This window comes from Pelophylax lessonae, assembly GCF_965119305.1.
Source record: "Pelophylax lessonae genome assembly, chromosome: 11".
NCBI classification, from domain to species: Eukaryota; Metazoa; Chordata; class Amphibia; order Anura; family Ranidae; genus Pelophylax; species Pelophylax lessonae.
In genome coordinates this window covers 50,237,647-50,526,004 of record NC_138778.1, presented here as the reverse complement: position 1 = coordinate 50,526,004, position 288,358 = coordinate 50,237,647, and the positions used below count along the sequence as shown (strand labels likewise).

Below are 288,358 nucleotides of genomic sequence, written 5' to 3'. Positions count from 1 at the left end.
CAGCACAGTGATGTCCTCATGGAGGAGTGGAAGAGGACTCCAGTGGCAACCTGTGAAGCTCTGGTGAACTCCATGCCCATGAGGGTTAAGGCAGTGCTGTAAAATAATGGTTGCAACACAAAATATTGACACTTTGTACTCACTTTTGTGAGATACTGTACATGTTGCGTTGTGCATTAATGCGTTTCATTAAGGCAGCCCATTCATTTGCAAGAGGCTGCCAATGCACCACAGTGGACAAAATAAATTAGAAGTGAACAGCATCGCAACACCCTAATGTGTGCACAGTGCAGTATTGTGCATTGCAGTAACGTGCACGTTACCAGAAATAAAAGATGTGATAATAAAACTTTGAACTGAGCCTTCTAATAGGGGTTGAGACACTCTGAAGAGTCATATAGCTGTTTATACAAATTTAATCTAGAGCTATTGTGTTCTGTGAACAACAGGCTTTGCAACAAAGTGGGAGCCTGTAAGAAAAAGAACCACCTGCTGATTCAGAAAAAGGCAAAAATAAAAATAAAAAATGTGTAAAGCAGGAGTTCTATTCTAAAGCCTGGTACACCCTAATAGTTTTTTCCCGGGTTGAATGAAAAAACCTGACAGCCCCGGTCCAAGCCGCTGTCCTAACGATGAGACAGTATTACAGCGATCTCACTCGCTGAGCTGTTGTGTTCTGACAAGCGAACGCTGTTTGGGAGGCGGTCGGCTGCTGATTTCCCAGCCTGCTCATCCTAAAGAAGCCCAGCTTCTGTCCGACTGGCTGACATACACACGAGTCGAATGTCCGCTGGTTTTTATTAAACCACCCGATGTTTTCTGACATTTGGCCCCTGTGTACTAGGCCTTAAGATAAAAAAGCAATCTGTAGCAGCTGATTGTTATTTGCTGTTTTATGATGAAACAAAGTCTAAATTCTCTTTCACACTGGTGGTAATGCTTGCCGCCCTCTGAAGAGCGATCTGCGGTGCATGTAGTAGAGGCTTGCGCTACTGTAACCTCATGATGACAGTTTTATTTGCTGAACAACAATTTTACATTGCAGGACCTTGCCGCATCTTCATGCCAAGCATTTGGCTTGTGGTTTTGGTGCAGCCTCCCCCACCCCCCCACATTACCTCAATGGGTGAGTTTGACAGGGGGTGCCACCACCTTAGAGCCCTTAGGGGTGTTTCACACTGGTGACAGTGGGGTGATTAAAACAGGCAGCTGAGCCGTGGTTTAAACCCCCCCCCCCCCGAGTCATCCACTGAGATTTATTTATTGCAGGTACTTAGCGTCGTCGCCGTCAATTTATGCAACGCTTTTACATATATATATATATATATATATATATATATATTTATATATATACAGTGGGTACGGAAAGTATTCAGACCCCCTTAAATTTTTCACTCTTTGTTATATTGCAGCCATTTGCTAAAATCATTTAAGTTCATTCTTCTTCCTCATGAATGTACACATAGCACCCCATACTGACAGAAAAACACAGAATTGTTGACATTGTTGCAGATTTATTAAAAAAGAAAAACTGAAATATCACATGGTCCTAAGTATTCAGACCCTTTGCTCAGTATTTAGTAGAAGCCCCCTTTTGATCTAATACAGCCAGGAGTCTTTTTGGGAAAGATGCAACAAGTCTTTCACACCTGGATTTGGGGATCCTCTGCCATTCCTCCTTGCAGATCCTCTCCAGTTCTGTCAGGTTGGATGGTAAACGTTGGTGGACAGCCATTTTTAGGTCTCTCCAGAGATGCTCAATTGGGTTTAAGTCAGGGCTCTGGCTGGGCCATTCAAGAACAGTCACGGAGTTGTTGTGAAGCCACTCCTTCGTTATTTTAGCTGTGTGCTTAGGGTCATTGTCTTGTTGGAAGGTAAACCTTCGGCCCAGTCTGAGGTCCAGAGCACTCTGGAGAAGGTTTTTGTCCAGGATATCCCTGTACTTTGCCGCATTCATCTTTCCCTCTATTGCAACCAGTCGTCCTGTCCCTGCAGCTGAAAAACACCCCCACCATGCTGCCACCACCATGCTTCACTGTTGGAACTGTATTGGACAGGTGATGAGCAGTGCCTGGTTTTCTCCACACATACCGCTTAGAATTAAGGCCAAAAAGTTCTATTTTGGTCTCATCAGACCAGAGAATCTTATTTCTCACCATCTTGGAGTCCTTCAGGTGTTTTTTAGCAAACTCCATGCGGGCTTTCATGTGTCTTACACTGAGGAGAGGCTTCCGTCGGGCCACTCTGCCATAAAGCCCCGACTGGTGGAGGGCTGCAGTGATGGTTGACTTTCTACAACTTTCTCCCATCTCCTGACTGCATCTCTGGAGCTCAGCCACAGTGATCTTTGGGTTCTTCTTTACCTCTCTCACCAAGGCTCTTCTCCCCCGATAGCTCAGTTTGGCCGTACGGCCAGCTCTAGGAAGGGTTCTGGTCGTCCCAAACGTCTTCCATTTGAGGGTTATGGAGGCCACTGTGCTCTTAGGAACCTTAAGTGCAGCAGAAATCTTTTTGTAACCTTGGCCAGATCTGTGCCTTGCCACAATTCTGTCTCTGAGCTCTTCAGGCAGTTCCTTTGACCTCATGATGCTCATTTGCTCTGACATGCATTGTGATCTGGAAGGTCTTATATAGACAGGTGTGTGGCTTTCCTAATCAAGTCCAATCAGTATAATCAAACACAGCTGGACTCAAATGAAGGTGTAGAACCATCTCAAGGATGATCAGAAGAAATGGAAAGCACCTGAGTTAAATATATGAGTGTCACAGCAAAGGTTCTGAATACTTAGGACCATGTGATATTTCAGTTTTTCTTTTTTAATAAATCTGCAACAATGTCAACAATTCTGTGTTTTTCTGTCAGTATGGGGTGCTATGTGTACATTCATGAGGAAGAAGAATGAACTTAAATGATTTTAGAAAATGGCTGCAATATAACAAAGAGTGAAAAATTTAAGGGGGTCTGAATACTTTCCGTACCCACTGTATATATACACACAGTATATGAGATACACGCTACAGCCCTATAGGGCTGTAGACAAGCCGTGACCATGATGCTTTGCATTGCGACCGCTGCAATTTTATCTCTGGCTTTAGAGTTTGATAAGCGCCACTGAGATCCATGCAGCTGCTCCGCTGTCATGAGCCAAGCAGTTAAGTAACGGTCCTGCAATGTAAAATTGCCATTTGGCAATTATCAAAAAGAAAAAAAATAACAGGTGTCAGGAGGTGGCAGTAATGCCTCCTGAACGCTTGCCAGCTGCTGCTATACCGCTCTCTGAAAAACAAAACACCGTAAATTGCTTTTCAGATGGCTTAGTGCCTGTCTGGAAAAAGCTCTTTATTCTTTCTGAACAAGTCTAGTGCTCCTGTTTTTTTTCAGTACCTGCTGGGCAAAATACAGGTGCACTTAAAAACAATTCTTGCCAGGAGCTACAAAAACACTTACACTATTTTACCAAAAGTATTGGGGCGCCTGCCTTTACACGCACATAGACTTTAATGTCATCCCTGTCTAAGGGTTCTGCAGGGTTCATTAATGAGTTAGCCCACCCTTTGCAGCTATACCAGCTTCAACTCTTCTGGGAAGGCTGTCCACAAGGTTTAGGAGTGTGTCTATGGTAATGTTTGACCATTCTTCCAGAAATGCATTTGTGAGGTCAGGCACTGGTGTTGGACAAGAAGGCCTGGCTCACAGTCTCCGCTCTAATACATCCCAAAGGTGTTCTAGCGGGTTGAGGTCAGGACTGTCAGTTCCTCCACTCCAAACTCGCTCATCCATGTCTTTATGGACCTTGCTTTGTGCACTGGTCCAAATCATTTGTTGGAGTGGGGAGTATGGTGGGGGGTTGTTTTTATCAGGGGTTGGGCTTGGCCCCTTAGGTCCGGTCAAGGAAACTCTGAAGGCATCAGCATACCAAGACATTTTGGGCAATTTGATGCTCCCACCTTTGTGGGAATAGTTTGGGGATGGTCCCTTCCTGTTCCAACATGACTGCTCACCAGTGCACAAAGCAAGGTCCATAAAGACATGAATGAGTGAGTATGGGGTGGAGAAACTTGACTGGCCTGCACAGAGCCCTGACCCCAACCCGATAAAACACCTTTGGGATAAATTAGTGCAGAGACTGCAAGTCAGGTCTTCTCGTTCACATCAGTGCCTGACTTCACAAAGTGCTTCTGGAAGAATGGTCAAACATTCCCATAGACGCACTCCTAAACCTTGTGGACAGCCTTCCCAGAAGAGTTGAAGCTGTTATAGCTGCAAAGGGTCGGCCAACTCAATACTGAACCTTACGAACTAAGACTGGGATGCCATTAAAGTTCATGTGTGTATAAAGGCAGGCGTCCCCAATACTGTTTGTAATATAGTGTATGTATTTAACTGTGAATAACAAAGCTATTTATTATGTAGTTATTGCAGCAAAGCATGCAACAGAGAACTAATTAAGACTAAACACATTGTCACTGACAGACACTTAACAAATAGTGAAAAATTGGCTGTAAGTGAGAGCACAGCCGTGCTTGTTGTACTTTGGAGTACATTCCACTCAATTCCCTAAAACAAGCATATTAATGAATCTAATCCATCTAATAATATTTCGCTATTTGCATATTAAGTTTAATATAATTAGGGATTAACAGAAGCACAGACCAGTCTCACCATTCAATCTCTCATTGTAAAATTAATTATCTCTTAAGCCTCGCTATAGTTCATATTTTTTCCTGTAAATCTCCCGGCTTTGCAGTTTGCTGTGACCGTTTTTATTGTACAATGTAAAACGGACAAAGCTTAATCAGATAATCTCTCATTAGCTATTAATGACTGTAAGGGCCATGCATATTAAGTGCTTAGGATCAGAGAACGCAGCTAATTATTTCTGTACGTCGCGGATGACTCCGTTAACAAAGGAAGCTTTAAACTGAGCTCCAAAAAACAACAAAGTTTAAAGTATACCTAAAGCAAAACTTTTTTTAATTAGCTCTAGATAGAGTATGGAGTGCCGTCTGTGTCTGATCGAGGAGATTTTCCTTCACTTCCTTTCTCAAGTCACAGGAAGTGAGAGAAAATCTCTTTTAACCACTTGAATTCCAGAAGGTTTACCCCCCTTTATGACCAGGCCATTTTTTTGCGATACAGCACTGCTTTACTTTAACTGACAAATGTGCGGCCATGCAACGCTGTACCCAAACAGATTGATTTTGATTGTGGTGTTTGATCACCGCTGCAGGTTTTAATTTTTGTGCTATAAACAAAAGAAGACCGTCAATTTTGAAAAAAGAAAAAAAAAACAGTATTTTTTACTTTCTGCTATAAAACATATCCAATAAAAAAAATGAAAAAAATCAAATGTCTTCATCAATTTAGATCAATATGTATTCTGTCACAAATGTTTGGTAAAAAAGTCCCAAAAAGCATATAATGATTGGTTTGCCCAAACGTTATAGCGTCTACAAATTAGGGTATATTTTATTCATTCATTTTTTACTAGTTTACTAGTTGCGGCGATCAGTGACTTATAGCGGGACTTAAATATTGCAGCGGACAGTCAGGACACTAACTGACACTTTTGACACATTTTGGGGACCAGTGACACTAATATAGTGATCAGTGCTAAAAATTTGCACTGTCACTGTACTAATAACACTTTAAACAGCTTGGGCGATCAAAGGGTTAATTGTGTGCCTAGACAGTATTTGTGCACTATGTGGGAGGTGCTGTTACTAGGGGAAGGCATGGATCCATGTTACTGCTTTACAAGAACACAGGATCCATGCCTTCTGTATGGACAGAATGGCTCTCTGCCTAGTGATTGACGGGTGCTGGCGGACATTGAGTCCACGCTACCCACAGATCGGCTGTGGCTGTGTTTCATCACAGCAGGAGTGCGTTGCCAACGGAGAGCATGTGTACCCCAGACCTGGAAGTGACAGATCACGTACCTAGTATGTGATGCAGAGGAGCAGTGCCACCTTGCGTGCCATATACATGATTCTGCTCTTCTGGGTAGGGGACAGGCGCCCCTTGTGCTGTGATTAGTCACAGCACAAGCCAATCAGTGGGTGCCGGTCAATGTATGATCGGTAAGGAGGAAGACAGGACAGAGCCCTGTCCTCTCAACAGGGATGTGCTGGTTTTTGTTTCCCTACAAAGCAGGGAAAAAACCAACACATCCCTTAGTTAAAGCACCTTACAGTACACCTATAAACACTGGATATGCAGACATTTAACCCATTGATCGCCCCAGATGTTTAACTCCTAGCCAGCCAGTGTCATTAGTACAGTAAAAGTGCACATTTTTAGCACTGATCCCTGTATTAGTGCCGCTGGTTCCCACAAAGTGTCATGTAGTTTGTATAACAGTGTAAATTTGCTGTCCCCTCAAAATAACTCAACATACAGCCAATAATGTCTAAACCGCTGGCAACAAAAGTGAGTACACTCTTAAGTCATAATGTCCAAACTGGGCCCAATTAGCCATTTTCCCTCCCTGGTGTCATGTGACTCGTTAGTGTTACAAGGTCTCAGGTGTAAATGGTGAGCAGTTGTGTTAAATTTGGTGTTATCGCTCTCACTCTTTCATACTGGTCACCACCGGAAGTTCAACATGGCACCTCATGGCAAAGCTCTGAGGATCTGAAAAAAAGAATTGTTGCCCTACACAAAGATGGCCTAGGCTATAAGAAGATTGCCAAGACCCTGAAACTGAGCTGCAGCACGGTGGCCAAAGACCATACATACTGAAGCAAAGCACGATCCCCTACCTTCGGAGACTGGGCTGCAGAGCAGTATTCCAACATGATAACGACCCCAAACACACCTCAAAGATGACCACTGCCTTGCTAAAGAAGCTGAGGGTGATGGACTGGTCAAGCATGTCTTCAGACCAAACCCTATTGAACATCTGTGGGACATCCTCAAACGGAAGGTGGAGGGGGGTAAGGTCTCTAACATCCACCAGCTATGTGATGTCATCATGGAGGAGTGGAAGAGGACTTCAGTGGCAACCTGTGAAGCTCTGGTGAACTTCATGCCCATGAGGGTTAAGGCAGTGCTGGAAAACAATGGCAGCCACACAAAATATTAACATTTTGGGCCCAATTTGGACATATGACTTAGGGGTGTACTCACTTTTGTTGCCAGTGGTTTAGACATTAATGGCTGCATGTTGAATTTTTTTGAGGGGACAGCAAATTTACACTTTTATACAAGCTGTACACTCACTACTTTACATTGTAGCAAAGTGTAATTTCTTCAGTGTTGTCACATGAAAATATATAATAAAATATTTACAAAAATGAGAAGGGTGTACTCACTTTTGTGATATACTGTACCATAGTTTGTAGACACTATAGATTTTGCACAAACGGGGGGAGGGGCCTGCTAATGGCGCCGGGAGGAAGGGTTTGCTAGTTTCCAGGATGCACCCGTCCAGTTGTAACGATCCTGCGTTTTCTGAAACAAGATGGATTTGCAGCTGCAGAAAAACTCCACTCAGCAGTCATGTAGAGATACGTTGAAATACCAATTCCAACTCCCAAGACTCATCACTGTGGTCTGTCTGATTCAGCATACAAATATACACACTCAATAAGATGTTCCTGGAGTGATAGATGTATATAGCAGTATAGTGGTGATGAGTTGAAGAGACAGGTATGAACAGTGACAAATAGGTGAACAGCACTTGAGAGAAATGTTCATGAGAGTATAGATGGTAACAGGTAGGATGCAGATAGGTTAGCAATCATGTATGGTAGTAGGTGGTAGGACAGCAGATGACATACAGGAGAGACTAACCCAGTGCAAGGATAGATGTTAGTAGGCTCAAGAGCTAGCAATCTAAAACAACAGTGCAGTTGATAGTTACAGTCCTTAATATGCAGAGCTAGATAGTGTAAGCTTAGTAGGAAGGTTATGGAGGATTCCCCTGCGGGGTACTTATCACTAATAGCAAGCAGTAGTAGAGAGGTTCGGTATGAGCGAGTGATCCGGTAGCGGGATACAGGGATCAGCAGCGAGGTTCCGACAGCGAGGTACGCTTGTAAGCATATGAGCTTCAAGGCAGGTTTGAAGAGTGAAGGGTGAAAGCAGCATGCCGGGAGTGATCGGGTGGCGAGACACAGGATCAGATATGGAACAAGTTCAGGTAGCGAGATACAGGAACGAGTAACATCTGGTATGCCGACTTCAGACAGGGACGATCCAACCATGACGGTTGAACGAACCTGTGAGTGAGAACGCCGGCGGTTGAAATAGCCGCTCTGCGGCGCTCAGTGATTACAGCATCGGTCTTAAAGGTGTATGCGCACCTACCAGAAGAGAATGGTGGGACGCATACACTGAATAGGAAAGTGGAATAAGGGTACCAGAGGTACCAGAACATTACAGTACCCCCCCCTTAAGGCCGGCTCCGGAAGGCCTCTAGAACTGGTTTTTCCGGGTATTTCGCGTGAAAATTGCGAATCAGCCTAGGGGCATGTATATCAGAGGTATCCAGCCAGGTGTCGTCTTGGGGCCCATAGTTCTTCCATCGTACTAGATATTGGAGTCTTCTTCTGTGGATACGAGAATCCAGAATCTCCTTTATCTCATATTCTTCTCCGCCTTCAACTTGTACAGTAGGTGGAGGTGGGATGGTAGGCCTTATTCCTTGGTCAGGAACATGGGGCTTCAGTAGCGACACATGGAAGATGGGATGTATCTTGAGGTCTGTTGGTAATGTGAGCTGTACTGCAGCTTTTCCAATAAGTTTCCTGATTGGGAAGGGTCCCAAGAATAGAGGCACAAGCTTTTTGCTAGGGATCTTTAATCTTAAGTTTTTTGTTGATAGCCAAACGAGGTCCCCAATAGCATACTGAGGAGAAGGTCTTCTACGAAGGTCATAGTATTTTTTTTGTTGACTATGAGCGTGTGAGATGGTAGTATTAAGTAAACCCAGAGAGTCTTTTATTTGGGTAAGATAGTCTGAGGCTACTGGGTTACTTGATGGAAGGATGCGTGGTGGAAGAATAGTGGGATGAAACCCATAGTTCAAGTAGAACGGACTCTGTTTGGTCGTACTGTGGGTTGCGTTGTTGTAGGCAAATTCTGCCAGAGGGACGAGATCCACCCAATCATCCTGTAGGTATGATGTATAGCAACGTAAATATTGCTCGATGCACTGGTTGACTCTTTCAGTCTGTCCGTTGGTCTGAGGATGGTAGGGAAAAGTGAGCTTTCGCTCAATTCGTAGTATGTGGCATAGTTCTTGCCAAAACTTGGAGATGAATTGTGATCCACGGTCAGACAAAAGAGTTTTTGGAATACCATGTAACTTAAAGACATGTTTCATCAGTAGTTCCGCTGTTTGTTTGGACGAAGGTAGTCTGCGAATAGCAACGAAATGTGCCATCTTTGTCAGATGGTCCACTGACACTAAAATGGTATTAAATCCTTTGGAAGGTGGTAGTTCTACTATAAAGTCCAAGGACACAACTTCCCATGGAGTCTGGGGTATTGGTAGACTGCATAGTAGACCGGATGGTTTTGTAGTGTCAATTTTGGACCTGGCACAGACGTTGCATGAAGAGACAAATTTTTGTATAGATGTCTTCATATCAGGCCACCAAAACTGCCTGGTAAGCAAATTAAGGGTCTTTGTCATACTCATATGTCCTGCCATAGGCACATCATGTGACAATTCCAAGATCTTTTTTTTTTGTAAATTCAATGTTTATTGAGAAAGGAAAAAGGGCATACAATATAATACAGCACAACAGAGCATATTGATAAATGTCAATAACTGTAAGTGGAAATGTAGCGGGTCAGGGAACAAGCATAAAACAATGACACACGTGTAGTCTTGTGCTCCCAGACCGCTATAGTAGTAAATGGAGGTTCAAAAAGGAAAGTGGGCTATGGTGCGTAGTTCAACCAGGCAACGCCCCCCCTCCACCGGCATCTCTCAAATGGCCGGTCTGGTAGGAAGAGGAGGAACCAAGCTGACCTTCCAGGCACCCTGCAGCCATCACAACATAGGAAGAGTAGAAATGCCCAGGGGGGGGGGGGGGGGGGGTAGTTTTCCATATGGGGGAAGAGCAGAAAGACAATTCCAAGATCTTGGTGCGCATAGTAGGGGGTATGTAGAGTTTGTCGTTGTAGTAGAGGAAGCCTTCTGCATCAGCAGTTAGTTGTGGTGGAGGTGAATCCAAACCTATACTGTGCAGAATCTCTTCCTTCAAGGAACGGACAACCCCAATAATACGCTTGTAGGGTATTATAGGAACGGAAGGGATTTGGGAGCAATTATCTTCAGTTAATCGTGATAGCGCATCCGCTTTTTTATTCTTGTCTGCAGGTGTGTAGGTCACTAGGAAGTTAAATCTTAGGAAGAATAGTGACCATCGTACCTGCCGGTGGGAGAGGGTTTTGTTAGTCTGAAGATATTGAAGATTTTTATGATCTGTATATATGAGTATTGGTAATCGGGTGCCTTCAAGTAGATGTCGCCAATTCTCCAGGGCCAGTTTTATAGCAAGCAGTTCCTTTTCACCCACTGGGTAATTCACCTCTGGGCTGCTTAGAGATTTAGAGAAGAAGGCGACTGGATGGAGTGGTGAAGTATTCGTTGGTCGTTTGGAGAGTACTGCTTCTACTGCCATATTTGACGCATCTACTTCCAGAATGTATTGGAGGGATGGGTCTGGATGGCGTAGTATGGGAGCAGAGGTAAAGCTTGATTTTAACAAGCGAAAAGCTTCATTTGCTTCATCTGACCATTTAAATGGTTTCTTAATACTTGTGAGTTGTGTGAGAGGTCTCACAATGGCAGAGAAGTTCTTGATGAACTTCCTATAGAAGTTTGAAAATCCAAGGAATCGCTGTAGTGCTTTGCGGGTGGTTGGTATAGGCCAATACTGAATACAGGATATCTTACTCATATCCATCTTGATTCCTGTTTTGGATATGATGTATCCTAGGAATAATACTTCTTCTTTATGAAATAAGCATTTTTTTAGTTTCACGTATAGATTGTGTGTGAGTAATCTGGATAACACAAGTCTTACATGTTTTATATGTTCAGACAAGGATCGTGAATAAATAAGTATATCGTCCAGATATACCACAACACAGACATCAAGTAAGTCTCTAAGGATATCGTTTATGAATCGTTGAAAGGCTGCGGGAGCGTTACATAGCCCAAATGGCATTACAAGATATTCGAACAATCCGTATCTGGTTCTGAATGCCGTCTTCCACTCATCTCCATCACGGATTCGGATCAGATTGTATGCTCCTTTCAGGTCCAATTTTGAAAAGTAGGTAGCTCCACGCACTTGTTCAATGAGTTCAGGGATGAGCGGCAAAGGATAACGATCCTTTACCGTAATGGCGTTCAATTGCCTATATTCGATAATAGGCCTGAGACTTGAGTCTTTATTGCGGACAAAAAAAAGTCCTGCAGCTGTGGAAGAAGTGGAAGGTCTAATAAAACCTTTTGTCAAATTCTCATCCAAGTATTCCTTGAGATGGGAAAGTTCATCCTGCGAAAGAGGATAAACATGACCAAAAGGCAATTTAGAATTAGGGAGTAGATCAATAGTACAATCATAATCCCTATGGGGAGGCAGTATTTGAGCATTTTTCTCAAGAAAAACTTCGGACAGATCCTGATAGCATAGTGGTGCAATCTCATCTGACACCACAGACAGGATCTTTCCATAAGACGGGAGGTTACACGTACTCTCGCAATAGTAAGAGAGGAAGGTTAGGGTCCGTTTCTTCCAATCTATGGTTGGTTGATGTGTGTGTAACCAGGGAAGTCCCAAAACAATGGGAAAGTGGGGCGAAGACAATAGGTCGAAGGTAGTGGTCTCCGTATGAGACTCGTTAGTGGTGACTAAGAGTGCTTGTGTCTGATTAGTGATTGGGCCAGAAGATAACGGAATACCGTTAATAAGACTCACAGAGACAGGCTTAGGTTTTGAAATAATAGGTACTTTATTTAAAGTAGCAAAACGTATATCGATATAATTTCCGCAAGATCCTGTGTCGATCATGGCTTTAGTGGTAATCCTAGTCTGGTCCCACTGCAATGTCAAACGAACAAAAAGATAAGGGTTAGTAAATGAAGTTGTCAATCCCCCTAGGAGGACATGTGAACACTCACCCTCTTTTTTGCGGACAAGGGGACAGACGCTTATCATGTGATCCGGGGATGCGCAGTACAAGCAAAGATTACTGGATTGTCTCCTTGCTCTTTCAGTAGTTGATAGAGGTGGGCGTATGGTTCCTACCTCCATAGGAGTAGGGTCAACGGCCGAAATCCGAGAAGGACTGGACAATGGCATTCCCATTTTTTCAGCCTTTCTTTCTCGCAGCCTCCTGTCTATGTTGATACTGAGTTGTATCAAGGCATCCAGGGTGTCCGGTAAATCCGCTTGGGCAAGCTCGTCTTTAACGGCTTCTGATAGGCCGAGTCTAAATTGAGTTCTCAGAGATGTATCATTCCACCCTGAATCAAGGGTCCATCTTTTGAACTCTGCTACAAAGTCTTCTACAGGTCTCCTACCTTGTTTCAAGGACCTCAATTGAATATCTGCAGTACTCTGCCTATTGGGGTCATCATATAGACTAGCGAGTTCCGCTAGGAATAAAGCATAGGAGTTGAGAAGCTGATCATTTTTCTCAAAAAGAGAGTCTGCCCAGGCCCGTGGATCACCCGTTAGGTATGAAATAATAGTACAGACTTTGATATGATCAGTAAGGTAGGTACGAGGTTTTAGCAAGAAAAGTAACTGACAGGCATTTTTGAATTCACGAAATTTTTTGCGATCACCTGTAAACACTAGAGGAGGATTTATTTTGGGTTCAGGGGGCTGAGCAGCGGCAAGTTGTGATAGACGGGTTACCTGCTGCTTCAGAGCCTGATTGTCTTCTTTTAATTCAGTAAGAGCGTGTATTAACGCAGTCACTTGTTGTTTTAATTGTGTCACTTAAGTGGGTAAATCTGCTGAATCCATTTTAGGTTCATTCAATCTGTAATGCTCCTGCGTTTTCTGAAACAAGATGGATTTGCAGCTGCAGAAAAACTCCACTCAGTAGTCATGTAGAGATACGTTGAAATACCAATTCCAACTCCCAAGACTCATCACTGTGGTCTGTCTGATTCAGCATACAAATATACACACTCAATAAGATGTTCCTGGAGTGATAGATGTATATAGCAGTATAGTGGTGATGAGTTGAAGAGACAGGTATGAACAGTGACAAATAGGTGAACAGCACTTGAGAGAAATGTTCATGAGAGTATAAATGGTAACAGGTAGGATGCAGATAGGTTTGCAATCATGTATGGTAGTAGGTGGTAGGACAGCAGATGACATACAGGAGAGACTAACCCAGTGCAAGGATAGATGTTAGTAGGCTCAAGAGCTAGCAATCTAAAACAACAGTGCAGATGATAGTTACAGTCCTTAATATGCAGAGCTAGATAGTGTAAGCTTAGTAGGAAGGTTATGGAGGATTCCCCTGCGGGGTACTTATCACTAATAGCAAGCAGTAGTAGAGAGGTTCGGTATGAGCGAGTGATCCGGTAGCGGGATACAGGGATCAGCAGCGAGGTTCCGACAGCGAGGTACGCTTGTAAGCATATGAGCTTCAAGGCAGGTTTGAAGAGTGAACGGTGAAAGCAGCATGCCGGGAGTGATCGGGTGACGAGACACAGGATCAGATATGGAACAAGTTCAGGTAGCGAGATACAGGAACGAGTAACATCTGGTATGCCGACTTCAGACAGGGACGATCCAACCATGACGGTTGAACGAACCTGTGAGTGAGAACGCCGGCGGTTGAAATAGCCGCTCTGCGGCGCTCAGTGATGACAGCATCGGTCTTAAAGGTGTATGCGCACCTACCAGAAGAGAATGGTGGGACGCATACACTGAATAGGAAAGTGCAATAAGGGTACCAGAGGTACCAGAACATTACACCAGTATGCAGTACGGTGCCGACTCGCTCTCCCCCTGCCTGCCTGAGAACTCCCGCCGGTCTAACCCAGTTCGCATCCCCCCTGCCGGACATTCCCACCTGCTAGCTGTGCCCAAACAGCTGTGAAGCACTCCGATGCCGCCGGAGGACGGACCGAGGGCGACATGCCGAAAGCACCGGCAGGAGACCAGGAGGAAGAGCCGCAGAGACGCCGGAAGGTCACGTGTCCCCGGCGGTCAGCGAGAGAAGACACTGACGGTCTGCCTCTCCGGAGCAGAGCGGAGGAGTGCATCGGCTGAGTGTCTGCGAGGTCTGAAGCCTCAGCGCAAACTGACAAGGAAGCCAGGAAACCGGGAGAGGTGAGAGGGGATTTACCCCCCCTATTGTGAAAAAATGTTACGATAAGAATCAAAGTGAATATCAAACTGTTAGCAGAAAGTGTTTCAGGAAATTTCTTGCTTGCATGACACAAGTTAATTATGTGGAAGACACTGTCTGAGGATTTGTAAAGGTGCATATGGCTATTGGTAGAGAAGCTGCTTAGTACTTTGTCTCTGGACACTTGGACATTTGAAAGTTGCGCTGAGTTTATAAGTACTAAGCAGAGGCAAAACCGGGGGACTTACAAAAAAAAAAAAAAAAGCAACTGAAATAAACAACCAAAATATTTTCCTATATACGTGGGGGGTAGAAGAGTTAAGGAGGCAGACCGTTTAAAAATGAAAAATAAACCTGTAAAAGATGGAAGAGGAAAATTACCAAAATTAAGTACCAGTCCAGGGTCTATTAAAAAATACATGACTCCTGAAGCAACAGGGGAAAACAGCAAAAAGCAAACACCAACAAAACCAAAACAAAATAACGAAAGCAGCAAAAAGACCCGCAATCAGAAAACAACAGAGATTAGCGAAGGGAATACCTCGGGGCAGATGGAGAAGGTACAGATGGATCAAGACCCAGATATAGGAGGAGATGAAGTGTTAAATGTTAAAGATCAACTCCCCACAAAAGAAGAAATAAGGGAAATGTTCTCAAATTTAGAAAAGTCCATTAAAAAAGAAATGTCAATTCTACATGGAGATTTAGGACAAATGTTGAAGAGAGTGGAGGAAATAGAAGAAAAAACAGAAAGCCAAGGAAAAGCACTGAAATCATGCAAGGAAGAAATAAAGAAAACACAAATAGCCCGAAGAAACATACTCTACAAATTAGAAGATCAGGAAAACAGAGATAGAAGGCAAAAGTTAAGAATCAGAGGATTACCAGAAAATGGGAAAGGAAAAAACCTGGAAGAAATGTTGGAAGCAGTGTTCAACCCCTTATTAGAAAGAGAAATAACAACAAAATTAGGAATTGAAAGAATCCACAGAATCAGGAAACCACAAAACTCACCAAAAGAGTCTCCAAGAGATGTTATAGCAAGATTTCACAGTTATGAAATAAGAGCAAAGATTTGGGAAAAATTAAAAAGCCGACCTCCTCTGAAATATAAAGATGTAGATATACAAGTATATGCTGATCTATCACGGGAGATATTGGCAAGGAAACTGACGCTGAAGCCGGTGGTGGATCTACTGAAACAAAGGAATATCTTTTACTTCTGGGGATTCCCGGCTTGTTTGGGAGTCAGAAAAGAAGGGAATACAATAATATTGAGATTCCCAGAAGAATTGGAAGAGTTCTGTGAAAATCTGAAAATCCCTAAACCGGTAATCCCTGGTTGGCCAACTCTTTGGGAGACAAGAGGAGAGCAAGAAGAAGATCAGTGGTATCTGAAAACAAAGAAGAAATAATACAGATTTTGCACAAACCAATCAATATACGCTTATTGGGGTTTTTTTTTTTTTTATCAAGAACATGTAGCAGAATACATATTGGCCTAAATTTATGAAGAAATTAGATTTTTCTATTTTTTGTATTGGATAGCCTGGAAAGCATCAGGGTTGCCGTGACGACATGTTTTGCACTGCTGTGCTTTCCAGGCCGGGTCCCGACGCTTGCTGACGTCACTTCCGGGTGGCGGCCTCCGCTGTGGATACCTCTGGGTGGCGGCTCCGCGGCACGTCTACACTGCTTCGGTGCGAGCAGCCACACTGTGGGAGGAAGCTATGCCACCCTACCGGCTGGTCCGGTCTGTTTTTGGCACATAAGATCCTTCTCCCTCCTGCCTGGTTCCCTGTTGTGATCATCTATACTGTTCCGGCTTGCCCAGCGGCTCAGTCATCCTGCGACCCCCAGCAACTCCACAGATCTGGTTTGGAACACATTCTATTATGTTTTAATCATCACTATATATTTTTTATAAATAAACTTTTCAAGGTTTTCCATCAAGCCTGCCTGAGTTACATTGTAGACTATGTACCATGGGATAGCGCTGCTGCCCCTCCCCCATGCACTGGTCTCTATGTTAATCTAGTTAGTCCATCCCCCACACAGTTAGAAAGCATCCCCTAGGGACACACTTACCCCTTTGATTGTCCCTGGTGTTAACCCCTTCCCGGCCAGTGTCATTAGTACAGTAACAGTGCCTATTGTTAGCATTGATTACTGTAATAATGTGAATGGTCCCCTCAAAAGTGTCAGTTAGGTGTAGAATCTGTCCACCGCAGTCCTGCTAAAAATTGCTAATCTCCGCCATTACTAGTAAAAAAATAAATAAATAAAAATGCTATAAATCTATCCCCTAGTTTGCAGATGCAATATTTTTTGCGCAAACCAATAAATATATACACTTATTGGGATTTTTTGTACCAAAATATGTGGCAGAATACATATTGGCCTAAAATATAGGAAAAATTTGATTTTTTAATAGTTTTTTTATTGGCTATGTTTTATAGCAGAAAGTAAAAAATATATGGATTTTTTTACAGCTTACCTCTAAAATCCATTTCTTGGAGTACATAACGGGACACAGAGCCATATTCATTACATATGGGTTATAGGCCACCTTCAGGTGAATGGACACTGGCAACCAATCAGACAGGAAGTCCCCCTATATAACCCCTCCTATACAGGAAGTACCCCAGTTTTGTAGCAAGCAATAAATACCACATACTAGAGGGAAGGGACCTCTGTGTCCCATGATGTACTCCAAGAAATGGATTTTACAGGTAAGCTGTAGCAAAATATCTATATTTCTTTATCGTACATCACGGGACACAGAGCCATATTCATTACATAAGGGATGTCCTATAGCAATGCACCTGAGGGGAGGGGGACACCATCAATACCGCCATCAGACCACAAAAGGTCTACATAACTGCCTGCAGAACTGTGCGGCCAAATGCAGACTCCTCCTGGGTCCTAATTTCCACTTGATAGAACCTAGTGAACGTATGCACTGACGACTTTGGAAATCTGAGCCATAGGAGCTTGATGGCGAACTGCCCAAGAAGCACCTACTCTTCTGGTGGAGTGCGGATACTTCCCTTTTAAACCTTACGCCTGGATAATCACCTGGTGAATCCAGCGAGAAATCGTAGACTTAGATGCTGCCTACCCTTTCCTGGGCCCTTCTGGCAGTATGAACAAAAGATCAGTCTTGCGAATCTGAGCCGACATTTTCAAGTAAGTTTTAAGAGCACGTACTACATTAAGAGAATGTAGTCACCTTTCCTCCTCTGTTTGATGATCTGGAAAAAAGGAAGGCAGTACAATGTCTTGGTTCAAATGAAACGCAGACACCACCTTGGGCAAAAAACATGTGTGTGGACGTAGAGTCATCCTATCTTGATGTAGAATCAAGAATAGCTCTTTACAAGAAAGAGCTGCTAGTTCTGATACTCTTCTGGCTGAAGTTATCGCAATTAAAAAGACCAATTTTCTGGTTAAAAGAACAAGGGGGATATGCCCCATAGTATCAAAAGTGCCCCATGGTATGTTTCTGTAAAACTGCCAGCACCAAATTTAGGTCCGAAGGACACAATGGTGGCTTCACTGGTGGAAGCATACGTAATATCCCTAGAACAAAGATTTGAACCAAGGAATGCAAAGCAATCAGTCCCTCGGAAAAAAAAATGACAAGGCTGAAATGTAACCCTTAATAGTGCTTAAGGTTTATTTCATATCTACCCCTACTTGCAAGAAAGCTAGAATTCTCTCGCTAATATACTTGCTAGGATGCCATTTCCTGGCTTCACACCAGGTAATGTAAGATTTCCAGACTCTGTAATAAATGTCTCTAGACACTGGTTTTCTAGCATTTATAAGGGTAGAAACTGCAGTGCCAGATATACCCCGCTCTTTGAAAATCAGTGCTTCAATAGCCAAGCCGTCAAATTTAGAGACTGTAAAGCAGGGTGAAATATCGGACCTTGAGAAAGCAGGTCAGGACGCATTGGAAGAACCCAAGGCCTAGCCACTGCCAGTTTTTGAATTTGTGCATACCAAAACCTCTTCAGTCGTGCTGGAGCTACCAGGATTACTGGTTTCCCCTCTAGCTGGATTCTGCGTAACAGACACGGCAGCAGCTGAACCGCATAGATCAGGGAAAACTCCTCCCAAGGAGTCACCAAAGCATCCAAACAGGCTGCGAGTGGATCCCTGGTCTTTCTTCAACTTGTTGAACCTGAATGCCAACATCTGGGACCCCCCAGCATTTGCAGATCAATGCAAAGATCTCGGGGTGTAAGGGCCATTCCCCTGGAAACATCTGTTGACGACTCAGAAAGTCTGCTTGCCAGTTTTCTATTCCTGGTATAAAAACCGCCGATAGGCATGGAACACATTTTTCAGCCCAGGGGAGACCATGACTGAATGAATTGACTCCATACGGAAAGTACGAATGTTCAGAAACTGGTTTAGAGCTTTGAGATCCAGAATAGGTCTCACGTTTCAGTTTGGCTTGGGGACTTTGAAAAGGCTTGAAAAAAAAAACCTGAATCTTTTGTCCTCCGGCACTTCTGTAATCACTGTTTGTGACCTTAAATGGTCCAGAGCCAGAAGGGGAGAACTTCTTTTTAGAGGATCTGCAGGTATGTTTAATTTTACAAATCGAGGATGTGATAACACCCCAAATTCTAGTTTGTATCCCTGCGAGATGATGGAAATAACCCAGTTGTCCTGAATTATTTCTACTCAGGCCTACAAGAACCGTAGCAGCTTCCCCCCCACCCAATTGAGTAGTGGCGCTCCTTCACAAGGAAGGCTTAGGGGTAGACATGGTAGATCTCTGGGCCCAGGGTTTCTTCTGCCCTTGCCCTGAAGACTTGGTCCTAGATTCAGATGGCTGGGGCCATTGCAACTGCCTGGGATTAGAAGCACTAGGAGTCTGAGTGCTGGGAATATTAAAAGAAGGAGGTTTACTTTTCCTCTTAACGGGAAACAACACACTCCCCCCCCCCCCGAAATCTTTTAGATATATTTATCCAGGTCATCACCAAATAGGTGTTCTCCATGAAAGGGAAAGCCAGCAACCTTTCCACAGTAATTCCGCAGACCAGCTTTTTAGCCAAAGGATTCTGCGCCTATGCGCTGTCAAAAGAGCAAACCGTGCCATTTGCTGTATTGAGTCTTTAAGAGCATCCACTGCAAAACATAAAGGTGGGTGCGAGGTAGATCTGTCAAATCTTCTACAGACTCTCCTTGAGAAGGAACCATTCTTGACACTCGTCTTTTAAAGACTGACAAACTCTCATAGCTGCTACTGTTAGTTGTATCGCATACCCTGCAACAGCAAAGGAGGCTTTTAGCAAAGTGTAGCATTGCCCCTGTAGGAACTGCTGAATACTGTCCTTGCGGGCTCCCCTGGTTACCAACAGATATTTGCTAGAACAAATCTCTGAATTCCTCCTTGTACCCAATGGCTCGACACATGAACAGTCTAGGGGTGTTGTTTGTTTTGTTGTTTATTGATAATTTGGGATAGGAAAAAGGAATAGTGGGATACTCCAATTAAACTATTCACATTGTTTGAGGACTTCTATCTTCAGGGTTCTGCTTGAAAATATAGAACAGCCAGGCTGTTAATCCACACTGCCTCTAAAGTGGATGGGGTTAAGTCTCATGTTCTCTTTGCTCTCTAACAAGATGACTTGATGACTTGATGGATGATACTCTATCTTCAGGACACTCTCACTAGCATTCTCTTCCTGTCCACTGACTATCCAGGAAACAGGAGCAGGGTTGGCCCCCCTCAGGTCATGCCCCTTGACACAAGTTTTTGTACTCACTGTACTGGAGAGACAGATCCTCCAGTGTCTTCCCTCTCAGTCAGCTTTCCTGGACCTTCGGGTTCAGCTCCTCACTGCTACTCTTCTGGCCCACAGGACGACCCCCTGAGGCCACATGGCACCTCTACAGAGGAGGAGGCAGCCACCCCCTCCTTCCGGGACTCCGCACCCCCTCGAGCGCATGTCCCCCTGGCTTTTATACAGTATCCCAACATGCACCGAGGCAACTTTCCATCTGCCAATCGTCACGACTGTATCAAAAGCTTATGCATCCATTCTTTAGGTTTCCTCCCACTGTCCAACATGTCTCCCTATTGGAACAGTGTGAAACACTCTTTAGATAGAATGAGTTGCATTTTGAGCACAATGAGTAGACCTTACTAACAGATCCTGCTCTCTGGTAGGCAGAGAACAACATAGATTTACTTGCAGCTCTTCTGATAGGCAGATAGACCTTAAACTATACTTTCTCACTAGCACCTACCTAGGAGGGTGCTACACTCACCCCAAAAAAATGAGCCATGTCCTCACTGACTCTGGGCAGCCACCCCTACAAAAATTCTTGTACAAAAATTTAACAGAGTATCCCACAAACTTGGAAAAGGGGAAAAGGGAAATAACATATATACAGGGCCATGGGGCATACCCCATATTTGGCCAGTGAATCCAATAAATTATGTGGAAAAATATATGACTCTGCTGTACAAATATTCACACATGTATGTACTTATACCAGGTGCATTTAGACCAATGCACCCTCCACCAAACAAAAATCTGCTTGACAGGTTAAGACATTACCCTATCTAACTAACTAAATACAATATCAACACTGTGTATATATATATATATATATATATATATATACACACACAGAACAGTGGAGGGCCTATCCTTGTAGGTGTGAGGTGTTGATAAATCTGGGAACCTTGTGGCGTAGGCCTCACAGAACCCAAAGTTCCTGGCACACTGCATACGAACAACAGCTCCTTCGGTCTCATCGCCAAATGAGCTAGGACTTATAGAGTTACTTCTTTTCTCTGTCCCCCAGTCCCATTCAGTCTCTTCCGCTGACTTCCAAACATCAATGCCCTCTTTCAGGGACCCAAACTGACAATGGAAACGGGGCGACCCTATGTCAATGACTCCAGCCTCTTCCTCACTGGATACACTAGAGGCCTTCTTCTGGAGCCCACTGATTCCCCTCTGCCACTTTAAGAGCAGGATGTTCTGCTGTTGCAGTGGTTGCTAGCGCATCTTGCGGCCACGGCTCGGCCTTCACAATCCGCCTACATCTCACCTCTGAGATACGGGTCTCCCTGGCTGGACACACTGTAGTGCAGTTCAGCGTCGTTGGTCCCGGTGCCAGCAGGGCTCTCAGCACTCCTCTTCCTCTGCCCACAGGGATCCCCATTGTAGAGCCCAGCAACTCCTGAGTGACTCCTGTCTCCCAACTTACACTCAGTCATCTGGGCTGACAGTCACTCTGCACTGCATGCAACAGCATGTCACCACAGTGCCCACACTGACTCCATGCAGTCCGAGATGCTCCTTGCCTCCTCCGCTGCACGGGCCAGTCTTCCTGTAGCCAAAAATCGTACCCCTGTATCCCACAGGATCAAATTCAGTGACTCAGTCCACACAGCAGGTACTCCGCCAACACGTGGGATAGCCCCTGCGCTCCGGCTCACTCCGACATCCACCATCTTTCTCCTCCACACACGTGTCTGCTCCTCAGGTACACCTGATGGCGGAAGTGATGTCTCAGCTCTCTTCCTTCACTCGGATTGGCACCTCGTGGGTGGCGACTCCGCCCACGACTCCAGACTAGCTGACTCTCTGGCGGTGGCTCCTCCTGCAAGGATTTGCAAAAATCCCCGCTGTACCAATCTCAGGCTCTCTCCTTCCAGTCACAGGTGGTGAAAAGGTGTTAAATTGCCTCCTCACCAACTGATTTAACCCTATAATGCCACACTACTATGCCGCAATTGCCTGCATTGCACACGGTTTGCGGTGTGGCCATTGAACTCAATGGGCGAGTTGGAGAGGCGTTGCAGCTTGTCAAACTCTGCATCCAGAGTTAAAAATGCCATGGCCACTAAGCAAAACAATTACTGTATATCCACAGCATGTGAACAGCCACATCTGGCTGTTATATTACAGTGTGGGCTGGGTGTAAGCCACCTGTTTTTCCCACCCCTCCAACCGCCCGTCTGAAAGAGACCTATTTTGGGAGCAGCTGTACCTATTATTCCTAGCACCAAGTGTTTATTTTTATTTTTTTATGTTTACGTACCTATGGACCTTCCCAGGTCCAAAATTAATTTTGAGCAGAATTAGGTTTGGCCCTCCACAACAGTCCAGTGTGGCCCTAAGGGAAAATTAATTGCCCACCCCATTATTGAGTTTCTCAGAGACTGTGCTGTGTTACTCAGTGTCCTTACTGAGTCACAGAGAGTTTGCTTTTATGAGCTTTTCTTTGCATATCTACATAATCTGTTTAAGTTTCTACAATAGGGTTAACATTCAGTATTTGCAAAATAAAATCTGAGGACACCCTACTGACCATGCCTACTTTTAAATGGGTGGGAAGGGGCAGGGAAAATACCAGCATGCAAACCACTCTGCACCAAATCGTGGATTTGGCCAAATAGGAGGAGCCTTAAGGGATTTGATTTAATCAAACCTGAGCCTACTCTGCTCTGGGTCAAGAGTGTGTATCTGGGCACAGGGGCAAGAGTAACCACCTGGCGACTGCCCTATAGCAGTTTGCACAGGATCACATATATATATATATATATATATATATATATATACAGTATCTCACAAACGTGAGTACACCCCTCACATTTTTGTAAATATTTTATTGTATCTTTTCATGTGACAACACTGAAGGAATGACACTTTGCTACAATGTAAAGTAGTGAGTGTACAGCTTGTATAACAGTGTACATTTGCTGTCCCCTCAAAATAACTCAGCACACAGCCATTAATGTCTAAACCACTGGCAACAAAAGTGAGTACACCCCTAAGTGGAAATATCCAAATTGGGCCCAAAGTGTCAATATTTTGTGTGGCCACCATTGTCTTTCAGCACTGCCTTAACCCTCTTGGGCATGGAGTGTCCCAGAGCTTAACAGGTTGCCACTGGAGTCCTCTTCTACTCCTCCATGATGACATCAGGGAGTTGGTGGATGCTAGAGAACTTGCGTCACCTTCCATTTGAGGATGCCCCACAGATGATCAAAAGGGTTTAGGTCTGGAGACATGCTTGGTCATTCAATCACCTTTACCCTCAGCTTCTTTAGCAAGGCAGTGGTTGTCATGGAGGTGTGTTTGGGGTCGTTATCATGTTGGAATACTGCCCTGCGGCCCAGTCTCCAAAGGGAGGGGATAATGCTCTGCTTCAGTATGTCACAGTACATGTTGCCATTCATGGCTCCCTCAATGAACTTTAGCTCCCCAGTGCCAGCAGCACTCATGCAGCCCCAGATCATGACACTCCCACCACCATGCTTGACTGTAGGCAAGACACACTTGTCTTTATACTCCTCACCTGGTTGCCACCATCTGAACCAAAAAATTGTGTCTTGGTCTCATCAGACCATAGGACATGGTTCCAGTAATCCATGTCCTTATTCTGCCTGTCTTCAGCAAACTGTTTGCGGGCTTTCTTGTGCATCATCTTTAGAAGAGGCTTCCTTCTGGGATGACAGCTATACAGACCAATTTGATGCAGTGTGCGGCATATGGTCTGAGCACTGACAGGCTGACCCCCCACCCCTTCAACCTCTGCAGCAATGCTGGCAGCACTCATACATCTATTTTCCGAAAGACAACCTCCTGATGTGACGCTGAGCACATGCACTCAATTTCTTTGGTCGACCATGGCTAAGCCTGTTCTAACTGGAACCTGTCCTGTTAAACTGCTGTTTGGCCTTGGCCACCTTGCTGCAGCTCAGTTTTAGAGTCTTGGCAATCTTCTTATAGCCTAGGCCATCTTCATGTACAGCAACAATTATTTTTTTCAGATCCTCAGAGAGTTCTTTGCCATGAGGTGCTATGTTGAACGATAACACCAAATTTAACACACCTGCTCCCCATTCACACCTGAGACATTGTAAAACTAACGAGTCACATCACACCGGAGAGGGAAAATGGCTAACTGGGCCCAATTTGGACATTTTCACTTAGGGGTGTACTCACTTTTGTTGCCATTGGTTTAGACATTAATGGCTGTGTGCTGAGTTATTTTGAGGGGACAGCAAATTTACACTGTTATACAAGCTGTACACTTACTACTTTCCATTGTAGCAAAACGTAATTTCTTCAGTGTTGTCACATGAAAGATATAATAAAATATTAACAAAAATATGAGGGGTGTACTCACTTTTGTGAGATACTGTGTGTGTGTGTATATATATATATATATATATATATATATATATATATATTAGGTATAGACCGATTATCGGCAAGGTTGATATATCGGAGGCCGATATGCACTTTCCCCGATATATCGGTATTAGTACCTGCCCCGGAACTGGCCGATATTGCCGATATTTTTGTGACGTCAGTCTGCCTTCTTAGGCCGCCTCCCTCGCCTTGGACAGCCTCGTCTGGAGTCGGGACTAGTCTCGGGAAGTGTATCACGTGGCATGGATGTAGCACGGATGAGCACTGACATGGCATGGATGTGGCATGGATGAGCACTGACGTGATATGGATGAGCATTGATGTGGCACGGTTGTGGCATTGATGTGGCACGGATGAGCCCTGACGTGGCATGGATGAGCACTGACGTGGCATGGATGTGGCACGGATGAGCACTGTAATGGCATGGATGAGGAACAGATGAGCACTGACTTTGCATAAATGTGGCATGGATGAGCACTGACGTGGCATGGATGATGAACAGATGACCACTTATATGTCATGGATGTGGCACGGATGAGCACTGATGTGGCATGGATGTGGCACGGATGAGCACTGACGTGGCATGAATGGGGCATGGATGACCACGGACATGGCATGGATTAGCACTGATGTGGCATTGATGAGCACTGACATGGCATGGATGTGGCATGGATGAGCACTGGCGTGGCATGTATGAGCACTGATGTGGCATGGATAAGCCAAGGATGAGCACTGAGGTGTCATGGGTGGGCACAGATGTGGCACGGATGGGCATGGATGTGGCATGGATGAGGCATGGATGGGCATAATTGGGGTATGGAGGAGGCAGAGGATGGGTGCAGCTGCAGTTTCTCTCCTCTCCTCGCACACTGTACCGATTGTTGTGTACAGTGTGCGAAGAGAGGAGAGAAACTAACTGGACATGTCCCGGTTTGTTGACAAGTGATCTCTCCATCATTGAACGGAGTGATCATGAGGTAAAGGGCCGCTGTCATTGGCCCTTTACCATGATTGCGATTCTGGGAGGATGTCATTGTACGCCCTCCCAGAATAAGCCGACCGTGCTGTAGCCGTCATTTGGCTATGGCCCGGTTGGCAAGTGGTTAAAGTGTAACTAAACCTCCCAATAAACTCCGCTCCATTTTCTAGCGATGAAACAGTTAAATCCCTTTGCCGGCCGCTGTCATCTTCTCTCTGGGTTCCAGGTATTTGGCCCATTGATTGGCTGGCAGGTGATGACGTCATCCAGCACAGCCAGTGTTATGGGAATGGGCGCATGCGCACCTCAGTGTACATTTAATAGAAAACAGTAAGCAGGCAGCTGAGGCTGGGTTCACATACATGTGAATGTGTATGACAGGCAAGTGTGACAGGCTCTCAGTGGAGTTGGTTCACGCAGGTCTGGAGCGGCCGCGGTCCGGATTTTAGAAGGGTCCTGTGCTTCTTTGGGTCCAGTTCAGGTGCGAATTCAGGCAAACATTCGGACCTGAATTGCACCTGAGCCGGTGAACAGACACTCACCGGACCCCAGGCACGAACCCACGGCCTCACATATGTGAACTCGGCCTAATTGTATCGAGCCGCCTGCTTGCAGGTTTCAAAGTTAGGTTTAGTTCCGCTTTACGATGCTAGCTGAAAATGTAATCCTGTCAAAAGTAGAATGTCCGTTCCACTGTGATCACCTTTTGCGTTAACGACTTAATTGGCATGACTTAGAATTCAGATCTTATGTATCGTGGCTCTGATTTGATAACAGAGTGGGATAAACTCATTAGGACCGCTTGTTCCTCTTGTTTATTGAAGGCCAAGGTTTCCACAGGTAGCAACACTCCAGTACAGGCCAGACCATGTTGTATAGACATATACATGTGTATGAGGAAAGTATCAGTGTGGACGGACGTCGTCTAGTTGCTAGGTTACCCGACCCGTGTATTCGTTGCACGTGGTGCTGGTCGCTATGGAAACGCCTCCCCTGGTATCCTGATACTCAGCAGGTCTATGGCTTTTTGCCTCTGGCTTGTGTAGGAAAAAAAAAAAAAGACACACACACACAGGAAGGAGGGGAGGGGGAGAGAGGCAGACACTGTGACAGGATCAGAATTTTTACTGGGAGAGCGCAGTATTCTTCCCTCTAACTGTACACAGGCCCGTCTCGCCAGTGCTGCATTGTGTGCAATGTATGTAAAGTAGAACTTCACTGTCGGGCCTACTCAGCCTTATCAGTGTTTGAGTCCACCGGCTCTGTCAGACGAGCTCTACTCTAGTTATAAAGCAACATGCGTTTTAAAAATAACATTCTTGTTCATTTATACTTTTCTTTTTTTAGTTTTGGATAGAATGGAAGGGTTCAAAAAGCCTGTCAGGATTCTTTTGCTGTCTGTGTCCCTCTGGTAAGGCTTCCCTTCCCTTCCTGCCTTGACATACAACTGGATGTGAGGGGAAATCTCTTCAAAGTGAAGGGAAATACCCTCCTAGGGCCGGTTCACACTGGTACGACAATCGCTCCGACTTTGAGATCACATGTCGCAAGACAAGTAAAAATCAACGATTCCCTATGAGAGCCATCCTAACTCGTCTGACTTGTGTAGGTCCAACTTTAGAAGAGGTTCTTGTACTGCTTTGATCAGACTTCTGTCTGATTTCAGGATGTCGCATCCAAGTTTGATCAGCATCTTGATCATATTCCAACTTGTGACATGCGACTTGAGGCATTGTTAGCAATGCAAAATGTATTGAAACACATGCCGCCCCCCCCCCCCCCGAATCAATATTAGATAGATACAAGATACAAGAGAGATGTATGGGGGTTTTATTTATTTATTTTTTTAGATTCATACCTACCTAGATGGATGCAGCATTGGTCCCCCCCACCCTAAAGCACCTGGTCACCATGTTGATGGGGACAAGAGTCTCTTCCCCACAACCCTGGGTTGTGGTTTTGGGGGTCTGCGGGCAGGGGGCTTATCAGAATATGAAATCGGAATTTAAGAAAGGGGCCCCCAAATCCAAAGCCCCCCACATGTGAATGAGTATGGGATACATAGTACCCCTACTCATTCACCCAAAAAAAAAAACAGTGTAGTGTAACAAAAAAAAAACAGGAGACAAGTCCTTTATTAAAAATTAATATTGTCCCCTGATGTGGATCCAACGTCAATCACAAAGGCCGTTGGCATGGAAATCCATACCATACCCAAGTCGCACTCATCCTAAAGTCGGATCCTATTCATTAAAGTCGCATACATGTCGGAACGAAGTCGCAGGGCAAAGTTGGATTGGAAGTCGCGGGACTTTAGTGTCGGAGCAGTGTGAACCTAGACTTAGGGCTCTTTCACGCAGACGACCGTTGAATACAGGTGGCTAAGCCACGGATTTATTGCCATACACCCAAATGCTAACAATACAGCCTGACAGGGCTGTATAAATGTCGCAGCCACAGCATTTTTAAGGCCCTGTTCAAACTGGCATCTCCTCAATCTACAAGTAAAGCAGCCTGCAATTGATAATATAGACAGCACACTGTGCTGTTCACATTATCAAAATATAAAGAGTTTGCATTGCATTGCTGCGCTTTAAAAATGAAGCTTCATGTGGAGTTTGGGAGGAGTTGAAGCATCTCAACTCCTTCCATTCAAGTCCATGGTAACACACTATAAATGCAGCGTATTTGGCCTTGTTCACGTTTGCCAAAAATAATAGGCACCTGGGCTGCTTTTTTAATGCATCTTTAACACTCACCAAATGTGCATAGGGTGCCTTTAAAGTGTGTTGAACCCAATGAACAATGCTCATTAACACTAATGGCAGATTTGTTCCGCGTCAAGGCCTAACTCGGATTGCAGAGTTTAACATTCATTCATGTTGAAAAGCTCATCACAGGGCTCTGAAGAAGAGGTAAACCTTCGAAACGCGTCAGCCCACTGGACCTTCATTTCTGTCACATGAGTTGAGGAATATGGATTGAATTGCTAGAATTTGTGATGAGCTTTTTAACATGAATGAATTTTGTGAGTATAATACTTACCACTTTTTGCTCAAATAAACTATTTGTCTTAGGATAATGCACTAGTTCAGTGCACCCTGTGTTTCTTTAGTATGGTTTTAATGTTCCAGGCTCCCCCAGTCTTTGAGGGCAGCAAGAACACATTTATCCATATAGAACTGGAATGGAGTCATAGCTCACTCATCTGGAGTGGGCACTTTTCCAAGCGCAGGAGATATTGTGTCTATGACTATCTGCTTTGCAGAGTTTAACAGGCAGTCTATCAAACTCGCCTATTGAGTTCAATGGGGATGCATCGCAACTGCGAGCCAAACGCTCGAATCACGGTTGCGGTGTGATTTTTTTTTTTTTACAAAATCCCCCTTGGATTTGAAAAAATAAAAAAAGACATTGAGATGGCAAGATAGCCTCCTGAAAACCAGTCATCTGCGGCTGTACTGTCTTCTTCAAAAGCAATCCATCGTAGACCACTTTTCAAAGAGTGATAAGCACTACTGCCAATGTAAAAGAAGCCCAAAGGACTCGTTCACACATACCCCGGAATTCATAAAGGCTGGCACAGGCAGATGTGTGTCACGAGACTGGCTTCTGTAGGGTGAGAAGCTGTACACCTGCCCCGAAAGGCAGCCGGTTTTTTGCCATCTGTGTCCCTATCGGAAGATTTCCCCACTCCCCCTATTACTGTCCTAGGGACAACCTCAAATTTGGGATTTTCTTATACTTTCACTTTCAACAGTAAACAGGATAAATAGAGAGGGCGAATCTCCCTAATGGAGACACAGATAGCAATAAAAACGACAGGAGTTCTAATCCTTCTCCACCCTTAATGAAACTAAAAAATAGTTTTGCCTTTTACATAGCTCCCTACTGTCCCTGATTTAGAGGAACTGTCCCTGAACAAAGTCCCTCTGTCCCCCTTTTCTCCTCATTTGTCCCTCATTTTGGTCTGATCTATATAGTTGTATATAAAATGCACTTTCTTTTCATACATCACGGGACACAAAGCCATAAATCATAACATATGTGTTATATAGTCACCTATATAGTGAAGGACACTGGCAACCAATCAGAAAGGATGTCCCCCTATAAAACCCCTCCCACACAGGAAGTACCTGTTTTTTTGCCAGTGTCTAAAGGTGATGGTCATGGTGAAGAGTCTCTCCACATATTCCTCGAAGAGGATATGCTAAATACACGGATCAAAGATCACTGAATCTAAGGGGTTAGCTATCAGATCCATTTTAAAAAGTCGACTAAAAAGATGATACCTGAGCCTCGGGAAGCAGATACGAGGTTTTGCCTGTAACGCTCTCCTTTTTAGGCGCTGGACCTAGGATCCAGACCCTTGCAATAACAAACCCCAAAGGCGCTCCATGCAGGGTGCTCTACAGGTCCAAGGCCAAGGCCCCTCCTTGAAGGTCGGCAAGGCAAAGCTCGCCGTGATGGGTGAAGATTGGTTTCCTGTTTCAAACAGAATCCTGGCCGGACTGGTAAGTCCAATTTATAAAAGTGTTTCCCAGTGCTAAATTTTTATCCAATTTCTAAATTGCCGCATTTGTAAATTTCAAAAGCCAGTATAAATGAATAGTAGAGGTAAAAAAAAAAGCACTTGTGGGTTTAACTAATCTTTTTGTTTTTGTATAATTCTCCTTTAAGAATGTAAAGCGTTGCAGGGGGTTTGTCCTATGCCTACTTACTTTTGCTAATAGATATCCCTCTTTCCCATCCCATCTCATGGGAGGTATGCTTTAGTTATACTTGTGCATGTATGAATTTTGGAGAATAAGGATATTGTTTAATGTCACTTTAAAGAATATGTAAACCCAACACTTCATATTCCTGATCTGTGGCTGCTGTACCATACACTTGTATGAAAAAGTATCCTGTTCTCTTTGTATTGCTTCCTCTGTGTGAGATCCCTGGCGTTCCTGCCAGTCCCACTGCTTTCCTATTAAAGACTGACCACACTAAGCAGGAGAGCACAGTGTGGTCAGTTTTTAGGCTGTGCTGGGAACTCAGCCTGCTCTCCTACAATGATTAGACTTGTGCTGACATGCCCCCCCCTACACAGCCATTCACTGGGAAGACCATTGTACTCCTGCTTCTCCTCCCCCAGCTCTCTGAGCTCCTTATGCAGCTGAAAACAGAGAGTATATGATCATTAAATAAAAAAAAAAAAGGAAAAAAATGTACTTCTCCCTGCACCTGCTGTCGCAATTTGAAAACAGTGTGGTTCTGCAGGGCTCTGCTCACATGGCCACATCATTTATTCACAGCTTCCTGTAGACTACAAGTATCGTCAGCAGGGGTGTATTTTGGTTTTGTGCTGCCCTAGGCAAGACTAAAATTGGGCGCCACCCCCCTCCCCCTCCTATGTAAATTTGCCCCACCCCTTCCTCTTTAACAGATGTGACTCCCTCCAAAATTGAAGGACTACAAGTCCCAGCAAGAACCCCAGAGATCTCAAGAGAGGGGGAGGGGGGGTGAGAGAGGGTGGGTGAGAGAAGGGGGGTAGCTAAGGGAGGGAGAGGGGGGATGAGAGAAAGAGAGAAAGGGGGTGGGGGAAAGAGAGAGAGAGAGAGAGAGAGAAGGTGGTGAGAGAGAAAGAGAAGGTGGTGAGAGAGGGAGAAGGTGTTGAGAAAGAGAGAAAGAGGATGGTGGGAGAGAGAGAGAGAGAGAGAGAGAGAGAGAGAGAGAGAGAAAGAGGATGGTGGGAGAGAGAGAGAGAGAGAGAGAGAGAGAGAGAGAGAGAAAGAGGGTGGTGGGAGAGAGAGAGAGGGGGGAAGGAGAAAGAGAGAGGGTTGATGAGAGAGAGGGGGGTGAGAGAGGGGGGATGAGAGAGAGAGGGGGGACAAGAGAGAGAGAGAGGGGGGATGAGAGAGAGAGGGAGAGAGAGAAAGGGAGGGGGGATGAGAGGGTGGGGGGGGAGAGAGAGGGAGGGGGAGAGGGAGAGAGAGGGGGGTGAAAGAGATGGGTGGGGGTGAGAGAGAGGAAGGGAGGTGAGAGAGATGGGGGTGGGAGAGAGAGAGAGAGGGGGGAATGGAGAGAGAGAGAGAGAGAGAGAGGGGTTGGGTGGGAGAGAGGAGGGGGTGGTGGGAGAAAGAGAGGGGGTAGGAGAGAGAGAGGGGGGTTGGGAGAGAGAGGAAGAGGGGGGTGGGAGAGAATGGGAGAGGGGGTGGGAGAGACAGGAAGGGGGTTGTGAGACCCCCTATCCCTGCCTGCAGTCCCTCCTGTGCCCCCCTGTCTGTGGGTAGGTGTGTGTGTGATGCACCTACCTCCCGCCCGTCCTCGTCTTCTGGGCCCTTGGTCAGCCTGTCTTCCTGTTGATATCCCAGCTGGGAGCAGAGGTTTGAGAAGGAGTGCAGGTTCTGGGAGGTGCCAGGGATGCTGTGCCCACTGCTGCTCATGAAGGGTGGCGCTGTGGCAGTGGAGGTCTTCTCCCTCCCGGGATCTCTGTTCTAGCCAGCCTCCAGGGTTGGCCGGCTGCCCGCTTGCTGTGTGAAGACACCGCAGCTCAGCAGCAGCGGCTGCTGTTGGTCGTGTCGGATTGGCAGATTTTGCTCCATTGCCCTGTGTAGTGTATTAACACAGACAGGCTGTACAGGTTGCTTCTTTATTCACTGCACATCAGCATGCAACTAACTTCAGCCACACCCAGCTCCCAGACATATACATAATTGTAACATTTTGCAGACAGCAACTTAACCCGTTGCTTACCATACTACATTCCCTCCTCTCTTTGAATAAAACATAACATGCACAACGTATTAATAAGATTAACAAAATGCATGGATGAACAACTAGAAATTTAAACTATAAACTCCTGACTATACACATAGTCCTTAAGGTAGGCCGGTGGATTTGTTGCTCGTTTTTCTCTTGGCCATTCCGATGTGGATGGTTGTGGATTGAAGTCTGGATCACTGGCAGTATCATCACTACTCTTTGCCTGTTCGCCATCTTCCGATACTTGACCTTCTGACTCAATAAATTTCTTCACAAATGAGGAATTACGCACTTTTGTGTGTCCATCTAAATCCTCTAAAACCACTTGAGTACCTCTTTTCTCCTTTACAACATAAGGCTCAGGTTCAAAAGATGGAGCCAGTTTGTTAAACCGATCATTTTGAAGCAACACTTTATCACCCTGTTGAAGGCCACTAGGTTGACAATGGCGGCGGTGGTTTGCATACTGTTCAGCCCGGATCTTCCTTTCCTCATCAATATGCCGAAAAGGTTTCTGACTTGTAGGAGGACCCCCAATGTCTGGCAATTTTGTCCTGAATTTGCGACCACAAAGAAGTTCCGCAGGACTAACGCCAGTGACAGTATGCAGAGTTGTGCGATAAGCCAAAAGAAAATGCCACAGTTCCTTTTTCCAGTCTCTTCTCTCTAAATGAGCAATCCGCAAAGCTTTCAGCAAGGTTCGATTCTGGCGTTCCACTTCCCCGTTAGCCTGTGGCCAGTATGGAGTTGTACGATGATGTTCAATAGCATTTGATTTCAGATAATCCTGAAATTCCTGAGAAGTAAATTGGGCACCATTATCACTCACAATCCGTTTAGGCAACCCATGAGATGCAAAAATGCTCTCCAACCCCTCAATTACAGTTGATGATGTAGCTTTAGTGAGAACTACCACCTCTTGCCACCTTGAATAATAGTCCACAACAACTAAAAGATGGTGTCCAGATGGAATGTCGCACAGATCAATGGCTAAATCTTCCCATGGTCCCTCAGGTAGAACAGTGTGAGTTACTGGTTCTGGTTTAGGTTTGCTGCCCACCAACTGACATGCTCGACATGAAGAAACCAAACGTTCCATATCCTTGTCAATTCCTGGCCACCAGACTTTCTCACGTAATCTTTGTTTGGTGCGTACAATGCCTTGATGGCCCTCATGGGCTAAATGTAATGTACGTTTCCGTAAGTTTTTAGGCATCACAATACGATGGCCACGTAGAACTAGTTGTCCTGCAATACTCAGCTCTTGTTTGATTCTGTGATAGCTTGGGTCACAATCCACCCAAACCCCTTGTCTTACACATTTTCTCAACCGAGCAATTTCCGGATCCACAGATGACAATTCTTCAACCTCCCGCGGTGTCAATGCCTGAGGCATGGCGTTAGTAGCCACAAAACGAATGTACTCTTCTGCCAGGTTATGAACAGGTGCAGAAGACTGAGGCAATCTGGAAAGTGCATCTGCCGCATTAGTCGGTCCAGGTCTGTACCGCACTGTAAAGCGATATGGTAACAATCTGAGAACCCATCTCTCAATTCTGGCGGATGGTTTTGAGCGTGGCGAATATATCACTTCCAGAGGCTTGTGGTCTGTGATGATTTCAAAATCAAGGCCGTAGAGATAGGTGTGAAACCTTTCACATCCCCAAACAACAGCCAAAGCTTCTTTCTCGGTCTGAGAATAACGTCTCTCTACATCAGTGAGGGATCTGCTTGCATACTGAATAGGCCTGTAATCGCCTGTGCATTGTCTCTGAACCAAGATGGCGCCTAACCCCACAGGGCTAGCATCGACAATAACTTGGGTGTGTGCAGTAGAATTGAAATAAGCCAAAGTTGTGGCGCAAGTCAGCCGTCTCTTAAGTTCATCAAATGCACCTTGTTCCAAAAAGCCCCACTTCCACGGGACTGCTTTGCGAGTAAACACTCTCAAAGGTTCACTGACAGTCGCCATATCTGGAATAAACTTGGCACAGTAATTCACTAGCCCAAGAAAACTGCGTACTTCTGCAGGGTTTTCAGGATTTCTGGCATCAGACACAGCTTTAATTTTACAGTCCTCCGGACCAATGCCCCTGTCAGACAGCACATGGCCCATAAAAGTCATTTTATTCATTTGAAATGTGCACTTCTTCTCATTTAATGTTAACCCTTTCTCCTTCAAGCGATTTAGCACTGCACGGAGACGTTCATCGTGCTCCTGTGTGTTTGTTCCCCACACAATTATATCATCAGAAATGTTATGCGTGCCTTCACAACCATGTAGCACTTGCTGAATCACATGTTGATAGGCCTCCGGTGCGGACGATACGCCAAACATCAACCTCTTGTATCTAAAAAGACCTTTATGGCTTGCAAATGTAGTGATGACTCTAGATGCTGGGGTCAATTCAATCTGATGATAACCCCATTTCAAATCCAGTTTACTGAAGACACTTGCCCCATTCATTGCATGTAGAACATCTTCAATAGTGGGAATTGGATGTCTCTCTCTCTGCACAGCTTGGTTAGCACATCTCATGTCCACACAAATCCGAATATCTGTGCCCTTTGGTACAACAACTAACGGCGATACCCACGGAGTGGGCCCTTCCACAGGTTCAATAATGTCAAGGTCTAGCAGCTCTGCCAGTTTGTGCTCAACAGGTGATCTCAGGCTATAAGGAAGTCTGCGTACTGGCTGTGCAATAGGCTTTACATGTGGATCAATGTGAAGCTTCAACTGAAAATCCTTTAATTTTCCAAACCAAGAGAAGCAATCTTTAAATTCCTCTTTCAATGCAGAAATAGCAGGAGACACCATATTCACTCTTGCGCTGCCTACATCACGGCCAATCTGTAACACCCCTAGTGCCATTGCGGTTTGACGACCAAGCAGAGGCGACCCTGTGCCATCTACAACATAGAATTCGGTCTGCAATGGAGGACCAGTCTCATGTGTTTGAACAGAGGTATAAAATTTGCCTTTAAGTTGCAGTGGTGTACTGGAGCCATAAGTATAAATCTGTTTAGTGGTGTTACACAATTTAAGGTGATTTTCTCTGCCATTAAGACTGTGCCAAGAAGCCAAGTCCATAACATTGCATGTAGCTCCAGAGTCAATCAACACTGACACATCTGTATTTCCAATCTTAATGGTTAATGTCCCGGCTTGCAGAGAACACAGGGAGAATATAAATTCACAGTCAGACGCACTCTCTTTATCCTCAGCTATAACATTTACTTGTGCAGATTGTCCTTTGGTTTTGTTATCTCTGGTTGTACTTCTACACACAGCTGCAAAATGACCTGTCTTTCCACAAGCAAAGCACATTTTATTCTGTACCACAGTGCAGTCCTGACTTGTGTGTCCCGCCCTGCCACATTTATTGCAGGTGATGTGTAAAATCCTCTTTGGAAAACTCTCTTTCCTACTCCAGATATTCCTATTATTATAGGTAGGTTTGGAGACTGTATTGACAGATGCAGTGTTCTTGGTTTCAATATGCAGAGCCTGGAGCTCAGACAGTTCAATGGCTCTTGCAATCTCCTGCAGACTAGTAAGTGTGAGACTAGGTTCTCTCAATAATCTCCTCCTGAGGTGCACAGATGTGCATTTCTCTATGACCTGGTCTCTGATTATCTCCTCAGTTACAGTCCCAAAATCACAAGACTTTGCCAGATATTTCAGCCTAGTCACATAACTGTCTGTGGTTTCTCCCAGTTCTTGCACAGCCTGTCTAAACTTATATCTTTCATAGGGAATATTTTTTCTTTGGCTCAAAGTACTCACTCAGTTTATTCATGGCTGTCTCATAGTCTGAATCTTCCCCTGTTGCTCCCAGGGTTTCAAAAATGTCCTGAACTTGAGGTCCAGCTAGATGCAGCAGCATGGCTCTCTTCTGAGCAGGTGCAGTCACTCCTGTGGCTATAACATAGAGCTGAAATCCCTTCTTCCACTTGTCCCAGCGCTGTGAGAGACTAGTGTGGTCTCCAGACACATCAAACGGTCCGATAGCCGGTAAATCCAGAAAGCTAGCCATCCTCGTCGCCAAAATGTAGTGTATTAACACAGACAGGCTGTACAGGTTGCTTCTTTATTCACTGCACATCAGCATGCAACTAACTTCAGCCACACCCAGCTCCCAGACATATACATAATTGTAACATTTTGCAGACAGCAACTTAACCCGTTGCTTACCATACTACACCCTGCACCCCACAGTCTTCGGGCTGGTGGGACTCTTTGGGCCCCACTAGCACTAGGCACAGAGGAGAAGGTAAATCCTCCTCCACTTTGAATTATGGCCAGGGCCAGGGAGTCACGGCCATGACGTCACTGGTTGCTAGATGCCAGGCGGCTCTAGCAACCAGTGGCTAATAGAGTCTCAGGTGAAGGCTATTTTGCCACCCCCCTGCAAAGTGCCGCCCGAGGCGTGGGCCTTGTTGGCCTAGGCCAAAATACAGCACTGATCGTCAGCCACTGCAGTTCTCAATGAACTGGTGCACTGGAGCACTGGTGAATACTCTCCCAGTTCATTGATTCTTCCTGTAATTCAGCAACTGCCTTCCCATATGGTGCAGGCAGACAGTGTACTGAGAGTCTACAGGATCCTGGCATTGCACCCACGATCTGCTGGTCGCGGGTGCAATTCTTTACATGTAAAAAAAAAAAAATTATAAATGCACATTTTTTTACCTGCAAAATATATATTTTATATATATATATATATATATATATATATATATTTTTTTTTTTTTACACAAGGTTTACTTAGCCTTTAACCACTTTACCTCTGGAAGATTTACCCCTCTTTATGACCAGGCCATTTTTTGCGATATGGCACTGCGTTATTTAAGTGACAATTGTATGGTCATGCAGCTCTTTACCCAAATAAAATGTAATTTTTTTTTTACCACAAATAGAGCTTTCTTTTGGTGATATTTGATCACCTCTGCGATTTTTATTTTTTGTGCTATAAGCAAAAAAAAAGACTGACAGTTTTGAAAAAAAAAACCCCAATATACACTATATTATCAAAAGTACTGGTACGCTTTGCAGCTGTTATAGCTGCAAAGGGTGGGCCAACTCAAAATTGAACCCTACGGACTAAAACTGGGATGCCATTAAAGTTCATGTGCGTGTAAAGGCAGGCGTCCCAATAACTTTGACAATATAGTGTGTGTATATATAATATATATATATATATATATATTCCCGCCCCTACCCTGGAGTGTCGGATCACGTAAATATACGTGATCTGGCGTACAGCTGATGCCCTGTAGCAGTAAAACTGCTATAGGGCTAGCATAAAGCGGGTAAGTAACACATAGCAACCAACTGGCCGTGGTCACCCCCAGGGCCATCTTACCGAATGGGCACGACCCAGCCCCAGCCAAGCATTAGTCCTGATTCCCGTGTGCATCCTGCCGCCGAACTTAGCAGGTGAGAAGCGCCTGTCGGCCCTGCGCTGCTTTAAGGCCACTTGGGCCGAGGAGGGGGGAAACACACAGGACAGTCGAGTCTGACTCCTGTCCGTGTGTGTATTCACCAGACCCAGCCGCCGAACTTGGAAGCTGTCATTAGCCTGCCACTGCTGTACCAATAAATATAGCCTCATCGATAATTTGCATTTTTATTCTCGCAGGGGATTGTGTAGGAAGGGCCTCAGTGCACTGCATTGCCGGGGCCCTATAATGCTCTTAAGATGGCACTGGTCACCCCCACCAGATACAATACAGGGTTAACAGCCCTGCATTGTACATGTTGACACCAAGGCACTGTCTACAGATCAGAGCTTCAGGATAGAGTAAGCAATCCCACCTGTTCCTCTACCATCTAGACGTAATGCATTTAACCCTTGTAGTTTATCTCTTTTTTGTTTTCCTTTGGTCTTGGTAAATATACCAATGAAGGTGCTTTGTAGTTTTCCTGGCCTGTACTAGGGTAACAACGCTGCTCCTCCATAGATACAGTACAGCAAATGAGCGTTGTCACCCCAGGAGAGGAAGTGTGTTGCTGGCAAAGAAGGAAAAAACCTGAAAAACAATGCGACCAACAAATATACGGACTGGTAAGCTGAAGTTTGGGTTTAGATACATTTGAATATAAAACTCCTAAAGTAGTAGTCTGCTCTATTGTATGTAACTGAATCCTTTTATTTTTTTTTTTAGGCTGGAGCTATACAGGAAATGTGTTAGTAGCTAAACTGTGCTACTAAAATCGCTAGGCATGGGAACGGATTGGAGATCCATCATTGGAGCTGGTACACGCAACACACACAAACATAAGCATTCAGGGAATGGTTACTGTGCCCAAAGGTAAATCTGGCTCTGCAGCCAGGGATCCAGCATTTTCAGATGAATGTCAGAAATGGGATTGCTTATATTTGCCTCATGACAGGCTTACTTTAAGGATGCGTCTACTTGCAGCAGTTTGCTGTGGTTGCATATGGGGAGCAGAGTGTTTGTAAAACGTGAACTGGTATTTGCATGCAAGGGATGTAGCTGTGCCATCTGCTCTCCGCTGACTCACCTTGCACTGCTTATGATGGGCCACTAGAGGACACTGCTTGACTGGCAGTAACTCATTTATGATCGCAGGCGAGAGTACAGCTCAGGAAGCATGCCTTAGATCACACATGGCCTCAACCCTCAACCACGTTAGAAATTTAAACAAGGCCCAAGGCTGTTCTATAGTTCACAAAGGTATTCTTTCCTAAAAGAAAAATAAAGGCTGCCATTGCTGGCTTCTCATTCTGCAAATGCTAGTCTTATACCGACCCCTTTGTCTTTAATACTTTGAGTAACTGACCCAGAACAAGTATGTAGGTATGGACATCGGATTTGCATGCTTGTTCTTGGTCAATGACTAAGTCAGAGGGTCTATTTATTGTCTGTCTCCTTGGCTGAGCCTAAAATAACTAAGTCCTAGGACCCCCTTGCTATTGCCATTAAAAATGTTTGTCTGACTTTCACCTCCAAATGTGGATTGGCCTTTGCTTCACTGTCACTTCCACCTTTATACTGGGACCAAGCACAGGTTCTGTGAGAGGCAAGGCAATTGACTGGCTGCTCACGCTAACATTGCACCCCAAATCAGCCACACATTATCATAGCGATCTACAATGCTATGCCTTTAAAGGGAAATCCACCCAAAAGTGAAATTTCAATTATATGTAGTGCTACCCCCTAGAGGGCTGCTGGAATTTAAATCCCCCTTGACATATTCAGCCAGACAACACTCATTTTACACAGGTATGCAACAAGTCAATGATCCAGTCCATGAGCTTTGTTTTTGTTATTTTATTTAGGGATAGTAACTTAGGTGTGGATAGAAAGTTATGGGATGCCCAGAACTTGGTCAATGTCGAACTTTGAGGACAACTTGAATTATCACACACTTCTAGCAAAGATCTCAGACAATACTCCCTCTAGAATAACAGTACATCCTGGCTAGCCACAAGTCCCAACTTGATTTCAGGTACTTCAGTCTTCTCTGCAAAATTCCAGCGCACCTGGCTCCAACTAAGAATTCCCCAAGCAAGGGTGAGGGTAACTGTATACTGTCCCTCTGAAAGCTAGGTGAATATTGCACTCCACTGAAATCTCCCTTATAGGCTTTGGGGGGGGGGGGGGGGGTGAAAAGTATAGAGGTTACTTACTCCGTCCCTTTTATTCCTGCAGCATTGATGGTGACTTCTGCCCAGGCCTCCTGCTGTTCAGGTCCCATTTGCCTGCCAGGGTGTCTCAACCAGCCTGGATGAGACTGAAGGGGGGTCCCTCCTCTCTTGTATCTTCTCTACTACTCTCTGTCCACTGCCACTGCATACCTTATGCCTTGAGGCAGAGCCCTCTTCAGCACAGGAGTCCCCTCTGGGCCTCTGGATCCTCCCTACATGGCCAGGCTCCTGAACATTTATGGGCAAACTCTCAACCTTCTTGGCAGTCCTCATAAAGGGATTGGCAGAACTACCATAAATATTCAGACTTCTGTCTCCATTCTTCTGCCCACTAAGTTATGGAACTTTCTAGAAGCTTCCAGAAGCCAAGGGGAGATGACAGAGGCTCAGCCCTCAGAGCCTGCCAGCTGAACTGTACATAGCCCCAAATAACCCTGGCTTCACTGACTACAATGAAGCTTAACTAAATTTACCTAATCTATTCACACTATGTACACAAGGCGGTGCTACATACATGTAGAGCGATCAGTTGCCTACTTTGTATATTCGCAGGTGATGTAAAAGGAAGTTCCAAGCCCTCAGGGGCGTAACTACAGGGGTTGCAGGGGTTGCAATTGCTACCGGGCCCCATGCTCCAGGGGGCCCGGTAGCAAACCAGTGGGTGAACTTCCAGGATCTCAAAGGTCACACTTGCGACCGGGCCCTGCCATTGCACAACTGTGGGGAGGCCCCAAGATTGCAGGAAGGGGGCCCACTGCAGAACTTGTGAAAGGATCCTGCTGCGGGACTGTAATAAAAGGCCATGCAACGAGAGTAAAGAGCCCCAGGATTAGTGGGAAGAGCCCCGGGCTTGAAGGGAAGGGCCCCGGCCAGGGGTCTGGGGGGCCCTTCATGGTTTCTTGCATCGGGGCCCTGAAGGTTCTAGTTACGCCTCTGCAAGCCCTGTTCAACTTGCTGTGGAATCTTACCCCTTATGATGCAGAATGGACATTCCCATGGCTCCTGTGTCAGTCTCCGTTTTAAATGTAGCGCCCTCCTAGTTAGGTTGCTTGGATACTAGGCAAATTTCGTTCTTTTGGCTCCTCTGTAATCAGTGGAACAGTGGTTAATTGCTTTTCGCGGTCTCAATCTCACAGGCTTGATTACTATCCCCTGTCTTCCAGAGGTTTCTGGCACATAGTGGGTTGAGCAAGGCAAATGGGCAGCCTGAATATTTAGTCCCAGCTGTGGCTTAGCTAGGGCACTATGCCTAAGGACCCACATTTTTGAAGTGAGTCAAGGTAACTTTCAAGTAAGGACCTGATCTGGAGAGCTCACTAAAGAGTGCCCAGAGAAAAGTAGAAGGGTTTGGCTGTTCTGTGGCGTTGGGTGCAATAACCTCTCCGGAAGATTGTCCGATGGATAATGAAAGGAGGCATCTGGTGATCCTGTGACATTGTGAGTACTGACCAGAGCCCTGAGTTCTTGTGACTGTGTGCTGTGTCTCTGTAGTGCGGACATCAATAGTGCTACTGCCTAAGATAGCTTCTGTTTCTGCACCTGAACTTGTTCCTGCGTAGAGTTTGCTCAGAAAAACTTAGCAAAGCGAAGTGTCGTCCTGCCAATGTTCAGGGAATCCGGAGTACCCAAATCACCCCTCTCCCACCCCAAGTTCTTCAGCAATAAAAATCCAAAAAGACATCCCCTGAACCAGGGCTCTCAAACTGGCGGCCCTCCAGCTGTTGCGGAACTACAAGTCCCATCATGGCTCTGCCTATGGGAGTCATGCTTGTAACTGTCAGCATTGCAATGCGTCATGGGATTTGTAGTTCTGCAACAGATGGAGGGCCACCAGTTTGAGACCCCTGCCCTAGACTGATTATTGAGCCATAATGAGTCAAATGTTGCTGTGTGCCTGGCTGTCTCTGCGTTGACCTTGGGAAAGAACCGGTGTAACGTTAGAAAACCATACCCCGTGAGAAATCCATACCCACGTCACTTCCTGTCAGGAACAGCTGAGCAGCGTAGCAGTGCGCATGCTCACAGCCCCGGATACGTCATTGTACAGCTGAGGGGCTGACAAGTGCGCATGCTCGGTATGGTTTTATCACGGTAGTGTGTGTAACGTTACACTTGCGGCGGTTACATTAAAACAGCTGGGCTGCAACATGAGTCATCTCCGCTCCTATCCCTGATCTCGGCTAGTAAATATAAAAGCGGCGGCGGGTGTATGAAATGTCAATGACGGAGATCTCGGCTCCGTGATCCGCTTTTACATTTATTAGACGAGATCAGGGAAGTGACAGGGGAAGCGGAGATGACTCATGTTGCAGCCCAGCTGTTTTAATGTAACCGCCGCAAGTGTAACGTTACACACACTGCCGTGATAAAACCATCATGCGCACTTGTCAGGCCCTCAGCTGTTCAATGAGTTAGGTGCTGACGTAGGTGCACCGGAAGTGACGAGGGTATGCATTTCTCACGGGTATGGTTTTTTCATGGAACACCAGTTAAGTTACGGCAGCTCCTTTGGGGGGAGTGCTACATAAAAAAATTATAAAATGCAAGAGGAAGAGTGAGACCCCTTGGCATGACAACACCAAGTGTACAGACCCAGGAGCACAGATACACTATATCAGGGGTCTCCAAACTGCGGCCCTTTACTAGCCTTTACCCAGCCCTTGGGGCGCTATTCCTCCCACTGACAACAATGGGACACTATTTCTTCCACAAGTACCAATGATGGGGTTCTATTCCTCCCACTTATAACAATGATGGGGCACTGCTCCTACTACTACTGACCACCAAGCCTGAGGCAATGTTTATTCTCACTGATGCTGGGCCTGGGACTTTTTCTATCCCGACTGGCCACAATCCGGCCCCCCAAAGTCTGGAAGACAGTAAACTGGCCCTTTATTTGGAAAGTCTGGATATTCCTGCACTGGCCAAAATTTGAAGGCACCTGACCAAAGTATTTAACCCTTTACTATTTGACCAGATTTATGAGGACATCCTTACAAATGATCAGTGTTTTTCAGTGAAGAGTACTGTTAAAGTGAATAAAGCCTTTTTGTTTTCATATTACAAACAGGCAGGAGTTTATTGCAGAAGATATGCAATGTCTCTTCTGCAATGAAAAAGAAAAAATACCTGCCTGCTCACATGCGCAGCTCAGTATACATTCTGGCACTGTTACTGCGTGTGAGAATAACTCAACTCCTATGCATGCTTGTGTTATATCATCCCACACTGGTCTATCAAGATGGCTGAAAACGGATACCCGGAAGAAGCCAGGGAGATAATGCCAGCGCTGGTGAGGGACCTTGTGGGTGTTGGATCATTGGAGCGAAGGTATGTATCTCAGACTTTAGTTCTGCTTTAATACTTCTTCATTTAAAAGACATTTTAGACAACTCTGTGCTTCCAACCTCATGGCAACATTTTAGGAGGGCTCTTTTCTGTTCCAGCATGATGTGCCCCTGTGACAAAGCCCTGGTATGAGGAGTTCGGTATATAGGCACTCAAGGGGCCTTACCAGAGCCAGTCACAAACAAGGGGCCTTACCAGAGCCAGTCACAAACAAGGGGCCTTCCCAGAGTCAGGTCTTTATGTCAAACATCAGAACCTGACCTCACAAATGCTCTTTTGTCTAAATGGCACAAATTACTACAGAAACCATCCAAATCTTGTGAAAAGTAGAGACTGTTATAGCCACAAAGTGAGAATGGGCTTACTCCATAATAATGTGGTAGTAAACTCTGTTACACCACTTGTACCTACAGGTAAGCCTATAATAAAGCTTACCTGTAGGTACTGTGAATATCTCCTGAACTTGCACAGTTTAGGAGATATTCAGTGTGCATGCAGCCGATGACATCACTGGTGCATGTGCTCTGAAGGTCCCTTATGTAGCCCGAGGCCGCGAACCCGGAAGGAAGACTGGGGGAAGATGTCAGCTGTCTCAGCGGTGACATCACAGCACTGGAGGGCTGTTAAGTGATGTTAAGCTTTTCTTTTCATTATTTTGAAAGAGTAGGTATGCTGTAACGATTGGGCGAAACATGTCAACGTCACTGTGCTGCTTCTGCGCCTCACCCACACCTCCCTTCTGTCTTGACAGGCAATGGGCCTAATGGCAAGCTGTTAGCCAACTTGACCTAGCACATGAGCAGCAGTGGCAGTATCCCTTTGACAAACAGACCAGCTATATTAACTGGAGGAGCGAGTCATGGATAAAGCAGCAGCATTAAGCAACCCACAGATTACATAGTGTCTATCGCCCCAACCTTCTTCTGTAAACGTATACTACACCACCCCCCAATCACAAACTGCTTACCAACAGGTAAGACCCCAGATATGGAGGGCTGGCTGCACTTTTGGGAGAGATCCCTGCTGGGATAGATGGCACACTCCAGGACACAAAATAAGGGCTCCCAGAACACCCCGCAAAAGAAGCTCAGGGGAATATAGAGATAAATAAGGGAACTCATAGTGTAGTAATGTAAAACGTCACCAATGTATTAAAAGAAATACTACTCACACAAGGCAGATAAAATCAGGCATGTAGACAAGTTAAATACAGATTCCATCACCGCTGTAGCTCCACCCGACATGTTTTGTCCAATAGGACGTCATTCAGGGGTATTGGAGAGATTTATTTCAAGAATTGTTTTGTACCGATCACTTCTCATTAGGAACAAAATAACAATGGTCATGGGACTTTAAATGAGGCAGGTCACTAAAAAATGTATAAATACATAACCTTATCAGCACCATAATCATACATTATATACAATATATTTACATTCTTTCCATGTCGTATTAAATTTTACTATAGCATTGTGGAATGTCTGATTTTTTTCGTTACTTCTTATTTTGTCTCGTTTCCTTTTGGAGTGAGCCCAGACAGTGGGTGGGGGTTGTGGGACTCATTTTGTCCCTGGGGTTGCGATGAGTGGCATTACACCTACTCCTCCTTCCCCTGGTCACACAGGATGCAGGCGGGTGAGTATCTCGCTGCGCATTGGTGCCATGCATACACCCCTGGCTTGTGGCGGTCCTAGTTTATCTGATGCCGCAGGGTGAGTCGGTGTGGACAACACTTCCGGTGCATCGTGCCAGATGTCTGAGCTGTCCTCGCCACCTCCCCTTATCCGGAATGGCATTTGCATGATGCTGGTGGGGACCTGCCCTGGGCCTCGGGTACCTATAGCTGAGGTTGTAAGGGAAAGGAAAGAATTGGCGCTAGTTCTCAAATGAGTGATAATGATAATCCAGTAATGAATCCCACCTTAAGTGCGAATCTTCAAAATCAATAAAAAAGATCAGTGCATAATGTGAAACTAGTCTATATCATATATAGGAGAACTGCTGACAGATGTAAGCAAAAAAATATAAATGAAAAGCACTAATAATCAAATGATGAATCGCACCCTGCGTATGGATCTTCAAAATTAATAGGGTAAATCAGTGCATGATGTGAAACTAATCACAATAATAGATAAAAAACTACTGCTGTAAGATGTAAACAGATGCAAAAAATATGAATCGCATGCACAGTAGTGATGTTTTTCAAAGGTAAAAGCGTGCTAGAAAAATATTCTATCTCCAATGTGAGTGGGATAAAGTGCAAATCAGTGCAGGAATAGGATATAATATTTCAACAATGGATAGCACCATAAAACAATAGGGTGTGAATCTGCAAAAAATCTGCAAACCAGTGTAGAACAACTAATAATGCAGCAATAAATAACACCATAAAGCAATGGTGGGGTGCGAAACTTCAAATAATATATAGAGCCTGTGAGGTAGAAATATAATAATTGCAATAGTCCATATGTGACCCAATGCAGAAGGGAAATAGTGGTTCAAAAAACAGTGACTTGTGCGGTTTTCAAAATTAAACGTGACTCTTGTGGTTTCCTAAAGTGTTGCCTGTAGGGATGGCGTGTCATTCCAGTGAGCTAAAAACACTAGGTACAATGGCCGCTCACCTCCATGTACGCTCAAAAGAGTGTTTTGTGATAATAATCACCAGGGTATGACACGGGTCCCTCTCCACAGGAATGGATAATCGGATGGAGCCATCAGGAGTAAATCCCTCTCTCTTTAGTAGGATACAGCCCAACAATGTGGAAGTATGGTAGTGGCAGGTCACCAGTATGCCACAGAGGTGGTCGAGTATTCCTCCGCTGTCCCTCGTTCAGTGTGGGGGTAATAACAAAGAGGATCTCATGGTGCAGTATGCCAAAAGTATGTTTATTTAAAAATATTATCACTTACAGTGCAGTAAAAGCAGATGAGCAAACCGCCGATGCGGTGAATCACATACTTCCGGTCACGTCACCTGGCTCCTCCCGCGCGTTGCGTCACTCCTCCTGACTTTATCAAGGCGATGTTTTACCCATATAAAATTGATGTCCTTTTTTTCCCCACAAATTGAGCTTTCTTTTGGTGGTATTTGATTACAAGTTTTTTTTCATCATTTTAGGCCAATATGTATTCTGCTACATATTTTTGGAAAAAAAAAAACCCAATAGGTGTATATTAATTGGTTTGCGAAAAAGTTATTGCGTCTACAAAAAAGGGGAAAGATTTATGTCATTTTTATTTATTATTTTTACTAGTAACGGCGGCAATCAGCGATTGCTAGAGAGACTGCAACATTGCGGCGGACAGATCGGACACCTGACACTTTTGCGGGGGGGGGGACCAGTGACATTACTACAGTAATCAGGGCTAAAAATATGCAGTTACTGTACATGACACTGGCAGGGCAGGGGTTAATAACAGGGGCGATCAAAGGATTAAATGTGTGCCTAGGGGGTGCTTTCTGTGTGGGGGTTGTACTCACTGAATGAACACAGAGATCTGTGTTCCTAAATAGGAGGGACACAGAATCCCTGTGTTCATCACTGACAGAACAGCGGTTTGCTGTGTTTACATCGGCAGACCGTCATTCTGTCTCCATGGGGAGCGATCACGGGTGCCTGGCGGACATCGCGTCTGCCGGACCTTCTGATCCCCCCCCCCCACTAACTGCTACAGCAAATGACGTACATGTACGTCGTTTCGCATAACAGAGCGGACCTGCCACCTTATAACTACGGCGGCAGGTTGGCAGGTGGTTAAAGTCCCACGACCATTGTTAATTTGTTTGGATATACAATTATAGGGATGGAGGCATGCCACAGTGGGCACTTCTGGTCACAACCTTTTTTTTCTTTTCACTTCTCATTAGGACTGATTTTGCACCATGCACTTCATCAAAATATCATCTTTTGACACTTTTGCTGAAATTATTTTCACGCTCTATTTTTATGTCACTGAGTTGTATTATTAATGTAATAGCACTTTGATAGGCAAAATGACGGTGATAAGCTATCTGTTTTAACTGTATGTGGGAGTTTAGTGAGTGCTGCTGTCACTATCTAAATTGATTTTATATGGTTGATAGTTATTTTTTGACACTGAGTGCAAGCAATATTTCTTTTTTCATTACAGTGTCTGACATAGCAGGAGCTAGGTGTGAAGCAGGGGCGTTGCTAGGTGAGCAAAAGACCTGGGGCTTCAGCATGAAGGTAAATTTGAGAACCCCTACCACATTTTAAAGTAAGTCCCGCCCAAGCTCCACCCAATTCCCCTCCCCCCTCACCCATGCCCAATGCCCCACCATAAAATGTTATAAAATGCGACCACACGCATGTTAACCACTTGCCGACCGCCGCACGACTATCTACGTCGGCGGTCAGCCCCTCACAGGCAAACTGACGTAGGTCTACGTCACTTGCTTGTGAGGGTCTAGGGAGCGAGCGCGCGCCCCCGGAGGCGCGCTCCCGCTCCCGCGTGGTCACAGACCCCCCCCGCGCGTGTGACCGGCGGACTCGATGTCCGCCGGCCACTCTGCGATCGGCGGGGGAGAGGGAGAAAGTCAGGCAGCTTGTGTAATTCTCCTCGGTGTAAAGACACTGATCACACGGATCTACTATGTAGATCCGTTGATCAGTGTTCTTACAGCTCAAGCCACAGCCAATCACAGTAGAAAGCACGCCCCTAGGGACACACACAGCCCCTCCCTCCCAAATAAAGTTAACCCCTTCACTACCAGTGTATTTTTACAGTAACAGTGCATATGTATAGCACTGATTACTGTAGAAATGTCACTGGTAACCCCAAAAGTGTCAAAAATGTCAGTCAAGGGTCCGATCTGTCCGCCCCAATGTCGCAGTACCGCAAAAAAAAAATCGCAGATCGCCGCCATTACGCGTTAAAAAAAAAAAACAACAAAAATGACAAAAATCTTTCCCTTTGTTAGTAAACGCGATAACTTTTGTGCAAACCAATCAAAATACGCTTTTTGCGATTTTTTTTTACCAAACATAGGTAGCATAAAACAAATTGGCCGAAAATGTTAAAAAATTTTGATTTTTACATTTTTTTGGGGGGGAATTTCTTATAAAAAAATGTGAAAAATATTGCTATTTTTGCAAAATTCACGCTCTTTTTTTGTTTATAGCGCATGATCAAAAAATCGCACAGGTGATCAAATACCACCAAAAGAAAGCTCTGTTTGTGGGAAAAAAAGGACGCCAAATTCGTTTAGGTACAGCGTTGCACGACCGCGCAATTGTCCGTTAAAATCACGCAGTGCCGAATCGCAAAATACCCCCTGGTCAGGAAGGGGGTAAAATCTTCCGGGGCTTAAGTGGTTAATCTCTCAACTTTCTAATCTCCACTTTTACTTGTAGCTCTTCCCATAAAGCAATTGAGAGCACCAATAATGCAATCAGGGTGCCCCATGTAGAAGCCTTTCTGGAGGCTCCTATGGAACTGCTTCAGCCATTTTCGAAATAGCAGAGGTCCCAAAACATCCAAAATACACAACAGAAATTAATTTCGCAGTAGCCTAGATGAAGCACCAACACTAAATATTTCCAAATTAGCTGTAACCAGAAAATGGTTAGTCAGCTCCTCTATGACTTCCTGGGAAAGTTGATCATCAAGGGCTTCTTCAAGAAACCATGCACAAAGCAAAATGTTAAGGGCAAATTGCAGCAACCCAGAGTAACCAATCAGCATTTACTTATCCAACATCAAACTAGCAAAAGATGAATTCTAATTGGTTGCCACAGAGTTTAGGGTGCCTTTGCACAGTTTCAGTAAATTAGGTTGAAAGGCTAATAATATGGGCAAAGGTTTCAAAAACCAGTTCTCCGTCACTTACCCACAGCCATCTGTGCAGTGGCGTACCTAGAGCATTTGGCACCCGGGGCGGATTCTATATCTGGCACTCCCCGTCCCCAAACTTTAAAATGTAAAAACACCCAAAAAATTGCACACATTTCTCAGCCCCCCCCCCCCATCACAGTGTCCTTTGCAGTCTGCCCCCCCCCCGTCTCTCTAATCACAGTGCCCCCTTTTTTTACTCTCTGCCTCCCCTGCACAGTCCTACCTTTGGCAAAAACAGATAGCTAATAATATTAGTGTAGCACCCTTCAGGTAGGTGCTAGGTAAAGTATATTGGGCCTTGGCTGCTTAACAGCAGGGTCATGATTTCAGCTGGACTGTCATGTCTCCCAGGTGAGGTCACTGAGAGGAGAGTCTCCCCACTGGCTCTGTGAGAGGATTCTCATAGGGCAGTGGAGGAAACCCAATCAGTGGCTCAGTCAGGCTTGTATCTACCCCAGAAGTCAGATTCTGACGCAGAGGATTCTGTGAGTGGGTACAGGTTTGAAGGAAACGCATGACGCAGCGTCTTTGGCAGGAAGCAGAGTCCCAGGAGGGAGAGTACGGCTGTCTCTCCTCCTGTCAGAGGAAGCAGGTGTTCCAGGAGGCGGCCTGGGAATCCAGAGACTGTGAAGCTGAGCGGCAGAGGGGATCCGGTGTGCCGAGAACCAGCGGAGAGAAAGGGGGGTCCAGTTCCAGGAAAGCCTACAAAGGTTGTGAGTACTGTGGACTGCCCCTGGGGGTCTGCCTAGTGTCAGAAGGGACCACTGCAGAGATTGAGAAGGTTCTAGGGATCCTGGAGTCAGCTAATTGTGAAAGGGGGGTGCCTGGTTAGAGGACCCTGAAGTATTAGAGGGGGTACCTAGGTAGAGGACCCTGAATTGCGAAAGGGGGCGTCTGTAGTTTCGGCCCTGAAGAGTCAGTGTACAGTGGGAAGTGTATGAGGTTAAGAGTTGAAGCAGCACAAGTATCTACACAGAGCTACCTCAGCCAGTGCAGGGCTGGAGGGAGCTGTTCAGTGACTTTTGAGCTAAAACAGAGTGTCAGGAGTCAAGTGTTCTACAGTCCTGGATCTTCTGAGTTAAAGTCGAGGTTCCAGCAGTTTCATGACTACAGTATCTATAGGAGTCAGGAAGCGCTGGTCGGCATTCAGCTGGCATCAAGACAGCGCCAACAGCCATTTTTTTTTTTTCAAGTGTCCAAAAGTGTACCTAGTTGAGCCAGAGGAGTATCCCACTCATTCCCTTCTCCTATCCCCAAATACAATAAAACAAACGAAAGATGCCAGAATGGTCATTGTCTCAGTTCTCACACCTGGGGTCACAATGGCAGACCCACATCAGGCATTTTGTTTGTTTATAAGACCTGGAAATACTGCTACATTAGCAATGTGTTTAAATTTGAGTAAGAGATTGGAGACACACTACAGGAGATGGTCAGAGACTGCGGATATGATACAAGAGATGATCAGAGACTGCTGACATGATACAGTAGATGGTCAGACACTGCAGACTAGGCCTGCGGAGTATAATGGGCAAATTGATGCATCGCGATGTGACCCTTCGCAATTCAGCATCGATTCGGGGGAATGGCAACATCGATTAGGAAATGACGTCACCCAAGCAGCGCCACACCCTCCCGCACCTGGGAGAAAAAAAGTCAAAAGAACACAGCTGATTGGTGGATTAGTGCGAAGCTGAATAAAAAAGGCTCCTGCGGTGGCCTTGCAGCCAGCCAGCCAAGCCAGTCCACACAGGAGCCCCGAATGTTGCTGCCAGCCAGGACCTGGAGCCCCAAGCGTCCCCATCACAGCCTCACCGTGGTCATCCCAGGCCCAGCCGCCACGCCAGCCAGCCACTGGAGCCCAGAGAGCAGAGCACTGTCCTCCTCAGGGTGGTATGCAATGCAGTGCACAACAAGCCACACACAGCAGGTATGCAAGTCCGAACTAATAATGTATGTATCACAAATTAATAATTAGTGAGAGTCAGCAGCAGAGTAGTGTAGTAGTTGTTGAGATGGGGACGGGCGATACACTAGTAGTATCTCTGTTCTCCGGTGGAGTAAAGCACTCCACGTGCAGTGTCCATGTAGGAAAGCAGCTCAGGAGTCAGCACCGGGGTATAAGGAGGGGCTCCCACAGCTAAAATGGATGGCCAGAAGGCTCCAGGGGGGATAGCTACTCACCATACAAGGAACCAGACGGGCACTGCTCCAGACAAAACCACCTCACCATTAAAATGGGAGGCTGGTGGGCCAGGAGGAATGCTGCTACGCAGGCTGAGACCCGGTCGTATGTGACCTCACGAGGCGTTTACCTCGCAGGCCAGCCCCCGTCCGGTGGTTGCTATGTTGAGGCTGACCTAGAGCAGAGCTGAGGTCTGCGCACACTCACTGGCCAGACTGGAGTGACCACTGGATCTAGATTATCCAGCCAGTCCCCCCCCCCAGTCTGGCAGTTGATTGTAGATATCACAGGAGAAAAAAAGCTATCTAAAGAGAAAAAATTGCCAGCAAGGAACTAGGTCCTTATGCCTGACTAGGCAGAAAAAAAACTGAGTACCTATAGCAGAGAGGGGGGAAGTATACCTCCTGGGACTGCCCATAGGCGTAGTCAAGTTCTTTTTCTGCCTAGTGTCCTACTCCTGTAGGGGCAGTATAACCCAATGGTCAAGAATTTCAGGAGTTGTGTCTGTCATTGAACGAAAGAGGAAAAACCGCTGATCACCGCCATTACTAGTAGAAATAAAAACATAAAAAGTCCATAAATCTATCCCATAGTTTGTAGACACTATACCAAACAATATACACTTATTGTGATTTTACTTTACCAAAAATATGCAAAATACATATTGGCCTAAATAAATACATTTGATTTTTTTTTGGATATGTTTTATAGCAGAAAGTAAAAAAATATTGGGTCTTTTTATTAGTGCAAAAGAAATAAAAACTGCAGAGGTAATCAATTATCCCCAAAAGAAAACTATTTGTGGGGAAAAAAAAGGACATAAATTTTAGTTGGGTACAGTGTCGCACGACCGCGCAAATGTCAGTTAAAGCAACGCAGTGCCGTATCGCAAAAAATGGCCTGGTCAGAAAGGGGGTAAAACCTTCCGAAGCTGAAGTGGTTAAAATTAATTCCATTTTTTTTTTTTCAGGGTTACAACGGCTTTAATTTGGAGGGGTTTCCTCTGGCTATGGGACAGGAAGTGAAATCTCTGCAAATGGGACATAGATAGCAAAAAAAAACAATAAAACCCTTCCTTGCTCTATCCAAAATGAAAAAAAAAAAAAAAAAAGCTTTGCTTATAGTTCTACTTAAAGAGGGCCGATGACTCTGATACACCAGATAAGCCTTATGCTACATTGGACCAAGCACTGCCGAAACGAAACACCAGAAAAGTGTCTATCTTAATCAGCGCAACCCTTTAAAAGCCTGCAATCAAGTAATGAAGTACTACATAAATAATAATGTGAAAAAATAAACAAACAATAATGTGAAAAAGTGAAGAATTTAAAAAATCTAAACACATTAGTGAATCTGCAAAAATTGCTGCCAGGACAGACAAAAGTGCTTTTGCCTCACTTTTTAGCAAACGTAAACCTCCAAAATGGTACATACGCATTGCGTCCAGGGTGGACCACACCCAGGACGCAACGCGTATGGAGCTGAACATTTGAAATGATCCCATGGACACTTCAAAATACACGGCACTAAGCCGGTTTATCGGTTTTGAGTTATCAGCTGGCACAGCTTCTAGTGCCTTTTATGGGAGTGTGTGATCGCATAGGTTTTAAATAACAATAAATTAGCTTTTAGACAGAGGGCACTAGATGCTGTATTTTTTTTTTTACATTGCCATAATTCTGGGAAAGCCCCTGTGAAGGAGACAGCCAAGTTAAGAAAGCAGGATACCAAACCACACAGATTTAATCATACCCCTAAGGGGAAGAGTGAGTTGTGACTCACTGGTAAAACAGGAGTCATAACTGTAGGTGAGCGGCTAGAGAGCACAGGTGGAGGATTGCAAGGGCACTTTATATATTAGGTGGAAGATGTTGATTTATGGATAATTCTAAGAGTTTTTGCGAATAATCGGCACATTTTTTCCCTTTACATGTTATGGACATTTATATTGATTGAACGGATTATTAAGAAATATTTGGATATAATTTTGCACTTGCACTTTAGGAAATATATGCACTCAACACCAGAAAAAGCCCAGTGAAGTAGTATTAAACCCAAATGGAAGCATTTATTATATTTCAGTTTACCAATTCTTAGATATAGTTGCTTTATTATTTTTTTTGGACCTTTTTTTTAAATTTTCACCTGATGATCCTGCCAGAAGGCCTGCTGTTTTACCACAGAACATGCTGTCCTACAGATGAAGCGGTTATAGAGTTGAGACAACCCATTAATCACTAACAGGAGTGCATACAATGGGCATCTTTTATTTATGTAAAACCTTTATCCCAAAAGGAAACAAAACTGTTGCTATAACAGTTTAACTTCACTTTTGTTGAGAAAAAAATATCCCCTGGGTGATTTCTGTACATTGCAACAAACTATGTTGCAGATTCCTACCTTTTGTTGTTCTGAAGAAATCATTGTTTGTTCCTCTGTGCTGAGAGGGTCAAATGGGAGTGGTTTCATAATTATCTATCAGCTGTGGCTGCAGGACTCTGAGGAGGAAATCTGCTGGGCCTGCATCCCTTTAGACGTGTTCCTATTGGGATTATCTCACCAAAAGTGACATTTTTGTTGCAGGGGGATGCCAGAAATCAGACTAGTACCTTAGTGCAGACTTTTGGGAAAATTGCTGAGCCAATCACACAAGCAGGAAATTATATTTCCGTGGTGTGGTCAGTACACTCCAGGTAGCCATATTGCATTGCATTTTCAGAAAATTACAACAGCTGCAGATTGAAAAGGAAAGGTCATTTTTAATAACATTCAATTACAATATGATTTGTGTGGCAATTGTATATGATATATTGTTTTTCTTTATTTGCTATTGTTTTCCCACGAAAGTGGAATTACCCTTTAAAAAGTGTGAGTTGGAGTTTGGCTTCAATTTGTAAGTAACGCACAGAACACAGAATGGAAATTAGTTTTAATGATAAAAACTTTAATATGAGAGGAAAAACAATGTCCACTTACATAAGTTTTAGCAGGTCTGTGTAAAAGGCTTAACTCCAGGGGAAACCAAGGGGATCAACAAAGCACTGTGCTGTAGTTCTCCAGATCTTAGAACCAGCGTACAGTTACATAGTAGGTAAGGTTGAATAAAGACAATAGTCCATCCAGTTCAACCTGTGTAGGTGTGTGTGGCTGTAATCATCTCACATAGCCCTTAATGTCCTGATCCTTGAGATGTAAGTCTAAGAGTCTTTTGAAGGCCACCATACTTCCCGCAGAAACCACCTCTTGTGGTAGAGAATTCCACAATCTTGTAGCCCTAACAGTAAAGAACCCCCCACGTTGCCTGAGGTTAAAACGCTTCTCCTCTAATCGCATTGTATGCCCCGAGTCCTCATGCAATCCCTTCGAATGAACAGCTTTTTTTCTAAGCAGAGATCCCCATTGAGATAAATTATAAATTTATAAATTGCTATCATGTCCCCCCTCAGGCGTCTCCTCTCCAGGGAGAATAAATCGAGCGATTGCAGCCGCTGCTCATAGTTAAGGTCCTCCAATCCCCTAATCAGTTTAGTTGCCCTTCTCTGGACTCTCTCCAGCTCCAACACATCCCTCCTGAGGACTGGCGACCAGAACTGGACAGAATACTCCAGATGTGGTCGGACCAGTTTTATAAAGTGGAAGGATTATAGTCTTATCTCTGGAATACATCCCTTTCTTTATGCATGCTAATATTCTGCGGGCTTTGGCAGCTGCCGCTTGACATTGCATGCTGTTGCCTAATCTATCATCAACCAAGACTACCAGATCTTTCTCCATTTTTGATTCCCCCAAGGGTTCCCCTCCTAACGTGTATTGTGTTTTTATGTTTTTAGTCCCCAAGTGCAAAACCTTACACTTCTCCACATTAAACCTCATTTCCCATGTCGTTGCCCACTCTGTTATTTTGTCCAGGTCATTCTGTAGAATATCTGCTTCATGCTGTGCAGTTATTGCCCTGCCCAATTTTGTGTCATCTGCAAAAACTGATAACGAACTACTGATCCCGTCCTCAATGCTGTTTATGAATAAAGTGAACAAGGTTGGTCCCAGGACTGAGCCTTGGGGGACCCCGCTTACTACCTCAGACCAGTCTGAGTATGCGCTGTTTATTACCACCCTTTGGACACGCCCTTTTAGCCAGTTCCGTATCCAAGAGCAAACCCTGCTGTCGATACCTGCAGACCTTATTTTATAAATAAAGCGCTTGTGGGGAACTGTATCAAACGCCTTAGCAAAATCTAAGTACACCACATCTACTGGTCTGCCCCTATCTAGCTCACAGCTCACCTCCTCTTAGAATCTTAAGAGATTGGTTTGACAAGAACGCCCATTTGTAAACCCGTGCTGATTACTGCTGATGATGATGTCTTTAGCAAACTCTACGATATAGTCCCTTATCATCCCTTCCAGAAGTTTACATACTACTGATGTCAGACTGACAGGCCTATAATTTCCAGGGATATGCCTCTGGCCCTTTTTGAATATCAGAATCACGTTAGCCTTCCTCCAATCCCCTGGTACATCTCCTGTCCTAATACTGTCAGCAAAAAAGTGGATTAAAAAAGTCAAGCGAGGGAACGCTCAAAAGACCATAGTAATGGGCACCCAGGGACACATATAGACAGGATGCCACTTTGGCTAACCACTTAATCAGCCCCCCCCCGTTTACCAGCTGGTCTTTCTTTTCCAAAAAATTGTAGAAAAATGTATATCTCCTTGAGGTATATACTTTCCAAAAATAATTTCTAACATTAAGTCTGTGTATCTTAAGAGAAAACTGTATATCCTCATGGTCCTGAGTGAGCTGTATGCGAAATGCGTTGACCAGTGAACAGACGAGAACCATATATCTGCACATTTTGTGATATGTACCAATTAAATCTATATATGTAGAATATATATGACAGTGATTGTTTGGAGACATTGATCTCCTATGCTATCAGCGGAGCTCAAACTGCGGCCAGTCTCTTGTTTTTTATTGAGATTTTTAAGAAATATTTATCAAATTGACTTTTATGCAAAGACTATATAGTGTATGTATGTCTAACGATGTGCCCATAAAGTCCACACAAATGACAGTAGTGACCAGTGAACAGACAAGAACCATAAATCTGCACATTTTGTGATATGTACCAATTAAATCTATATATGTATAATATACATGACAGTGATTGTTTGGAGACACAGATCTCATATGTTATGAGCGGAGCTCAAACTGGGGCCAATCTGTTTTTTATTAAGATTTTTAAGGAATATTTAATAAATTGACTTTTAGGAAAAGAATATATAGTGTATGTATGTCTCATGATGTGCCCATAAAGTAAACACATATGACAGTAGTTCCATGTGAGCACCCGTCTATCCCAATTCTTCTGATGCCATGGTAAAAATTATACCGAATGAAATCTATTCAAGTGATTGACGGCCGTGCTGTAACGCAATTGCTAGGCTAGGGGTTGCAGAGTGGTATTCCTATTTGAATGCCTGTAAGATGCTCCTGTACTGCTCTCTGAAAAGTATTCTACTGCAGATTGCTTTTCAGAGGGGCAGAAAAGACCGCAACAGGTGGGAATGAGCTCTCTTGGTTTTAAAGAGGTTAACAGAGTCCTTCATACTCAAACATCTGAATAAAACACACAACACACCTTTTTTTTTTTTTAAATAATTTCCTTTAAAATTTATTTGACTAAATGTGTTACATTCAATATCTGATGCTTTTCCTTTCAGAGAAAGGCAACTGGCATGAATAGAAACCATGTTTCGTGGCTTAACAGGAAAAAGGTTACAGGAAACCTGCTAGAGTCAAATCTCTATTTACAGTGACTCCACAGCTCTTGTGGCAACGCCCTATATACATAAAAAAATACAGTAACAGGGAACAAGGGGGGGAAAAAATAAGTGCGTCTCAGAAACACGCTTCAAACTTCACACAAAGCATCCGTGACTGGCGACAGAAACGCGGTTAAAACTGTGCACACACAAATAATTTCTGGGGGTGCAGACTAGCCCACTACAGTGTTGTAACCCCAAATAAAGAGAAAAGATTAATTCTTTAAAAAATAGGATTGTTGTAGAATATTTGTATTTCGATACAAGTGAAAGAATGCATTGGAGTGCAAACAGGGGACTGCCTTCATGGTAACCTTTACGAGACATTGAATATTGTAGAACATTGCAGTGAAATGATCAGCTTCGAGAAGAGCATTAGGCCTCCCCTTCAGAGCTATGCATTGCAGTAAAACACGTTTTACAGTGCAATAAATGCTTATTTGGAATGGTATGCCCACACACAATTAGAGTGGAGGGCAACACTTACCCCACAGCACACGTCATGAGTTACGAGGTACCGAGCTCCAAAAAAAAATCATGTTCATATTTTTGCCCATTGAGCTGCCTATTTATGAACAAGCTGCATTAATGCAGAAGTAAACCCATCAATTTAAAGCGGAGTTTCACCCAAAAGTGGAACTTTCGCTCATTTGCTTCCTCCCCCCTTCTGGTGCCACATTTGGCACCTTTCAGAGGGGAGGGGGGAATGGGTACCTGTTTTTGACAGGTATCCTTCCCCACTTCAGGGAGACGGTGCCGTGGCGCCGTCCCTCATAAGTTTGGCCCCCTCCTCCTTCCCCCCGCCGCTGAGCCAATCCGAATGCGCAGCATGCTTCGCACATGCGCAGTAGGGACCCACCTGTTAAGCCGCAAGGCTTCACTGCCAGGTTCCCTTACCGGAAATGGCGGCGGCAGCACCCGACGGAAACATCGGCTGCGGTGCCGACATCGCTGGACTCCAGGATAGGTTAAAGAGGAAGTAAAGTCAAAAAAAAAAAAAACGAGAAAAAAAAAAGCCCTGTAAAGAGAAAGGCATAATGAGCTAGTATGCATCGCATACTAGCTCATTATGTAGTACTTACCTTAAAACGAAGCCCCCGCCGTGCCGCCACCTCAGCGACAGGACGGCGACATGTCCTGCCGTCCCGCTTCCGGGTTCGCGTCCTCCGGCCATCTGATTGGCCGGAGGCGTGATTACATCACTCCCGCGCATGCGCGTGGGAGCCGCCGTTCACGGCACTGAGCTCTGAAGGAACGGCACGGGTGGCCGTTCCCTCAGAGCGCCTGCGCCGATGACGTCATCGGCAGTTTGCGCTGTAAATATCTCCTAAACGGTGCAAGTTTGGGAGATATTTATAGCACCTATAGGTAAGCCTTAATATAGGCTTACCTATAGGTAAAAGTTATACAAGAGGGTTTACAACCTCTTTAAGTGTCCTAATATTAAAAGTCAGCAGCTACAGTATGTGTAACTGCTGACTTTTAATTTTTGGAGGGGGGGGGGGGTGCAGAAATACGCTTTAATAGTTTAAAAAAAACGTTACATGCCGGGAATGTAACTGTCAAATTGGTTGTGTTTTAAACTAAACTGCCAAACCATCCAATGGCTGGTGTCAAATGATCACATGTGCAGCATCATGACAGTTGCAGATTAAACAGAGGCTAAGATGGCAGCTTCCATGACTAGAAACTATAGGAGGGGTTTACTTCCACTGCAAAGCTTATTATTGTGCAAAATATTTAACATTAACGCACCAGACTGCAGAAGTCTGAAAGAAGGCGTTCAAATACAGCCTTACCCAGGACTTTTTACTTAGGTTTGGATAGAGTGCAGAGGGTTTAGTTGCTAGCTGTGTCCTTACTGGGGACATTTCCCTTTATTATCTGGTCTCTGGGCCAGGAAGTAAAAATCTCAAAGTGAAGGAAAAACGCACCTTCGACCGCTGTCACCAGAACAGGAGCCTCCAATGTAAGGCATGTTCCTCTACTTCTGTCCAGGTGACACCTGCAACATTTTTGGACTTCTAATTAGTTTTGATCCCAGTGACAACGGTCAACATGATAAATAGTGAGGGTTGAACTCTCCAGCTGGACACATACAGGAACACAAACACTACAAAGTTTCTAACCTTTTCCTGCTTTTCTCAGTGGTGTAACTATTGTCACAGTTGGGGTAGCTATGACAGAAAAGGGCTAATGGATGAGGGTGGCTGGGACTGGGAAGTCACTGATAGCTGGATAGGGACAGCATGGCAGTTAGGTGGCAAAGTTACTGGAGGGGGGCACTGTGAATAATAGTGGAGGGCACTTAAACTAAAACAGGGTACTATGGATGATTAGGAGGGTTTTGGGACCGATAAGAGGGTAGGGTGACTTATAGGGAGGAGGTACTGAAACTGATGTGAGAAGTCCTTTAAACCATGCCTTTTTTGCCCCATCCATTTAAAGTGGTTGTAAACCCCAGACATTAAATATGAACAAAGCATATCCCTCTATAGTGTGCACTTGTCTTTATTAAGAGCACTAAGTATCATTGCTGTCTGCTGCTTCCTTTCCCTACTATCAGCATGAATCACTTTTGGCAAGTTTTCCTGACACCAAGATAAAATTGGTGACAAGGGAGGGACCTCCAGGAGATTGACAGCCTCAGCTCTGTTCCTGTGTGGAGAGGGGGTGTGTCCCTTCCCTCCAATCAGCTCCCAGGGCTCTCCTTACTGAGCTCTGCAGTTTGAAGTTTCAGATCTCTGGCCCCTTTTTTTCCTGAACGTTCAGGCAAGGTTTATAAATTCTGGACTTTGAGCGTAGAGAAGACTGCAGATAAACAATTACAGCTTATGAAGGATGATTTATTTAATCTCTGTGTATCACCTGGGGTCAGTCACTTCACTGGCTATATGTAAGGCCTGGGTGCTCAACATGTGGCCCTCCAGCTGTTGCGTAACTACAAGTCCCATGAGGCATTGCAAGCCACTGACAGTTAAAAGAATTGCTACCAAAAGGCAGAGCAACAGCTGAAGGGCCACAGGTTGAGCATCCATTATGTAAGGGTTTACAAACACTTTAAATTAAACCAGTCTAAAGGGTTCATTGAGCTGTGCTTTTCTGCACAACACCGCACATGTATGATGTAAATAGGGCACATAGACAACTAATGACGCTTTTCCACTGCATGGAACCGAACAGTTCGGCTCGCTTTTGTGCTTTTCCACTGCTGGTACCGCATGGTATGGTGTAGGAACGGTTCGGTACGGTGGCGCTTTTCCACTGCATGGAACCGAACGGTACGGCTCTCAAAAACAGCACCACCTCGATTGTGGTTCCAAGAGGTACCATACCCGGTACCATATCCCACAATCCTTTGCATGCAGTCACTACTAGCCACTGATTGGTCAGAGAATCCCCCCCACCCCGTTGTTATCCCACCCACTTAACTTTAGTACTACTTTAGTGGAAAGGCAAACCATACCGTACCGAACCGTTCCAACGCCGTACCATGCGGTACCAGCAGTGGAAAAGCAAACCGGGCCAAGCAGGGCCGAGTAGAGCCAGTACTTGCAGTGGAAAAGTGCCATAATTGTTTTCTAGGACTCCAGTTCACACTATACATGTGCGGTGGTGTGCAGAAAACCGCAACTCTTTAGACATGGTATGAACAAGGGCCCGCCACTAATATGGATAACCAAAGTTCATTACTAAAATACTGGCGTATAAGGAGGGGTGCATGAGCTCTGTAGAACATACAGAAGTAAAATAAAGAAACCAGATATTAATATAAAGGGCTATGTGCATTAGAGGAATCGATCCAATAGGACAACAGGCCACCAAAGCATAGGATCCAGCAACCAAATGGCCGGCCGGCTACCATGCAACAGGAAAGCGGTCACAAAGAAAGGCCACTGGGCAGTAGATAGCAAGTGGGGACCCCATCAAAACTTTTCTATAGTCCTCCATGATATACAGTTACACCCCTGGCTCTATCCAAAACTAAATGTTTCATTATGTTGATTCAGGCTCTTAAATGATCCTTTATGTCTAATGTTTTAGTTTTCCCTGTCAAAATGTGGAAAACTATACTTTGTGGAATGCTATTTGAACATTCCCCTTTTAGGAAGGTAGGTAGACAGTAGGCACACCACCTTGGTAACAAGAAGCAGCTGGGTCACAGTGGACAGTTTACCAGGTTGTACAGGTGTACCTGAGCAAAACAAATAACGAATGCCAATTAGAAAAGTGCATATAGTGCTAAAGTGCACCCAATAAGATATAAAATATAAATTATATGTATAGTATATAAAGTGCTACGTGCTATTTATGGGCTGTGCTTAGTGTGCCACATTGTAAACATCATATGTTGTACATATAAAGTGCCGAGTGCTGATAATGCCAAGAACCACGTGTAGTGATTAAGGAGACAAATAAACAAGCAAAGTTATGGCGTTGGTGGATGACCCACCAGAGACACCGCTGCTTACCACACTCTCTCGGCCAATGCCTCGACACTTCCTGGTCACTAAAATAAAGGATAAGCCTCCATTGCGTAGCATATGTTATGTCAACCAAAATAACGTAGCATCCACTCACAGTTAGGGAGTTCACTTTCAGCTTGAGAGGTGTTCGCCGGACCGCTTCCGCGTTCCACCGGCTCAAACCACCGTTCCCGGAAGTGACGTATTGACGTACACAAACCACGCCCTACGCGTTTCGTCATACGACGTCATCTGGAGCGCTCCAGATGACGTTGTATGACGAAACGCGTAGGGCGTGGTTTGTGTACGTCAATACGTCACTTCCGGGAACGGTGGTTTGAGCCGGTGGAACGCGGAAGCGGTCCGGCGAACACCTCTCAAGCTGAAAGTGAACTCCCTAACTGTGAGTGGATGCTACGTTATTTTGGTTGACATAACATATGCTACGCAATGGAGGCTTATCCTTTATTTTAGTGACCAGGAAGTGTCGAGGCATTGGCCGAGAGAGTGTGGTAAGCAGCGGTGTCTCTGGTGGGTCATCCACCAACGCCATAACTTTGCTTGTTTATTTGTCTCCTTAATCACTACACGTGGTTCTTGGCATTATCAGCACTCGGCACTTTATATGTACAACATATGATGTTTACAATGTGGCACACTAAGCACAGCCCATAAATAGCACGTAGCACTTTATATACTATACATATAATTTATATTTTATATCTTATTGGGTGCACTTTAGCACTATATGCACTTTTCTAATTTGCACATGCACGATTTAAAGTGGTAGCGCCGGGTCCAACTTTTTTGCATTTTTTCTATTTTACTGCCTCAGAGGTAGGTTGGAGGCAGCTTACACCACCATTTGAGCCTGATTCAGTACAACTCCATAGCGCTGGTATACAATCCCTTTTAAATAACGAATGCCATTTACAAAAATGCTTTATTCCACTGCCCCGCTTTACAGGGTCAGATTTTTCCAAACGGTGGAGTTGTGCTTTAATCTGCTATTGGGACCAATCAAAAGGGAAGAAAACATGAAGTGCTGCCTCTGACACCCTACTACTAATCTGATTGGCTGCTTTGCTTTCCTTCCTCCACTGTTAAAGAATACCCGTGTATAATAGCAATACTAACAAATCAAAGGGGAAAAGTTACAACATTTAAATGAAAACTATACAAATCAGGGCAAGACAGTAACACCCCACAAAAGGCAATAATTCAAGTGAAAAGATGTTTTATATAAGTGAAAAAAAAAAAAAATATGTAAATATAATCCTGAACATAAAAAGACATAAAACTTGTATGTACATTTAAAAGATCTCTTAATCTAATCTTTGATTGTCAGAGAGGAACCCGCCCCGCTGACTGCACAAGAATGAATTATACTAGGACTTCGGTGAGTCTTTACATGTAGAATGTCACACTCTGCAGTTTTTTTATGGACTGAACAGCTGTCAAGATCTGACAATTGCCAAGAAATCCCAGCACAAAGTTGATATGAGGAAGGCCAACATAGAACAGATTTCAATGAACAGTGAGACAGGTGTTGTCTCACTGAGATTGTTGGGAAATATAGGACCATTTCATGCTAAAGTATGCTCTGGGTACATAGGAGGAGTAACTGAATAACAGGTGATGTGCACTTCCCATATGCACAGAAAGGGGGCATCTGCACACAGGGGAGGATTGGGCTTTGGGGCATTTGCCCCCTGGACCAGTACTTATAAGTAGGGTTGCACTGATACCATCTTTTTACCGGCAAGTACCGCAACGTTTGGTCAAGTACTCGCTGATACCGATGACTGCGGTGCGATTTGCGTCAAAACAAAATGGCGCAAATCGCACTGCAAAGAATGCATGCGATTTCCCCCAGTGGTGTCCCGGTCCGCCGATGATAGACATTTAGGGCTGCTGGAGGTGCTCACAGGGCTGGAGTCGAAGTTCCCGGGACCCCGTGGGTATAGGGGGGGGAAGTGATGTCGGCTTGGTGGTGGACCACCCCTACATCTCTTCCAGCGGCCCTGATTTGCTATCATTGGTGGACCAGGAAACCGGTGTAGATTATTTTGCATGTGGCCAGATATGTAATGCAAGTTTTAAAATTTTTTAAACTGCCCACTAAATGGCAGGTTTGCCTTCAAAGTATAGGTTTCGGGAGCATTTGAGAGAGTACCGATACTTGCACAAATGCTTGGTATCGGCGCATCCCTACTTATAAGATATGTGGGAAGCATGTTGACAGTGGAAATGCTTCAACATTTAGACATCACAGTGAGACCCTGCAGTTTGCCACATACTGGACATTTAAATGACCACCCGCGATCACAGCATCTAACAGAGGTAAGTCTTCCAGCATGACTTTCTTTTTTTTTTTTGTGGCTCTGAGATGCAACAAATACAGAGTCACAAAGAAAGCATATGTGTGAGGATAGGAAAAGGTGCATCTCAATAAATGTCCTTCAGGGCATGTGAAAGGGCTTTCACATGTTTTGGGTTCTCATAAAAGTCTATGGGGGTGTAAAACCAGCTTGAAGCAGGTCAAAAGGAAAACTGCAGGTTAAAGGCATCGGTCAGTGAATTGTGAATGATTTTAGAAGCATCTCAAACTGATGCCAATGACAAAGAAGCAAAAAGCACATTGATGCAGGCCCTTAGAAATACCCACCTTTTACTATACCCACCAATCAATATGACACTATGGCACATTGTGTAGCCTGTCTATGGCAGATGCACGATGAAAATCATGAGTGAAGTGTCTGAATGAAGATCATTTCCCTCTTGGCAACCAGCTTCTTGCATTTCAGGTCAGAAATTGAAAGGAAGACAGTTGGTTGCAGAGAGGAAAACACAGACTCAATCAGATATTTCATACATGAGGACTTCTGTGTAATAGGCCCTACACAGGCCAATAGGGTGTTTTTTTTTATAACTGCATAGCACCTTGAGACCCTAATGATTTGAATATCAGCGGTTCAGCAGCAACAGTGTTTACAGCAGGAACAGTGTGTACAGCAGTCGGCCCGACAGAAGCCAGTCCAACGACTGGCTTTTGTTGAAGGGAAAACCAGCATCCAACCAGCAGCTGATCAACGCTAACAGCCAATGGCTGTGAGCGTTGACCGGTGTGTTCTGGCGGGGGTGTCAGTGCCCCTGTCAGAACAAAAACTGAGTGATCTCCGTACTAACTATATAATATTAGTACGGCAATCTCTGTTTTTTTTTTTTTTTCCATTTAGCCAGCTGGGTTGAATGACAAAAACTGTCTACCAGGCTTGGTCTGCACTGAGCCTTTGAAAAAAAAAAAAAGTGCTAGCTTATGCCTTGTACACACGCAACAATTGTTGGCCGACCGATCGGCCGTCTTTTGTCCAGTGTTGTTGTGTTGGTTGAAATGTGCTCTAGACTTGCACTGGACTTTAGTTGGCCAACAAAAACCAACTTCAGAAGTGATGTCATGTGATGGTTTACTTTCCGTGTGTTTTTCCTTCTCTGAGCATACCCAGTCTTGCTCATCAGATTTTTGTCTGCCGAAATCTGTAGTGACTGATGAAAAATCGGCCGATGTGGTGACGGCCAACAAAAATTTTATAGCATGCACACCAGATTTTATTCGGCCGAAAAGTCGCAGTCGGTTGTCGGAAGCATTATACTAACAAGCCGACAATCGGCCGATGGCCGAAAATTCACGACCAACAATCGTTGCGTGTGTACGAGGCATTAGTTTCACGCTTCTCCGAATACTGCCTGCCACATCTGTCCTGTGCTCGATACTCTTGGACTCTTAACGGCTCTGTGTGAACCTATTCAGCACTGCTCTACTATTCCTGCCTGCCATACACTATGCACCTTACAGTGCCCAGGTGCACACGGCTTTGTGTGTACAAGCTTCAAATCAGTTTCTTCAGGTATTCTAGCAAAAAATAAGCACAATCATATCTGATTGAGAGTGTGGAAATTGTCAGTTTCCACCTGAAGTAGCACTGTGGGTCATAACAAAATTTAGGATCAGTCTAGGGTGATGCATAATGGGGTCTAACGTAGAGGTCCACTGTAATATATAAGTGGAGCACCCCGTTACTTCTTCTAAGATATGTGCAGAGATATAGTGCTAATCATATATTGTACATGGTACAAGAATAATGCATATCAGCATCTTAACATTGCACAATTCTAGGTGGGAGGAATTAGAACATAACCACTGTAATCCTGCGACTAAATAGGTCAGGTGTCCACCTTCATGGACCAACCATCTTCCCTTCGGAACTCATTTGTAAAAAGAAACCCACCTCTGCAATACAAAGATTCTTATTTCAAAAAGGTGAACTCATCACATAAATGTGTTTCTACAAACTGCACTTGTGTATTAAAAAAATTAAAAATAAAAAAGAAATAGTTGAGTAGCGACTACCTCTAGACCAGTAACAGGGGCCATATTTAATATGGCTCTTTCCTATAGGCGCTGCCTAGCTGTTTATATCTGTGATCAATGGGTAAATTTTTGAACAAGTGTGGTGTTTTCAATTTTCTTGAAGGGCCCAGGGAACTAAAATAAAAAAAAAATATATGCATCAAAGAATACTTCACGGTGCTCCAGCCTGCACAGTCTTTTTGTGGCATAAAAAAAGGCTTCTTTAATAAGATTTGGTTTTACGGATGAAGTCTCTGGCTGAAAAATCTTTTTTTAATTTAAAGGTTTAAATAACCAAGTTGTTTTCTCAGTCTAACCAATGAAGTTTCTGTCTCATTCTGACCTATCCTGGCCTGTAAAGAGCTGTGGTATAGCCCACGGCAACAAATCAGGAATCAGGTTGAATGCCCTGCCTAGGGGTGTAAAATTATGATTGGATGCCACAGGTTAGTGCACCTCAGTGATTTATTAAATAAGCCTGTAAAATACTAGAAAATAAAACATTGCATACATCTAGTGAGGTTTAAAGTTTTCAAAACCTCGCTATAAGGTCTCCTTACTGACAGGACTGTGTCAGTGTTAAGGCTACAGAACACAAGATACAAAGGCGAAAATAGCCTTAAATCACCCTCTCTTATAAAACATGAGTCACTTTAAACTCAAGGAGGTGGTTTCATGTCTGTTACGTGGAGTGGGATGACTAAACTGATATGGCTGAAGCGCTGGCATGGGTCCATGGCGCTACTCAGTCAAGCCTTCCTTTGCCCTCCAGTGTTGGTGCTCTAGCAGTGGTGTGTGGACCAATCCTAAAAGATCCACATGCAGCTTGACAGTCTACAGAGTGATCAGTGATAAAGTCCTCTGCTAGCACAAGCCTTGAATGGGATCCCTTGAGCTGGACACTAAGTGGCAGGTGGCAGAGCCTCCTTACATCCACACATTCAGTGCATTAAGCTCGTATTTTTGGTTTCCAGGCCTTGCCAGAGCGGTCCCTTTGACAAAGTCACTTGCCGGCGGGCCCCTGAAATAGGGACTTTGGTTTAAGGAGTGCAACTCTTCAGACCCACATCCTGGAAGAGGGAGGTGTAGAACTCTGGCTCCAGCTGCCTGTTCCTATACTTGTTCACTATGTCGGTGATCTTCTGCTTCCGACGCACATGTGGTGTGTTGGAGTCGCTTTCCAGCCGCTTTCTCCTACAGATGTTGATGACTGTTTGCCGCACTAAAAAGCCTGGAAAGGGAAATGGAGAATGTTTAATACAATTTCACATTAAAGATGAGAAATGAGCACAAGTGGAAAAATAAAGCCGGTACTGACTAAATTTCGATCTGTCTATGGACAGGGCTGGTTATACTGAAGTTGATCTATTGATTAAGTTCAATAAAAACAGCCTGCCGTTTTTTCTCCCCATCACTGCCGGCGGCTATAGCCATGCAGCAGTGATCATTGAATACTGATGGTGGGGAATGCTTCCCGATTGCACAGAGCAGGTAAGTGCAACAGGTTTGTTATTTTAACCACTTTACCACTGGAGGATTTTGCTGTCTTACGTCCAGGCCACTTTTTGCGATTCGGCACTGTGCGACTTTAACTGACAATTGCGCGGTCATGCAATGCCGTACCCAAACACAATTTACATCCTTTTTTTCCCCACAAACAGAGCTTTCTTTTGGTGGTATTTGATCACCTGTGCGATTTTTACTTTTTGCGGTAACAATATTTTTCACATTTTTTTTATATGAAATCCCCCCCCCCCCAAAAAAATGTAAAAATCTAAATTTTTTATCATTTTTGGCCAATTTGTTTTCTGCTACATATTTTTGGTAAAAAAAAAAATCGCAATAAGCGTATTTTGATTGGTTTGCGCAAAAGTTATTGCGTTTACTAAGAGAAAGATTTCTGTCATTTTTGGTGTTTTTTTTTTTTTTTAACGAGTAATGGCGGCGATCTGCAATTTTTTTTGCAGGACTGCGACATTGCGGCGGACAGATCAGACCCTTGACTGACATTTTTGACACTTTTGGGGGTACCAGTGACATTACTACAGTAATCAGTGCTATACATATGCACTGTTACGGTAAAAATGACACTGGCAGGGAAGGGGTTAATTTTATTGGAGAGGGAGGGGTTAATGTGTGCCTGGTGCTTACTGACGTGTTTGGGGGGAGGTGACTATGCTGAATCCTGCAATCTGACCCTGCCTGTCACTTATTAGATCCGCCCGCTTTGTTTACACAAGCGGGCGGATCTCCACACTCGATTCCCCGACGATCGGGGAAGAGCGGCGGTGATCACCACCGCTCCTCCCCTGGCCCGACTCCCGCTGTGACTGAAAACAGCGGGAGCGAGCCTCCGGTGGCGCGCGCGCGCCGCCCACAAGGGGAGGAGTCCAGCGACGTAGATCTACGTCGCTGGACGATAACGAGCCACATTGCCGCAGTAGCAGCAATGTGAGCAGACGTCAAGTGGTTAAAAAGAAAAAAAAAAAGGTTTACAATCAATTTAAGACTTTTGCCCTAAAGCAGAATGGAAACATCAAATATACCTTTGTCTGCATGATGGAACAAAACTGGGAAAAAATATTGCCGAAATAAAACCGGTGTATCCTGTCTTACAATAATCTGTCATAAAAAGTGCTTTCCCCATTCCATACATACCAAGTGCTCTCCTGCTGACCACCATTCCATCCACCAAGGGGATCACCATGTTGAACTTCCCAGAAGAACCATGGACTTTTACCCGGAACAAACCAGTGTATAGAGGGTGGATGAATATTACAGGCACCTCCTTCTCAGGCATGCGGTTGCTGTTAGAAGGGAAAGCACACGTTTAATCTGCAGTTGTTGCCATGTTAGAGGACAATCTTTTTTAACCTGGGAAATTCTATTACCTGATCGAAGTACTACTGTTGGTTGTGGTCTCGATACCAGTGCTGGTCTCTGCTGCCAGGTCTGCCAACGGAAAGTTCTCTGTATGGATAAGAAAAAATTAATTAAACCTTTCCAATTCCCAAGCACATAAACATAGTTGAAATCTTCATAATATGCTTTATAGCTGCGGTTGCCAACCAGTAGTTCGTGGACATCAAGAGAATTTTGGTGGTCAACATTCAACATTTGCCACCTAATCAACATTTGCCACCTAATGTTGCGTGCAGTGTTGTTCTCAATGTCCGCTGACAGTATTGACACCCAATGCCTCCTCTCTACTTCCAGCTCCTGCAAATTCAGAGGGAGGCGCTGAGAGTAGACAGGGGGAGGTGAGGAAAGAGGGGACTAATCACAGACTGGGAGGGAGCAGGGAGCTTTAACCCAGGATGAAGCTGGAAAGGGCCAAACCTATGGTTGGGAAATTGGATACGGTATGCGCTTTTATACCGGAACATTGTAAGCGCAATAAATTGTAATTTTCTTTCTATGCTTTGTTTGTCTGCACTTTTTTGCAGCTGATCAACAGCAGCTGGTAGATCATGTGGATGAATGAATTGGTGGGCCATGTAACTGGGAGGAATTTACCAAAAATGCACCTTCCATTACAGTTAAAGTGTAAGTCCAGGCAAAACATAACTAAAGCTAAACCTGCTCTGTGCCACATTCTAACCCTAATCTATCTAGCCCTGTAAACCAAAAAAATCGCTGTACTTACCTTTTTTGCAGCTGATCCGACCCGGTCCACGGTGGCGGAAGCTGTGTGCAGGAGAAGACCGACAGCAACTGTAATAAAACTGCTGGGAAGTGAAGTCACCCATAGAGTTACTATGAAGCTTCCGTTGTCAGCTGCCTCTCCTGCACCCACCTCCACACTGAAGTCGCTGCTGACAGCTGGTACCGGAATGGATTGGCTGAAGAATAGGCAAGTACAGCGATTTTTGCTTTACAGGGGTTAGATAGATTAGGTTTAGAATGTGGCAGAGAGAAGGTTTAGTGTTAGGAATTGCCTGAACTTCTACTTTAATTGAACGCACCATGTCAATTTTTTTCTCAGGTGACTGAATGGATGACATGGATGAAAACGCATCTAAAGCGCATATTCGCTGTGTTAAATTTGAACACAATGCTTTAAAAATGATCTAAAACCGCATATCGCCTTTCACAACACAGCAGTGTGAACTTAGGGCCCCTAAGACCAGACAAACTTGTGTTTACACTTTGCTGGAATGTTAGGAGTGTTGGCTCATATAGTGTGTTGCACGCTGCTGAATACTGCTACATACATTGCTTCAGGCATCATACACTCAACATAAAAATAAATTTGGGTGTTTAGCCTGTCACAAGCATTTTAATAACAGTAAATGGGTAATTCTGAAGAGCTTATCAGCTCCGATATAATGGTAGTAACTGCCAATTCCTTCTCAATTAATTCCATAGAAGAAAATTAACTGCAAGTGGTAAACCACCACTGTGATTGATAAAACATACAGCATGGACTTTGTAAATAGGAGTGATAAAAACAGATAATAGATTGGGGTACTTTATTTATACATCAACAAATGATACTTCTTGGCCACACATCTTAAAATGATACCACAGTGGTCACATATGGATTGAAATTCGGCTGGTCTCTGCTGAACCAGCAGAATTTTGATCCATGTATGGCCAGCTTTACAGAGTTGCTTTAATTTTTAAATAAGGCAGGCCATACACGGTTTGAATATGAAGATTCGAACCGTGTATGGGCAAGGCTAAATGTACCAAGTTGATCGATTTTACCTGTGATTATTGCTAGTGGCTGCCATAGCCGCTAGAAATCACAGTCTTCTCTCGGTGGGGACAGCTTTACCTGCCAGTAGAAGACAATGACAAGGCAGGGGGGATTCCCGCATCAACACTGTCTGTGTTGATGGGGGAATCTAGCAAAATGTGTTGCAGGAAAGAAATTTGCTCCCTGTATGGCCGGCCTTAATGTTGTAGACTAAATGATGTGCATTTAATGTATTTTATGCACATTTAAAAGCCACCCTAGTGTAATCATTCAAAAGACCCAAGACTTCTGCTGAGTGTCACCATCCTGCATACATCAACAGCTCCAGACAGTTTAAAGCGGTTATTTAAGTGATTCTCTATAGTGTTCTGCCATTAAGGATTTGCAGGCTTCAGATGGCACGTGCGGACACTTCAAGGTGCCGCCACTGTACACCTGATAGCATTTTTATTTTTTTAAAGGGACAGAGCAACTTCAGTTGAATCTACTCCCAATCTGCATGTTTGCCCAGAATTTGTGTTTCTATAGCTTAGTACAGCTCAGCAACTAAAATTTCCAGGAGGATGTCAGCAACAGAAACCTTCATATTTCTTTTTTAAGGGTAACTGATGTGCAGAAGGGGCACTGCAATATAGGCAGTATATCTTCAAAAACACTATACAGTGGAAATGATTGTTACAGTGTGTGGTTTTACAAACATACCCAAATCATCATATTGCTCCAGCCACACGACAGCCACTTTAGTTTCTGGCCCAAGTGGTGGGACAGTTCTTCCATGTGGAAGCTTCTTAGCGCGTGATGTTGGACTAAGCTAAAAAAAAAAACAAAAAAAACACGTGATTAAAGCCCAATTTAACTTTTAGCTTAAAACAGCTAAACACATTCCAGGTGCATCAAAACAAGAGGTGTGCAAAAGCTTACAGTTTTCTAAGGCAGGCACAGCAGTAAAAAGGCCTGTCCCCTGGCAGTATACTGCAGAGACTGGCCCCTGCTCTCTGTTTGGAAGCAGTGGTCTCTCTGTAGTAGTCAGACATGCCCCCTACCAAGTCATAGCCCAATCAGCAGGGAGCATTAGCTTTGCGGATTGCAAAGCTATAGGTCTGAGCAGATTAGATTAGACCTGAGTTGAGGATTACCTATGGTGAGATGGTTCAGGGTCAATGTAGGATGTGACTAGAGAATTTAGGCAAGACACAGACATTAGAGAATAGTCTCAGGCATGATCTAACTGCCTGTAGATGTCTGAGACTGGCTTCACAACACATGGTACCACTTGGTAAAACGTGTTACTGCAACACATCGTAACCCGCAGCACTCTGCAGTTCCTTTAGTTTAGAATGGCACCCAAATGAAGAAGTGCAGAATCTGCCTACAAACTCCTACTTCAGTAAGCTGCAATAAACATGCTGTGCATTATGAAGCAATGCAATGGCAGTCAATTCTAAAGTGCGTACAATACCTTACTATAATGGAATAGTTAGGTGTGAGAGCCCTTGAGGTTCAATTTCCAGCAAAACTATTTGGGTAAACAAAGAGACTGTGTTTATGTTGGAGAAGTAAAGGACATACAAAAAAAGCTGGTGCCAAATTATCTCAGAAGTAGCAGCCGTCTATCTGTTATGTTCTTTGAAACAGAATTGTCTGAAGATGCCCAAAGATACTGTTGGAACAAGTGGTGAATATCTCAAGCCTTTACTGCCCATATTACCCTTTAAAAATGGAAATTCTGACTTGCCAGTAAATTTTATATTTTGGAGCACAGTACAGCATACAAGAAAAGGAGTCATAGACAGACCCTAGGTTATATTGCTGCTACGTTCAGTTGATTGGACAATGGCAAAAGCATTCTGGGAATGCCCCAAGTACACCCTCAAATAACCACATTCACTCTGTGGGACTCCAGTTTTGTAGTAAGAAAAATGGAGAAACAGAAGACAGAGGGGAGGGACCTGTGCCCTGTACTATACTCCAAGATGATCTTAAATCAGTGGTCTTCTAACTATGGCCCTCCAGTTGTTCAGGAACTACAACTCCCATCATGCTTAGTCATGTCTGTGAATGTCAGAGTTTTACAATGCCTCATGGGACGTGTGGTTCTGCAACAGCTGGAGGGCCGTAGTTTGAGGATCCCTGTCTTAAATCATACAGTACAGAACAAGAAGTCAAAGACAATGGGACGACCCCAAGCAATAGCCTGAGGGATGGGCAACATATAGCAAATAGCAGAAAACAGACCAACAGAAACGAAGAGTCAATGGAACTAAAACACTCAGATGACAACTTGAAGCACCTTACAGCCGAAGCTTGCATCAGCTGAGGCCTGAAGAGCCACAGAGTAAAATGTTGAGAAAGTATGAACAGAAGACCAGGTAGTGGTCTTGAAAACCTGAAATGCAAAAGAAGAGAGCACCTTGGGAAGGTAAGAAGCTAAGGGTCTCAACACCACCTTGTCCCTGTTTAAGACAAGTAAAGGCTCCCTACAATTGCCGCCAACTAGGAGACACATCTGATGGAGGTAATGGCCACCAAAAAGGCCACAATACTCGTGAGATCACCCAATGGGATACCTTGAGTTGGTCCAAAGGGAGGCATTTGAGGAACCAAAAGTACCAGATTCAGATCACAGGGAGGAAAAAAAAGAAGGAGTTTGAAGTGTTGAATTTACATGAATAACCTATTGTACAAAGGTCTTGACAAGAGTACAAAGCCAAAGGTTTCTGTAATAGTACTCTGAATGGTCGGATCTCTGCCTTGTCCATACTAAGAGCCTGGTTCAGACAAAACTGGAGAAAGGCCAGGATGTGAGCAATAGAATGGAGATATAGGGAGACAATTTTGAATATTCCCAGGGGTTGCTTATTCTCACACTAGCCAAAGTAGGCCTTAAAGCGGTAGATTTTTTTTGTCTTTAGCAAAGTGGGTATGACAGTGTCAGTAATTCTCCTCTTCTTTAGAAACTGGGTTTCAACAGCCATGCCCAAAAGCCAGTAACTGAGAAGCAGGGTGGAACAAACAGGAGGTATGGTCTGATTGAAGAGGACAAGACTTGTCTGCCAGGAAACTGTGGATTTATGTCTGCAAACCAAGTTCTCCTGGGCCAGTATAGAGTATTGAGGATCATAGGAATCTGTTCTTCCGCAAACTTGTGGAGCAGAGAAGCGAGAATTTTCTCTGGAGGGAATGCATACATCAGTCTGACCTGGAACCAAGGAATCATCAGTGCATTCACTGTGAAGGGCAGATTTCATGGAGCTGATCAGCCATCCGAAGGTATGAAGGAACCTGTCTTTTGGATGTTGGAAGACAAACCCATAGCTAGGATATCTTTCATCAGAATTTTGTCCAGGTACTCCATGACCCGGATGTCCTGAGATCTCAGCTGGGCCAGGAAAACAATAGGTACTTTCGTGAAGACTCTTGATGCAGAGTAAAACACGAATGGCAGAGCGACAAATTGAAAACGGTCTCCCACTGCAAACTGTAGAAAGCATTGTGGTGTATGGGAATGATGGGAATAAAGATAGGCATCTTCAATATCCACTTCTGACAGAAATTCCCTCTGATCTAAAAGAAGTGATAACCAATCTTGTATAACTTTATGCTGAATTTTGGGACACCCAAATATTGGTTTGGGTATTTCAGATCAAAATTAGAACACGTGCCTCTATTCAGTTTTGGAAGTTTGAATAAAACCCTTTGAGCTTTTGTTTGCAGGATTGGGATCAACACCTTGTGCCTGACAGGGAAGATCACTAATCTGCTTGTTGTTGAGGAGAAACTGGCAGTTTGGAGGGTAGGAATCAAAGAGAAAGCAGAGATGTTTTGTAGACCCTGAAAATGACAAATTTGACACAGAGGTCCAGGACATCTCTTATCGAAACTGGTGCAAATGCCAATGGATATCCCCCTCCACTTTGGACAGTGATGTTGCCTCTTCATTGTTAGGAAGGCTTCTAGGTATGTCTTGAAGGTTTTGGGGTTCAAGGCTTGCGACAAATAGATGGAGCTGCCTTTAACTTAGAGCAGGACTTCTGGATGGAGTAAAAAGACCCTTTCAGTAAGATGTGGTAGTAGACATAGTAGTAGTAGTATCCTTCGGCTAATTGTGTGGGGTAAAAGTGCTTTCACCCCAGTAATTTGATAAATGTATCAAGGGATTCACCACACAAGTGTTCACCATCAAAAAGCAATTATAAAAGATGCCTTTTGCAAGCAGGCTCAGCAAGTCAAACCTTTAACCACAAGATTCTGCACATATGCATGGAGAGCAGTGTCATCCCAGAGACCTAGCCCATTCTCTAGGGCACCAACCCGAAATAGAGCTGAAGACATGATCTGCAATTCTTTCATTAGACCAGGGTCCTCAAAAACAGAATCATGTTTTCTATTAATTTTCCCAATCCAATTGGTAACAGTCTGACAAATAGACATAGCCGCAGTGGTTGTAAGGCAAGTCCATCTAGGGCAGGGTTTGCCTTCAATTAGGTTTCAAAGAGTCTATCAACAGAATCTTTAAAGGAGGGAACATCCTCATCAGGAACAGCGAGATGATTGTTGAAGGAGAAAAGGCAGAATCCACTACCAGAACAAACAATTAAAAAAAAGAATTCCCATCCCCAAGGATGAAACTCAGAGTTTTTGGAGGAAGGAATACCTTTTCAGGATTTGGCCAAATCGAATGCAAAGAACAGTTAATTTGTGTGTGCAAAGAAAAGGTCTTTCTAGACTTCATCGGTTTTAGTGCCCAAAGGAACTTGTTTGGGTGGAGATTCTGGAGCTGCTAGGCAAAGGCTAATGCACCAAATTAATAAGTGAGCACACAGTAGAAAGCTTATGGATTGAAGCCTTAAGTTTGTGCCTCATAAAATTCAAGTGAAAATTCTTCTGCAGGATCCTCTTTTGCATCTACCTTACCTTCCTCAATTTCTTCTTCAGAGGTTCGATGGTTACGTGTTATACCATAGTTTCAGGAGGTGGAGGGGCAGAAGAGTAATTTTGAGCCCTGTAGACTGAAAGTTATAGAAAGGCAGAGGGTTTCCAAAAGAATTCAGACATAGTTGCAGTGAAATCTGCCTTAGTCAGATAGGCTGCCTGTTGTGCGCCTGAAAGGGAGCTAAATATAGAGGTAGGGAACTTTGTCAATACAAGACCTTGTGCTGAAGCTGGGGATCGCCATCAGCCTGAGAATTTTGCTGGTTTTCTTCAGTGTCGTCTGTTCCTGGTCTCTGCCATCACTAAGTAAGTGAATCCTCTGTGGGGCACTCTCAATATGGATGGGGAATGAAAGAGTATTCGTGTATCCAGGAAAGAAGCCACAATAAGCCAGAGCTGACCAATGTGTGATTGTGTCTCTTGAACAGCAGGCAGCTGGGAGACCAGCAGACATAAGTCTTTAATTTTCAGCAGAAATGGCGGATGAAAGTCAGCTGGAATATTGCAAGTATGTTGCTACCCAAGCAGCGATGCTATTCGGGAAAAACGCACTAAATTTAAAAAGGCAAACATTCTAATATTGTTACCTACTGCGAGCATAGTAGAGATATTCACAAAGGGGAGAACACATTTAGGAATATGTAAACCCAACATTTCATATTCCTGATATGAGCCTGCTGTACCATGTACTGGTATGAAAAAGTATCCTGTTCTCTTCGTATTGCTTCCTTTGAGTAAAATCCCTGGTGCTCTGGCCAGTCCCTTTGCTGTGCTATTAAAACTGACCACACTAAGCAGGAGAGCACACGGTGTTCAGTTTTCTAGCTATGCTGGGAACTCAGCCTGCTCTCATCCAATGATCAGACTTGTCCTGACAACCCCCAACCCTGCACCCTGCACAGCCATTTACTGGGAAGCTTAGCGTACTTGCTGCTTCTACTCCCCTTAGCACCTATGCAGCTGAGAGCAGAGGGAATGTAATCACTTATAAAAAGGGGGAAAAAAAAAAAAAAAAAGGAATTTAACATTTTTTTGTATATCTATACACAATGTTTTGCTTTTAAATTGCTATTTTGAACTGAATGGTTTGCTTTATAAGGTGAGGAGAGAAAAACACAGGGGAACCCCGTTTTACCTTAACATTGCGTACCTTACCAACTTGGGTCCCCCCCCCCACCCCTCTGCAAACAGGTAACCTTTCATGGTGAGCAGATCCCCAAAAGGGGGCTTCAGGGTCTGGGTGCCATAAAAAGCCTGCAGCAACAGAGCTGGCCTTTAAAAAAAATGTTAGCTTGGGACGCCTGGATTCTGCATTTGGCACAGGGGTACTATAAATGTCCAGCCCTGGACATTTATAGTACCCCTGTGCCAAATGCAGAATCCAGGCGTCCCAAGCTAACATTTTTTTTAAAGGCCAGCTCTGTTGCTGCAGGCTCTGGGTACGGTTACCAAGATGTACATCAAGGCTAACTGATCCGGAAACTGCTAGTGAGCCTGAGGCAATAAGCAGTTGAATCTTGCTAGAAGTGTCAGGTAGTAAAGAAAAAAAAAATATATGAGGGTGCAAAGCTATTGCCAATATACAATCACCAGAAGGTAACAGGATAATGGGATTTTTTACATACCGTAAAACCCATTTCTCTGATGTTCATTGATGGAGAACTCTTGGGAATCTTGACAGGTGGGTTATACTGCCCCCTACAGGAGTAGGACGCTAGGCAGAAAGAGACTCGACTACATCTAGTCCTATTCGGTATACTCCCTCTCTCTGCTATAGGTATTCAATTCCATCACAAGCAGTGTCGGAAGTATTACAACTCCATAGAGGGGCGGGTGCTGTGTCCGTCAATAAACATCAGAGAAATGTTTTTCCCGGTCAAAAATCCCATTTTCTCTTTCATTCATTGACTAACACAGCTCTTGAGAATCTTGACCAGTGGGAAGTCCCAAAGCAGTGTCAAAACATAAGGGGTGGAAACAGCAAAAAATTCCCAAGGCTAAACAGTAGCCAATCAGTTAACAGTAGCTCAACAAAAACAACTGGAGCACACCTGAAACATAACTCCCCCCAAAGAGGAAATCAACCCTCTAAACAGCAGCCTGCAAAATCTTGCGGCCAAAAGAAGCATCTACAAAACAAGTGTGCACAAATGACCAGGTGGCCGCCTTGCACACCTGCATCACTGACGCCTGATGACAGAAGACCCAAGAAGCACTGAATGCCCGAGTAAAGTGCGCCTTCACAGGGAAAGGAGGAACCTGACCCTTGATCGAATAGGCCTGAGTCGCTGTCTGATCAATCTTGAAATGATCGCAGAAGAAGCAGACAGTCCTTTTCGAGGCCCATCCGTGAGCATAAATAGTGAGTCTGACTTCCTAAGACTCAGTAGCTACCAGGTACACCCCGAAGTGCGTGAACCGCATGAAGAGCATGCAACTCAATTTCCTTAGGATGTTTTGGCCTGGCACACAAGGAAGGCAACACAATGTCCTCATTCAAATGGAAATCAGACACAACTTTTGGAAGGAATGACGAAGAGGGGTAAAGAACCACCTTATCTTTGAGGATCACCAAGTAAGAGGTACAAAAAGATAACACCGCCAATTTTGACACCCTGCGTGCAAAGGTGATCGCCACCAAAAAGGCCACCTTCTGGGACAGTGTAAGCAGGGGTATCCCGCAAATATTTTTAAAGGGAGGCTCATGGAGGACTGAACGCACTAAGTTGAAATCCCAGGGCGGTAGCAGGGACTGCACTGGTGGAGTCAAATGTTCAATCCCCTGAATAAAAAGGTATGCACCAGGGAGTGCGTGGCTAAAAGTCGTCGAAAGAAGACCGCCAGGGCTGACACCTGGTCCTTAATGATACTCAAAGCTAATTTCTGCTCAACCCCCCTTTGAAGGAAGCTTAAGATGAAGTCACCGAGAAAGAGCGGGGGTGCACATCACAAAATGTACGCTTTTCACGTACGATGGTAGATCTTTGTAGAGGTAGACTTCCTAGCTTTCAGCAGTGTCGGAATCACAGACTCAGGCAAACCTCTATCCTTCAGCACCTGGCTTTCAACAGCCAAGCCATCAAAGCCAGCGACTGTAAAGCAGGATGGAAGATCGGCCCTTGGGATAACAGATCCTTCCTGAGAGAGGCAGTCTCCAAGGACGTCGGCGACCAGCCGCACCAGGTTTGGTGTACCAAGACCGGCGAGGCCAGTCCAGAGCCACTAGAATGACTGGAATCCCTTCTGCCTCGATCCTGCGCAAGAGTCTCGGCAGAAGCTTGAGAGGAGGGCATAAATCAGACAATACTGGCCCCATGGGGCCACCAGCATGTCTGTGGCGTCTGCCAGAGGATCCTGTGACCACGCCACAAACCTCTGCACCTTTCTGTTGAGCCCAGACGCCAATAGATCAACACTGGGGGTGCCCCACCAGAGACACAACTGATGAAACAGATTCGGATGTAGGGACCACTCCCCTTGATCAAACGCCTGAGATAATCCGCCTGCCAGTTTTACACCCCTGGAATGTGTACGTCAGAGAGGGCCAGAAAAAAGCGTTATGCCCACTGTAGAATTATGGCTACCTCCAGAGCTGCCAACACACTTCTTGTTCCACTCTGGTGATTGACATAAGCCACACCCCTGACGACGATCTGTTCAGTGATCCAGGCACAGTCTGATTGCTTGGAGTTCAAGGACATTGATTGGGAGTCTGGACTCTTGCAGTGTCAGAACACCCTGAGTGGAGCTCCAGTCCAAAGACACCTTCCCCACCCGGACAGACTGGCATCCGTGGTGACCACAGTCCAATACAAGGGGAGAAAGGATTTGCCCTGATGGAAGAGCTGGAGAGCGAAGCCACCAGACCAGAGACCCTTTTGTTTCCCGGATCTGATTGTCCAGAGAATTCGGACACTTGTCCCCTTTAGCCAAGATCTCCCTTTAGAGGGACCTCATATGGAACTGTGCAAATGGAACCCGCCCCAAAAGGTAGAAACGATCAGGCCCAGCACCTGCATGTAAGTCCAAAAGGGATGACCATCTGCTGGACAGCAGGAGATGAATCGCAGCATGCAATTTCTTGGGTTTGTCCAGAGGAAAGAACACTCAGGCTAGAGCCGAGTCCAGAGTCAGACCCAGATAGTCCAACTTTGTGGAAGGAACCAAAGCACACTTCTGGTAATTCAGAAGCCAGCCAAACTCCCTCAGAGTCCGTATAGTGATTTCCACGTTGTCCACCAGAGAAGCAGGGGACTCTGCTCCCAGGAGGAGTTCATCAAGGTAGCCCAGCACTGTGATTCCCCCTTGACGTAGCAATGCCAGCACCGGGGCCAAAACTTTTGTGAAGACCTGAGGAGCGGAGGCGAGCCCAAAGGGTAACACCACAAACTGATAATGTTCTTCTCCCACGGTAAAGCGGAGGAAGCGCTGGTGACGGACTCATACTGGAAAGTGTAAGTAAGAGTCCCTCATGTCGATAGAGGCAAGGAAATCCCCCTGATGCAGGGATACCACCACCGTGCGAATGGATTCCATTCTGAACTTCTGAGCGTGTACAAAGCAGTTCAGTGTCTTGAGGTCCAGAATTGGACGCACCTTGCCCTCTTTCTTTGGGACTGTAAACAGGTTCGAATAAAACCCCTGAAAACATTCTGAGGTCAGAACCGGAATCACACCCTTAAATAACAGGTCTTGCACCGCCCCAAAGAGAGCTTGCAATCTGTCCGGGGACAGGCGCACATTGGAAGAAAAAGAACCTTTCCAGAGGGTAGGAACGAAACTCGATCTTGTAGCCAGACCGTATCACTTTGTGGATCCACTTGTCTTGCACCAAGGAAGTCCACGGGCCCGGAAACCAGCAAAGACATGCCCCACCCCAGGCACGGATGAGGGCGAACCTTCATGCAGAAGGAGCCTTGTCCGCGGGTCTGGAGAATCCCACTCTCGGCTTGTCAGACTAAGATCATTTGGATCCTGCCAAAGAGGCCTTGAAAGTCTTTGAACCCTTGTCAGCTGACCCAGAGGAATGAAAAATAAAAAAGCCTCAACTGATCTTCCTTTTCAGGGAGATCACCTGTTTGAAACTACCCTGGATGACATCATTAAGAGTCTCACAGGGGGGGGGGGGGGGGGGGGCGGAGAGTACTTTTCTTCCGCGGGCTGACAAGGGTAAGGAACCTTGTCGTAGATGTGGCCGAGAAGGATGGGCAACATCTACGTCGAGGTTCCTTACCCTTACCAGCCTGCGGAAGAAAAGTACTCTCCCCCTCCTGTGAGACTCTTAATGATGTCATCCAAGTTAGCTCCAAACAGGCAATCTTCCTTTAAAAGGTAGATCAGTTAAGGCTTTTTTTTCTTTTTCTGGTCCGCAGACCAACACCTGAGCCACAAAACGCGCCTTAGGACCACAGTTGAAACAGACAGAAATCAGGGGAGCCACATTCAAAGAGGCATCACAGATAAACTGCAGTCCCTGGACCAACTGGTCCGCCAGCTCAGCAAATGCAGGGAGGAGCTGCTTACCCTCCGGGTCACGGCGTAAAAGTTTAGCCCACTCGGTCAGAGTTTGAAACACCAGGACAATGGTGAAGACCAGCCTAAGTGCCGGACCCGCAACAGTGAACATATTGAGGGGCCACAGTATCTGATTTCTGTCAGCTGGATCCTTAAAGGCAGGCGATTCTTCAACCGGGATCATGGTTGCCCTATTTAACCTTTAAACCGGGGGGTCTACCACTGGTGGAACAGTCCGATTTTTAGGGAGGGACTCTTCAAAAGGGGTACCTCATCGCAAATTGTGTAGGGACCACAAAGGGACATTTTGGACATTCCCACTCTTCTGCGACAAATCTGTCAAAATAGGAGGAAAAAGGGAAACACCTTGGCTGCTCTAGACGGCTTGTGAGTGCCAAAAGGAACCGGTGCCTCCGCCGCAGCTTCAGCACTCCATTTTTACAGTCTCACACACAGACACAATCAGTGCACCAGTGACTTTTTGTGCGCAGCTAAAGGTGTGGAGGAATCATCCTCACTATCTGAAAAATCAGGGCTTGTGGCTGCAGACACTTTAGGGTGGGCCACGTCATCCCCAGCCAAATCAGATTAAGGATCTGAGGAGATAGATGAGGCGGGGGGGGGGGGTCTTTTTTACAAGCCCGCCGCCCAAAAGCCACCTCCAGCTGGGACACAAAGGACTCCAGGATTGCAGTCAGTGCACCAATGGACTTCATGAGTAAATAGGGGGATCCCCACAAAAAGTGCAAAACACTGCCAAGGGACCCCCCCACCGCACTGGTAACACCACCCGGTCGCCAGCAACAGAGCACCACACGATATAATAGCCGCCGCTGATTCCTATGCTGGACCAACGCAAAATGGCCCCCGGACTACACAAACATGGCCGCCGGCCTATACACAATATAGGCCATGACAAAATGGCGGCTCCATGAGGCTCCCAGGCAAAGCACAGAAAGGAAGGGGAGAACTGGGCAAGAGCCCCTTTCAGGTACAGCCCCCCCTCAGCCGATAGCCCAGTCGCATGCCCCCCCCCCCCCCACCCCCAGTACAGCACCATGCCCCAGCCCCAGATGGTAACCCAGACCGCCACACTACCCAAGATAGGAGGGGAGGGGGTGGTGTTTATGGGGGACTAGACCCACAGGGACCACCAATTGCATGGGGAAGCCTAAAGAGAAGCAGGGAAGCCCGGGGATCGGACCGTCCCAGGAAGGGGCCTACGTCCACCTCAAAATCCTCCAGGGGGAGAGGGGGGACAGCTACTCACCATACTAAGAACCAGACGGGCACCGCTGCAGATAGAACCTCCTCGCTATCGAAATAGGGGGCTGTCGGCCAGGTGGAACGCTGCAACGCAGGCTGAGACCCGGTCGTATGCGACCTCACGAGGCATTTAACTCACAAGCCAACCCCTGTTCGGTGGGTCTATGTTGCAGCCAACCTAGCACAAAGCTGTGGTCTGCGTGGGCTCGCTAGCCAGGCTGAGGTGACTACTGGATCTAGATTATCCAGCTTGTCGCCCAGTGCGGCAGTTGATTGTAGATCTCTCAGGAAAAAAAAACAGAAGAAAAAAAAGCTAATCAAAAAAGAAAAAATGGCCAGGACCACAGATCCTAGCAAGGAACTAGGTCCTTACTCAGGACTTTGCAGAAAAAGTACCTGAAGCAAAGAGGGGGAGTATACCTCCTGGGACTGCCCATAGGCGAAGTCGAGTCTTTTCTGCCTTGTGTTCTACTCCTGTTGGGGGCAATATAACCCACTGGTCAAGATTCTCAAGAGCTGTCCCCCTCAATGAACTAAAAAGAAATAACCCATGCTCCATGACTTCCTGTCCTGTACTGTAGGATTAGGAATAATCTTTTGTCAGTGGACAGATAAAATGGTACCTACCCTTTGTGTGGAGTTTAAGCCTTCTGTGTGATTTGGGAAAAGTTCCAAAGTCAAAGGTTGTTTTAAAATTCCATGTAGCAGGTCCATATTGGAATCCGTTTCCTGTTCGGATGCATTACTTTCTGAGGACTCCGCTGATCAGTGCAAAAAATAAAAAATAATGTCAGTCAAATTTCTAGTTTGTAGCTCAAGCATTGTCACCTACTTGAACATTGTCACATCAAAACTTACTGAGAACCTCAGTCGCTGATGGTACCACAAAAGCAATCTCTGTAAGTGCATCTGCATAATACAGGACTTTCTTCTGTCCGTTAAATATGCTTCCACCTGAGTCTTCTGCACTAGTGGTTTCATCTACAAGTAAACAAAAAAGGAGCTTATTGGTTCGTACACTATTATGATTATTGCTAAATGATGATAGCAAATACAAAAAGTAGTCTGAAACTTTGGAATCTACAATACCCATAAGTGAATCACCTTATCTGTCAAAGGATTTGGAATTCTGTCCAGGTATATTTATCGGTATTTTTTGCTGGGAAATTACTTAGAACCTCCAAACATTACACATTTTTTTTTTTTTTCCAGAGACCCTAGGGCAGTGATGGGGATGTGTAGAGTGTATGAGCATCATGGGAGATGTAGTTCCAAAACATCTGGGGTGCCAAGGTTTGCCATCACTGCCCTAGGGAATAAAATGGCAATCGTTGTTTTTTTATGTCACACGATACTTGCGCAGTGGTTTTGCAAATGTCAGTTTTTGGGAAAAAATACACTTTAATTAAAAAAACAAAAACACAATATATACCCCAATGTTTTTGTAAAATGTGAAAAATGTTACGCCGAGTACTATGTTAGATTCCGAACACATCATGCTTTAAAATTGCGCACGCTCGGGGAATGGCGACAAACTACGGTACTTAAAAATATCCATAGTTTTAAACGCCTTTACAGGTTATCTGTTAAACAGAGTAGGTCGAGTGCTAGAATTATTGTTCTGGTTCACGGTGGAACCTCATGTGTGGTGTGAATACAGTTTACATACGCGTTCGCTTTTGTGCATGAGCACAGAGGGATGTGGGCCCTTTAAAAAAAATGTTTTCCCTTATTTATTTTACTTTTATTTTTTAATGCAAACAACCCTTGTAATAGAAAAGATCTGGGGTCAAAAAGATCCCAAACCTCTCCTTTACCTTTTAAAGCAAAAGATCAAAAAGAAAAAAAAAAAAAAGAGGATAAAAATCGATTAAAAAAAAAAAAAGATTTTTTTAAAATTTAAATCAGATTTTTTTATTTTTATCAAACGTATTTTAATGAAATGCTTTTGGAGTAAAAATCTATCTATAGATGGCTTTCTATTTAAAAAAAAAATAATTTAGTTTATTCAGCATGAAATAGAGCTTAGTTAGGTAGCACACACACATTAATATATATATATATATATATATATATATATATATATTATATTATATTATATTATATTCTGCAATATTTACTTTACATTTTTGGTAAACTCGTATAATAATCCCAGCTCTGCATGCTGAGATAACATGCACTGCATTGATGCATTCACACAATTTCACACTAACTACCAGCAAAAATCCTTACATTTAAAGAGCACCTGTCATTTCAGATCCATCATGGCAGCGCCAGTTTGCGATCATCCACTCACCTGCTGCTGCCATGTCACTTACCTTGTTGTGTCACTGCCGCATCATCAGCTGTACCGTGAATGGGACAGTCGGTGAGTCAACAGTGGGTCAGAGAAGGAGCTGCTGCAGGACAGAGATGGCAGTTGCTCTTTAAAAACTATGATTTAAATTTAAATGATTTAAATCAAGCCTTTTTACTAGTGATTTAAATTATTTAAATCAAATCGACCCTGGAAAAAAAAAAAATTGTAGTGACATGACGTTGCTCCAAGGCCATAGAGGCGTTCAAAGAGGATCTACTCTAGATGATGATACTATCCTTAGCCACACTAAAACTTTTATGCGCCTGATCTTTTATGCCAAAAAATCCATAGTCACATGCTGGAAATCGCAAATCCCCCGACGAACCTTTATGGATTGCATTAATCAATCAAGCAATTCCAATGTATAGGATGACTTATGAAGCCAGAGAGAGCCCTAAAATTTTTTTAAAATGTGGTCTCTTTGGGGAGAATCTGAATGCACTATAGCACCTGAAGAAGGGAGTGGTTCCTCCTGATCTGGTAACAATACTTGACTTCCCATGTATACTTTGAATGTGTATCCACTCCCCTCTTGTTTTTTGTTCTGGTCAATCTACATATCTCCCTCTCTCTCTCTCTATATATATATATATATATATATATATATATATATATTAGAGCTGCACGATTAATCGTAACAGAATTGAGATCGCGATTCACTCCCCCTGCCGATCTTAACATGACACTTGCTCGATTCTTTACATTGCTGTGAGGGAGCAGATGTCAAAAAAAAAAAAAGTCTCCCACAAAAGCCTATCAGCATTAGTCTCCCACTGAACTGTAAACACAAATGATTACATTGTATCTTTTCTTTCCCTCTGCCTGAGGAAGGAAGTTTAACCTCTTAAAGACTAAACCTTTTTCCTACACTTGTTGCTTGCAAGTTAAATCAGTTTATTTTTCCTAGAAAAGTAGTTAGAACCCCAAACATTTATATATATTTTTTTTTAGCAGAGACCCTGCAGAATAAAATGGTGATTGTTGTAAATTTTTATTTCACACTGTATTTGCGCAGCAGTCTTTCAAACGCAATTAATACACTTTAATGAATAAAAAAATTAAAAAAATAGAACAAAACCGTAAACTTATCCCAATTTTTTTTATAATGTAAAAGATGTTACACAGAGAATCGTGATCTTTATTCCAAGCAAAAAAATCGTGATTCTCATTTTGGCCAGAATCGTGCAGCTCTAATTATATATATATATATATATACACACACACACACACACACACACACACACACATATATATATATATATATATATACATACATATTTCCTTTCTGTGACGGTTCTGTAATGAATGGACAGGCGGCGTACTGGTACGTCACGGACATTCTTCCAGGTTTGGGGCACAAATGTGCCTGCTGCCACTGACCAGAGCTGTGACTGGACACAAAACTAGTTTGGCCGCTGATTTCAGCCAATCATTTTGGCTGAAGTCAGCTGATCGGCTGTGGCCAATCACACACAGTTCTGGGTTTACAAAAACACAGAATTCTGCATATTGTGCAACTATATGGCTGTTTCTTCTCTCTGCTTAAAAAAACAGACAGATAGGTAAAATCAGCACACAGACATTCATAGGCACACAGTTAACCCCTAGATGTTAACCCATGCCCAGCCAGTGTCATTAGTAAAGTGTACAGAATTATCACTGTATAAGTGTCACTATTGATGTCAGTCAGTGTACCTCCCAGCCAGCATCAGCTAGTGCCAGATTGTCCACCACACTATCACAATCCCACTGTAAGTCGCTGATCACCGCCATTACTAGTATAGTGTCATAGCTGCGCAAATTCCAGTATATATACCATAGTTTGTAGACACTATCATTTTCGCACATACAATTAATATATACTTACTGTGATTTTTTTGTTTTTTCTTACCAAAGACATGTAGCAGAATACATTTTGGCCAAAATTTATGAAGAAATTAGATTTTTTTTATCGAATAAGTTTTAAAACAAAGTAGCAAAATTCACAAAAAACAAAAAAACTTTCCGAGGTGACAAAACAAAATTAACACCTGATAAGAAAACTGCACTTTACAAGGTAAAGTGCTGATACGATTCCTTTTGAAAACAGTGTGAAGAACCACTGAAGTCAGCAGGGATATCAGATCGCAGTGTTTATAAAGTGGTCAGTGATTTTACAGTGAATAGGCAGAAACCAGGGGAAACATTCTCCCATGAGTCTTTGAACAAAGATGGAAGAAAGCATACGGTCATATTTATCCTCTCTGTACATACCTTGATCTTGTTGGTCATTCTCACTGATGCAGTTAATTGACCAGCTTGTAGACACATGGCCTGTCCATCCTGGGTGCTTCCCAACATCCACAGGCCAGCCAAGAGATAGCAGGAACTCCAGGAAGTGAGGCTGCACATTACTAGATGACTCAACATTCTTCAAGATCTGTGAATGCGTCACATATTAAACTAATTTAAAACTTTGCATCAGTAAATTCAATAAGACCAAGAATCATTTAAATGGGTGGTTTTACTGACCCAATCTCTTATGAGGTAGCGTAGAAGAAAATACACTATTACAATGAACCTGCGTAATTTATTTTAAAGCAAACAACAGGTTCAAGAAACTGATGGTCGCTTCAGTCACACAAACTTTTCTTCCTTTCGCTCTCCTAACACTCCATTCCACCGCTGGAAGCAAAGAGAAATACCTACTCTTTGTGTAGAGGAAGAATATAACTCCCCTTGCTCACATGTAACAGTATTGTTAATTTGGAATTCATGCTCCAAGCACTGCCACATGGGGTGGGGAGAGAGTCCCTAATCATGTTTTAGCTCCAAACTGCAAAAACTCTCACCTTTTCAGCAGAGATCACAAGGCTAACTTTTTAGGCATTTGGTTCTGTGACAAGCTTCTAAGGCACATGTGTCAAACACAAGGCCCGCAGACGGAATCCAGCCCGCCAGGCCATTTCATGTGGCCCTCGCACTGAAGGCTTTTTTTTTTCAGCCAGAACCCTGCATACTGCGCATAGCTCACCGCTATGCACCTGTATGTAGCGCCCCTAAAACATCCCTGAACCTTACACTCTGTACATAGCGCACCCCTGTACCTTGCACTCTGTACATATTGCACCCTTGTAACCTGCACTCTGTACATAGTGCATCCCTGAACCTTGCACTCTGTACATAGCGCACCCCTGTACCCTGCACTCTGTACATAGTGCATCCCTGAACCTTGCACTCTGTACATATTGCACCCTTGTACCCTGCACTCTGTACATAGTGCATCCCTGAACCTTGCACTCTGTACATAGCGCACCCCTGTACCTTGCACTCTGTACATAGCGCACCCCTGTACCTTGCACTCTGTACATAGCGCACCCCTGTACCCTGCATTCTGTACATAGTGCATCCCTGAACCTTGCACTCGGTACATTACGCAACCCTGATATTGAAGATCTTTTAGGATCCACTGGTAGTGCAATTTGACCACAGTCAACATTTGATGCAGTTTGAAGGAGGGGGGGGGGGGGGTTGAATTTCTACACCTATTCTAAGAAAAAAAAAAGCATGGGATAAATGTATATAGTCTTACAAATACAACCGGCCCTTTGAGGGCAATCCTAAGTCTAATGCGGCCCTCTATGAAATAATTTTGACACCCCTGTTCTAAGGGATCCAAAAGTAGAAGGGAAGTATTTAAGGGTATTTGTTTTATGACTTTTATAGTATGGGTTTGGTTTGTGTTGGGAAGGGGTGGGTGGGCGTTGTTGTTTTACAAAAGGTCCACTTTAGTTGAGACAGATTTGCCCCTGACGAGTTCAATTATTATGTGTACTACAAGAAATTATGAAAATGCAGCATATTTACATAGTAAGTCAGGTTGAAAAAAAAAAGACACCGGTCCAACCAATAAAAGGGAACAAAAATAGATAAATCATACAATCCCATATAAAACAATCCAATAAACACAGTTGATCCAGAGGAAGGAAAAAAAACCCAGCAAACCATGATCTAATTTGCTCCAGCAGGGGAAAAAAATCCTTCCTGATCCCCCAAGAGGCAATCAGATTTTCCCTGGATCAACTTAACCTATAAATGTTAGTATCTAGTTATATTATTTACTTTTAGGAAAGCATCTAGGCCTTTTTTAAAGCAATCTACTGAGCTGGGCAGAACCAGCCCTTCACATTTTCGTACCGTGAAGAAACCTTTCTGCATTTGAAGATTAAATCTCTTTTGCTCCAGATGTAGAGTGCCCCCTTGTCCTCTGTGATGACCTTTAAAGTGAATAACTCACCACCAAGTTCACTATATGGACCACTTCTGGATTTATACAGGTTGATCATATCCCCCCTTAATCTCCTCTTCTCTAGAGAGAATTCAGGTCCTCTAATCTTCCCTCATAGCTGAGCTCCTCCATGCCTCTTATCAGTTTGGTTGCTCTTCTCTGCACTTTCTCCAGTTCCCCGATATCCTTTTTGTGAACTGGTGCCCAAAACTGAACTGCATATTCCAGATGAGGTCCTATTAATAATTTGTACAGGAGCAAAATGATATCTCTCTCTCTCTGGAGTCCAAACATCCCAATACAAAAAAGGATTTTGCATGGTTTTGGCAATAAAAATGCTGCATATATTTCAGGCATACATAGGAAGGGGGTGACGAAATCAATCCAAATACTGTAAAGTTTCTTTGGTAAATGCACAGCAGTAAGGTTTAGAGTAACTATTTCTGCCATCATTATTCACAGATGTAGATGTGTCTCACCTCTTGGCTTGTTTTCTGTCCAGCTTTCATATAGAAAATGAAAACTGTATCAAAGGGGCGACATGGAAGTAAATCCAAGTATCCAATATCATCAAAGAAGCCAGGCATGTGCGAGTCAAGGGCAATAAGGTGAGGAGGTAGACGACTGTTTACAGGTTCCTAAAAGACAGGAGGTTCATGAGTGGATATTAAATTGACAGGCTTCAGTAAAACAGACACAAAGTACAATGTGAAGACTCTAGGCAAGCCTTTCGCAACCGAGGTGCTGCCTGTGCGACTGCATGTAGGGCAGCCCACTAAAAAGTTAGAGCTATAAGCTTCCACTATTATGCGCAGTTAACCGCTTGTAGATGGTACTGCGGCAGGTCGGCTCTCCCAGGCAAAACCCTGTACATGTACGGTGCTTGCCTGGGAGGAGCTAGGGAGCTCGTCAGCGGGGAAGCCAGTGTGGGTGTCAGGCGTCTCCGATGGCCGCCTGACACCGGCGATCTCCCGCCGCTGACAGAGAAGGACGGATGGCTGATGTAAACACAGCCGTCCGTACTTCTCCCTGAAGTGATCACAGATGTCATGTGATCCTGCTATATAGGATCACGTGTCTCTGTGATGACTTCACAAGCCACGCCCCCCACAGTTAGAATCACGCCCCTAGGGTCACATTTAACCCCTTGATCACCAATACTATTAACCCCTTCCCTGCCAGTGTCATTATTACAGTAACAGTGCATATTTTTAGCACTAATTACTGTAGTAATGTCATTGGTACCCCCAAAAGTGTCGAAAATGTCAGTTAGGAGTCCGATCTGTCCGCCGCAATGTTGCAGTCCCGCAAAAAAAAAAAAAAAATCGCAGATTGCTGCCATTACTAGTAAAAAAATAATGATATAAATCTTTCCCGTAGTTAGTAAACGCAATAACTTTTGCGCAGACCAATCAAAATACGCTTATTGCGATTTTTTTTTACCAAAAATATGTAGCAGAAAACCAATTGGCCTAAAATGTTAAAAATTGATTTTTACATTTTTTTTTATTTCATATAAAAGAATGTGAAAAATATATATTTTTTTTTTTCAAAGTTGTCGCTCTTTTTTTTGTTTCAAAAAATAAAAAATTGTACAGGTGATCAAATACCACCAAAAGAAAGCTCTATTTGTGGGAAAAAAAGGACGTCAATTTCGTCTGGGTACAGCGTCACACGACCGCGCAATTGTCCGTTAAAGTCACGCAGTGCCGAATCGCAAAATAGGGCCTGGTCATTGAGCAGCAAAATCCTCCGGTCTGAAAGTGGTCAAAATTTTGAATACACTTTCAGGGCACGGTATTTTAAAGTCACATTTGAGAAAAACACACTATAGGTTTGTTGTGTGTTCACATTCACAAAGCATACCTAAAAACAGTTTAAAAATTTTTTTTTTTTTTTTTACTTTTCTAGGGGCTTGTTTGTAGCAGGCCTTGGGCAGACTGCTAACTACTCTGTAAAATTTGAAATGAGAAGAAACTCAATTTGTCCCAACTGACCAAGAGGAACACACGGAGTTTCCCCTCATTAACATACAATGCAGAAGGGCAGTTTATAGATCTTAAACGGTTTGTTAGAGCAGACAGTGGTCAAATCTAGTGTACAACTGATAATGAGATCTGCCAGCACAGTACATATAGGGTTAATTATGGTTAAACTTCAACTTCTCAGATCCCTCTGCAAATCAGAAAAAAATCTTTTTTGAGTTTACAGAAAAAAGTAAAATGTAAGCAGCAATTTTTGAACTTAAGCTATGTAAATGGTAACATGTAACAAATCTAAGTAGGTGCTATTCCAACTTGGCTGCAGGAGTGGAAATACACTTTAATTACTAATAATACACAGCCATTGAGTGGTAAAAGCCGATTCCTTGGTTACTGCTACTCCTCAAACAGTTTGGACAATAAGCTTTCTGCTTAAGCCTGGTACACATGGGAAGTTTTTTTATATCGATCAACCCAGAGGGCTGAACGAAAAAATAAAAATGTAAAAGTCAAGATGTTAGTGTGGCGATCTGCCACGCCACGCTGAGCTATTGTGTTCTGACAGGGGGGGACCGACCCCTGCCAGAATGCACTGGTCAGCGCTGGTAGCCAATGGCTGCCAGCGCTGATCAGATGCTGGTTTTCCAGCCTGCTCTTTCGACAGAAGCCAGTCGTTGGACGGGCTTCTGTTGGACATGCTGCTGTACACACTCGCCAGATATCAGACGGTTTCTGTTAAACTGATAATAGCCGATATTCAGCTCCAGTGCACCAGGCTTTAGCATGCATATTATTAGACTTAACATGCAAATCAACAAAGCTTTGATTGCTTTAGAGTGCTGCCCATCCTCTTTCCCAGACTGCTGCTCTGCAGGAGATGACAGGAAGATGATTTTGACAAAGATTCAGGTACATACAGTGCCTTGCGAAAGTATTCGGCCCCCTTGAACTTTGCAACCTTTTGCCACATTTCAGGCTTCAAACATAATGATATAAAACTGTAATTTTTTGTGAAGAATCAACAACAAGTGGGACACAATTATGAAGTGGAACGAAATGTATTGGATATGTTAAACTTTTTTAACAAATAAAAAACTGAAAAATTGGGCGTGCAAAATTATTAAGCCCCCTTAAGTGAATACTTTGTAGTGCCACCTTTTGCTGCGATTACAGCCGTAAGTCGCTTGGGGTATGTCTCTATCAGTTTTGCACATCGAGAGACTGAAATTTTTGCCCATTCCTCCTTGCAAAACAGCTCGAGCTCAGTGAGGTTGGATGGAGAGCGTTTGTGAACAGCAGTTTTAAGTTCTTTCCACAGATTCTCGATTGGATTCAGGTCAGGACTTTGACTTGGCCATTCTAACACCTAGATATGTTTATTTGTGAACCATTCCAATGTAGATTTTGCTTTATGTTTTGGATCATTGTCTTGTTGGAAGACAAATCTCCGTCCCAGTCTCAGGTCTTTTTCAGACTCCATCCGGTTTTCTTCCAGAATGGTCCTGTATTTGGCTCCATCCATCTTCCCATCAATTTTAACCATCTTCCCTGTCCCTCGTAGATTTGCAGTGGTCTGATACTCCTTCCATTTCAATATTATCACCTGCACAGTGCTCCTTGGGATGTTTAAAGCTTGGGAAATCTTTTTGCATCCAAATCCGGCTTTAAACTTCTCCACAACAGTATCTCGGACCTGCCTGGTGTGTTCCTTGTTCTTCATGATGCTCTCTGCGCTTTAAACTGACCTCTGAGACTATCACAGTGCAGGTGCATTTATACGGAGACTTGATTACACACAGGTGGATTCTATTTATCATTAGTCATTTAGGTCAACATTGGATCATTCAGAGATCGTCACTGAACTTCTGGAGAGAGTTTGCTGCACTGAAAGTAAAGGGGCTGAATAATTTTGCACGCCCAATTTTTCAGTTTTATATTTGTTAACAAAGTTTGAAATATCCAATAAATTTCGTTCCACTTCATGATTCTTCACAAAAAATTACAGTTTTATATCTTAATGTTTGAAGCCTGAAATGTGGCAAAAGGTCGCAAAGTTCAAGGGGGCCGAAAACTTTCGCAAGGCACTGTATATTGTAGTTGTATAAAAAAAAAAAAAAAAAAAAAACAATTAAATAATTAAACGAACTTTTGCAGTATTGAATCAGACAAATGTTACCTACTTTTAGTGCTTCAAGAGACAAAAAGCCAAAGTGTGATAAGAGCAGCCGGGCAGTCTGGAACTCCTGTGCTGGAGGTGGAGGCTTGCATTCTGTTACTGGGTCAGGATAGCTCTTCTTCTTAAACTCTTCCTCTTTCTTGAGGTCTAGCGCAGTCTCATACGCTATCTGTTTGGTCATTCCATTCTTCAACTTTTCATGCCTAAGCTCCAACTACATAAAAAAAGCATGACTAATATTACTGAGTAAATTAAAAACTAAATTCAAATTGCTCTACCTTTGATAAATATAATTCATAAAACTGTGTCAAATTCCAGCTAAGTCTATCTTATGTTATCAGTCATTTTTGGCTTAAACTGGAGACAAAGGTTAAACATGCTGCTTGCCACCCTCCTAATGCCCACACTGCCTACTGTTTATATAAGGGTTCTGTGTAAATATCTCCCCTATCAGCTTTAGTGTGCTCATCTGTAAGCGATGGCTCCAATGTCAGTGGGCGCCTTGACAGAAATTCTGGAGCCATAAAAAAAACACCAGCCAGATTTCACTGCCCCTTTGTTGTCAGCGCTCCCTCCCATCCGCTACACTGACCAGAACTTACAGGTTAGAGACTTTCCCTCTTCCGGAGTATGGGGGGGGGGGGGGGGGTTGGTCCATGTCCAGAAGTAATGTCTGTTAAAGGGAGATACTTCTATTTTATATGTGTAATCTTAGAGCATATTTCTTTTCCCAGTGATACCATGATATATTAGTCACTCGATCACATCATGCCTGCAGAGATGTTTGTTAAAATATCATAAAACTGGGGTAGGAGTGCAAGTAATGCCTTGTGATTTAAAAGTTTTGCAAACAGGGAAAAGAGATGGGAAACCACTGTTCCAACGATACACTTGGAGCTGGAGAAAGTCCAGAGAAGGGCAACTAAACTGATTAGGGGGTTGGAGGACCTTACCTATGAAGAGCGGCTGCAATCGCTCGATTTATTTTCCCTGGAGAAAAGACGTCTGAGAGGGGACATGATAGCAATTTATAAATATCTTAATGGGGATCTCAGCTTAGAAGAAAAGCTGTTCATTCGAAGGAATTGCATGAGGACTCGAGGACATACAATGCGATTAGAGGAGAAGCGTTTTAACCTCAGGCAACGTGGGGGGTTCTTTACTGTTAGGGCTACAAGATTGTGGAATTGTCTACCACAAGAGGTGGTTTCTGCGGGTAGTATGGTGACTTTCAAAAGACTCTTAGACTGACATCTCAAGGATCAGGAGATTGAGGGCTATGTTAGATGATTACAGTCACACACACCTACACAGGTTGAACTGGATGGACTATTGTCTTTATTCAACCTCACCTACTATGTAACTATGTAACTATGTAACTTTTTCTTGCATTTAATTTGTTTTCTGACTTGGTCACCTGACAAGTAGCGCTCCATTCTGTGCAATGGAACCGTCCTAATCAGAGCGACGCAAGTCGCTCCAACTTAGAAAAAGGTTCCTGCACTACTTCTGGGCGAAGTCGGAGCGACTTGAAATGACTTTTATTATGAGAAGTCGTTTGCAAGCCGCGATAAAGTCGTGCTGCAAGGGCGACTTCAAAGTCGGGGCGACTTTGAGTCGCCCTGGTGTGAACCGACTTCTAGCCTATTGCCTGGAAAAAAAAATAAAAAATGAACACAACACCCTTACCTCCTCTGTAACAATTTCATGCAGGTCAGGAATGCTAAGATCAGCCTTAACAAATGGGATCTTATCCACTTCTTCTGGAAACGGTCGGTGCTTTACATTGTACTTTATGCCAACGTCATGCTTAGGCTCTGGCCTTGCTTCAGGAATGAACATCTAAAGTAAAGCGAACCAACCATTTAGAAATAAAAATAATGCAGAAAGAATACCTACTGTAAAAAAAAAAAAAAAAAAAAAAAAATTATATATATATATTCTGCAATAAGTAAACAAATTGCTTTCTTTACTAACTAAATGTAATAACCAAGCAAAAATTAACTCAGCAACATGGCAATACATAAAGGGAACCGCTTTTTTCCTAGTGCACATTTAGATGGAAGCAATGTATTCACATGTGTCTGTAGAGTTAGGCTGGCCATAGATGGATTGAAATTCGGCCAGTTCAGCAGGGACTGGACGAATTTTAATCCATTTATGCAGATTCCGCTTGTGAGAAGTCGATCTAATGAGATTGTTGGAAGACTTGTGTTAAATCAGCGCTGCAGTGGATGAAGCTCTGGTGTCAAAAAACAATAGCGCAGCAGGGATGATTCCCCCATTAGGCCCCTTTCACCACCGATCCCCGCTGAGCAGGCGGATGACAGCTCCGTCTCCGCTCTATGTGCGGAGACGGAGCAGATCCCCGCTGTCCCCTATGGGGGAATCGGATGAGAACAGAACGCCTGTCCATTCTCATCCGATTCCCCCATAGGGGACAAAAAGGATGGTCAGTAGACAGGCAGCACTCGCAACATAAAAATTGGATTTTTGACTTACCGGAAAATCAATTTCTCTGATGTTCATTGATGGACACAGCTCCTTATCTTCTTAACAGTTAGGTCATGCACACAGGAGTAGGACACTAGGTAGGAAAAAGCTTGACTACGCCTTTGGCGCATTCCCAGGGGGTGTACTCCCACTCTCAGCTATAGGCAGTTTTGTTACAAGCAATGTCAAAAGAAAACTAACTCCACAGAGGTGTGGGTACTGTGTCCATGAACATCAGCGAAATGGATTTTACGGTAAGTCAAAAACCCCATTTTCTCTTTCGTTCATTGACAGACACAGCTCCTTATCTTCTTGACAATTGGGACATGTCAAACATGAGGGGTGGGAACAGCAAGAAAAAATTCCCATGGCTAAACCGTAGCCAACCAGGTAACATGGAGCTCAACCATAAACCACTGGAGCTCACCTGAAAATTACAATAACTCCTCAAAGAGAACCAGGTCCTCTAAACAGCGGCCTGCAAAACCTTGCGGCCAAAGGAAGAATCCGCAGATGCCAACACATCCACTTTGTGAAAGCGTGCACAGACGACCAGGTGGCCACCTTGCAAATCTGCAGAACTGACGCCTGATGACGGAGGGCCCAGGAGGCACTAATTGCCCGAGTAGAGTGAGCCTTAACAGGGAAAGGAAGAACCTGATCCTAATGCCCCATACACACATGCAGATTATCTGCAGACTTTTGTCTGCAGACTTACCAAAACCATATAATATGAGGTCAAACCTAAACACTTTCAATTTGTATGCAATCCGGCAGGCCCTTGCACTACATAGAAAAGGTAAGTCTGCAGACAAAAGTCTGCAGATAATCTGCACGTGTGTATGGGGCATTAAGTGAATAGACCTGAATCACCATCTGTCTGATCCATCTGGAAATGGTTGCAGCAGAAGCAGCCAACCCTTTTTGAGGTCCATCCATGAGTACAATTAATGAGTCTGACTTCCGAAAAGACTCTGTAGCTGCCAGGTACAACCTGATTGCCCAAACCACATCCAGTGAATGCAAGGCAATTTCCTTAGGATGTTTAGGCCTGGGACATGGGGAAGGCAACACAATGTCTTCTTTCAAATGGAAATCAGAGACGACCTTTGAAAGGAATGACAAACAGGGACAAAGAACCACCTTATCTCTGAACCACCAGGTAAGGTGAATGTCAAGATGCCGTCAGCTCCGATACCCTGCGAGTAGACGTAATAGCCACCAAAAAGGCCACCTTCTGGGACAACGTAAGCAGGGGATCCTCCCAAAGACTTTCAAAGGGAGGCTTCTGAAGAACAGAGAGCACCAAATTGAGGTCCCACAGCGGCAATGGAGACCGCACTGGAGGAGCCAAGTGTCGAACTCCCTGGATAAAGGTGCGCACCAAAGAATGTGTGGCCAATGGACGTGGAAGTTAAACCGCCAAGGCCGAAAGCTGGCTTTTGATGGTACCCAAGGCCAGGCGCTGCTCAACCCCCCCATTGGAGGCAAGTCAGGATCTGAGCCACCGAAAAGGAGCGAAAGAGAACCCCAAGAGACTCACACCACACACTGTACGTCTTCCAAGTAGGATGATAGATCTTCCTAGAGGTAGTTTCTAGCCTTTAACAGGGTTGGAATCACTGATTCAGACAAACCACTATCCTTCAGCACCTGGCTTTGAACAGCCAAACCATTAAAGCATGCGACAGTAAAGCAGGATGGAAGATTGGTCCTTGGGACAGCAGATCTTCCCTCAGAGGAAGTGTCCAAAGAGCAACAGGCGAGATCGGTGTACCAAGACCGGTGAGGCCAGTCTGGAGCCACTAGAATGACCAGAATCCCTTCAGCCTCAATCCTGCACAGGAGTCTTGGCAGCAGTTTGAGAGGGGGGAAGGCGTAAAGCAGACGATACTGACTCCAAGGAGCCACTAATGCGTCTGTGGCGTCGGCCAGAGGATCCCAAGACCGTGTCGCAAACCTCTGTACCTTTCATGGAAAGTGTACAGCAGAGGGGCTGGAATGAATGTTTTGCCCACCTTAGAATGCCGGCTACTTCCCGAACCACAAGGACACTTCTTCTGCCCCCTTGGTGATTGACATAGGCCACAGCGGTGGCATTGTCTGATTAAATTTTTACCGCACACCCTTGAAGACGAATTGTCCAATGATCCAGACAAAGTCTGATCGCTTGAAATTCCAGTACATTGATCAGCAGTCTGGACTCTTCCAGAGTCAAGACCCCCTGAACACAATCTGTGCCGAGGATGCCTCTCTACGCGGACAGACTGGTATCTGTGGTGACAACCATCCAGTACAGGGGAAATAATAATTTTCCCTATTGAAATGCCAGAGAACGAAGCCATCTCTAGAGACTGCGGATTCTTCTCCCATTTCACCAGAACCTCTTTTTTCAGAGATCTCATGTGGAACTGTGCAAATGGAACCTCAAAGGTAGACACCATCAGGTCCAGCACCCGCATGTAAGCCTGGAGGAATGACCGTTTGCTGGACAACAGAAACTGATGGAGGAAGAAACACTCTGGCTTAAGCCGAGTCCAGAGTCAGACCCAGATAGTCCAGTTTTGTGGATGGAACCAGAGCAGACTTCTGAAGGTTCAGAATCCAACCAAACTCCCTCAGAGTTTGCAGAGTAATCTTCAAGTTGTCCATCAGAGCAGTCAGCGACTTCGCTCGCAGAAGAAGATCGTCCAGGTACCCCAGTACCACGATCCCCCGCTGACGCAACAATGCTAGTACCGGGGGCCAACACTTCTGTGAAGACCCAAGGAGTGGAGGAGAGATCAAAAGGTAACGCCACAAACTGATAATGCGCCTTGCCCACAGAAAAGCGAAGAAAGGACTGGTGACTGGCACATATTGGAATGTGAAGGTAGGCGTTCTTGATGTCGATAGAAGCAAGAAAATCCTCCTGATGTAGGGGCCCCACTCCTGTGCGAATTGAGGACATTCAGAATTTCTGTACCTGCACAAAGCAGTTCAGTGACTTGAGGTCCAGAATTGGATGTATCTTGCCTTCCTTCCTTGGAACTGTAAAGAAGTTTGAGTAAAACCTCTAGAAACGTTCCGAAGTCGGAACCGGGACAATCACTCCCTGAAGTAGCAAGTCCTGCACTGCCCCAAAGAGACCCCATAAGTGATCTGGGGAAAAGTGCAGGTTGGAAGGGAAGAACCTTTCCGGAGGATAAGACCTAAACTCGATCTTGCAGCCGGAAGGAATGACATTGTGGACCCACTTGTACTGTACCAGGGAGCTCCATGGATCTGGAAACCAGCAAAGACGTCCCCCCCACCCCAGATACAGATGAGGACGCCCCTTCATGCAGAGAAAGCAATGTCTGCAGGTCTGGAAGAGCCTGCTCATGGCTTGCCAGACCAGGTCCTCTTGGAACCTCTGGTGGAGGCCCTGAAGGGCTTAGATCCCTTGTCTTGAGACCCTGAGGAACAAAAAGGCCTCTTATGAGCCTGAGTAGAATGGCCCACATCTACGACGAGGCTCCTTACCCTTGGTAGCCTGCAGAAGAAGAGTACTCTTCCGCCCCTGTAAGACCCTTAATGATGTCTTCCAAGGAAGCTCCAAACAGGCGATCCCTTACAAAGGGGAGATCAGATAAAGCCTTCTTCGAAGTCTGGTCCGCAGACCAGCATTTCAGCCAGATAAAATGCCTAAGGACCACTGCTGACACAGACAGCCTAGAAATCAAAGGAGCCACATCCAAAGTGGCATCACAAATAAACTGTAGCCCCCGGACCAACGGATCCTCCGCAAAGGAAGGGGAAAGCAGTTTCCCCTCCAGGTTCCGGCGTAAAATTTTAGCCCACTCAGTCAGAGTTTGCGACACCAGGGCAATAGTAAGTACCAGCCTAAGTGCCGACCAGCCACAGTGAACATATTCAGTTTTTACAGCTGCACCAGCTTTAGAAATGCATGTTCAGGGTGTGCCCCCCAGCTCTTTGTTTACAGTGAACATATGGCAGGCCAGAGCCTCTGCTCTCCTATCAACTGGATCTTTAGAGGACAGGGACTCCTCAACCGGAATTAAGGTAGCTTATTTAACTTGAAAAATTGGCGAGTCCACTACAGGTGGGACTGTCCACTTTTTAAGCAGGGAATCCTTATAAGGATACAAAGACACAGAGAACTCACTGCTCCAGGTGAATCAGGAAGCCTAAGGTTATACAGGTGCACGCCTCGGCTCGCCTCCGCAGACAATCAATGTAGAAGAAATGGCTGCACTCCAAGTATAATCAAGATTCAGGTTTTTTGACCGAACATCCCAATGTGGCAAACAGGTAGACACGTTTCACACACTAGTATGTGTGCTTAATCATTACCCATTAAGCACACATACTAGTGTGTGAAACGCGTCTACCTGTTTGCCACATTGGGATGTTCGGTCAATAAACCTGAATCTTGATTATACTTGGAATGCAGGCATTTCTTCTACATTAATCCTTATAAGGATACCGCATAGCATAACGCTTAGGGACCAAAAAAGTGAATTTTGGACAACCCCACTGTTTTGTGACAATGCAGTCAAAGGAAGCGGGAAAAGGGAACACCCCTGCTACTGTGAAAAAGAGACTGGTTCCTCCGACGCAGGATCTAGAACGCAAGTAGTAAAATATTTTTTACCTTAATGAAGGGAATAAAGTCAAAAGTACCTTGCCTTTAGAACCACTGTAACTGACAAATTCTGAGGTGTGGGAAGAGGAGAGGACCAGTGTCAGCATCCTGCTACTTGGCACTGAAGACTGGATTTTCTAGGCCACATTTAAAAATTTTAAATGACTGAGATCACAGCTGTGCTCCATTATTAAGGCTACATGTCCTTACATCACTGAGCAGCTGAATACTTCAGGAATGGATGCAGGGATCCTTGATTCTGGGATACCTTGACCATTCTAAAATTCACTAGAATTTTAGTTACCAAAGTGCTATCATTTATATTCCCACTAGCAGCACATCATTTTCAAAAACCTTTCTTCCCTACTGCTCTATTAATCTGCTGAGAGCAAGAGAAGCCACTCTGTTAAAGTGACAAGTCACAGCTTACACAAGGCTAGGAATACTACCCATGTGACAGCACTGGTTCTTGGCCATTGGTCTAGCACTTTCACATGGAGTGAGTCTCACACACGCCTCTTTACCTGAAGTACTGAGCATTTTCATTGATAGTTAAAGCTGCAGTGGAGTGTACAAAAGTTTTCGGCACTGGAATTTTCATTTTGGTACACCACTAGTAAAAGGTGCTGGGGAGGGAGGATTTAGGAAAACAAACTGCTTGAAATAGGCACATCCTTCAGTAAAAAAAAGAACACAGCCTGTCCATTAAAATCAGTCGCTGTTTCACTTGAGTTTAACATTCCTGTTCTAGTAGGAAGCTGATCTTTGTTCATTAGACAGTAGCTAACATTCCAAAGCCAAACGCCTAACAAGATTTTACAGGTGCACATGAAAGTCTAGTCTGGATATTTCCAAAAAATTACTCACTCGCTGATTGGCTCTTCCTGCTCGTGGGAGGTGACAAAGTTGCATAGACCATGCATGGCGGCCAGACATGCCACGAATTAATACAGTGATGGATGGACTTGGATTACCTACAAAAAAAAAAAAAAAAAAAAAAAGATAATTTTATATCTATATACACACAAATTGTTAAAAAAAACAACTGATTAAGGAAGAGCGATGTGAAAACAGGAGAACTTTTTCTGAATAACTCACTCTGCTCGTTCCCCAGTGGCTGCTCCAACATAGCCAGAATTACACTGTTATCCAACACAAAGTAGCGGAAACTGTACTTGCTGACAGTGGGCAGTCGGGAGTAGGTGATCAGCGTCATCTCATTAACCAGACTGCAGGGAGAAGCTGGGCCACTGGGAGGTGGAAACGCACCAAGTAGCTGCATAATACTGCAAAAAAAAAAAAAAAATGATTCTATGTACCCTGCAAGGCTTCCACAAGAAAGTCCCTGTTAATGCTCTGTATGTAACAAAGATAAAAAAAAAAAAGTAGAACATGAACATCATAACATGCCTTACTACGATATCCAACTAAAACTTAGGTGTGCTCTAGAGATTCCTACATGCCTGACTTACAATCCACATACATAACAAGCAAAGTCATATAAAAAAAAAAAAAAAAAAAAAAAAAAAAAAGAAAGTGTTTTACCATGTTAAGGTGGCTTCTGCAGCATCCTTCACTCTCATAGAGGCTGGATTGTGCTCCTTGTCCCCTTTGTATCGCACCTCTTGCTGCTCGGGATTTCTGGACTTGCTGCCGGATATTCCCAGCTCAACAATTTCCAGAACCTCCTTCAGACAATCCTGGAGATGTAGAGAGGTTAACAAACACAATATCACTAGACGGCATCAAGGATAACCAATGTGGGGAGGTGGAAATTATACAGTAAAAGAGATCCTTACCATGTCTCAAAAAAAAAAAAAAAAATCAAAACATTAGGTTCCCACAATATATGACCCCAATGGTGTCCCATGTATTCTTTCTTCCTTCTGTTTCAGCGCTGCAATGTGTGTCTGTGTCTTCAGCATTTAACACTTCCTTGGGATTCAGATGTTCGTTTCCCTGTCACATGCTGTGGCTACTTTTTCTGACCCATACATTGCTACAGGACTTGGTGGTGATAAAGGGGATGGAGGAAGATATGGTGAGAATACCAACTCTTCTATTGCAGGGAACTGGCTCTTTAGTTGGATTACAGACCTCTTTGAAGTGAACCTGGCCTAACCCAAATTTCTTTAAAAGTAAAAACTCTGCTGAAGTGCATACAGCCTGTTGTAGCCACATGCATCTTGTTAAACAGATCCCTGTGATTCTGTGGAGACCCTTAGATCCCAGTTTCATGTTGCATAGGGGTCTTGACTTCTTTCCAAGTAGTCCTTAAACTCCAACCCTCCCAGTATTAAGTGTCTCCCACTGCAAGCCAACTGTCAAATGTCACACCCAGTCCTGTCCAATAAAGTTTGATTGGCAGGGGCTGGGGCTTAATTCTATAAACTAACACAAGTAGCAGAGCCTGCACTTCAGCATTGTTCTTGCCACAAAAATGTTAGAAGCCAGTCATGTTTATTTCTAAAATAGGAATTTTCACTTACCTGCAAATTCCTCACCTTGGAGTACAGTACAGGGGGCACAGGACTTGTATTCTTAGACCATGGGTCATGTGCAGCCACCCCCTAAGCAAATGGGTACTGGCAAATAAACTTGCTACGGCCACCCCTAGAGCACACCACATAATCCTGCCCACTCTGTGGGTACCATGGAAATGGACCATGGCCCTGGGTGTGTATCATACCGTGGGTCTAACTAGACATGTTGCACCACATACCAAAAGTACATGCATAATGCAGATTCAAGTGCCAAAAGCATACATTGCAGGGTGGTCCCACAAAAACGGGTGCAGATATGGTCCCCCAAGGTAATTGACCTGGAAAACTGATAGCCCAGAACAGTAATCAGTCAGATTTTGATAGAAGCTTCAGAGAAAAAAAATGGTTGGAAAAAGAAAAAATTCTCCAGGGAAGAACAGGTCCAACACCTAAGGACACTAGCAATAAACTGTAACCTCGCAAAATGGGTGGGATTATATTGTGCACTCTGGGGGCAGCCTTAGCAAGTTTTTTTCCAGTATCCACAACGCTTGGGGGTGGCTGAATGTGACTTATGGTCTAAGAATAGAAGTCTTGTGTCCTGTACACAGTGTACAGGATAAGATCTACATAAGGTAGTTTTCCTAGTTTCTGATATCACTTGGAAGTTCTTTAAAGAGGAAGTAAACCCTTCCTTTTCTTTTTTCGCTTCCCTGCAAAGTAAATGCATAATGTGCTATTATGCGTCGCAAACTAGCACATTATGTGACACTTACTGCAAACGAAGCCCGCTGGTGGCCCGTCTTCCTTCCGGGTCTGCGGATTCTGGCTGCATTACTGGCCGGAGCAGCATGATGTCTCTCCCGCGCGTGTCGCTGGCCACAGCACAGGGTTCTGAACAAACAGCATGGGCGGCCGTTTCTTAAGAGCGCATGCGTCGATGATGTCATCAGCTGCATTCAATGTAAATATCTCCTAAATAGTTTAGGAGATATTTACAGTACCTATAGGTAAGCCTTAATAAAGGCTTACCTATAGGTAAAAGTCCTAAAGGTGGGTTTACAACCACTTTAGGCACTCCAAGGTGCTGCACTTATTTAATAATGTTATAGTGAGTACCAGGTCATTTTACATAACATGACCCTCAATATGACCAAAATGGAGACGCTCTTATGTGTACAGGTATGTTACCATTCAAGGCTGCTTATTCACATACATTTTGGAACAATACTAAATAAATGGCTACTTTACTTAGTTTTTTGAGTAGCGTGTTTTCCAGTAACCAGGCTGTATGCTATAACAATAGACCATTAGCTGCCTGTAAAACCTGCTCACAGATTATAGCTGGCCCACTTTCCAGTAACCCTGCCTGAACTGGAAACTAGAACTTTGCATCTAACAATTTAACAATGGTATAATGTAAACAGAAATATAAGGTTCCACTTCCAGGAGGAAAGAACTGTTTATTTTGCAATAAGACATGACCTAGATCACAAAGCAAGGAAAAGAAAATTGGAGGAGTAAAGCAAATATACTTTTATCCTATTTTCTAACCTCTACTGGAAATTATAGTTCCAATTTCACCCTTTCCTTTCCATTAGTGGTGGCTGGTGCTCCATGGGCTGGCAGATGGACCGCACCATATTACCCCCCCCCCCCCCCGGACCACACCATACCTACCCCTCCCCCCGTCGCCGGCTCACTCACCCTGCCTGTATATGTGGAGGGAGGGCAGGCCGCAGCACAAAGCGACGGTGGCTTCGACTTTTTCCTCCTGAGTCTTCTGCGTCTCCTCCCTCCTCCTCCATGGCTTCTCCTTTCGGCCAGTCGGGAAACGGGTCTCAGACCCGATTCCTGATTGGCCAGGAGGAAGATCCGTATGCCAATAGCGAATATTCCTTTGCTATGGTCACACAACTGGGTGGGCTGGGGGCACAGAGCTCTGCGCCCTGAGCCCACCCTTTTTTATTAGCCTATTAGAGCCTCTGGCTCTATTAACATGCTAAAAAAAAAAGCCCCATTGCACTCCATGCGTCCAGCGCCCTGCATGTAGATTAGGGGGACGGACGCATGGATGGGGAGGCGGCACCCCTGCACCCCCAATGCACCAGCCACCACTGTTTTCCACCTGGCTTAGTTAATAAGCCTCTATAGGTAAGATGGCCCTGTATTTGAAATGGAAGTGGTCAATGTGACCAGTATCCAGACTATAAACGATTATCTCCTCAGTGACCGACTGCATGAAAACCACCTTTGAATTAGCTCAATCTACAATTTCAGATAGGAAAGCACAGGAATACGGGTATTTCCCCTTTGCAAAACAAAAACTACTGCAAGAATTTCAGTATCCTTAGCAACTGGTTAAAAACTTCTATGCCAAATTCGAGGTTTTGCATTATTGAAAATGCTAATGTTTTAACCTCAGATTCTCCTGAGATGCAGGGGAATATTTTTTTTTTCTCAACTAAAATGGATTTTTGTAAAATCTTACCGTAAAATCCTTTTCTCTTAAGCTCATTGACAGACGTAGTCCTCGTTGATAACAACTCGGGTTATACTGCCCTCTACAGGAGTAGGACTAGACAGGAAAGAAAACGTTCTGGCCACACCCTAGGGGCAGTCCCAGAGGGAATATCCTCTCACTTCCTGCTACAGCAAATCAGTTATGTCACAAAGTGTTTAGAGAATTTAACCCAACCCAACTCAAAAACAGAGGGGCGGGTACTACGTCTGTCAATGAGCTTAAGAGAAAAGGATTTTACGGTAAGATTTTACAAAAATCCATTTTTCTCTGTCGCTCATTGACAGACGTAGTCCTCGTTGATTAATAACAACTTGGGACGTCCCAAAGCAGTACCACAAATGAGGGGTGGGATAACAGAAATCAAAATCCAGAAGGCCCAACCGGAGCCAACCAGAAGCATCAAGGACTCATCGAGCAAAAAGATGAGACCTAAGTGAAAAACCCAACAAACCCTTGAGGTAGACCAACAGTCTCCTCAGATTGCGGCCTGCAGAACCTTGCGGCCAAAAGAGGCATCTGACGATGTCATCACATCAACTTTATAAAATGATGTAAAGGTATGAACCGACGATCAAGTCATCGCCTTGAAAACCTGGATCGCTGACGCCTGATGGCGGAAGACCCAGGAAACACTAGGCGCCCGAGTAGAGTGCGCCTAAACAGGGAATGGAGGATTCCGACCCTTAATAGAATAAGCCTGTACCACCGTCTGACTGGTCCATCTAGATATGGTCGCGGCAGACACAGACAACCCCCTTCTAGGGCTATCCGTGATCACAAAAAGTGAGTCCGTCTTACGAAACAAGTTCGTAGTAGTCAAGTGTACCCTGATTGTCTGAACCCCATCCAAGGAGTGTAATGCAAACTCCCAAGGATAGCTAGTCTTAGGACACAGGGAAGGTAACACAATATTTTTATTCAGATGAAAACTCTGAAAACCACTTTAGGAAGGAAGGATGGATTCGGAAGAAGAACCACCTTATCCCTATGAACCACCAGATATGAACGACAAGATAATGCGGCCAGTTCTGACACCCTGCGTGCAGAAGTAATGGCCACCAAGAAGGCCACCTTCTGGGATAATGCAAGCAAGGGAATCTCCCTAATATCTTCAAAGAGAAGTTTCTGAAGAACCGACCACGCTAAATTAAGATCCCAGGCGGTAAGGGTGCACGCACTGGCGGAGCCAGATGTCGCACCACCAGGATGAAATTCCGCACCAAGGAATGATTAGCCAAAGGTTTCTGAAAGAAGATTGCTAACGCTGAAACCTGACCCTTGATAGTGCTCAAGGACAGTTTCTGCTCAACCCCTTGTTGCAGACAGACCAAGATTCGGGTCACCGAATAGGTATGTGGGGAAAATCCAAGAGATTCACACCACGCAATATAAGACTTCCATGTGCTGGAAGTCGCTTTCCTAACTTTAACTAGAGGTAGGAATAACTGAAGCTGACACTCCCTTGTCCTTCAGTACCTGGGTCTCAATGGCCAGGCCATTAAGCCAGCGATTGTAAAGCAAGATGGAAGATCGGTCCCTGAGACCGCAAATCCTCCCCGAGAGAAAGTCTCCAAGGAGCGTCCGCGACTAGCCTCACCAAGTCGGCGTACCAGGCTCGACGAGGTCAGTCCGGAATTTCCAAAATAACTGGAATTCCCTCCATCTCTATCCTGCGAAGAAGTTCCCGCAGTAACTTGAGAGGATGGAAGGCATGCTGTAGCTGATACTGCCCCCACGGGGCAATCAGCGTTTCTGCTGCGTCCGCTAGAGGATCGCGGGTGCGAGCTACAAACCTCCGCACCTTCCTGTTGAGCCAAGGTGCCAACAGATCCACATCCGGGGTGCCCCAATGAAGGGACAGCTAGTGAAAAACCTCTGGATGAAAAGGCCATACCCCTTGATCCAGAATCCGACGGCTGAAATAATCTGCCTGCCGATTTCCCACCCTCGGAGTGAACACTGCGGGGAGATCCGGAACAAACCGTTCCGTCCAACGAAAGATGCTAGTCGCTTCGATGGCCACCAGGACACTCTAAGTGCCCCTTTCTTGACATAAGTCACGACCGTGGCATTGTGCGATTAGATCCGAATCGGGCTGCTCTAGAGCTACTCGGTCCAGTAAATCAGACAAAATCTGATCGCTCTCAGTTCCGATACCCTTATTGGTAATCTGGATACTATCGGAAGGAATGACTTCCCCTGGTTGAGCATCGGAGACTCCCTGGTCCGCTCGCTCAACCGGATCCGATTGTCCAGGGAATCGGAATTCTGATTCCATTAGAAAAGAATCTCCTTCAGGAGAATTCGGGTATGAGACTGGGTATACGGTACTGCCTCTAAGAAGGCCACCATCAGTCCCAGCCAATTGACGGACAGCAACATCAGAATCGTTGACTGAACCTTCTGGAGTTTCTCCGCAAGGAGAAACTCTCTTGCCCAGGATGTATCCAACATTAGGCCCAGATAGTTCAGTCTCCTGGTGGGAACCAGGGATGATCTTTGGGAAAGCGAAGAAAACGCTGATGTCCTGCGATGATGGGGATATAAAGATAGGCATCCTAAATGTCTATGGATGCCAGGAAATCCCCTTGAAGCAGGGAGGCCACCACTGTTCGGATGGACTCCATCTTTCCCCAAGTCCAGAAATTGGACGCACCTTGCCCTCTTTCCTGGGCATTGTGCTTTTAGTGCTGCCACTGACTTCAGTCATCCTTACAGACTTACAATGACTTTAGATCGTCAGCTCCCAAACCAAGCCTCCTGGTTATTTTTCACAAAAATCGCACTCAAATTGGGGGGATCTGTGACTTATTATAGGATAGAGGGGAGATCCATCCTACCATCCCAGAGAGGGGCCCGCGTCCACCACAAACCCGACAGGGGGAGAGGGGGAACATACTACTCACCATACCGGAACCAGGCGGGCGCCAACTCCTGACAGAACCCCTCTCCACCGGGGTGGGGGGGGGGGGGGGGGCTGTCGACCAATATGGATGCCGTGACTCTGTTGGTCATTGGCATCCAGGCGAGACGTTTAACTCGCAGGGTCAGTCCCTGTCCAGTGGGACTATGTCGCGGCCGACCCAGCGCGGAGCTATGGCCTGCACGCGCTCGTAGGCTGAACTGGGGTGACCACTGGATCTCAACATCCAGCCCGTCGCCCAGTTCCAGCTTACTTGCTTGAAGATCTCACAGGAAACTGGAGAAAAGAGCTGTCTAAAAAATCTTTCTAAGAAAAAAATCCTGCCAGGACCAAAGATCCTAGCAAGGCATCTAGGTCCTTACTCCTAACTAGACAGAAAAAAACTGATTTGCTGTAGCAGGAAGTGAGAGGATATTCCCTCTGGGACTGCCCCTAGGGTGTGGCGAGAACGTTTTCTTTCCTGTCTAGACCTACTCCTGTAGAGGGCAGTATAACCCGAGTTGTTATTAATCAACGAGGACTACGTCTGTCAATGAGCGACAGAGAAAGTGGAGTTACACTTGAAATAAAATTTATGCGCAATACAAAGAAAGAAGTACAAATTAAATATTTGGAAATAAAAGTAGGTCACCTTTTCATTTAACATGTCGGGGTGCTCGGTAAGCCAGACGGACAGGCACTGAAAAGCAGCCACAATCATGGAGTGGAGATCCCGCGAGTGATGTGGAGCAGGCCGCGAGCACTGATACACTATATACAAACATATTGAGCTCACTGCCCTCTTCCTGTCTGCAGAGTCGATGTTCACCTTCACCTGGCAAAAGAGGAGCACAATCACTTTATTATTGCAGTTCTGAACACAAGCTCTACACCTGAACAAACTAAAAGGACAAGTATGGGGTTATCAAAAAATCAAATATTCATACTCACCAGTGTGATGCTGCAGCTGTATCTTGTCAGCCCTGAAACCGGGAACTGAGCGATCACATGATCGCTGAACACATGACCACTGTCAATCACTGCTCTCCGATCTGCTCCTCTAGCGCTCACTAGAGCGCCTACATGGAGGGGGCAGTCACAACTGGGTCTGGTTGTCAGCCACATGCTGAGGGGCAGGGCAAGCTATCAACCAGGCAGCCAGGTGGGTCCCAACAAAATATTTGGGGTCCTTCCAGAGCTTGGAGCATCTCTGCCCAGTGAGCTGATAGTGGAAAATAGCCTGCTATCAGCTGTGACCCACAAGAGACGTATGGCCAAAAAAACTTTGGCCATACTACTTTTAAACATGACCCTAAATGGGAGGTCCCAAAAAACACAGGAGCTGTCATTACGGACTTATTTATAATAGGTACAAAGTCTTGGGCTGTCTTGTGAGAGTCACGGGACCCGGAACAAGCAGACAACCAGTGAAGTCTGGAAAATTTAAAGCCCTGTCCTGCCTTCTAATTTAGGTCCATGTCCTACTCTGGGTTTAGTTATCCTTTAAAAGTATAGGTTCTGGGTTTGTCATCCAAACTCAAAAATGTAATATATTGAAGTTCATTGAGTCAACTCTTTTTTTCCAGGAAAGTTTTTTTTTCTAGCAAGCTCAGAAAATGTAGGGTTTTTTGTAAAACTTTTTACTTAAAGCACATAGAGCAACACAGGAGGTCTTCACCTTCAGGTTATACTGCCGCCTACAGGAGTTTTGGATGCTGGCAAATGAAAAAAAAAAAAATACCTCTATGCCAGTCTAGGATTACTGCTACAGGTGCACACCTTAGTTTTTGTAGCAGAGCTTGATCATAAACACAGAAGGGTGGGATCCGAGTCCCTCAATGAAAAGGATTTTAGAGGAGTACAGTCTGATTCTCTCTCACCCACTGAAGATCACAGGAAGTATCCTTCAGGACATACAAATGCTTTAGAACTGAGGGGTGGGTAACTGCTAACAGGCTGCAAACTCCATTTAGCAACAAAAAAGGACAAGGTGGTTGCCTAGCACAGTGTTTCCCAACCTTTTTTCTGTCAAGGCATCCTTTAAAAGCATGGACAGGCTTGAGGCACCTCATTCTAAAATTTAAAAAACTGTCCTAATAGTTTTACATAGTGCAGCAACATCCACACAAGTAGGACACCCAATATTAGAGGGGATTTTTTTTTCCAAAGCAAAAACTTTCACAAACTGGTACTGATTAGTATGCTAATGTGTCCCTTCTCCCTTAATTTTTCTAAGTGGGGCAACCTCCTCTGCAACTAGAAGCAAATATGTTGCAACCATGGTAAAGTAACTAAGGCTCAGGGTATATAGGAAAGGCTTCAGGTACTCAAAGCCCAGACAGCTGACAGCAGGTAAGGGTCGGACGGCTAGAGGTGACTAAAGTCAATTTAGGTGAGCAATAGGAACAGACCTGAGTTGAGAGTTTCTACACAGCTATTTTGAAAGCAAGTGGGAAGATGCTTGCTCGACAGTGAATAGTGGGAAAGAGAATGGAGGATGTGTGCAACACTACCTGGTGATGACACCAGCACTCGTTCCTTCGGTGTTAACCCTTTTTGTAGTACAAAGCAGCAGAAAATGGAATCTTTGAAACCACTGACTGATCCAGACAAGTATAGTAGTCCCTGGTACTCCACTCGATCGGCCTGCTTACAGAGTAATCAGAGACAGGGCCTGTGGTGAGGCAATGTCTCTGGACCTGAAAAAAGTTCCAAGGCTAAAGTGTTACAAGAATGGGGTCTAGAAAGTAATTTATGTGGAACACAGTTCTTGAAGGTCACTTTCAGGCTAGCCCTGCAAGGTCCAGTACAGCAGAGTCCAGTCTGGGCACTCCAAAAGGCCAGCTGAGAATAGGTTGCACCACAAAGCATCAATCAAAGTGACTAGCAAAAGAAAAAAAAACAAAAAAAAAAGAATCTTTTCCGAGCAGAGCCAAGTAAAGCATTGCCCATCCTCCTCAGACAATAGCAAAAACCTGAAGCATGCTTCTGATTTTTGTTGCCATTGTCTAACCTACCTGTAGGTGGCAGCATAACCTGAAGGTGAAGATTTCCTATTGATCCTGGAAAAAATGCAGTGTCCTTGTCACTTCCAGTGAGTTTATCAGAAAGCACAAATAACCTTATCTATCATCTGTAAACTACCATTTCCATCAGGTCTAATGTAATGCAGATCAGCACAGACATATTTGAAGTTCAGCCTGGGTGACAACCAACCAAAGTTCCAACCACAGATATCTGCAGCAGCTTTCTTTACATCCGGCTTTGCGAGAATACTGAGCTTTTCCTTCCTGCCTCTCGCACATTGCTCGTGGCCATTGAGGCTGCCCCTTTTTAATAGGCCAACAGGAATAGGTGGGGGTGGGAAGAACCATGCGAGCTTTAAAACCACCCTAAGGCCCCTTTCACACTAGCGGACCGTTCAGATCCGCCTGTCAGTTTTTCAGGCGGATCTGAATGGATTCCCCATGCATCTCTATGGGGCATTGGATGTCAGCGGAGACATGTCTGCTGACATCCGATCCGATAATTCTGGACAGATGGTAACCCTATTTTCCATCTGTCCACCGGATTGGATGAGAACGGAAAGATGGTCCATTCTCATCCGATTACCCCATAGAGAACAGCGGGGACCTGACAGCTCTGCCTCGGCACACAGCGTGGAGACAGAGCTGCCACCCGCCTGCTCAGCGGGGGATCAGCGAAACAATCCCGCTCAGAAAAACGGAGTCCGCCGACGGACTCCAATGTGTGATAGAGGCCTAAAGCAGCATAACTGCTTGTCGGAAAAGTCCAGGATTCAAGTGGAGATACTGGTTATAAAGTCTCTTTCAGTGCCAGGTGAAAGCTTCATCCATGACAAAGGACAGTTGTGTTGGCAGGATGCCTTCAAGAAAATATACAGGTTTTTAGGTCAATTTCAAGATGTTTATTATAGGAATTTACAGATACTAACCTTGGCGAGTCCAGACAGCAGCTCCAAGGCAGCCAATGAGATGCTCATGTCTGGCCTCCATTGTGCGTTGAGCCTCTGGGTGACCAGGTGGATGCTGCGCATGAGTAGACCGGCAGCTGTATCTGTATGAAGAGCTAGGATGTAACCGCAGAACCAGTGCAAAGCCAGGGAGGGAAAACAACCGCTCGTTAGTAACAGGAAGCAGACAGCCCAGGAGCAGGGCGCAGCCACAGAGACAAATACAAACCGGGAACAATTCATTTCCACTCCCCATTAGGCAACACAAGCGGAGGTTAAATCAGTCCACAATCAGGTATATGGGCATGTTAATTCACAGCAGACACATTACGAAGAGACACAAAGTATCAGCACTAAGCGCAGATGCTATTTCCCTAATGCCACCAATCCGATCCAAATCTTAACTGGAAACCAACTGAAAAGTGAAAGCTAGTACATGACTGGTGGCTGTGGGAAATAACATTTACTCAAACTATTAAAGTTAGTTTTTCGCACTAAACACTTAATTTTTTGATGTGGAAATTAAATTTAAAGTGGGACTAAAATTTAAAAATGGCATACACAATGCAACTGGTCAATAGCTTTACCAAAGCAATATGTGCTTTTCTGTGAAAAACAGATTTGCTTTCTAGAGCACCAGGTGAATATAAAAGCAAGCAAGCTTAAAAGAGAACTAATGCAGCCAGGACATTATACATAAAAACTGGTAGGCTGCCGTATAAAATAAAGGTTGCGTTTTGGTTTAATACTGCTTTAATTACGCAGACTGTTTTGCATGTTGACCAGCACAGGGTGGGGAAAAAAAAATGGAAGTCATCTGTCATTCATAGTAGAATGTAGTCTGGGACTGATGTGGGTCTAAGCCACACAAATGGTGCTATTGAAGCATTTGATCACGGACTGCAACAGAGGCTTAATCATAGAATCTATTGCACCATGATTAAGCTTCTGGGTGGGATATCAGCGCTAAGGACCATAGTAAAGTGTCCATTCCCATAAAATAAACGTAGTTGAAACACCTATTTCACATGCAGATAGATAAGGAGAGGCGGCAACATACACATCCATATCAAAGTCTTTCTTTAGCTACAGAATAATGAAGTTAATGTTTCAGCAAATAGCCTTAGTCATAGCCAAGGTTAGCCAAAGCTATTTGCCAAAACCTGTAAGCTGTTCTTGTCTTCACTATTCTAAATAAAGCCTTAGATGCGGATGTGCAAGTTGCGGGCTCTCCTTCTCTATCTGCATTCTATTCAGGTATTTGGACACTTGGAGCCAGAGCACTGACTATTTAGATTTGTCACGTCTATTCTGGAAACCTGAAGTGAGTGCTGCATCTGCTTTTTACCTATTTAACATGGCTGCGCATGACTATATTACTACTGTGAACATTTGTTGTTTTACCAAGATAGGTCAACCAGAGATATTCTACAGAGGTCAGGAAATGCACACAGTCATTGCCAATTCAACCATAATCATCCAGATCATGTGGTCAGCAACTAATCTCCATAAGTACAGAGGTTAGGAAGGTGCAGATTTTCTAGAAGCACATTTGAGAGGCAAAACTTTTACAAAGAAAAGGAATGTTGATAATAACCTAAATTTCCCTATTTTTTTGTGGTTTCAACTAGTGATCGACCGATATCGTTCTTTCATTGCCGATACCGATATTTTGGCCATTGCATATCGGTATCGGCCGATATTAACATAGTAACATAGCTCCATTATTAACATTAAGTAGTTAAGGCTGAATAAAGACAATAGTCCATCCAGTTCAACCTGTGTAGGTGTGTGTGGATGTATTCATTTCCCATACTCCCGAATGTTTTTATCCTTGAGATGTACGTCCATGAGTCTTTTAAAAGTAGCCATACTCCCCGCAGTAACTACCGTTTGTGGTAGAGAATTCCACAGTCTTGTAACCCTTACTGTAAAGAGCCCCCTGCGTAGTCCGAGGTTAAATCGCTTCTCCTCTAATCGCATTGTATGTCCTTGTGTCTTCATACATTCTTTGCGACTGAATAGTTTTTTCTCTATGTTGATATCACCACTGAGGTATTTATAAATTGCTATCATGTCCCCTCTCAGGCGTCTCTTCTCCAGGGAGAATAAATCAAGCACTTGTAAGCGCTCTTCATAATTTAGTCGTACATTTAAAAAAATGTTTTATTTTTATCACTTGACAGGTACTCTTGTGGAAGGATCTGGAGGTCTAAAAAGACCCCAAACCCCTCCTCTGCACTTAAAACCATTCAAAAAGCAATTTTTTAAAATCTGGCACCGAGTACCCGGAAGTGATGTCATGATATCACTTCTGTGTTTTTACATGGAGACCCGATCAGAGCCTAATGCGGCTTTGATCGGGTCTTCGGTGGCTGTGCAGGATGGTTGCCTGGGTGAGCCGCGGAAGGCGGAGGGAGGGGTCCCCTCCGGCTCCTTGTAATGACAGCCGAGCGGCTTCTCAGCCGCATCGGTTGTCATTACAGGACAGCCGACCATCGGCTATGGACGCTGGTACCGGGGTGATGCCTCTAGAAGCAGGCATCACTCAGGTACAAGCACTTTTCCGAAAAATAGGCAATATCTGTAACCTCAGGGGCCGATTCCGATATATCAGGGAAAGTGCAGATTAGCCCTCGATATATCGGCTTTGCCGATAATCGGTCGATCACTAGTTTCAACTATCTTTCTATTACTTGCCAATGCAGGGCAAAGTGACAATACTTCTGTAAATGGTCGACCCTTTTTTATTCACCCTGCCTGAGCTCCACCTTCGCTCCTTTCTCCATCCCAGCCAGCAGCTTATACCTCCATCACTCTCCGTGGTATCAGAAACCCAGGAGAGAAGTAAAGTGACTACGTCTTATGTAACAGTGCTTAGGCCTAGTCATTGGTTGCTTGGTCCAAGCACTATCACAGGAGAGCAGGCCACGTGCTCCTCCATACCCAGAAGAGCTGGTTAGTGTTTTCGGCTGCAAAAGAGGAAGAACAGCTAGGCAGTGCAAGCAAGGTGAGCATAAGAGAGGGCAGTTGTGCTTTCAAGACACGCTGTCACTTTGCACTGCATGGGCAAGGTGACAGTGTCTCTAATTATTATTTGTGTACTATCCTTGTCATGGGATATTGGCCCTCTGATATTTACTGTCACAAGCTACCTCAGCTGAAAGGACACCACAGATAAATGTATCTCGCTAGCATGGTAGTGTAATTTCATTGTGCTTCTTTACTGTCAATGCCTACTTTCAATTATAAACTTTATAAGGCCTCTTGCACACAGTACTGAGGTTTGAGCGTCTACTTTTTTGGACGTAATTTTTTGTTTTGCGTGTATTTACACGTATAAGAGCGTTCGCGCATTTGCATGTACAATACCTTCCTAGAGAATTTGTTTTCATATTTATGCTCATTTCCACGTATCGGTGCAAAATACTGACCGGGAATGCAGATTTTTCTTTTGTTTTTACTGAGGAATACTCAGCGTTTGTTTACGTGTATGTGTGCACAGGTACATTGTAAATAGTGGGCTACATTTTAGCTCAGTAAAAAAAAAAAACCCTCTGTACGGAGCTTTTTCAAGCTGCAGTGTGCAAGATGCCTTATCCTCCCCTTGTTACCTGTATATCATTTTAATGTGGTGCGGCACAGTGGTGTAAAGGTTAGCACTTTCACCTAGCAGCAAGAGGGTCGCTGGTTCGAATCCCAACCACGACACTACCTGCCTGGAGTTTGCATGTTCTCCCTGTGCCTGCGTGGGTTTCCTCCAGGTACTCGGGTTTCCTCCGGGTACTCCGGTTTCCTCCCACACTCCAAAGACATGCTGGTAGGTTAACTGGATCCTGTATAAAAAAAATTGGCCCTACTATGTATGTATGAATGTTAGTTAGGGACCTTAGATTGTACGCTCCTTGAGGGCAGGGACTGATGTGAATGTGTAACGTATATGTAAAACGCTGCGTAAATTGACAGCTATATGAGTACCTGAAATAGTAATAATAATAATAATAATAATAATAATAATGCAAGGTTTTCTTGTGCCACCTGTCATTTGTATGGCTTTTTTTTTTTTTCACTTGCTTAACTTTACATTGTTTCTCAACTCTTTTCTTTGTAGAAAGAATAAAACAATAAGAAAAACAAGTCTGCTGTTAATTAACATTTGTATTTGCATTATGACCAATGAAGAGAACAACCCATGCAACATACATTCTCATAATGTAAAAAAGAAATGGATTACATAGTAAATGAACTTCAGTGACCTGTGGATTGTTAGTTGTTAATTTGTATTTGGAAATTACTGAGAGGATTGAGTATACCAAGGAGAGAATTAAAAGAATTACAATAATGATAGCTGGTTGGATTGGTACCTGGATATCCTATGGGAAAGACAACAGTAAAAAGAATCAGGGTTATTTAATCCTTTCAGGGACCCTGTAATAAGCAAAACTTGATATCCTCCGTATAATGCACTCTGCAATAGTAAGTAAGGGGGCTTCTCGGACAGCTGGCTTAGGAAAGGGGTTTCACTTCTAAATGAATTGCCATCTGTATAGATAAAACATTACCTAATTTACCTTGATTTCTAAAGACAGACGCTGACAGCTTTGACTGAAGACTTTGTTTTAGTAAGTAAGAGCTGCAGGAGGTAGAGACCTAAATCATCTTCTTACATTTTTATGGCAACCTCTTTAAGGCTGCATTCCCACTTGAGTGTAGCGTTTTCGCTTTTTACCGCGATTTTCAGGCGTTTTTGGAGGCAGGCATTGACATCTATCAAAAACGCTGGTAATCAGCCCAAAAAGAAGCTCATGTACTTTTTTCAGCTACAGGCGTTTTGCTTCAGGTGTTAAAACGCTCAGATGCGAACAGGGGCCATTTAAATGAATAGGGTTTTACTTGTTGGGCGTTTTGGAACGTTTTTTTTGAGCGTTTTTGGAGCTGAAAAACACTCAAAAACGCCCAGGTGTGAATGGAGCCTTAACGAATTGTGGACCACTCATCACACCCTTGTGTGCTACAGTATGGTGGATTGCTCTTCACCTGCCCCTCTTCTTAAAAGTAGCAGAACGACTAATCTTACTATTGTGTAGTTCTGAATTGCTCTACTGATGGCCTTTGGAAGATGTAGGTCCTGGCCATGGCATAGGTTTATGTGCAACTGTGCTAAACCACCAGCAGACATCAAACATTGCTTCTACTGCAACCCAGGAGCCCCCAAACCTGGAGCACTCTGAGCTGGCAAAGCCAAGTTCTGATGCCTCAGATTCCTCCACTGCATTTTGTAACTGGTTCCACAATCTGATATACAGACTAATTATGGTATAGTGAGACACAGAGTGTGTGTGTGAGCGTGACTTGTCAGGCCAGCATTTACCCATCACAGTACACTGGATTTAAAGAGACACTGGAAACTTTCCATTCAGGGCAAGGTGACTGTGTCAATGTAAGATCCCTCGAACTCTGCTACTTTTTATTCACTTCTCCAGTGATTCCCCCACCACTCCTTCCCTTTGTCACAGCTGCCAGCAAAATACCCGGTGTCAGCTGTTGTTCAAAGGAAGTAGTAACCTTATACCACCTTTTGAAAGGGCTGGCCATTCTGCCCAATGCACTGCATCATGGGAGAAGGTCACCTGGTTCTTTTGCAGTGGCGGCCACATAGGAAGAAGCAGGAGATCATTGGAGAGTATATAGCCTTCTGGGGATAGGCGTTATACAGACCCTCTCACTTTGCCATGAACGGGCAAGGTGACTGTGGGGGTTATGTACTAAAACTGGGGCATGCAAAATCTGGTGAAGCTCTGCATAGAATCCAATCAGCTTCCAGGTTTATTTGCCAAAGCTTAACCACTTCAGCTCCGGAAAGTTTACCCCCCCCCTTCATGACCAGGCTATTTTTTGAGATACAGCACTGCGTTATTTTAACTGACAATTGTGTGGTTGTATGACGCTGTACCCTAAATACCATTTATGTCCTTTTTTCCCCACAAATAGAGCTTTCTTATGGTGGTATTTGATCACCTCTGCAGATTTTAATTTTTTGTGCTATAAACAAAAAAAGACTGACAATTAAAAAAAAAACAAAAAAAAAAAAAAAAGGTATTTTTACTTTTGGCTTTAAGACCCATCAAATAAAAAAAATAAAAAATTTAGGCCAATATATATTCTGCTACACATTTTTGGTAAAAAAATCCCAATAAGCGTATATTGATTGGTTTGTGCAAAAGGTCATATGCACAAACCAAAAGATGCGATATATATATATATATATATATATGTAATTTTTATTTATTTTCTACTAGTAATGGCAGCGATCAGCGACTGCTAGTGGGACTGCAATATTGGGGTGGATAAATCGGACACTGACACCTTTGACACTTTGTTTTGGAATCAGTGATATTAGTACAGTGATCAGTGCTAAAAAAAATGCACTGTCACTGTACTGATACTGGCTGGGAAGGGGTTATTAGGGGCAATCAAAAGGTTAAACATGTTCCTAGGTAGTGCTTCCCAACTGTGGGGGAAATGCTTGTACTGTGGGAAGGCAGAGATCCGTGCTTTTGCCTAGCAGAAACACAAAATCACTGCTTTCCTCTGTCACAGAACAGTGATCTGCCTTGCTTACATAGGCAGATCGCCGTTCTGCCTGTGCCTCAAACGATCGATGCGTCTGTCATACCAGCTGATTGGCTCCCACTGTGTCCAATCACAGTGCGAGCGGGCCGAGTGCGTGCACGCCCCAGACCGAATGTGCAGAATCACGTATCTGTACATGATTCTGCACACCGGAGCTGCTGCCCCACAGTAAATATATGTGGGGCAGTCAGCAAGAGGTTAATTGAACAAGCTGAAGAAGCCGACTGGCTACCATGCACAGCTGCACCAGATTCTGTGGTTTGCCAAAGCTTAACCACTTCAGCTCCGTAAAGTTTACCCCCCAGCAGCTGCACCAGATTCTGAGTGCTCCAGTATCAGTAAATCTCCTGCAGTGTCTTTTAAAAGGCTGCAAGAATGCTGCAGATATTATGTTAAATTAAAATATCTCTAGGTGCTGCTGGCAGTTTAATACATTTAGAAAAGGTAGAGATGTACTTATATTTTTTTTGCAAACAATATTGCACAGAAAGAAAACCCCTTGGTGCAGGTCAAGTGAAACAACCTGCTGAGTACATACACTGGAATCAGTCAAAAAAAATAATGGTGCATGGATTCCTGCAAGCATGCCAGCCAAAAGTGCTGATGGCATTGAGCTACATTTCAGAAATGCATTAGCGAACAACATTTTTTTTCTTTCATGGTCAATGTATTATGGGAGCTACAAAAAGTGCTTAAACTTATAGACAAGACAGTAAAGCATACACAGCACTGATACATTTAACACAACAATACATCCATGCTATGTTATTGCCAACTAAAGTATGCAAACTAGTATATGGTATCATGCAACGACCCATCAGCAAAGCAGATGTCCACATATGATGCAACTAACACATCACTGCGATTACCTTGTTTTAATATATGCGTTTACTGAATGAGAATATTTTTTTGGGCTACTCGCTATCAATTCAACTATTAAACCTAATTTCCAGAGGGTTATAATGCTAACCACACAGCACAGGCCTTACCTCCAGACCTTCATCAAGTTTTCCAAATTGCCTTCTCATTGTGATGTCTAGCTTCCTCTTCCTAAAAGCGATTGTTTAGTATTGGTATGGGCAGGTCTTACTGCAGTTAAACTTTGCTCTGCCCAATCAATGGGGAGAATGAGCTTTGCTAATTGCAGAGCTATGTCTGACTCCGTAGGGGGGTGTGTCACACCTCTGCAATGAGACCACTGCTTGCACACAGAGAGCCAGGGTTCCACTCTGCAACATGCTGGCAGGGAACAGGTTTTTCTACAGCTGTGCATATTCTAGAAGGGAAAACTAATATTTTCGAAGATTTGTCTTTATGGAAATAAAAGTAGGACTTAACTGGGCTTTAATGGCTTGCTTCACGCTCCTTAAAATTTAACCACAGGCGCTACTCCTTTTCTATTCTTTAACCACTTTACCACCGGAGGATTTTGCTGTCTTACGTCTGGGACACATTTTGCGATTCGGCGCTGTGCGACTTTAACTGACAATTGCGCGGTCGTGCGACGCCATACCCAAACAAAATTTACGTCCTTTTTTCCCCACAAACAGAGCTTTCTATTGGTGGTATTTGATCACCTGTGCGATTTTTACTTTTTGCGCTATAAACAAAAAAAGAGCGTTTATTTTGAAAAAATTAACAATATTTTTAAAATTTTTTTATATGAAATTCCCCCCCCAAAAAAATGTAAAAATCAAAATTTTTTTAAATTTTTGGCCAATTTGTTTTCTGCTACATATGTTTGGTAAAAAAAAAAATCACAATAAGCGTATTTTGATTGGTTTGCGCAAAAGTTATTGCGTTTACTAACTAAGGGAAAGATTTCTGTAATTTTTTGGGGGTTTTTTTTTTTTTAACGCGTAATGGCGGCGATCTGCGATTTTTTTTGCGGGACTGCGACATTGTGGCGGACAGATCGGACCCTTGACTGACATTTTTGACACTTTTGGGGGTACCAGTGACATTACTACAGTAATCAGTGCTATATATATGCAATGTTACTGTAAAAATGACACTGGCAGGGAAGGGGTTAATTTTATTGGAGAGAGAGAGGGGTTAATGTATGCCTGGTGCTTACTAACGTGTGGGGGGGGGGGGGAGGTGACTGAGTGAGTCAGGGACAGATTGCATGTTCAGCTATGCTGAACCATGCTATCTAATGCCTCGTACACACTATCAGATTATCTGAAGACTTTTGTCTGCAGACTTACCAAAACCATATAATATGAGGTCAAACCTAAACACTTTCAATTTGTATGCAATCCGGCCGGCCCTTGCACTACATAGAAAAGGTAAATCTAAAGACAAAAGTCTTCAGATAATCTGATAGTGTGTACAGGGCATTACCCTGCCTGTCACTTGGGAGATCCGCCCGCTCTGTTTACAAAAGCGGGCGGATCTCCAAACTAGATTCCCCGACGATCGGGGAAGAGCACAAGGGGCGGAGTCCAGCGACATAGGTCTACGTCGCTGGACGTTAACGAGCCACATTGCTGCAGTAGCAGCAATGTGAGCGGAGTTAAAGTGGTTAAAGCCCAGCCCTGACAGCATTCTTCTATTCTGGCTCCTAAGAGAATCTAAGAGCTCTGCTGTGATTATTTGACAACACTATCCTCTATGCTAACATCTAAGTGGACACTAAACGATCAATTATAGCGTAACATAATAAAGTTACCCAACATCTATAAATGCCTGGACAGCTGCTGAGCTGACAGAACTAAAATGTATATGATAGAGACAAGCTAATATAGCCGTCCTTGCATAATACTTTAGTTTGCCTAGTCACCAAGACAATGCATTCATTCCCAATTCTTCTCTAAGGGAACAAGTCTTACCATAGTCCCGCATGAGTGCTTGTGCTGGCCTCTCACTGTCTGGTGTAGTGGGCTCAGTGCTGCCTCCGCTGGCTGTGCTGATGCCGCTGTTCGTTCTGCTGTGGCTTTTCATCTGATTATTTTCAATCTACATACCATAAACAAAAAAATTACCGAAAAAAATGTCTAGAACAGTAAAGTGGCATCTATGAGAAATATACAGTATATCAGCTTCAACCTGAGAAAGTCGCTACAACGGGTGACAAAACGTGTCATAGCAGGACCCCTGTAGCCACATTCACCTCTCCCCCTTCCATCAGCTTGTGGGAATCCATTGATCTCCACAGCCCAGCAGGCCATCAACATGTGGTCCCAACAAAGGTTCTCTGCTGCTCTGCCTTCAGGGAAGGGTGAAATAAAACTACACATGCATTTGTTTCAGCATACAGCCATTGGATCTTTTATTTCCTCTTTTTGCAAAAATGTTTCTTTCAACAATGGAATATATACAGCACATTCTACTTTCATGTTACTACAGAACAGAGTTACAATATAACATATATGACAAATATATGCAGGTCACAGTGTTGTGACTTGATCAATAGATCATTGCTGAATTATAGGAAATATAGCTTAGAATATTTTGACATATTCATTCTATACACACTACTGTAACAGTCATGCCTACTGGGCACATGAATAGCTGTGTGTGTGGCAGCCATTTTGTCCAGGTCACAAGTATCCCATGCCATTTTGTCATAGGAGACATAAGCGCAGTGACCTTCCCCCTCCCTCAGCTCACACAATACACAAACTGTTAGCTGATGCCAGAACTTCCCTTTTCATCCATCGATTGGACACACACACAGACCCTTTCCAATAACCAATCCACACTTCAGTCTAGGAACCCTAATAAATTCATCAAACTCACAAGCGTAAGTAACTATAGTTTTAATCGTTCAATAAAAGCTATACCCATTGAAAAAGCCCAGCTGGGGGGGGAAGGCCAATACACATTCCTAATTAACTGGTATTAGCAAAGACTCTAAAACTTCAGTATATTTCAGAACTTGTGAAATAATGACAGTACAGCCAGAATAAGGACATAGTTACCTCAGTAAATTAGTAACGTTATAAGTCCGAAAACTCCTACATTGGACAACATGAGACGTATTAATCCCGACAAAGTAGACGTTTGAAACCTGTCAATTATATCCATTTTGATGGTACTTTCATTCTGGGCAATAATATGCATGTTAGACTGCAACCTGCAGGTATTCAGATATATTAATACCTATAGAAAATTGGATCTGTGGCAGGATCTTAAACCCAGAGACATCCCATAGCCACCCTTCAGCCTCTTGGTTGGTCTCTGTCAATGCCCCCTTTGATGTAAAAAAAAAAAGGGGGACTGCAACCATAGTTGACAGCTCTAGTTTAACATCAAACCAAGGAACACCTAACAGGACTGGTGAGAGCCACTGTACTATCTTGCTTATTCATTGGACTTGCAATCATTTTAATTTTTCTCACTTTTGTCTTGCTGTTGCATTGTTGTCTCTTTTTAATGCCTTTTTTGGAAATATTTTATTTACACCACTGACCTTTTTATTAATAAATCATATTTTAAAAAGTGTTAAAGTGTACCTAATGCCCGAATGCAAATTTAAAAGAATCCCGGTCTCTTGAAAAGGGCTACTATACTGTAAATCTCTGAATATACCATTCTGTAGTGACGGTGTGCATGCAGACGTTTATCTTAAAATCATAATGGTTATTACTGTCTGGAGACAGTTTGGGGTTAAATGGGTTAATTATCTGGTTGGTTAACTAAACCGAATGACAATTGCACATAATGGATCTTCAATTGTAGACCAAAACTTATTGTAGAATGATCACATCACAAAAAAAACAGTGCAATGTTTCATCAATGATCCAAAATATGAGCCAGTGAGGCAGAAACTCCTTCCAGCATACTTGTTTCAGGTCAGAAACTCAGAGTAGTAAAGATAATGACGTCAGCCCTGGAGCATTAAATAATAAAAAAAGGAGGACGCAGGGGCAGCCAACATTCCCACTTTGACAGGTTCTCTTTACAGCTAATCCAATGAAACTGTGATTTTGCTTGAAACTCCATGTTGTTTCTGGGCATTAACACTTCATGAACTGGCCCTGGACACTGTAAACCTAACATGTTTAGGGAATTTCAATAGTAAGTCCAGCCCCAAAAAAAAGGTATTTTGACTTGCCGTAAAATCCATTTCTCTGGTGTTCATTGACAGATACAATTCCCAAGGCTAAACCGTAGCCAACCAGGTAATAGCTCAACCAAAAAACAACTGGAGCCCATCTGAAAACATTACACCCCCAAAGAGGAAACTGGTCCTCTAAACAGCAGCCTGCAAAACCTTGTGGCCAAAAGAAGCATCCACAGATGCCAACACATCCGCTTTATAAAATTTTGTGAAAGTGTGCACCGACGACCAGATGGCCACCTTGCAAACCTGCGTCACTGACGCCTGATGACGGAAGGCCCAGGAGGAACCAAGCGCCCGAGTAGAGTGCACCTTGACAGGGAAAGGAGGAACCTGACCCTTGATTGAATAGGCATGAGTCACTGTCTGCTGGATCCATCTGAAAACAGTCGCAGAGGAAGCAGACAGTCCTTTCCAAGGCCCATCCATGAGCAAAAATAGTAAGCCTGACTTCCTAAAAGACTCTGTGGCTGCCAGGTGCACCCGAATTGCCCAAACCAAATCTAGGGCATGCAACGCAATTTCATTAGGATGTTTTGGCCTGGGACACAATGTCTTTATTCAAATGGAAATCAGAGACAACCTTTGGAAGGAACGCCGGACAGGGACGAAGAACCACCTTATCACTGTGAACCAACAAAGTAAGGTGAACGACAAGACAGCGCCGCCAATTCCAATATCCTGCGTGCAAAGTTAATTGCCACCAAAAAGGACACCTTCTGGGACAGCCTAAGCAGGGGAATCTCCTGAAGCTTTTCAAAGGGAGGCTTCTGGAGAACCGAGAGCACCAAGTTGAGGTCCCAAGGTGGTAATGGGGACCGCACTGGTGGAGTCAAATGTCAAACCCCCTGATTAAAGTGCGTGGCCAAAGGTCATTGAAAGAAGACCACCAAGGCAGACACCTGGCCCTTAATGGTACTCAAAGCCAGTTTCTGCTCACCCACCCCCCCCCCCCCCGTTGAAGGAAGGTCAAGACCCGAGCCACTGAGAAAGAGCGAGGATGAATCCCAAGAGACTCACACCACGCAATGTATGTTTTCCACGTACGATAGTAGATTTTCCTAGAGGTAGACTTCCTAGCTTTCAACAGCGTTGGAAGCACCGACTTAGACAAACCTCTATCCTTCAACACCTGGCTTTCAACAGTTAAGCCGATAGAGCCAGTGACTGTAAGGCATGGATGGAAGATCAGCCCTTGGGACAGCAGATCCTGCCTAAGAGGTAGTCTCCAAGGGACATCGGGGACCAGCCACACCAGGTCGGCGTACCAAGATCGGCGATGCCAGTTCGGAGCCACTAAAATGACCAGAAACCCTTCTGCCTCGATCCTGCGCAGGAGTCTTGAGAGGAGGGAAGGCTTAAATCATAACGATACTGGCCCCATGGAACCACCAGGGCATCTGTGGCATCTGCCAGAGGATCTTGTGACCATGCCACAAATCTCTGCACCTTTCTATTGAGAGGTCAACAGATCCATCTCAGGGGTACCCCCTTGGAGACACAACTGATGAAACCCCTCCGGATGAAGGGACCACTCCCCTTGATCCAAGGCATGCCGACTGAGATAATCCACTTGTCAGTTTTCCAGCCCCCGAATTTACACAACGGAGAGGGCAGGAACGAAACGTTCTGCCCACCATAGAATGCTGGCTACCTCCAGAGCTGCCAAGAAACTTCTTGTGCCCCCCTGGTGATTGACATATGCCACAGTTGTGGTGTTGTCCCATCAAATCCGCACTGGACACCCCTGTAAACAATCAGTCTAGTGATCCAGGCAAAGTCTAATCACTCAGAGTTCCAGGACATTGATCGGTAGTCTGCACACTTTCAGTGTCCACACACCCTGAGTGGAGTGCCGACCCAGGACACCTCCTCACCCTGACAGACTGGCACCCATGGTGACCACTGTCCAATACAGGGGGGAGAAAAGATTTGCCCTGGCGAAGAGCTGGAGAGTGAAGCCACCAGATCAGAGACCCTTTTGTTTTTCAGCTCAGCTGGATCTAATTGTCCAGAGACTTCCAACACTTGTCCCATTTGGCCAAGATCTCCCTTTGCAGGGACCTCGTATGGAACTGTGCAAATGGGACCGCCTTGAAGGCAAAAACCATCAGGCCCAGCACCCTTATGTTCTGGCTGGCCTAGGACGCCTCCCTACCCAGACACAGACAGGCATCCGTAGTGACCACAGTCCAATATAAGGGGAGAAAGGATTCGCCCTGTTAAAAGTGCCGGAGAACGAAGCCACCGATCAGGGACCCTTTTGTTTTCCGTCTCAGCCGGATCGGATTGTCAAGAGACTTAGGACACTTTGGTCCCATTGTCCACGATCTTTCTTTGCAAAGACCTCGTATAGAACTGTGTAATTGGAAGTGACTCGAAGGTAGAAACCATCAGGCCCAATACCTGCATGCAAGTCCATGAACATCTGCTGGACAGCAGGAGATGAATTGCAGCATTCAGTTTCTGGAGTTTGTCCGGAGGAAAGAACATTCTGGCTAGAGCCGAGTCCAGAGTCAGATCCAGATAGACCAGCTTTGTTGAAGGAACCAGAGCAGACTTCTGAAAATTCTGTTGCATATTCCCCCCCCCCCCCCCATCTTCTTTCTAGTGAAACGGTTACTGGGACAATGAGTGAGGGGTAAGGTTTCTACTGCAGCAAAGCAACACAACTAGGTCACTTTCCACTATTTGACAGTGAAGGAGCAGCAACTAAGGAGATCATCTTTCTGCTCTCAGACAGGTTACTTGACAGCACATCTGAGCCCAGCAAAACAGTAAAAAAAACAAACAGGGATTCTAATCCTTCTCCACTCTATCCAAAACTAAAAAGGTTTCCGCTTGACCCTTTCATCTCAAACATGACATAAGTCAACTACTTTCACAGATTTGGAAAAAGAAAAAAAAGATTCTGCAAAGTAAAGCACATGCTATATGAACAAAGCTTTCTTACCATCTCCACCTGATTTCCAGTGGCTTCTAAAAATGCGCTGTCTTGAACAATGTTCAGCATTGCACCTAAAGCAAACATTTGACCAATGAAGTGGAGTTATTTAAATACATACTTAGTCATTCTTAACCTAGCATGAGACATTCTACAGGGGACATGGTATTAACTGCAATGTCCAAAAGTGACTCTGGGCATAAACCAAAAGGAGGAATGCCAAACCAAATTCATAGGAGTCCAAAACAGCTTTAACCCCTTTCGCCTCTCACATATGTTCACCCCCTATGGACCAGAGCAATTTTTACATTTCTGCTAAGGACCTATTTGACAATAAACTTTGTCATTACGAAAGATAAGGTAATACATACTGTAAAGGGCACACAAGGGTTTCTTTTCATGACATTGTCTTGCAGCAATTATTTTTTTCCCCACAATCCTTAGACAATAAAGCGCAAAAAAAAGAAAACAAAAAAAAAAAACCTTTTTTTTTTTTTTTTTTTTAGGGTTAGTAATAAACGATTTTACTGCACATAAATTGTAAAAATTGTATTCTTTAATTTGTCTGGTTTAAAATGACACAAATTATGATTCTGTTACAAAGCACTGAAAAGTTATTTACAAATGAAAGTTTTTTTTTTTTTCAATTTTGCACTTTTTTTAAATAGAAAATGTGTTTAATATATAAAAATATTAACAAACAGAAAAAAAGTTGAAATATTAATAGTTAGGCCCCTTTTACACTTGTGCAACTTCAAAGTTGCACGATTTTACCGCGACTCTGTTGCCGCGATTTTGATGCGAGTTTGACTGGGCTTGAATGTCTTTGGACCTCAAAACGCATCAAAATCGTGCCAAAGTAGTGCAGGGACTATTTTGAAGTCGGTGTGACTTCAAGTCGCACAGGTATGAATGGTACTCATTGGAAATAAAGGAGAACGACTTGTCATGCGATTTATCAGTCCCAAATCGCATTACAAGTCGCACAAGTGTGAAAGGGGCCTAAATAAAACCGAAAACAAACAAAAAAGTTAGCAAGATAAAAATGTAACAATACGTTGCTTTGTAGATTTGTGTGTTCTTTATAAACACTGATTCAGAGTACTTTTTTGACAGCTTGAGATGCCTACTTCTTCTCTGAGCATACTGTATGACCGACTATGATTAATCACAGCCGACAATTACGAGTATACTTGGAGGGGTTAGAGGTCCAAGGAGGAAGGCAGAGAGACTTGATGTGCTACACGTGTCCTGTGTACAATGACGACATTTTTTGGGCGAGTGTAGCACACCCAAAGTTTGCAACCAGATAATGATTAACAAAGCTTCCTATGCATTTCCGGGGTAAAACAGGAAAGCAGATGGAAGATAAATCTCAAGTCAGCTGGTCTGTTGCAGCTGATTTACTGCCATAGTTCTGTGCCAATGGCATGTTATACATAGTGTATTATAATAAAACATGGCCTGATGCACCGCTATACCTAAATAACATAGAAAGCTGAAATGGTTTGCAGTTGGGACTTTAAATGAGGTGCGAAACACCCAATGATAAAATCTAAAATGCAAGTTTATTGATACATACAATGTCAACAGGTAAACCAGGACAAGTACCGTATTGTCAGATTATTGATGGTATACATAGCATATTATATATTCATAGTCCGGTACAGTATTCCATAGAACAAACCATGGTAGATCTGAAAATGCATCTCTGGTAACCCTGAAAATGAAGTCCCGTTGCAACTTTCTATATAGTTTAATGGTCAAAGCTGGAAATCACTGAAATAGACACTTGCTACTCCAGTGATCTACACTTACTTCCAGGGCCCGTACTGAGCGACCAGCCTGATGCATTCTGAACATAGGAGGTCAGCCACCTACAGCTGACCACCACTGTTCTACAACATAGATGTTTTTTCCATTAAACACGTGAATCTTGTAAATCCCAGAGCTACAACTCACCCAAAATCATCTGTGTATTGTTAGGATCTGTCTCGGTTTGCAGGGCTCCTATGAGAATATTGACCAGCCTGAGCTTTAGTGACAGGAAGGTAACAGGCTTGTCACTGCCGGAGTCGTCATTACTAAATTTACCTTCTAACAAAACCTGTGAAGAAATAATGAGAAAAATTGTTTGCCTTTATTTTGCCACTTGTGACAAGAAACAAAAAGCAAAAAAAAGAGAGACCAGGACCATAAAAAATGTCATATCAGTTTATTACCTCCGATTTCACAGTCCCAAAATGGTGTGGCAAAGGCAGCAGGGACAGTAGGATGTGAATACTAGATCTCCTTAGTTCTGTGGGGTTTACATAGCTTTTAAATTTTGACAGCTCTCTGTAAGAGGCAAGAGATAAATGCAGAAGAAATTGAAAATTAAATATTTAATAATACAAACAGAAAAGGCAAGGTGGCACTGCTTACGAAAGTCAGACAATGGAAGCCTGCAGAGAACAAGTCATAAGTTACCTATAAGGGCACATGTATATGGGGCTTAAAAAATGCCACGTATACAGGCGTTGTCTTCGTTTTACTCTTGTAAACGCGTGGCCACATAAACAGTGGTGTGTTTACAGGAGTAAAACGAACACAACGCCTGTATACATGGCATATTTGAAGAGGAGCGTTTACAGGCAGAAAGAAAAAAAACACACCAAAGGTGAGACCTGAGAGGAGCTTTGAGAATAATTTTTGCGCCAGAATAACTTTAGATTCTGGCCAGTAGATTGCATTTATGCTGAACAGCATACGTGCAATAACACATGTGTCATTGAAGGCATTTTTTCTGCCAAGTTATGGCAGAAGAAATTCAGAATTTTCTGAGCATAAGTTCCATCACCTGTGAATGAGGCCTACTGATGAGCATCATTTGCTCGGATGGCTGCGTAACTGTGCAAATCCCGTATCTTTACAGATGTGGGATATTACAACGCTCTTGTTTCGGCACTGCAACTGAGAATTCAGTCTCTTATATAGTAAAGGTTTCTGTCATTTGCTCTCCCCTCCTCAACACTTTTGAGAAAGGACAAGGGGAAAAGGGAGGGGATAGAGCAAATGTCAGGATCATTTTCCACATAAGAGCTGCATAAGAGCTGCAACTTCGGAGCTGCAACTTCGGAGCATCAGAAGAAAACTGAGAATTATCTGGCATCAATGAAGATCCGATCTGCACAGTAAACAGCAGTGGTCTGAAAACAGGATACTCAACATTAGAGATGCATTATACAACTTGTGCTGTTGTGGGAAAAAGAAAATCCTGGAGTCATGAATACATTTATTTAAGGAGAGTTCCACTCATTTTTGTGTTTAATAAAAAGTCAGCAGGTAGAAAAAGTGTAACTGCTGACTTTAAAAAAACACGCACTCGCCTGTCCCACGGTCCAACGATGCGGCCACCCAAAGCCACTCTTCTCTCCACTGCGCCAGCATTGCAAGTACTTGCTGCTTCACAGCCAGGTGCGCACTGCGCATGCCATGCAGCGCATTACCATTGGTCAGGCATTGATCATCCATCTAGATCAGGCATGTCCAACCTGCGGCCCGGAACCACAGGCAATGTGGCCCACTGCCCCATAACAATTTTTTTTTGCTGGGGAGGAAGGAAGGCGGGTCGGGGGCACAGCCACAGCGGCTTCCAGATAACTGTAGTCAGAGGCTGCTTCGGAAGGGATCATCCTCTAGTTGTGTTAAATTAGTGCTGGGGGGGGGGGGGGGGCACGGCAGTTCCCCCCAGTAGATCAGTAGGCAGTAGATCATGGGTGTACAACCTTTTGGTTTCTCTGGGCCACATTGAGTGTAGAGAAATTTTCTCGGGCCACATATAAAATATATACTATTAGTTAAGGTATATAAGTAATAAAACACCGCCGTACCCTTCCCGTGCTGCCGCCCCGCCCCAGCACTATTTTAACACAACTAGTGGATGATTCCCCTCCCAGGCTGCCTCTGTGGCCGTGCCCCCGACTCGACTTCCTTCCTCCCCAGCAAAAAAAATAAAAAATTGTCAGGGGGCAGTGGGCCGCATTGCCTGCGGTTCCGGGCCGCAGGTTGGACATGCCTGATCTAGATGAACCCTTTTAGGACTGTGCCTCCACCACAAGTTTACAATCTCCCATGGACTCCCATAAATACATGTGTGTTTTTTATACTTGGTGAGTATTCATTTTTAACTATGTAAACAAACATTCTTGGAACTTACTACACCAGAGTGATCGCGCTGCCTCCCTCTCTTCCCCTCGCTTTGTTTTACAGATGGAGTCCCATTACCATTTTGACAGCAGCACCCCTAGGTAGTCAGTTCCTTTTGTCTAGCTATGAGGGCTACCGACTCATAAAGCCCCCCCCCCCCCTCCTCCAATTTAGGTTTGTATTAATGGTCTTTATTTATGGATTTTTTTTTAACTGCATCATTTACATTTCCCATGAGTGGTTGAGCAGTGATAGCCTAGCGCCATTACGGATGTTGGGGAAGAATAGTAATTTTACATAGATAGATCGACTTTCGTACAGCCAGGTGCCCACACATGGATCCAAATTAAGCCGGTCCCTGCTAAATTTCAATCAATGTAAGGCTGGCCTTAAGAATAAAGTATTTTTGCTACTCGTGTCCCCATTGATAAGACTTTTTCCCTACTTCCTGTCCATGTAACACAAGGACCAGGATAGATTACCGGTATATCACTGGGTCCAATTTTTTTTTTTTAATCCCTTTGCTAATCTACAACATTCAAGCGCTTTTGTTCTTTCTGTCCCCAGCAGAAGATTATCCTACAGTTCTATGTCCTGTCACAGGGACAGGGAACAATGGTAACTCTGACCAATATGGGCATAGATAGTATTTAAAAACTGACAGCAAAGTCTCATGATAAGCTCACCTGTCTGGCAGAATGATTTCTAGTGCAGATATAAAATAAGGAACCACCACATTTATCCCTTTCAGATCACAGCAGAAGAGAGGAGCTGAGTTGAGAATAATGCTGGCAAGTACTGGGTGGCAAATAAATTCCCCTATCTGTAATCCTTGCACCAGGACCATGTAAAATCTGTGGAGAAAGGGATACTACAGTAAAGATTTCAATATACATCTATACATTTACACATATAATCAAGTAAAAATGTGATATTTTTATACTAATCACATACTTAGGAAAAGGAAGCCGGAATTTCACCAATTAGAGAAACGCGCAAAAGAATGCAACTATGCGAAACTTACATGAACATTAAGAGTATAAAGTTAGGAGTAGACAGAACCGAATTCTGGGTGGAAACATTTACAAGGAAGGTACGCTGCTATTGTATATAACTTCTCTCATTATTATGGCCATGACACACAAGTAAAATTCTAAATGTATCACCTAAATATTTTATATTTTTATATTCGGCAAACAAATGGAGAGCTAAACTATCAATTTTTCTGGGTCTTTTATCTGCTTTGTATTTAAATAAAAGGTCTGATTACAGGCACCTTCCCTTGTCTCTTGCAAGACCATTCATTTCAACAAAAATATCCCCATAAGGTTATACAGTATGTGAATTTGAAATATTTAATGCATGTTAAGCCCTGAGACTGCTATGTTGCATGTGATGTCAGCAGACTCCAAGCTGTCACTTTATTAGGTGTTTGTAGGGTGGTAAGGGAAGTGGCGGTCCTTTAGATAGCAATCCCTCCCCAATAGCTCTGTCTTTAAAATTTATCTAGCCAAATCGAGAGAGGATCTGTCTGGCTCTGTACGGACTGCCACTTTTTTCTATTTAGGGACGAGTCCACATGGGGATTATTTGTGGGTCTTCGGGAGACCAGAGACATATTGTGCTGCTGTATGCCCCTAGGATCTGACTTGCCGTTTCTTGTGGTACTACTTTATAGAGTGCGACCATTTCTTGGAATAGGATAGTTGTTCCTGGTAAGATTTATTCAATACAATAAGTTGTAGGGTGACCTCTGATAGGTTTTGAGTTATTTTGTTTATATAGCCCTGATTGTGGCTTCATTGTATTTCTTTATAGACCTTAGGGTCCTTTCACACGGCACGGTCCGTTTTTTCATCCGCTCAGGCACTTTTTTCGTTTTTTTTTTTTTTAAAACAGACACGGATGACCCTTTGAGTGTCCGTTCCGAATATCCGTTTATCATCCCATCGGTTTGCGGATGATAAACGGACATAATGCATGTCAATGGGTTTGCGGATGTCACCGCTGACATCCATTTTTGCGTCCGTTCCGTTTTTTAAAATGGAAGAAAAAAAGGGTTCTCTTCCGTCTCAAAAACTGAACTGATCGGAAAGGACGCAAATCAGATGTCAGCGGATGGTTATCAGCTGACATACGCAATCCCATTGACATACATTATGTCAGTTTTTCATCCGCAAACAGATGGGATGAAAAACGGACATATGGACCACCCGTGTCAAAGGACCCTAAATGGGACTTTCTGTCATATAGATGTGTGATTATGCAAGCACTTTCTTTTGAGGGTGATAAGCCTCCTCCTGCTAAAGTGGGGTACACAATATAAGAAAAAAAAAATCGGGCGAACGATTGTCTGATTTTCCTCGTTTCACCGCAAATCGGAACCGATGAACGAAAATTCTTAAGAAAATTTGTACGAAAAAAGCTTTTTTTGTTGTTTATGGTTTCTGATCATGTGCAGTCTTTCTTTTCTGATTTTTCTTGTAAAAAAATCGTACGATAACGGTACACATTAAACGAAAATTGTTCAGATTTCCCCTTACGAGAAAAATTTTGGAGTTTGGTCCCTTCGAGAATTTTTGTACGAAAATTCTGAATCATCTGCAGAAAGTTCTGTACACACTATACGAAAATTGTACGAAAATTCTTTGGATGAAAATGTTCACCCGATTTTCTTATAGTGTACGAGCCAAAGGCTCGGTTCACACTACGTCGCTCCGACTTAGGGGGGCGACCTGTGAAGTCGAGTGCAGCGCGACTTGCACGGACTTCATAAAATGAATGTCTATGCAAGTCGCTCCAGGTCGCCCCAAAGTAGTACAGGACCCTTTTTCTAAGTCGGAGTGACTTGTGTTGCTCCTATTAGAACCGGTCCTGTACTACTCAATGGACCGCGACGATGCGCGACTTGCCAGGCTGACCAAGTCGCCTGACAAGTCGTATTAGTGTGAACCGGCACTTAAGTCTCCTAACCGCTTATTCCATACAAGTTAATTGTAGTCCGAGCAATGTTCTTTTGGCCTTTTCTTTTTGTTTATTTATATGGGCTATTATTAATAGCAATGTGTGTTTTTCTTACATGTGCACCACCTGGCTTGGATTCCTTTATCATTCCAATTCTATCTGGGGCCAGCAGTGAATTTTGTCATTCAGTGCCGGTGTTCCGTGAGAAAACCATACCCTCGTCACTTCCGGTGCACCTACGGAGGGTATGGATTTCTCACGGTAGTTAAACTTGCGGCGCTTACATTAAAACAGCTCCTCTGCAACATAAATCATCTACGCTCTTCCCCGTCACTTCCCTGATCTCCGGTAATAAATATAAAAGCGGATCACGGAGCCGCGATCGCCGTCATTTACATCTCATACACCCGCCGCCGCTGTTATATTTATTACCGGAGATGAGGGAAGTTACAGCGATAGCACAGGAGATGATTTATGTTGCAGCCGAAGTGTTTTAATGTACCCGCCGCAAGTATCACATTAGAGACAGTGTCGTGATAATTTCATACCGACCGAGCATGCACACTTCTCAAATCCTTTCATGTTCAATTACGTATCCGGCCCTCTAAGCATGCGCACTGCTGCGCTGCTCAGCTGTTTCAGGCCGGAAGTGACGAGGGTATGGTTTCTTCACGGGGTATGGTTTTTTAAAGTTACACCGGTTCACACTATAGCGATGTCAGACATTGCATGTGATTCGCACCGTACTTCTATGCAAATCACATGCGATGTCTGTAAGATGCAAATTCAGCCATACATATTGTATGGCTGAATTTGCATCGCATTCAGTCCAAAGTCGTGCAGGACCCTTTTTTGGTCCGAACCAGAATCGGATCGTATGGGTGTTCACACCTAGGAGATCCGATTCCTGTCCGAATTGACAGTTCGCACTGCGATATGCGAACTAATCTGAGAATGTCATTAATTTTGTATTGACACTTCCGGCAATGTGAACTGCCTGCGAGTCGGGTGCGATGCAGTGGATTCGCAGGGTTCCCACATCACATCTATTGGCACTTTTCCACTGCAAGTACTGGCTCGGCTCTACTCGGCCCGGTTTGCTTTTCCACTGCTGGTACCGCATGGTACGGTGTTGGAACGGTTCGGTACGGTTTGCTTTTCCACTAAAGTAGTACTAAAGTTAAGTGGGTGGTATAACAACGGGGTGGGTGGGATTCTCTGACCAATCAGTGGCTAGTAGTGACTGCATGCAAAGGATTGTGGGATATGGTACCGGGTATGGTACCTGTTGGAACCACAATCGAGGTGGTACTGTTTTTGAGAGCCGTACCATTCGGTTCCATGCAGTGGAAAAGCGCCGCCGTACCGTACCGAACCGTTCCGACACCATACCATGCGGTACCAGCAGTGGAAAAGCACAAAAGCGAGCCGAACCGTTCGGTTCCATGCAGTGGAAAAGTGCCATATGTGAGCCAGCACTAAAGGTCTCCCCCTAGCCTAAACACACCTGATACATTTTTTTCAGGTATTTATTGCTTTTTTTTCCCTTATGAACAGTAATGAATAATTTAATTACCCCCCCCCCCCCCTTTATGTCATGGGATAGGGCTATGTACAGTTTTCCTTATTGTTATGTAAATATCTAATATGTTTTATATACTAACTTTTGTTTTGTCTATGTATGTTAGATGTGGCAGGTCAGACATCGAGGAAGAAGCCCCAAAGAATCGGTTTGTACCGCGAGACATGTAGGACAACCCAATGTGGTATTCCTACCATCACGTTCGACATTCTGTATACACATTGTGTTTGCTTATATCCACAGGGTGGCTTTGCATCCCCCCCCCTTTCATTTGATGCAATTCTGAAAGTTTTTTTATATATATATTTTTTCATGTACGAATAACCAATTTTGATATTTTTTTCATATATTTGGATATTTGTGGAGGTAATAGACATACCCAGGGTTCACAATTTAACACCCATTCACTTAATCCCCCTTCCCTTTTCCCATATTTTTTTAATTTTTTTTTAGAATTGCTGGGCCAGCTGCCCAAAGAGGAGAGGGCTATGACATGCAAAGAAGAAGGAGCTGTGCTTGAGAACAGACTCAACCTAAAGCAGCATGTTCAAAGGCACATTGCAAGTGGCTAAAAATAATTTATAAAGAAGAATGCTTTATAATGTATTTCAATCCTTGATTTGGTGTTTTTGCCTCCAATCTCTTTAAAGCATAGGTTCATAATGCATCCTAAGGACACACAATTACGCATTGAGGCACACGCCGATATGTAGAACGGCGGTGAGCATTGGTGGATGGGCTAAATGCCGCTCTAAGGGCACTATGACATGGGAGTTTGCACACATTTTATCATAAGTTTTTAAAATAATAAAACATGTTGCATAATTATAGTTTTTTGTGATTGCCTGACATTATACCGGGGGACAAATTGAGAGTGGTAAATAGGTCCTGTTACATCTGGAGCAATTAGAAGAGATATAAAGTGATACAGACAGCTAGAATATCATGGGACTCTGGTGATTGTGTTATCTATGCGGTGGAGGGAAAAGTTCATTGAGTTTGTGGATTCATGGCATAAAGAGCACTTATGAAGGATATCACAAAGGTTTATGGACATGTTATTATATTGGTTTTTGAACGGAATCTCATTATTTGTCAATTGGAGGGCACAGTATTGTTTTATGGACATTTAAGGGACCCTAGTATATTATGTATGATTATTGAAATATGTTGGTTTAGTCTAAAAGTCTCATGGCTCCTTTTACTTACATATAGGTTCATAATATTTGTAATTATGTGAAAGTATTTTTTTATCTGATGATTGGTATATTTAACCTTTGGTGTGGTAACTATCTACACCTCCAACATGAGATGATACTCGCCACAGACTACATTCCCGACTTAAGGGGGCAACCTGTGTAGATCAAAGGAAAGCGAAGCCATTCCTGGTGTCGCCAACCACATATCTTCACAAATTAAATTTTGGCACTTCCTATGCTGAAAGATTAATTTTTCTCTGGTCAAAGTATTAACAACTTGATTTCTGCAAATTTTTGAAGGGTGTGTGTGTGTGTGTGGGAGGGGATCCACTTTTGAGCAATTAGCTTACGGGCATGGAACAATAATCTGATAAAATGAGCATAAGTGTTTGTAGGTGGAGATTTCTCATCTATCATGCAAACTCAAAATGGACATGATAAACCAGCATGTGAAGGATTCATCCCCTCCAGTGGGAGGACGAGCAGCGGGGATCCGGGAAATCTTAGCTGGTTCCGGCTGTGCTGGTGGCTCCGGGCACTTCCGGGTACGCAGTGTCCCTCAGAGAAAAGCCGATGACTTCACTTCCGGGTAGAAGGTGGAGTGGGAGGTGTGCGCGTGTGAAGCATGCGTACTTCTTCCTCAGGCAATGAAGTGCGGCCATCAGGGAGGAGGTATAAGTAGCAAGTCCAAGTGACCGGCTCACAATTAGAGTCAGCAACTCTCCTTTGTCCAGCAATCAGCCAATGCTTGAACTTTATGGACAATTTAACCAGAACTTACTCCTGCATATGCCCTTCTCTTCTCTTATGTTTTTGTTGTTTGAGCAGGCATAAGCCTGGATCCTTCCCAAGAATGACTTGAAATACTAAATTGATAGCATTTATAATTCCCTTGAAAAATCAGTGTAGTTTGGGGCATCTCCATAAACATATGAATTAGGTCTGCAGGACCTCTATCACATTTAGGGATTTCCCTATGATTCCATTTAAATAATATCTGTGGCATGCGATATGTTCTATGCAGTATAAATAATTGGATGAGTCTGTGTATAAGAGACAGGAAGACTAGTTGTAGTGTGACTAACGCTATATCCCACATGTCCTCTGAGAGGGGCCCAGATCTCCTACCCATCGTTCCCTGGCCAATAGTCAACTGTACCATAGAGTTTATTAGGAAGTAGAACATATCTGTAAAATCAATCCTTTGTTTTCTCACCATGATATTATGTTGGCAATAGAGAATGGCTGTAGTAGAATTATACAAGTATGTGTTTGCGTCTGAAAAGAATGTCTCAACTGTAAATGTTAATATATTTGGTGCGGGATGTTAAATTCAGCACAAAGTTGTTCGAATATTTTAATATGACAATTCTCATATAATTGGGAAAGGTATTTGGCTCCCATTACTCCACAGCTCAAACGCTGTTAACTTGCTGAGCTCCTTATATCCTGGGTTATTCTATTTTAGGGTGCAGTGCATAAACCCTTCACAACCCAAGTGAGTCTTCTTAGCCTGCCATGTTTTGTCCAGAAGTATGCAGGGTATTTCATAACCATTTTCATAGATCTGGTTTCGAAGTTCGCAAAATGTATTATTTCCCAGCAATGGTAATAGTACCCCTGGTTTCCAGTCTGTCAAGTTTTCCTGATCCCAGCCCATCAATTGTGAGGCTAAAAAATATGGCTTGGCATGTGGGATTGCCAATCCCTTAGCATCCTTTGCTAGTTGCAGTGTCAATAGTTTAATGCAAGGATGTTTTTTTCCTCCACAATAAGCCACAAAAATAAGGAGTCTTTTATTCTATACTATTTTCACATCATTCATATACGAGAGTTGCAAAGAATGTCTAATAATTTTAAATTTGCCCTCCCTATAATCCACAGTGGTAGTCTACACCAGCTGATACATTTCACCTTGAATTGGTTTAGCAATGACTTTAAATTAAGGGTCATGTAATCCCGTACATCATTAGATATAACCGCCCCAGATATTTAAGGTAGTTACTGTGCAGATTTGACACGTCTCCGCCGCTAAGGGGTCTAGCAGTCCCAGAAGATACGGAAACTTAAGAATATGCAAAAATAGTAGATCAGCTGCATTAGTGATATAGGGGCTGTTGTGTGTCCTCGAGGAAAAATTGGATTTTTGTCTTACCGTAAAATCCTTTTCTCTGAAGTTCATTGACGGACGCAGTCTCTGTTCTTCTTAACAGTAGGGATGCCCCAAAGCAGTGCCATAAAACATGAGTGGTGGGAACAGCAGAAAACAATTCCCCAAGGCTGAATCATAGCCAACCAGGGAACATAAGAGCTCATCAGAACAACAAGATGAGACCCACCTGAAAAACATTAAATACCCTCAAGGGAGACTAAAAAACATGCTTAAACGGCAGCCTGCAAAACTTTGCGGCCAAATGAGGTATCTGCAGATGCCAACACATCCACCTTGGGAGGAAGCACTAAGCACCCGAGTAGAATGTGCCTTAACAGGGAAAGGTGGAACCTGACCCTGAATTGAATAAGCCTGCACAACTGTCTGTCTGATCCATCACAGCAGATGCAGGCAGCCCTTTGGTCCATCTGTGAGTACAAAGATCGAATCTTATTTTAGAAAAGACTCAGTTGTCGCCAAGTACACCTTGATTGCCCTAACCACATCCAAAGTATGCAGTGCAAATTCCTTAGGATGTTTAGGCTTAGGACACAAGGAGGGTAGCACAATGTCTTCATTTAAGTGAAAACTGGAAACCACCTTCGGAAGGAAGGACAGATCCGGACGAAGCACCACTTTATCCCTATGAACCACCAGATAGGAAGAACGACAGGACAACGCCGCCAGTTCCGACACCCTGCGCAAAGAAGTAATAGCCACCAGAAAGGCCACCTTCTGGGATAGGGTAAGCAGGGGAATATCACAAATATTCTTTAAAGGGAGATTTCTGGAGAACCGACCGCACCAAATGAAGGTCCCAAGGTGGCAACGGAGGTCGTACCAGAGGTGCAAAGTGTCGCCCCCCCCCCCCCGATAAAGTTACGCATCAGGGAATGGGTGTCTAGTGGCCTTTGGAAGAAAATTGCCAAGGCCGAAACCTGACCCTTGATAGTACTCAAGGCTAGTTTTTGATCAACACCCCGTTGAAGAAAGGCCAAGATCCGAGCCACGAGTAAGAGCGAGGGGGGACCCCAAGAGACTCGCACCACGCAATATACGACTCCCAAGTACGATGATAGATCTTTCTAGAAGTTGCTTTTCTCACTTTTAGCAGAGTGGGAATCACTGCAGCAGACAATTCCCTGTCCTTCAGCACCTGGCTTTCAACAGCCAAGCCGTCAAAGCCAGCGACTGTAAAGGAGGATGGAAGATTGGCCCTTGAAACAGTAGATCCTCCCTGAGAGGAAGTCTTCAAGGAACGTCTGACTAGCCTGACCAGGTCGGCGTACCAAGCTCGGCGAGGCCAGTCCGGAGCCACAAGGATGAGGAATCCCTTCACCCTCGCCCCTGCGAAGAAGTCTTCGCAGCAACTTGAGAGGAAGAAAGTCGTACATCAGCTGACACTGACCCCACGGAGCCACCAGCGCGTCTGTGGTGACTGCCAGAGGGTCCTGAGAGCGTGCCACGAACCTCTGCACTTTCCTGTTGATCCAAGATGCCAACAGATCTACTTCTGGAGTGCCCCAATGAAGGCACAACTGCTGGAACACCACCCGGTGGAGAGACCATTCTCCTTGATCCAAAGTCTGCCGACTGGGGTAAACCGCCTGCCAATTTTCCACTCCTGGAATATGAATAGCGGAAAGAGCTGGGACAAATAGTTCCGCCGATCGAAGGATGCCTGCCACCCCTAAGGCCACAAGAACACTTCTGGTGCCCCCTTATTGATATAAGCCACGGCTGTGGCATTGTCTGATTGAATGCGCACTGGACAGCCCTAAAAAGGTACTCCGTCCAGTGGACTAGGCAAAGTCTGATCGCTCTCAGCTCCAGAACACTGAGTGGTAGCCTGGATTCTTCCATGGACCAGACCCCTTGAGCAGAAAACACCCCCCCCCCCCCACCCGGACAGACTTGCATCCGTGGTGATCTCTGTCCATAATGAGGATTTTCCTTGTTTGAGTGTTGAGGACCGAAGCCACAGTATCAAGGACCCCTTGGTCACCTGGCTCTGTTGTCCAAAGAATTCGGATCTTTGTTCCATTTGAGAAGAATTTCCTTATGGAGGATTCTCGTGTGGAATTGAGCGAAAGGGACCACCTCGAAGGACGACACCATCGGCCCCAGAACTCTTGCTGGACAGCAATAGCAGTCTGAAGTTTTTGAAGTTTGTCCGGAGGAAGAAACACACTGGCTGAGGACAAGTCCAAAGTCAGGCCCAGATAATCCAGTCTCATGGAAGGGACCAGGGACGACTTCTGAAGGTTCAGAATCCACCCAAACTCCTCATGGTGACCTCTAAGTTTGTCACCAGTGCCGTAGGAGATGCTGCATGGAGAAGCAGATCGTCCAGGTACCCCAGGACCGATATCCCCCGCTGGCGTAACAACGCCAGGATCGGAGCCAACACCTTTGTGAAGACCCAAGGAGCAGAGGCGAGACCAAAGGGTAACGCCACAAACTGATAGTGATCCTCTCCCACGGCAAAACACAGAAACCGTTGGGTGTCCTGCACATATTGGGATGTGAAGGTAGGCATCTTGGAGTTCTATGGAGGCCAGGTTTGAGAAAAAGCCCTCAAAGCGTTCAGCATAAGGAACCGGAACAATTACTCCTTGTTGTAACAGGTCCCGTATCGCCTCCAAGGAGAGCCTGTAAGCGATCCAGGGACAGTCGCACATTGGAAGGGAAGAACTTTACCAGAGTGATGGATCAAAACTCGATCTTGTAACCGGACCGTATGACCTCGTAAATCCACTTGTCTTGTATCCGGGATAGCCACAGGTCCGGGAACCGGCAAAGACATCCCCCTCCACCCCAGATACGGGTGAGGGCGCACCTTCAGGCCGAAGGGGTCTTATCCGCAGGTCTGGAGAAACCGGATTTCTGTTTGCCAGACGAGGGTCGTTTGGAGCCACCTCAGGGGGCCTTGAAGGACTTTGATCCCCTATCAAGTGACCCTGAGGGACGAAAAAACTTTTTGTGTGCTGAAAAGGAGGGACCCAGTCTGCGACGAGGGTCCTTACCCTTGTTAGCCTGTGGGAGAAAGGTACTCCCTGTAAGACCTTTACCAATGTCAAGGGTAGCCCCAAACAGGCGATCATCTTCAAAAGGTAGATCAGCCAAGGCCATTATTGAGGTCTGATCCGCAGACCATTATTTTAGCCAAAGTATACGCCGAGGGACCACCGTCAAAACAAACAGCCGGGCCAATAGTGGAGCCGCATCCAGCGCAGCATCACAATAAAATAGTGGAGCCGCATCCAGCGCAGCATCGCAGCCCCTAAACCAACTGGTCCACCAGCTCCGCAAAGGCAGGGGGGAGTTGTTCCCCCCTCAAGTCACAGCGTAGTAACTTAGCCCATTCAATCAAGGTTTGTGACACAAGGGCAACAGTAAACACCGGCCTTAGTGCAGACCCCGCCAGGGAGTACATATCCGCTGGATCCTTAAAGGATGGGGAATCCTCCACTGGAATCATGGTAGCTTTATTCAGTCTGGAGATCAGAGGGTCCACCGTAGGTGGCACAGTCCACTTTTAAATAAGGGACTCTTCAAAAGGGGTAGCGCCTAGCAATCCCCTTAGGCACCCAAGGGGGGACGCTTAGGGTGTCCCACTCTTTTTTGACCAGGTTGTCAAAAATACGCGGGAAAGGTAAAAACCTTTCCCGCTCTGGAGGGCTTGTGAGTGCCAAACGTAACCTGCACCTCAGTTGCAGTCTCGGCTGCGTCCTCCATTTTTTAGGGTCTCACGCACAGATACAACAAGTGCGTCCGCCAGCGCCTTTTCTTGCACGGTGGCGGGAAACGTGTTCCACAGAGTCCATATCGCACCAGGGGAACCTGCAGAAAAGATTGAAAAAAAACCCCACTGCTTAGAAACGTCCCACTGCGCTATAGCGCCCCCAAGGTCAGGCACAAGGCACTGAAGACCCCCAGCAGAGAGACCCCCCAGAATCACCACCCGCACCAGAAAAGCCCAGGATGTCTGTACAGCATGTGTCTGCAGCGATCTGTGATGAGAAGGAAACCTGAGTGTCAGCACTAGGGTAAAAGGAGGGGCTTCAACGCAGAAAAAACGCCTCCAGGAACTCCAAAAACATGGCTGCCATTGATTTTCAACGGAAATCCACCGCAAAATGGCCGCCGGGCTACACAAACATGGCCACCGATCTTATTAGCACATGGGCTACAAGAAAATGGCGGCCTGCAGAGCTTCTTGGGGCCCCCCTAGCCTCCTGGATGGGATCGACAGGATGGGGGGGCCCTTGTAGTGACAGGCGAGCCCCCCCCGCACGATCGTCCGGTCTCTGGCGGCGCACCCCCGCCCCCACCATCGGCATGACGCCCGGTCCCAAACCCCGGGGTAGCTCCAAGCGCCCCATAGCCCCAGTAAGTGAGGGGAGGACGGGGTTCATGACAGGACAGAGGGGAACCCGGGTGTCCGACCGTCCCAAGGATGTGCCCACGTCCACCCCAAAACCCACCAGAGGGAGGAGGGGGGGGAATAATTACTCACCATACCTGGAACAGGTGGGCGCCATCTCCTGACAGAACCCCTCTCCAAAGAAGTGGGGGGGCTGTCGGCCAATAGGAATGCTGCAACGCAGGCCTAGACCTGGTTGTATGCGACCTGGCAAGACGTTTAACTCGCGGCCGACCTAGCGTGGAGCTGGGGTCTGTGCGCACTCGCTGGCCGGCTGGGGTGACCACTGGATCTATATATCCAGCCCATCACCCAGTCTGGCTAAGTTGATTGTAGCTCGCACAGAAAAAAATCTGGATAAAAAAACTATCTAGAAAGAAAACTTTTGCCAGGACCAGAGAAATCCCACCAAGGAACCAGGTCCTTACTCCTGACTAGGCAGAAAAAAAAAACTGACATCCTATAGCAGAGAGAGGGAGTATACCTCCTGGGAATGCCCATAGACGTAGCCAGAACTTGTTTTCTACCTAGTGTCCTACTCCTGTATGGGGCAGTATAACACTACTGTTAAGAAGAAAAGAGACTGCGTCCGTCAATGAACGATAGAGAAAGAAGGGCATCAACGCCATACAATGTTATCTAGTTTTCCCTTGCCCCTCTTCGGAATCCCACTACAGCCGGTTACTGTCTGATGGCAATGGCCAGGTGCTCTATTGCTAAAGCAAACAGAAGCAGGAATTCTTTCATTCCTGCCTGGTTCCCCTGTATAGTCTAAATGGATGAGAGAGGGTATGAATTCTCAGTCTTGCTGTACGCAAGTCATACAAGAGCCAGATCCATGTAATAAATTTGGGTCCAATCCAGAAAGATGACAGTACCTCCCTTAGATATCCCCATGTTATACTACGGATTACTTTTTTAGAGGCTAAAGATAAGAACGCTCTTTGTCATGTGTTATCTGTCGGTATTTGCATATTCACAAATCTGCTTATATTCGTGGCCGTAGCCCTCAAGGAGATTAAACTGGATTGGCCGGTGTGAATTAATTTAGATATCCGTATATACAGCCAGTCTATTCACTAGGACTATTGCTAGTTCTTTCATGTCTGATGCAAGCAAAAAAATGGGTCGATATGATTGGAGGAGTGAGTTCTTACCCGGTTTTGGCAATACAATGATAGCTTCCTTCACGGAATATGTGAAAATAATTTTGATGTGGCTTCCACAATTTTACTTGTGGTTTCAGAAGCCCATTCTTGTGTTTCATTTACAGATTTCTAAGTTTCCTCTAAAGGCAATCTTTATGCTTAACTTCTGCAACTTTAGCCCTGGCACAGCAAGGCCACATAGTGAAGGCCTCAGGAGCAGGATTGCTGGTAAGTAAAAATTCACTGTGGTGGGAGCTGGTTCTTAATGGGAAAGTGCATTTTCAAGTATGCACAGCCATACATTGACATGAACAAAGGTTAAGGCTATAATAAGAGGGTGGTTTACTATAAAATTGTTACTAAGCAATTAAATAATTTGTCACATACAGAAGCAGATGACGTAAGTGCTAACTTGATGATGTGATTCAATCACTTGGTTAAAAATTATTAAAAGTTTCTTGCAGACAAAAACAGGAAGTGAGAGTTAATCTTTAACAGGTGAGGGGAAATAACCGAATAGGCAGCTGCCAGTGGAACAGGTGTCACCATTGTAAGATTTTCTCTCAGCTTCTACTCTGGTGGTAAAGCATAAAAATTATCGATGTCTCATCACCTTCAGTCTTAGTGACGGGTTAAACTATGTAGCAGGGATGCAGGCAGAAATTCAAGATTGATAGGATCAAACCTTTTGTGTTTTTGTTAGCATCAAATGATTCTGAATGTACAAGCAACAGGGATTGCAATGGTGTGCCAGAGGAACACAGGTGTTGGGTCTGTTTTAAGCTGGCATAGTAGAGAATAGTAAGCCTGGTAACAGATGTGCCCTCGGTGATAGACTCACCCGGGACAGAGGCTTTTGGAGGGGACTGTAAGCTAGCTTCTTGCCTACTGACTATGGGCCCTGGCTTTTAAGGGAACACTACTCTGTGAGGTTTATGCGAGGTTTGGAATAATGTTACTTTGGATTCATGTCCATGTCTCACCAAAACAGACTCTGGGACTCTAGGCCTGGGGTCCCTATTTAGGGCCTAGCTGCCCAATTACCAATAAGGACGGCTCCACACAGTCAGACTCTTAGCAGATGTTCATATCATCAGCTCAACCACCTGTCTTCCACACATTATTAATTGTGCTAACACACCTATTGTCTGCTAGCAAACTATTAGGGGGTGTGTTTACACTTGTAATAACGTGTATTGTACTTTGTTAGATCGATCCCAGACAGTGTGTTGCTGGCACTCTCCTGCTATTGTCTGTTTATTAAGCTATTATGTGTTTTCTGCTAAGCTTGTCTGTCCCATGCTTAATAGTTGTGTCACCTATTGTTTACCTGCTAGCAGTCTGTGCACTCCACCTAGGCTGGTTTAAGTGCCAAGTTATTTAGCATTTTAATTATATTTCTGTATACAGTTACGTTTGCATATTATGTGATCAGCCTCACCTGGTTGTGTAGTATAAATTGTGAGTTTTCAAATAAAAAGTTCCAGTTTTGCAGCTAAACAAATCCGGTCTAGTTCTTGGTTGCAATATGCGGCTATTATATCTGATATCTATGTTCAGACCTTGAGAAAGTGGTGTACTGACGGAAGCACTCAAGCGAAGTGTAAGCTAATTCCATCACACTCTCTATCCTATTTGATTGGGCAGATCATTTTCTGCAAGTTCAGAAAAACGTCAGACATTGCCCATTTTTTAGCATGCAAGTTGCTCAAGGGTAGTCTGGTAAGACTGATCCATAAATTTCAGGAAAACCATCTGCATGTACATAAACAGAAATAGATAAACATCAAGAATCACAGTAGGCAAACCCTCGTACCTGGAGAGATAAGCAGACAATATTTCCTCCCCAGTCTTCTTGCTGCAGAAAATCCTACATAAGGTACCGCAGGCTTCAGCCCGTCCAGCCTCGTAATTATCTGGGATTTCATTGGCATCATAAATGGTGCTTGATCCCATTGTGTCTGTGGACATCTGGGAACCTTTACGGCGAAGCTCAACGGTGGCCTGTGTAGCTATTGCTGCAGAGAGTGAGGAAAGAGTGTTTGATTGGACATAATTAACACACAGAAAAAAACTGGGCTCATGGGAAAGAACGACACAAAGATTTCACAGGACAAAAGGCGATACAGAAATTAGTGCCAGCAACAAACTACTCTCTAGTCAGCATTAAAATAGTGATCTACTGTACAAAAAACATATACCAGATCGTTTACCAATTCAGTAACTTTACCCTAAACATGGTTATGTTATTTTAAAGGGAAAAAGTATTCTACATAGTCACATATGCCTGATCAAATAATGTATAATATGTAGTATATTGAATTCATGTGTTATATGCAGTTCGTGTTGGTACTCAGCCAGTATGTATAGAATTAAAGGTGAACGGTATATGTAGACTGTTTAAACAGTAGTTCACAAATCGGGCCTAGCTACAGAAATAAGACAACTTAACAGGCGACAAAGTTTGTACCTGCACTCCTAACCTAAAAATCTTTTTTTTACTATTGCAAGACAATGCTGTTAAAAGAGCCCTCTAGGGGCAGCAATCAATCTGTGGGTGACAGTTAGGGGAGGCTGCCAATTTAAAAGCGACAGCTAGGGGCAGCTGCTAATCTATGGACAATATCTAGGGCAAACTGCCAACTTTCAGCAGCAGCCACCAATCTAGAAATGACAGCTAGGGAAATCCATGGAAAGCGGTCAATCTATGGATGAGAGTTAGTGGAAATCTGCAGCCTACAAGTGGCAACTAGGGAAAGCCACCTATCTACGGGCAACAGCTAGGAAAAGCTGCCGATTGAGGGGCAATTGCTAACAGACTTATAGTCGGAGAATGGGGGAAGCCACCAATCTACAAACAACAGCAATTGGCAGCTGGCAATCTGCACAAGACAGCTAGAAGCAGCTGGCAATCTGCAAGAGATAGATAGGGGAAACCAACAACCACAGGGTGGCAGCTGGGGGCAATTCACAGGTGACAAGGAACCAATATATTAGGTGCCTAGGAACAGATGCCAATTTACAAGAGATGCTTAGGGCAACTGCTAATTAATGGCTAGTTTATGGGAGACTGCAAAAGGCACTGGCGAAGCTAAGGGAGACAGCCTCAAATTGGTGTAAGTAGGAGACTTCTGTTGTGTTAGAAGTTACTTCACATGAGTGAACAGTATGTGTCCATGCATGCAGTACATGCAAAGAAAGAATCAAGCCCAAATTTTAAAGTGCCTTTCGCAATGATGTACCACCACCTGAGCTGAGGTCTGATTCATCTAGCTTGTTCTGCCAGAACCTCACTCCACATTGCAAAGACCCATAAGAACAAGCCCAAGAACTCTCCCTGGTGTGCAGGGCGTGTTTTAAGCCTGGTACACACTAGAACCCGCTGGGTTAAACGAAAAAGAAAAACTGAAGGATCACCGCACTAACACAACTGATGTTAGTGTGGCAATCTTCCCACGGTGCCTTTGTGCTTTGACAGAGGGACTCCCCCTGCCAGAACACACTGATCAGTGTTGGCAGCCAACTTTTAAAGATCAAAGGCTCTTAAGTTCAGCTGGTTTCTAAGGCCAAGTTCACAAGTCTCTAAAACGTGATACGTGTTGGATCACTTTTTCGAGGGCAGACAAGTAGCTGTCTCCAGGCATTCAGGAGGCGATTCTGTCACCTCCTGAATGCTTCTGCCATACAGAGTTTTTGAATGGAACACACCACAACAGCAAGTCAAGCGTTTTGCTCGTAGTTGTGGCATGGTCCAATTGACTTAAAAAGGTGAGTTTGACAGGTGGTGCCACCTGTCAATTGGACAACTTTAGTCAGAAAATTAAGTCCTGATAGATCTCTACAGGCTGAACTCTTTTGCAGGTATAGCTACGGTATGTAAAACAATAAAAATAAGTGCCTATGCCAGAGATTCTCATCCTTTTTTACCTTGGAAGAAACCTTGGCAAAAAGTTTGAGATCTCAGGGAACCCACTGAAATAATGTTCACATCTACAACTCATTGAACAATGGTGTGATCAGCGAATTGTTGATAGAACAATTATTTTTAAAAATAACAATAAATAACAAAATCAATATTAAAACATACCTGTTTTTTTGCGAAAGTTGTGCTTGCTTTGTTCCTGCACAGATGCTCAATTCTGGGTCACTTGAGAAAAGCCGTGTATAGGGGGGCAGCAGGGTAAAGCACAGAGGGTCAAGAGGGCACACTACATGGGGGGCAGCAGGGAACCGCAGAACCCCGGTTGAGAAATCCTTGCCAATATAGTTTAAAATCCAGTCCCCCTCTGCTCTGCACATGCTCAGTTGCTTTCTATCCTCAGCATTGAGCCTTAAATCAGAGCCACTAGAGGCCGATCTAACAGCTTTAGGATTTACTGTTGTTGAATGGGAAAGAAAGCAACAGGAATGACAGACTGTGCTGAGGGAACACAGATAAGAGAGGCAGAAATAAAAAGAACAGCAGGCGACAGGACAAACTCTGCTGGCAGGGAGACACAAAAAAAGAGTCAAAAGGAAGCCTTGTACATACAGGCTGAAAATCATCTGAAATTACTGCTGAACCCGTCCAACTTTCAGCCTGTGTGTAAAGTGGTCTGTTCTACAGAAGCCAGTCTCACTATCAGCTTCTGTCGAACAGGCATGCTGGAAAACCAGTATCCGATCAGTGCTGGAAGCCAAAGGCTTCCAGCGCTGATCAGTATGTTCTGGTAAGGGGGCAGTACCCGTCAGAATACCCTAGCACAGCAGGGGATATCACCACACTAACATCGCTTGTGTTAGTTTGGCAATATATCACTTTTTTTTATTTTTTATTTAGTTCAGCCCACTGGATTGAATGAAAAAAAAAAAACTTCTAGTGTGTACCCAGCTTAACAAAAATAGTGTCTTCTCTTATCTCACCGATAATCTTTCCTTTCTCCCTGGAAGCCTGTGAACTTCAGCACTAAAAGTTGGCCAGTTCAGCAGGGACCAGCCGAATTTCGATCCATGTATGGGCACCCTTACTGTACACAACTCGATCAATCTACTTGTGTACAACCAGCCAGTTTGTTTTTTCCCCAAACGGTTACGTTAATCCTTGTGTTCTGCTGGTAGGGAAGGTTCCCTGCTGGCTGAACACAATAGCAATGCAGCAGGGATTCCCCCATCAACAGACTATCTTGATGGGGAAATCAAGCAATTTTCTTTCCTTCCACCAGTGGTTGAAGAAAATTGCATAATTACTCTAAGAGCCCATTAACAATAGTACGACTTGTCAGGCGACTTAGTCAGCCTGACAAGTCGTGCACCGTCGCGGTCCTTTGTGTGGTACAGGAATGGTTCTAATAGGAGCGACACAAGTCGCTGCGACTTAGAAAAAGGTTCCTGTACTACTTCGGGGCGACCTGGAGCGACTTGCTTAGACATTTATTTTATGAAGTCCGTGCAAGTCGTGCCGAAGTCACGGTGCACGGGACTTCACAGGTCTCCCCCGAAGTCGTGCCGATTCAGTGTGAACCGGCACCAAGCCTTACTCACTAATTGAGGCAGGACAAACAATCAAGCCTGGAAATGTACAGATTTTAATTGAAGTGACAGTTTTTGAGACCGGGGGGGTTCCAATAAGGAAGTGACTGCTCTGGGCTTCAAGAAAATGGCAGCCTCCAGCAAAAACAAGAGCAAAGCTGGAGGCAATTTACAGAACACACTCATTTTCTTAGCATTGTTTATAATGTGAAATGTATGTCCTTTTATTAAAGAACATTAACGGTTATCAAACTGTTATGGGTAAAGTTCTGCTTTAAGATTTCCGCTCACACGGCAAAAAAAAAAAACTGAGATCTGAGTGTCTCTATTATGAAGACAACCTTCTTCACATTGACTAGAACTACGGAGGTGAATGAGGGCTTGTTTTAGGCTTTATGCACACAACCAGATAGAAATACGGCAACTAGTTTGCAGAATATTGTTGGCAGTAGCTGGCAGTAAGATACTGCATAAAAAGTAGTACTGTACACATGCAACGTATCAGCAACATGTATACAGCGCTACAGAGTAAATGGCTTATGTTTGCCGTCATCACTGCTCAGGGCTGTCAGCGTACGTCTGAGGCACCTAGGTCACAGATTACACATTACTAAAAGAAGAAAGCCACATATCATCCTTCTGTTGCTAGAACAGAGGTGGCTTCTTCTGCCTATTCCACATCTCTTACTGTGAAGAAACCTTTCCGTATTTGGAGATTAACTCAACACCAAGTTCACTGTATTGGCCACTTATGTATTTAACATTATCATATCCCCGCTTAATCTCCTAACTTAGCTCCTTTAATCCTTCCTCATAGCTGAGCTCCTCTGTGCCTCTTATCAGTTTGGTTGCCCTTTGCTGCACTTTCTCCAGTTCCCCGATATCCTTTTTGTGAACTGGTGTCTAAAACTGAATTTCATATGAGGACTTACTAATGATTTGTACAGGGGAAAAATTATATCTTTCTCTCTGCAGTCCAAGTAACTCCTAATACAAACTTGCTTTGGAAACCACAGCTTGAAATTGCATGCTATAATTAAGCTTATGATCTACCAGAACACCCAGATCCGTCTCCACCATTGACTTTCCCAGCTGTTCTCCTCCCAGTACATATGATGCATGCATATTTTTACCCCCAAAGTGCATAACTTTACATTTATCAACATTAAACCTCATTTGCCACATTGTTGCCCAATTAAGCAATGCATTGAGGTCGGCTTGTTAGTTGGAAACATTCTGTAAGGATGTTATTCCACCGCAAAGCTTGGTGTTATCGGCAAACACTGAAATGGTACTTTAAATCCCAGCCCCTATATCACTTATAAAGAACATTAAAATGTAAGGGTCCCAAAACCGAACCTTGGGGTACACCACCGATAACCTAAACCATTTAGAGGACGAATCATTAACTACTACTCTGAATTCCAGCCAGTTTTCTATCCATTTACAAACTGATTTTTCCAAACCTGTATTTACCTTACACATTAGCCGTGTGTGGGGAACCATGTCAAACACTTTTGCACAAAGTATACAAGGTCCACAGCCACTCCTTTTCTAAGGTTTTAGTTACCTCCACATAAATAAATCAGCTGTGTTTGACAACTTCTGTCATTAATCCATGCTGGCTAGGCTATTGCTTTATAAGCCAAAACTCAACTATGTGGTCTTTTACTAAACTCTCCAGTATCTTCCCAACTACAGAAGTTAAACTAACAGGTCTATAGATAATTTTGTAAAGACTTTGACGCTTTTTTAAATATGGGCACCACATTGGCCTTATGCCAATCCAGTGTTCCTATGCCAGTCATTAAAGACTTCCCAAAAATGACAGAGCTCAATACTTTAATAACCCGCGGATGTATGCTGTCTGGTCTAGATGCCTTATTTACCTTTATTCTGTCTAAATATTTCTGCACCATATCAATTTTTAGCCATATCGGTTCATTTGGGGCTATGTCAATACCACCTCCATTACAGACATGAGCTCCCTATGCTCTTTTGTACATACAGGGCTGAAGAATGTATTTAGATTAGATAGGCCTACATGCTCAGGCCCGACCTGTCTCCCGCTTTCTGCACTGCCCCTCCAGCACTCACTGGAGCACTGGGCTGTGGAGATCGCTAATAGTCTGAGGCAGATGCTGGTCCAGGGCTTGAACCGACTTTGCTTGGCAGACTTCTGACATTGGTGAACAAACACTTTAATTCATTGTCACCTTTTGCACATGTATTTTGCATATTGTTTTTGCAGTACAAATAGTACCATTTCCAGTGGTTGCTTGTAACATGGGAACCTTCTTATCACCCGCCATAGCCCTCCCCCCATTCCACCCTCCATTAGGGACTGACCCGTCTGCCCTATTATAATCTAATTCACCCTCCACCCTCAATTCTAATTTAAATACTCTTCCAGCCTTCCTAAAAACTTCTCCCCCAGCACAGCAGACCCCCTTCCAAGTAGAGGCAAACCATATTTAGCATATAGGTTGTACCCCAAGGAAAAGTCAGCCGAGTGCTCTAGAAACCCAAATCCTTCCCTCTTATGCCAGGTCTTTAGCCATGCATTCAATTCTCTAAGCTCCCTCTGACTTTCCTGTGTTGCGCATGGCACAGAAAATATTTCAGAGACTTGGAGGTCCTTCCTCTTACATTGGCAACATGCAAAGGGCAGGGCTAGAGAGTACAAGAGCAGGGCTCTGTGTTCTTTAACACTACAGGTTCTTTTTAAAAGGTATTGTGCACTTTCCAATGTTTTTGTAGTTTAAACTAGGTATTAGTGTCATTTTGTTTGCCTTACCTTGTAATGGGCTCACATGTTGTGGCTGCAATTTGTAGTGTCATAGTTGATTTATTCTCCCATATCAATGTATTCATTCACCTAGCTTGTCCCTAGGAACTGGCAACTTATTGTTCCGTGTTATACAGCATCCAGTGCATGTCTAGGCATTGCCTTTGTACTGCATCACAAATCTGGGAGTGCTAATGTGATGAAATATCTCTTCTAGCATGATGATCTCTCTATGAATGCTCTGCATGTTTGTGGCTGTGTCAGATCTAATCACTGTACCAAACAAGACTGAGACCCAAGGATTGTGGGATATATAATTTCCTCACAGGACGTGTAGGTTCTTAAACTACAAAGGTCATGCATTGATCCATGAACCATGTAAGAACACATAATCTGCTGACACAGGAATGGGGAGCATTACTCCACTACAGGCTGTGAGAACAGGCATGACACCATGAAACTTCATGATTAATGCACATCTTATAGAGGTGGAAAAACACAAGGTGCAGATAGGAAGGCTTAGAATGCCTATAAAAATGCTTGTTGGCTCATACCCTAAACTTTCTGGGTCCTGAATTCTAAATAAACCCCCCCCCCCACCCCCCCTTAGAAAATATTCTAAACTGTGCCCTACACAGTTTTAAATTTTGCTACAGAAGTTGTACAAAGCACAGTAAAATTAAGCTTGCATTTAAAGCTCACTAGCAAGTTTTTATCATTGTGATTGTATTGTAGTTACAGACTGTATTATACTTTGGTATCAATTGCACTCCGATTACAAGACCATCTAAAAGGCTCAATAAATATTTAAATATATACAAAGGACTAAAAGCAATACATATATAAAAACACAAGCACTGCAGGCTGAACGTAAAGTATGGAAAGATTACATGCATAAAGCATCTGATGTGACCTTAAAATCGAGCAAGATAACATGCATACAGATTAGTACTTTTTGTACAGAGATCATTTATGCAGCAATCTTCCTGTCCTGCAGTTTTTTTGGCAAATCACCCAGGACAAAAAAAAAACAAAAACCTGTAGCTCATGCACAGAGACCACAGAAGGGAATCATCAGAAACAGGAAGTTGTTAGAAACAAAACAGACTGCAAGAAAATAATATTCTTCCCTGCGGTTGATCATTTGATAAAGTAGAATCTAATGATTGCTGCTTTATCACTTGCCAGCTCACGGTCAGGATTATTAGAAATACAGGTCAGCATCGCTCAATCACAGCAAACTGGTAAGAGCTGTCTGACTGACAAAATAATATGGAATCAATCAGGTAGAGCCTCAGCACTACACGTTAGTAAATTCGGTTGACTAGACTGATCACAATCTGACTGTGTGACCTGTAGTGAAAGAACATGGGAGGAAGTCATTGCTGACCAGTTCTGAAAATTCTCGTTAAGTGGGGTATACGCACTAGTAGAAAATCTGCCGAAAAAATTCTCGTCCGAGGTAAAATCGTACGGTTTTCGCCTAGTGTGTACACAACTTTCAGCAGCCGATGCCGACATTTTCAGCGAAAAAAAACAGAGGGACAAACACCAAAATTTTTATCGTCTGTCCCCAGACAACCAAGTTTCGTTTAACGTGTATGCAGTATGTCCGCAAAAAATTGGATATGAAAGCCCGCGCATCATCTGAAGTTGCTGACGACCAGGAAGTCTAGGAACAAACGTGCCAAAGAAAAAAAAAAAAATCGGACGAGAAACTAAAAACGGTTATGACCGCTGAGCATGAGAGAGAAAAATCGGAGGATATTTTGTCCGATTTTGGTCAAGTGTGTACGAGCCTTTACCTGGCTGTCATGCTGTTTCAATAGCTTTAGTGCCTTCTGAGTCTCCAATCTAAATTCATGCAGATCAAGAGTTTGGATTTCACTCATTGTCTGTTTTTGAGGTGGGCCTGATCGGAGCTTCCATTTTCATCTATGGGCAGTTGGACGTTAACATACCAGCTGTCAGTTTACACCTGGCTACTTCCAATCTGAGCTGGCAAAAACAAACAACGGTAGGGGGATCCCTTCCTCTCTAGCTGGCTAGATCGAAAATAAGTCGAGTGTAAACAGACAGTCGGTCCATGTACGTCTGACTGCCCATAGAGCTGAGTGGGCTGTGTCAATGTCCCCTATGAATAAGTTGAGCGGACAAGGACCTGGATCTGTCTACTGATCCCTGCGGAGCAAAACTGGATCCGGCCCATGTGAAAGGGGCCCAAGGGTTCATATCAATGGGTGTAATTTTAGTGCAAGTTATCTATAGGTTCATTGACTTAATGTTTTCTTTAAATATCAGTATAGATGTGGACGATTGAATGCTGCATGTGAGCAGTCTTTCCTTTTCAGTTTTTCAGATGCTGGATGTTCTATTTACGTGTGTTTTAGGTAACTCATATGGATGTCAAAGCAGAGGATATACTGCTGCTCAGTCATAATGGGGTTAATTTACTAAAACTGGAGAGTGCAAAATTTGGTGCAACTCTGCATAGAAACCAATCAGCTTCTAGTTTTTTTCTTTTTTGTAAAAGCTGAAGTTAGAGGCTGATTAGCTACCATGCAAAGCTGCACCAGATTTTGTACTCTCCAGCTTTAGTAATTCAACCCCACTCTGTCTGGCAACTTTTACATAGGGGCTGGTTTTAAAGTAGTAGAGTAGGAAATCTATAATCACCTGACTGGTTATGCAAGTGGAAAGAGCCACATTATCTCTGCACGGAGCTTTGCTTCTAGCAAATTAAAGGAGAAGAGTTATCCAAGGAAGCACAGGACTAGCAGGTTAAGTGCAGAGGGGCACACACAAGGGCCTCGGATAATAATTTTACTGCTAGCACAATCTTCTTCTAGTCGTAAACGAATGCAAGCAGAGCCCAGTTGCTGTAGTGCCATGAAAACATGCATTTGTATTAAAAGCATGTGTTGTGTTTTCCAGAAGGAGGTCAGCAATGGCGCCTGCCATAAAAGTTGCCTAACAGTGACAGCTCCGTACAGGCAATACATTAGATGCTTTTCGCTTCTGAACAGAAGACTGAAGGATCTGCTCACAGGAAGAGTCTTAAAATCGGTCTCTTAAAATGATCAAGAGCTAAAACATAATCGAGGCTGAAGCTGAAAAACTTCCAGCAACTGTGTGACTTCTGACAGTTGTTGCCTGTGCTCACAGCAGGAGTTTACTTCACCAATTAGCATGAACCCAGTGGTTGGGTGCTATTGAACAGTTGCCGAGCGCTTGTTTTCAAAGACTGTCTGCATGACCCCAAAATGGGGACCACAGACTGCTTTTACGGAATTGTTTTGGGCAGCCAATGAACCCTATTTGTCCAAATGCTCTTGGAAATCTTACCATTACATTAATATGAGATTGCAGGACATCAGATTCCAAAGCCATGGACATTAATATAGAGTTGGGCCCCTTCCTTGCAGCTAAAGGGCATCCACTCTTTTCCACTAGAAATGAAAGCATATCAGTCGGAATTTGTGACAAGTCAAAAGAAAATTTCCGTGGTTAGGCTCTGATGCTGGATAAGAAAACCTCGCTATCAATCTGCATTCCAGTTCATCCTAATTGTGTTAAATAGGTTTGAGGGCAGGGCTGTGCAGGCCACTGGAAATCCTCCACACCAAACTCATTAAACCGTGTCATTATGAAGTTGGCTCTGTGCACAAGGGCAAAGAAAGCTGGATCAGACCCTTCCCTAAACTGTTTTAAAAAAAAGTTTAGAAGCGCACATTTTCTAAAATGACTTAAAAGTAATTTTTTCTTCTTTAAAGTGGTTCTAAAGCCTAATTTTTTTTTTTTATTTTTACCTTAATGCATTCTATTCTATGCTTTAGGGTAAAAAAACCTTCTGTGTCACAGAATGCCCCCCCCAGACTCCTCTTATACATACTTGAGCCCATTCTCAATCCAGCACTGTGCATCAGAGCAGCGTCTCTCTTCGCTCTGTCCCTCCTAACTGGGCAGATTAATAGCAGCAGGAGACATTGGCTTTCGCTGCTGTCAATCAAATCCTATGACAAAAGAGCAGGGACAAGGGCCAAGCTGCCCTTCTCTGTATCAATGGCTCCTGCTGCTATCAGCAGACCAGGAAGAGGGGAAAGATAACCTGAAGGTGGGGAAAAGTGCTGGATCCATAAAGGAGTCAGACAGGTGAAAGGGAAGGGGGTAACAAGCAGTGAAGAGAATGCATTAAGGCAAAAAAAAAAAAAACCTTTAGTGTTTAGAGTCACTTTAACTGTAACCTTCCTCTGAACTCAGTAATTTAGAGGGGTGTCCACATAATTTTGACTATATAGTGTGCCATATCCAACGCCAAACTTATAGGACAGGTGTGCATCAAAAAACAGGACACAACACATTAGCAAAGTTTTAAAAAAAAGTCAGACCAAAAATAAACTGCACATTTATTTTTGCCACAACTATTCACCTGCAAAAAATATAAAGTTGACAATAGCAACTCTAGCCAAGTTTTCTGTAAAAAAACAAAAATCTTTATGCCTTTTTTCCCATGAGCCTCTGCTTTGGATGCAGGTTATGCCAACATACTACACCAAGATATCTATTGAAATAAAATGAACTACATGCACATAGATCAAACAGTACATCCAAATAGAAGATAAAAATAACTAAAAAGAATGAAAACGAAAAAAAAAAAAAAAAAAGAACCATGGTTAGTGCAAATTCCTCAAATTCATGACATGAAACAAATGGGGAAGATTGGAAACAGACTGGTTTTGTCTCTGTACCAATACTCATTCCCATTCAGGCTGACGGGACTCAAGGAATGAAATGATTTGTTTTTTTGTTTTTTTACCCCACAGAGCAACAGAGAAGGATGGATACTCAGCAAAATAAAAGTGAAAATAAAAACTGGGGAGTAAAAATAAAAGCAACAAGACCACGACAATGTTAGGAAGAAAGCGAGCGGTTATCGGGACATTAAAAATAATAAATAGAGAATAAAGATGATTGCAATTGAGGATAAGCTACAGATTCCTACTTACAAGATTTATAAGAAAGGAGAATTTGGATAAAAGATGCTGCAAGATAACAGAAATAAAATGGAAAGAAATCAAAAGGACAGAAGTAGTTACAAGAAAGTACTTTAAATTATGGTGTAAAGTTCAATTTAAATAAGGAACGCTTACTCTCATTTTTCCTTTAAAAGAATAAAAGAAAAAAAAAAAAGAAAAAGAAAAAAAAAAAAAAGAAAAATAATAATGATTGGGGTAGGGGGGGTGACAGTGACATGTGAGTTTGGGAAACACTAGGCACAACAATGGAAAATAAATCCACAAAAATGGAGGATGGCATCTACCTAATGGGTTATAACTGGTCTAATGAAATGAATTGGTCGCTTCCCAGCCATATCCATACCTGGTTGTCGACAAGCCAAGAAAATTCAGAGCAGAAAGACCATAACATGGAACAAAACCTAAAATATCTTCAGATGCTTTAAAGGACAACTGTCTGTATACACTAAACTCCTCTGACCCACACTCACTTCTTCTAAGCAAATCCTACCCTTATGCCTCGTACACACGCGTCGATAGTTGGCCGTGAATTTTTGGCCAACGTCCGATTGGCCGATTTTCGGCTTGTTAGTATGATGCTTTCGACAACCGACTCCGACTTTTCGGCCGAATAAAATCTGGTGTGCAGGCTATAAAATTTTTGTTGGCTGACAACACAAAGGCCGATTTTTCGTCAGTCAGTACAGATTTCGGCAGACAAAAATCTGATGAGCAAGACTGGGCATGCTCAGAGAAGAAAAAACACACGGAAAGTAAACCAGCACATGACATCACTTCTGAAGTAGATTTTTGTTGGCCGAAAAAATTCGTAAGCAGTCTAGGCACATTCCAACCAACAAAACACCACTCTGGACAAAAGACGGCCGATCGGTTGGCCGATAATCGTTGCGTGTGCACGAGGCATAACAACCTCCCACACACAGCTTATCTCTATAGCAGACACACAGCCTGGAGCACTGTTCGCTTCAATTTGGGCAGAAATCCTCTTTGGCAGCAGGTTAGCCTTTGCCATGAGACCTCAGACTTGTATAGGGTCATCCAGACACTGGAGCTGCATCCAGTGATGACCCCCCCATAGAAGTCTGCAAGATCACAGTGTATGTACCAGACCAGCCCCAGAGAGGATGTTTGCCCAAGATGGAGTACACAGCACTGCAGAATGTGGCTCTGCTACAGAGGTAAGTAAAGTACCTGGGGTGGGTTTTTAGCATAGATTTGTTTTAAAATTATGTGGGTTAGGGAAATTTAGTGCATAAAATACAGTTGTCCTTTAAACCTATGAATTATTCTTCATCTGGCCTGCGGCCAGTTTTTAGTGTTTATTATTGAAATTGGGGATTGATAATTGTCCAGGGCCCTAGGACACGTAGAGCTAGCCAATTTTAGTTGCAAAGTACTAATATGCAGGTTGCAGCTGCTGTAAGATCCAAAAAAAAGTTAAGACAATATAAATTTTAATCAGACCGTGTAGGAAGTGATTAATTCTTAGTGGCTGCTGGGGAAACGGGGTGTTTAAAAGAACTGTGCATAAGGCTTTAGTTGTGAGAAGGGAGGTCTTAAAGTGGTGTTCCACCCCCCTTCTTCAAAATTCAAAAGTCAGCAGCTACACATACAGCAGCTGCTGGCTTTTAATATTAGGACACTTACCTGTCCTGGAATCAAGCGATGTTGGCACCCCAACCGATGTTTCCATCTGCTGTCGGGTGCTGTGGCCACCTTTTCCGATAAGGTAACCCCCTACTGCACATTCTTACTGGCTGGCAGCAAGGGGAAGGAGGAGGGGGGCCGAACTGGTGACGTACCTCACTGCGGCGAGGTCCAACATAAGTGGGGACAGGGTACATGTCAAAAACATTTGGCACCTCTTTTTGGGGGGGGGGGGGGGGGGGGGGATTCAGATAAGCGGAGGTTCCACTTTTGGGTGGAACTTCGCTTTAAGAGAACCATTTTATATTGGGTTTGTATGGTTGGCGGGGGGGCAGTGTAAAGAAGCTGTTTTATTCTGCTGTTGGGTTGGTGTGAACTGCATATCAATGCTGCATTTTTTCTGGCACTCAACTTTTTGGAATAGACTCATAGATTTTAGGAAGATTGGTCGAAAGCCTGCAGTGAGGTTTTTACTAATGGATTCAACCAATTGTAAAGGACAAAGTAATCTATGTATAATACGACAACCTACTGAATTCAGTTTAAAAATGAACCACCCTTTTACCTGTATAATAGTACATTTGGTGGAACTAATCCATCACCTGACTAACACTATCATAATTAAAAGGTAAAAAAGTGTGACTAACTTCCCTAACCGCTTCCTCGGCAGTAATGCATTAGAAGTGTTTTTTCATCACAGAGACATTATAAACTGATATCAAGGTGGATGCATGTATTTGAGCAAGGTATGAATACATATATTTTAGGTAATAGTGCATGGATATAACTTAGAAGAGCAACACATGATTCATTTCATCTATGCAGGTAGGATGAATAAAATCACAGATGCATCTACGTCCATCCCTCCCTCACCTGCTCACTAGCAGTTTAATCTGCAGGCAGGAAGTATGGTAAATTCTAAAAAGGAGACAATGGCCAAAAAGGTACCAAAGGCTGGCATACCTGTCATACTACTGTCCCGATTGACCCCATTCTGCAGCTTGCATTGAACCAAGGCAGCATCAAACAGCCAGGAGGCAAACAGGTTCAAGATACTGTTGACTTTGGGCCTTGTCGGAGCTGGCAAGGGACGTGGCTCAGAGTTTGTTTGGTTTGGGCTGGACAACGGGGATGTGGAAGACGGCTGCTGTTGAACCTTTGTGCTGTGCGTTGTGTTTACCTGGAATAATCAAAAAAATAAGAAAAATTGTAAAGAACTGTCACCCACACAGAAAAATCACTGAAAAAAAAAAAAAAAAAAAAAAACCACTATATATATATATATATATATATATATATATATATATATATATATATATATATATATATATATATACACATATATACACACACACACACACACACACACACACAATACATAAATACATACACACACACACAATACATACATACATACACACACAACCATTAAAATTTTTGGGGTCACCCAGACAATTTCATGTTTTCCATGAAAACGCACACTTTTATTCATCAAATGAGTTGCAAAATGAATAGAAAATATAGTCAAGAAATTGCGAGGTTAGAAATGATTTTTATTTGAAATAATAATTTTGTCCTTCAAACTTTGCTTTCATCAAAGAATTCTCCATTTGCAGCAATTACAGCCTTGCATACCTTTGGCATTCTAGATGTCAATTTGTTGAGGTAATCTGAAGAAATTTCACCCCATGCTTCCTGAAGTACCTCCCACAAGTTTGATTGGCTTGATGGGCACTTCTTACATTCCATAGCTGCTCCCACAACAGCTCAATAGGGTTGAGATCTGGTGACTGCGCTGGCCACTCCATTACAGACAGAATACCAGCTGACTGCTTCTTCCCTATATAGTTCTTGCATAGTTTGGAGGTGTGCTTTGGGTCATTGTCCTGTTGTAGGAGGAAATTGGCTCCAATCAAGCGCTGTCCACAGGGTATGGCATGGCGTTGCAAAATGGAGCGATAGCCTTCCTTATTCAAAATCCCTTTTACCTTGTACAAATCTCTCACTTTACCAGCACCAAAGCAAGCAGCCCCAGACCATCACATTACCTCCACCATGCTTGACAGATGGCGTCAGGCACTCCTCCAGCATCTGATCACTTTTTCTGTATCTCACAAATGTTCTTCCGTGTGATCCAAACACCTCAAACTTAGATTCGTCTGTCCATGACACTTTTTCCCAATCTTCCTCTGTCCAATTTCTGTTCTTTTGCCCATCCTAATCTTTTCCTTTTATTGCCCAGTCTAAGATATGGCTTTTTCTTTGCCACTCTGCCTAGAAGGACAGCATCCCGGAGTCACCTCTTCACTGTGGACTTTGAGACTGGCGTTTTGCGGGTACCATTTAATGAAGCTGCCAGTTGAGGACCTCACAGTGTCTATTTCTTAAACTTAAGACTTGTTTACTTGTCCTCATGCTTAGTTGTGCACCAGAGTCTCCCACTTCTTTTTCTATTCTGGTTAGAGCCCATATGTGCTGTTCTCTGAAGGGAGTAGTACACACCGTTGTAGGAAATTTTCATTGTCTTGGCAATTTCTCGCATGGAATAGAATAGCCTTCATTTCTCAGAAAAAGAATAGTTCTCTTTTTCTGGCCATTTTGAGAGTATAAATCGAACCCACAAATGCTGATGCTTCAGATACTCAGCTCAATGGAAGGCCAGTTTTATAGCTTCTCTAATCGGCACAACAGTTTTCAGCTGTGCCAACATAAACTGCACAAGGGTTTTGTGATCATCAATTAGCTTTTTAACACAATTAGCTAAACACAATGTACCATTAGAACACAGGAGTGATGGTTGCTGGAAATGGTCCTCTGTACACCCAAGTAGATATTCCATTAAAAATCAGCCGTTTCCAGCTAGAATAGTCATTTACCACATTAACAATGTCTAGACTGTATTTTTGATTAAATGATTAAATTTAATATCTTCATTGAAAACAACAGTGCTTTTCTGTCAAAAATAAGGACATTTCTAAGTGACCCCAAACTTTTGAACGGTAGTATATATATATATATATATATATATATATATATATATATATATACACACACACACACACACACACACACACACACACACACACACACACACACACACACACAGTATCTCAAAAAAACTGAATTTTTGTAAAATCTTACCTGTAAAATTCCTTTCTCCGAGTCCTCCGACAGTCGCCACCTCCTCTAAGTCATCACTGTTGGGTATGGTCTTCCCATCCGCAGGAATAGCTAGGCATATAGACTTAGTCCAAAGACAAAAGGCATTAGCATATACACACCCATGGGGGCTGTCCCATCTGGTCAATACCCCCCCTGCATCACCACTCCCAACTCAGTTTGGTAGCATAGCCGTAGGTAATAAAAACCCCAAAAGAGGGGCGGGGGCAGCGACTGTCAGAGGACTCAGAGAAAGGAATTTTACAGGTAAGATTTTACAAAAATTCAGTTTTCTCTTACGTCCTCCGACAGTCGCCGCCTCCTCTAAGTCATCACTGTTGGGATGTCCCAAAGCAGTATAGACATGAGGGGTGGGAGACGCAACCGTAGAAGAGGCAACGCAGTACCCACATCAGAGAAAGGAATCTTACATGCACCGTAAGAGAACCAACTGGGCAACAGAAAAAAACAATGCTCAACAGGAGCAACAGCCCAGGAAAGCAAATGCCAACAGCCAGGGACCCAGAAAAAAATTCAAGGGTCCATCATGGCACTGCCGCACTGAGAAAACTTTGCGGCCAAAAGAAGCATCAGCTGATGCCAGAACATCTACTTTGTAGAATTTGGAAAAGGTGTGCACCGACGACCAAGTCGCCGCCTTGCACACCTGGGCCACCGAGGCCCGATGCCAATAGGCACAGGATGCACTCAAAGACATGGTAGAGTGCGCCTTAACAGGGAAGGGCGGAACCCTTTCCTTCAAGGCGTAAGCCTGCTCAATGGTCTGTCTGATCCATTTGGCAATAGTTGCTGCGGACGCAGCCATGCCCTTCCGAGATCCCTCAGGAAGGACAAAGAGGGAATCCCTCTTCCGAAAGGATTCCGTAGACGACAGGTAAACCCTGATCACCCTGACAACATCCAAGGAATGCAAGGCAATCTCCTTTGGATGTTTAGGCTTCGTACAAAGCGAAGGCAGGACAATGTCCTCATTAAGGTGAAATTCAGAGATCACCTTGGGAAGGAAGGATGGGGGTGGTCTCAAAACCACCTTATCCTTGTGAATTATCAAGTAAGGGGAGCGGCAAGACAACGCCGCCAGCTCCGACACTCTGCGAGCCGAAGTGATCGCCACCAGAAAAGCAACCTTTTTCGACAGCAGAGGCAACGATATCTCCCTGATGTTTTCAAAGGGAGCACGCTGTAACGCGGACAGAACCAAGTTCAAGTCCCATGGAGGTAAAGGCTCCTTCCTGGGAGGAGCCAAATGTCGCACACCTTGAATGAAGGTGCGCACCAAGGAATGAGACGCCACAGGGCGTTGGAAAAGGACAGCCAGTGCAGACACCTGGCCCTTTATCGTGGCCAGCGCCAGGCGCTGATCCACTCCAGACTGAAGGAAAGCCAAGATTCTCGACACCGAGTAAGAACGAGGGGAGAACCCCCTGGACTCACACCAGGCGAAATAGGCTTTCCAGGTACGGTAATAGATCTTACCAGAGGAGGATTTCCTAGCCTTGATTAGGGTAGGGATAACCTCAGGGGATAGACCCTTGTCCTTCAAGACATGGGTCTCAACAGCCAGGCCGTTAAAGCCAGCGACTGTAAAGCAGGATGGAAGATCGGACCTTGAGACAGGAGATCTTCCCGCAGAGGCAGACACCACGGAGGCGCCAATGCCAGGTGAACAACGTCGGCGTACCAGGACCGGCGAGGCCAGTCCGGCGCCACCAGAATCACCATGTGCGGTCCCGAGACCAATCTGCGAAGGAACCGGGATAGTAACTGAATCGGAGGAAAGGCGTACATCAGACGATACTGATGCCAAGGGGCCACCAACGCATCCGAGGCGTCCGCCCACGGATCGCGCGTTCTTGCCACAAAACTTTCCACCTTTCGATTTAGCCATGATGCGAACAGATCCACGTCTGGGGATCCCCACCTTGCACACAGCATCTGAAAGACCTCCGGGTGTAGGGACCATTCCCCCTGGTCCAGGGTCTGGCGGCTCAGATAGTCGGCCTGCCAATTTTCCACACCCGGAATATGAACTGCTGAGATCGCCGGGACATGAATCTCGGCCCAAGACAGAATGTCGGTCACCTCCCGGGCCGCTCGAGCACTCCTGGTGCCCCCCTGGTGGTTGATGTAAGCCACCGCGGTAGCATTGTCCGTCTGTACGCGAACAGGCAGGCCCCGGAGACGGTCCGACCACTGGAAGAGACAGTTTTATCGCTCGTAATTCCAGCACATTTATCGGAAGGGAGGACTCCTCCGACCAAGTGCCCTGGGCAGACAGGTTGCCCAGGACTCCACCCCAGCCCGACAGGTTGGCGTCTGTGGTAACCACCGTCCACACCAATGGACGGAAGGACTTGCCTTCCGCCACAGACGGGGACTGGATCCACCATAGAAGAGCCAATCTGGTCTGGTGACTCAAGGAGACATCCAGATCCAAAGACTGAGGTAGTCTGTCCCACCTGGCCAGGATCTCCGTCTGAAGAGCCCGCGCGTGGAACTGGGCAAAGGGAATCGCCTCGAAGGCCGACACCATCAACCCCAGGCCCCGCATGCAGGTCCTGAGTGACGAGGACGGATTGTCCCTGAGGGACCTGAGTTCGTCCCGCAAAGTCCGGAGCTTGTCCTCCGGCAAGAACACCTTTGCCTGAGCAGAGTCCAGAACCATCCCCAGATAGGGAAGGCGAAGCGATGGAGACAACGCCGATTTCTGAACTTTGATGGTTCATCCAAACTCCTGGAGCGTCTGTACCGTGATTGACAGATCGCGCACAAGGTCCTGGCTGGCACGCGATCTCAGAAGCAGATCGTCCAGGTACCCCAGGACCGCAATGCCCTGGGCCCGCAGCAGGCCCAGAACCGGCGCCAACACCTTGGTAAACACCCTTGGTGCCGAAGCGAGACTGAAAGGTAACGCCACAAACTGGTAGTGGTCCTCTGCGATAGCAAACCGAAGGTACCGCTGATGACCCTCGAAAATGGGGATGTGCAGGTACGCATCCTTCAGATCCATCGAAGCCAGGAATTCTCCTGGACTCAAGGAGGCCACAACCGAACGGAGAGACTCCATTCGAAACTTCCGAACACGCACGAAGCAGTTCAGCGCTTTCAGGTCCAGGATAGGACGCACTTTGCCCTCCTTCCTGGGCACAGTGAACAGATTTGAATAACCCCCCGAAACCTGTCCCGATGAGGCACCGGGACAATCACTCCCTGAGCAAGCAGGTCCTGCACCGCTTGATGCAAGTCCTGCAGACGCCCCGGAAGCAGATGGAGATTGGAGGGAAAGAATCTGTCCGCCGGCCGGGAAAGGAATTTGATCTTGTAACCTGATCGAACGATTTCCTGAACCCACCTGTCCGATATCCGGAGCAGCCAAGGTTGGAGGAAACCGCGCAAACGTTCCCCCACCCCTGAAACGGGTGAGGGCGCCCCTTCAGGCAGAGGCGGATTGTCCCGCCGAGCCGGCATTGCCCGCCTTCTGCTTACCCACCCAGGGCTTCTTCTGGTTGCCCTGAGCCTTGAAGGGCTTGCCCTTGGATTGGTTCCGAAAGGCACGAAAGGACCCCTGATTGGATCTAGGCGCAGAACCCCGCTTGCCTCGGAAAGACTTGTTCTTCGGGTTCTGGGGCAGCATAGTGCCAGGGTGTCCAACGCCTCGCCAAAAAGGCGAGAGCCAGCACTGGGAAAATCAGCAACAGTTTTCCTTGAGGACTGGTCGGCCGACCAGCTCTTCAGCCATATCAGTCGCCGGTTAAGCACCACGACACTAGAGAGGCGAGCCACCAAGGGGGGCCTCATTTAAGGCTGCATCACACAAATACATGACTCCTTGGTGGATCTGATCCACCATTTCCAGCCGGGCAGGCGGCACATCATCAGACACGAGATTGCTCCTAAGCATCTTAGTCCAATCAGCCACCGCCTGAGCCACCAGAACGGACGCGAAAACGGGTTTGAGCAGCGAACCCGCCACCGTATAGGAATGGCGGGCTAGAGACTCCAACCGCCGGTCCGTGGGATCCCGGAAAACCGGGGTATCCTAAGTAGGAACCAAGGTAGCCTTGTTCAACACGGCCACAGTGTGATCCACCTGTGGAGGCACACACCATCGTGATTCCGTAGCCGGTGCAAAAGGATAAAGCAATTTGAACAGACTAGGTACCAGGAATGGACGTTTTAACGTGCGCCACATTTCATTAACAGTGTAATGGAATTCCGCTGGGCAGGGAAAAACCTGCGCAGACTTGCGGGTCCTGTGTGTCCCAAATGAGGACACAACGCCCGGAGGACAGGGCTCATCGTCTAAATGCAAGGTTTCTTTAACAGAAACAATTAACTCATCCATGGTCGCCCGTTCTTCAGGCGACCCTGGGGAGGATGTATCAACACCTTCCATTTCAGCCTCCCCCTCAGACCCCGAGGGGGTCCAAGGATGAGCGGGACCCTGAAAAGGGCACGCTCTCAGTAGCAGCAGCCATATCCCCATCTGAATCAGAGGAGAGAGACAACCTGGGCCTCTTTCTCGCAGCCCGTTCAGACATCAGCATTTCCATATTTGCCACCAAAGTCGCTACTACAGCAGCCAGATCGGGTTGCAGCAGAGCCACAGGAGAACCGGGGCCCCCCACTAAAGCTGGAGGAAACTTGCTTTCCTGAGAATCCATGGCTCAAGTTATCAGAACAAACTACAGTGCAAAAACGGTGTACTGTCCCCTTTAAGAGCGCTGCGGTGTGCGCAGCCCACCGCTACTGCTACAGTGATGAAAGACCCCCAAAGGAGAAAAGAAACTGAGCCAGAAGCGATATACAGAGGGAAATTGAGAGTGATACCCTGCAGAGCCCGCAGAGCGTTGCTACCAGTGTCCTTGCTGCTGATGGAAAGGAAGTGCTGCTGGAGAGGGCTGGACTATATGCCAGACCCCGGGAAAATGGCTGCCCCATAGGAATGCATTGGAGGCTACGCCAAAATGGCCGCCGACATGCGGCCGGACCGATCGTTCTACCGCCCACAAAATGGCGGCGGATGGCGCCAAAATGACATGCTTGATCGCCCCAGAGGAGCTATACATGTGTGCCCATAGTAAAGATGGCGGATCGCGCGATGCACCGCTGCGGTCGCCACACAAACGTCTGCACCCCCAACAGTGCACCTAGGTGACACCGGGACAGGGACCCCCAGGCAACATACAGATCTGCACAAGCGATCCCCGCAGGGATCGCACAGGGAGTCACACAGGCACAGACACGGGGAACACACAGCAACACAGACTGCCCTGTACCAGATGGCGTGGGGAGCCTCTATGCACGGAAAACCTCTGTCCTCATCTGACAGGGAGTGCCGTGAGCCAGGGACATGACGCTGCAGCACCGCAGACGAGTCCTGTGAGGTAGCCACCTCACGGCTACATCCCTGTAGCGAACAGGGATGGGTCGTTCGTAACGCCAGGGCGAACCATAGCTGAACGCTCGATGGCGGGCTGGGGGTCCATCTGACCCTTTTGCTCTGGAGAACCAGGGCGGTCAGTCCGAATCCCAGCACCGCATGATCCATCTTCATCCGAAGAGAAGACTAACACTAGAAGCTGACAAAATAAACAGATAGTAAAGTAAAAGAAAAAAATGACATTTTCAAAGAAAATCAAATAAAAGATTAGGAAGGCTGAGACTGAAGCCCCAGCACAAGGGAAGCCTGACTATTCCTGACGCTAGGCAGATTAAAACTGAGTTGGGAGTGGTGATGCAGGGGGGGTATTGACCAGATGGGACAGCCCCCATGGGTGTGTATATGCTAATGCCTTTTGTCTTTGGATTAAGTCTATATGCCTAGCTATTCCTGCGGATGGGAAGACAATACCCAACAGTAATGAGGAGGCGGCGACTGTCGGAGGACGTAAGAGAAAAGTGAGTACACCCCTCACATTTTTGTAAATATTTTATTATATCTTTTCATGTGACAACACGGAAGAAATTACACTTTGCTACAATGTAAAGTAGTGAGCGTACAGCTTGTATAACAGTGTAAATGTGCTGTCCCCTCAAAATAACTCAACACAGCCATTAATGTGTAAACCGCTGGCAACAAAAGTGTGTACACCCCTAAGTCAAAATGTCCAAATTGGGCCCAATTAGCCATTTTACGTCCAAGGTGTCACATGACTTGTTAGTGTTACAAGGTCTCAGGTGTGAATGGGGAGCAGGTATGTTAAATTTGGTGTCATCACTCTCACTCTCTCATACTGGTCACTGGAAGGTCAACATGGCACCTCATGGCAAATAACTCTCTGAGGATCTAAAAAAAATAAATTGTTGCTCTACATAAAGATGGCCTAGGCTATAAGAAGATTGCCAAGACCCTAAAACAGAGCTGCAGAATGGTGGCCAAGACCATACAGCAGTTTAACACAACAGGTTAAACTCAGAACAGGCCTCGCCATGGTCCACCAAAGAAGTTGAGTGAACGTGCTTAGAGTCATATCCAGAGGTTGTCTTTGGGAAATAGACGTATGAATACTGCCAGCATTGCTGCAGAGGTTGAAGTGGTGGGGGGGGTCAGCCTGTCAGTGCTCAGACCATACGCCGCACACAACATCAAATTGGTCTGCATGGCTTTCGTCCCAGAAGGAAAGATGATGCACAAGAAAGCCCGCAAACAGTTTGCTGAAGACAAGCAGACATGGATAACTGGAACCACGTCCCATGGTCTGATGAGACCAAGATAAACTTATTTGGTTCAGATGGTGTAAAGCGTGTGTGGCGGCAAACAGGTGAGGAGAACAAAGACAGGTGTGTCTTGCCTACAGTCAAACATGGTGGCAGGAGTGTCATGGTCTGGGGCTGCATGAGTGCTGATGGCACTGGGGAGCTACACTTCATTGAGGGAACCATGAATGCCAATATGTACTGTCTGTAACATACTGAAGCAGAGCATGATCCCCTTCCCTTTGGAGCCTGGGCCTCAGGGCAGTATTCCAACAAGATAGCCCCAAACACACCTCTAAGATGACCACTGCCTTGCTAAAGAAGCTAAGGGTAAAGGTGATAGATTGGGCCAAGCATATCTCCAGACCTAAACCCTATTGAGCATCTGTGGGGCATCCTCAAACGGAAAGTGGAGGAACGCAAGGTCTCCTAACATCCACCAGCTCGGTGATGTCGTCATGGAGGAGTGGAAGAGGACTCCAGTGGCAACCTGTGAAGCTCTGCGGAACTCCATGACCAAGAGGGTTAAGGCAGTGCTGGAAAATAATGGTGGCCACACAAAATATTGACACTTTGGACCCAATTGCAACATTTTTAATTAGGGGGTGTACTCACTTTTTTTGCCAGTGGTTTAGACATTAACGGCTGTGTGTTGAGATATTTTGAGGGGACCGCAAATTTACACTGTTATACAAGCTGTACACTCACTACTTTACATTGTAGCAAAGTGTCATATTTTCAGTGCTGTCACATGAAAAGGTATAGTAAAATATTTACAAAATGTGAGGGGTGTACTGTATATACACACACATATACATACACACATATATATATACATACACACATACATATATATACATACACACATATATATATATATATATATATATATATATATATATATATATATATATATATATATATATACACATACATACATACACACACACACAAAGTATCTCACAAAAGTGAGTACACCCCTCACATTTTTGTAAACATTTTATATCTTTATGTGACACAGAATAAATGACACTTTGCTACAATGTAAAGTAGTGAGTGTACAGCTTGTATAACAGTGTAAATTTGCTGTCCCCTCAAAATAACAACACACGTCCATTACCAGAGTTGGTCTTTGGGAAATAGACGTATGAGTGCTGCCAGTATTGCTGCAGAGGTTGAAATGGTGGGGGGGGTCAGCCTGTCAGTGCTCAGACCATACGCCGCCTTAAGATATAATAAAATATTTATAAAAATGTGAGGGGAGTACTCACCTTTGTGAGATACTGTGTGTATATATATATATATATATATATATATATATATATATATATATAGCAGCTTTGATGGCCAGTAGGGAGAAGCTGTGAATACTGTGAATACTTATGTACATGGGATTTTTTTTTTTTTTAATAAATTTGCAAAGATTTCAAATAAACTTCTTTCATGTCATTATGGAGTATTGTTTGTGGAATTTTGAGGAATATAGTGAATTTAATTCATTTTGGAATAAGGCTGTAACAACAAAATGTGGAAAAAGTTAAGTGCTGTGAATACTTTCCGGATGCACTGCATATACAGGTGCATCTCATAAAATTAGATCATGAAAAATTTCATTTATTTCAGTAATTCAATTCAAAAAGCTGAACTCCTACATTTTATATAGATGCGTTACACACAGAGTGATATATTGAAAGCATTTCTTTCAATCTTAATGAATATGGCTTACAGCTAGTGAAAACCCAAAATTCAGTATCTCAGAAAGTTAGAATATTACAAAAGACCAATTAAAAAAAAAAAAAAAAAAAATTTGCTTGGATAGCGGCTTTTAGCTCATCTGCCTGATTCACTACGGGGTTTAGGTTAGGCGAGTTTGATGGCCAATCAAGCACAGGGATATTATGATCATTAAACCAGGTATTGGTACTTTTGGCAGTGTGGGGAGGTGCCAAATCCTGCTGGAAACCTAACTCAGCATCTCCATAAAGCTGGTCAGCAGAGGGAAACATGAAGTGCTCTAGAACAGTGGTCCTCAACTCCGGTCCTCAGGGCCCACTAACAGGCCAGATTTTAAGTATTACCTTAGGTAGATGCAGACTAGAGTACTGCAATCACTGAGCAGCAAATTATATCACCTGGGATGTACTTCAGTTATCTTGCAAACCTGGCCTGTTCGTGGGCCCTGAGGACCAGGGTTGAGGACCACTGGTACATAAAAAAGAGAGAGAAAGGAGGCGCAAACACCTAGTGCATTACCCGTGGTACACTGTTAATATACAGGAACATGTCCTTGAAGTCAGGACCCTGACTTCAAGGACATGTTCCTGTATATGCATGGTGGATTCTTGTAACACGCTTTTATTATCTTCATGTTTGTGAGTATGCATTTGGCATTTTTATAAAAATTATTAACAGTGTACCACGGGTAATGCACTAGGTGTTTGCGCCTCCTTTCTCTCTCTTTTTTATGTACCCATGTTGGAGTTCCCTGCCTGAGGAGAGCAGCACGCCAGTCTTCCCCCTTGGAGTGAGCGCTTGGCTGAATTTTTTATTTTGAGGACCACTGGTCTAGAATTTCCTGGAAGAGGGCTGCGCTGACTTTGGACTTGATAAAACACAGTGGACCAACACCAGCAGATGACCTGGCTCCCCAAATCATGAGGAGCCTGGTTTAATGATCATAATATCCCTGTGCTTGATTGGCCATCAAACTTGCCTAACCTTAACCCTGTAGAGAATCAGGCAGATGAGCTAAAAGCCGCTATCAAAGCGAAATTCCTTTTTTTTTTTTTTTGGTATTTTGTAATATTCTAACTTTGAGATACTGAATTTTGGGTTTTCACTAGCTGTAAGCCATATTCATTAAAATTTAAAGAAATAAATTCTTGCAATATATCACTCTGTGTGTAACACATCTATATAAAATATAGGAGTTCAGCTTTTTCTTCTGCAGACAAGGTTTTTCCAGATGCCCAAAATAATCAGAAAGGGGATTCATCAGAGAAAATGACTTTTCCCCAGTCCGCAGCAGTCCAATCCCTGTACCGTTTGCAGAATATTAGTCTGCCCCTGATGTTTTTCATGGAGAGAAGTGGCTTCTTTGCTGCCCCTCTTGACACCAGGCCATCCTCCAAAAGTCGACTCACTGCGCATGCAAAGGCACTCACACCGACCTGCTTGCTTCCATTCCTGAGCAAGCTCTGCACTGATGGTGCCCCGATCCCACAGGTGAATCAACTGTAGGCGACGGTCCTGGTGCTTGCTGGACTTTCTTGGGCGCCCTGAAGCCTTCACAAATGCAGTGGAAAATGGGATTTTTGGACTTACCGTAAAATCCATTTCTCTGAGTTTGACAGACACAGCGCTCCATGAATCAAATACTGGGTTATATTGCCTCCTCCAGCACTAGGGTCGGGCAGAACAAAAAAAAAAAAAAACCTGGCTACACCCATGGGGCGTCCTCAACTTGGTATTGAACCCCTCCCCCTCTTTCTGCTCTAGGTAATCCGTTTAGTAGCAAGCGGTATTAGAAGTACCAGAACTTCATAAAGGGGTGGGTGCTGTGTCCGTTACATGAACTCAGAGAAATGGATTTTAAAGTAAGTACAAAAATCCCATTTTCTCTTTCGTTCATCGACCACACAGCGCTCCATAAATCATAACTAGTGAGATGTCCAAAAGTAAAATAAACCAAAGCTAAACATAAGAGCCCTTAACCAGGACATAGGAGCCCCGTCTGGGGAAAAAAAAAGTTTAAAGAAAAAAAAAGAGGGAACAGCCCCTCTTAAATAGCGGCCTGTAAAACTTTGCGGCCAAAAGAAGCATCCGCAGTTGCCAAAGTATCTACCTTAAGGAATTTTGTGAAGGTATGCACCAACGACCAAGTGTCCGCCTTGCAAACTTGCAATATTGATGCCTGATGACAGAAGGCCCAAGAAGCACTCAGCACCCGAGTAGAATGCGCCATGACAGAGAAAGGTGGAACCGGACCTTTAAAGGAATAGACCTGAGTCACCGTCTGTCTGATCCATCTAAAGATTGTAGCCGAAGAAGCGGCCAACCCTTTTCTTGGTCCGCCCGTAACCACAAAAAGGGGGGGTCTAACTTCAGAAATGACTCAGTAGCTGCCAGATACACCCGATTCGCACGGACCATATCCAAGGTTTGCAAAACAAATTCCTTGGGATGAAACGGCTTGGGACACAAGGAAGGCAATACAATGTCCTCATTTAAATGGAAGTCAGAGACAACTTTGGGCAGGAATGATGGACAGGATAGAAGAATCACTTTATCCCTATGGACCACCAAATAGGGACGGCGACAGGATAATGCCGCCAATTCCAATACCCTGCGGGCCGAGGTAATAGCCCCCAAGAATGTCACCTTCTGAGATAAAAGGCAAGGGGATCTCCCGAATATTCTCAAATGGAGGTTTCTGGAGAACCTGAAAGTACTAAATTTAAATCCCATGTTTGCAAAAGAGACCGTACAGGTGGAGCCACATGTCGAACTTTCTGAATGAAGATATGAACTAAAGAATGCGTGGCTAGGGGTCGCTGAAAGAAGATTGCCAGGGCAGACACCTGGCCCTTGATGGTACTCAAGGCCAACTTCTGATCAATGCACTGTTAAAGAAAGGTTAAGATCCGAGCCAGAGAAAAGGATTGAGGATGAGCACCAATCAACTCACACCAAGAAATGTACGCTTTCCATGTACGATGGTATATCTTGCTGGAAGACGACTTTCTCGCCTTCATCATAGTAGGGATCACTGATCCAGACAGACCTCTATCCCTCAGTACCTGGCTTTCAATACTGAACCATTAAAACCAGCGACTGTAAAGCAGGATGGTAGATCAGCCCTTGGGACAACTGGTCTTCTCTGAGAGGAAGCCCCCAAGGGACACGTATGGCCACCAGACTAATTGGAAGGACCCCGCCGTTGATTCCTCGCAGGAATTGCAGAAGAAGCCTGAGCCAAGGATGATACTGGCTTTACCATGGCCTTTGGATGCCTGCTGCGTCTGCCAGAGGAACCCGTGATCTTGCCATGAACCTCGGTATCCTCCTGTGGATCCAAACCTGCTAAAGAAGTTGCATGTAGGACAGTGCAAACAGAGCTGCCTTGAAGGTGTATACCACCAGAACCTGTATGCAAAATGGGAGAGAGAACGATCTGTGTGACAGCAGCCGATGAATCACAGCCTGTGGTTCCTGACGTTTGCCCAGAGGAAGGACCACCCTGGACAGAAATAGAATCAGACCTAGGTAAATCAATTCCCTAGTCAGGGATAGGGGGACCTTAGGTAGGCGAGACATCCCCTGAACTTTTCAGGCATTAAATCCACACAAGACAACTCTAGGACCTAAAAAACCTGAAAAGGACAAGCTTTGTCCCCCTTTCTGGGTACCCCCAAAATAACCATTTTGTGGATCCCCTTGACGCTTATGAAGGAGGTCCACGATGCTGGAAACCAGTGAAGATGTCCCCCCACCCCAATAATGGGTGAGGGCAGACCTTCATGCTGAAGGGGTCATGTCTGCGGGTCCGGAGAAGCTAGCTTTAGGCTTACCAGAACCTCCCAGGGGAAAGATTTGAAAGATGTGAAAGATGTATTTTCCTTATCCTCCGTCCCAGAAGCACAAAATAATTTTCCATGTGCGGAGAAGGGGGGGGGCCCTGTTTGCGACGAGGTTCCTTCAGATTCCTAGACTATGGCAGGAAAGCACTCTCCCATCCCCCCCCTGTGATACCCTTAAAATTATGTCATCCAGGGTAGCCCCAAACAGGCAATCGCCTTGAAAGGGCAGATCAATGAGAGCTTTCTTAGAGGCCAGGTCTAATCACCACCGCTGAAACAAAGTTTGGACAGCACAGAAGCTGTATCCAAAGCTGCACCACAAATAAACTGCAGCCCATGGACCAACTGGTCCGCTAAATCAACATAAGCAGTGGGGACCTGCTCACCCTCCCGGCTTGGCCCATTCAGTTAGGGTCTGAGACACCAGGGCTGAGGCAAAGGCTGGCCCTAATGTCGAACCAGCCATAGTAAACATGCTGCGTGCCACAGCCTCCACTTTCCTGTAAGCGGGGCCCTAAAGGACGGGGATTTCTCTACTCTACTAATCAGGAGGGTCCACCATTGGTGGACTAGTCCACTTTTTTAAAAGGGACTCCTCAAAAGGGAAACGTACAGCAAAAACGTTTGGGGACCACAAAGGGTAATTTTGGTTGTTCCCATACCTTACAGGAAAACCTGTCAAAATAAGGCACATAAGGAAACACCTTTAGAGAGCGAGGTGACTTATGCGAACCAAACGACACAGCCACGTCCGTTGCTACATCAGCCGCATACTCCATTTTTAAAGTCTCACGCACTGCAGTGATAAGTGCGTCTACCTTTTTATTTCGCTGCTGCGACCATAGAGGAATCATCTTCACTATCAGGTGGATCTGGGGATGTGATATTAAGCCCCCCGGAAGGGCCGCGTCCACTATGGCATTAGGCCCAGAATCAGAGGAGACAGACTGAGCAGGGAAAGGCGGGGGATGCTTCCTCCTTGGCCTTTGCCTATACACCACTTCCACTCAGCACACCAAGTACTGCAGAACCTGCCACCTCCATTAGGGGGTCAGTGGGGAAGATGCGACTGAGGCTCCATAGGGAAAGGAAGACCTTGCAGTACAAAAACGATCTTTTGGCACCACTAAAGGATCCCCCCTTAAGGCTCAGGATACCTATCAGCAGAGAGAGAGAGATAGCAGGGACCCCCAAGGACTCACCCTACCGATCAGAGAAGCACCGAGATTTTGGACCAAGCATCACCAAGGACGCCATCCCTGTTCATATGTCCCAGGCATAGGAAGAGAAAACTGAGGAGGAAGAGGAGCTTCGGCATCCCCATGAGGCTTCGGTCATCTCCAGTGTCTACCAGACTAGGGGAAAATGGCCCCTGTAACGTTGGGCTACTCAAACATGGCCCCCGTGACATCGGGCTACTCAAACATGGCCGCCAACCGGAGACCAGCCAGACTAGGGAAAAATGACCGCCATCAGCAACAGCATATGCTGCCAGGATCTTCCCCGTTCCCTCTGCAACACTGCATCCTCTGCAAGAGGACCCCCTCCTGAAGGTAGGACATTCGTTAGGGGAGACTCTGCTGCGCACTCTGCACCAGTCTGTGCACTGGGATCCCCGGCACTATACTCACACTGCAAACAGTGGGGCATGCACCTAGGGGTCTCCTACACTGGGACCCCTCCAGACTACCAGGGCAGGACACACTATGCAAGGACCCTGGGTATAGCGGGGGACATCAGACTCCAGGACCAGACAGGGGGCAAGGGAGTAGGGGGAAGCCAAGCTCACTGAGGGATTTTTAAGGATGGGAGGAGGGAACCTGCAAGTAGGTCTGACCATCCCTGGCGGTTACCTGCGTCCACCCCAAAAAAAAAAAAAAAAAACATCAAAAAGGGGAGGGGGGGGGGGGGGGGACGACGACGACTGTACTTACCCTTCCATGGTGCGGGTAATGCTCCAGACAGAATCCTCGCCACCGAAGTAGGGGTGCTGTCGGCCAAAGGACCGCTGCAACTCAGACTCAAGCCCGGTCGTATGTGACCCTGCGCCACGGCCAAACAAGCACATAGCTGTGGTCTGCACGCACTGGCTGACTGGGCTGGGGGGACCACTGGATCTAGGTTATCAAGCCCGTCACCCAGCCCAGCAGTTGATTGTAGATCTCCCGAGAGAAAAAACAAAAAAGATGTAAGAAAAGAGAAAAAAATTGCTAGGACCAGAGGTTCAAGCCAGGAGCCTAGGTCCTTACTCCTGACTAGAAAACTGATTACCTAGAGCAGAGAGGGTGGTTATATACCATCCTGAGGATGGCCCATGGGCATAGCCAGGTGTTTTTTGTTATGCCTAGTCCTACTCCTGGAGGAGGCAATATAATCCAGTAGTTATGATTTATGGAGAACTGTGTCCATCGATGAGTGAAAGAAATTTTTTTGGGGATTAAGTTCATTTTCATGGCAAAGAGGGACTTTGCAATTATTTGCAATTTATCTGATCACTCTTCAGTGATACACCGCTGCCTGTACAGATCCATTAGGCATATTGCCAATAAGGTCCACTTGTTCCGGTAAGCCTCTAATTTTTGGTGGTGGTGAAATTCTTCACAGCGGCGATCTCTAATCGTGGTTCTTTGAATATTCAATCTCCGTCTTGGATCACTATTTTGGCGATTTGTTTATACACATCAGCTGGAATTTTTCACTTGCATGGACTGCACATTTTATAACACTATTTGTGTGGATATGGGATATTAACCCTGTCTTTGTGGTCATAGGTATTAAGTTTAATATATCAATATTTAGGGAGTTAAATTTGTTTTATATATATATATATATATATATATATACATACATACATATACATGTGGTGGTAATATTCATAGTTGATACGCAGTTTGGATAACTCATTGCTATAATTTTTACACATTTCTCTCACACTGAGTTATTTAATATTTGAGATTTAGTTAGTAAGTTTTGATATCAAACATTTGAAACCATGAGTGATATTAATACAGTCGTACCCTATAATAGGGTCCCTATTTATTCCTATTCACTTGATTAGCTCTGCACTTTCTTTTACATCATAAAAAACAAGCAGCAGACTTTGTAAAAATTTATATTTGTGTCCTTCTCCAAAGTTTTGGCCACTGGAAAACACTTTAGCCTGTCTCATTTACCTCTTCATTTTGTACATGCTTGCAGACACTTCCTAAAAAACATGTGCTGTAGAATTATTTAATGGCTGCTGGATCAGCCTATCGGGAAAGGCCGAGACGTATGCGATAATTCAACTACCTTGGGCACTTTAGCAGAAGGGGTGGGGGGTGCAAAAAGGGCAGGGCCTACAACCTATGCTGCTGAAGTGCTCAAAGCTTATGGGGGGCCTTTGCCTTTGGTGCTAAACGACCTTATCCCAGCACTGCAACCTATTATAGTAACCTAGAGTAAAGAAAAAAACATCTAAACCACACTGGGTAATTCAGTTTGCAACCAACCGCCCTAAACCAAAATAACACATTTCCAGTGAATAATTTTCAATGATTTAAAATAGACAATTGACTTCATATTGTTCTAGAACACAACAGATTAGGGAATTCTCCAGCAAATTGACTTACGCTTGCTTTCATAGTGGTTTTGTTAACAGTGACAGCTCGATGTCTCCGGTTGTGTGGAGGCGTGGTATTGGTTGCAGTGTTCTGTGGCATGCTTAGCCGATTCACAGGAGTGGGTGGAGCACTGTCAGCCCTGGGGCGAGAGATACCTAGTGGCAAGTAAACAAGTTACTATGGGAAGGCCAACAAACAAATATGATTCGGAGGAGATTAACCGCCTACACATCATTACAATCAACTAAGCCAATCACAGCATAAATGTTTTGTCTCTGGCATTGATGCAGAAGCACATCAGTCACCAAGAATAATAGATTTGACCAAATTTATTATAGCAAGGTCAAGTGCTTTGACTAGAATGACCAGAAATGTCATTGTTTATAGGTTATGCACTGGGTTTTAGGCTAAAGTGCCAAGTAGTTTTGCCCTTCTGCTTCTTCAGTATTAAAGGGGAAATTCTGCTTTAAGGACTCCTGACCCCCTGAGATGCCACATTTGGCATGTCATTTTTTTTTTGGGGGGGGCAGGTACCTAGTTTTGACAGGTACCCGCTCCCACTTAGGTGTCTCAGGCAGAAGTTCTCTCTCCCTCCCTCCCTGCAATCTTCTGGGACACGTCACAGGTCCCAGATGATTGCCTGGCTATTTAGGAAGCGCAGCGCGACTCGCACATGCGCGAAGCTGCAAGCTGTCACAGCCGGATGCCCACACTAGTGATGCCGGGGCCAGGGAGAGAACCGAGGCTTTGGGTGGCCGTATCGCTGGATCGTGGGACAGGTGAGTGTGTGTTTATTAAAAGTCAGCAGCTAAACTTTTGGTAGCTGCTGACTTTTTAAGAAACACTGAAACGGCTGTAACTCTGCTTTAAGTGAACGTCTAGAATTATTTATTATTCGTCCCACAATTAAAGGGGATTTTATCCTGAAGATTAATTTAGCCAAATTAGTAAAATACTGCAACAGATACTAACCACACTTCTTAATCTTTTTAGCTTCTTACAATTGTCAGTTGAAGACTCAAAAGCAAAGAAGAGTGTTTTGCCTTGGTTGCTCAGAGATACAAATCAGCCCTGGGCTTATTGGATCAAGATAATAGAATTTTATCACAACCTCTGCCTAAATAGAAATTCATAACCAGGGAAATGGAAAAAAACAACAAAGTATTAAAGACAATAAAAGTTTTAAACAAGGTTATAAAGTCACTTTGAACCCAATACGGTGACACTTTCAGGTACCTTAGTGCCCAGAGAGCTGTAAAACCCAGTATTCTGTTCTACAAATCTCCACTCCAGCTCCTGAAGCTGGAACTCCCCCTTCCTTTATCAGTGTGTGGTTATTCATCACAATTACAAAAATTGGAAGGCAGAGGAAGTAAGGGAGGCCAAAGATGATTCCATTTTTTTTCCTGCAACCACGACTAGTCTCAGAATTTTGTGATGTCATTACTGTGCTGCTCATTTCTTGCTTGAGAGAAAGCAGTACCTGCTATGCAAGGATCCTTGTGCTTCAATCATTCTTAGCCATCAACGATTCCTCTACCACTCCTGCCTGATTGTTCCCCATTCTTGGCTACCACTGGGGCAGCTTTCACAGGTGGAATCATACTTCTGCTCCACTACCAAGATGGTCACCCCCACACAGAGACAGTGAAGAACAAACCATGGTAGGTCAGTAATGGGGAAAAGACTGGCTGTAGGGAAACCACAAGCAATACTGGCGAATAGTCAATTGTCCTCTACCTGCCTTTTTTTTGGGCATTACCACATCCACAATACAGGTACTTTTTAACATTACCCATCCTGGATCTATATCTCATTACCATCCTTTCCCTAGCAGATCAAAAAAGGAATGCAAGGATGGTCTTGTATGGTCTGTATTGCTTTATAGCAATATATATTGTTTTACAATGTAGCCTTGAATTTGACGGATTGCTAAGAGGAAACGAAAATTGCTAGGAGGAAATGAAAACAGACTACAAGACCAACCATTTGAAGAATTGATCATATTTTGCATAACAACATTTAATAACAATATGCATAGAGCAATGATGTGTTATGAACATGACTTGAGCAGTTTCATGCTACTTTGCGGTCCTGCACATAATTATACTGCTCTTTGCGTTATTAAATATATACACCCGTTTTTATATGTAGAATGCATTATCTGAGGTCAATTTTCTTAAAATTCTCAAGAGCATTTACAGTAAACTTGTAGTGTGTATGTAGCATTCTGTAGATCTTTAAAGTCACTAAAACACTACAATTAAACTGTAGTTTGAAATGTAAAGTCATCTATGAAAAGTGATCAACATCTACTGCCAAAATTTCCCCCATCACCATTCACACCAAAATCTTGAGATTTGAGAAATCTAAGAAGGAAACATGCTGAAAGATTAGGCCATCTTACATAAATCAATCACCAATTTCCTTTAATTCCCAATAGATTTAAGAAACTGCAGTATTCTAGATTTTGTAAGTCAATAATGTTTGCGAAAACATACATAATGGCTAAATAAAAAATGAACACAGAAAAATGGAAAGACTGATGCCCCCCTTCACACTACGCTTGCATTAATAAATAAAGATGTTATGCGCTGCCACTTGCTCTTATATATAACGTGAGGCTGCTGCTATCACTAAATGTGTTCCCACTGCGACAGTGGCAGCCCAATAGTGAACAATCATTCATTCAATCAATTGAAAAAACTAAAAAATATTGACTACTCCAATGGGGTTGGTATTTTTCTATTCCCCAAAACAGCGACAAGGAAGGGTTTTTGTCGTGATGAGTTGCATAATGTTTGGAAATGCCATGTTTTGGGTAGCCTTTGACTATATTTTGTACATGTTTCCAAATTCGTTTCCACATGGGGTGTTTGGTTCGTCCAATGTATTGTTTCTGACACAGGCATTGAAGAACATACATCACCCCCTCTGTTCTACATGTGATGAAGTTGTATATTCCATTCCTGTTGCAGTCACTCCATCCAAAGATATCTTCTCTTGCAATTCATTCTTTTAATTTTTACAATGTTTGCAAGGAAAGAACCATTTCCGGTAAAAACGTAAGGTCCTGTTTCTTAGGTGGCCCCATTACGTTTTTAACGACCCTATCTCGTAATGTGGGGGCTTTGCGGTAATACTTCTCTTAGGTGCTTTTCTGCTGTAATAGGCCAATGTTTTTTAAAAAAAAATTCTATTTTTTTTTTTTATGTTGTAATTCAGGATGATGGGCATGCGCGTACCGATCACAGAGTTAATTACCAATCGGTACATAACACGCTCGCCCTAGCCGCCCGGCTCACCTTCTGAGGAAGCTACCTGGGAGAGTGGTGTAACACGTACAGGGAGAGCCAGGTGGCATGTATCATTACATAATCTGGATGGTGTGAGACCCTGTTATTGTTATATCATATTGCTTGTTTTTAACTGAATAAATGTGAGTGCATTTCCGTAAAGTGATTTTAGAGTCTTGTGTTTTTTTCTTTCTAAAATAACACACGTTATACTTACCTGCTCTGTGCAGTTGGTTTTGCACAGAGCAGCCCAGATTCTCTTCTTCTCGGGTCCCTCTTCCCTGCTCCTGGCGTCTCCCTCCTGTAGAGTGCCCCCACAGCAAGCAGCTTGCTATGGGGGCACCAGAGCCAGGCTGCAGCTCCATGTATCCATTCAGACACGGAGCTGCCGTTCAGCCCCATCCTCTCTCTCCTGATTGGCTAAATGACTGATTGACAGCAACTGAAGCCAATGGCCAATGAGGAGGGAGAGTCCCGGATGGCCGAGGGACTCGTGGACATTGTTGGACAGAGGGGCTTGCTCAGCTAAGCATTAGGGGTGCTGGAGCGGCTGCTGCACACAGAAGGCTTTTTATCTTAATGCATAGAATGCATTAAGATAAAAAAGCCATCTGCCTTTACAACTCCTTTAAGCTTGGCTGGTATTCTCTTAAGCATTTTAACCACGATATTGCAAGATTGCCTATTGCACTATTATTGGACATTTTTCCTTTATTCTGAGAGTTCTGTGGAGTCATCCCACCTGGGGACGTTTTATCATCAGAGGAGGAAGTGAGCAGAGGACCCACTATCTGGTGTACAAGATTGATTACCATTATGCTGTGTTGGCCCTTTTGAGGGTCTTGTCCTGAGGTGAGCGAGTATTTAACCTAGTGATGGAGTACTCTTTGTACAGAGAGTGCAGAATTATTAGGCAAATGAGTACTTTTGAGGATTAATTTTATTATTGAACAACAACCATGTTCTCAATGAACCCAAAAAACTCATTAATATCAAAGCTGACTATTTTTGGAAGTAGTTTTTAGTTTGTTTTTAGTTTTAGCTATTTTAGGGGGATATCTGTGTGTGCAGGTGACTATTACTGTGCATAATTATTAGGCAACTTAACAAAAACCAAATATACAGTATACCCATTTCAATTATTTATTTTTACCAGTGAAACCAATATAACATCTCAACATTCACAAATATACATTTCTGACATTCAAAAACAAAACAAAAACAAATCAGTGACCAATATAGCCACCTTTCTTTGCAAGGACACTCAAAAGCCTGCCATCCATGGATTCTGTCAGTGTTTTGATCTGTTCACCATCAACATTGCGTGCAGCAGCAACCACAGCCTCCCAAACACTGTTCAGAGAGGTGTACTGTTTTCCCTCCTTGTAAATCTCACATTTGATGATGGACCACAGGTTCTCAATGGGGTTCAGATCAGGTGAACAAGGAGGCCATGTCATTAGCTTTTCTTCTTTTATACCCTTTCTTGCCAGCCACGCTGTGGAGTGCTTGGACGCGTGTGATGGAGCATTGTCCTGCATGAAAATCATGTTTTACTTGAAGGATGCAGACTTCTTCCTGTACCACTGCTTGAAGAAGGTGTCTTCCAGAAACTGGCAGTAGGACTGGGAGTTGAGCTTGAATCCATCCTCAACCCGAAAAGGCCCCACAAGCTCATCTTTGATGATAGCAGCCCAAACCAGTACTCCACCTCCACCTTGCTGGCGTCTGAGTCGGACTGGAGCTCTCTGCCCTTTACCAATCCAGCCACGGCCCATCCATCTGGCCCATCAAGACTCACTCTCATTTCATCAGTCCATAAAACCTTTGAAAAATCAGTCTTGAGATATTTCTTGGCCCAGTCTTGACGTTTCAGCTTGTGTGTCTTGTTCAGTGGTGGTCGTCTTTCAGCCTTTCTTACCTTGGCCATGTCTCTGAGTATTGCACACCTTGTGCTTTTGGGCACTCCAGTGATGTTGCAGCTCTGAAATATGGCCAAACTGTTGGAAAGTGGCATCTTGGCAGCTGCACGCTTGACTTTTCTCAGTTCATGGGCTGTTATTTTGCGCCTTTTTCCACACGCTTCTTGCGACCCGGTTGACTATTTTGAATGAAATGCTTGATTGTTTGATGATCACGCTTCAGAAGCTTTGCAATTTTAAGAGTGCTGCATCCCTCTGCAAGATATCTCACTATTTTTGACTTTTCTGAGCCTGTCAAGTCCTTTTTTTGACCCATTTTGCCCAAGGAAAGGAAGTTGCCTAATAATTATGCACACCTGATATAGGGTGTTGATGTCATTAGACCACACCCCTTCTCATTACAGAGATGCACATCACCTAATATGCTTAATTGGTAGTAGGCTTTCGAGCCTATACAGCTTGGAGTAAGACAACATGCATAAAGAGGATGATGTGGTCAAAATACTCATTTGCCTAATAATTCTGCACTCCCTGTATATGGTGGAGCACACATTGAAATATGAAGATGCACTAGAGTACTTTATGTGTGGACTGTTGGGGCTTTATTTACCCAATACGTGTATGTATGTTTATAGCACAGGAGTTTATGGTTACCCAATATTAATGGTAGTCACTATTTTTGTTTTTTCAATTGATTGATTGTTCACTATTGGGCAACTTTTTTCTTGAAGGCCCCTTTCACACATGTCGGCTCCGTTTTCTCAGCGGGGATCGATCCGCTGATCCCCGCTGAGCAGGCAGATGGCAGCTCTGTCTCCGCTCTGTGTGCGGAGACAGAGCTGTCAGATCCCCGCTGTCCTTTATGGGGGAATTGGATGAGAACGGACCGCCTTTCCATTCTCATCTGATCCGCCAGACGGATGGTAAATAGGGTTTCCCTCCGTCCGGATTTGACGGACAGGATCGGATGTCAGCGGACATGTCTCCGCTGACATCCGCTGCCCCATAGGGATACATGGGGCATCCATTCTGATCCGCCTGAAAAACAAACAGGCGTATCTGAACGGTCCGCATGTGTGAATAGGGCCTAACACTTGCAATAATGCAACTCAAACACAAAGGGGTTGTACAATCAGACTGTAACCTGCATGGCCAGGATACATGCTTTTCCAAGATTCAGCTACATACTGCTTACAAAGCCGCTGAGCCACATGTCAAAATCTTCTGAGATTGGCTAGCATATATGCGGAACTCTCTCTGTTCAATCCGATGGAGTTCGTACTCTACTGAAGCAGACTGAATGGAGAGTTACTGTGCACGGTCACGTTGTCATGTGGATTGGTGGCTTTGCAGGCAATTTCACACTGGATCGGCGAGCGATAAGCATAAGACTTGCAAAATGGGTTGGGGGGTAGAAGACAGTGCAAAGTGAAACTACACCACAAGTGAAGTTACGCTTTAAAACGCATTGACACAGTTTACTATCTTTACACTAGGGCCAAGGGCCATCTTTGCCTGCACAGGTTAGTCCCATCCATATCTATTGGAATGCAGCAGCTGCACAGACACAGTCGCTGACAACTTTGTGGGTGTGTGTTCCTGAACGCACACTGCCTGCATCCATGAACAGGCACCCACACAGCTGTCAAATTGGAAGCAGCAGCTGTGTGTGCATAGCTATTGCGTCCCAATAAACATTAATGGGACTGCCTGTACGCAGATGCATGGAACACCTGTGCATAACGTGCAGGCAAAGACGGCCCTTTACACAGGTGTACAAACAGGTATGCCTATGTGAATAAGGCTTTACAAGTATAGTCCATTTAAAGCGGTTGTAAACTCTATAAAAAAAAAAAATAAAAAAAAAAAACCTGCAAGACAAAGGCATAATGAGCTAGTATGCATTGCATACTAGCCCATTATGTGTAACTTACCTTAAAACGAAGCCCCGACACGGACCCCCGGACATCGCTGCGGGCGCTGCCATGGTCCCTCGTCGTCTCTTCCGGGTTCGGCGGTTCCGGCGCGCTGATTGGCCGGAAGAGACGGCTCCGGCGCGATGATTGGCCGGAGCCGCGATGACGTCACTCCCGCGCGGGAGTGATTTTTCCGGCAAGCTCCCGGCAACTTAATTGAAGGTCCCCCCGGACCTTCAGAGCGCATGCGCCGCTCGCGCGAGCGGCTGCATGCACTGTAAGTATCTCCTAAACCGTGCCGGTTTAGGAGATATTATTTGTACCTACAGGTAAGCCTTATTATAGGCTTACCTGTAGGTAAAAGTGTCAAAAAGCGTGATACTACCGCTTTAAACTCATGTCAGCCTACAAGACTAGTATTACAATTTTTTTTTCACCAGGGCATTGCAATAGTGCACCAGCCCGCGGGGCTTCCATTTGTCATAAGCCCTGTGATCTTAGCTTTCCTTCTTGTGCTGCAGAACAACTTTTCCCAAACACACCTGATGGGAAAAATACATTTCTTATAGCCATCAATCCAAGTTCAATCCAGCCTTGAACAAGTGAAGGTAAATGGTGATGCAGAAGTAGAGAAATAATTTATATAGCACAGGTTTCCAGGAGTCCAATCCAAGCTTCATTAGATTTAGACAATGCACTAGGTATAATGGACCGGTAAAGCCTAGTACACACAGGTCGAATGTCAGGCAAGATCGGCCAGTTTAATCAAAACTGGCCAACATTCGACCTGTGTGTATGGCAGTTGGTCCGACAGAAGAGTTGGAAGAAAATGCTGGAAAACCAGCAGCCGATCGGCTCGTGATCAGCGCTCTCAGCCATTTGAGGGGGGCCAACCTCTTGTCAGAACACAAAAGAACAGCAAGGGAGATCGCTGCACTAAAGTCGGATCATTACTACAGCGGCTCCGGCCGGAGCTGTCCGCAACCAGCTGTGTTGAACGACAAAACTAGTGGTGCATACCATGCTTTAATGTACCTGGCCTTGCTGAGACACCATGGCTGAATAGTAGGTGGACCAGTACAGATTTTGTACCTAATAGTATTAAGACGCACCTAACTGAACTCTAACGCTAAGACTCCTCCGCCCGTCCCCAAAATATCTACCTCAGCTCTTAGCATCAGGAAGATACCCCAATATTTATAACCACATGGAAGACTCATTAGCTGCAAATGCTAGAGTATGTCCCTGACACTCAGAGATGAGGAAGCTATGAATGAGGAACGTCATTTGCATTACAGAACAAGCCCAGTTAAAGTACTAGAAGGTATATTGTGACATGGATCAACGAGAACCTTTACAGATGCTAGTGCAGATTAAAAATATTGTCCAGTCACAGCACTTGTGAAAGCATATAATATACAACATAAGAAATAACACAAACAGCATGACTTGCAAAACACAGAATACTGCAGATTTCTGGTATTTCCCCTGAGTGGACAGGACAGAATCAGCAGTTAACCATTCCCTGTAGCCCAGATTTTTAGACCACATTGATGGTAAGTGAAGTAGGCGGCTTAGATACCATATCTGGGTAATCTTTCCAACCTCATGTTCTTAAAGACTGCAACTCCTGAAGAAGAAACATATGAGTTTGCAACAGTTACGACAGATCTCTTGTAAATATCCCACATTAAATCCCTTTCACACTGACAGCGTCCACCTGTCAGTTTTTCAGGCGGACCTGATTGGACCATCCAATCGGGCTTTATGGAGCAGGGGATGTCAATGGAGACACCCGCCAACATCCGATTCAACCCTGTCCGCTAAAAACAGACAGCTAGGGATCTGGCAGATCGGATAGCAGTCGGATGGAAATGGACAGGCGGTCTATTTTATCCAACAGCCAATAGAGGACAGGAAGCTGTGTCCGTTCTACATCAGTAGAGCGGATCCGGACTTGTCATCTACCTGCTCAGCAGAGAGATCCCCTGCTAAGCGGACGGATATGCTGCAGGACTCCACCAGTGTGAAAGGGGCGTTACTGTCTGTTCCTGCACCGACTGCAGAGGCTGCAAGATCTACTCCACTGATTGTCCTTCTGAAAGAGGTTTTCCTGAATAGCTCATTTAGAAATCTATTACCATTTTAGAAAACTACTTCAGAGTAAATTATAATCTTTAACAGTGGCCATACACTTGGGGGTCTAGATATAAAAAGTTAACTGAACGAACATGACACACTTTCGTACTCCAACAAAACTTGCCGTATTCTGTGTTATATAGTTATCTTGTATTATCGTAAGCACCATCCAGTGGGCATAATGGTATTGCACAGAATATGACATTCCATCAGGGATGTGTGTCGCGTTCATTGAGTGATTTATACATAGACCCCTAAGTGATCTGTGATCAATTTAGGTGCAAGTGAGCACAAACAAGCGATTTGCCATCAATTAAAATGATAAATGGTATTATTCAAAGTAAAGTCGATCACTAGCTTACCAAACTGATTGAACGGAAGGTCTTTGGTTTGCAATTTTATTTTATTCGATCAGTTTAGCCGCATTTAATATTTTAACTAAATGATCATATCGACATATGTTTGGTAACGTAATTTTGCTACCAAATTCTCTCTCATGGATGCTCAGATATATAAACCAACAATCTCTGAATTTCTGTGTCCCCCAATGAATGGAAGAAACCATCATTAATTACCCGTTTCATCTATCAAAAGCACTAGAAATGTGTTCATCTAGTCTTCTTTTTACCATACATGTGCCACACTGCACAGCCAGAAAATACAGTAACTACTATTTCTTGGTTACATAGTTAGTGAGGTTGAAAAAAGACATCAGTCCATCCAGTTCAACCCATGATGTGTGTGTGTGTGTCTACTGTTAACCACACATTGTATACCCCTGTATGTTGTGGTCTTTAAGGTGCCCATCTAATAGTTTTTTGAAACTATCAATGCTCCCTGCTGATACAACTGTTTGCGGAAGAGAATTCCACATCCTTACTGCTCTTACAGTGAAGAACCCCCAGCGTATTTTAAGGTTAAACCGCCTTTCCTCTAGTTTTAGTGAGTGGCCACGTGTCTTATTGTATTTCCTTTCTCTGAATAGGTTTTTCCGCTTCCTGGCTCAGCTCCCTTATCAGACAGGTGACAAAGCTGCATCGTGCTATATACGGAGGATAAAGATGGGGGAGTTGCAATTGAAGAGGAGATGCTGAACCAGGAAACGGGTGTCTGCCTGGCTGTGCAGTGAAAATCACAATATTAGCTAAAAAGAATAGGTAATCCATTGCCAAGCACAACAGATCCCTAAACGCATTTCAAATATAGATTTAGCAGCAATTCTGGAGCAATGGTTTCAATTGCCTTTAGAGGGTGGCTGCACAAATAACGATCTCTTTAGGGTCCCATTCAGATGGAAAAAAATATAAATCCTTTGGCAGGCCAAATCACTCCCTTATTTGTATTTCATTTACTACATGTATTTAGTCAGTTTCAAAGTTAACGTATGTGTGTAAACTTTTTGTTAGTGAGATATTTTGTTTCACTAATTATGATTTTAGTAAGCGGTCATGCCTTAACATTAAAAAATATTGTGCAAAAAAATTGCAATTTTTTTTAGCGATTTTAGAATTCTCCCTCTTAAAAAGAGAAAGAAACTAAAAATCTTAGACATTTAACCACTTAAGCCCCGGAAGATTCTACCCCCTTCCTGACCAGGGCCTATTTCGCGATTCGGCACTGCGTGACTTTAACGGACAATTGCGCGGTCGTGCAACGCTGTACCTAAACGAATATGACGTCCTTTTTTTCCCACAAACAGAGCTTTCTTTTGGTGGTATTTGATCACCTGTGCGATTTTTACTTTTTGCGCTATAAACAAAAAAACAGAGTCAATTTTGCAAAAATAACAATATTTTTCACATTTTTTATATGAAATTCCCCCCCAAAAAAAGGTAAAAATCAAAATTTAACATTTTGCGGCAATTTTTTTTTACCATATGTTTGGTAAAAAAAAAAAATGGCAAAAAGCGTATTTTGATTGGTTTGCGCAAAAGTTATTGGGTTTACTAACAAAGGGAAAGATTTTTGTCATTTTTGTTGTTTTTTTTTTTTTTTTTAACGCGTAATGGCGGCGATCTGATATTTTTCTGCGGGACTGCGATATTGCGGCGGACAGATCGGACCCTTGACTGACATTTTTGACACTTTTAGGGTTACCAGTGACATTTCTACAGTAATCAGTGCTATACATATGCACTGTTACTGTAAAATTACACTGGCAGTGAAGGGGTTAACTTTTTTTTGAGAGGGAGGGGCTATGTGTATCCCTAGGAGCGTGTTTCTAACTGTGATTGGCTGTGGCTTGAGGTGTAGGAACAGTGATCAACGGTTCTACATAGTAGAACCGTATGATCACTGTTTCTACACAGGGGAGAATGACAGGCGGCTTGTTTACATCAGCCGCCTGCCTTTCTCCCTCTCCACCCGACGATCGCGAGTGACCGGCGGACATCGGGTCCGCCGGTCACACACGCGGGGGGGGGGGTCTGTGACCACGCGGGAGCGCGCCTCCAGCGACGCGCGCTCGCTCTCTAGACCCTCACAGGCAGAGCGACGTATCCCTACGTCGCTCTGCCTGTGAGGGGCTGACCGCCGACGTAAATAGTCGTGCGGCGGTCGGCAAGTGGTTAAAAAATACAATTCAAAAAGCCAAAACGACCCTACAGGTATTTAGATACCCAAAACTGGAATGAAGAAGGGGCCACTGTTGGTGGAACAGTCTAAACACGTTCAAAGTTTTTTTTTTTTTGATAGGAACACCTAATGAATCAACGATTTACCGAACTTGCAGTGAAAATCACCACTCTCCAGTGCTGCTATGGTCGAAATACTGTGCAGTGCACAAATAAAGCTGCGCTGATAAATGAAGCCACTCATCGCCACTAATTCTCTCCTCCTATCTCTACTGGGTTACAATTAGTGCAAAATCAGCAATACTGCTTCATAAATATGGAAGTCGTGCAATGACTTTCATTCTGACTTTAGGTAGAGGATTTACATACAGTATGTCAAAGTCTTGTGTCTAAACTCTAAAAGATGACAACTTTACCTAGAAAAGCATCCACAAGACAGCTGACCCCCCGCATGGCCCGGAAGAAGATTTGGGGCAGCTGTTTTAGACAGGAGTAATGGTTCATCTCCTGAGGCATTCCGCTGACATTTAGGAACTGCTCCTGAAATTTAGGAGTTGTACCTATGATGCTTGGGTTGCTCAAATCCACAGGGTTACTGTAAGAGAAACAAGATTGAAAATTAGGAAGAAATAAATCACATTGGTTATGCTTCGTTGCTTGCTATAGGTGAAATTTGACAGGCTCGATCACTAAGGACTCATGTATTGGGGGCGTGGGGGGGAGGTGATCATGGAAGGGTTTTTTTTACCCTAAATGCAGAAAATGCATTAAAAGTAAAAACCCAAAAAAAAGGGGAGGGGGGATGATTTTGATAAGTTACGCATATTAAAGTAATTGAAATGAGCCAAAAGACATCAAATTGGATTACAGATCAGTTATGAGATGTGTAGTTTCAGACCAAAAAGGTCTGCCCCTAAGGCCCCTAAAACACAAGGGAGTCCGTGCTGTGTGCGGAGACAGAGCTGTCAGGTCCCTGCTGTTCTCTATGGGGGAATCGGATGGAAACTGACTGAAACAGGAAAGAAAATAGGGTTTCCATCCGTCCAGATTTGACGGACTGGATCGGATGTCAGTAGACATGTCTCCACTGACATCCGATGCCCCATAGAGATGCATGGGGCATCCGTTCAGATCCGCCTGAAAAACTGACATTGTGAAAAGGGGCTTAAGGGCAATTCTAAACCATATGGAATAAAATCCCTAGGAGTGTTTGGCATTTAAAACAGTTACTGTAGGTGCATCCCTTATACAATCCAAATAAGAGTGTAATATATATGTTACAGGTATTTGAATTTGATTATTTATCTTTAGAGGATATAGCAGCAAGAATTTGCGGGCCCAATGTTTATTTCCACATTCCTTCTTGGACAGATGTTAAGTCATCTTGTCACTGAACTTTAACCACTTGCCGACCGCCGCCCGACTATATACGGCGGCGGGCGGCCCCTCCCAGGCAAAGTACTGGTACGTCACTAGCCTGAGAGCGAAAAGGGGGCGAGTGCGCGCCGCCGGAGGCGTGCTCCCGCCACCGCTCGTACCCGATGTCCGCCGGTCACTCGCGATCGTCGGGTAGAGAGGGAGAAAGGCAGGCGGCTAATGTAAACAAAGCCACCTGTCACTCTCCCCTGTGTAAAAACACAGATCACTCGGTCCTGCTATGTAGGACCGTTGATCTGTGCTTTTACATCACAAGCCACATCCAATGACAGTTAGAAACACGCCCCTAGGGACACACTTAACCCCTCCCTCTCCAAGTTAACCCCTTCCCTGCCAGTGTCATTTTTACAGTAACAGTGCATATGTATAGCACTGATTACTGTAGTAATGTCACTGGTAACCCCAAAAGTGTCAAAAATGTCAGTCGAGGGTCCGATCTATCCGCCGCAATGTCGCAGTACCGCAAAAAAAAAAAAAAACGCAGATCGCCGCCATTACGCATTAAAAAAAAAAAAAAAAAAGACAAAAATCTTTCCCTTAGTTAGTAAACGCAATAACTTTTGCGCAAACCAATCAAAATACGCTTATTGTGATTTTAAACAAATTGTCCAAAAATTTAAAAACATTTTGATTTTTACATTTTTTTTGGGGGGAATTTCATATAAAAAAATGTGAAAATATTGTTATTTTTGCAAAATTGTCGCTCTTTTTTTTGTTTATAGCGCATGATCAAAGAAAAAAAAAAAAAAATTGCACAGGTGATCAAATACCACCAAAAGAAAGCTCTGTTTGTGGGAAAAAAAGGACATCAAATTCGTTTAGGTACAGCATTGCTCGACCGCGCAATTGTCCGTTAAAGTCACGCAGTGCCAAATCGCAAAAAAAACCCTGGTCAGGAAGGGGGTAAAATCTTCCGGGACTTAAGTGCTTAATAGTGGCATGTAATAGAGTGAAATGATAGGTAGAGATCCAATTCCTATGGGCTGCAATAATAAGTTCCTCTAGTTTATGGTTGGTAGTATTATTTTATAGACCCAGCTGTGTTGCAGTGGCATGTCTAATTTGTAGATAATGGAAAAAAGGAAGCTTTAGGTTCCCTTAATTCTTTTTGTCAGTAAAGGATTTGCTACCCTTCAGTACTTACCTGAGCATGTGAAGAAAGCGAAACCAGGTTTGCGTTACACATTCATTATCCATCTCAGAAGGAATCAAACTGGCATCATCCTCTGGAACTTTAAAAGGAGGAAATGAAGGCCCGTAGGTGAATCGCAGCAACCTGGAAATAAAAGGAAAGAAACCCAAAATAAAGTCAACCTGTCCTGGCCAATAAACTGGCATATGAAACCTGAGGTAGACAATCAAAGGCCATCAAAGTCATTTGTAGGCTGCCCGCTTCAGCTGTTCTGGTCTCTTGTAATTGGCAAATATATCCAATAGGTGTAAGCAAGTGCCCTGCTCTATGTAAAGGGGGCAAAAACCGATGTCCAGGAAAAAATGCATTCTCCGCTATTTACTTTTTCATAAACAGAAGAAAATAAAGTAAATACATTACATTACAGTACATAACAAAAATGAACTGCACACCCGAATCTCTAAGAGCCCATTCACATTAGCGCGACTTGTCAGGCGACTTGTTAGCCTGACAAGTCGCGCTCGGTCGCGGTCCATTGATTAGCACAGGACCCGTTCTAATAGGAGCGACACAAGTCGCTCCAATTTAGAAAAAGGGTCCTGTACTACTTTGGGGCGACCTCGGAGCGACTTGCATAGACTTCCATTATGTGAAGTCTATGCAAGTCGCGGTGCACGCGACTTCACAGGTCGCCCCCCAAAGTCATGTCACGCTAGTCTGAATGGGCTATAAAAGTGATTGTAAAGTCTCCTTTAAAGAAAAAAGAAAAAACAAACATTATACTTACCTGCTCCGTGCAGTTGGTTTTGTGCAGGGTGGCCCGGATCCTCCTCTTCTCGGGTCCCTCTTCTGTGCTCCTGGCCCCTACTCCTGATAAATGTTTGCTATAGGGGCACCCGAGCTGAATCACAGCTCTCCGTCTCCATTCAGACACAGAGCCGCGACCCGGCCCCACCCCCTCTCTTCTGCTGTGTGGCTGACTAACTTTGATTGAAGCAGCGGGAGCCAATCGTTCTGCGCTGCTGTCTCAGCCAAGGAGGGGAGTCCTGAGCAGCTGCAAAGCTCCTGCAAAATCGCTGGATGGAGATGGGGCTCAGGTAAGTATTAGGGGAGCTGCTGCACACAAGTTTTTTTATTTTAATACATAGAATGCAAAATTGAAGGCGGTTCTTTGCTTCTAGCTCAAAAAAACAAACCCAGAGGTGATCAAATACCAACAAAAGAAAGCTCCATTTGTGGGGACAAAAAAGGACATACATTTTATTTGGGTACAGCGTCGCATGCCCGCCAATTGTCAGTAAAAGCAACAGTGCCGTAATTGCAAAAAATGGTCCGGAAGGGGGGGGGGGGGGTAAACCTTCCGGAGGTGAAGTGGTTGAAAAAAAAAAAAAAGGGAATGGAGGGGTACACAAAGTGTTATTCCTGGGTTTGTGGTGAAATAGTATGTGTAAAAACTTCTGCTTTAAAAAGGTAATCCTGTATTTTACACTAAACCTCAATCAAAGCATATGAGTAAAACAGTCACAAAGTCTCTGGTACCCTAGTTGAGGACCACTGCCCTACATCACACAGGCACCTCAATTTTCATATTTGAAGGTCTTTCCTTTACACAATTCCATAGGTGACGTTTAGTACTTTTAGATGGATTTTTGGTTCCCCAGTAACAAAAGTGTTTCCCCAGCCAATAGTCTGGGCAGGAGTGGAGAAAGGTTAGATTTTTTTTTTGGCAGGATTTTACGGCAGTGTTCCTGCTTAGGAGCTTGTCCCCATGCCGTCTGCCTTGGCAACAGCCAGGACACTGCTATATGTCGGACTTTACACTTCCTCCCTCTTCTGAATTGACTCCTCCAGATAATCCCACTTTATTGCACAAACAAGCAGACTTACAAGATGGATGACATGTACCGTCACGGCTCGGGGTCTCTTCCTGGTCCCACCACTCGTCCTATCCTCTAACTGTCCGGCAGCAGAGAGATGACACAGGTAGGGGAGCCCAATCGTCATTGGTCTGACGAAGGAGCACTACTGTGCATGCTCCGAATTGCGTTACCGCCCCCTTGACGTCATTATGCTCGGTGCGGTCCACGAGCGAGGCATGCGTTCCACCGCAACCTCGGACTGATCCACCATTCCTAATTGGGCTCCCCTACCTATCCCCTGTCTGCTGCTGGACAGTTAGAGGATAGGACGAGTCGTGGGACCAGGAAGAGACCCCAAGCCGTGATACATGTCATCCACCTTGTCTACTTGTTGTTTGTGCAATAAAGTGTTGTCAGCTGCACTCAGAGGCGCCTTTTTTCTTCTCTCTGCTTTTGCCAATCCTAAGAACTGCCCTCAGTGTTAGCGTGGTGCACTTGCACATTATTGGAAGTCCACCCACCTCCGCTCCCCCCCCCCCCCCGTCAAGATCTAGTTGGAGGACTGGTTTCTCAGCAGAAGCGCCCAACAAACATTCCTTAAGTGCCGGTTCGCACTATAGCGTGTGCGGCGATCGCACTGCTCCTTCATTACATGCGATCGATGTGCAGTGCAAATTCAGCCATACACTTTGTATGCATAAATTCGCATTGCACCCGCACAAAAGTCACACATGACCCTTTTTTCAGCCGCATCAGGATCGGATCGCACGGTCCGATCCTGTGCGAACTGTCAGATCGCACTGCGATATGCGATCAAACTGGGGGTGTCGTTAACACTTAATTGACACCCCCTGCGTATCGCATATGGCAGTGTGAACTGCCAAGGGTGCGTTTGCAATGTGGGAAAAGGCCGCAAATTCGCAGCCCCGCATCGCACAAGTGTGACCCGGCACTAAAACACTCCAGATAATCCCACCACCAACACATAGTGAACTCTCTGTAGAGGAGAAAAGGATGTTTAGAGAACAATTATGCCCTGGTGGTCACCAGTACAGAAATATAGGGGGAAAAAAACCTAACCAAATAGTTCACAGACGTCAATAAAAAGCCAAAAGATGGAGAGGCTGAGTGCTGAAACCCTTGTTTGGACTGGATCACAGCTCTCTAGAGTACAAGGGCTGTAGCTGGGCCCTTGGGGCACTATAGAAAAAGATTGTAGAAGAACTCTAATAGTATAAAAACATTGAGTCCTAATGCACTGTGAGGTTAATTTACTAAAACTGGAGAGCGCCTAATCTTGTAAAGCTGTGCATGGTAGCCAATCAGCTTCCAACTTGACCCTGTTCAGTTAGGCTCTGTTCACATCTAGAACTTTGGGATTGCGGGCGGAATGGCCACAATTATTCCTAAGATTCCAAATCAAACAGCAATGCTGGAAAAACGCAGCACGCACGTTTGTGCACCATTGATTTTAAATAACACCAAAACGCAGTGCGGTTTTGCCACGTGAAATAAATGGTATATAAACATGTGCTGAATTTTGCAGTGCGATTTGGAATTACGAGGAAAATCTCACCGATTTTGATAGCAATCCCAAATTGATATTTTTTTATACTATTACTTTACATGATTGATATTTTTGGACATACTGTAACTGCTATGCAAATACCATATTTACAACCCTAATTTAGTTCCTATCTGTTCTATTATAGTCCTAATAAGAAGTCCTACAGAATCTTCAAAACACAATGAGTTGGATTTACTAATACTTGAGTGCGCAAAATCTGGTGCAGTTGTGCATGTTAACCAATTAGCTTCTAACATCAGCTTGTTCAGTCAAGCTTTAACAAAAAAAAAAAAACAAAACTGGAACCTGATTGGTTTGTCTGCAGAGCTGCAGCAGATATTACACTGTCCAGTTTTAGTAACACAACCCCACTGGCTGTCCTTCATAAAGTTTGGGACCTAAACCTTTTCTGGATGGTAAAACGAGCGAGGTGCTCGACTTCCTACAATCTAGCAATAAAATCAAAACCGAGGAACTAACCCATAAGAAAATCTTTTAACTTATACAATGATTTAACGGTTTAAGTACACTGCTAAAAACAGAATGTTACCTAGATGTCAATGCACAAATTGCTTTACTCCACTGCTCGACCACGGCAGGGTGGTGTCTCCAATTAGCCACCATTTCTTTGGCTGTCTTCCAGTAGGGTGGTGTTGGGAAGCAGCGAGTACATGCCAGGAACCAGACTTCAAACAGAACGCCGATTAATTTGTCAGCCAAGTTCTCTGCTATGCCTCCTAAGGAAAAAGAAAAACAAGGAACTTGCCACATGTATAATATACAGTAAATGGCAGATCATGCTAGGTTTTATAATGCCTAAAATGGCTAAAGACCCTAAAACCTTCTTGTTTAGCTTAACTTAGCCAACATAAATTTTGACATCACTTTCTGCAACCATACCCGGATACACATAACCATATGAAGCTTACTGTGACTGTAGTGGGTACCAAAGATTGGAGTCAGCTTAGATGCTTATAAAGTATGATGAACAGGTGTTTTCAAAACCAACTTCAATGATTTGATTAGTAAAAGGACCTACAGGGGTTGGAAAAAATGATGGAAACGAGTATAGCTAAAGAATGAAATCATTACCTAATATAGTGTTGCCTTTAGAATCCAGGGCAGCCTGAATTCTCCCGGGAATTGACAAATATACGACTTGGATGGTAGATAATGGAATCTGATACCACTCTTTATACAAAACTCCGGGTCACAATCCTACACAATGTCCTTTGGTCAGTTCACCATGCATTATGCATTTTCCAGGTAACTGTATACAGGCGGTCCCCGGGTTACAAACAAGATAGGGACTGTAGGTTTGTTCTTAAGTTGAATTTGTTTGTAAGTTGGAACAGGTACGTTTTTTTAAGTGTAGCTCCAGCCAAAAAAAATAATTTAAAATTTTTTTGGATAGCATACGGAACGGTTAACACCCCTGTAACATTTATTTTGCTGTCTGTACCCCTGTTCAGAAGATTTCACCTCCACTTTCTGTCCCTATGGTAATTGGATTTTGAAAATTTTGGGTTGTTGTGGAGACAAGGATTGGTGATAAAGCTTCAGTGGAGACACCTTTTTCCCATGATAACTCTTACAGGAGTGAATTTCCCTTCCTAGGGGGAGATTTCCTCTAACTTCCAGTTATCTCCCTCCATTTGTAAGTAGGAGTCGTTTGTAAGTCGGATGTTTGTACTCCGGGGACCGCCTGAATGCCATCATAACCCTCCGATACTGTACCTTGTGACACCGCAAATAAATTGGCAACTTCAGTCAGAGAAGCACCAGCTAAGTGGGCACTAACAATTTTCCCTCTTTGAAACTCAGTAAGCCGACATGACTCCGTATTACTATCAGCACACGCAGTGAATGATGAAAGTAAGGTTTCCCACCTGTTAGGTGTCTCATCACACAGTGGAAGCAAAAGAATGTTACATCACTTCCACTTTCAACGCGAAACATGTAGTCACTTTCACACCTGCAAATCATGTAGCGTTTCCATATTTTTGTCCAACCCCTGTACACAATTGACCAATCCTGGATATCATAACCAAATTTGTTCCAAATTTGGCGCTGACATTTATGGATTTTCTTCTATTCAAACTAGTTAAAGTTGAACTATGGCTTAAAGCGGAGTTCCACTCAAAAGTGGAACTTCTGCTTATCTGTCTCCTCCTCCCCTCTGGTGCCACAATTGGCACCTTTCAGGGGGGAAGGGGGAGCGGGTACCTGTTTTTGACAGGTACCCTGTCCCCACTTCCGTCGGACCTCACAGCAGTGAGGTTCGGCCTCCTACTCCTCCCTCTGCTTCGTGGCCAATTACCGAGTGCAGCGCGCTTCGCTCATGCGCAGTAGGGACACAGCCGTGAAGCTGCGAGGCTTCAATGCCAGATTCCCTTACCGACAATGGTGGCGGCAGCAGCACCCAACAGCTGATGGAAACATCGGCTGCGGTGCTGACCTCGCCGGACTCCAGGACAGGTAAGTGTCCTAATATTAAAAGTCAGCAGCTACAGTATGTGTAGCTGCTGACTTTTTAATTTTTGGAGGGGGGGGGGGGGGGTGGAACTCCGCTGTAATAGTAATCGCATCTCAGCCTAGGTTCACACTGAGGCCATTTTTAAATCGTGAACTCGCACGATTTCAAACCGGCATTTCAGTGTGACTTCAGGGGCGATTTCAAAGACATCTGTGCGGGTTCCTACACAGATGACTATTGAAATCGCCCCCCCAAAGTCGCCGAAAGTAGTACAGAAACTACTTTTGGGAATCGGTGCGGCGGCGTCACACAGATTCAGATGGTGCATTTGCCAGCAATTGGCTCCAAGTTGACATGAGATTTGACAAGCCAAATCGAACCAATGTGAAAGTGGGCTGAGCCCTGGTTCTCACCGGTGCTGCTTTGAAATTGCGCTACTTCAGCGCGATTTCAAGGCCGCACATCAGTGCGATTCATTTAACAGGAGTCTATGCAAGTCACAATGAAAATTGGTAAAAAGCAGCACAGGAACCATTTTCATAATCGCTGCGACATGAGTCGCGGTGATATGAACAGTTCCATTGCTGGCAATGGGGTGCGACTTGTGCAATTTGGAACTGTCAAATCGTATGACAAAATGCAAAGATTTGAACGGGGATGAATGACAGGTTTTCCATAAACCAAATACAATCTTTTGAAGTCTACTTTATGTTCCTGTAATGGGACAACAAGGCACTGCTTCTTAAATTTAAAGTGGTTGTAAACCCCATTCATGAAAATTTGAACTAAGCACATAAATCTGCAGTGTTTACTTATCTCACTCCAAAGCTCTAAAGAAAAGTACACAGTACAGTTTTCTTACAACCCAGCGGGTTTCACGAAAAAAAAGGTTAGCTTTGGTCAGAGACGCTGTGCTAATGATCCAACATTCGTGTAGCGATCTTCCCCACTGAGCTGTTGTGTTTGTTGTAGCCAATTAGTCTTCCGTGTATTTATAAACAAACATAGGGGTATGTTCCTTATGCTCTTAGGAGCGTAGGAAGATATTTGGGGGGGCCCTTCAGCATTAGAGCTCAATTAGAAGCGACTTAATACTCTAGGCACAACATCTGTACCAGTCCAGCTACTATTCAACAATGGTGTCTCAGCAAGGTCAGGTACATTAACCACCTAAGAACCGCCCCATATACATTTACTGCGGCAGGGCGGCACTTAAGCGTAAAATCATGTACCTGTACGTCATTTCTTTCAATGGCTCAGGGGCGTGCGCACGCGCCGCCGAAGCCCGGCTCCTTCTGTGATTGGAAACAGCAGGAGCCAATCAGTGGGTCCAGCGACCGTTTAGAGAGAGGCAGAACGGTGGTCTGCCTATATTAACAAGGCAGATTGTCGTTCTGCTAGTAAGAAAGACAGAGATCTTGTTTTTCTGCTAATCAGGAACATGGATCTTTGTCTTTCTTCAGTTAAGCCATCCCCACACAGTTAGAAAGCGCTTCCAGGGAACACAGTTAACCCTTTAATTGCCCCTGATGTTAACCCCTTCCGTCTACCTGCCCTCTTCACTGTGCTGAGACAGGTGAAGAAAGATTTTAACATGATCTGCACTTCTGAAACGGTGTAGATAGGGGAAGACAGCAGATAAACAAGTAAAGCTTATGTAGGAGGATTTGTTTAATCTCTGTGTATCATCTGAGGCTATTCACTTCACTGAGGGTTTACAACCACTTTAAAGCAGCATTGTCACCCTCATTTAGGATGCGTCAGCTTGAACTACAGTGACTTGATATAGGGGCTGTGGCTATCAGCATTGTTATTGCTGATTCAGAAGTCTGTAACTTGTCGATCAGCCATTGGTCACAAATAGCCCTGCTCACTGCTTTCTGGAATGACAACACAGCCTTTGCAGTTGAAACCCTACCACTGGGAGCTTCAGATGGGGAAACATGCAAGACACAAATGGCTCAGTCATGGAATGTAAAGTTTGTGCTTACTTTATGAGGTCTGTGGAATCACACACAGGACTTATTTAGACTGCCAGACAGGAGACTTTAAATGTATTTTAATATATTTTAAAAAGTTTTAGAACAGGCTCCTTCGGTGTCAACTGCTGAGCCAATCTCTGTTGTATACTGTAAAATTAGCATGGTCTATGGAACTCTAGTTAGGCCCCTTACTCACGGGGCAGATCCACTCAGCGGACTCCGCTAGCTCAGCGGGGATCGCTCCGTTGATCCCTGCTGAGCAGGCGGATGACAAGTCTGTCTCCGCTCACTGGGCAGACACGGACCTGTCAAGAGTCGCGCTCTCCTCTATGGGGAGATCGGATGAAAACAGACAGCATGTCCGTTTCCATCCGAACCGCTGGATGGATGGCGAACGTATCGCCATCCGTCTGTTTTCAGCGGATCTTGTCAGATCGGATGCCAGCGGATCCACCTCCCCATAGAGGAGAATGGGTGGCCCGATCAGGTCCACTTGAAAATGGACAGGTGGGTCCGATCGGGTGAAAAGGGTCTTATACACTGAAAACCAGAGAGACTTGTTTACAACCACTAACCTGTGACCGTTGGAGCAGCCAGCAGCGTGTCATTTATCTGCAGAAGGAATAGAAGCAGAACTTCCCAGGTCTCACGAGCTATGTTTGTAGAATCCTTTGCCAGCTTCTGAACAGCACGCAACACCTGATGACAAAGGCGAATTTGATTTGCTATCTGATCCTGTCTGAAAATAAAACAGTAAAGCAGACATTAATATGTGTGTGTAAGTGTGGCGATAATAGGGCTGTTTTCAATCCATTACCCAAATTATTTGAAAACTAGGGCTTTTTAAGATTTGGTATTTCTTAATGTGAATCATTATGTTGCATTTAAAAGGGAAACTATATATTGATTTTTGGTTGGGTAGTAACTTTTTTCAGATGTCAATATGGTATACTGAAGTATAATTACAAGTATTTCATATATGTTGAAGGATTTTATTGACAATTACATTAAAGTGATTCTAAATAAGAAAAAAAAAATTATACCTACCTCCTCTGTGCAGTTGTATTGGCACAGGGCAGTCCGGATCCTCCTTCTCGGGTCCCTGGCTGTGGCTCCTAGCCCATCCCTCCAGTCGAGTGCCCCCGCAGCAAGCAGCTTGCTTTAGGGGCACCTAAGCCGAGCTGCAGCTCCATGTGTCCATTCAGACACGGAGCTGCAGTTCGACTCCGCCCCCTCTTTCTCCCGATTGGCTAAATGACTGATTGAAAGCCATGGGAGCCAATGATGCCACAGCTGTGCCTTAGCCAATCAGGAGGGAGAGACGGCCAAGGGACTTGTGGACATCGCTGGACAGATATGGAGCTCAGGTAAGTATTAGAGGGTGCTGGGAGGCTGCTACACACAGAAGTTTTTTTTATCTCAATACATAAAGGTAAAAAACCTTCTGACTTTACAACTCCTTAAAAGAGGAAGTAAACCCTCCTCTACAACTTGTACCTATAGGTAAGCCTATATTAAGGCTTACCTATAGGTACTTTAAATATCTCCTAAACATGCACTGTTTAGGAGATATTTACTTTGCATGCAGCCAGTGACATCACTGGCGAATGCGCTCTGAAGGAACGGCCGCTCATGCCATTCCTTCAGAGCCCCGTGCCGTTACAGACAGCATGACATCATCGCGGCTCCAGCCAATCAGATGGCCGGATGCCGCAAACCCAGAAGAAGGGCGACAGAACATGTCGCCCATGGACAGGTAAGCGGTCGGCACTGCGGGGGCTTCGTTCTTAGGTAAGTATTTCATAATGAGCTAGTATGCGATGCATACTAGCTCATTATGTTTTTCTTTCGGGAGTTCGTTTAAAAAAAAATAAAAATTGGAGGTTTACAACCTCTAAGTTTATGCAAAGAGTCATTATTTGCAGTGTTGACCCTTTTTTTCAAGACCTCTGCAATTCACCCTGGCATGCTGTCAATCAGCTTCTGGGCCACATCCTGACTGATGGCAGCCCATACTTGCATTATCAATGCTTGGAGTTTGTCGGAATTTGCGGGGATTTTTTCGTTCACCCGCCTCTTGAGGATTGACTACAAGTTCTCAATGGGATTAAGGTCTGGGGAGTTTTCTGGCCATGGCTCCAAAATGTTGATGTTTTGTTCCCTAAGCCATTTGGTTATCACTTTTGCCTTCTGGCAAGGTGCTCCATCATGCTGGAAAAGGCATTGTTCCTCACCAAACTGTTCTTGGATGGCTGGGAGAAATTGCTCTCGGAGGATGTTTTTGTACCATTCTTTATTCATGGTGTTCTTAGGCAAAATTGTGAGTGAGCCCACTCCCTTGGCTGAGAAGCAACCCCACACATGAATGGTCTCAGGATGCTTTACTATTGGCATGACACAGGACTGATGGTAGCGCTCACCTTTTCTTCTCCAGACAAGGTTTTTTTCCGGTTCCTCCAATTGGAAAGGGGATTCATAAGAGAAACTTACTTTACCCCAGTCCTCAGCAGTCCAATCTCTGTACCTTTTGCAGAATACCAGTCTGTCCCTGATGTTTTTCCTGGAGAGAAGTGGCTTCTTTGCTTCCCTTCTTACACCAGGCCATCCTTACTGTGCTGCAGATGCACTCACACCTGTCTGCTTCAATTCCTGAGCCTTCTTCACAAATGCAGTGGAAATTTTTTTTGTGGGATTAACTTCATTTTCGTGGCAAAGAGGGACTTTACAATTAATTGCAATTCCTCTGATCACTATTAATAACATTCTGTATATGCAAATTGCCATCATAAACACGGAGGCAGCAGACTTTGTGAAAATTAATGTGTGTCATTCTCAAAACTTTTGGCCATGGCTGCAGAGTTCACTAGTGCACCACAGCTATGTCTGGATGAAAAAACCCATCTGCTCAAAAGGTAGGTAGTGCTCTTTTTTTTTTTTTAACAGAATAAAAAGGTTTCTCATTCTGTAAAATTATACAAAAGGAAGACATTCCACGTACCATGACTTTTTAAATCAGAGCAAAGTGAACATATCGTGTAATGGGGTATACACGTTTCGTCTGGACTTGCAAATACCTGATAAGTTACGTGTGCAACCTAAGCACTGTTTGCAACCCTGCACAGGTACACGGTACCACCTAATGTTTTTTTACGATGACCTTCTGCCAAATGAGAGAAAAATACCAGTGCATGTCTAGGCTAAACCTATTCTTAATCACTTTCACCACGGCACAGGAAGAGAATAGGAAACAGAAGAAAAAAGCAAAAGAGAGAGAGATAAGAGGGAATATAGAGATTGAAAGGGGAAAAGGGAAGGGTGCCAGACCGGTGGAGCATACCCCCTGCTACTAGTTATAATAGGACTGCTTAGGATATATTAGCGTGAAAGCATACTGAATCCAAGGAAATGATCCAGCTGGTCTAGGATGCAACGTAAGTGAGTGCAGGTTAGGCCGGTGAGGGGGGGACATCGGGATTTCATTGGCAAACATGAGAGGAGGGTTTTAGACGTTTAAAAGGTGGCAGCATTCCTGTGTACATTTTAAGGCTTAAAGTCTGGGCAAAAAAGAAAAAAAAGAAAAACAATAACTGCATCTTCTCAGTAGATCCACACTTTGCTGATGTCTGTGGAGCTTACAGGGTTGACGACGTTGTGCTTGCATGAACATTGAGTACTGCAGACTGCTGTGTATTCGTTCGACCATTTTTCTGCAATAGATGTAGTAGTATTCCATTGATCTTAATAAAGCTCAGACAATATTTGCACTATTGGATCATCTTTTTTTCCATTATACAATGATGTATTCCTCAACTGGAGTTACTGGGCCATAATGTGGATGATTGTGCATCCCTTCTGCCCATCGGATTCATTGGCTGCCTGCTTAAAGCGGTAGTATACTCTGCTTTTTAGCTTTTGCCTACAGGTAAGCCTATAAGGCTTACCTGTAGTTAAAATAATCTCTCCTAAACCTGCACGGTTTAGGAGATATTCGCCCTGCATGCAGCCGCTGACGCCAGCGGCGAATGCGCTCTGAAGGTCCGGCGGACCTTTAGCGCTCCTTGCAGGAAAGTGAACTCCCGCGCTCATGCGTGGGAGTGACGTCATCGCGGCTCTGGCCACTCACAGTGCCGGAGCCACCGAACCCGGAAGAGATGCCAAGGGAAGATGTCAGCTGCCTCAGCGGTGTCCTGGCTGGAGCTTCGAAGTTAGGTATTTCATAATGAGCTAGTATGCGATCCATACTAGCTCATTATGCCTTTGTCCTGCTAGGTTTGTTTTTTGAGGATACAACCGCTTTAACTGGAGCCTTTGCCGCTGCATCAGTGTTCTGCAAGCCAAAGGAGGTAGAGCACTTTTGTTGTTTATGCCAACACAGCTGCCCAGTCTGGTATGCAGAGGAAGTGTGGCAATTCTTACCATACTACGAAGAACGATCCAGCTGGGGAGTGTAATATAAAGTGTGTCTTAACCCGTTTCTAGGTTAGTGGATCTGGTAAATGTTCTTCAAGCTTTATGGTCATAATTGTAGAGCGGCTTGCATACACTTCTACAATACTGTGGCACCTTGGTGGAAGATGTATACTGCAGGGTAGATAGCTGATACAGAAGCACTACATTTAGCTACAGTACAGTGAGCATTGCCACCCCAGAACAGAAGGTGTAATATGGGCAGGATCACCAAGTGAGAATAAAGAAACAGAGACTACATCTGGTAAGCTGCAATTTTAATATTTATTTGTTCTTGTGTTTAGGTAACGTCATTATCTTCAACATGCTTTACTTGACTCTGCCCAGATACTTAACCGGTTATAGTGCATGCATTACGTTTTTGATGGCTAGGGAACCTTCCCACGTCACACAGGAAAAGGCCATCTATTTAAAGCTGAACTCATTTTAAAACAAACTTTCCTCTTCAAAATGGTTTATTTTAGGATAGATAATGTACATGGTATGCGTGGATGAAGCGCCAGAAGCTATGAACAAGTAATCCTTTTCTAAACTGTTATTGCTTTACCAGACTGTTCTTGGATGGTTTGCTTTTCCACTCATTTGTCAATGTAAAAAATATAAATGCATTTCCCACTTCTAATTCACCAGACGTACTGACAGCAAAGCTAAGAACTTTTTTTGGTTTCTTGGTTTAAAAAATGATTCCCTGGGTCCCCTCTACAGACACGGGAGATGTACAAACTCCGGATTTTTAAAAAAAAGAAAGTGTCATGGGCGCTTTTTCATCCATTGTGGTGCATTGGCAGCCCATCCATATTGAACAGGCCACCCAAACACAATGAAAATTTACACTCTGCTTTAGTGTAAAAGGCGCCTCGGTATTTTAGAAAGTACTGGAACCGTTGGGCTGACACAGCAGACAACTAGAATTTTCAAAAGCAGTTTAGCAATGGCAGAAACATTTTTCAGGTTTACTTAGATGCTGGAGAAAAAACACTCAACTCTACTCACAGATAATCAATAATGCTTCTGTGCAGAGTCCCGACAGTCAATTTTACATTATTTCCATTCTTTTAGGCTTTTATAATTTTTATTACTATTAGAGAATTGTATTTACTTTCTCTTCAAAGAACACATCTCCTGTTCTCATACATGGTAAGTGCACTCGAACTGTTTGAGCCTTGCAGCACATATCCAGACAGGAATTCCTGCCTGCAGAAACGGACATTCTATTAATGCTCTGCATCCTTCATCTCATTGTTTCATCACTTGCCCAACGGCCATACAGAAAAGGCTAGAGATCATTCCTATGGTGTGACACACTTGTCCTCCTGGGATAGGATGGGATGGGATGGGATGAGAAAGCCTGCACCAGGGAAACAATGCAGTATTCATTTACAGCATGGGTGTCCAACCTTTTGGCTTCTCTGGGCCACATTGAGTGTAGAGAAATTTTCTCGGGCCACATATAAAATATATACTATAGTGAAGGTATACAAGTAATAAAATGCCGCCACGCCCCCGCACTAATTTAACACAACTAGAGGATGATCAAATGAAAATGAAAACAGTATACAGAGGTTTACTTCTTCTGAGCGATAAAAAAGGAACACTCTAACCACCATGACCACCTCAGTGATTTGAAGTGGTCATGGTGGTAGGAGTCAGAAACACTGCACATGCTCCCCCCCCCCCCCCCCCGAGGCAGCCTCTGCCTACCGTTAGTTGGCAGCTGCTGTGGCCATGCCCCTGACCTGACTTCCTTCCTCCCCAGCAAAAAAAAAAAAATTGTCAGGGGACAGTGGGCCGCATTGCCTGAGGTTCCGGGCCGCAGGTTGGACATGCCTGATTTACAGCCTAATGCAGTTGTGTTCCATATCCATGCAATACACGGGCATGGAACGGGTAAGGAATGGGTAAGGGTGGAGAAAGTTGGCCATGTCAGTCCCTGGTATCTTGGATACAGAGAGACCTCCCTGTCATATTTCTCAATTCCATTCCAATCAACCTGGGAGTTTTGGTTGTTCCCACTCACCGACGTGTGTTCCAGCTCTTCCATAAATTAAATGAATGGGCACAGCCATAGGTGTGCACAGCCTACTGCATTACCTCAATATCACCCCAAAGCTTAAACACACGTCTTTCTCTGTAGCCCCATCTGCACTGGACAGTGAATGAATGGGAAGTGTTCTGTGCTGAGCGGCTTCCTATTCATTCACAAACTGAAGCATAGTAAACACAGTTTACTATGTTTCAGTTATGAATGAACACAGTGAGTGTGTTTACTTAAAAAAGGAAGGCATCAGTAAATTACATATTTACTAGCCCTCTACCCCACTCTTCATCCCGCAACATCCCCCACAGCAGCAGGGGGTGAGGAGGGAAGGCTGAACTGCAAAGAGACCAGCATGGGGGAAGCAGCACCACATGCATCGATCAGGGTGTGCCCACGCACACCTATGGGCACAGCAGGTGTACAGACCTAAGAACTAAAGCCTCGTACACACGTACCGATTGTCGGCCGTAAATATTCGGCCGGCGACCGATCGGCCGATTGTAGGCTTGTTAGTATGATGCTTCCGACAGCGCATTTTCGGCCGAACAGAATCTGTCGTGCATGCATTAAAATTTTTGTTGGCCAACACCAGAACGGCCGATTGTTCGCCAGTCAGTACAGATTTCGGCTGACAGACAGCAGATTAGCAAGACTGGGCATGCTCAGAAAAGAAAAAAGACAAGGAAAGTTAACCATCACATGACTTCTGCAGTCGGCTGTTGTTGGCCGACAAAATTCGTGTGCAGTCTTTTGCAGTTTTCAACAGACACGACAGCCCTGGACAAAAGACGGCCGATCGTTCGGTACGTGTGTACGAGGCTTTACAGTCTTCTCTGTCAGGGGAATAAAAAAGTCATGCAGTTAAACTCTCTACTAGGGATGCACAAATACCTTTTATTTGGGTATGAGTACCAATACTCTCGGTCAAGTACTCGCCAATACCAAGTAACGATACTTTGAAGTTCGATTTGGGTCCATACAAAATGAATGGGCTCAAATTGCACTGCAAAGAATCGCATGCAATTGGAACAGGAATGCGGTGCCATTCCTGTCTGGAACGCATGCGGTTGCCCCACTGCTGCTGTATAAACCTAGGCTTGTCATAGTGATTTCAGCCTGTGTTCACACAGGAGCGGTGGGGAATCCACATGAGATTTGGACAGGAATCACACCGCATTCCTGTTCAAACAGCATGTGGTTATTTGCAGTGCGATTTGAGCCTATTTCCTATGGGTGCAAATCGCACCCCAAAGTATCGGTACTCATACTCGCCGATAAAAAAAAAAAAGGTATCGGTGCACCCCTAGTAGAGAGCTTAAATGCATGTTTTTTTTTTTTTTTATTCCCCTCACAGAGAAGACTGTTAGTGCTTACGTCTGTGCACCTGCTGTGCTCATTAATTATTTTACAGAGAATGAAAGAGGAGGAGAAGGAACACATGTTGGCGGGTGAGAACAACCAAAACTCTCAGGTTGATAGGAATGGAATAGAGAAATATGACACGGATATCTCTCTGTATCCAAGATACCAGGGACTGTAGAGAAAGCGGTGGGGAAACTGCACGCAATTCAGACAGGAATCGCACCGCATTCCTGTTCAAATTTCATGCAATTCTTTACAGTGTGATTTGAGCCCATTTGATTAGTATGTAATTAGTATGTATACCGCAAAGTATTTGTTTCCGGTTTTCAGGAGTGTTTTCACAAGTATTCATGAAAATGCTCGGTATCGCCACCGATACCGGTTTCGGCGCATCCCTACTCTAATAAAAACTGAAAGAGTGGACTGAAAAAAAATTGGATTTTTGACTTACCGTAAAATCCATTTCTCTGATGTTCATTGACGGACACAGCTCCTCATCTTCTTCACTACGTGGGTTATACTGCCATCTAAAGGAGTAGGACACTAGGCAGAAAAGAACTTGACCACGCCTATGGGGCAGTCCCAGGGTTATACCCCCACTCTCTGCTATAGGTACTCCGTTTTGTTACAAGCAGTTTTTAGAAGAGAAAAACTCAACTCCATAGAGGGGTGGGTGCTGTGTCAGTCAATGAACATCAGAGAAATGGATTTTACGGTAAGTCAAAAATCCCATTTTCTCTTTCGTTCATTGACAGACAGCTCCAGATTCCTCTTGACTACGTGGGATGTCCCAAAGCAGCTTTAAACACGAGGGGTGGGAAGAGCAAGAAAAAAAAATTACTTCCCAAGGCTAAACATAGCCAACCAGGTAGCCTGGAGCTCAACCATAAAACAACTGAAGCTCACCTGAAAAAAAAATTAAAACACCCTCAAAGAGGACCAAGTCCTCTAAAGACAGCAGCCTGCAAAACCTTGTGGCCAAAAGAAAGCATCCGCAGATGCCAATGCATCCCCCTTATAAAACTTTGTGAACGTGTGCACAGACGGCCAGGTAGCCGCCTTACAAACCTGCATCACTGACGCCTGATGACGGAAGGTCCAGGAGGCACTAAGAGCCCGAGTAAAGTACGCCTTAACAGGGAAAGGAGGAACCTGACCCTTAATGGAATAAGCCTGAACCACAGTCTGTCTGATCCATCTGTAAATGGTCGCAGCATAAGCAGTCAACCCTTTGCGAGGTTCATCTGTGGGGACAAATAGTGAATCTGACTTTCTAAACGACTCTGTAGCTGCCAGGTACACCCTTATTGCCCGAACCACATCCAGGGAATGCAAGGCAATTTCCTTAGGATGCTTAGGCCTAGGACACAGGGAGGGCAACACAATGTCTTAATTCAAATGAAAATCAGAGACGACCTTTGGAAGGATTGACGGACATGGACAAAGAACTGTTCATGTCCCTGTGAACCACCAGGTAAGGCGGACAAGACAGCACCGCCACCTCTGACAACCAGGGCACAGAAGTATTAGCCACTAAAAAGGCCACCTTCTGGGACAATGTAAGCAGGGGAACCTCCCAAATGTTTTCAAAGGGAGGCTTCTGGAGAACTGACAACACCAAATTGAGGTCCCACGGCGGCGATGGAGACAGCACTGGAGGAACCAAGTGTCTCACTCCCTGGAGAAAGGTACACACCAAGGAGTGTGTGGCCAACGGGCATTGAAAGAAAACCGCCAAAGCCGAAATCTGGCCCTTGATGGTACTCCGGGACAGGCACTGCTCAACCCCTCATTGGAGGAAAGCCAATTTTCAAATCGCCGAAAAGGAGCGAAGGTGAACCCAGAGGGATTCAACACCATGCAAATTACGACTTCCAAGTACAATGGTAAATCTTTCTAGAAGTAGATTTTCTAGCTTCTAACAGCGTAGGAATCACCGCATTAGACAACCCTTTATCCTTCAGCACCTGGCTTTTAACAGCCAAGCCGTCAAAGCCAGCGACTGTAAAGCAGGATGGAAGATTGGCCCTTGTGACAACAGATCTTCCCTGAGAGGAATTCTCCAAGGCGCATTGGCAACTAGCAGTACCAGATCGGTGTACCAAGACCGGCGAGGCCAGTCCGGAGCCACTAGGATGACCGGAATCCCTTCTGCCTCGATCCTGCGCAGGAATCTTGGCAGAAGCTTGAGAGGAGGAAAAGTGTAAATCAGACGATACCGACTCCAAGGAACCACTAATGCGTCTGTGGCGTCGGCTAGACGATCCTGAGACCGTGCATCTCTGGTGACATGTCCAATGATCCAGACAGTCTGATCTCTCAGAGTTCCAGTAAATTGATCAGTAACCTGGACTCTTGCAGAGTCCAGACCCCCTGAGCACGCTGTGCCGAGGACGCCACCCCACCCGGACAGGCTGGCGTCCGTGGTGACGACTGTTCAGTACAGGGGAAAAAACGATTTGCCCTGAGGAAGTGCCAGAGAAGAAGGAAGCCACCAAACCAGGGACCCCCCCCTTTTACTCTGGCCCAACAGGATCAGATTATCTAGAGACTGAGGAAATCTTGTTCCATTTCACCAGAATCTTTTAGCAGAGATCTAGTGTGGAACTGTGCAAACGAAATGGCCTCGAAGGTAGACACCATCAGGCCCAATATCCAAGTTGTCTAACAGAGCAGTCGAAGACTCTGCTCCCAAAAGCAGATCGCCCAGATACCCCAGTACCACAATCCCCCGCTGACGCAGCAATGCTAGCACCGGGGCCAATACTTGTCAAGACCCGAGGAGCGGAGGCGAGACCAAAGGGTAACGCCAAAAACTGATAATGCTCCTCACCCATGGCAAAGTGGAGGAAGCGCTGGTGGCTGACACATATTGGGATGTGTAGGTAGGCGTCCTTGATGTCGATGGAGGCAAGGAAATCCCCCTGATGTAGGGGCACCACCACCGTGTGAATGGATTCTATTCAGGAATTTATGCACCCGCACAAAGCAGTTTCGCACCTTGAGGTCCAGAATTGGATGCACCTTGCGACTTCCTTCTTGGGAACTGTAAACAGGTTTGAGTAAAAATCTTGAAAAATTGTTCCGATGTCGGAAACCGGAACAATCACCCCTTGAAGTAACAAGTTTTGCACTGTCCCAAAGAAATCCCCTAAGCAATCTGGGAACAAGTGCAGGTTGGAAAAGAAGAACCTGTCCGAAAGATATGATCAAAACTCCATCTTGTAGCCAGAGTGAATGACTTTGTGGACCCACTTGTCCTGCATCAGGGAGGTCCACAGATCTGGAAACTCACGAAGATGTCCCTCCACCCCAGATACGGATGACGGTGCCCCTTCATGCGGAGGAAGCCTTGTCCGCAGATCTGGCGAAACCTGCTCGTGGCTTGCTGGACCAGGTCCTCTTAGAACCCCCGGTGGAGGCTCTGAAGCGCTTAGACCGCTTGTCTTGAGACCCTGAGGGACAAAAAGGCCTGTTGTGAGCCAAAAACAAAGACCCCCATCTGCAACGGGACTCCTTAACCTTAGAAGCCTAAGGAAGAAGAGTACTCTTTCCCCCTCTGAGGCCTTTGATGTCATCCAAGGAAGTGCAAAACAGGCGATCCCCCACAAATGGAAGATCGGATAAGGCCTTCTTAGAAGCCTGGTCTGCAGACCAGCATTTCAGCCATAGAATATGCTGCAGGACCACCACTGAGACAGACAGTCTAGAAATCAAGGGAGCCACATCCAAAGAGGCGTTACAAACTGTAGCCCTTGGACCAACTGATCCACCAGCTCTGCAAAGGTAGGGGGGAGCTGTTCCCCCTCCAGGTCCCGGCGTAGAAGTTTTGCCCACTCCGTCATAATTTGCGACACCAGGGCAATAGTATATACCGGTCTAAGTGTCAAACCAGCCACAGGGAACATATAGCGAGACAAGGCCTCCCACCTATCAGCCGTATCTGAGAAGACTGGGAACTCTTCAACTGGGATTATGGTGGCTTTATTCAACCTGAAAAACCGGGGAGTTCACTACAGGAGGAACTGTACATTTTTAAGGAGGGAATCCTCATAGGGGGTACCGCATTGCAAAATGCTTAGTGATTGCAAAGGTACATTTCGGGCACCCCCACTGTTTTGTGACAATATTGTCAAAGAAGGAGGGAAAGGGGAATACCTTTGCCGCTTTGAAGGACCTGTGGGTGCCAAAGGTGACCAGCGCCTCTGATGCTGCCTTAGTCACATCCTCCATCTTTAAGGTTTCCTGCACTGATACAATCAGCACATCCACTAGCGCTTTTTTATGCGCGGCTAGAGGAGCAGAGGAATAATCCTCACTATCTGAGCACGCAAGGTGCATGGACGCAGACCCCAAAGGATAATTTGCATTCGCGATGGCCGAATCAGATTCTAGATCTGATGAGACAGAGGAAGCAGGTGAAGGTGGGGGATGCTTTTTGCTAGCCCAATTCCCCAGGACCAAATCTATCTTGGACACCAAGGACTCCAGGATCGCCGTCAGTTGTGTGGACCCGGAGGGCCCGACAGCCTCTGAGAGGGGATCAGGTGGTAAAATATGCTCCAGGGACTCCATGAATGGAGAGGGGAACCCACACAAAAAAGTTCAGAACACTGCAAGGGACACCCCACTGTGCCGGCGGCACCACAAGGCCCAGCACAGAGCACTACCGCTGCAACAGCAGAGAGAGGGAGAGAGAACCCGATAAACTGACTCACCACCACCGGTCAGGTACACACAGCATTGAACTGCACAGCATGCGGCGATCAGGAAGAGGAATATCCAGGAATAGACAGGCACTAGAGGCAGAGGAGGGGCTTCCACCGCCTAATCAGCGCCCATCCAGCTCCAAAAACATGACCGCCGCTATTTTCAATGGCAAACCTCAAGAAAATGGCCGCCGAGGCAACACAAACATGGCCGTCGATCTGTAGCATAAAAGGCTACAAGAAAAAGGTGGCCCCGTGCTGCTCCCGGGGACCACAGAACCCCAAAAACTATCCCAACAGGAAGGGGGGCCCTGTCAGGCGCCGCCACCAGGCCCATCCCCCTCCCAAGGTTTGATTGTTCGGTCGCCGGCGGCGCGCTCCATCCCCCCCCCCTCCCCCCCAATCACCAGCTCAATACCCCAGGCTGACCCAAAAAGGTATGTCCACCGGGGGGGATGCGTGCGTGGGGATGAAGTTCTTACAATAATGTGCAAGTACTTGGACATTTTGGTATACTTGCCTACAAGAGTACTTCTCTCCAATGCTGGCAGGTCCAGGCTTTCAGTTGCCACTCTGTCCCTGTCATTTTCACTACCGTTTCTCCCAGGTACAGACAGAGTCACTCTTTGCCTATTACGTAACTCCTGTGTATTTTGGCAAGAGTTACATCATCCCTGGCACCTAGCCACATACTCTGCATCTTACAGATGCCTTGAATGAGCTGAGAGCATACACTGCTCATGTGCTGTGCAGTATACACAATATAAAACAATTGCTAGCAGGAAGGGAAGGACATTTTTGGCAGAAGAGTCTACCTTCTATGAATTATTTTATCAGTTTAGCTTTGCTTAAAAATACAGCTAGATTTTTTTTTTTATTAATAAATTTTATTAATTTTAAAATTATCAATAACAATATAAAATAAAGAAAAAAACACATAAATCTCTTATAACATTATCCAATATGCAATGATCTACATACCTGCCTCCTCGCTTCCACCTCTCTCCCTCCCATCTTAATTCACATCTTACAATTTGATATTATTTTCTATCCTCTAACTGTATTCAAATTGTAGCAATGTTTCAGATTCCTACTCTACTTTCTACATGGAGTCCGACGTCACAATTTCATAATTCCCGGATTTCTTAAAATCCATCCAGATTCCCCATTTTTCCACAAGATTAATTGGTTTACCCTCTTCCCCAGATACTCCACATTATAAACATAATCAACTCTTTTACACCACTCTTTCCGGGTAGGGCTCTATTTCCATCCAATTCTTCGGAATAACTCCTTTGTCCATTTAAATTGGGACCAGTGTGGATTTATATTGTTTGAATGGAGTTAATGTGAAATAGACACCCCCATGGATCTTCTGGAACTTCCGTTCCAGTGATCTCCCTTAGTTTGCCGGACTTTCAACCAGTAATCTCGAATCATGGGACAGTCCTAGCAAATGTGGAACATCGTCCCTTTTTCTCCACAGCCTCTCCAGCATCGATTTGTTTTTTATGGTTGGAACTTATGTGCTATTACTGGTGTTATGTACTACCTTGACAGACATTATAATTCTGTTCAGTAGTACCAACATCCATTGCGGTGCAGTGTGCGGCCCTCAATACTGTTTTTATTTTTTGGGTCAGCAGAGGGATCCCTATTTCCTTTTCCCATTTTGTAATGAGAGAAGGAGTCTCCAAGCTCGAGCCATCCGTCAGTATTTTATAGATCTGAGAAATGTTTTGGCTTTCTGGCCAAGTTACACAGTCTATTGTATTTAGATCTTTTTCAGATCTAATTGGCTGTTGTAATGAATTTACAAAGTGCTCAACCTGGAGATACCTCCATCCATTCAATTGTTTTCCCCTAAATTTAATTCTGATTATGTCCTGATTTTACCATTATGCATAATGTCTTAACTGCGTGTTCCCTATCCATTTATTAAAGTGTTGCTCATTCCCATGGCCAAAAAAATTTGTGCCGTTCAGTGATATCAAAAGAGAGTTCTATTTCCATTTATACTGTTTAGTGACCCTATCTCAAATCTTATAAACTTCTTTTGTAAAATATAATTTGACTTGCTGTATATCTCTAAATTTTGGTGGAATCCATATGGTTTTATCAAATTGAGTGTTATTTTGTGTAAATTCGATTTCTATCCACCTTTTCCCTAAATTTCCCTTTGTCCATTCTATCAACACTTTAATAATTGGATAGAGAAACCATCAGCTTCAGGCTTTCACTGACACTCGCTGTCTGGCCCGCAGTGACTGCTCGTTGACATCCAGCCAGTCTGCGGCCTGCTTGGCCATATTGAAAAAATTAGTTTGACCCCTGGCAGTAACCCGCAAGCGGGCCGGGTACCGCATGGCATAAGGTAGTTGTACACCTTGAAGGAGGCGTTGACTTCGTGAAAGTTGGCCCGTTTCTTCTGCACTTCCGCTGAAAAAGTTTGGGTATATGGACACCCGCACCCCATTATGTTGTATCATGGCCTTCTCTCTGGCCAACCAGAGCACCTTCTCCCTGTCGCGATAGTGCAGTAGACGAGCCAGGACAGGGCTAGGGGCATTGCCAGGGACAGCTCTAGTTGGGGTACGGTGGGCTCTCTCAACGGCAAAGAGGGGGGAGAATGCCTCCTTGCCAAAGACATTCAGCAGCCAGCCTTCTATAAACTCCGTGGGGTCCCTTCCTTCCACTTTTTCAGGGATGCCTACAATTCTGATGATGTTTTTAATATCATCTGTTTTGTCGTGTATAGCCGGCGTCAGGGTAGAAGTGGCTCGGGAGTCACTGATAAGCGTGGGCAGCCTGTCCTCAACTTCGCCCCTCCACTGCAGTTGTGCGTTCCCACATTTTCTGTAAGTCATGCCGCAGCAGGGAAACTTTCTCCGAGAGCCCCCCCAATCTCTCCTTTACTGTGTTCACAGAGGCTGTACATTGATGGACAACAGCTAGTATTTGGCTCAAAGTAGGTTGGGAGTCCCCCTTCTGCATAGCCTCTATAGCATCAGGGCATGCATCATCAGATGGAGTATTAGGAGCACGCTCTGTATCAGCCCCGGTGTCCAAGTCGAGCATGGCACTATTCACTGCCTCCCTGTCGTCCCGGGTGCCAGTAACCTGGGCATAAGTGAGTTTCTGTGTATAATAAAGCATATCTGAGGGGGCATCCTTGCAAGTTGTTTTACCAGCCTTACCGCCTTGCTATGTCACTTTATCAAAACCGCAACTGCAGATCAAGGGGCAAAGATGGCAGCTTGCTTGGCTGTAAAAGAGGAGAGTTCAGTTCTGTTTTTAAGCAGGACTAAACTAAAAAAGTAAAAAAATTGCAGCCAGGCAGGCTTTTTATTGCAGAAGAGACAGGTTTTGCCTCTTCACTAATAAAACAAACTTACTTGCCTGTTCTCAATTTTCTTTAGAATGTACACTGAGCTGCAAATGCACAGCTAATAGCAGATTCTGAGCAGTCGAATAAATGAACTCCCGGGCAGAGAAGGCGGCACAAGCGAGGGAGAGGAGTATAGTTCTGTTCAGGAAACAGACCACTTTATCAAATATATGAGGGTCTCTGAATTCTGCCCACAGTGATTGGAAGAGACCTCTAAGTAGACTTTAGCACAGTTGCAGTGTTTGCTGGATAGCAGCTCACCGGAGGAATTAATTTGTTAGCTTTTTAACATAGCTTAAAGTGGACCTTCACTCATGATTTGCACGTTTCACCATCCCAATCATACCACCTCCACAACAGAAGAGACAGCCAGCTCCCGATGACATAAGGAAGGAAGATGGCGGCTTGAGAACTGTTGTGCAGCAGCAGGGTGTCAGACTACAACAAAACTCTACTGGATTTGCTGGGTGTGCGAGTATGTTATTGTGAATATTGCAGCAAAGAAGATAAGAGCAGATTACCTCTTAAAGCTTCACTTTGATAGCCTTACCTGGGCACGAAGACATTCTGAAGGTGTTTAAGGATGATCTGGATGTACATATTGGGCTCTCGGATAACTGGTTGGGGAATAGAATCCTTTGGAGCCACCAGGGCCATCATCCAATCAGTGTACACATCCACACAGTATTTTACTGTCTCTCCCTCCAGTGGTAACGTCAGCCCATAACAAATGACCTCCATGGTCCACTTCACCTGGAATGTAAGAAATGGTATATTTAGTGTATTATTTACAAATGCTTAAAGCCTTAGTGGCTCTACTGCCTCACGTAAAATAATCTAAGGTTAATTAATTTACCTGAGCATAAAATATGGAAAATCCAACATATACTGCTTGAAGAAATACTTTGCTTACTGTAAAAAATGACGATTATATTAAATGTTCTATAAGATTGCATAGTCATGAAATGGGTTTTATTTAACCACTTGCCGTCTGCGTATGTTAATAGTACTGCGGCAAAGTGGCTCCTAATCGTCTGACGACGTAGATCTACGTCATCAGACACTCCCCTTTCTCGGCAGCGCGCGCGTGCCGCCGGAGGCTCGCTCCCGCTGTATTCAGTCGGGCCAGGGGAGGAGCAGCGACGATCGCCGCTGCTCTTCCCCGATCGTCGGGAATCTAGCATAGTTGAACCCTGGATCTGTCCTTGTGTCACTCAGTCACCTCCCCCCACAGACGTCAGTAAGCACCAGGCATACATTAACCCCTCCCTCTCCAATAAAGTTAACCCCTTCCCTGCCAGTGTCATTTTTACAGTAACAGTGCATATATATAGCACTGATTACTGTAGTAATGTCACTGGTAACCCCAAAAGTGTCAAAAATGTCAGTCAGGGGTCCGATCTGTCCGCCGCAATGTCGCAGTCCCGCAAAAAAAAAAAAAATCGCAGATCCCCGCCATTACTCGTTAAAAAAAAAAAAAAACACCAAAAATGACAGAAATCTTTCCCTTTGTTAGTAAACGCAATAACTTTTGCACAAACCAATCAAAATACGCTTATTGTGAATTTTTTTTACCAAACATAGGTAGCAGAAAACAAATTGGCCAAAAATGTAAAAAAATTTTTGATTTTTACATTTTTTGGGGGGGGGGGGGGGGAATTTCATATAAAAAAATGTGAAAAATATTGTTGTTTTTTCAAAATTTACGCTCTTTTTTTGTTTATAGCGCAAAAAGTAAAAATCGCACAGATGATCAAACACCACCAAAAGAAAGCTCTGTTTGTGGGAAAAAAAGGACGTAAATTTCGTTTGGGTATCGCGTCGCACGTCCGCGCAATTGTCAGTTAAAGTCGCACAGCGCCAAATCGCAAAAAGTGGCCCAGACGTAAGACAGCAAAATCCTCTAGTGGTAAAGTGGTTAACCACTTATATAAATGTCCTGGGCGAGTAGTTATGCTGCAGCCATGATCCTGGTATCAACATTTTCAGCCGGCGATCAGCTTTCAGGTAAAAGTGATTCATGCAGCTAAGCAGACGCCCGATCACTTTTACTGCGCTTGTAAGGCCCCAACCCATCCCCCACCCCATCCAAACCTCCCTCTCTGCCTCGGCTCCCTGCCCCATCCTAGAGCCCATGGCCGCTGTAAGCAATCAGGTTGCTTCACACAGAGAAGGAAAGACGTTCTTCCCGCTCCTCTGAGACTAATAAAGCCAAAATCAACCAGCATTGAATGCATTAAGGTAAAAAACCTTGAGGCTTTAGAACCACTTTAACTTTAAACTGGTAACCTGTAAAGGCTTTTAAAGCATCATCTATAGAGAGTTTTAGGTACTGTAGCTTATCAGAATTTCATGGGCATAAGAAATTTTAAAGCTTGACATATTTGGTATCTATTTACTTTACGCAGCATCATCTTTTATATTTTACCAAAAAATGCTTATGCTTTTGTGTGTGTGCACTAAAATGCATTCAAGTGTATTTTTTGCCTTTAAATTTTGCGTTTAATAAATGGCTGCAAAATTATTGTAGGAGGTAAAAATTGCAACAACCACCAAGTTATTCTCCAGGGCCTCTGCTTCCAGAGAACATATATAATATTTGGTGGTGCCAAGTCATTTTCTAGTCAAACAACCGCCATTTTAAACATGAATGTGAGAAATGTCAAAATTGGCCCGGACGGCAAATGGTTTAAGTGCCGGTTCACATTTGTGCGACGCGGGAACCCTGCGAATATGCAGCGTGATCCCGCATCGCATCCGCACCTCTGGCAGTTCACACTGCCATATGCAATACGCAGGGGGTGCCAATAAAAAGTTAACGACACCCCAGTTGCGATCGCATATCGCGGTGCGATCTGCAAGTTTGCACAGAATCGGATCGCACTAGTGTGAACCACTATGGGATCCAATTCTGCTGCGGATAAAAAAAAAAAGCCTCATGTGCGAGTTTAGTGCGGATGCGCTGCGAATTCAGCCATACAAAGTGTATGGCTGAAATTCGCACCGCACATGAGATCGCATGTAATTTAGGAGCAGTGCGCTCCGAATTACATGCGATCTCTGTGATCGCACTATTGTGAACCGGGGCTAAGGGAAAATAATTATATCAGTGTGTATCAAGGGTTTGAAAATAAATAAATATATAATTTTTTTTGTGACAATCTATGTATACGTGATCAGCTATATATGCTCATTACATATGCTGACTGACAGCTCAAAAGGAAACATGAATTGGGCAAGTTAGGTAATTCACTGGTCACCTTCTCACTCTATCCTCTGTCAGATTGGCAGAGGCTACTATACAGCTTCATGTAAAGTTGGGTAGATTTACTATCCTAATAGAGGTCAAATTACACCTGCACATCCAATCACATTCTAAAGCTGAAAGTTGGCCACAGACAACTTCATCCAGCAGACACTGGCCAAATATCAATAAGATTTAATGTAGAATGGACAAGTTGGAAAACTTTTCTTGTTCAGTGGCTGCAGCTGCTGATCAGCAAAATCTGACAGGAGCATGTCTTTGTGGGGTGTGTTTGTGTGTGTGTGGATTCCCTTCATCCGCCTTGCTTGTGTAGAGGAGTATGGAGGAGTCGGTTCTTTTTATTTTGGATGGGTGTTGGTTTTTAGCTGGCTAATGAGTTGTGTTCCACAATTATGTTAAAAAAAAAAAAAAAAAAAAAAAAAAAGCCCCCAACAGTATGACCAGCCATATATTTGAATGAATATTGGACCTTTTGGAGAAGCCTTTCACACCAGAAACTGCAAGCAACTGCGCTTTTTGTCCTTGTACCTATGTATGCAGTGGACGTAATGCATTTTTATCTCTGCATTTTTTCTGTGTGGTCACGTTTTCCTTTTTTTTAACCTTGGGCTTCAATGTACACTGATGTGTTGCAGTGCATTTGCATGCTGTTTTGTGTGTTTGCAGTACAGAAAAAAGCAGCATGCTGTACTTTTCTGCATTGTGCTTCAATGCACTGTAATGTTGGGACTTATGCCAATAGGATAGCCTGGATTTTGGACTGTCTATTAACCTGGAGTGCGGTCCAAAATGCAGCCAACTGCTTCCCACAGTCAGTTGCCAGTTGGTTGATAAGATTAGGCTTATGCAGGTCATACATGGGTCAAATTCAAAATTTTCTTTCTCACAGAAAAAAGCCCAGCTCAGTGGGGCTGCAATGGTCGGTGCGAAGGGGTTAACTAGACAGAGCTGTTGAATGGCAGATCTTACCTCTTTATCAGTTTTTAGTATGCTCTCACTTGCAGCAGTGGAAGGAGCATTGAGTGCCTGTCCCAATGGACGGACCACAGAATTTGCGACTTCGCGGCCCACATTTTCAGGATAGCTGTGCAGCACGCTGGTGTGACCCTGGTCATTCTTGATAACGAGGTGCAGCGTCCGCCACTCTGAGTACATGTTGAACACTTTGCAGATCCAACTGCCTGAAAAGACAGAATTCACGTCAGTGCCAAAAAACAAAACAAAAAAACACACACACTAATTATATATATATATATATATATATATATATATACACATATACATACATATAGTAATCCCCCGCTCCATCGCGGTTCAGTTTTTGCGGTCCCGGTAATTCGCGGTTTTGCAATGTTATTTTACTATATAAATCATTAAAAATGAAATATTTTTGTGTTTTCCATAGCTCTTGCTGTCTCTTAGTATCTTTTATGTGTTTAAATGAGTTTCTATTGTTTTAAAAGTGTGTTTAAAGACCTTAAAATGCTTTTACACGTACAGTGACAGTAAAATAAACATGCCTACAATGCATTTTAATAGGGTTTTTCTATTTCGCGGAATTTCACTTTTCGCGGCTGGGTCCGGAACGTAACCCCCGCAATGGAGGGGGGTTTACTGTATATATATATATATATATATATATATATATATATATATATATACACACACACACACACACACACATACAGTGGGTACGGAAAGTATTCAGACCCCCTTAAATTTTTCACTCTTTGTTATATTGCAGCCATTTGCTAAAATCATTTAAGTTCATTCTTCTTCCTCATGAATGTACACATAGCACCCCATACTGACAGAAAAACACAGAATTGTTGACATTGTTGCAGATTTATTAAAAAAGAAAAACTGAAATATCACATGGACGGCCAGCTCTAGGAAGGGTTCTGGTCGTCCCAAACGTCTTCCATTTGAGGATTATGGAGGCCATTGTGCTCTTAGGAACCTTAAGTGCAGCAGAAATCTTTTTGTAACCTTGGCCAGATCTGTGCCTTGCCACAATTCTGTCTCTGAGCTCTTCAGGCAGTTCCTTTGACCTCATGATTCTCATTTGCTCTGACATGCATTGTGATCTGGAAGGTCTTATATAGACAGGTGTGTGGCTTTCCTAATCAAGTCCAATCAGTATAATCAAACACAGCTGGACTCAAATGAAGGTGTAGAACCATCTCAAGGATGATCAGAAGAAATGGAAAGCACCTGAGTTAAATATATGAGTGTCACAGCAAAGGGTCTGAATACTTAGGACCATGTGATATTTCAGTTTTTCTTTTTTAATAAATCTGCAACAATGTCAACAATTCTGTGTTTTTCTGTCAGTATGGGGTGCTATTAGGCTTGTGACGGTATCAGATTTTCATGCTGCGATTAATTGATTAAGGTTTTGCCACGGTATACGGTATTATCACGGTATTCTATTATTAAATTTAAATTATTAAATTTCCACCTCACTTCAATTTCATTGCTGAATTTAGGGGCTTTGGTTCACTTATGCACATTATTATATAGTCAGTCAGTACAGACTCTGTGAACCAGTCCTAAAATAGGTCATCAAGCAGTGTCTGGCCTAACTGGTGATAACTGGTCCTGGCGCTCGGCTCTGATCCGATGGCCTGGTCATTAAGAGGGCAAATCCTTGTGGTCAAGAAGTGGTTAAACCTGAAGGAGGTGTTGTTTATAAATTACTTTACTATTGCTTTAGGCCTGGTTCACATGTATGCGGGTTGGTGGTTCACATGTATGCGGGTTGGTGGTTCACATGTATGCGGGTTGGCGGTTCACATGTATGCGGGTTGGCGGTTCACATGTATGCGGGTTGGCGGTTCACATGTATGCGGGTTGGCGGCCCACATTTGCACAGGCATAGCAGCCCATTGATTTGAACGGGCTGCTATGCCCTCATTTTCCGCAGAAAAAAGGTGCATGCAGCATTTTTTTAAAATTCAGTGGCCTTGAAATCCATCCTGCTTTTGCACCATGCGACTAACCTGCAGTTCCTGCTCTGGCAAGCTTTCTGCATTTTTTGTATACGTGGGCACGGCATTTAAAAACAGTTTGCGTGTGCAGCAACGGCAGGTAAGTCGCATGGTGCAAAAGAAGGATGGATTTCATGGCCACTGCATTTTTTTAAATTCTGCATGCACCTTTTTTCAGCTGAAAACGCAGGCATAGCAGCTCAAGCCCATTCACATCAATGGGCTGCTATGCCTGTGCAAATGTGGGCCGCCAACCCGCATACATGTGAACCAGGCCTAAAGCAATAGTAAAGTCATTAATAGATAAAAACACCGCTCCTCCTGCAGGTTTAACCACTTATGGATCGCAAGGATTTGCCCCTTTAAAGACCAGGCCATCGGATCAGAGCGCCAGGACCAGTCATCACCAGGTAGGCCAGACACTGCTTGATGGCTATATAATAATGTAATGTGGGCTGCTATGTGTGTGTGTGTATGTATATGTATATATATATATATATATATATATATATATATATATATATATATATATATATATATATATATATATATATATATGAGCTGCACGATTCTGGCCAAAATGAGAATCACGATTTTTTAGCTTGGAATAAAGATCACGATTCTCTGTGTAACAAAAAAAAAAATTGGGATAACTTTACTGTTACGTTTTTTTTTTTATTCATTAAAGTCTATTAATTGCGTTTGAAAGACTGCTGCGCAAATACAGTGTGACATAAAATATTACAACAATCGCCATTTTTTTCTGTAGGGTCTCTGCTAAAAAAATATATAAAATGTTTGGGGGTTCTAAGTACTTTTCTAGCAAGCAACAAGTGTCAGAAAAAGGTCCAGTCTTTAAGAGGTTAAACTTCCTTTCTCCCTGGCAGAGGGAAGGAAAAGATACAAATGTAATCATTTTTGTTTATAGTTAGGAGACTTAATGCTGAAAGGCTTAGCTGTGTGAGTGAATGAGTCATCCAGCTCACTAAAATGTATCAATTCACAAGTCAGACCCAGGAGCAGAGAAACTCGGTATTTTAAAAATGCCACAATAACAATACCGTGGCTATGCAATACCGCGATATATCGAATTACCGAAAACCGGCATATGTCTAGGTGCTATGTGTGTATATATATATATATATATATATATATATATATATATATATATACACACACACACACACACGAGCCCCAGTGTATTTTCTCTTTAGTTAAATGTGTTAATGGGACACTAAACATTCTTATTCTCCAAAAATAGTCCATACACGTCCACTACTTAATGAGCCTGTTATCCATTTTTCATGAAATCGTTCCTGTGTTATTCTGCCTCCTTGTAATGTCTTCCATGAGCCTCTCCTTTTCCCCTCACTTCCTTTTGTTTGGCAGCGATGTGCACTGCTCTAGCACACTACAAATCCCATAGTCAATCTCAGGGGAGAGAGGGAGGATACGTTCCTAAATACAAAGGAGAGATTTAGGTGGATCTTTGCTGTGCGACGGGGTGTTTCCCTTTCATCACTGAGCTCTGCAGAGTATAACTTCAGCTCTCTGCCTCCTTTTTATTTTCTGACAGCTCAGATAAGCTTTATAAATTCTGGACTTTGAATGGATGTAGAGAAGAGAAGACTGCAGATAGACAGGTACAACATATGTAGTAGGATTTGTTTAATCTCTGTGTATCACCTGAGGCCAGTCACTTCATTGGGTATATGGTTACGGTTACAACTACTTTAACCGTTACAAGTTATTCACTAAAAGGACTGTAGACAGAGGTCAACGTGACAGCCAGACAACTGGTATTTTCAGCAATGGCAGCCCCAGTGTTGTTTCAGCAAAGCCTGCAAGACCGGGAAGTGAGAAGAAAGAGCCGCTGCAGGCAGGCACAGTGTTGGATCGAATGAGAGCTTAGGTAAGTATCCCTATATTGAGGGGAGATACTATTACCTACAGTTAGGTCCATATATATTTGGACACAGGCACAAATTTAGTTTTTTCAGGCATTTACAAAAACATATTTAAGCTTTAGTTCTATAATGGATATGGGCTGAATGTTCACACTCTCAGGTTTAATTTGAGGCTATGTACATCCAAAAAGGAGGAAGGGTTTAGAAATTACAGCTCTTAAGAATAGCCACCCCCCCCTTTTTCAAGGGACCAAAAGTAATTGGACAATTGAATCAAAAGCCAAGCCATTTCATGGCCAGGTGTGGGCTACTCCTTCATTAGGTCTTTATCAACTGAGCAGGTAAAAGGCCTGGAATTAATTCTAAGTGTGGTATTTGCATTTGGAATCTATTGCTGTGAACCTACGTACATCATGCGTTAATAGCAGCTGTCCATGCAAGTTAAACTGGCCATTGTAAGGGCTCTTTCACACGGAGCGGACCGCATTGTGATCCGCTCCGGCACGGTTTTTTTTTTTTTTTCACGGAGCGGATGACACTTGTGTCATCCACTCCGTATGTCCGCATATCATCCCATCCGTTTGCGGATGATATGCGGACATAATGTAAGTCTATAGCCCCGTACACACACACAGATCGTCGTCATACAAATGTTCGTCTTTTCTCCCCGGGATGTCGGTGTCTGTTGAAAAGTGCAAAGACAGCACAAGGACAGCACAAGAATTTTGTCCGCAGACTTCAGCTGACTGCAGAAGTGATGTCATGTAATGGTTAACTTTCCCTGTGTTTTTTATTTTCTGAGCATGCCCAGTCTTGCAAATCTGCGGTCTGTCGGCTGATTTCTGTACTGACAGGCGAACAATCGTCCGTTCTGGTGTCTGCAGACAAAAATTTTCATGTTTGCAAGAAAGACTCTTGTCCGCGGATTGTGTGCAGACAGCTGTCGGAGGCACCATACTAACACGCGTACAATCGGCAGATCTTTCGTCCGCCGACGTTTGTATGACGACGATCTGTGCGTGTGTACGGGGCTTATGGCATTGCGGATGTCAGCGGATAACACCGCTGACATCCGATTTTGCACGGAGGAAAAAATAGGGTTCTGTTCCGTTCCAAAAAACGGAACAGAACTGAAAGGAAGAAAATCGGATGTCAGCGGATGGTATTCCGCTGACTTACATTATGTCCGTAAATCATCCGCAAAAAAATAGGATGATTTGCGGACATACGGAGCGCCCGTGTGAAAGGGCCCTAAGGCTTCAAAAAAACTGAACAAATCCATCAGAGAGATCGCAGCAACATTAGGAGTGGCCAAATCAACAGTTTGGTACATTCTGAAGAAAGAAGAATGCACTGGTGAGCTCAGCAACATAAAAAGGCCTGGAAGTCCAAGGAAGACAACAGTGGTGAATGATCGCAGGATCCTCTCTATGGTAAAGAAAAACCCATTCACAACATCCAGACAAGTGAAGGACACTCTCCAGGAGGTAGGCGTACCATTATGAAAGTCCACAATCAAGAGACGACTTCATGAGAACAAATACAGAGGGTTCACCACAAGGTGCAAACCATTAACCGCTTGCCGACCGCCGCAAATAAATTTACTGCGGCGGTCAGCCCCTGCCAGGCAGAGTGACGTTAATTAACGTCACTAGCCTGGGAGGGTCTGGGGAGCGAGCGTGCGCCGCCGGAGGCGCGCTCCCGCTCCCGCGCGGTCACGGACCCCCCCGCGCGTGTGACCGGCAGACCCGATGTCCGCCGCTCACTCGGCGATCGTCGGGGGAGAGGGAGAAAGTCAGGCAGCTAGTGTAAACAAGCTGCCTGTCATTCTCCTCGGTGTTAAAACACTGATCAGACAGATCTACTATGTAGATTTGTTGATCAGTGTCCTTTCACCTCAAGCCACAGCCAATCACAGTAGAAAGCACGCCCCTAGGGACACACACAGCCCCTCCCTCCCAAATAAAGTTAACCCCTTCACTACCAGTGTATTTTTACAGTAACAGTGCATATATATAGCACTGATTACTGTAGAAATGTCACTGGTAACCCCAAAAGTGTCAAAAATTTCAGTCAAGGGTCCGATCTGTCCGCCGCAATGTCGCAGTACCGCAAAAAAAAAAAAAAAAAAAAAAAAAATCGCAGATCGCCGCCATTACGCGTTAAAAAAAAAAAAAAAAAAAATCTTTCCCTTTGTTGGTAAACGCGATAACTTTTGCGCAAACCAATAAAAATACGCTTTTTGCGATTATTTTTTACCAAACATAGGTAGGATAAAACAAATTGGCCGAAAATGTTAAAAAATTTTGATTTTTACATTTTTTTTTGGGGAATTTCATATAAAAAAAATGTGAAAAATATTGTTATTTTTGCAAAATTTACGCTCTTTTTTTGTTTATAGCGCAAAAAGTAAAAATCGCACAGGTGATCAAATACCACCAAAAGAAAGCTCTGTTTGTGGGAAAAAAAGGACGTCAAATTCGTTTAGGTACAGCGTTGCACGACCGCGCAATTGTCCATTAAAGTCACGCAGTGCCGAATCGCAAAATACCCCCTGGTCGTTTAGCAGGAAAATCCTCCGGGGCTTAAGTGGTTAATAAGCCTGAAGAATAGAAAAGCCAGATTAGACTTTGATGAAAAACATCTAAAAAAGCCAGACCAGTTCTGGAAAAACATTATTTGGACGGAGGAAACTAAGATTAGTCTATACCAGAATGACGGGATCGAAGCACACGTCATCTGTAAAACATGGTGGAGGCAGTGTGATGGCATGGGCATGCAGGGCTTCCAGTGGTACTGGGTCATTGGTGTTTATTGATGATGTGACAGAAGACCGAAGCAGCCGGATGAATTCTGCAGTGTTTAGATATATACTGGTCAGCCCTGATTAAGCCAAATGCAGCAAAGTTGATTGGACCGCGCTTCACAGTACAGATGGACAATGATCCAAAACACAATGCAAAAGCAACCCAGAAGCTTTGCAAGGAAAAGGAGTGGAATATTCTGCAATGGCAGAGTCAATCACCTGATCTCAACCCAATTGAGCATGCATTTCAATTGCTGAAGGCAAAACTAAAAGCAGAAAGACCCACAAACAAAGAACAACTGAAGACAGCTGCAGTTAGAAGCCTGGCAAAGCATCAGAAAGGAGGAAACCCAGTCTTTGGTAATGTCCATGGGTTCCAGACTTCAGGCATTCATTGCCAGTAAAGGATTCTCAACAAAATATTAAAAATGAACATTTTATTTAGGATTATATTTATTTGACCAATTACATTTAAGCCCCTGAAAATGGGGAGACTGTGTATAAAATTGGTTGCAGTTCCTAAAATTTGTACTTGATATTTCTGTTCAACCCCTTGAATTAAAGCTGAAAGTCTGCACTTCAAATTCGTTTGGGTTTTCTGGACGAGCCTTTCTGCAGCAGCAAAGAGGAGCACAGGATCTGGCAAAGGAGTTCTGTCCTCTCTGTTGCTGACTACTGAGACAAGGTGGGGGCAGAGACAAGGGGAGCGCCGCAGCTGCAGGAGAGGTGCGAGGGCCACATGAAATGGCCTAAGGGGGCGCATTCGGCCCGCGGGCCTTGTTTTTGACACCTGTGGTTCAAATGTAACACAAATCTGCTTTGGATATGAAGCATACAATGGACAGCGCACTGTATCATTAAAGATTGGGAATGTGTCTGCCCAAGGTAACCTTCAATAGATTTCCTCCACAAGACTTGGTGGCATGCAAAACAAGCACAATCCAGCATGTAAAGGAAATAGCTTTCTCTGTTGTTGTCAAACTTGTATTCATGTTTTGGGTTACTCAATGAAAGCATGCAACTCATGAACAAATGTGATAAACATCGACAATGAGTAAGTGCCGGTTCACACTTCCGCGTTTGCGGAGATCACATCTAATTCGGAGCGCACTGCTCCTAATTACATGCGATCTGATGTGTGGATGCGAGTTCAGCCATACACTTTGTATGGCTGAATTTGCACTGTATCCGCACCAAACACGCACGAGGCTTTTTTTGAGCCGCAGTAGAATCGGATCGCATAGTGGTTCAAACTTGTGCGATCAGATTCTGTGTGTACTTGCAGATCGCACTGAGATTTGCAATCGCAACTGGGGGTGCTGTTAATTGACACCCCCTGTGTATCGCATATGGCAGTGTGAACTGCCAGATGTGCGGATGCGATAACACGCTGCATATTCGCAGCATTCCCGCATCGCAGAAGTGTGAACCGCCACTAAATCAAACGCATACCATTAGAGCCGGTTCACACTATGGCGATCCGACTTAGGGGGCGACCTGTGAAGTCACGTGCCGCGTGACTTGCACGGACTTCATAAAATGAATGTCTATGCAAGTCGCTCCAGGTCGCCCCGAAGTAGTACAGGAACCTTTTTCTAAGTCGGAGCGACTCGTGTCGCTCCTATTAGAACTGTTCCTGCATTACACAATGGACCGCGACGGTCCGCGACTTGTAAGGCTGACAAGTCGTATTGGTGTGAACGGGCTCTTAAAGTAATTGTAAAGTCTCTTTTTTATTTTAAATAACAAACATGTTATACTTACCTCCTCTGTGCAGTTTGGTTTTGCACAGGGCAGCCCGGATCCTCCTCTTTTCGGGTCTCTCTTCAATACTTCTGGCCTCTTCCTTCTGTCAAGTGCCCCCACAGCAAGCAGCTGGCTATGGGGGCACCTGAGCCGAGCTGCAGCTTTGTTCATTCAGACACGGAGCTGCGGTTCGGCCCCGCCCCCTCTCCTGATTGACTGACTTTAATTGACAAGCGCTGGATCCAATGGCGCCATGGCTGTCTCTCAGCCAATCAGGAGGGGAGAGTCCCGGATGGCCGAGGGACTCGTGGACATCGCTGCTCAGAGATGGGGCTCAGGTAAGTAGTAGGGGTGCTGGGAAGGCTGCTACACACAGATGGCTTTTTATCCTAACGCAACTTCGGCATGACTTGCATACTATTTCTTTAACAGATGTCAATGCAAGTCTCAAGCAACTCAAGTTGCTCCAATTAGAACAGTTCCATTGCACTTAATTGGGTGTGACTTGTGATAAGACATGTGCTTTCAAAGTTGGAGCGCATGCAACACCAGTGTGAACATCCAGAATAAGCCCTGCTCAGATCTCACTGGATGGACAAACTCCCTGCAGTAGATCCTGTCAGACAGCATATAGCCACTATCTCGAGCAAGCATCACTGCTGATGCAAATCAAGCTTGGACCCGCTTTATCAAGGCAGGCTTGGTCAACAACATCCCAAGTAGTCACAGGCTTCAACCTCTCGCTCTTGTGCAGAGCAGTCCCCTAATTGTGGTAACTCTTAAGTAATTCTGGATAAAAGCTAAAGCAGTTGCCATGTAAGCCTTGAGTGCCAGCTATATCCAGACAACCATGACCACAAGTCACACCAGCTTCACCCGGGTAATCATGACCACCAGCTGCCCCAGCTCCACCTGCTGGGCAACCCCACTAATGCCAGCATCACTTGAACAATCCTTGACATGCCAGTTCCATCCAGGCAACCACAGTAACTGGCTGACCCAGTTCTACCCTGGCAACCACAGCCATGCCAGCATAACTTGAGCAACCTTTGCCGTGCCAGCACCATCAAGGCAACTACAGCAACTGGCTTCCTTTGTTCCACCCAGGAAATCAGTGCCATGTCAGAACCACATGAGCAACGCTTGCCATGTCCACTCCACCTGGACAACTCCAGCCACTCGGTTCCCCAGACTATCAGTCACCCAGCAACAACATCCAAGCGTCACTCTGCCACCATCTATCACTACAGGCGGTCCCCGGGTTACAAACATCCGACTTACAAACGGCGGGAGACAACAGGAAGTGAGGAGAAATCTATCCCTAGGAAGGGAAATTCACTCCTGTAAGAGTTCTCATGGGAAAAAGGTTGTCTCCACTGAAGCTTTATCACTAATCCTTGTTTCCACAACAACCCAAAATTTTCAAGATACAGTTGTCATAGGGAGAGAAGGTGAGGTGAAATCTTCAGAACAGGGGTACAGACAGCAAAACAAATGATACAGGGGTGTTAACCCTTCCCTATGCCATCTAAAAAAAACTTAAAAATTATTCTTTTGGCTGGGGCTCCCCTAAAGAATTTACCTAATCTGACTTACAAACAAATTCGACTTAAAGCGGAGTTCCACCCAAAAATGGAACTCCCGCTATTTTGCTTTCTCCCCCCCTCCGGTGCCACATTTGGCACCTTTCAGGGGGGGAGGGGGGGAAACAGGTACCCGTTTTTGACAGGTACCCCTTCCCCTCCTCCAGGACACCGCGTCGCGGCCGCCCATCCCGGAAGTTCGTCCCCCTCCTCCTTTCCCTGCCGCCGAGCCAATAGGAATGCGCAGTGCGCAGTAGGGACCCGGCTGTGAAGCCGCAAGGCTTCACTGCCGGGTTCCATTACCTGCAATGGCGGCGGCAGCACTCGACATTGCTGGACTCCAGAACAGGTAAGTGTCCAAATATTAAAAGTCAGCAGCTACAGTATGTGTAGCTGCTGACTTTAAATTTTTGGAGGGGAAGGCGGAATTCCGCTTTAAGAACAAACCTACAGACCCTATCTTGTTTGTAACCCGGGGACCGCCTGTAGTTGCTAAGTCCACTATGATTATTCTTATGTACCGTACTAAATACATAGGTAGCACCCTACAAAAAGGTGCTAGGTAAAACTATAGTGGGCCTTGTTTGCCTAACAGCAGGGCTGTGATTTATCTGGTCAGGGTGTCAGGGCTTCCAGATATGCTTGCTGAGGGGAGAAGTATCCCCACTGGCTCCTGTGGGAGGCTTCTCATAGGGCAGCGTGGGAAGCCCAATCAGGGGACACATCCCAGCATGTAACTACCCCAGAAGGCAGACTACGCTGCAAGGGATTCTGGGAGTGGGTATAAGTTTGGGGGGGAAGTGCGTGTCACGGTGTCTTTGGCGGGAGCAGAGTCCCAGGAAAGAGAGTGCGGCTGTCTCTCCTCCTGTATGAGGAAGGTTGATGTCTCGGGGTGTCACCTGAGTGTCCAGAGAGTGCTGAGTTGAGCTGTGGGGATCCGGTGTGCAGAGAGCCTGCGGAGAGAGAGAGGGGTCCAGTCCCAGGAAAGCCTACAAAGGTCGTGAGTACTGCGAATTGCCCCTAGGAGTCTGCCTAGAGTCAGAGGGGACCACTCTGGAAGAGGTTCTGGGATCCAGTGTCAGCTAGCTGTAAAGGGGGTACCTAGTCAGTGGACCCTAAAGAGTTCAAGTAGTAAAGGTGGTACCTGCAGTCTGGGCCCTGAATTGTATTGCGTGTGCCACTTACAGGGATAGTTATTTGGAGTTCTACAAAATACTACCTCAAGCCGTGCCAGGCGGGGGAAAGTATTCAGAGACTTACACAGTGCAACAGTGTCAGGAGTACTACAGTTCTCAGTCTTGGATCTACTGGACTTCAGGTCGGGGATCCAACACTTCATCTGTTATACAGAGTGTTCTCAGTCAGTGAGCGTTGGCTGGTGCCAAGGAAGCGTCAACGGGCATTTTCAGGATCGAAGTCCCAATTGTAGATAGTTCAAGCCAAAGGAGTATCCCACTCATTCCCTTCTCCCATCCCCTTAATTTATAATAAAAACCACAAACAAAGATGCCGGAGTTGTCACTGCTTCAGTTGTCACACCTGGGGACTCAGCTCACAGAGGCTGGAGAGGATTCCGGTACCAATGGCAGACCCACACCAGGCCATAGGCCTAAAAACCTTGCTACACATAAATAGGTTTATAGTTTAGTTTACAGACACTGAGACAATACTATAGAGCTATAGAAGTGCAACCACTGTTGGGAACAACAGTAAATTCTTACTGGCAATTGCAATCCAGACCTAGCATCCCACTTATATACACTTACAGTCTACATGGGTTATTGCAATGCCATAAAATTAGACCTAAGGCATTTTTTAACAACATAGGGAATCACAACACACAGAGGAGTCACATGTGTGTGTTGTGTTACAAAGCAAGCGCACTAAGGAGCCATTCCAAATGAAGAGCAATGTAGAGCATTGAGCTGCATGCGCTTCATAGGTTACTGCAAAGCACTGATGTGAACAGGTCCCAAGGCTGGCCATACACTATAAAATCTGATTTACAATCTTCTTAAAATTTTACTAAACTATGTAATAGGAGGACAAAGAATCCACTCAAATTGTATCCAATCAGGCAGGCTTTTGTACTACACAGCGAATAGTAGACATAAAGGTGATCGCACAATCAAGTACTGTATATGAAAAAGGATCAGCTGTCCTCTACCGGCTGCGATAGGGTAGGCTGGTAGCAATCTTCTTTACCTCTCCTATGATACTTAAAAACCCTGGCCCCAACTAAAAAACTAAATTGAATAGACAACCCCCCTCCCTTCTTGCAGATCACAATCCTTTCCTTTTTTTAAGAGTGTCTAACGACTGTCTGTATTGGCCTAGCTCCTCCGGCCTCCCCTACCCTCCCTACATAACCTTTTTATGAATACCTATGGGGAGGAGCGAAGGGGAATACTGGTATAGAATTAGGGATGCACCGATCCGACTTTTTTGGTCCCGATCCCGATCTTTTGCTTTGTGAAATCGCCGATCCCGAATCCGATCCGGAAGTACTGTTTTGTGAGCTTATAACAAAATAATACTTCCGGATCGGTATCGGGATCGGCCGATACCTAGGAAATGTCCACATCACACAGCCAGTGATGTGGATACCGAAAGAAAGATGACCCCCCCCTCCCCTATAAACAGAAGAAGAATGCCTGCAACTGTAGAATTAGATGAGTAAAAGCTTTTTTTTCTCCTATTGAAGTGATTGAGGGAGGGTCAGAAGCCTGGAGAGTAGTAATGCCCGGATCGGCCCGTGGGTCCGCTAAGTTTTACTGATCCCCGATTCAGTTATTTTGCCAGTATCGGGGCCGATATCCGATCCGAATATCGGATCCGTGCATCCCTATATAGAATGTCACTTGAGTGACAGCTCCAAGTCTGCTGACATCACATCCAAGACAGAGGCACCCAGCAGCAGTCTCAAAGCCAGGGATCGGCCGATATCGTTTTTTCAGGGCCGATATCAGGGGCCAATATTCTGCACATTTAAAGTTTTTTACACTGTCCTTTAAAAAAAAAAAAAAAATAATAATTTTTTTGATCACTTGTATTGCGGTCACAAGGAATGTAAACATCTCTTGTGGCAGTATTAGGCAGTGACAGGTATGCTCTATGGAGGGATCTAGGGTCTAAAACGACCCAAACCCCTCCTCTGCACTTAAAAACATTCAAAATGCTAAGTTTGGCTTTTTTGAATGCTGTCTTTTTTTTTTTTTTTTCCTTTAAATCTGGTGCCTTTGAGGACCCAGTACCCGAAAGAAAGGTCAAGACGTCGCTTCCAGGTTTTTTCCATCCGAGACCCGATCAGAGCCGAATGTGGCTTTGTCCAGGTCTTCCGCCAACCGGAGGACGTGACGGCTGGTCGCTCGGGTCTCCTGGTGGAGACGTCTCCTCCTGCTCCTTGTAATGACAATCGAGCGACTGCTCAGCCACTTCGGTTGACTGTCGGCTCTAAACAACGGTACCGGGGTGATGCCTCTAGCTGGAGGCATCTCTCCGGTACAACCACTTAAAGCAATACAATTCATATTGGCAAGTTTGTGGCCGATACCAATACAAATGAATATCAGCCCCACTGATAATAGGTTGATCCTAGGGCTGGGCGATTTTGCCTAAAAAAAAAAAAATCTTCAATTTTTAAAGAAAAATTCGAGTTTCGATTCGATTTTCGATTTTTTTTTTCAATGCACTTAAAAAATGACTGCAGACATCAGATATAGTGTCAAAAGTGCAACTTTATAAAGTGCTTGTAGACTGTCTTGCTGAAGAAAGCATAGTACAGTTCTATTGGAGTGAGTAGTAAATAGAGTGCTTGTTGACTGTCCTAAGCAATGTAGAATGTTTGATGACGGTCTTGCTGGAGAGAGCAGTATAGAGAGTCTTTAGACCGACTTTGTGGAGAGAGCAGAATACAGTTCTTAGTGACTGTCCTGCTAGAGAGACTGGACTGATTATTCCAATCAGAAGGGAGAAGAAACTGATGATTTATGAAGGCCTTGTATGGCCACCATAAGGGCTTCTTTACACTAGCTAGAGGCAAGGACTCCTCTGAAAAGTGATCTGTACTTTTCAGAAGTGTTGAATAGGCAGTGAGGCGATAGGATGCCTTTTTTTATCCCCTAAATCTCACACTCCTGTGTCCCGCACACACTGCATTGGACATGAATTGGTCTCGAATTCCTGGCAGCAGCAAAGGACAAACACGACAGTAGGTAATTCCTGGTGTGACCGCAAAACACTGCGACTGCAGCATATGTACACCCTCCCCAGCGACTGCAGCTAAAAGGGGAGCGGTACAAACCTGGCTTAACAACGTGATTTTACTGCACCCCTCCCTGTAAACAAGACTGAGTGTTATATCAGAGCAAACCTGAACAATCCATTCAGTCTGCATCCAATCAGTCACACCCACTACACAGCCGAAGGGAGATACAAAGGAGATTGTACTGTGTATAGCAGATACAGTCTATACAATCTGATTGTACAATCTCTCTTAGATCATCCAACACCAGGCACAAGGACCTGCCTGACTGTATAGAGATGGATAGGCCAGGTCCTCATATATTATACAGATTCAGTAGATCTGAAATTTGATTGTACAATCAGATTGTGACAGGTGGGGTGACCCTACGGAGACTCGGTAGATCTGAGGTTGCCTGTACGCATTGGGTGACCCTACAGGAGACTGTACAGAGTCTATACAATCTGATTGTAATGTGTGTGGGGTGACCCTACAGGGGACGTACAGAGTCTATACAATCTGATTGTAATGTGTGTGGGGTGACCCTACAGGGGACTGTACAGAGTCCATACAATCTGATTGTACGTAACTATTTTTTTTCTCAAAAATTTGAGTTTTTTCAAAAATGCCTTGTGCAGCCAGCCCCCGCGTAACTACACACACCCTGGGCCTGCCCTTGGCTCCAGTCCAGCCAGCTCCTAGTCCACAGGAACAGAACTCCAGTCCCCAGTAACGTTTAGTTTGAAACGTTTTTTTTTTTTAAACTCAAGTTTTTTGTACAATACTAGCCACCGAACTCCCCACCGCCGCGCCTGGATGTGACGTCAGCTGCGGGGCGGGTGGTGCGTCTGTACAGGCCGGGGCTGCGGCGCGCTGTGATAGGTACAGTCTCCCCGGCCTGGATGTGACGTCAGCTGCGGGGCGGGCGGTGCGTCTGTACAGGCCGGGGCTGCGGCGCGCTGATAGGCTATGAACTGTGTAAATAATAAAAGCCTACCAGCTCTATTTTAAGGTGTATTTGGTATCTTCTGATGAATACCGTTGTAAACCACACTGTCTTCGCTTTATAGGAAACTTTTCATGACCTAACTAGGTAGGCTGTCATTGCTAACCTCTCCTGAGAATGCTAATTGCCTGGCCATCATGCTGTTGTTTTGGCTTCACTGCTTTTGGACTTGCTGTAAAGAGATATATGAATTCTGACTTAAATTGGCTGCGTATTTAAAACCAAACTCAGGGTTTTGTGTAATATGTTCCCCCTAGAAAAATTCAAAGAAAGCAGCTCTGGTTGCAATACTCAAATTCAAGTTCAGGCTGGACCTGTCCCCCTGCAGTACCACTTTTATGCCACAAGATGTCCCCAGTCTTTTGGGTTGAATGACTCCCAGCCTCACTCAGCTCTGAATACCGATAGGCTATCACAGCGCGCCGCAGCCCCGGCCTGTACAGACGCACCGCCCGCCCCGCAGCTGACGTCACATCCAGGCCGGGTAGACTGTACCTATCACAGCGCGCAGCAGCCCCGGCCTGTACAGATGCACCGCCCCACAGCTGACGTCACATCCAGGCGCGGCGGTGGGGAGTTCGGTGGCTAGTATTGTACAAAAAAACTCGAGTTTAACAAAAAAAAAAAAAACGTTTCAAACCAAAAAAAAAAAATCGATAAATCGATTTATCGCCCAGCCCTAGTTGATCCCTACTCAAAACGACTGGATTTCCACACAAGGAAAGCTTTTATAGATACATAACATACATAACATACATACAATACATTAGGTAATCTCATGAGATGATTGTTAGTGAAATGGATGCTCTTTAAAAAAATGAAACAAACAGCCAACACGCTCCAACATGTGCATGTCACTGATCTCAATCAATGGCAAAGCTAGAGAAGAAAGGTGACCACACTGATGGATTTCAGCCTCACTACTAAAGCTGGCTATACTTTTTTTTTTTTTTGTCAGTAAAAACAAACCGACTTCTCCATCCACACAAATGAGGTGGATGCAGGAATCCCTCTGACCGGGACATTGAATTCTGACAGTGGCTCCATTTCGATCAGAATACATATGATCAGTGGCTGTGGCCACAGATCAAGAAATTCTTTTAACAGAAGTCAAATGATCGACTTGTGTCAAGCAAGGACTGCCACACTGATCAAATTTGGCCTGTCCCTTTTAAATCAGCAGAATTTAGATCAATGTAAGGCCATCTTAAATACCTGGTCACACTGCTGCAATTTAATGTGCGTTGGTCTATGCGCAAAGTTGCATGACAAAAGGATTACCATTCATTTCTATGGGGCCCCTTTATACCCGCGCTTTTCTCATTTGTGTTTTTTTTTTTTGGTGAAGCAATGCATGTTTTTGGCCCCATAGACTGCAACTAGAATGCATGAAAAATGCATAAAAATGATTGGCCGAAACTGGTAAATATGGATGACATTTTTTTTATCTTGCTATGCAATTAATAAGCATTAGTTCAGTAGACAGTGTGTGCTGGCTGTTCCATTATACTGTACAATCAAACTGAATAGTGCATGGACAGCTTAAGGCAATGCAAACAGCAACAATGTAATTTGAAGTGCTGCCAATAAGATACTCCCAGCTCTACACTAAACAAGAAGTAGAAGTAGAGGATTAAATGGAAGAGTATTTGTACTATACACACACACTGGGCACAAAAAAAATGGATTTTTGACTTACCCTAAAATCCTTTTCTCTGAAGTTCATTGACAGATGCAGCTCCATATTCTTTCTGACCATTGGGTTATGACGCCCCCTACAGGAGTAGGACACTAGGCAGGAAAAAGCTTTACCACCCCTATATGGCAGTGCCTGCAGGCATAACCCCACACACTCTGCTATAGCCTTCAGTTTATAAGAAAAAACCCTAACCCACTCATAAGCAGGTGCTGCGTCTGTCAATGAACTTCAGAGAAAAGGATTTTACGGTAAGTCAAAAATCCAGTTTTCTCTATCGTTCATTAACAGACGCAGCTCCATATTCTTCTTGACCATTGGGACATCCCAAAGCAGCATTTGCATGAGGGGGTGAAAAAAAAAAAAAAAAAAAAACGCAAGAAAGAACATAATTCCCCAAAGGCTAAACTTAGCCAACCAGGTAACATGAAGCTCAACCAGGAACAACTGGAGCTCACCTATAAACAACATACACCCTCAAAGAGAAACTTTCCTCTTTTAGAAAGCAGCCTGCAAAACCTTGCGGCCAGAAAAGGCATCCGATGATGCCAACACATCTACCTTGTAGGATTTTGTGAACGTGCGCACAGACGACCAAGTTGCTGCCTTGCAAACTTGCATCACTGACGCCTGATGGCGAAAAGCCCAAGAGGCACTTGTCGCCCTAGTAGAATGCGCCTTCACAGGGAAATGTGGAATGTGACCCTTCAGTGAATAAGCCTGTACCACCGTCTGCCTGAGCCATCTGGATATGGACACAGCAGACACAGTAAATCCCTTTCAAGGTCCTTTGGTGAGGACAAAGTCTGATTTCCTGAAAGATTCAGTAGCAGCCAGATAAACTCTAATTGCCCGAACCACATCCAAAGAATGCAAAGCAATTTCCTTGGGATGCTTGGGCTTAGGACAGAGTGAAGGCAGTACAATGTCTTCATTCAGATGAAAATCAGAAACCACCTTAGGAAGAAAAGACTAATAAGGTCTAAGTACCACTTTATCTCTGTGGACCACCAGATAAGGTGAACAGCAGGACAGCGCCGCCAATTCAGATACTCTGCGGGCAGAAGTAATAGCCACCAAAAAGGCAACCTTCTGAGACAGTGTAAGCAGAGGAATCTCCCTAATGTTCTCAAAATTAGGTTTTTGAAGAACAGACAATACCAAATTAAGATCCCACGGAGGTAGCGGGGATCGCCTCGGAGGAGCCATATGGCGAACCCCTTGTATAAAAGTGCGAAACAAGGAATGCGTAGCTAAAGGGCGTTGGAAAAATACAGCCAAAGCCGACACTTGGCCTTTGATAGTGCCCAAAGCCAACCGCTGTTTAACCCCTTTTTAAAGAAAGGTCACAATCCTAGCCACCGAAAATAGGCGAGGATGCATCTACAGCGATTCACACCATGAGATGTACGATTTCCACGTACAATGATAGATCTTCCTGGAAGTAGGCTTTCTGGCCTTCAACAGTGTAGGAATCACAGAAACAGAAAGACCTCTACCCTTCAATCCCTGGCTTTCAACAGCCACGCTGTTAAAGCCAGCGACTGTAAAGCAGGTTAGAAGATCAGTCCTTGAGACAGATCTTCCCTGAGAGGAAGTCTCCAAGGAGCATCGGCGACCCATCTTACCAGATCTGCGTACCAAGACCGGCGAGGCCAGTCTGGGGCCACCAGAATCCCTTCCACCTCTATTCTTCGCAGAAGCCTTGGTAGGAGTTTCAGTGCAGGGAACGCATAGATCAGCCGATACTGACCCCAAGGAGCCACCAGTGAGTCTGTGGCGTAGACCAGAGGAATCCCTCGACCTGGCTACAAACCTTTGAACCTTCTTGTTGAGTCGAGAAGCAAACAGGTCAACATCGGGTGTCCCCCAGCGGACATACAGGAGGTGAAACGCCTCTGGGTGCAGGGACCACTCCCCTGATCCAACACCTGATGGTAATCCGCCTGCCAGTTTTCCACCCCTGGGGTGTGCACTGCAAAAAGGGCTGGAACAAACTTTTCTGCCCATTTCAGGATCTTGGCCACCTACCAGGCTGCCAAGACACCCTTGGTGCCCCCTTGATGGTTGATGTGAAGTCACGGCCATGGCATTGTCCGATTGAATCCCCTGTAAACGATTTGTCTAGTGACTCAGGCAAAGCTTTATCCAGAATATTGATCGGAAGTTTGAACTCTTCAACTGTCCAGGACCCCTGGACACAGAGCTTCCCCAGCACTCCTCCCCAGCTGGACAGGCTGGCATCTGTGGTTACCACAGTCCAACTCAGTGGGAGGAAGGACTTGCCCTGACGAGTGAAGCCACCATAATAGAGCAGTCCTTGTGTTGCGACTCAACCGAATCATAGTGTCCAAGGACTTTGTTCCATTTGACAAGAATCTCCCTTTGTAAGGGTCTCGTGTGGAACTGAGCAAACGGAACCACCTCGAAGGTTAACACCATCAGACCCAAGGCCTGCATGCAAGTTCGCAGAGAGGACAGATTGCTGGCTAACAGCAACTGAATCGCCCCCTGCAACTTTTGCAGCTTGTCTGGGGGAAAAAAAATCCTTGCCGAAGCAGACTCCAAAGTCAGGCCCAAATAATCTAGTCTTAAGGATGGTGCCAGGGCAGATTTTTTAAAATCGATGTTCCAACCGAACTCTCGCAGAGTCCGTACAGTAATTGTCAAGTCACCCAACAGGGCTGAATGCGAGTCTGCTCTTAAGAGGAGATATTCCAGGAACCCCAGTACCGTAATCTCCCGTTGTCACAGTAATGCCAACACCGGAGCCAACACTTTGGTGAAGACCCTGGGGGCGGAGGCGAGACCAAAGGGTAACGCCACAAATTGATAATGCTCTTCTCCTACAGCGAAGCGAAGAAAACGCTGGTGTCCAGCGTAAATAGGGATGTGTAGATATACGTCCTTGATATCTATGGAAGCCAAAAAGTCTCCTTGGTGTAGAGACGCCACTACCGTGCGAACAGACTCCATTCTAAACTTCTGTACCCGCACAAATTGGTTCAGAGCCTTGAGGTCCAGGATTGGAAGTACTTTGCCTTCTTTCCTGGGCACAGTGAACAGGATTGAATAGAACCCCTGAAAGCGTTCCCGAGAAAGAACCGGCACAATCACCCCTTGCAACAGCAGATCTTGTACCACCTCTCGTAGATCCCCTAACTGGTCCGGAGATAGGCGTAGATTGGACGGGAAGAACCTGTCTGACGGTGGAGACCGGAATTCGATCTTCGGATCAGTTCGTGGACCCATTTGTCCTGAATCAAGGACGTCCATGGTTCTGGAAAGAAGCAAAGTTTTTCCCCCAACCCAGAAATGGGTGAGGGCGTCCATTCATGCAGACGAGGATTTGTCCGCAGATCCAGATTGGCTTATCCAACCATGTATCCTTTGAACCCCCAGAAGACCTGAATGGCTTAGCTCCATTCTCCTGCGACCCGGAGGTACGAAAGGGCCGCCTATGAGCAGTAAATGAAGGCCCCCCCCCCCCCCCCCGTCTAGTGAATTGGGGTAGAAGAGTACTCTTCCCAACCGTAAGGCCTTTGATCACCTCATCCAGGGAGGAACCAAACAACCTGTCCCCCATAAAGGGAAGGTCAGAAAGAGCTTTTTTGGAAGCCTGGTCCGCAGACCAGCTTTTTTTAGCCACACCATGGGTCTAATAGCAATCCCCACCGCAGGCACTCTGGCTACCAGTGAAGCTGCATCCAGCGATGCATCACATATATACAAAAGGCCCGGTGAAAGCTGCTCCGTTTCCAAGTCACCTTTCAACAACTTTGCCCATTCTGTGATGGTCTGTGACACCAGAGTGATCACAAAGACCGGTTTTAGTATTGAGCCCGCTAACACATGCAAATGGCGGGACAGAGACTAAATCCGTCTATTCACTGGGTCGGTAAATACCCGGAACTCTTCACCGGGACCGCAGTAGACTTGTTTAGTCTGGATACTGGATGAAACACCTTTGGTGGCACGGTCCACCTAGTGGAAACCGCATCTGCAAAGGGGTAGCACATTTTAAAATGCTTAGGCACCACTAACATTTTGTTTGATGCACCCCCAATGTTGTCAAAAAGTTCCGGACAGGGAAAAACCTTGCCCGACTTCTGGGATTTGCGGGTGCCAAAGGACACCTGCGCTCCTGACGCTGTAGAACCATCCACTATTTTTAAAGTTTCCCGCACGACACAATAAGTGCCTCCACCAGCAGGCTTTCCCACGCGGCAGCTGACGAGGCTATATCCGCCCCGCCATCAGAATACAAAGACACAGATACATGCAGAAGGGATGGTATGCATCTGCGGCGGCCATATATACCTCAGAATCTGAGGATACTAGAGAGGCAGGGGAAGGCATAGGGCACATTCTGCTAGTGGCATTTATTAAAACGAAATCCACTTTTGACACCAGGTTTTCCAAAACTGTTGCAAAAGCAGACCAGGGCTATGACCCGGAGGGTCCCGCAACCACATGGAGGGGGTCTGTATGTGAGATTTGGTCCTGGGACTCAATAATCACTTAATACAAAAAAAGTGTCACTTTAAGAAAAGTTTAAAAAAAAAAAAAAAACACGATCCGCACCGCTGCACCAGCGGTACCACAAGTCCCAGCCCTAACACAGCGTGCAGCAGGGTGAGTGAGGAGTACCTACAGGGACCCCAGGAACATACCACCAAAATGGTCTGGAGGCTACAGGAACGTTCTGTGCAGAGATGAGAAACGATCTGCCACAGGAACAGAAAAAACCTGGGTCATGCCTAGAGCCACCCTAGCTTCTCCCTTGCCGTCCAGCGATTGTAGACTCCAAGAAAATGGCCGCCCCATGTATTCCTATGGGGAACTACTAAAACAAGGCCCTCCATGCATTCCAATGAGAAACTTTTACATTGATGCAGAGCAAGAAACTACAGCAAAATGGCGGCCCCCATGACGCGCCATGCGGTCTCCAGGACCCCACAGGGTGGTCCCCAGGAGGAGACCCCACCAGGACAAAACTCTGCCCCCTGCAGAACCGCCGCAGCGGCCGCAATACATCTGCCCCCCAGAGGTAGGAACCTGCATGTGGGGAGGCAGGCCTAAGGCCTGGTATCACTGAGAGGCCAGGGGAACGGAGGGATACCCGAGGGTCCATCCCTCCCAGGCAGGGGGGCCACGTCCACCCCGAGACCACCAGAGAAATGGGGGGGGGGCACTTTCTCACCATACCACGGCATCAGGTGGGCGCCACTCCGAACAAGCTACCTCTCCACCCAGGATGAGGGTGCTGATGGCCAAGGGGTACGCTGGGACTCCCAGGTCGTGTGCGTTCCAGCAGGTTCTACCCAGTACAGCAGGGAACCTCAAACTACGGCCCTCCAGCTGTTGCAAAACTACAAGTCCCATCATGCCTCCGCTCATCGGTGTCATGCTTGTGGCTGTCAAGTCTTGCTATGCCTCACGGGACTTGTAGTTCTGCAACATCTGGGAGGACCACAGTTTGCATATCCCTCCCTGCACTACAGGCTGCCTGAAGAAAACTACTGGAGGGACAGAGACTAGACCAGTCACCCTGCATAAGAAAAGAGAGCAGCAGTGACCGGTCTTTAATACAGTAAACTCCTGCAGAGGCAAAATTTCACACTGGATTACTGCACAGATCTGGAAGAAATACACAAAGCACACAGAGATTCAAGGAAGAATACACATGACTCTCGCTGCCCCCCCCCCCCCCCGGGACAATAGTAGGGGGAGAAGTTCACTTGTTGAAATCAGCACTCCTGTGTGAATGAACTACAAGCTCTGACATCCTTTGCGGCTGTCGGCTTGTAGTTCTCGAACTACCACAACGCTTTGGTAGTTCATTGAGTCTTACGGTCAGGGAGTATCGGCTTACCCGTAAGAGATGTATGGGTAAGCCGATACACTGAAAGTGTGAAGGAGACCTGCATGGCATCAGCAATCAGCTGATTGGTGGTGCAATGCTTTTCAGGCTCCTGCAACAAAAAAAAAAAAAAAATGTGCATCTATTTTTTTTTTTTTAATTAACTTATTCTTTTAGGCTGGCCATCTATGGGACGAATTTCGAAATAATTTTCTTTCAAAAATCTTATCTGAGAATTATTGTTCAAATTTCGCACCATTAGTTGGCAGCAGCAACATGCAATTTTCGTGCGGTCATCGAATTTGAGTGATCAGGCATGTTGGAAATTTTTTGAAAAACGAATGATTTTCTAATCAACGATGGGAGAATCGTGTGAGAAATATAATTGAAAGAGAAATGTGCACGAGTTCAAGAAAAGAAGATTCCCAGAAAGAAAAGAAGAAGATTCCCAGAAAGAAAAGAAGATTCCCAGCCATTAAACTTCTTTTCTATAGCAATAAGAGGTGGAATTGAAGGCTTGGTTGGTCGAATTTCGAAATCAATGGTGGCACCAAAACACGTGAAAATTTTAGATTATCGAAAAAATATTCTTTTGAAATTCGACCCTTGTATGGCCAGCCTAAGACCAATGCACAGGGGTATATTGAAATACTGATATCTATGCAGGATATTGCTGACAGATCACACATTAAAAAAAAAAAAAAACACACACATGGCCCATAGAGTGCTTAACATCCATAACTAGCCAAAACCTGCAAAATTCTTCTTCCGTTCCTCTAGCTCAGTTTTCAGTCCGTTACAATCCTCGGGCAGTGTAAAAGGGTCCGAAGGGGACTTAAAGGCTCGTACACACTATAAGAAAATTGACCAAACATTTTCATCCAAATAATTTTTTTTTATGATTTTCGTATAGTGTGTCCAGAACTTTCTACAGACGATTCAGAAATTTTGTAAAAAAATTCTCAAAGGGACAAACCAAAACGTTTCTCATACGGGAAAAAACGAACGATTTTCGTTAAATGTGTACCATTTTCGTACAAGAAAAATCAGAAAGGAAAGTGCGCATGATCAGAAACAAACAACAAAAAAAGCCTTTGCAAATTTCCGTAAGAAAATTCTTTCATCGTTTCTGATTTCCTGTGAAACAACAAAGAAAATCGGACAATTTTTCGCCCGATTTTCTTATAGTGTGTACCCCACTTAAAGCGGAGTTCCGGGCACAAAATCAATCTTTTTTTTTTGTGCCCGTCCGCTTGCTCTCCTTCACCTGAAACAGAATTGGATAGTTTTTTTTTTGTACTCACCTTGTAATTGTAGATCGAATATACTCGCCTATTCTTCACTTCCTCCCTCTGCGCCGCGGCTCCGCCGTCACTTCCTGGCTTGCAATGATTCCTGGGAGCTGAACGTCATCGCTCCCAGGAATCAATGCGACGGCACCGGCCCCGCTCGTCACTTCCGGGGCGACGCCGCATTCCCTGCTAAACAGCTTCTGGGCATGCCCAGAAGCTGTGGAGGAATGCGGCGCTGCACCGGAAGTGACGAGAGGGGCCGGTGCAGGCCCATTCTGGGAGAAGAAGACGCGGAAGAAGACGCAGAAGAGGACCGCGCCGGCTTCAGCTGCCCACAAGAGAGATGGCAACGCTCTGGAAGAAATTTTATAAGTGAGTATTTCTTCTTGCAGGTAAGTGCGAACCGGGACAGATCAGAGGCTAACTATTGTGGAATGTACTAGCCCTGACTGTCCCGGGGGTATGTTCACTGAAAAAATTTTTCTGTGCCCGGAACTCTGCTTTAAGTGAAATCTGCATGCTCAGCAGGGGATCTCTCCCCCAATTCCCATTGAGCAGATGAATGACAGGTACCGGTGTTCACTCTGCATAGCTCAGTACTTTATGGGGAACTGCCAAACCGATGTAGAACAGGACCACCTTCCATCTGTTTTTGGTGGACAGGATCGGATGGCAGCGGATATGTCCACTGATATCTGCCATTAGATATTCTGAACAAATAAAAGGCAAAGTTTACCTCTACAAAAAAGCTAGCAATGCAGATAAGCAACGTCTGTAGAGGAAAACAAGCTGTGACTAAAGATGAATAATACCCTTGCTATAGGTGTAGGCCATTTACATACCTCATGAGTGGCAACTTTGGCTCTGAGGAAGCGGGTCCTCCCTCGAAACACGTAAGCCATACAAGGTTGTGAGGACGCCATCACGCTATCCAGCAGTAGAGAAGTGAGCAGTCCCTATTTCCTACATGCTTGTACATATTCTATGTTTGTGAGTATATTGTACGCTACCATCTTTGATTTTAATAAACTATTTTAGTGGCAATGCACAAGGTCGGTGCGCCCTTCTCTTGTTTTCTTGTAGTGCTTTTTGGATACCCTTGGTCCTGAGGAGGGCAGCAAGACCACTCCATTTGTGCCTAAAAAAAACACCTAGATCAGGCATGTCCAACCTGCGGCCCGGAACCGCAGAGCAATGCGGCCCACTGCCCCCCGACAATTTATTTATTTTTTTGCTGGGGAGGAAGGAAGTCGAGTCGGGGGCACGGCCACAGCGGCTTCCAACTAACTGTAGGCAGAGGCTGCCTCGGAGGGGATCATCCACTAGATGTGTTAAATTAGTGCTGGGGAGGGGGGGCGCAGCAGCGCGCTGCAACGTTTTATTACTTATATACCTTAACTATAGTATATATTTTATATGCGGCCCGAGAAAATTTCTCTACACTCAATGTGGCCCAGAGAAGCCAAAAGGTTGGACACCCATGCCCTAGATCATTTACCATTCCGCACACCACTCGAGCGCAGGAGTTTTTTGGAACATACCTCATGAAGCCTGACTGGGAAACTCCCAGAAGTTGCTAGGAGAAGCCTAGGTGTTCATCTTCACTATCACAGGTGTGAGCTCTTTCTCCGATTCAAATCCCCTCACATGCGCTCTCTTCCCTGATGAAGTAGCTCTGAGCTCAGTGTTTAGGAGCTCGCTGCTTAACAACATCCTGAGAGTTCACATACCGTATTTTCCGGCGTATAAGACGACTTTTTACCCCAGGAAAATCTTCTCAAAAGTCGGGGGTCATCTTATACGCCGAGTATAATATTTTCAAGGTACCTTCAAGAGAGATGTCCAGGAGATGGGAACAATGCAGGGACTTTTTCTTCTGTTTCGGGCGCATGCACATTATCGGCGCCACATGTTCAGGAAGTTCTGGATAGCTGCTCTCTAGCGGCGGAGTGATCTGTCATGCACTCTATTGCTCAGGCGACTGGACTGTGAGGTGACTCACAGGGAGTGGGAGATTTAAAACGAATCCCGATGGCGGCGGGTAGCATGGCACTGGCAGCACACAGTGAGTAGGGACTATAATTGCATATAGTAATGTCTTAAGTACCGTACTGTAGAATCCTCAAAGTGCCTTATGATGATTAGCATTAGGATTTTCAGTCACACAGCGCACTAGCTGCTGCATGACTCTGTCACAGTGTGCTACATGGCTTTTGGGTGCCAACTTTGTTAATTTATAGCTGTACTGAATGATAGACTATAACACAGTTTAGCAATAACAAAATCGGTACCCAAAAGCCTTGTGGCACACTGTGACAGTCATGCAGCACCTAGTGTGCTGTTTGAATAATTCTCTTACTTTCTTGCTTTTACCGCTCCTTTGCCACCGGTGTGAGCCTAGCCTTCGAGAGGCTACAGCCGCTACACACACTGCAATCTGACTGGACAATTGTTACCAGAACTTTAATATAAGGAGAAACCTAAACAATCCATCTAGTTATATAGTGACTCCTCCAATACTACTGGCAGATATGCGACTCCCTTTACTACTACTGGTAGATCTGTGACCCCTCCACTACTACTGGCAGATCTGTGACCCCTCCACTACTACTGGTAGATCTGTGACCCCTCCACTACTACTGGCAGATCTGTGACCCCTCCACTACTACTGGCAGATATGTGACTCCCTTTACTACTACTGGCAGATATGTGACTCCCTTTACTACTACTGGCAGATATGTGACTCCCTTTACTACTACTGGCAGATCTGTGACCCCTCCTCTACTACTGGCAGATCTGTGACCCCTCCTCTACTACTGGCAGATCTGTGACCCCTCCACTACTACTGGCAGATCTGTGACCCCTCCACTACTACTGGCAGATCTGTGAACCCTCCACTACTACTACTGGCAGATCTGTGACCCCTCCTCTACTACTGGCAGATCTGTGACCCCTCCACTACTACTGGCAGATCTGTGACCCCTCCACTACTACTGGCAGATCTGTGACCCCTCCACTACTACTACTGGCAGATCTGTGACCCCTCCACTACTACTGGAAGATCTGTGACCTCTCCACTACTACTGGCAGATCTGTGACCCCTCCACTACTACTGGCAGATCTGTGACCCCCTCCACTACTACTACTGGCAGATCTGTGACCCCTCCACTACTACTGGCAGATCTGTGACCCCTCCACTACTACTACTGGCAGATCTGTGACCCCTCCACTACTACTACTGGCAGATCTGTGACCCCTCCACTACTACTACTGGCAGATCTGTGACCCCTCCACTACTACTACTGGCAGATCTGTGACCCCTCCACTACTACTGGCAGGTCTGTGACCTCTCCACTACTACTGGCAGGTCTGTGACCCCTCCACTACTACTGGCAGATCTGTGACCCCTCCACTACTACTACTGGCAGATCTGTGACCCCTCCACTACTACTACTGGCAGATCTGTGACCCCTCCACTACTACTACTGGCAGATCTGTGACCCCTCCACTACTACTGGCAGGTCTGTGACCTCTCCACTACTACTGGCAGATCTGTGACCCCTCCACTACTACTGGTAGATCTGTGACCCCTCCACTACTACTGGCAGATCTGTGACCCCTCCACTACTACTACTGGCAGATCTGTGACCCCCTCCACTACTACTACTGGCAGATCTGTGACCCCTCCACTACTACTGGAAGATCTGTGACCTCTCCACTACTACTGGCAGATCTGTGACCCCTCCACTACTACTACTGGCAGATCTGTGACCCCTCCACTACTACTACTGGCAGATCTGTGACCCCTCCACTACTACTACTGGCAGATCTGTGACCCCCTCCACTACTACTGGCAGGTCTGTGACCCCTCCACTACTACTACTGGCAGGTCTGTGACCCCCTCCACTACTACTGGTAGATCTGTGACCCCTCCACTACTACTGGTAGATCTGTGACCCCTCCACTACTACTGGTAGATCTGTGACCCCTCCACTACTACTGGCAGATCTGTGACCCCTCCACTACTACTGGCAGATCTGTGACCCCTCCACTACTACTGGAAGATCTGTGACCCCTCCACTACTACTACTGGCAGATCTGTGACCCCTCCACTACTACTACTGGCAGATCTGTGACCCCTCCACTACTACTGGCAGATCTGTGACCCCTCCACTACTACTACTGGCAGATCTGTGACCCCTCCACTACTACTGGCAGATCTGTGACCCCTCCACTACTACTGGAAGATCTGTGACCTCTCCACTACTACTGGAAGATCTGTGACCTCTCCACTACTACTGGCAGATCTGTGACCCCTCCATTACTACTGGCAGATCTGTGACCCCTCCACTACTACTGGCAGATCTGTGACCCCTCCACTACTACTGGCAGATCTGTGACCCCTCCACTACTACTGGCAGATCTGTGACCCCTCCTCTACTACTGGAAGATCTGTGACCCCTCCACTACTACTACTGGCAGATCTGTGACCCCTCCACTACTACTACTGGCAGATCTGTGACCCCTCCACTACTACTACTGGCAGATCTGTGACCCCTCCACTACTACTACTGGCAGATCTGTGACCCCTCCACTACTACTACTGGCAGATCTGTGACCCCTCCACTACTACTACTGGCAGATCTGTGACCCCTCCACTACTACTACTGGCAGATCTGTGACTCCCTTTACTACTACTGGCAGATCTGTGACCCCTCCACTACTACTGGCAGATCTGTGACCCCTCCACTACTACTGGCAGATCTGTGACCCCTCCACTACTACTGGCAGATCTGTGACCCCTCCACTACTACTGGCAGATCTGTGACCCCTCAATTACTACTGGCAGATCTGTGACCCCCTCCACTACTACTGGCAGATCTGTGACCCCTCCACTACTACTACTGGCAGATCTGTGACCCCTCCACTACTACTGGAAGATCTGTGACCTCTCCACTACTACTGGCAGATCTGTGACCTCTCCACTACTACTACTGGCAGATCTGTGACCCCTCCACTACTACTACTGGCAGGTCTGTGACCCCCTCCACTACTACTGGTAGATCTGTGACCCCTCCACTACTACTACTGGCAGATCTGTGACCCCTCCACTACTACTGGCAGATCTGTGACCCCTCCACTACTACTGGCAGATCTGTGACCCCTCCACTACTACTGGCAGATCTGTGACCCCTCCACTACTACTACTGGCAGATCTGTGACCCCTCCACTACTACTACTGGCAGATCTGTGACCCCTCCACTACTACTGGCAGATCTGTGACCCCTCCACTACTACTACTGGCAGATCTGTGACCCCTCCACTACTACTACTGGCAGATCTGTGACCCCTCCACTACTACTACTGGCAGATCTGTGACCCCTCCACTACTACTACTGGCAGATCTGTGACCCCTCCACTACTACTGGCAGGTCTGTGACCCCTCCACTACTACTACTGGCAGGTCTGTGACCCCCTCCACTACTACTGGTAGATCTGTGACCCCTCCACTACTACTGGCAGATCTGTGACCTCTCCACTACTACTACTGGCAGATCTGTGACCCCTCCACTACTACTACTGGCAGATCTGTGACCCCTCCACTACTACTACTGGCAGATCTGTGACTCCCTTTACTACTACTGGCAGATCTGTGACCCCTCCACTACTACTGGCAGATCTGTGACCCCTCCACTACTACTGGCAGATCTGTGACCTCTCCACTACTACTGGCAGATCTGTGACCCCTCCACTACTACTACTGGCAGATCTGTGACTCCCTTTACTACTACTGGTAGATCTGTGACCTCTCCACTACTACTGGAAGATCTGTGACCCCTCCACTACTACTGGAAGATCTGTGACCTCTCCACTACTACTGGAAGATCTGTGACCCCTCCACTACTACTGGCAGATCTGTGACCCCTCCACTACTACTGGCAGATCTGTGACCCCTCCACTACTACTGGCAGATCTGTGACCCCTCCACTACTACTGGCAGATCTGTGACCCCTCCACTACTACTACTGGCAGATCTGTGACCTCAAATGATAAACGCGCTGCAAAAAAACGCGTGAGACACTCATCACCCAAACGCGTGTCAGGAGCTTCTTTGGCGCGTTTGTTGCCCGTTTCTGCATGCACGTCATGCAAAAAAAGGCGTACAGGAACGCGCGTTCTACTACACCCATTGTGAATGTGGCCCTCGAAGAGATGGTACAATCAGATTGTATAGTGTATGGGGGAGCCTTGCTGCCACCTACAGTCCTCCATGGTTCCCAGCTGAGAAGTGTGTCCTCAGGGCAGGCTGGGACTGCTAGTCCCTCACACAAGTACACACCCCTAAGGCTGTCTCATATCTCCCCTCCCCCCAGTGAGGAGACACAGAAGTGACACAGGAAGCCCCCATCCCCCTACTCACCTTATCCAGTACAGGCGGCGGCTCTCCTCGCCCTACATCCGCTGCACCGACCCTTCCAGCGCTCGGACAAGCCCGGCCGGGTCACCGCTTCCGCAACCCGCAGGGCGGACCATCCACAGCCGCCGCAAGATGTCCGGCCTCCCGCTCCGGTCACGTGACGTCGGCCAGCCGCATCAGCTATTGGTCAGCAACAGCCTCACGGGTCGGAAAGGCCAATAGGGATGTCGCGACGGCTCCAGGAAGAGGGCGGTGTCGCCTGGTTTCCATAGAGAGGCTTGGAACGCGGCTTGTTGACACTGACAGGTCCGGGAAAGCTGCGCATGCGCAGACACATGGACAGTGAGCAGAGAGTTCCATTCCTCGTTTCCAGGGTGCAGACTGACTGGCTCCTTGATAACATATGTCTGCTCTTAAAGTGGAACTTCAGTCAGAAAATTTAGTCCTGCTAGATCACTTTAGGCTGGCTTCTGCAGGTATAGCTATGTAACACTTTAACCACTTGCCTACCGGGGACTTTCACCCCCTTCCTTCCCAGGCCAATTTTCAGCACTCTCACGCTTTGAATGACAATTGCGCGGTCATGCTACACTGTACCCGTATGAATTTTTTATCATTTTTTTCACACAAATAGAGCTTTCTTTTGGTGGTATTTAATCACCTCTGGGTTTTTTATTTCTTACAAAAAAAAAAAGAAAAAAGACAGAAAATTTTGAAAAAAAAAAAAAGTTTTTCTTATTTTCTGCGAGTAAGTTTTGAAAATAAATAAAATTTCTCTTACGTCCTCCGACAGTCGCCGCCATCTTCATATTCGTCACAATGGGGTATTAGACTTTGCTCCGAAGGAGTAGCTAGGCAACAGAATATGTTAACATTAAAGCTTTTAACATATCCCACCCTCAAGGGGTGGTCCCCTCAGTCAATACCCTCCTACTTCCTGCAACCATATCTCAGTTTCAATGTCTAGCTTGTCACGGGGTAGCTGGATCTCTCTATGCTGGGGCATTTTGCCTCAGCCTTTCTCTTCTTTTTTGATTTTTGTTTGAGTTTTTTCTCTCTCTTTACTTAGCTGTTCTTTTTGTCAGCATTAGTTAGTTCTTCTGATCAAGAGGATCATGCGGGCTGGGTCTCGGGCTGATTCCCCTGGTCTCAGGTTGTGCGTCAGTGGCTTCCCAGCCTGCCATCAAGCGTTCAGCCAGGTAACGCTCCTGGCACAGTGAACGACCCATCCCTGTTCGGTGCAGGGATGATTGGTGAGGTGGCTACCTCACTGGACGCTGTGCGGTTTCTTAACCCCGATTTTTCTGCGTCCTGAATGCGACTCTCCCTGCCACATGTGCAGTGGCTTGTTCGCCTGTGCGGGTTCCCCACGCCATTTAGGTAAGTGTATCTGTGTGGGGACCTGTCTGTTGGGGGGGTGTCAGTCTGGGACTGTGTAAACTGCCTCTGTTCACACTGTTTGGCTCCCTATCGCTCTGGCTGCATGCTGTGGGCTGCAGGGGGGGGGGGGCTGTGCTGCACTATCTGTGTCAGACTGTGGGATGTGTGACAGGCTGTGTGCTGTGGGGCATGTTTTGTCATGTTTGGGCACAATACAGCGATCGCTGCGGCGGTCCGCCATGTTTTTTACATGCTGTAGTGTTATACTGCGGTCCTCACAGTAGTGGGGGAGCGGCGGTTTCGGCGCCAAACGGCGCCATTTTGGCTGCGCTCGCCCCGGCCGCATGTTTGCACTGAGGGCGGCCATTTTCTTGTAGCCTTCCATAGGATTTAATAGAGCGCCCTGACTCATCACTTCCTCTTTCCTGGGTGCACCGATCGAGGCGGCAGCAGCAGCAGTGGTCTCTTCAGTTTTAATCCTCTCTTCTTCCTATATCCATTGCCTGTATTCAGTTTTGTCCCTGTGGGGGTCTGCTTGTGCTAGTGTGTGTGTGTGCGGTGGGCTGCGCTCGCTGCGCTTGTTAAAGGGGCAGTTAACCCTTTATTCTCCAGCATATTTTTTGGGGCAATGGATTCTCAGGAAGGCAAGTTTCCTGCCACCTTGGTGGGTAGCCAGGGGACTGCTGTTTCCCCCCCAGGGGGGGATTTGGCTGAGGTGGTGGCTAACCTTGCTGCTCAGGTGCAGATGCTTGTGGCTGCTCAATCCACTAAAAGACCCAGAGTTTCAATGTCCTCTGATTCAGAGAGTGATGGTGATAGGGCTGCTGTGGCTGGGATCTCCTTATCGGGGTCCCGTTCCTCCCTGGATCTCGTGGGGTCCGAGGTGGAGGCTGAGGTTGAAGGGGTTGATAGTTCTCCCCCTGGCTCGCCTGAAGAGCTTGCAATCATGGATGAATTGGTTGCTTCTATTAAACAAAGCTGCGTTTGCAGGATGAACCGTGTCCTCCTGCTGCCCTGGCGGCTTATGGGACACAGAAAAGACGCAAGACATCGCAGGTCTTTCCCTGCACTGATGATTTTCAGCGCGCTGTTAAGGAACAATGGCGCAATTTACGCAAACCTTTTGCTGTGCCAAGTAGGTTCAGGCTGCGTTATCCTTTCACGCCTACCACGGATGAACGGTGGTGTGTGCCACCCCCGGTGGATCACGCGATAGCGGTTTTGAATAAATCCACTGCGATTCCTGCAGAAGATACTCCGGTGTTCTGAGATGCCACGGATAGGAGACTGGAGTCTCTTGCCCGTCATACTTATTCTGTTACGGGTTTGATGCTTAAAGCTCTGTTTGCCTCTCTTATGGCAGCCCAGGCTGTCGCGAGTTGGACGCAGGTGCTTAGGCGCGTCCTAGTGGCTGATTCGGCCTCACCGGCGACATTGGATATGGTGGATCAAATCCATCAAGGTGTCATGTATTTGTGTGATGCGGACTTGGATTTAGTGCCGTTGGCTGCACGTGTACACAGCGTGGCGGTGTTGTCTCGCCGCCTGGTTTGGTTAAAGTGTTGGTCTGTGGACCAATCTTCGCGCAAGACCCTAGCCAATCTGCCTTATGATGGATCTCGCCTTTTTGGGGAATCCTTGGATACGTTGATAAAGGGGATCACGGGCGGTAAGAGCACGCTCTTGCCCCATTTCCCCAAGGCTAAGGGGGCTCCTGGTAAGAAGCATACTAATTTTCGGCTTTCTCAGGGGTCCTTTCGTGCCTTTCGGTCGCACTACAAGGGCAAACCGTTCAAGGGTCACGGCTCCCAAAAGAAGCTGTGGTCTGGTAAGCAGAAGTCCGGTCAGTCCGGACCCGCTGCTCATAACAATGCGGCCTGAAGGGACGCCCTCACCCAGTTCTGGGGTGGGGGGACGCTTGCTCGGTTTTTTTCAACCCTGGCTGGCCCGTGTTCGGGGACCGGTGGGTTCAGAGATCGTTCGATCTGGCTACAAGATCGAGTTTCTCTCTCGGCCGGAGAGCAGATTCTTTCCCTCAAATCTTCAACTGTCTCCAGAGCGTTTGCGGGATCTGCACCTAGCGGTGCGGGACCTGAGGGCTCAGGGAGTGGTGGTTCCGGTGCCTCATCGGGACAGATTTCGGGGGTTTTATTCAAATCTGTTCACCGTGCCCAGGAAGGAGGGCAAGGTTTGTCCAATTCTGGACTTGAAGGCTCTGAACCGCTTTGTGCGGGTTCGCAAGTTCCGCATGGAATCCCTGCGGTCGGTGGTGGCTGCCCTGGTTCCGGGGGAATTCATGGCCTCCATCGATTTGAAGGATGCGTACCTTCACATCCTGATTTTCGAGGGTCACCAGAGGTACCTGCGATTCGCCATTGCGGAGGATCATTACCAATTCGTGGCGTTACCTTTTGGTCTCGCCTCGGCTCCACGGGTTTTCACCAAGGTGCTTGCACCGGTTCTGGCTTTGTTGAGAGCCCAGGGCATCTCTGTCCTGGGGTATCTGGACGATATTCTGGTTCGGTCTGCGACCAGCCAGGGTCTGGAAAAGGACCTGTCCGTCACGATGCAAACTACAGGAGTTTGGTTGGACGATAAATTTTCCAAAATCGAGGCTGGGTCCGTCGGTTCGTCTTCCCTACCTGGGAATGATCCTGGACTCGGTCCAGGCGAAGGTCTTCCTGCCGGACGACAAACTCAGGACTCTTCAGGAGGTCAGGTCCCTCAGGGACGTTCCACACTCGTCACTGCGGACGTGCATGAGATGTCTGGGGTTGATGGTCTCGGCCTTCGAGGCGATCCCCTTTGCCCAGTTCCACACGCAGGGTCTCCAAGCGGAGGTCCTGTCCAGGTGGGACGGGCGACCGCAATCTCTGGATCTTCAGATCTCGTTGAGCCATCGCACCAGAAGGGATCTTCTGTGGTGGCTCCAGTCCCCGATGGTGTCAGGGGGCAAGTCCTTTCGTCCTCTCTCATGGACAGTGATCACCACGGATGCCAGCCTGTCAGGCTGGGGTGGTGTTCTGGGCGTTCTGTCTGGCCAGGGAACTTGGTCGGAGGGGGAGTCCTCCCTTCCGATCAACATTCTGGAATTGCGTGCGATAAATCTCTGCCTTCGTCGTTGGACGGACCGGCTGCAGGGCTGTCTGGTTCGGGTGCAGACGGACAATGCCACGGCGGTGGCCTACATCAACCACCAAGGGGGCACCAGGAGTGCCCGAGCGGCTCGGGAAGTAGCCGACATTCTATCTGGGGCCGAGACTCACGTCCCGGTGATAACTGCAGTTCACATTCCGGGGGATGGAGAACTGGCAGGCGGACTATCTGAGTCGCCAGACCCTGGATCAGGGGGAATGGTCTCTCCAGCCGGCTGTCTTTCAGATGTTGTGCGCGAAGTGGGGTCTTCCAGATGTGGACCTGTTCACATCTCGTCTGAACAACAAGGTGAAAAAGTTCGTGGCAAGGACGCGCGACCCTTGGGCAGACGCGTCGGACGCGTTGGTGGCCCCGTGGCATCAGTACCGACTGATGTATGCGTTTCCACCGATTCAATTGCTGTCCAGGTTCCTTCGCAGGTTGCACTCGGAACGCAGCACGGTGATTCTTGTGGCACCGGACTGGCCTCGCCGGTCCTGGTACGTGGACCTCGTGAATCTGGCGGTCGGCGCCCCGTGGCGTCTGCCTCTTCGAGACGATCTCCTGTCTCAAGGGCCGATATTCCATCCTGCTTTACAGTCGCTGGCTTTGACGGCCTGGCTGTTGAGACCGAGGTCCTGAAGGATAGGGGTCTCTCCCCTGAGGTCATTCACACTTTGATCAACGCGAGGAAGCCTTCCTCGGGGAAGGTCTATTACCGTACTTGGAAGGCCTATTTTGCCTGGTGTGAGTCCAGGGGGTTTTCACCTCGCACGTACTCGGTTTCTCGAGTGTTGTCCTTCCTTCAAACGGGTGTCGACCAGCGTTTGGCGCTGGCTACGGTCAAGGGTCAGGTGTCTGCGCTGGCCGTTCTTTTTCATGTCCTGTGGCTTCTAACCCCTTGGTTGGCACTTTTGTTCAGGGGGTGCGACATCTGGTCCCTCCTAGGAGGGAACCTCTGCCTCCTTGGGATTTGAATCTCGTTCTCTCCGTGTTACAACGTGCTCCTTTTGAACAGATCAGGGAGATCTCGTTGTCTATGTTGTCCAAAAAGGTCGCCTTTTTGGTGGCGATCACTTCGGCTCGTAGAGTGTCGGAGCTGGCGGCTTTGTCCTGCAAGTCTCTGTATCTGGTTATTCACTTGGATAAGGTGGTCTTGCGACCTAATCCTTCTTTTCTTCCGAAGCAAGTTTCGGAATTTCATCTCAATGAGGATATTGTTTTGCCTTCGCTTTGCGCGAAGCCTAAGCATCCGAAGGAGGTGAGGTTGCACTCCTTGGATGTTGTTCGGGCGATAAGGGTTTACCTTAAATCGACTGAGTCTTTTCGCAAGACGGACTCTTTGTTTGTTCTTCCGGAAGGTCCTCGGAAGGGCATGTCGGCGTCGGCTTCTACCATCGCCAAATGGATCAGACAGACCATTGAACAGGCAAATGCTTTGCAGGGAAAAGTTCCCCCTATGCCTGTGAAGGCGCTCTCTACTAGATCTCTGAGTACATCTTGGGCCTGTCATCATGGGGCTTCTGTGACCCAGGTGTGTAAGGCGGCGACCTGGTCGACCGTGCACACTTGTAATGTTCTGGTACCCTTATTTCCACATTTCTCTCTTAATATTGCGTCCCATCTTGCTATCCAAATGGAACGCATACACCTTTAAGGGCAATGACTTCATCGCCGGGCGCCGCTATGAGCGGCTAATTCAATCGCCGGCTTTCTCTCACTCATTGCTCGTTCAAACCGCATGTTGCCTTGTCTTGTCCAATGCTGCCGGAGCTTCAAGCTATTCCCCTTGCCTGAACAAGACCGGAACCTCGCTACGGATCCAGTATCTCGCTACCGGATTACTCCATTACTCTTGGACCTTGCTACTACTAACCCATCTAGTGATAAGTACCCCACAGGGGATTCCTTCCTCAACCTGACTTTCACTATCTACTACTGCATACTAAAGGGACTATTACTATCTAAGCTATTTCTATCATCTGCATAGATTGCTAGCTCTTGGGACTATCATCACCTATCATTGCACTAGGTTACTCTCTCTTGCATACTTCATCTGCTGTCCCTTACCACCTGTTACTATACATGATTGCTAAAACCTATCTGCATACTATCATCACCTACCACTCTCCTGAATACTACTACTAAGTGCTCACCATTCTATTGCCTGTCTCTCACCTTTATTCTATCATATACATTCTATCACTCCAGGAACATCATATTGAGTGTATGTATATTTGCATAACAGGCTGTACACAGTGATGAAGTCCTGAGAGTTGGATATGTTGTTCAACACATTCTCTACATGACTACTGAGTGTAATAATTCTGCAGCTGCAAATCCATTCACTAACAAAAAACGCATGAGCATTGCAGATTGAACGAGCCGGAAAAAATATGGATTCAGCAGAATTACCCACTCAAGTAATGCAATTAAAACAACAAGTAGATGCATTGATACTTGCTCTTACAGAGGTAAAAAACGAAAATCAGGCTTTAAGACAGCAGGTTGGCCGTCTTGCGCAGCTCTCTGCTGCTCAGCCCCGTGAGCCTAAGATAAACCCTCCTCTAGTGTTTACTAGTGATCGGAGTAAATTTCGTGAATTTAAAAACGCATGTCGATTGCTATTCTTGTTGAAACCTCATACCTACCCCACTGACCAAATCAAAGTCTGTACCACTATTTCCTATCTGACGGGTGATCCCCGGGCCTGGGCAGACTCTCTCTTTGAGAAAGATGACCCACTTCTTAACTCCTGTCCTTTATTCCTAGCGCAACTCGCTAGTTTATATGAAGACCCCAATAGGCAGAGTACTGCTGATACCCAATTGAGGGCTTTAAAACAAGGAAGGAGACCTGTTGAGGACTTTGTGGCAGATTTCAAAAGATGGTCCCTTGATTCAGGGTGGAATGACACATCCTTGCGAACGCAGTTCAGACTCGGCCTATCAGAAGCCGTTAAAGACGAGCTCGCCCGAGCGGATTTACCTGACACCTTGGATGGCCTGATACAGACCAGTATCAATATTGACAGACGACTGCGAGAAAGAAAGGCTGAGAAGATGGGATTGCCATTGTCCAGTCCTTCTCGGATGTCGCCTGTTGACCCTACTCCTATGGAGGTAGGAATGATACGCCCACCTTTGACCTTTTCCGAACATGCCAGGAGGAAAACCGAACATCTCTGCATGTACTGCGCATCCCCGGATCATTTGATAAACGGCTGTCCCCTTGTCCGCAAAAAAGAGGGTGAGTGTTCAAATGTCTTGCTAGGGGGACTAACAACTTCATTTTCTAATCCTTATCTTTTTATTCATTTGACATTACAGTGGGACCAAACTAGGATCACCACCAAGGCTATGGTCGACACAGGATCTTGTGGGAACTACATTGATACTTGTTTTGTTACCTTAAATAAAATACCTATTATTTCAAAACTTAAACCTGTCTCTGTTAGTCTCATTAACGGTATTCCGTTATCCTCTGGTCCCATCACTAATCAGACACAGGCACTCCTTGTCACTGCTGACGGGTCTCATGTGGAGACCACCACTTTTGATGTACTGACCTCACCACATTTTCCCATTATTTTGGGACTTCCCTGGTTACACATACATCAACCAATCATCGATTGGAAAACAAGAACTCTAACCTTCTCTTCTCACTACTGCGAAACCACGTGTAATCTCTCATCACATGGAAGGATCCTGTCTGTGGTGTCGGATGAGATTATACCAATATGTTATCAGGATTTGTCGGAAGTCTTCCTTGAGAAAAACGCTCAAGTGTTGCCTCCCCATAGGGACTATGATTGTTGTATCGATCTACTCCCTAATAGCAAATTGCCTTTCGGTCACGTTTATCCTCTTTCACAGGATGAACTCTCTCATCTCAAGGAATACTTGGATGAAAATTTGGCGAAAGGATTCATCAGACCTTCTACTTCCTCCACTGCTGCAGGACTCTTCTTTGTCCGCAATAAAGATTCAAGTCTCAGGCCTATTATTGATTTCAGACAATTAAATACCATTACAATAAAGGATCGTTATCCTTTACCTCTTATTCCTGAACTTATAGAACAGGTGCGCGGAGCTTCCTACTTTTCGAAATTGGACCTAAAAGGGGCATACAACTTCATTCAAATCCGTGACGGGGATGAATGGAAGACAGCATTCAGAACCATATACGGACTGTTTGAGTACATCGTGATGCCATTTGGGTTGTGTAATGCTCCCGCAGCCTTCCAACGATTTATAAATGACATATTCAGAGACTTGCTTGATGTTTGTGTTGTAGTATATCTGGACAATATACTTATTTATTCTCATTCCTTATCTGAACACATAAAACATGTAAGACTCGTGTTGTCAAGACTACTTGCACATAATTTATATGTTAAATTAAAAAAATGTTTATTTCATAAAGAGGAAGTACTATTCCTAGGATACATTATATCCAAAAATGGAATCAAAATGGACATGAGCAAAATATCTTGTATTCTAGATTGGCCTGTGCCAACAACTCGCAAAGCATTACAAAGATTCCTCGGATTCTCTAACTACTATAGAAAGTTCATCAAGAACTTCTCTGCTATTGTGAGACCTCTCACACAACTCACAAGTACAAAAAAAACAATTCAAATGGTCAGAAGAAGCAAATGGAGCTTTCTGCTTGTTGAAATCAAGCTTTACTTCTGCTCCCATACTACGCCATCCAGACCCATCCCTTCAATATATTTTGGAGGTAGATGCGTCAAATATGGCAGTAGGAGCAGTTCTCTCACAACGACCAACAAACACTTCACCACTTCACCCAGTTGCTTTCTTCTCAAGGTCACTAAGCAGCCCCGAGGTGAATTACCCAGTGGGTGAAAAAGAGTTACTAGCCATAAAACTGGCATTAGAGAATTGGCGACACCTACTTGAGGGTACTCGATTGCCAATCCTTATATACACAGATCACAAAAACCTTCAATACCTTCAGACTAATAGAACTCTTTCCCACCGGCAGGTACGATGGTCATTATTCTTTTTGAGATTTAATTTTCTAGTGACCTATACACCTGCAGACAAAGATAAAAAAGCGGATGCGCTTTCACGATTAACCGAAGATAGCTACGCCGAGGTTCCCTCAGTTCCTATAATACCCTATGAACGTATTGTCGGTGTTGTCCGTTCCCTGAAGGAAGAGATTTTGCACAGCATAGGACTGGATTCACCTCCACCACAACTAAATGCTGATGCAGAAGGCTTCCTCTATTACAACGATAAACTATACATACCCCCTACTATGCGAACCAAGATCTTGGAATTGTCGCATGATGTACCTATGGCAGGACATGTGGGTATGACTAAAACATTCAATTTACTTACTAGGCAATTTTGGTGGCCTGACATGAAGATGACCGTACAAAAGTTCGTTTCATCTTGTGACATCTGTGCAAGGTCCAAAATTGACACTACAAAACCATCGGGTCTACTTTGTAGTTTACCAATACCCCAGGTTCCATGGGAAGTGGTGTCCTTAGACTTTATAGTAGAACTACCACCTTCCAAAGGATTCAACACCATTTTAGTGTCAGTGGACCATCTGACCAAGATGGCACATTTCATTCCTATCCGAAGACTACCTTCATCCAAGCAAACAGCGGAATTACTTGTGAAACATGTCTTTAAGTTACATGGTATTCCAAAAACACTTCTGTCTGACCGTGGTTCACAGTTTATCTCAAAGTTTTGGCAAGCTCTATGTCAGATTCTACGAATAGAGCGAAAACTTACTTCTCCTTACCACCCTCAGACCAACGGACAGACAGAAAGAGTCAACCAGTGCATTGAGCAATATCTACGTTGCTATACTTCATATCTACAGGACGATTGGGTGGACCTCCTCCCGCTGGCGGAATTCGCCTATAACACCGCAACCCACAGCCCTACTAAACAAAGTCCATTCTACTTAAACTATGGGTTTCATCCCACACTTCTTCCACCACGTATCTTGCCATCAAGTAATCCAGTGGCCTCTGATCATCTTACCCAAATAAAGGATTCCCTGGGTTTACTCAACACCACCATCTCACATGCCCATAGCCAACAAAAGAGGTACTACGACCTTCGTAGAAAACCCTCTCCCCAATATGCCATTGGGGATCTTGTTTGGCTTTCTACAAAAAATTTGAGATTAAAGATCCCTAGTAAAAAACTTGGACCTTTATTCCTGGGACCTTTCCCAATAAAGAAGCTTATTGGAAAAGCTGCAGTACAACTCACATTACCAACAGACCTCAAGATACATCCCATCTTCCATGTGTCTCTACTAAAGCCCCATGTTCCTAACCAAGGAATAAGGCCTACCATCTCACCTCCACCTCCTGTACAAGTTGAAGGCGGAGAAGAATTTGAGATAAAGGAGATTCTGGATTCTCGTATCCATAGAAGAAGACTCCAATATCTAGTACGATGGAAGAACTATGGGCCCCAAGACGACACCTGGCTGGATACCTCCGATATACATGCCCCTAGACTGATTCGCAATTTCCACTCGAAATACCCGGAAAAAACAGTTCTAGAGGCCTTCCGGAGCCGGCCTTAAGGGGGGGGGGTACTGTAATGTTCTGGTACCTCTGGTACCCTTATTTCCACATTTCTCTCTTAATATTGCGTCCCATCTTGCTATCCAAATGGAACGCATACACCTTTAAGGGCAATGACGTCATCGCCGGGCGCCGCTATGAGCGGCTATTTCAATCGCCGGCTTTCTCTCACTCATTGCTCGTTCAAACCGCATGTTGCCTTGTCTTGTCCAATGCTGCCGGAGCTTCAAGCTATTCCCCTTGCCTGAACAAGACCGGAACCTCGCTACGGATCCAGTATCTCGCTACCGGATTACTCCATTACTCTTGGACCTTGCTACTACTAACCCATCTAGTGATAAGTACCCCGCAGGGGATTCCTTCCTCAACCTAACTTTCACTATCTACTACTGCATACTAAAGGGACTATTACTATCTAAGCTATTTCTATCATCTGCATAGATTGCTAGCTCTTGGGACTATCATCACCTATCATTGCACTAGGTTACTCTCTCTTGCATACTTCATCTGCTGTCCCCTACCACCTGTTACTATACATGATTGCTAAAACCTATCTGCATACTATCATCACCTACCACTCTCCTGAATACTACTACTAAGTGCTCACCATTCTATTGCCTGTCTCTCACCTTTATTCTATCATATACATTCTATCACTCCAGGAACATCATATTGAGTGTATGTATATTTGCATAACAGGCTGTACACAGTGATGAAGTCCTGAGAGTTGGATATGTTGTTCAACACATTCTCTACATGACTACTGAGTGTAATAATTCTGCAGCTGCAAATCCATTCACTAACAAAAAACGCATGAGCGTTGCAACACTTTCACAAAATTCTATTAAGTGGATGTTCAGGCATCGGCAGATGCTTCCTTTGGCCGCAAGGTTCTTAGTGCGGCAGTTCCTTAGGGTCCCTTGTGTTGGACCCCTGGCTGTTTTGGGATACGTGTTTTATCCCTGGGTTATTTGCTTTTCCTGGGTTGTTGCTCCTGTTGAGCAAGTTTTTTTCATGTTGCCCAGCTGGTTTCCTTCCTTTGGTAAGGTTCCTTTCTTTGATGTGGAAACTGCGTTGCCTTACGGCGCGGCTGCGTTTCCCACCCCTCATGTTTGCACTGCTTTGGGACGTCCCCATTGTGACGAATATGAAGATGGCGGCGACTGTCGGAGGACGTAAGAGAAAACTGAATTTTTGTAAAATCTTACCTGTAAAATTCCTTTCTCTGAGTCCTCCGACAGTCGCCGCCCCCGCCCCTCTTTTGGGGTTTGGTTATATACTCTACTGCTATTCCACTGAAACTGAGATATGGATGCAGGAAGTAGGAGGGTATTGACTGAGGGGACCACCCCCTGGGGGTGGGATATGTTAAAAGCTTTAATATTGACATATTCTGTTGCCTAGCTACTCCTTCAGAGCAAAGTCTAATACCCCATTGTGACGAATATGAAGATGGTGGCGACTGTCGGAGGACTCAGAGAAAGGAATTTTACAGGTAAGATTTTACAAAACTTCCGTTTTTCTCCTTCACTGATGTGCGCTGATGAGGCAGCACTGATGGGCACTGATAGGCTGCACTGATGAGGTGGCACTTATGGGCACTGATAGGTGGCACTGCTGGGCACTGAGAGGCGGCACTGACGGGCGGCACTGATGGGAACTGAGAGGCGGCACTGCTGGACACTGATGGGTGGCACTGATGGACACTGACAGGTGGCACTGATGGACACTGACGGGCGGCACTGATGGGCAGCACCATCAGTGCCCACAGTGCTGCTAGTCAGTGCCCATCAGTGCCTAGATGAGCAGGCACTGATGAGCACTGACTGGCAGCACTATGGGCACTGATTGTGGGCACTGATGGCGGGCACTGTGGGCACTGATGGTGGGCACTTATTGTATTTTATTTACCTTTTGTGTAATCAGGGCACTGGTGATCAGTGCCCTGATTACATTCCTCTGTGTCCCCTAACCTCTGATCGGCTCTGCTCTTCCTCACATGCAGTCTCTGTGTGAGGAAGGAGAGCTGGCGATGAGAGATGATCTCATATGTTTACATATGAGATCATCTGTCATTGCACGGTCCGATCACGTGGTAAATGGCCGCTGTGATTGGCCATTCACCACGATCTGTGATTGGCTGTGTCCAAGGGACACGGCCGACACAGATTTTCCCCGATGCGCGCTCGCGGGAGCGCGCGGGGAGCCTGTCTCTGGGAGGCCGTTTAACCACTTTACCACCGGAGGATTTTGCTGTCTTACGTCCAGGCCACTTTTTGCGATTCGGCACTGTGCGACTTTAACTGACAATTGCGCGGTCGTGCGACGCTGTACCCAAACGAAATTTACGTCCTTTTTTTCCCCACAAACAGAGCTTTCTTTTGGTGGTATTTGATCACCTGTGCGATTTTTACTTTTTGCGCTATAAACAAAAAAAGAGCGTTTATTTTGAAAAAATAACAATATTTTTAACTTTTTTGATATGAAATTCCCCCCCCCCCCCAAAAAATGTAAAAATCTAATTTTTTAAAAATTTTTGGCCAATTTGTTTTATGCTACATATGTTTGGTAAAAAAAATCACAATAAGCGTATTTTGATTGGTTTGCGCAAAAGTTATTGCGTTTACTAACTAAGGGAAAGATTTCTGTCATTTTTGGTGTTTTTTTTTTTAATGAGTAATGGCGGCGATCTGCGATTTTTTTTTTGCGGGACTGCGACATTGCGGCGGACAGATCGGACCCTTGACTGACATTTTTGACACTTTTGGGGGTACCAGTGACATTACTGCAGTAATCAGTGCTATACATATGCACTGTTACTGTAAAAATGATACTGGCAGGGAAAGGGTTAATTTTATTGGAGAGGGAGGGGTTAATGTATACCTGGTGCTTACTGACGTGTGGGGGGAGGTGACTGAGTGAGTCAGGGACAGATCGGATGTTCAGCTATGCTGAACACTCTGATCTGTCACTCCCTGTCACTGAGGAGATCCGCCCGCTCTGTTTACACAGGCGGGCGGATCTCCAAACTAGATTCCCCGACGATCGGGGAAGAGCAGCGGCGATCGCCACCACTCCTCCCCTGGCCCGACTCCCGCTGTGAATGAAAACAGCGGGAGTGTGCCTCCGGCGGCGCGCGAGCGCCGCCTACAGGGGGAGGAGTCCAGCGGCGTAGGTCTACGTCGCTGGACGATAACGAGCCACTGTGCCGCAGTAGAGGCACAGTGAGTGGAGTTAAAGTGGTTAAAGACGGCCTCCCGGAAATTAGAGCCCGCGCTGTAGCCGTCTTTCGGCTATAGCGTAGGCCGGAAGAAATTAAAAATAAGTGTCTATACTGTCTAAAATCCAGTAATACACTGTCCTTTCCTGCTCTGCACTTGCTCAGTTGCTCTCCAATTTTGAGTGATCAGGGCTAAAGTGGAACTTCACTTTCCCAATCAACATTGATTATTTGTATTCCTCATGCTGCTAGCATTAGTAAATAGAGAGGAATATGTATCATATTTACTTGTTTTAAACTTTTTTTTTTTTTATACATTTTTTCAGTTACTTCCTGGTTTCCTGCCTAGGCAAATGAGTTAATATATCCCAGGAGTCTTCAGGAGGGGAGGAGAGGAGGAGGGACTTTGTCAGCTAAGCACAATCTCCCGCATCCATACTTGAGCTAAAGGCAGGAAGTAAAATGCTACACAAATCATTTGCCCTTACTCAAAATGGCCACAGCCGGAAAAGCTAGGGGGTGTTTTTCAAAGTGATTTCTCAGCAAAATAAAGGATGGAGACATGGGTAGATGGGGGAGTTTGGTTTGAATATTAAAAATTAATGATATAGTGTTTTTGCTTAGTGGTGTCCAGATGCAGTGAAGATCCACTTTAACATCAGGGGCGATCCAAGGGTTCACTGTGTGCCTGACCAGTGCTTTACTAGTGTGGGGGGGAGGGGATTTTACTAGTAAAAGACTAGGGATGCACCGATCCGATATTCGGATTGAATATCGGCCACGATACGGGCAAAATAGCTGGATCGGGGGATCGGCAAAATTAACAGATCCATGGGCCGATCCGGTTTTGCTCTTTATAGCTGGTGAGGGAGCAGAGAACAGCTGTCAAAAAAAAAAGAGCCTCTGCAAATGCCTTTCAAATCTCCCAGCAAAGGATCGGCATCGGGACCAAAAAAGTTGGATCGGTGCATCCCTATAGAAGACATGGATCAGTGTTTCTGTTTTAGCTTTACTGCTGTACTGACTGAATCACAGTCTGTTTGTTTACATAGGCAGATGGCCTTTCAGTCCATGTACTGAATGATCAGCGGGCCCCGGCGGACACGTGGTCTGCAGGATCCCCTGATTAGCTCCCTAGCGCCCAAAACCCGTAAGTGCAGAACCACGTGTATGTTAATCTGCACAGCGCAGCCGCCCTGTAGCAGTAAATCTGCTATGGGGTGGAAGGCAAGCGGTTAAGGCCCCTTTCACACCAGCAGACTGTTTGGGTCCGCCTGTCTGTTTTTCAAGCGGACCCGATCAGACCACTCATTGCTTACTATGGATGTCAGATGGATGGGGATACGTTTCGATTAGGATAAGATCGGATGACAATTGGATGGAAACAAACAGGAAGTCAGTTTCCATCCGACCACAACTTAGAGAACAGTGAGCTGTGTCCGTGTCTGCTCTGCATAGCGGAGCGGACATGGACCTGTCATCCGCCTGTTCAGCGGAGAGATCCCCCACTGAGCAGGAGGATCCGCTTGACGGATTCCGCTCCATCTGAAAGGGGCCTTAAAGCCGTGTTCCGGCCCCCCCTCCAAAAATTAAAAGTCAGCAGATACCCCTACTGTACACATACTGTAGCTGCTGACTTTTAATATTAGGACACTTACATGTCCTGGAGTCCAGCTATGTCGGCACCACAGCCGATGTTTCCATCGGCAGTGGGATGCTGCCGCCTCCATTGCCGGTAGGAGCACCCGGCGGTGAAGCCTTGCGGCTTTATGGCCTGGTCCCTACTGCACATGCACGAAGTGTGCTGCGCTATCTTACTGGCCTAGAAGCTGAGGAAGGAGGTGGCTAACTTCTTACGTACCTCGCTGCGGCGAGGTCCGACACAAGTGGGGACAGGCTACTTGTCAAAAACAGGTACCTGCTCCCTCCCCCCCCGAAAGGTGCCAAATGTGGCACCGGAGGGGGGGGGGGGAGGAATCAGATAAACGTAAGTTCCACTTTTGAGTGGAACTTTGCTTTAAAGCGGAGATCCACCCAAAAGTGGAACTTACACTCTTTTGCTTCCTCCCCCCCTCCGTTGCCACATTTGGCACCTTTCAGGGGGGAGGGGGGAACGGTTACCTGTTTTTGACAGGTACCCTTCCCTACTTCTGGGATATGGCGCAGCGGCGCCATCTCTTTGGAAGTGTGGCCCCTCCTCCTTCCCCCGCCGCTGAGCCAATAGGAATGCGCAGCGCACTTCACGCATGCGCAATATGGCCCCGCCCGTGAAGCCGCAAGGCTTCACTGCCGGCCCGGGTTCCCTTACCGGCAATGGCGGCGGCAGCACCCAACAACCGATGGAAACATTGGCTGTGTTGCCGACATCCAGGACTCCAGGACAGGTAAGTGTCCTAATATTAAAAGTCAGCAGCTACAGTATGTGAAGCTGCTGACTTTAGATTTTTGGAGGGGGTGGAGGAGAAGGTGGAACTCGGCTTAAGGCCCCTTTCACACACGGACAGAGTATGTTTTTCTCAGTGGGGGATCGATCTGCCGATCCCTCGCTGAGCAGGAGGATGACAGCTGTGTCTCCGCGCTGTGTGCAGAGACACAGCTGTCAGTTCCCCATGCATCTCTATGGGGGAAATCGGATGGGAATGGACCGTCGGTCGATCCCCCGCTGAGAAAAACGGACTCCGTCCGACGGACGGAGTGTGTGAAAGGGGCCTTAAGGTTAAACCTCCTTTCATCCAATCCTAAATTGAGGACACCTGTCTTCTTCAGGGACCTCAGAGTAAAAGTTTACTACATTTATTATAATCACCTTGGATAGATTTGTAGATTGTGATCGTACCCCTTCTTCTACAGAATGAATAAGTGTGATCTATGTAACCATTCCTCATAGCTGAGGTCCTCCACCCCCCTTATTCATTATGTTGTCCTTCGCTAAAATCTTTCCAGCTCAAGGACATCCGTCCTGTGGATTGGTGATCAAAACTAAACTGCATATTCATGATGAGGCTGGACGAATATTTTATAAATGGGTGGAATTATGGATTTATCTTTGGAATGTATGCCCTTATTTTTAATGCATGATAGTATTCTGCTGGTTTTGTTAGCTGTGGCTTGGTATTGCATACTATTGCTTAGTCTTTGATCTACAAGCACCCCCAGAACTTTTTCCATCACTGATTCTCCCAGGGGAACCCCTCCCAATGTGTAATTTGCATGTATATTTTTGGTACCCAAGTGCATAGTTTTAAATGTCTCAATATTGAACCTCATCTGCCATATAGCTGCCAAACCCCTTTTTTTGTCAAGGTCTTTCTGCTATGTTGCATCCTATGCAGATTTTATTTCATTATATAGCTTGGTATTATAAGCAAAAACTGAAATTAAGCTGATAATTCCAACCTCAATATTATTAACCACTTAAGCTCCTGAAGATTTTACCCTCTTCATGACCAGGCCATTTTATTTTGCTATTTGGCACTGCCCTACTTTAGCTGGTAATTGCGCAGTCATGCCACTCTGTACCCAAACAAAATGTATATAATTTTTTTCACGCAAATTGAGCTTTCTTTTGGTGGTATTTTAACACCATTAAAAATAGAAAAAACAACTGTGCTAGTCCAGCAAAAAATATAAATATAAAAGCAGCGACTTCAAGTGTGACCAACACCCCAAAGACAAATAATAATAATAACAAGTCACGCTAAAAGTGATCAAACAGTGATAAAATTGTGTCAAATAATTGAATAGTCCATAAAGTCCATAGAGGCCAGATAATGTAAAGGTAACTGTAGAGTGTCCGCGTGGATGGAAGGCTTACCAGAAATCGATAAAATTTGTGCCAATGAAAACACAAATTCCAGAGATTCAGCAAGGCCTATACACGATCAATCTCACAGTCCAGAACGATCCCCCTCAATGGTTTGGTTATATGTGAAGTAAAAATAAGAACGCCATAGCGTAACACCAAAAAAACAAATATGGAACAAAATAAAGGAAAAATAGCACTTTATGGGGATGTGAATCGCCAAAGAATCCAGTGAGAAAAAAAGAGCTCATAAAAATAAATGATGTAAAAAGAGTGAGAATCCACCACCAACAAAACCGATAAGGTACTTCTTACCAAAAGCAGAAAATGACAGGCTGAATAATAATGTGAAATGATGTAAACAGACACCTCCACCGATAGGAATGCAGCTTACCAGAAAACTCTATCAAGAACGCCCATAAAGAAATCCAAGGATGCCAAGCATGCTAGGGCTGTATCACCATAAATCCTAAATGACCTTACCAGATGATGGTAAAAAGTAGGCGAATATCAATGGCTGGCGTATACAGGAATGGAAGACCAGGTCTCATGTGGCAGCAAATGGAGGCTGTATTTAGACAGAGATGTGCTCCTGGCCCATCAGGGATGTCAGTTTTCTTAGTAGAGAAGAAGAGGAGGAGGCTGGCGGCTGTGCCCGTGTACCCCGCACAGGTCGCAGAGTCCTGAACCAGAAAACTGACATCCCTGATGGGCCAGGAGCACATCTCTGTCTAAATACAGCCTCCATTTGCTGCCACATGAGACCTGGTCTTCCATTCCTGTAAGTGCTATTTTTCCTTTATTTTGTTCCATATTTGTTTTTTTGGTTTTACGCTATGGCGTTCTTATTTTTACTTCACATATAACCAAACCATTGAGGGGGATCGTTCTGGACTGTGAGATTGATCGTGTATAGCCCTTGCTGAATCTCTGGAATTTGTGTTTTCATTGGCACGAATTTTATCGATTTCTGGTAAGCCTTCCATCCACACGGACACTCTACAGTTACCTTTACATTATCTGGCCTCTATGGACTTTAAGGACTATTCAATTATTTGACACAATTTAAGCACTGTTTGATCACTTTAAGTCCCGGTTCACACTAGGGCGACCTGTGAGGCGACCTGGTCGCCTCACAGGTCGCAGCAGGTCGCCTCCCATAGGGAAGCTGCGGACCCGTTCTAATAGGAGCGACACAAGTCGCTCCGACTTAGAAAAAGGGTCCGGAGCTTCTTTGGGGCGACCAGGAGGCGACCGCCATAGACTTCAATGTTATGAAGTCCGTGGCGGCCGCTCCGAGGTCGCGGCGCGCTGCTCGCACCGCGACCTCGGAGGTCGCGGTGCGAAGTAGCGTTGCCCGTATGTGAACGGGGCCTTAGCGCGACTTGTTATTATTATTTTAACACCATTGTTTTATTTTATTTTTTGCAATATAAACAAAAAAAGGTGGAACATTAAGGCTCCGTTCACATGTAGGCGTTTTGGGGCGTTTTTCTGCTCTAGGATCAGCTCTCAAAACGCCCAACAAGACAAATCCTATTCATTTCAATGGCCCCTGTTCACATCTGAGCGTTTTGACGCTGTATACAAAACGCCCAACGCTCAAAAAAGTACATGAGCTTCTTTTTGGGCAGATTGCAGGCGTTTTCCATTGATCTCTATTCAATCTAAAAACGCCTGCACAAAAATCGCGGTAAAAATCGCGGTAAAATCGCGATAAAAATCGCCGCAAAAATCGCGGTAAAAAACGCGCGAAAAACGCTACGCTCAGGTGTGAATGTAGCCTAAAAAACAAAAAAAAAACAATATTTTTTACTTTCTGCCATAAAACATATCAAGGGGTTGATTTACAAATCAAGGGGTTGATTTACTAAAACTGGAGAGTGCAAAATCTGGTGCAGCTGTGCATGGTAGCCAATCAGCTTCCAACTTCAGCTTGTTTATTTAAGCTTTGACAATAAAACCTGGAAGCTGATTGGTTTCTAGGCAGAGCTGCACAGATTTTACACTTTCCAGTTTTAGCAAATCAACCCCTTAGTGTTTGATTTGTCAGCCACAATGTCGAAGTTCCGCTATAAGTCGCTGATCGCTACCATTACCAGTAAAAAATAAATACAAATTCCATAAATATATCCCATAGTTTGTAGACGCTGTAACTTTTGCGCAAACCAAACAATATACGCTTAATGGGATTTTTTTTTTTACCACAAATATATAGCAGAATACATATTGGCCTAAATTGAAGAAGAAATTCGATTTTTTACATTTATTTATTAGGAATGTTTTATAGCAGAAAGTAAAAAATATTGTTTTTTTTTTTTTTTCTATAATGATTTATACTATTATTTATATTTACTCTTTTACATCAGTCACTGATTGGCTTCCTGGGTTGTTTTCAACCTAAATCTAGGTACAGGCAGTCCCCGACTTACGAACATCCGAGTTGCGAACGACTCCAACTTACGAACGGGGGCCACGTGACGTCACTGCCGGCTTCTTCCTCTCGCTCCTATGCCAGAGACACAATGCACGCTGCAGTACTACATGTACTGTATGCCCCACATACAGGACTGCCCAGAAGCATCTCACTCACATCCCACTACTGTCTGGAACCTGTGGAACTGGTGAGATTACAGTACTACTCTGTGCCCACTACCTGTACCACTGTATTGGGAGCATGCCCTGTACTTGTACTTCTATGATACTGTAGCAGGACTGTGTTACAGTACAGTATTATCCCTGTGACCCAGCATGAGCTCATGTGGACCTCCCATTCAATTGTGTGTGCTTTGAAACCATTTTTTATTGTTATACTGAAGTTGGTCAGTACTGTATGAGGTTTGTACTGCTGTCTGTATCTTCATGAATTTTTTGGGCTGGAGTTACACTTAAAAATGTACATGTTCCGACTTACAAACAAATTCAACTTAACCACTTAAGCCCCGGAAGATTTTACCCCCTTCCTGACCAGGCCCTTTTTTGCGATTCGGCACTGCGTGACTTTAACGGACAATTGTGCGGTCGTGCGACGCTGTACCTAAACGAATTTGACGTCCTTTTTTTCCCACAAACAGAGCTTTCTTTTGGTGGTATTTGAACACCTGTGCGATTTTTTGATCATGCGCTATAAACAAAAAAAGAGCGACAATTTTGAAAAAATAACAATATTTTTCACATTTTTTTATATGAAATTCCCCCAAAAAAAATGTAAAAATCAAAAATTTTTAACATTTTTGGCCAATTTGATTTCTGCTACGTATGTTTGGTAAAAAAAATTGCAATAAGCGTATTTTGATTGGTTTGCGCAAACAGTTATTGCGTTTACTAACTATGTGAAATATTTTTGTAATTTTTGTTGTTTGTTTTTTTAACGAGTAATGGCGGCGATCTGCGATTTTTTTTGCGGGACTGCGACATTGCGGCGGACAGATCGGACCCTTGACTGACATTTTTTACACTTTTGGGGGTACCAGTGACATTACTACAGTAATCAGTGCTATACATATGCACTGTTACTGTAAAAATGACACTGGCAGGGAAGAGGTTAACTTTATTGGAGAAGGAGGGGTTAAGTGTTTCCCTAGGGGCGTGTTTCTAACTGTGCAGGGATGTGGCTTTACATGTAACAGCAGAGTTCAACGGTCCTGCATAGCAGGACCGTTTGATCCCTGTTGTTACACAAGGGAGAATGACAGGCGGCTGTGTTTACATTAGCCACCTGCCTTTCTTCCTCTGTAACTGACGACCGCGAGTGACCGGTGAACATTGGGTCCGCCGGTCACTCGCGCGAGGGGGGGGGTCCGTGAACGAGCGGGGGCGGGAGCGCGCCTCCGGCATTGCGCGCTCGCCCCCTACTGGCTCACAGGCTAGTGACGTACCGGTACGTCACTTTGCCTGCACGGGGCTGACCGCCGCAGTATATATACTTGTGGCGGTCGGCAAGTGGTTAAGAACAAACCTACAGTCCCTATTGTGTTCGTAACCCGGGGACCGCCTGTACATGGACACACACTTTGTCACCAGCAGTCCTGCCCTCCCTGTGACCCCTGTGCCCACCTGAGCCCCCCCCCCCCATGGCTCCCGGGTCAGACCTTCCAGCAGACTACCTTTTCCAGTGTTAAGACTGTTCTAGTAAGTATGGAGCCTTCATGTTTGCTCGTCCTTTATTTGACACTCCATATGTGCGCACACATATCATTTACAACAGTGGTCCTCAACTCCGGTCCTCAGGGCCCACTAACAGGCCAGATTTTAAGTATTACCTTGGGGAGATGCAGACTAGAGTACTGCAATCACTGAGCAGCAAATGATATCACCTGGTATGTATTTTAGTTATCTTGCAAACCTGGCCTGTTAGTGGGCCCTGTAGGCCAGGGTTGAGGACCACTGATTTACAATACTATTTTACCTTATAGATTCGCAAAAAGCGCAGAGTATAAAGGGTGCTATATTTTATCATGTCTTTTGTACGTGCTTGTAGCTGGGGACGCAAGTAGCTGGTCTTGCCTAGGGCACAGAATAGTCTAGCACTGGTCTTGCTGGTTGGTAGTTCAGAGAGAAGACCTGAAAAGATGTAGCCCAGTTTGGGCTCTCCTCTCTGCCCTGGAAATGGGAAAAGAACAGAGAAAGGACTGAGGAATGTATATGTAAATCTGTGTGCTGCAATATCCTCTCCTTACACATTGATGGACTAACACTGAAAAGGCACCAACATTCATTTGTAGGGTTCATGTAGGTTATGGCGCAATACAGAATCACCAGAATTTGGAGGGATTGCTTGAAACCCATCGAAAGGTGATCTTCATGTAACTATGCCACATGGCAATAAAACATGAAAAACCTTCAAATCAGTTGAATACTTTTTTATAGACATTCTACATAGCACAATGCCAAAGTGTGCATCTGTATATACTGTAAGTTCCAAGCGCACCCACCAAATCCACTTAACTCCATTCAACGAGATCAGTGGAGTTTCTACACTGGCTTTATGTTTAACAAAAATGCTAAATGAGCCAAGAATTTCCCTCTAGTTCATTTATGAATTTTTCCAGGCCATATCTACTTTACACTCCGATACAAAGGGGAATTTATTAAAACTGGAGCAGCGAGAATCTGGAGCAGCTTGCGTGGCAACCAGTTAGCTTTTGTATTCAGTAAATCTTTCAAAATGAAAAATAGAAGCTGATTAGTTGTCATGCACAGCTGCACCAGGTTCTGGCTGCTTGTAGGCAGGTGCAGTTAGCTAGTCTGTCACTAGCTGGCTCTGTCCCAAAAATAATGTAAGTGGGTGTTAGCTCCCCTTTTAGATAAAGCTTTTCAGTAGTGATGTAATGGGTGGAGTTATTGAGTTAGTGACCATATACTATATATGCTAGGATGGGAAGAGCTTTAGAGAGTTGGGGCATGGGAGCCAAAGCCCCAGAGCCCTGTTTATGTAGTCAGCTACTGCCAGGGTCCTGCTCAGGGCTAAAATCCTTGGAGAAATGTGCATTCTTCAGTAGAAGCAAGTGCAGGGAGTCGTGAGCTGGTTGCATAGAGTCTAATGGGCCATATCAGAGCCCTCTGAGAGAGTACTAATGGGAAAGAGAACAAGATCTGGGAGTATGCCCAGCTTCGAACAACTATAAAGTTAAACATGGGGAAATACTGGTATACTACAGAAAGCACCTTGTTAACTTTGGCTGATAGAGCAGGATGTTTCACCTTGTAGATCTACCCCCATAGGATTAGAATGGGCCCTCTGTTCTTTGCCTCAACCTTCTCCAAAAAACCTCAGTCCCTCTAATACACCACGTTGAGTGTACAAACATACAGTATCACAGGAAATCACTAAAGGTAATACTTAGTAGCACTATATCAAAGGAAACTGGTGCCAAACCAGGTATTAAAGGCAATCTTAAATAGAAAGTAGACTTCCATCTTTTACCTATAGGTAAGCCTATATTAAGGCTTACGTATATGTAGCACTGCCCCCTAGAGGACTGCTGAGAATTGCACTTTCTGGATTCCCCTGGGTTACCTGTTGCAACAGTCTGTGAAAACATATCACTTTAGATACTTGGCTCACGAAATGAACAGTCCAGGGGATTTGGTTTTTGTGTTTTATTTAGAAGTGGGATGGGAGAAGGGATGAGTGGGATACTCCAACTATGACTTATGCACAAATCTGAGGACAACTAGCTGTAGTGTGCGGCAAGGCCGCTGCTTCACCTTGCCACTGAAGTGAAGATAAAGAATACAGTATCTCACAAAAGTGAGTACACCCCTCACATTTTTGTAAATATTTTATGGTATCTTTTCATGTGACAACACTGAAGAAATGACACTTTGCTACAATATAAAGTATTGAGTGTACAACTTGTATAACAGTGAAAATTTGATTTCCCCTCAAAATAACTCAACACACAGCCATTCATGTCTAAACCTCTGGCAACAAAAGTGAGTACACCTCTGAGTAAAAAAGTCAAAATTGGGCCAAAAGTGTAAATATTTTGTGTGGCCACCATTATTTTCCAGCACTGCCTTAACCCTCTTGGGCATGGAGTTCACGAGAGCTTCACAGGTTGCCACTGGAGTCCTCTTCTACTCCTCCATGACGACATCACAGAGCTGGTGGATGTTAGAGACCTTGTGCTTCTCCACCTTTCGTTTGAGGATGCCCCACAGATGTTCAGTAGGGTTTAGATTTGGAGATGGCCAATCCATCACCTTTACCCTCAGCTGCTTTAGCAAGGCAGTGGTTGTCTTGGAGGTGTGTTTGGGGGTCGTTATTACGTTGGAATATTGCCCTACAGCCCAGTCTCTGAAGGAAGGGCATCATGCTCTGCTTCAGTATGTCACAGTACATGTTGGCATTCATGGTTCCCTCAATTAACTGTACCTCCCCAGTGCTGGCAGCACTCATCCAGCCCCAGACCATGACACACACTTGTCTTTGTACATGCTTGACACCATCTGAACCAAATAAGTTTATCTTGGTCCAGTGGCGGCCGGTGTACAGAGGGCGCATGGAGTTCAATGGTGATTTTTTTTGCATCACCTGATTAGAGCCAGAGGCTCTAATAGGGCGATGCAAAGGGTGGACCCGGGTTGCAGAGCTGATCTCTGCATTGGGGGAATGTATGCTGGTCACTACATTGGGGGCACGCATGCTGATCTCTGCATTGGGGGCATGTATGCTGGTCACTACATTGGGGGCACGCATGCTGATCTCTGCATTGGGGGCATGTATGCTGGTCACTACATTGAGGGCACGCACGCTGATCTCTGCATTGGGGGCATGTATGCTGGTCACTACATTGGGGGCACGCACGCTGATCTCTGCATTGGGGGCATGTATGCTGGTCACTGCATTGGGGGCATGTATGCTGGTCACTACATTGGGGGCATTTATGCTGGTCACTACATTGGGGGCACGCACGCTGATCTCTGCATTGGGGGCATGTGTGCTGGTCACTACATTGGGGGCACGCACGCTGATCTCTGCATTGGGGACACGCACGCTGATCTCTGCATTGGGGGCATGTATGCTGGTCACTGCATTGGGGGCATGCATGCTGGTCACTGCATTGGGGGCATGCATGCTGGTCACTGCATTGGGGGCATGTATGCTGGTCACTGCATTGGGGGCATATACGCTGATCTCTGCATTGGGGGAATGGTATGCTGGTCACTGCATTGAAGGGGGCATGTATGCTGGTCACTACATTGGGGGCATGGACGCTGATCTCTGCATTAACCGCTTGCCGACTGCTCACAGTATATTTACTGCGGCAGTCAGCCCCTCACAGGCAGAGTGACGTAGGTCTACGTCGCTCGCCTGTGAGGCTCTGGGGAGCGAGCGTGCGCCCGCGGAGGCGCGCTCCCGCTCCCGCGCGGTCACGGACCCCCCCGCGCGTGTGACCAGCGGACCCGATGTCCGCCGGTCACTCGGCGATCGGCGGGGGAGAGGGAGAATGTCAGGCAGCTTGTGTAAACAAGCCACCTGTCATTCTCCTCGCTGTAAAAACACTGATCACATGGATCTACTATGTAGATCCGTTGATCAGTGTCCTTACAGCTCAAGCCACAGCCAATCACAGTAGAAAGCACGCCCCTAGGGACACACACAGCCCCTCCCTCCCAAATAAAGTTAACCCCTTCACTACCAGTGTATTTTTACAGTAACAGTGCATATATATAGCACTGATTACTGTAGAAATGTCACTGGTAACCCCAAAAGTGTCAAAAATGTCAGTCAAGGGTCCGATCTGTCCGCCCCAATGTCGCAGTACTGCAAAAAAAATTGCAGATCGCCGCCATTACACGTTAAAAAAAAAAAACACCAAAAATGACAGAAATCTTTCCCTTTGTTAGTAAACGCGATAACTTTTGCGCAAACCAATCAAAATACGCTTTTTGCGTTTTTTTTTTACCAAACATAGGTAGCATAAAACAAATTGGCCGAAAATTTTAAAAAATTTTGATTTTTACATTTTTTTTTGGGGGAATTTCATATAAAAAAATGTGAAAAATATTGTTATTTTTGCAAAATGTACGCTCTTTTTTTGTTTATAGCGCAAAAAGTAAAAATCGCACGGGTGATCAAATACCACCAAAAGAAAGCTCTGTTTGTGGGAAAAAAAGGACGCCAAATTCGTTTAGATACAGCGTCGCACGACCGCGCAATTGTCTGTTAAAGTCACGCAGTGCCGAATCGCAAAATACCCCCTGGTCGTTTAGCAGGAAAATCCTCCGGGGCTTAAGTGGTTAATGGGGGCATGTACGCTGGTCACTACATTGGGGGCATGGACGCTGATCTCTGCATTAAAGGGGGCATGTACGCTGGTCACTGCATTGAAGGGGGCATGTACACCGGTCAATGCATTGAAAGGGGGCACGCTGGTCACTGTGCATTGAAAGGGGGTCAACAGTTTTCTTTACAGCCTCCACTTTGCCACTCTTTTGGAAGAATGTCCCGCTGTCATTGGATGCACGGTCAACATTTTCCTGTATAGCTCCGGCACACACACATGGCTCCCGGCACACCGATCCACGTGCCCTGGGCTGCCATTTTCTCCGTCCTTACTTGCACTATTTACTGTTAAGCAGGCACAGTCCATTTTCACAGTAAGATGCAACTCTCCCACTCTCCAGCACATTACTTGAGCAGACAATTTACAGTTCAAACAAAGGTTCTTCCATTGCCGTTGGCAACCATCGTTGTGCATTTGATTCTTCATCCCACTCTCCCTATCTCCTGTAGAGCAGACCTCACACTTCTCTTGAGCATTAAAACATAGTCCTTGAGAGAAAAATTGCATTTTTGGAATTTTTCCACAGCCGTTCTGGAAACCCAGGGCGATATCCCAGACGAGCCCCCAAAATGTAGCACTGCCCCCTTGGGAGCTGCTGAGAATGGATTCCCCTGGGTTGCCCATAGCAACAGTCTGTAAAATCTTATTACTTTAACACTTTGCTCAGACAATGAACAGTCCAGGGGATTTGTTTTTTTTGTGTTTTATTTTAGAACTTGGATGGGAGAAGGGATGAGTGGAATGCTCCAACTATAAACTAGGCACAACTTGAGGACAACTATCTGTAGTGTGTGGCAAGGCTGCTGCTTCACCTTGCCACAGAAGTGAAGATCAATTGATTATTCCTGTTTGAAAATTCTCTTCAGGTTTAACAACTTGGCACCCCCGTTTATTATCACTGCCTGTGTGCTGACACCCGTCTGCTGACTCTTGCCACTGGAGTGGTCCCCTTCCTGGGCAGACCCTTTGGCAAGCTCCCCTTTACTCACGGACACTGTTTTTCCAGAGTTGCTCTGCCTTCACCTCCACAGTCAGTTTCTCTGGAGCTCTGGGTTCAGCCACACCACTGATTCACTAGGCATTATAACACAGTCCTTGAGAGATAAATTACATTTTTGGAAATTTTCTGCAGCTGTTACCGTTACTAACCATTCCAGTAACCCAGGGTGACATCCCGGATGAGCCCTCAAATGTAGCACTACCCTCTAGAGGACTGCTGAGAATTGCACTTTCTGGATTCCCCTGGGTTACCCGTAACAACAGTCTGTGGAAACATCACTTTAGATACTTGTCTCAGACAATGAACAGTCCAGGGGATTTGGTTTTTGTATTTTATTTAGAACTGGGATGGAAGAAGGGATGAGTGGGATAATCCAACTATGAACTATGCACAAATCTGAGGACAACTAGCTGTATGTAGAGTGCGGCAAGGCCGCTGCTTCACCTTGCCACTGAAGTGAAGATAAAGAATATGATCCTGTTATAATTTCTCTTCAGGGTCCTAACTTGGCACCCCCTTTCTCACTTGCTGTGTGTGCTAGCTCCTGTCCACTGACTGTCACTGGAGTGGTCCCCTTCCTGGGCAGACTCCTGACAAGCTTCCTGGTACTCACAGACACTGTTTTTCCCCAAGGTTGCTCTGCCTTCAACTCCGCTTGTCAGTGTCCATTGGACCTTCTGGCTCAGCACCACACTTCTGGCTCACTAGGCCGACTGCCTGTGACCACCTTCCATACAGACAGGAGGAGAGACAGCTGTCACCCTCCTCCTGGGACCTGGCTTCCCGCCCAAAGACATCCTGTCACATGTGCCCTTGGCTTTTATAACATAACCCAAGATGCACCACTGTTTGTGCCAACCCACTGGGATAGTTACAAAAGCCTGTGTGTCACTGGCTGGGTTTCCTCCACTGTCCAACAGGCTCCCTTATTGGATACAGTGGGGACATTCCCTCAGCCCAGATGAATCACACATGGACACATGCAACAGGTACTGATCAGGCTCCCCTGATAAGCAGATGGAGCAGACTATGGTTTACCTGCTGCTCTCCTGTTAAGCAGGCAGAGCCAACTGTCCTCCCTAACTAGCACCTATCTAGGAGGGTGCTACATAGAGGTAGTGTAAATATCTCCTAAACATGCACTGTTTAGGAGATATTTACTGACCTAGCAGCCAGTTAGTTCATTGGCGCATGCGCTTTGAAGGAACGTTTCTTCAGAGCAGTGTGCCGTGACTGGTGGCTCCCAGAAGTGACATCATCATGGCTCCGGCCAGTCACAGAGCCAGAAGCGCAAACTCGGAAGGAAGACCGGGTATAGATGGACGCTGCTTCTAGCGATGGCATCACATTGCTGGAATGTTTTGTTTTCAAGAAGGTTTAACATAATGTGCTAGTCCCGCTGTTGGCCCGTTGGCCCAAAGGTAGTCCATTTGGAACTTCTAGATAAATTTGTAATCCAGGATCCCGGCCCGATGGCCCAAAAGATCTCCCAAACAGCACACAAAAGTGTTCTTGTTTCCCCTAAGAGTGTCGGCCCTCTGATATGCCAGTGGCATCTGGTAATTCCCTCAACCCCTTCTGCAAGGATAGAAGGGGAGGGGGTGATGGGAATGGGGCCAAAGCTTCATTAATGACTGTAGCTTGTCAGTTAGTAAGTATAGGCTAGCCAGCCTCAATTGAACGTAATATGTCATTTTCAGCAATAAAAGTCTGGATGGGGAAGTCGCACTTCCCTTCCTTGTCCTGAATCCTGATCGACCAGGCCTGGCCAGATCCATCTGGGCGGTGGACCTCCACCCGGTCCAAGTAAATGGCCCGCCCGTGGTTCCACTTCGTTTTTACTGATAAGAACGTTTTCCACAAGCACATCCTGGACTGGTTGCGATGTGGCTTGAGGATAATGAGGAAGTCCCATAAAGCTTCATCACACCAGGACTCTCTTTTGGCCTCTATCTATAGCATGACCTCCCATGGAGCATAGGGATAGTCATACCCATACTCTAAGGCCACCCTCCTCTGTACCCACCTCTGCATCCTGGAAAATCTGGGGAGGGTCTTCCGATTACCTCTCCCAGCTGGAGAATATGGGGTCTCCTCTCTTTTGATGAAGGAGGCGTAGGCCTCATTTAAATTCTGAGCCCGGGCATAGTTCTTAGGTGGGGTTAGGTCTGGCACCCGATTAACATAGGCCTCACAGAACCCCAGAATCCTGGCGCACTCTCCTCGCACCACGGAATCCCTAGTCTCCTCATGGGGTGTATCAAGACTGGCTGGACTGCTGCAATCTTCGAACCCCCAGTCCCATTCAGTATCCTCCTCCGACTTTCAAACATCTAATCCTTCCTCCAATGACCCGAACCATTGCTGGAAGCTGGGCGACCCCACATGAATGGCCCTGACCTCTTCCTCGCTGCTCACACTTCTATGTGCAGCCCCGGTCATCACTGGCCATTTTCTCCCTTCTGCCTGTAGAGCAGACTTGATCTCTGCCGCTGCAACTTTTGATGCACCAGGTGACTGCTCCCTGGCCCAGAATTCCTGCATGCACCCCGGCACGGACACTCGGGCCTCCTTCCACTTGCACCCTGGACCACTGACAGTTTGCATGGACTCCAGATGCATTATTAGCCTGAGCACTCCTCTTCCTCGGCCCACGTAAGGCCCCCCGACTCTGCAGCCGACAGCCGACCCGAGTGACCCCGGTCTTCCAAGACACATTCAGCTTTCTGGGCAGACCTCCACTGCCTTCCACCCACAGCAGTAGATTACTGCAATGCCTGCACTGGTCCCACACTTGCATGCGCATGATCACATTCAGACACTGAGTACATACAAGGCCCAAATGCTCCATGCCTCCTGCGGTGCACAATGTCAGTCTCCCGTCGGGCACCATCCGCACCCCTGTATCCCACAGGGTGGATGTCTTCGGCTCTCCGGTCGACACCACGGGTTCTCCGCCAACACATGGGACAGCCTCTACTGCTCTCCGGCTCTCTCTGGCACTCGCCATCTTGCTCCTCCGCACACGTATCCCTCTCAGCCGTACCCTGAGGCGGAAGTAATTTATGGACTTTCCCTCCTTCTCCGGATTGGCTGTGCGTGAGCGGCGTTCCTGCCCATGACTCTGGATTGGCGGTGGCTCCTTCTGCTAGGCAGAACTCTCCAGCACGCGCTTTCCCGCGTGGTACAGTAACCCCTCCGAAGCTGCTCCATCTTAGCTCAGCCTGCATGGAAGTTACTGTAAAGCAGACCGTGCCTCTCGGCTGTCATGCATCTGCCATCCTTGCTTGTACCAGGGCTACAACTGCGCCTCCATCACTCTGAGCCAACTGACCCTCTTTGCTAGTCCGTAGAATTGTCCCACTGTTGAATGCATGGCCAACATCTCTCCTCCTAGCACTTGTACAAGCAAGACTCGCCATACTGTATTTGAAAAATGTCCCACTGTCTTTAAATGCATGGTTAACAGATTTCTGTACAGCATCCATTTTGCCACTATTTTGGAAGAATGTCCCGCTGTCATTGGATGCACGGTAAACATTTTCCTGCATAGCTCCGGCACACACATGGCTCCCGTCACACCGGTCCAGGTGCCCTGGGCTGCCATTTTCTCCGTACTTGCACCTTCTACTGTTAACCACTTTACCACTGCTCACTAGAGCTCTACTGCGGCAAAGTGGCTCGATAACGTCTGGCGACGTAGACCTACGTCGCTAGACATTCCCCTCTCTCTGCGGCGCACGCGCGCCGCCGGAGGCTCGCTCCCGCTGTATTCAGTCACAGCGGGAGTCGGGCCAGGGGAGGAGCGGCGGTGATCACTGATGCTCTTCCCCAATCGTCGGGGAGTCGAGTGTGGAGATCCGCCCACTTGTGTAAACAAAGCGGGCGGATCTTCTAAGTGACAGACAGTGACAGATTGCAGGGTTCAGCATAGCTGAACCTGCGATCTGTCCCTGTGTCACTCAGTCACCTCCCCCCACACACGTCAGTAAGCACCAGACATATATTAACCCCTCCCTCTCCAATAAAAATTTACCCCTTCCCTGCCAGTGTCATTTTTACAGTAACAGTGGATATTTATAGCACTGATTACTGTAGTAATGTCACTGGTACCCCCAAAAGTGTGAAAAATGTCAGTCAAGGGTCCGATCTGTCCACCACAATGTCGCAGTCCCGCAAAAAAAATCGCAGATCGCCGACCTTACTCATTAAAGAAAAAAACACCAAAAATTACAGAAATCTTTCCCTTAGTTAGTAAACGCAATAACTTTTGCGCAAACCAATCAAAATACGCTTATGACAATTTTTTTTACCAAAAATATATAGCAGAAAACAAATTGGCCTAAAATGATAAAAAATTTTGATTTTTACATTTTTTGGGGGGGAATTTCATATAAAAAAATGTGAAAAATATTGTTATTTTTTCAAAATTGTCGCTCTTTTTTTGTTTATAGCGCAAAAAGTAAAAATTGCACAGGTGATCAAATACCACCAAAAGAAAGCTCTGTTTGTGGGAAAAAAAGGATGCAAATTTTGTTTGGGTACAGCGTTGCATGACTGCGCAATTGTCAGTTAAAGTCGCACAGTGGCCCAGACGTAAGACAGCAAAATCCTCCGGTGGTAAAGTGGTTAAGCAGACACAGTATTTTTGTACAGCAAGAGGCATTTCTCCCAGTCTCCAGCACATCACTTGATCAGACAATTTGCGATTCTGACAGGAATTATTTCGTTGCCACAGGCAACCATTATTGTGCATTTGACTCTTCATCCCACTCTCCCTATCTCCTGTAGAGCAGGCCTCACACTTCTCTTGAGAATTAAAACATAGTCCTTGAGAGAAAAATTAAATTTTTGGAATTTTTCCATGGTCGTTGCCGTTAGCAACCATTCTGGTAACCCGGGGCGATATCCCGGACGAGCCCCCAAAATGTAGCACTGCCCGCTTGGGAGCTGCTGAGAATGGATTCCCCTGGGTTGCCCATAGCAACAGTCTGTAAAATCGTATTACTTTAACACTTGGCTCAGACAATGAACAGTCCAGGGGATTTGTTTTTTTTGTGTTTTATTTTAGAACTTGGATGGGAGAAGGGATGAGTGGAATACTCCAACTATGAACTATGCACAACTTGAGGACAACTATCTGTAGTGTGTGGCAAGGCTGCCACAGAAGTTAAGATCAATTGATTGTTCCTGTTTGAAAATTCTCTTCAGGGTTAACAACTTGGCACCCCCGTTTACTATCACTGCTTGTGTGCTGACACCCGTCCGCAGACTCTAGCCACTGGAGTGGTCCCCTTCCTGGGCAGACCCTTTGGCAAGCTCCCTTGTACTCACGGACACTGTTTTTCCAGAGTTGCTCTGCCTTCACCTTCACAGTCAGTTTCACTGGAGCTCTGGGTTCAGCCACACCACTGATTCACTAGGCCGACTGCCTGTGACCACCTTCCTCAGCAGACAGGAGGAGAGACAGCCGTCACCCTCCCCCTGGGACCTGGCTTTGTGCCCAAAGACACCCTGTCACATGTGCCCCTGGCTGTTATGACCAATCCCAGGATGTACCACTGTTGTGCCCTCCCACTGGGACAGCCACACAAGCCTGTGTGTCACTGGCTGGGTTTCCTCCACTGTCCAACAGGCTTCCCTATTGGATACAGTGGGGACACTCCCTTAGACCAAATGAATCACACATGGACACATGCAACAGGCCTAACTATCGATAAGGCTCTCCTGATAAGCAGGCAGAGCAAACACTATGCTTTTCCTAGCACCTATCTAGGAGGGTGCTACATATAAAGTTATGGAACTATACTGCCAAAATCCAAAAAAAAAAAGGAGGATGACAGCGGAGGAGTAAGGGAAGCAAAAGGGGGCTTGCTGAATTATTATTATTGGAAGTTTGAGTTCTTTGAGACGTTCTTCTGCTGGCTATTGTTGGGGCCCTTTAAGAGCGTGCACTTAACAACAGTTCCAGTAAACCTGCATGCAGTATAGGTATAACATAGGTAGGGTATAGTCTCAGCACAGGTTCAAGGTAGATGTAGTTCAGATGCAGTAAAGATTTGGTTTAATGCGGTATAGGGTTGGTATAGGTACAGTCTAGGTTTGTACTGAGTGCAGTATATGATACAGTATGGATTGGGTACACTTGGTGTGCTGCCCTGAGTGGCTCAGTGTCTGCAAGCAGTAACAGCAATGGACAAATAGACCTCTCATTAGTCCCTGGGATACTGTGTTGACCTATTGCTGTAGAAGAGGGGGCCCCCTCAGTCTCTTGTCGAAAGCCTGCAGTGATCAGTCGTGGGAAGCAGAGGATGAGTGGATTTGCCAGTCTTCCTGCAGCAGCAGTGCAGGTGCTGTGATGTGGGCAGTGCTGCGCTGCCCCCAGTGCTGCGCTGATGTTGTCCCAGAACCAGAGGTGGTTAAAAAGTGCATAAAAAGTCCCACAAGCATGTGACTATTTTTAGTGGTAACTAATAACTTCAACAGTTGTCAGTGTGTAGTATTCATCCAACAGTCCATATAATTCACCACGTATTGCTCCAAACCACTACTTGTACACGCTACTCACACAGGGGGCTTCCCGGAAGGAGCTACATGCTGACATCACACCGCCGCATCCGCTTTTGAGACCGGTGGCCTTCTTAGTAAGTGAATGTCCCCACATGGTAGATTTGCACTCTGCTATACCTGTAAACTTTGGTGTATGATTTTAAGGGATGGATAGAAGCTGATTTTACAAATAAATTGCTACAGGATTACAACACGGATGGATTCCCATACTGTGATGCCCTGTCTGTGCTAAAAATGCTGTCTGCTGCCTTTCTGATTTTACCGATAACTTGATAAAAAACTTGATAAAAAATAATGTTCTTTAGCAAGGAACATACATTCGACATTAGTAATTATGCTACCAAAATTAGTGTGTGCTGAAAATTGACCTGCTGACTCTTAATATTAGGACACTTACCTTTCCTGGAATCCAGAGATGTCGGCACCCCAGCTGATGTTTTCATCGGCTGTCAGGTGCTGCTGCCACCATTCCCGAGAAGGGAACCCGGCAGTAAAGCCTTGCGGCTTCACAGGCGGCTCCCTACTGCGCATGTTTGAAGCGCACTGCGCATTCTGAAAGGTGCGGCAGCGGGCGAAGAAGGAGGGGGCTGGGCTTGTGACGTACTTTGCCGTGGCTGAGTCCACCGGAAACAGGGATGGGTACCTGTCAAAAACAGATACCCCCCCCCCCCCCCCGAAAGGTGCCAAATGTGGCACTGGAGGGGAAGAGCCAACAGATGAGCGGAAGTTCCACTTTAGTGAATCAAGCTGCTGGCCAGTGACTCACTAATGGACCCATGCATATATTAGAATTTATGTTTTGTTTTCAACCCTGCACTTCAAAAATGATTACTAAATTGCTGATTGCTGTTGGTAATATTTTTGTATTCAAGCCCCTTAAGCCTAGCTTTTTTTTTGTTCAACCTAGCAGGGCTGCTCAGGAGGAGCCGCTGTACTAACTATGCAATGTTGCTTTTACGCCAAACATAACGTTTTGCATTGTTGCCAAAAAGTTCGATTTTGGTTTCATCTGACCAGAGCACCTTCTTCCACATGTTTGGTGTGTCTCCCAGGTGGCTTGTGTCAAACTTTAAACTACACTTTTTATGGATATCTTTAGGAAATGGCTTTCTTCTTGCCACTCTTCCATAAAGGCCAGATTTGTGCAGTATACGACTGATTGTTGTCCTATGCAGTGGTGGGATTCAGCCGGTTCGCACTGGTTCCATAGAACCGGTAACTAAATTTCTGCAAGCTTGCAGAACCGGCTGTTCCCTCTAAGCTGCACGCCTGCGCAGTCCTCCCGCTTCCTGATTGGCCGAAAGGCAAACCCCGTGCCATTGGCTGAGGAGGCGGGAGGACTAAGGACACAAGGGGAGCCGGGGACTGAAGAGAAGCTGCCGTGGCCGTCCGTGAGGTAAGTGCATGGGTCTCGCGGGGGGAATGCTGGCACTCTGAAATGATTGGGGGCAATGCTGTGGCACTCTGCAATGATTGGGGGCAATGCTGTGGCACTCTGCAATGATTGGGGGGCAATGCTGTGGCACTCTGCAATGATTGGGGCAATGCTGTGGTACTCTGCAATGATTGGGGGCAATACTGTGGCACTCTGCAATGATTGGGGGCAATGCTGTGGCACTCTGCAATGATTGGGGGCAATGCTGTGGGCACTCTGCAATGATTGGGGGCAATGCTGTGGCACTCTGCAATGATTGGGGGCAATGCTGTGGCACTCTGCAATGATTGGGGGCAATGCTGTGGCACTCTGCAATGATTGGGGGCAATGCTGTGGGCACTCTGCAATGATTGGGGGCAATGCTGTGGCACTCTGCAATGATTGGGGGCAATGCTATGGCACTCTGCAATGATTGGGGGCAATGCTGTGGCACTCTGCAATGATTGGGGGAAATGCTGTGGCACTCTGCAATGATTGGGGGCAATGCTGTGGGCACTCTGCAATGATTAGGGGTAATTTTGTGGGCACTCTGCAATGATTGGGGGCAATGCTGTGGGCACTCTGCAATGATTGGGGGCAATGCTGTGGGTAATCTGCAATGATTGGGGGCAATGCTGTGGCACTCTGCAATGATTGGGGGCAATGCTGTGGGCACTCTGCAATGATTGGGGGCAATGCTGTGGCACTCTGCAATGATTAGGTGCAATGCTGTGGGCACTCTGCAATGATTGGGGGCAATGCTGTGGCACTCTG

General features: G+C 45.1%; 1 protein-coding gene across 5 annotated transcripts; it reads right to left on the bottom strand.

Annotated features, from left to right (window-relative positions):
* Positions 1-66,689: 66,689 nt before the first annotated feature.
* Positions 66,690-251,902, bottom strand: RALGAPB (Ral GTPase activating protein non-catalytic subunit beta). Of its 5 annotated transcripts, XM_082271891.1 has the most exons (31): positions 251,680-251,902; positions 221,096-221,307; positions 217,412-217,614; positions 201,473-201,636; positions 196,990-197,176; positions 193,026-193,157; positions 190,861-191,039; positions 178,608-178,753; positions 160,502-160,718; positions 157,862-157,897; positions 146,376-146,577; positions 131,775-131,942; positions 129,123-129,237; positions 128,863-129,007; positions 126,910-126,974; positions 121,723-121,849; positions 112,238-112,359; positions 108,935-109,117; positions 101,919-102,073; positions 101,472-101,659; positions 101,241-101,347; positions 94,943-95,095; positions 93,258-93,467; positions 89,575-89,733; positions 87,082-87,247; positions 83,328-83,450; positions 83,097-83,230; positions 71,460-71,568; positions 68,947-69,025; positions 68,714-68,862; positions 66,690-67,286 (listed from the first exon to the last, which is right to left on the bottom strand). In XM_082271891.1, exons 2-31 carry the CDS (start codon positions 221,279-221,281, stop codon positions 67,096-67,098), a joined length of 4,500 nt encoding a protein of 1,499 aa, XP_082128017.1. In that variant the 5' UTR covers positions 221,282-221,307; positions 251,680-251,902; the 3' UTR covers positions 66,690-67,095. The 5 variants fall into 5 exon arrangements, with proteins under 5 accessions (XP_082128017.1, XP_082128018.1, XP_082128019.1 ...); XM_082271892.1 differs by lacking the exon at positions 157,862-157,897 and having other exon boundaries at positions 112,238-112,371; positions 121,714-121,849; XM_082271893.1 differs by lacking the exon at positions 157,862-157,897 and having other exon boundaries at positions 112,238-112,371.
* Positions 251,903-288,358: the final 36,456 nt, after the last annotated feature.

Bases quoted from the DNA above. Each gene is read 5' to 3' on its own strand.
- RALGAPB (XM_082271891.1), bottom strand. From the start codon at position 221,281: ATGTACTCAGAGTGGCGGACGCTGCACCTCGTTATCAAGAATGACCAG. The intron at 131,943-146,375 runs GTACGAGGGTTT...CTTTCTCCACAG, and splicing joins TTGTCTGCTTATCTCTCCAG to ATTTTACATGGTCCTGGTGC. The intron at 129,008-129,122 runs GTAATAAACTGA...ATTTCTTCACAG, and splicing joins TTGGGACTGTGAAATCGGAG to GTTTTGTTAGAAGGTAAATT.